Source organism: Staurois parvus, unplaced genomic scaffold (genome assembly GCF_062004578.1).
Source record: "Staurois parvus isolate SC_StPar_1 unplaced genomic scaffold, SC_StPar_1.0 ptg000379l, whole genome shotgun sequence".
Lineage (NCBI taxonomy): Eukaryota > Metazoa > Chordata > Amphibia > Anura > Ranidae > Staurois > Staurois parvus.
Window position 1 is genome coordinate 431,010 of NW_028318175.1, and position 273,991 is coordinate 705,000.

The window sequence follows — 273,991 nt, forward strand, 5'->3', positions numbered from 1 at the left end:
CTAAACCGTATTTCCTAATTCAGTGTGAGCTAAATAAGTAAAAGCCTTTTTTGTACTTCTTCTATACTTATACTCTTAGTGTCCATATATGTAAGCCTTCTAAACTTATAACTCTTAGTGTGACGTTATCTTCAAACCTCTTAGACGACAGAAATACATGATACTGTTACGTGATATACAATGGCTTCACATATCTTTAGAAAGGGACAATGATCACATAAATGCATATAACCAACAATAATTGATACTAAACTTATCACACACTATTCCTAACTAATAAATGAATTATATGAAATAATTATCCAACTAACTATATTATGGATTAGACATGATTTTCTTTATAACAGACATATCCTTTCTTTGCTCTACTGCATACCAATATCTTTTTACATTCCAATTTGCAATTACTAAAAGAAGCTTATGACCTGCTGACCTCTTAGACATGAATATACCATGGTTCATCTTTAACACCTGTTTTTCAAAGCCATCATACACACGCAAAGTTACTCAATGACTTTAGTTGTCATTTTAGAGGAGACACTGACGTGAAAAGATACAGACGTCTGTTTTATGGTGAATTAATTCTTACATATGTAGAAGGGTTTGTGCCGTGCACAGTGTGCCGCACGTATGTTGAAGGGTTTGTGCCGTGCGCAGTGTGCCACACGTACGTAGAAGGGTTTGTACTACTGGGAAGGGCTGGGCATGACCCAGCTGTCTTGGTTCATATTGGAACCAATGACAGAATACATGGAAGGTGGAGGCTCCTTAAGAATCAATTAAAAGAACTAGGCTGCAAGTTGAAGGGAAGGACCTCCAAGAAATGGGAGTTCTTCATAAAGACTGTATGTGACCACACTGCAAAATATATTCCCATGGGCAACAAGTATAAAAGACTAAAAATCAAACCTATGCGGCTTACAGCCAAAGTTAAAAAGGCTATAGATAATAAGAAAAGAGCTTTTATTAAATATGAAGGAACGCGATCATCGTTTACACATTACAAAAAAATTAACAGAATATGCAAAAAGGAAATAAAGGCGCAAAAATTGAAAACGAACGACAGATTGCAAAAGATAGCAGAACCAACCCCAAAAATTCTTCAAATATATTAATAGTAAAAAGGTTCGGTCCGAGCATGTAGGCCCTTTACAGAATCATCTAGAGGGGGTGACTGGGGACAAAGGGAAGGCAAATTTATTTAATCTCTTCTTCAGCTCTGTGTATAGAAAGGAGCATGGGGGGGCTCTTGTCCATAATGGGGGGGTGGTACTGACACAGCTCCAGATGATCCACATTGGTTCACAATTGATATGATCCAGAAAAACTTAGACAGAATAAAGGTGAATAAAGCACCTTGACCACATGGCATACACCCACGGGGCCTTAAAGAATTGAGCTCTGTCATCTCACAGCCATTGTTTCTCATTTTTAGGGACTCTTTAATGACTGGCATAGTACCACTGGACTGGAGTAAGGCCAATGTGGTGCCAATATTTAAAAATGGGTCAAAATCTTTCCCAAGTAATTATAGAGCTGTTAGTGTAACTTCTATAGTTGGGAAGATACTGGAGAGTTTAATAACAGACCACATAGAGGAGTTCTTGCTGGAAACAAATATTTTAAGCAACAGACAGCATGGAGTCATGAAAGACAGAAGTTGTCAAACAAATCTGATTACTTTTTATGAGGGGGTGAGCAGGACCTTGGACAGAGGGGTGGCGGTGGATGTGGTATACTTGGACAGAGGGGTGGCGGTGGCCGTGGTATACTTGGACAGAGGGGTGGCTGTGGACGTGGTATACTTGGACAGAGGGGCGGCGGAGGACATGGTATACTTGGACAGAGGGGTGGCAAAGGATGTGGTATACTTAGACAGAGGGGTGGCGGAGGACGTGGTATACTTGGACAGAGGGGTGGCGGAGGACATGGTATACTTGGACAGAGGGGTGGCGGAGGACGTGGTATACTTGGACAGAGGGGTGGCGGTGGACATAGTATACTTGGACAGAGGGGTGGCTGTGGACGTGGTATACTTGGACAGAGGGGTGGCTGTGGACATGGTATACTTGGACAGAGGGGTGGCTGTGGACGTGGTGTACTTGGACAGAGGGGGGGCTTTGGATGTGGTATACTTGGACAGAGGGGTGGCGGTGGACGTGGTATAGTTGGATTTTGCAAAAGCATTTGACACAGTGCCCCACACATGGCTAATGTGTAAGGTAAAGTCTATGAGCTTGGAAAAATCTGTATGTAAATGGATAGAAAACTGGCTAAAAGATCGTATTCAGAGAGTAGTGGTTAATGATTCATACTCTAAATAGTCTGGGGTCATCAGTGGGGTACCCCAAGGTTAAGTGTTATTAGTGGGGTACCCCAAGGTTTAGTGTGATTAGTGGGGTACCCCAGGGTTCAGTGTTATTAGTGGGGTACCCCAGGGTTCAGTGTTGGGGCCCTTACTTTTTAACATATTTATAAACAATATGGGGTCTGAGATTACAAATCCCATTTCAGTCTTTGCAGATGACACCAAGCTGTGCCGGGAATAACGTCCTTACAGGACGTCTCCAACCTACAAGCCGCCCTCAATGCGCTGTGTATTTGGGGGACTATGGGGCCAATGAGGTTCAATGTTGATAAATGTAACGTTCTGCACTTGGGGGGCTAAGAATATGAATCATACATACTAGGGGGGTACAACTGGGAGAATCAATGGTGGAGAAGAATCTGGGGGGGATCAATGGTGGAGAAGGATCTGGGGGGGTCAATGGTGGAGAAGGATCTGGGGGTTCTGGTAGATCACAAGCTTAATAATGGCAGCAATGCCAAGCTGCGGGTTCTAAAGCGAGCAAAATCCTCTCTTGTATTAAAAGGTATAGACTCCAGAGAGAGAGATATCATTCCCCCCCCCCAGTACAAATCATTCGTAAAACCTCATCTGGACTATGCAGTTCAGTTTTGGGCACCAATTCACAAAAAGAACATTGGGGAACTGGAGAAAGTACAGAGAAGGGCAACTAAACTGATACGAGGCATGGAGGAGCTCAGCTATGAGGAAAGATTAGAGGAACTGAATGTATTCTCTGCTGAGAAGAGGAGATTAAGGGGGGGATATGATCTCCATATATAATACATAACGGGGGGGGGATATGATCTCCATGTATAATACATAAGGGGGGGATATGATCTCCATGTATAATACATAGGGGGGGGATATGATCTCCATGTATAATACATAAGGGGGATATGATCTCCATGTATAATACATAAGGGGGGATATGATCTCCATGTATAATACATAAGGGGGGGATATGATCGCCATGTATAATACATAAGGGGGATATGATCTCCATGTATAATACATAAGGGGGATATGATCTCCATGTATAATACGTAAGGGGGGATATGATCTCCATGTATAATACGTAAGGGGGATATGATCTCCATGTATAATACGTAAGGGGGGATATGATCTCCATGTATAATACGTAAGGGGGGATATGATCTCCATGTATAATACGTAAGGGGGGATATGATCTCCATGTATAATACGTAAGGGGGGATATGATCTCCATGTATAATACGTAAGGGGGGATATGATCTCCATGTATAATACGTAAGGGGGGATATGATCTCCATGAATAATACATAAGGGGGGGATATGATCTCCATGTATAATACATAAGAGGGGATATGATCTCCATGTGTAATACATAAGGGGGGGATATGATCTCCATGTATAATACATAAGGGGGGATATGATCTCCATGTATAATACATAAGGGGGGATATGATCTCCATGTATAATACATAAGGGGGGATATGATCTCCATGTATAATACATAAGGGGGGATATGATCTCCATGTATAATACATAAGGGGGATATGATCTCCATGTATAATACATAAGGGGGGGATATGATCTCCATGTATAATACATAAAGGGGGGATATGATCTCCATATATAATACATAAGGGGGGATATGATCTCCATGTATAATACATAAGGGGGGGATATGATCTCCATGTATAATACATAAGGGGGGATATGATCTCCATGTATAATACATAAGGGGGGATATGATCACCATGTATAATACATAAGGGGGGATATGATCTCCATGTATAATACATAAGGGGGATATGATCTCCATGTATAATACTGTGGTGTTTTATGTAAGGATTTATTCTACTTATAAAGGGCGGTGTCCCTTTCCCTTAAATAAAATATTACAGTGCCTCCAGCCGTTAGAATACGGCAAATATTTAATGAACCAATAATTTGGACACCTTGATAAATTGATCACCACTTATTATTATACCTTGAATCCTTTTAGCCAATATGATTTCGTACCATACACACAAAATTTGCCTTATAATATATAAATATATAAATTTATTTCTGTACAAAAATTACATATATATTAACACAAAACGCAAAAGACTGGTGATGAATGGATACTGGTACACACGGTCAAAGATACACTATACCAATATTATACACAATACAATATTTCTAGATAATGGTAATACAGATTACAATATTTCTAGATAATGATGATTAAAAATTAAATTTAGTAATAAATGATAATTTAGAGTATCTCAGAGGTCATTTTCTTCCAAAACGTGGCCATAGGAATGGAAGAAAATATTCCCTGATAAATTATACTCTAACCAATCAAAATTAATGATTTATGAAATATGTAAATTTAAAATTACACCAACAATTTTAGCAGTAATACATGGATCTCTCTCTATATATATAAACACCCAATGCAGTTATTATCACTCTAATGTAATTCTTATCACTCTAAGCAACTGAGGAAATATGCAATACAATATTAGATCTAAACAGTCTCACCACACCCAGAACCTGGATGATGCCTTCCCAGTGGATTCAGCTGGCAATGGAAATGCCTTCAGAATAATGGCCGCAGGGCAAGTGATAGATAGTGCAATAGGTAGTGAGGTTGGAAAATGTAGGAAGTTAGAGGTACAGAGATTTAGAAGTTTAGTAGAAAGTTTTAAAAGTTTGAAAGAATGAAGTAGTGGTTCTTCAGCAGGGATGGATTTCAGCCTCGTCAGATTTCTTCAGCTTCTTTTTCTTTGGCTCTCTCTTTTTTCCAGTGTGTGTTTTTTCAGTCAGTTTTTTCTTTCTAAATGAGGTGCATGGCATTTTATACCATCTAAACTATTGTTCTAAAAGACCCTCCCAACAGGCTTTTTGATTGGCTGGTTGAGGAGTGTATGTACCTAAGCTATCTCTCACCTGTCCACCAGGGGGCAGTTAGGGATCACAAAACGATTTGAGTATTCATGATGACTCACACCTGGGGTAGAATCCAAGGTGATTTCAGGTATTAAAATATACGTCTCATCCAGATATATATATATTTGATTATACCTATAATGTCCTGGATAGGAACCAGAGAAGATATATGTGTATTCAGTTATTCCTTTCCCTAAGATACAAACTTGTGTGAAAACATTTGCTTTCTGATAGAAATCTATTAACTGATACCAATTCACAAAATATCTTACTTTTCATCATTTCATACTCAATTTAGTGGTATACAATCCCCAACTCTGCTGAATGTATTTTTGTTTGAGAAAGAGTGTGAATAATGTATCTTTCTTTTAATGTCTTTGTGGGTAACAAAAATATAAGTTCGGAGTTTCAACTCTTGTTCTTAAGAATGACACAGGAAACTGCTGTTTACGTCCATTGTAAAGACCAGAGGATAAACAACCAGTTGTCCTTGTAGTTTGAAAAGACTGTTGGCTCATCACTCTCCCCAAGGTTTGTTTACTCTTCTCAGACTTGCAAGTATGGTCTTATGTATTGTTAACTTGGTCGGTGTGGTGACTCACTGTTTGGAAGTCCAACGTTGTATTTGACTGTCTAATTAACTTTTGTAGGTGCAATCTCCTCAGCCCCAATATACAAATAGTACTGGTTAAGAATATACACTTCAGCTAGTCTTATAGTCGCCAATCGAAGTCCTCAGAATTGTCGGTCTTAGACACCTGTAGATATTCAAACAGTCTATTGTCTCTGGAAAGAGCCCCTTCCACCCATTGTTTGCGCGTAACTTCACTAGAAGGCCTTCTGAATTTCAACCAAGAAACAGTTAACCCTTAACAGACGGCTGGGCTGGTTTGTTGTTGGAATGAAATTATGGTTATTTTTATAAATGGTCCCCAAAAGGCACTACAATACATAAGGGGGGATATGATCTCCATGTACAATACATAAGGGGGATATGATCTCCATGTATAATACATAAGGGGGATATGATCTCCATGTATAATACATAAGGAGGGATATGATCTCCATGTATAATACATAAGGGGGGATATGATCTCCATGTACAATACATAAGGGGGGATATGATCTCCATGTATAATACATAAGGGGGGGGATATGATCACCATGTATAATACATAAGGAGGGATATGATCTCCATGTACAATACATAAGGGGGATATGATCTCCATGTATAATACATAAGGGGGATATGATCTCCATGTATAATACATAAGGGGGATATGATCTCCATGTATAATACATAAGGGGGGATATGATCTCCATGTATAATACATAAGGGGGGGATATGATCTCCATGTTAATACATAAGGGGGGGATATGATCACCATGTATAATACATAAGGGGGGATATGATCTCCATGTATAATACATAAGGGGGATATGATCACCATGTATAATATATAAGGGGGATATGATCTCCATGTATAATACATAAGGGGGGGATATGATCACCATGTATAATACATAAGGGGGATATGATCACCATGTATAATACATAAGGGGGGATATGATCTCCATGTATAATACATAAGGGGGATATGATCTCCATGTATAATACATAAGGGGGATATGATCTCCATGTATAATACATAAGGGGGGATATGATCTCCATGTATAATACATAAGGGGGATATGATCTCCATGTATAATACATAAGGGGGGGATATGATCAGCATGTATAATACATAAGGGGGATATGATCACCATGTATAATACATAAGGGGGGGGGATATGATCTCCATGTATAATACATAAGCGGGGATATGATCTCCATGTATAATACATAAGGGGGGATATGATCTCCATGTATAATACATAAGGGGGGGATATGATCTCCATGTATAATACATAAGGGGGGGATATGATCTCCATGTATAATACATAAGGGGGGATATGATCTCCATGTATAATACATAAGGGGGGGGATATGATTTCCATGTATAATACATAAGGGGGGATATGATCACCATGTATAATACATAAGGGGGGGATATGATCTCCATGTATAATACATAAGGGGGATATGATCTCCATGTATAATACATAAGGGGGGATATGATCTCCATGTATAATACATAAGGGGGGGATATGATCTCCATGTATAATACATAAGGGGGATATGATCTCCATGTATAATACATAAGGGGGGATATGATCTCCATGTATAATACATAAGGGGGGATATGATCTCCATGTATAATACATAAGGGGGATATGATCACCATGTATAATACATAAGGGGGGATGTGATCTCCATGTATAATACATAAGGGGGGATGTGATCACCATGTATAATACATAAGGGGGGGATGTGATCTCCATGTATAATACATAAGGGGGGATATGATCACCATGTATAATACATAAGGGGGGGATATGATCACCATGTATAATACATAAGGGGGGATGTGATCTCCATGTATAATACATAAGGGGGGATGTGATCACCATGTATAATACATAAGGGGGGATATGATCTCCATGTATAATACATAAGGGGGATATGATCTCCATGTATAATACATAAGGGGGGATATGATCTCCATGTATAATACATAAGGGGGGATATGATCTCCATGTATAATACATAAGGGGGATATGATCTCCATGTATAATACATAAGGGGGGATATGATCTCCATGTATAATACATAAGGGGGATATGATCTCCATGTATAATACATAAGGGGGGATATGATCTCCATGTATAATACATAAGGGGGGATATGATCTCCATGCATAATACATAAGGGGGGATATGATCTCCATGTATAATACATAAGGGGGATATGATCTCCATGTATAATACATCAGTGGTTCATATAGTGAACTCGGTGTAGTTATTCCCCCTGAGGTCATCACAGAGGACAAGGGGGCGCTCTTTACGTCTGGAGGAAAAGAAATTTAATCTCCAAACACGGAAAGGTTTCTTCACAGTAAGAGCTGTGAGAATGTGGAATAGACCCCCCTCCAGAGTTGGTTGTGGCCAGCTCAGTGGATTGCTGTAGGAAAGTCCTGGATTCTTTCTTGGATACGCAGAATATAACTGGATATAACATTTATAGGGAACGTTGATCCAGGGAATATCCGATTGCCTCTCGGGGGATCAGGAAGGAATTTTTTCCCAGCAGGAGCAAATTGGATTCTGCTTTGCTGTTTTTTTGCCTTCCTCTGGATCATCTGTGGGTGTAGGATTATAACTTCTTTTTTTTTTTATGGTTAATCTGGATTGACTTTTGTCTTTTTTCAGCCAGACTAACTATGTAACTATGTTTACAATGTATTATATAATATATCCTGTATGTGTACAATGGATTATGTAATGTATCTTGTACGTATACAATGTATCCTTTTCTCCCTTCAAGAGGAGAAAACACTGGAATGGGCTGTACAGTGAAAGCCAATCAGAGGCTATCACAATGATCAGGTGGTCAGAAACCAGGCCTCCCGGTTCCCGATTGTTAGTACAAGACCTGGAGCTGTCACTAACAGCTTGGTCTCTACCCTAGAAGCTCACTGTGCAGTGCTCTCTCAGCAGTACATATATACAGCCCCACAGATAAAGACCCCCCTCCATGAGGATGTATAAATGTGTAAGATCATCACAAAGTGGATAACAAAGCTTCCCACAATATTGTAATAGCACAAGAAACTGTGAAGGGATGGACGCTGCTCAATGACCCCAGGAGTCCAATGTGAAGGAATGGCCTCAGCTGCCTTTCTGGCCACGACCTCTGATGCATTTTGCCCCACCCACTGGGGTCTTGGTCACAGCCTCCGTGACCAAGCCCCAGGTGGGTGGGGCGAAACACATCAGAGGGCGTGGCCAAAATGGAAGCTGAGGCCATTCCCTAACATTGGACTCCTGGGGTCATTGAGCGGCATCCATCCCCTCACTTGTATTGGCTGACACTGGAATCGCTCGGACTCATGCTCCCCTCTTCTCACTTCCCGGTGGGGTGACCATTTTCCTTCCATCCACAGCTTGGAGCCGCGCCATAAGGTATACTTTTCACCAAGTACAGGAAACTGACAGAAGTGGCATGAAACACATTAATAAAGTAGATGGACTTGTTTCAGGTCAGCGGTGATCACAGCAAGAAGCAGGATCTGCTCAATCATTTTGGTTTAGATCAGGGGTCTAAATCAGGGACTGTTTCCACTGGGAGTAGAAAAGGTCCTGATGTCAGTGGGAGGAATAGTGCCCCATCATTGGTATCAGTGGGAGGAATAGTGCCCCATCATTGGTGTCAGTGGGAGGAATAGTGCCCCATCATTGGTGTCAGTGGGAGGAATAGTGCCCCATCATTGGTGTCAGTGGGAGGAATAGTGCCCCATCATTGGTATCAGTGGGAGGAATAGTGCCCCATCATTGGTATCAGTGGGAGGAATAGTGCCCCATCATTGGTGTCAGTGGGAGGAATAGTGCCCCATCATTGGTGTCAGTGGGAGGAATAGTGCCCCATCATTGGTGTCAGTGGGAGGAATAGTGCCCCATCATTGGTATCAGTGGGAGGAATAGTGCCCCATCATTGGTGTCAGTGGGAGGAATAGTGCCCCATCATTGGTGTCAGTGGGAGGAATAGTGCCCCATCATTGGTGTCAGTGGGAGGAATAGTGCCCCATCATTGGTGTCAGTGGGAGGAATAGTGCCCCATCATTGGTGTCAGTGGGAGGAATAGTGCCCCATCATTGGTGTCAGTGGGAGGAATAGTGCCCCATCATTGGTGTCAGTGGGAGGAATAGTGCCCCATCATTGGTATCAGTGGGAGGAATAGTGCCCCATCATTGGTGTCAGTGGGAGGAATAGTGCCCCATCATTGGTGTCAGTGCGAGGAATAGTGCCCCATCATTGGTGTCAGTGGGAGGAATAGTGCCCCATCATTGGTATCAGTGGGAGGAATAGTGCCCCATCATTGGTGTCAGTGGGAGGAATAGTGCCCCATCATTGGTGTCAGTGGGAGGAATAGTGCCCCATCATTGGTGTCAGTGGGAGGAATAGTGCCCCATCATTGGTATCAGGGGGAGGAATAGTGCCCCATCATTGGTATCAGTGGGAGGAATAGTGCCCCATCATTGGTATCAGGGGGAGGAATAGTGCCCCATCATTGGTGTCAGTGGGAGGAATAGTGCCCCATCCTTGGTGTCAGTGGGAGGAATAGTGCCCCATCATTGGTATCAGTGGGAGGAATAGTGCCCCATCATTGGTGTCAGTGGGAGGAATAGTGCCCCATCTTTGGTGTCAGTGGGAGGAATAGTGCCCCATCTTTGGTGTCAGTGAGAGGAATACTTCCCTATCTTTGGGGTCAGTGGGAGGAATAGTGCCCCATCATTGGTATCAGTGGGAGGAATACTTCCCTATCTTTGGTGTCAGTGGGAGGAATAGTGTCCCATCTTTGGTGTCAGTGAGAGGAATACTTCCCTATCTTTGGGGTCAGTGGGAGGAATACTTCCCTATCTTTGGGGTCAGTGGGAGGAATAGTGCTCCATCTTTAGTGTCAGTGGGAGGAATACTTCCCTATCTTTGGTGTCAGTTGGAGGAATAGTGTCCCATCTTTGGTGTCAGTGGGAGGAATAGTGTCCCATCATTGGTGTCAGTGGGAGGAATAGTGTCCCATCTTTGGTGTCAGTGGGAGGAATAGTGTCCCATCATTGGTGTCAGTGGGAGGAATAGTGTCCCATCTTTGGTGTCAGTGGGAGGAATAGTGCCCCATCATTGGTGTCAGTGGGAGGAATAGTGCCCCATCTTTAGTGTCAGTGGGAGGAATACTTCCCTATCTTTTGGGTCAGTGGGAGGAATAGTGCCCCATCTTTGGTGTCAGTGGGAGGAATAGTGCCCCATCATTGGTGTCAGTGGGAGGAATAGTGCCCCATCATTGGTGTCAGTGGGAGGAATAGTGCCCCATCATTGGTATCAGGGGGAGGAATAGTGCCCCATCATTGGTATCAGTGGGAGGAATAGTGCCCCATCATTGGTGTCAGGGGGAGGAATAGTGCCCCATCATTGGTGTCAGTGGGAGGAATAGTGCCCCATCCTTGGTGTCAGTGGGAGGAATAGTGCCCCATCATTGGTATCAGTGGGAGGAATAGTGCCCCATCATTGGTGTCAGTGGGAGGAATAGTGCCCCATCTTTGGTGTCAGTGGGAGGAATAGTGCCCCATCTTTGGTGTCAGTGAGAGGAATACTTCCCTATCTTTGGGGTCAGTGAGAGGAATAGTGCCCCATCATTGGTATCAGTGGGAGGAATACTTCCCTATCTTTGGTGTCAGTGGTAGGAATAGTGTCCCATCTTTGGTGTCAGTGAGAGGAATACTTCCCTATCTTTGGGGTCAGTGGGAGGAATACTTCCCTATCTTTGGGGTCAGTGGGAGGAATACTTCCCTATCTTTGGTGTCAGTTGGAGGAATAGTGTCCCATCTTTGGTGTCAGTGGGAGGAATAGTGTCCCATCATTGGTGTCAGTGGGAGGAATAGTGTCCCATCATTGGTGTCAGTGGGAGGAATAGTGTCCCATCTTTGGTGTCAGTGGGAGGAATAGTGTCCCATCTTTGGTGTCAGTGGGAGGAATAGTGCCCCATCATTGGTGTCAGTGGGAGGAATAGTGCCCCATCTTTAGTGTCAGTGGGAGGAATACTTCCCTATCTTTGGGGTCAGTGGGAGGAATAGTGCCCCATCTTTGGTGTCAGTGGGAGGAATAGTGCCCCATCATTGGTGTCAGTGGGAATAGTGCCCCATCATTGGTGTCAGTGGGAGGAATAGTGCTCTATCATTGGTATCAGTGGGAGGAATACTTCCCTATCTTTGGTGTCAGTGGGAGGAATAGTGTCTCATCTTTGGTGTCAGTGAGAGGAATACTTCCCTATCTTTGGTGTCAGTTGGAGGAATAGTGCCCCATCTTTGGTGTCAGTGGGAGGAATAGTGCCCCATCATTGGTGTCAGTGGGAGGAATAGTGTCCCATCTTTGGTGTCAGTGGGAGGAATAGTGTCCCATCTTTGGTGTCAGTGGGAGGAATAGTGTCCCATCTTTGGTGTCAGTGGGAGGAATAGTGTCCCATCATTGGTGTCAGTGGGAGGAATAGTGTCCCATCTTTGGTGTCAGTGGGAGGAATAGTGCCCCATCTTTAGTGTCAGTGGGAGGAATACTTCCCTATCTTTGGGGTCAGTGGGAGGAATAGTGCCCCATCTTTGGTGTCAGTGGGAGGAATAGTGCCCCATCATTGGTGTCAGTGGGAGGAATAGTGCCCCATCTTTGGTGTCAGTGGGAGGAATAGTGCCCCATCATTGGTATCAGTGGGAGGAATAGTGCCCCATCATTGGTGTCAGTGGGAGGAATAGTGCCCCATCATTGGTGTCAGTGGGATGAATAGTGCCCCATCTTTAGTGTCAGTGGGAGGAATAGTGCCCGATTGATGGTGTCAGTGGGAGGAATTGTAAATCATCATTGGTGTAATTGGGAGATATTGTGCCCCATCGTTCGTGTCATTGGAATAAATTGTGCCCCTTCATTGGTGTCTATGGGGAGAACTCTTCCCCAATTGGTATCACTGGGTGAAATAGTGCCTCAAGGGTCAGATAAAAGCAATCAAAGGTCCACATCTGGCCCCGGAGCCGCAGTTTGGAGACCACTGGTTTAGATGAGTACCACAGACTCTATGCCTGCACCACTCTTTGTTAAAACCCCCCCCCCCCCACTGTGTCAGACAGATTATTTTTGTTTTTTTTTACAGCAGCAGCTATTATAGCTACAAATGCCAGCGAGTTATAATGAGGACCAACAATGGGGCAGAAGGACAGAGCGCACTACACAGGCCCGGTGTTCTTAAATGAAGTGTTTTGGCCGTGTGTAGCAATCCGAGTGTCAGCTAATGGGTAGTAACGCCAAACCACAAAATAACAAAATGTTTTCACAGCCCAACTTCAGAGTCTATGATGTGTCCAGGACTCCAGCACGGGATTTGTTGTACATCGAAGATCCCGATCAGGTTTGTTCCATAAATATTACAGATTCAGTTAATAACACTCTTGTTCCATCTTCTCCATAAACTGGGTTTCTCTCCTGAAAATGAACACACGTGTTATTTGTTAAAGTCTCTTGTAACAGAACAGGGTACAAATAGATCTGGTAATCTGGATGGAGGCGTTTGTGTTTTTAATACTGCGCCATTTCTTGTCTGTATTGGGCTAAAGGTGCCTGCTATCCTCTGCTTGTCTATAGTACAATAGTGTTCACCTAACGAGGGGCGTTCAAGTCAAACCGCGACTTTTGAGTTTATATAATAAAAGAACAAATTTCATGGAGCGGAAACTGCATTTATTTTTTTAAATACTCCCCTGCTACATTTATCCCAGCATGTAACTAATGCCTTGACAGCTTCGGCATAGAAAGATTTGTCAGCCTGACCCATCCTAGGACAGCCGGCTTCACTTCCTCATCATTACGTTCATCGTTCACACAGAAAGATTCATCTTGTGCAATTTCAAGATCGATGATCCAGGACCAGGCGTTCCATGTGCTGAATGTACACGGGAATGACTGCTGTGGGCTGGGAACCACCAAGACCGGGATCGCCACTGATGGACGGATGGCCAACTTTGAAACATTTACACCATTCAAATGTCTTACTACAGCTGAGGGTCTCATCATTGTACTGAGCTTGATGTCTCTGCGGGTTTTACGCCTTCGTTCACAAGAATCACCACACGCTGTTCCATGCACGCACTGACACTGTTGTCCGCCATCTTGATTAACGCTCTCTGGACTGGCCCACAACATGTTACGCCACCTATCAGTAACAGGACACACTTGCCACTTACTACTACATGTAGTACCTCCACACTAGCATACCTGTTTATACCTGGAAAATGAAAAGTCCTGGTTTGACTTGAATGCCCCTCGTAATAAGTGAGCAATTTTTTTTTGTTAACCACTTTAATACCGGGCACTTTTACCCCCTTCCTGCCCCCAGGACAATTTTCAGCTATCAGCACTCTCACGCTTTGAATGACAATTGTGCGGTCATGCAACATTGTACCCATAAGAAATGGATTTGTTTAAAGCGGTTTTCTTCATTTCTATTAAACATTTTGCAAATAAATAAGCTTTATGTATTTAGGCAGAAATATATTCTGCTACATTTTTTAGTGAACATAACCCAAGTCAGTGTTTATTTTTTAGTCTGCAGGAAAGTTATAGAATCTGCAAACTATGGGATATGTATCTGAAAATCGATCAATCCTGATGTCCTGACAGCCGATCTCATTTCTTGAGGCCAAAAAATGTCAGGACAGTACAAATCCCCCCCAAATGTCAGGACAGTACAAATCCCCCCTAAATATCAGGGCAGTACAAATCCCCCCCAAATATCAGGAGAGTACAAATCCCCCCCAAATGTCAGGACAGTACAAATCCCCCCCCAAATATCAGGAGAGTACAAATCCCCCCCAAATGTCAGGACAGTACAAATCTCCCCCCCAAATGTCAGGACAGTACAAATACCCCCCAAATGTCAGGACAGTACAAATCCCCCCCCCCCAAATGTCAGGGCAGTACAAATACCACCCTCCAAATGTCAGGACAGTATGAATACCCCCACATGGAAGACAAATATATTTGAAATATATTTTAAAACTATTCTTCCCAAATATATTGACATATAGTTGAAATGCTACAATTTCAGCCATATTCAAAATATATATATATACACATACATATACATACTGTATGTTGAAATGCATTTTTATTACAAAATATATGAAAAATATTTTTAAAAATACATTTCAAATATACTGTATGTCTTTAAAAATACAAATCTACATTTTTGGAATACATTTACAAATATATGCAAAAATATATGTTATAATTACTTTTTTATATGTTAAAAAAACTGAAAAGTATATTTAAAAAAAAAAAAATGAGATATATATATATATTGTGGGAACTCGCTTCAAAGTGGTAGAGCTTTTCATTTAACGCACACAGCGACTCGCTTCTTTAACCATTAGCCGCCCGGCCAATGGCCGTTTGGCGGCTTCAATTGTGTCCCTGCATTCCGGGGTATACGCCATTTGGCGTGCTCCCACACCTGAGCCGTTTGCGCTAATGCAGAGCGGCGCAGCAGTGCGATCTGTCACTGGCCGTGCACCTCGGACACGGCCGATGACAGATCTGAGTACCGTCTCCCGTTGCTGGTACCATGTGACCTGCTGTGACCAATCACAGCAGGTCACATGACAGTTGTATACAATGGATGGCTTCATTCATGATGCCATCCATTGTATACTAGTGCCTAGCTGTGAATGGTCACAGCTAATCACATGCACATGTCATGTGATTAGCTGTGACCAAATCACAGCTAAGCACAAAAAAAAAAAAAAAAAAAAAAAGCTGAATGAATCGATTTCATTCAGCTAAATGCTTGCTTATAGCAAAGTAATTCTTTGCTATAAGCAAATTGTGTAAAAAAAAAAAAAAAAATACTGATCACTTCCCCAAAGTAGTACAATGTTACTATGGTAACATTGTACTACTTTGGTCATAGTAAAATATGAAAAAAATCTTTAAAAAAATTAAAAAAATGTAATAAAAAATTAAATATAATAAAAAAAAAATATATATATATATATTTTTTTCATACTGTCACCAGTCAGTGTCCCTGTTCACCGCCATGCCAGTTATATGATGACGCTGTACTGCACTGGTGACAGTATGTAAAAACAAAAATAGTGAAAATAATTTTTTTAATTTTTTCATTTTCCGAAAAATTATGACAAAAAAATACAACTTCAAAAAACTCGCCATTCCTCTTATGAAGTACGTCGGACTGTCTACTCTGCAAAAAGGGGTCATTTGGGGATATCTGTACTGTCCTGACATTCTTGGACCTCAAGAAATTAGATTGGTCGTCAGTACTTCAGGATTGATCAATATTCAGATCTATACCATAGTTTGTGAACTCTATGACTTTCCTACAAACTAAAAAATACATCCTAATTTGGGTTATTTTCACCAAAGACATGGAGCAGAATACATCTCGGCCTAAATTTATGAAGAACAATTATTTATATGTAAACTTTTATAACAGAAACAAAGAAAAATGTGTGGATTTTTCAAAATTTTTGGTCTTTTTTTGTTAATTTAGCAAAAAATAAAAACCCCAGCGGTGATTAAATACCACCAAAAGAAAGCTCTAGTTGTGTGAAGAAAATGATAAAATTTTAGTTTGGGTACAATGTTGTATGACCGCGCAATTGTCATTGAAATTGTGAGAGCGCTGAAACGTGAAAAATGGCCTGGGCAGGAAGGGGGAAAATTGCCCGGTATTGAAACAGTTAAGGGCCTTTTTGCCCAATTTTATTTAAACAAATGTCTCATAACATAAAGCTTCCCACACAGGGGTATCCACCATCAAACAAAACAACGATTCAGCCTCCTGGCTTATACTCAGCTTGATGTCTGTCTCCTGCAGACTTCTTCAAGAATTATGGCTCTTGCACACCGCTGGCCACTAGCACACAGCAAATATCTAGCAGCCCCTTGCTGCTTTTGGCTTCCACCTCTCCTAGGTGGAGCCCACCTGACTTCCAGTCTTCCAGATGGAGCCCTCCTGACTCCTATCTGCCGAGGTGGAGCCCAGAACCCTGATCCTGATCCTATCTAAAGGCCTGCATACACCTGTGCAATCAGTCTCCTGGCCTATTCCAACACCTGGCCCCAGGATTGGAGATTTCATCCCTCCCAGATCTCTTTGAAATCTCCAGGCTCCAGATCCCAAAACAGACCTTACAAACAAAGGAGGAAAGTGAAAAGCCACTTTCCTCCATATCAAACCTTTACCCTGGAGCCCCTCAACCTGCCTTGTTGAGAGTCCAGGGTGACAGATTGCCACACTGTCACATATCCCCCCCCTTTGTTTTGATCCTGTAGGGGCAGAACACACAACTTATACCTTCTGGCACCTCTGTGCCAGCTCTCACTTACAGGGGTCCAATCTGGTCTAACCATACCTTTCCTAAAGGGAAACTGTCACAACTGTCACAATATATATATATATATATATATATATATATATATATATATATATATATCTCCTAACCCTCTCCCCTCCCTCCATAACTTTTCTCTCCCACCTCCTTTTTTACCTTCCCAAACTTTTTCTTTACTCCCTATTACAGCAACCCTGAGATTTACAAAGAAAACCAAACGCCTTTTGACCCATTAATGCCACCTCCTGGCAGCCCTCTAAGTGGGCTTTATTTCCTGGGAGGCGGCGCGGCTTCTGAATCAAGACTCTAAAACTTCAGTATATTTCATAACTCATGAAATAATACCAGCACAGCCAGGACAAGGACATATTTACCCCCCTTAGTTCATTTGTAGCGTTTTAAGCCCAAACATTCATATATTAGAGGTTATCAGAAAGCACTAGAACAGTGGTTCTCAATCTTTCTAATGCCGCGACCCCTTAATACAGTTCCTCATGTTGTGGTGACCCCCAACTAGAGATGAGCGAATTATTCAAAAATTTGATTCGGCTGATTCGCCGAATTTCAGGAAGAAATTCGATTCGATGCAAATTTATTCGCTACGAAGTTAACTTATAAAAAGGGTTTCTAGGCTTCAGAGAGCCTTTAAATTAGTGCAGAACACTGTACCTTTAATTTAAATGCCCTTGGAGATGAGGAAGGAGAAGGAGAAGGAGAAGGAGAAGGAGAAGGATGAGAAGAAGGAGAAGGAGAAGGATGAGAAGAAGGAGAAGGATGAGAAGAAGGAGAAGGAGAAGGAGGAGAAGGAGAAGGATGAGAAGAAGGAGAAGGAGAAGGATGAGAAGAAGGAGAAGGAGAAGGATGAGAAGAAGGAGAAGGATGAGAAGAAGGAGAAGGATGAGAAGAAGGAGAAGGAGAAGGATGAGAAGAAGGAGAAGGAGAAGGATGAGAAGATGGAGAAGGAGAAGGATGAGAAGAAGGAGAAGGAGAAGGATGAGAAGAAGGAGAAGGAGAAGGATGAGAAGAAGGAGAAGGAGAAGAATGAGAAGAAGGAGAAGGAGAAGGATGAGAAGAAGGAGAAGGAGAAGGATGAGAAGAAGGAGAAGGAGAAGGATGAGAAGAAGGAGAAGGATGAGAAGAAGGAGAAGGATGAGAAGAAGGAGAAGGAGAAGGATGAGAAGAAGGAGAAGGAGAAGGATGAGAAGAAGGAGAAGGATGAGAAGAAGGAGAAGGATGAGAAGAAGGATGAGAAGAAGGATGAGAAGAAGGAGAAGGATGAGAAGAAGGATGAGAAGAAGGAGAAGGATGAGAAGAAGGATGAGAAGAAGGAGAAGGATGAGAAGAAGGAGAAGGATGAGAAGAAGGATGAGAAGAAGGAGAAGGATGAGAAGAAGGATGAGAAGAAGGAGAAGGATGAGAAGAAGGATGAGAAGAAGGAGAAGGATGAGAAGAAGGAGAAGGATGAGAAGAAGGATGAGAAGAAGGAGAAGGATGAGAAGAAGGAGAAGGAGAAGGATGAGAAGAAGGAGAAGGAGAAGGATGAGAAGATGGAGAAGGAGAAGGATGAGAAGAAGGAGAAGAATGAGAAGAAGGAGAAGGAGAAGGATGAGAAGAAGGAGAAGGATGAGAAGAAGGAGAAGAAGGAGAAGGAGAAGGATGAGAAGAAGGAGAAGGATGAGAAGAAGGAGAAGGATGAGAAGAAGAAGGAGAAGGAGAAGGATGAGAAGAAGGAGAAGGAGGAGGATGAGAATATGGAGAAGGAGAAGGATGAGAAGAAGGAGAAGGATGAGAAGAAGGAGAAGGATGAGAAGAAGGAGAAGGAGAAGGATGAGAAGAAGGAGAAGGATGAGAAGAAGGAGAAGGAGAAGGATGAGAAGAAGGAGAAGGATGAGAAGAAGGAGAAGGAGAAGGATGAGAAGAAGGAGAAGGATGAGAAGAAGGAGAAGGATGAGAAGAAGGAGAAGGATGAGAAGAAGGATGAGAAGAAGGATGAGAAGAAGGAGAAGGATGAGAAGAAGGATGAGAAGAAGGAGAAGGATGAGAAGAAGGATGAGAAGAAGGAGAAGGATGAGAAGAAGGATGAGAAGAAGGAGAAGGATGAGAAGAAGGAGAAGGATGAGAAGAAGGAGAAGGATGAGAAGAAGGAGAAGGAGAAGGATGAGAAGAAGGAGAAGGAGAAGGATGAGAAGGAGAAGGAGAAGGATGAGAAGAAGGAGAAGGATGAGAAGAAGGAGAAGGAGAAGGATGAGAAGAAGGAGAAGGAGAAGGATGAGAAGATGGAGAAGGAGAAGGATAAGGAGAAGGAGAAGGATGAGAAGAAGGAGAAGGAGAAGGATGAGAAGAAGGAGAAGGATGAGAAGAAGGAGAAGGAGAAGGATGAGAAGAAGGAGAAGGAGAAGGATGAGAAGAAGGAGAAGAAGTAGGATGAAAATAAGAAGAATTCCAAGCCGGCAAAAAGTGTATCTGCAGAGCTCCGCTAAGTGTATCTGCAGAGCTCCGCTATTCCTGACAGTTCTGTGACATTCACTCCATACAGCGGTTGAAACATTGTATCTATTTGTTTCCATAAATCCATTTATGGAAACAAATAGATACAATGTTTCAACCGCTGTATGGAGGGAATGCCACAGAACTGTCAGAAATAGGCTATTTCTGACAGTTCTGTGACATTCACTCCATACAGCGGTTGAAACATTGTATCTATTTGTTTCCATAAATGGAAACAAATAGATACAATGTTTCAACCGCTGTATGGAGGGAATGTCAGAGAAGTGTCAGAAATAGCGGAGCTCTGCAGATACACTTAGCGGAGCTCTGCAGATACACTTTTTGCCGGCTTGGAATTCTTCTTATTTTCATCCTACTTCTTCTTCTTCTTCTTCATCCTCATCCTCAGAAGAAGAAGAAGAAGTAGGATGAAAATAAGAAGAATTCCAAGTCGGCAAAAAGTGTATCTGCAGAGCTCCTCTATTCTGCAGATACACTTAGAGGAGCTCTGCAGATACACTTTTTGCCGGCTTGGAATTCTTCTTATTTTCATCCTACTTCTTCTTCTTCTTCTTCTTCATCCTCATCCTCAGAAGAAGAAGAGGATGAGGATGAAGAGGAAGAAGAAGAAGAAGTAGGATGAAAATAAGAAGAATTCCAAGCCGGCAAAAAGTGTATCTGCAGAGCTCCTCTATTCTGCAGATACACTTAGAGGAGCTCTGCAGATACACTTTTTGCCGGCTTGGAATTCTTCTTATTTTCATCCTACTTCTTCTTCTTCTTCTTCATCCTCATCCTCTTCTTCTTCTTCTGAGGATGAGGATGAAGAAGAAGAAGAAGAAGAAGTAGGATGAAAATAAGAAGAATTCCAAACCGGCAAGAAGTGTATCTGCAGAGCTCCTCTATTTCTGACAGTTCTCTGACTTTCACATTTACAGCGGTTGAAACATCTGTATCCTAAATGGAAACAAATAGATACAATGTTTCAACCGCTGTACATGTGAAGGAACTGTCAGAGAACTGTCAGAAATAGCGGAGCTCTCTGCAGGGACACTTTTGCCGGCTGATCGGGAAAAATCCGATTCGCGCACCCGAAGTAGGCTAATATTCGGATTTGACGCAAATCGAATTTTTCCTGAAATTCGTATCGAATTCCGGTTCGCCTGGTTTGATTCGCTCATCTCTACCCCCAACCATAAAATTATTTTCGTTGCTACTTCATAACTGTAATTTTGCAGTGGGAGGAATAGTGCCCCATCATTGGTATCAGTGGGAGGAATAGTGCCCCGTCATTGGTGTCAATGGTAGGAATAGTGCCCCGTCATTGGTGTCAGTGGGAGGAATAGTGCCCCATCATTGGTGTCAGTGGGGGGAATAGTGCCCCATCACTGGTGTCAGTGGGGGGAATAGTGCCCCATCACTGGTGTCAGTGGGAGGAATAGTGCCCCAACACTGGTGTCAGTGGGAGGAATAGTGCCACATCATTGGTGTCAGTGGGAGGAATAGTGTCCCATCACTGATGTCAGTGGGAGGAATAGTGCCCCATCATTGGTGTCAGTGGGAGGAATAGTGCCCCATCATTGGTGTCAATGGTAGGAATAGTGCCCCATCATTGGTGTCAGTGGGGGGAATAGTGCCCCATCATTGGTGTCAGTGGGAGGAATAGTGCCCCATCATTGGTGTCAGTGGGAGGAATAGTGCCCCATCATTGGTTTCAGTGGGAGGAATAGTGCCCCATCATTGGTGTCAGTGGGAGGAATAGTGCCCCATCATAGGTGTCAGTGGGAGGAATAGTGCCCCATCATTGGTGTCAGTGGGAGGAATAGTGCCCCATCATAGGTGTCAGTGGGGGGAATAGTGCCCCATCATTGGTGTCAGTGGGGGGAATAGTGCCCCATCACTGGTGTCAGTGAGGGGAATAGTGCCCCATCACTGGTGTCAGTGGGAGGAATAGTGCCCCAACACTGGTGTCAGTGGGAGGAATAGTGCCCCATCATTGGTGTCAGTGGGAGGAATAGTGCCCCATCATAGGTGTCAGTGGGGGGAATAGTGCCCCATCATTGGTGTCAGTGGGGGGAATAGTGCCCCATCACTGGTGTCAGTGGGGGGAATAGTGCCCCATCACTGGTGTCAGTGGGAGGAATAGTGCCCCAACACTGGTGTCAGTGGGAGGAATAGTGCCCCAACACTGGTGTCAGTGGGAGGAATAGTGCCCCAACACTGGTGTCAGTGGGAGGAATAGTGCCCCATCACTGGTATCAGTGGGAGGTATAGTGCCCCATCATTGGTGTCAGTGGGAGGAATAGTGCCCCATCATTGGTATCAGTGGGAGGAATAGTGCCCCCATCATTGGTGTCAGTGGGAGCAATAGTGCCCCAACATTGGTGTCAGTGGGAGGAATAGTGCCCCATCGTTGGTGTCAGTGGGAAGTATAGTGCCCCATCGTTGGTGTCAGTGGGAGGAATAGTGCCCCATCGTTGGTGTCAGTGGGAGGAATAGTGTCCCATCATTGGTATCAGTGGGAGGAATAGTGCCCCATCATTGGTATCAGTGGGAGGAATAGTGCCCCATCATTGGTGTCAGTGGGAGGAATAGTGCCCCATCGTTGGTGTCAGTGGGAGGAATAGTGCCCCATCGTTGGTATCAGGGGGAGCAATAGTGCCCCAACATTGGTGTCAGTGGGAGGAATAGTGCCCCATCGTTGGTGTCAGTGGGAGGAATAGTGCCCCATCGTTGGTGTCAGTGGGAGGAATAGTGCCCCATCGTTGGTGTCAGTGGGAGGAATAGTGCCCCATCGTTGGTGTCAGTGCGGGGAGGAATAGTGCCCCATCATTGGTATTAGTGACACCAATGATTGGGCACTATTCCTCCCACTGACACCAATGATACTTACCTTGCTGACCCCTGCTCCAGCCTGGGCTCGCTCGCTCCCTCCCTCTCCCATGGTACAGACACTTACCGGTCAGATGTCTTCCTTCTCCGGCCGCTCTCCTCCTCTTCACTCGCACGATCTTCGCGGTGCCGCTCGGCTCCTCCTTTCCAAGCTCCACCTCCTCGCCGGTGATTGGCCGCCTGTGTGCCTCTCCTGAGCTACAGTTCCGGCGGCCAATCACTGACGAGGATTGATCCCAGGGGTGTGTCCAGATGACAGGGACGGCATGTCATCCCGCCCACACCTGGAGACGGATAGAGGAGCGGTGTCTCGGTTCCTAAGGCCATCGGAAATATGTGTTTTCCGATGGTCTTAGGTGACCCCTGGGAAAGTGTCGTTCGACCCCCAGGTTGAGAACCGCTGCACTAGAACATCTTATCCCTCCTGGGTAAAGCAGACATTCGAAGCATGCCATATTTATATCCATGTCAAAGCTAATTTCATGCGGGACAATAATATGCAGGAAAACAGACTGTAACCTGTAGGTATTCAGAGATATTGATACTTATAGAAAGCTATACCTGGGATACAGTCAGATCCAGAGACCACTCCTCAGCAGGCCCAAACTGGCCATAGGGCACACCAGGTTCTGTACCCATGAGGTACCCCTTTGTGCTGTTGGTTTGATGGTATGCCTTTGGACTACAGCATAATGGTGGATTGTATTACCAATTATTTTATTGGGTTAAGGTTTGTGGTCCCTTTAAGAGTACCTAATCATTTGTCACCATTCCATATAATTCTTTTTATATGTATTTATTTATTTTTCATAATTTGATTATTTTAGGTTAATGCAGGGGCGCTGTGGTTGCTATGGTGACTGGGCTTCCTTTTCTATTTGCCTCCCTGTTTGTTTCTGCCCGCCCACCGGTGGGGGGGATTTGTTATTGTAATTCTCGTCACTATGAGTGACGTTCGCGCATGCGCCTACGCATGCGCAGTGTGGTCTTCCTCTCCTAGCTTCGTCCATCTATTGGTGGGCGGGTGTGTATGTATTGGAGATTCGGGACGTGTCCGCGCATGCGCCTACGCATGCGCGTTGTGGTCCGGCGATGTTTGACGGGCGACGTCACCCGCACATGCGCTATTGATTTGAAGCGGCTCACTGCGCATGTGCGACCGCGGTACTTTTAAATACTGGCGTCCTTGGATAGGATTCACCCCTTTGACAACGAGCGTGGCTCGAAACATGTTAGGGGATCCACCCTACAGACGCCATTAGATCACCAGGGAGCCACTAATTACCAAGGAACCTCTTCGGTTGACCTGGGCATTGACTTCCATTTTTGTGAGTTCCTTTACATGTTATTGTGCTTTTATACCCAATAAAGACATACTTCACTATTATTGCCGTTTTGCTCTGGTTCGTTATTTACGAGCCCCATCAAGGTGGAGCGATCCAGAGAAGTACTATTGGGAGAGGACTTCGTTGGACCTGCCGGCGAAACCAGAGATGACCTTGGAGAGGCTTTCCACGATTTCTGGGAGTCTTACATGGTGACCGGATGCTGTCCTATTTGCGGACCAGGCCCTGATGTCCATCATTGTACATACAACGTTCTGTTTGTATGTCTTTGTGGTAAGCGCAATTATTTACCGGATCCGTCCACAAGCCTGATTGGATTTTAATATATCCGTTTCCACTGTGACATTTGTTTATTTCTCATCTTTATTTATATGGAACAATTTAAAGTTTGATTGATGGTTTATCGTCTCATCCATTTATTGTTGCTATAGTTACATTGATGTTTGTTATATCATTTAGCGCTGCATACCATTTGTTATATTTTATTTTTTGGTGTTGAGGATTGCCTTGTGTGCTAGCTGCTATTTTGGGATTTGCGCTCACTTACCCTTTTTGAGTTTGATATATATTTTTTGCCTCTGTATTGAGTTGAGCAGCAATTATCATGGATATTTTCGAGATTAGATCCAAGAGATCAGTCATTACTGATGATGTGTTTATTCAGGATACTCCTGATGATGACCTTCATGGCATTTTTCTCCATTTGGCTAATCATGCCACAGCAGAGATTAGAACTATATGGGATATCACCCTTCTTAAAAAGTATATTAAAGAAGGAATGGTGGAGAGTGCGCTTGCGCGGCCGCCGGGATCGGATGTCCCGGCATTAGCTCCGCACATCTCCGGCACTGACAGCAGCCCATAAAAGGGCATAGTGCCGCTTCACCCCCGGGGCCCCCCCCCCCTGCCTCTCTCCGGATCTCGGGCACCTGCACATATGCCCGGAAAGTTGGCGATTAAGAGCCGTGGAGGCTCCCAGCTGCGGCTCCCTGCGGGGACTGGGAGGACCAAGATGGCGGCCGGATCGGCGCCCGCGGCTCCTGGGGTCTCCTCTGCCTCTCCTACAGCAGCACCTCTCCCTCGGAGAGAGAAGATGGGCTCCTTGCCCCACGCTGGGCCAGGGAGGACTGCAGCAGCATCGTTAGGTGGGGTGAGTGACTTCCTGCAGCCCCCCCAGTCATCCTCCAGCCCTGTGCCACTAGAGTCCCAGGCTTCGGCCTGTCCATTGAGCCATGACTCCCCTGCATCCTCGCCCTTGAGCAGCGACATAGCTGCCATTTTTTCAAGCCAGCATAGCGGTCCAGATCCCGCTGATGATAGCCCGGCTTCCTCGCCAACGATTCCTCCTGACCCGCCTCTATACTCTTGTGATGCAACTTTGATAGCTCGGTTCGCAGATTTGCTGCAACGCGAATTAGACAGAGCTACCTCAAAACTGGCGGCTGATTTAAAGCAGGATTTTCAGGCCTTGGGCCACCGTTTAGACTGTATTGAGGCTAAAGTTGATGCGACAGTCCAAAGTATCTCCCAAAATTCTAATATGATCACCGACTTGCAAGATCGCCTGGAGGAGGCGTATTCTAAAATTGATGACCTGGAGAATCGGGCCAGGCGATACAATTTTCGCATTCGAGGTCTTCCTGAGTCGGTTAAGGAGCTTACTAGCTGCGCACATACCCTCATGCGGTCCGCTATGCCTGAAATTGATGATCTTCACCTTGAGATTGATAGATTCACCGGGCATTGATCCCCCCCCGGCAAGGGGGGCCTCCTAGAGATATCATCGTCAAGCCTCATTTTTTTCAGGTTAAGGAAGCGGTTATGCGGTTTGGCAGGGAGAATCCGGATATAGAGCTTGCAGGGCACAAGGTACAAATCTTTGCTGATGTCTCGTCGGCCACTATCCAGAGGCGGCGCTCCCTCAAGCCACTTCTTTCTCACTTGGTTCAAAAGGGCATTAAATATCGTTGGGCCTACCCTTTTCGTCTGCAGTTCACTCTTAATGGAAAGTCCTATGGGTTTGCTACATTCCAGGATGGCGAGGAGTTGCTGCTTCAGCTGGGTATTATATCTCGCAGTCCGACGTCCCATTCTCCTACGGGATCGGCTTCTCGACCTCCGCTGCTTCAGCCATTGTGGACTACTCCATCCTCTAAGAAGAAGGGGTCCCGGAATCCGCCCGGGTGGACTTCTTGAACTTTTGTGTTCTTTTGGGGACTTTTCGCTGGCATATGTTCATTGATGGCGGCCTCTCTGTGGCTCTTAGGAGCATTGGCCGCTGTTGTTATATTGGTGTGGGGGGATGGGCCGGGGGTGGGACTTAGGATGTTAATTACATTTGTTTGCTGAATACCATTTTCAGTGGCTCTAATTGCTTTGTTTTTTTGTTCAATACGCTGTGCGTTTGATTTATTGTTGATGGGTTGTAACTGCTGTTAGTGCCGGAGAGTGTCTTTGCGCTCTCCCTGATTGGAAGACTCTTCCCCGGGAATGTTTCTCTGGGCAGACCTATTCCACCGCAGGGCTATTGCTCTGTATTTCCTGGTACATTGTTTCATTCATTTACTGATACTGTTTTGTGTACCGCGGTCACTTGGCATTTGGACTTTTGTGATCCGAATGTTCTCTTTTCTTTTTTCTTTTTTTTTCTGTCTTTTTTCTTTTTGTTGTTTTCTGATTTTTTGGGGGGTCAGCTGGCGACATTTAGGGACTTCTAGGGATCTTCATACTTTTAAGGAACGAGGGGTCTTTATTATGCTTAGTTCCATAATTATTTGTCATGTCTTCCATACGGTCCACTAGCGGAGAAATTCGCTTCCTTTCTCATAATGTTCAGGGGTTCAATTCCCCATCCAAACGTATACAGGCTTTCGGCTCATACTACTCCCTTGGGGCGGATATAGTTGCCTTACAGGAGACTCATTTTCCACCCTCCTTCTCTCCACGTTATATTCATAAAAATTACCCTCTCTGCTTTTTTGCTAATGCCACAGAGAAAAAGCGGGGGGTGGCCCTTTGCTTTTCTCGCCGAATGTCCTTTGTTGACTCTAAAATTATCCGGGACAAGGAGGGGCGATATCTTTTGGTGAAAGGCCACTTGGGAGGAAACCTTATCACTTTTTTAATTTATTATACCCCCAATACCAATCAGGTTGAATTTTTCCAATCTTTGCTAAGCACTCTGGTAGGAGAATTTGAGGGTGACGTTATTCTAGCTGGTGACTCTAATTTAGCATTGGATCAGACTCTGGATCGTTCCCAAACCGCCACGCTTCAGCCTCCTTCTAGACGGAGCCGTAAATTGGCTCAACTTTTATATCGCTATGATCTTATTGATGCATGGAGGGAGGCTAATCCTACTTCCCGAGACTACTCCCACTACTCCAGGGCTCATAATAGTTACTCTCGCATTGACCATATTTTTCTTCATACATATTCGCTCCCCAAACTTGTCACTGCTAAAATCTTTTCCACACCCTGGTCTGACCACGACCCAGTTTCTATCACCTTGACGTCCGAGACTCTTGGTAAGACAGCTTTTCATTGGCGTCTTAATGACTCTATTTTGGGTAATCCATCTCATTGTCGGGAAATTTCATCGCACCTACAAATGTTTTTTGATTTTAATAAAGCAGAGGACACGAACCCGGCGATTAATTGGGCTGCTCATAAGGCCTCAGTCAGGGGCTATATTATTCAACTCTCTTCTCGTTTAAAAAAAGCCCGAACTGACCTACTTGCTACTAAAACTCAGTTATATACTGACCTGGTTGCTCAACATAAGCAACATCCCAGTTCTGATTTGTTAGTTAAACTTGACCAGGCCCGACTGGAACTTAACTTATGTCTTACTACCACTGCGGATAAACAACTTCGTTGGTCTAATCATAAATTCTTTACTTGGAGGGACAGACCTGGCACCTTGTTGGCACGCAAGCTGACTCCTAGACACTCCCAGACGGCCCTCCCCAAGCTCAGACTGGACAATGGTTCGTTATCCCAGGACCCGGGTAAGATCCTCCACAAATTTCAGTCTTTTTACTCTCAGCTTTATAGTTCGCCCACGGGGGGCTGTTCTTCTTCCTCTCTGGAGGCTTTTTTGGAGTCTATCTCATTTCCCCCCCTCCAGGAGGCACATAGGGAGCTAATGGAACAACCTATCTCCTGTGAAGAAGTTGGGAATGCGGTGAAATCCCTGGCCTCTCACAAGGCCCCGGGACCGGATGGTCTTCCTAATACTTACTATAAAGCTTTCCCGGACATTCTGATACCCCATATGGCCCTGTACTTTAATTATTTGCGGGAGGGGGGAGTGGTTCTCCCAGAGGAAAATAAGGCATTCATTAGTGTCATTCCCAAGCCTTTCAAGGATGCCGCTATGGTCTCCAATTACCGGCCTATTTCTTTAATTAATTGTGATTTAAAGATTCTTACTAAAATCCTGGCCTTACGGCTCCATAACTTCTTGGCCTTATACATTCATGATGACCAATCAGGATTCATAAGTGGTCGACAAACATCGGACCAAATTAGGCGGACTATAGCTTTGCTGTCAGCTGTGCAGTCCAATTGGGATGGATCGTCGCAAAGGGAAATTTTTCTACTGTCATTGGACATTCAGAAGGCATTCGACAGTCTGTCCTGGGATTATTTGTTTAAAACGTTGGACAGGTTTGGGTTTGGCCCTTATTTTACGACGTTGTTGCGGGCCCTATATTCTACCCCGTCAGCTCAAGTATCCATTCGTGGACACAAATCAGTTCCTTTTTTGATAGAGCGAGGAACTAGACAGGGATGTCCTCTTTCTCCGTTGCTCTTTGCATTGGGGATGGAACCTCTTGCGATTGCTATTCGCGCTGATTCCTCTATATCGGGTGTTACCTGTGGTCAAAGGGTTCATAAATGTGCCCTATTTGCCGATGATGTTCTTCTGTACATATCTGATCCTCGAACGTCTCTACCTGGTTTCTTCCATCTGTTTCATCGTTTTTCTGAGGTCTCCGGTCTTACGCTCAACTCATCTAAAACTGTTGCTTTGAATATCTCTTTACCCGATTCAGAGGTTCGCTACTGCCGGGAAAACTTTGCTTTTCAGTGGGCCCCTGGTTCTCTCCCCTATTTGGGGATTCTTCTTACGAAATCTGTATCGACGCTATACCAGGCCAACTATCTCCCGCTTTTCAAACGACTTAAGAATGACTTATTAGCCTGGCAGGATCTTTCTCTTTCCTGGTTCGGTAGAATTAATTCTATTAAAATGACCTTCCTACCTAGATTATTATACTATTTTAGGACGTTACCAATTCTGATTCCCAAACGGGAACTAGTCTTCCTGCAGGCTGCAGTCTCCAGATTTGTTTGGAGGGGAAAGCGCCCTAGGCTGAACAAATCTACCTTGTTTTCTTTGAAGAGGCATGGTGGTTTGGGACTCCCTAATCTTTTTGCATATTTTCAGGCGGCCCAAATAGCACAACTATCTTGTACTACGGCCAGGGGAAATGTCCCCCAATGGGTTGGGATTGAGGCTCTTTCGTGCCGTCCATATGCTATTGGTACTCTCATGTGGCTTCCCAATAGATTGCGCCCTCCTATTTTGTGTCCTACTCTATCTTATTCATTGTCAGTGTGGGATAGATGGCGAGCTCGTAAACCTTTTTTCTCTCCGCATACTCCGTTGGCTCCGGTGTTTGGTAATCCTGAGTTTGTTCCGGGTTTATCTTTCGCGAGGTTCCAATGGTGGATTAATAAGGGGTTGCTACGTATTGGTGATTATTTAGATGGGGTTCGCCCTCGGTCTTGTCAGTATTTTGTGAATTTTTGTGGGATGCCTCGTGGAGAGATATTTCGTTACCATCAACTTCGCTCTTTTATTGATAGCAAACTTAGACTGCTCACAGAACCTTGTGCGCTTACTTCCCTCGAGGTCTCCTGTGGGGCGAGTGGGGTAATGCGAGGTCGCTTGTCCCTTGTTTATGCTCTGTTGGTTGATCCCCTAACTAAATTGTCTTACATGACTTTATGGGAACGGGATTTAAATAGTTCGTTGGATTTGGATACCTGGCGGACGGCGGCCCATGCCCTATCGAAGATTTCGATTAACACTGATCTTGTTGAATCTAATTACAAGACGCTACTTCGGTGGTATTTGGTCCCTGCTCGCCTAGCCATTATGTATCCTTCGGTTTCATCTGGCTGTTTCCGACGCTGTGGTCAAGAGGGTACTATGTTCCACGTCTGGTGGAAATGCCCAGTCGTGAGTAGGTTCTGGATCCGCATATTTAATTTTCTTTACTCAGTGACAGGAATTAATATCCGTAGATCGCCGGAGGTAGCCTTGTTTAATATACTACCCTCTGATGTTCCCAAAGGATCGATTAAATTAATTGTATATATCTTATTGGCGGCTCGCGTTACTATAGCTAGGAGTTGGAAGCAATCTTTGATCCCGCTGGATAGGGTGAAACAAAAACTCAACTGGATAATGGTTAATGACAAACTGACGAGTATCGTCTCTGATGATGTGTCCAGATTTGAGAGGACTTGGGATCCTTGGATTGCTTATATTACTGTATCGTGAGTGTCTGGCAGCTGGCCCCCCCCCCCTTTTTCTATTTTTCCCCTTTTTTTCTCTTTTCCTACTATTTGTTGAAACATTTTTATTTTTCTTTGTTATTTTTGGTCTATTTTGCTATAATTGTTGTTTATTGATCTTTGAAACTTATATATTTTGATGGCTGTGACTTTTTTTTATGTGCATTGTAATGCTATTATCTGCTAAATTTTTTTTGTTTTTTTTTTACCTACCAGTATTATGCTTATGATTCTGAATCTGGTTCCATTTTGTTGGTGGGCCTTTTCTCTTTTTTTTTTTTCTTTTATTGTTTGCCATCTTGTTTTAATATGTTTGTTTCTCAATAAAATTATTGAAATATAAAGAAGGAATGGTACCTAGATCCTTGAGGTGGGAGGTTCCCCCTGAAAATGGTGACATTAACTGTGAAACAGAATGGTTCACCTTTTTTAACAATATGGGTTTAGACTTATTAAAATTTCTAGTGATTCGGAAAAAGAAGAAACTAGCCTTTCTTGATAATGAGATTAATAAAACACGGGAGAAACTGTTACCCTATATGAGTAGAGAGGACTATAAAATAGAATCTGATAGAGTTAAAAACCTTTTGGATAAGACCGAAAGGGAACAAAAAAGTAAGAAGAAAAAGTACAATAGGGATGTAACAGATTTTAAGAATAATAAAGTATTTAAATGGCAGAGTTCTATCAGTAGTGATGAGGATAGTTCAACTGGCCCTAATCAGGGAAACACTAGAACTACTGAGTTGAGGCATTCTTCTTTACACAATAGGACCCCCAATGGTCCTAGACCCCCGCCTACTTTACCAAAGTCCTCCAAACAGGGACAATTTAGAGTTAAATATAATGTTCCGACTCATAATAGGTATGATGACCTTTATGATTATGAAGATAGGAATTTAGGAGATAGGGACATTAGATCACACCCTTTAGATCAATATCACAATGAAGGACCTCAATATTATCCCCATCCCAGAGGTTGGGTCCAATCACCAAGACAACGTAGAGTATCTTGGAGGGATCCACAAGAAGGTAATTACTATTGTTCTAATGGGGTTTACAATGGGGGTAATGATCAATTATATTGGAAACCTCCGAAGCATAAGGGTCATAACGGTCCATATAAACAAAATAATTTTTATCCTGATGACAGAAGGGAAAATTATTATGTGAATTATAACTCGCAGGGCTCTTCATATAACTCTAGGAATAATCAAAGGCCAAGAAATCCCAGCTTTCGGTCTAATAGGACATCAGGTCCTCAAAACCCCAAACCTAATCATTTTTTAGGGGGGGGCCAGACTCGCAAGAAAAGTGCCCGCACAGAGGAAAGCGAGGAGGAAAGAGAGTCAACAGACCACAAAAAGAGAAAAATGTAAAAGCTGAGGGTATTTTTAATCTGAGTAAAGTAGAACTTACAGATGATGAACTTAATTTATTGAATAAAGGGTTTAAAATATGCACCCAAGAAAAAACTGGATAAATTTGGCACATATGTGGACATTCATAGGTTCACACGTAGACTATCCCTAAAGAGGTATTTTTTAACTACGCAACCCCTGTCCAATCCTTCTATTAATGTTTTTAAACCGTCTAATTTAAGTAACGCCTCACTTTTTAACCCCCCGTCACAATCGCATATTAATACTTTTAAAAGCATGGTCTTAAAAGATCTAGATAAAATTAAAGTTAAAAACTTACGGAATCAACATAAGATTAATCATGGGATAAAGTCATTGTTGGCTAATAAAGATCTTGTTATCAGGCCCGCTAATAAGGGAGGGGGAGTTGTTATCATGGATAAGAAAGATTACATGACTCAAGTGTTTCTCTTACTTGATGATAGAGAAACATATCAACCACTCTCTAAAAACCCTCTGTTCCCTTATAAGAAGGAATTGAAGAATATCATTAATAAGGGCTTCGATCAAGGTATAATAACTAAAAAGGAGAAAGCATATTTATGCCCAGCTGCCCCCCGGCTGTCGGTTTTATATTGCCTCCCTAAGATCCACAAAAATCCGGTGTGCCCTCCCGGAAGACCGATTATTAGTGGCATAGGATCACTGAATTACCGTATAGGGGAATATGTGGATTGTTTTCTGCAGCCTTTGGTTAAGACAACACCTGCTTATTTAAGGGACATGAAGCAGATATTAGTTGATTTAACTGACTTCGGAGTTAATGAGAAAACCTATCTGGTTACGGCAGATGTATCTGCTCTTTATAGCAACATTAGGCATTGTGATGGTATGGAGGCAGCTCAGTTCTATCTTAATACTGTATCTGATATCCCTCAACAACAAAAGGAGTTCATTTTGGAACTTCTTGATTTCGCTATGCGTAGAAATTTCTTTTGGTTCGACCATGTCTTTAACTGCAAGTCACGGGTGTTGCTATGGGGGCTAAGTTTGCCCCCAGCCTGGCCAATCTGTTTATGGCCAGGTGGGAGGAGGACTTAATATATTCTCGAGACTGGCCGCCCCTGATTTTTTGTAGGCGCTACATAGATGACGTGTTCCTTTTATGGCAGGGGGATGAATCTTCACTTAAAAACTTTTTTATTACTCTTAATAATAATAGTTTGAATATTGAATTGTCCTACGTTTATGATTTTAAGGAAATCAACTTTTTAGATCTGGTTTTGATTAATGATGGCAGTAAGATTTTAACGAAAACTTATTTTAAAAATACAGATAAAAATGGGTATATACCCACAGATAGCTGCCATCATCCAACATGGTTAAGTAATATCCCGAAGGGGCAGTTCCTTAGGTTGAGGAGAAACTGTACTAATTTAGATGATTATCAATATCAATCATTGGTACTTAGAAAGAGATTTACAGAAAAAGGGTATGATCCTGCTAGTCTGGATCGAACTATTCAGGAAGTTGCCTCTTTTGATAGGACAGTATTACTTACTGGGGAAAGGAGAATTAGACCAAGTAAATTTTGCCCTTTTATTACAAACTTCTCCGTACAACATAGAGAGGTCACCAAGATAATTAAGAGAAATTGGGCTATTCTTAAAGGTGACCCTATTTTGGGTGAGGCATTACCAGAGTTTCCTGAAATTACCTTTAGAAGGGCACCCCCTCTTAGGCTGACAGTGGCCCCCAATGTGGTAGATCCACCAAAGAGGTTGTCATCCTCTTTCGGGCTCAAAGGGTTTTACCCATGTAATAGGTGCATTGCCTGTAGATACGATGGCAAGCATAAAACTAAGGTGGGGGTTTTTGCATCTAGTGTCACGGGTAAATGCTATGCTATTAATCCAGTGATTACTTGTAATACTACTCATGTAGTGTACCTTCTTCAGTGTTCATGTAATCTTCAGTATGTGGGTAGGACTACAAGATGCCTCAGAGATCGCTTGAGAGAGCATTTTAATAATATCAAAAAAGGTTTTAAATATCACTCACTTTCCAAGCATTTTAGGGACCATCATGCTAGGGACCCTTCTTCATTAAGATTCACTGCCATTGATGTGATTGCTCAGCAGTGGAGGGGGGGACACAAAAGGAGAGCGGTGTCCCAGCTCGAAACTAAGTGGATAGTGGAGCTCAAATCCTTACAACCTCAGGGTCTTAATGTAGACTTAGATATTAATTCCTTTATTGATAATAGTTGATTCCTTTTAGTCAATCATGCCCTTTGTTTTATCCATACGTTGAGTATTTATATAGTTTTTACGATTATTATGTTTTACCTATCTGATGCCAATTTATCCATTTTTATATATATTCATCTGTGCCCTGATAGTTTGAGCAAGGGGGATATTATGATTTTTATTCCATTTTTTATGGTATTTATTTTATCCATTTTCTATGTGGCCCATTTATGAATAGTATGGGGCTAATTTTTATATATATAATATTTATAAGAAGTTTCTTTATGTATATTGGTTTATACTAATATATATTTCCATTGATTTTTAATGTACTGGGTTGTATGTCATGTGACTGGCGGTTATGCCGGTTTATTTGTACATTTTTTTAATGGAATAGGAGTTATATGTCCATTAATTGTTTTATTTTTTCATTTATTTGAGATATATCTGTTGTTGTTTTGAGGTTATTTCATTTCAAGGTACCAATTGGACATTATCAGCTATTAATATTGTTCTATATGGACACGTTTTAATATTTCGTATTGTGGTTTTATTAACATCAATATATTATGATTTTATGTATATTTATGGTTATAGGCTCCTGTTGGGGGGTTCTGTACCCATGAGGTACCCCTTTGTGCTGTTGGTTTGATGGTATGCCTTTGGACTACAGCATAATGGTGGATTGTATTACCAATTATTTTATTGGGTTAAGGTTTGTGGTCCCTTTAAGAGTACCTAATCATTTGTCACCATTCCATATAATTCTTTTTATATGTATTTATTTATTTTTCATAATTTGATTATTTTAAGTTAATGCAGGGGCGCTGTGGTTGCTATGGTGACTGGGCTTCCTTTTCTATTTGCCTCCCTGTTTGTTTCTGCCCGCCCACCGGTGGGGGGGATTTGTTATTGTAATCCTCGTCACTATGAGTGACGTTCGCGCATGCGCCTACGCATGCGCAGTGTGGTCTTCCTCTCCTAGCTTCGTCCATCTATTGGTGGGCGGGTGTGTATGTATTGGAGATTCGGGACGTGTCCGCGCATGCGCCTACGCATGCGCGTTGTGGTCCGGCGATGTTTGACGGGTGACGTCACCCGCACATGCGCTATTGATTTGAAGCGGCGCGAGGTGCTCACTGCGCATGCGCGACCGCGGTACTTTTAAATACTGGCGTCCTTGGATAGGATTCACCCCTTTGACAACGAGCGTGGCTCGAAACATGTTAGGGGATCCACCCTACAGACGCCATTAGATCACCAGGGAGCCACTAATTACCAAGGAACCTCTTCGGTTGACCTGGGCATTGACTTCCATTTTTGTGAGTTCCTTTACATGTTATTGTGCTTTTATACCCAATAAAGACATACTTCACTATTATTGCCATTTTGCTCTGGTTCGTTATTTACGAGCCCCATCAAGGTGGAGCGATCCAGAGAAGTACTATTGGGAGAGGACTTCGTTGGACCTGCCGGCGAAACCAGAGATGACCTTGGAGAGGCTTTCCACGATTCCTGGGAGTCTTACATGGTGACCGGATGCTGTCCTATTTGCGGACCAGGCCCTGATGTCCATCATTGTACATACAACGTTCTGTTTGTATGTCTTTGTGGTAAGCGCAATTATTTACCGGATCCGTCCACAAGCCTGATTGGATTTTAATATATCCGTTTCCACTGTGACATTTGTTTATTTCTCATCTTTATTTATATGGAACAATTTAAAGTTTGATTGATGGTTTATCGTCTCATCCATTTATTGTTGCTATAGTTACATTGATGTTTGTTATATCATTTAGCGCTGCATACCATTTGTTATATTTGCCCCAGAAGGCTGGGGACGCCTGGACAGGAGAGGCAGCTGGGTGGCACATAGAGGACGGTGCATTTCTTTGTTCCTCTATGTTCCGCCCGGCCGCCTCTCCTATCCATCTCCTGCAGGCTGCATGCCCTGGGCTCCTATATGCTCCCCCCCCCCCTCCTTCTTTCCCTCTTTCCTTCCTTCCCTCCTTCATTCCTTCCTTCCCTCCTTCCTTTCTTTCTCTCTCTCTCTGTCTCTTGTTTCCCTCTTTTCCTCTTTCTTTCCTGCTCTCTCCTTCATTTTTGCCTACAAAAAAATTTAAAAAATTAATAAAATATAATATCGTAAAAAATTAAATAAAAATTAAAAAAAACCTACTGACACTAGTGGAACTACCAGGGTTGCAAAGGTCGCTCTTGCCACCAGGCTCTGGCGTTCCACCACCAAACTCTGAGGAAAGGGTCCCTGGGCTTTGTGCTGCTCAGTCCAAAATGCTCAGGCCTAATTTATGTCCCAGTCCGGGCCTGCTCCTCAGCCACCTACTGTAACTAGTCAGATGGTCTCTGTCAACACCCCCTTGATACCAAAGAAAATTGGACTGCGCACAGCGACTCTGAAGCAACTTTCAGGGAATGCTGGGTAATCTTCCTATAATGTCGGATCCAAATCACATCAATATAGATGAGGATCCGACTTGGAGGAGACTTCCATTAAAGTCTATGGGCACAAGTCAGATACAAGTCGCCATGAAGTAGAACAGGAACCTGGTCTAAAGTCGGAGCAACTTCAGTAGTGCTAATTAAGACGGCTCTCATTGACTAACATGGGATTTCACATGTCATGGGGGTCTCACAAGTCGGATCCCAAGTCGTGGCAGTGTGAACCCAGCCTAAAGGTTTTACATGAAGAAATAAAAGCTGATCAGTGTAAGCACCTCTATCAGTGGCAAATTGTTTGTCTTAACCTTTTAATCACTATATCTGCAGGACAGCTTGTTCTGTTGAAAAAAAGCAGACTTATTGGCTGGATCATCAGGTGAGAAATAGAAGAAAGAAAGCCTAAAAAAAAGAAAACAAATGCAGCCATGACATCTAAGAATTGGTAAGCTGCAATATAATAAATGTTTGCTTTTGAGTTTAATACTGCTTAAGGCGCGGTTCACACCTAGGGGAGTTGTGTTTGATCCGTTTCTGCAGTGCTTTTTGCGGTGCATTTTGCGGCTTTGCCATATTTTTGCGTTTTTTTTTATTTTTTCAACTTGTTGCTGGGCAAAATAAAATGCAAAACACATCAAAACGCACTACATGCTTTTCTGCAGCATCTCCATTCAAGTCTATAGAACCAAAAACGCAACGTTTTGCTTTTAAAAAAGTCCCTGAGCCTTTCCAAAAAATGAAACAGGTGAAAACGCGGAGATGAGAACCTGTCCCATAGGAAATCATGTTAAATGCACCGCTGTGCATTTCTGCAAAAATGCATAGCTGTGCACCTAGACTTATGCGGCTTGAACAAGCATTTCCTTTGTTGGTTTGATGGTCCTGACATGCTGTACAAAGCCCTCCCACCTAAACACTGCATTTGTTTGCTGTGTTGCTGAATAAAATCGCAGGACAAGCAAACTTGGACTATATCTGGGGGTTTCCTGTCTCATGCTGGATATACACAGTATAGATTTCACATTCATACAGTACATCTAGAAATGTCTCACATTTTATTCAGGTGCAGGTAATCAGATCTCACCTTTGATCACATTCAGAATGTGATATCTATAGAGGGGCCATCGCAGGGCAGCATGATCGACTTCCACAGACAGGACGGCTCCGTCATCTGTATCTGCGTCTGGAGTTAGAGAAATTCTGCAATCACATTTGTGGTTTCCATCTTCTGCTTCTGTCATCTCCACTTCCATTTCCACCGGTAACGTTGTATCATACGTTGTATTATTTCTCCCACCCGATGGACTGTCCACAGATACCCATGAGAGGATGAGATGTTTTATCATGTCATTTCGTCTTTTCAGGTATAAATTTATGTGAATTTTCTTTGGTCTGAATCCGGTTATCTGAAAGAATAGAGTTGTCCTCTTCATATGAGGAAGCCACGTCTCCCCGATGATGTCTGATATAATAGTCTTACCTGTAAAACAAGGAGAAGGAGTAACCATAACGTCACCAAAGGTCAGGATGACACTATGTACAGGTCATTGTACCAAAATAAAAACAGATGAAAGGAATGGAAAGTAGTCGGCCAGTCAGGTTTTAGTGCCGTCTGTGAACTAAAATGTTTAATGGCTAAATGGTTAGCAGTTTGCATGTTCTCCCTGTGCCTGGGTAGGTTACTCCAGTTTCCTCCCACACTCCAAAGACATGCTGGTAGGTTAATTGGATTCTGTCTAAATTGTCCCTAGTATGTGTATGTATGTAAGTTAGGGACCTTAGATTGTACGCCCCTTGAGGGTTAGGGACCGATGTGAATGTACTATATATATGTAAAAGCGCTGCATAAATGGATGGCGCTATATAAGTACCTGAAATAAATAAATAACCCCTCGCCCTCCAGAGGATTTACCCCCCTTCCTGACCGGGCCATTTTTTGCGATACGGTGCTGTGTTACTTTAACAGACAATTGCGCGGTCATGCAACACCGCACTCAAATGGAATTTGTGTCCTTTTTTTCCCCCACAAATGGAGCTTTCTTTCAGTGGTATTGGATCGCCTGTGCAGTTTTTTATTTTTTGCGCTATAAATAAGAAAAGGTCAACAATTTTGAAAACAAAAAAACAATATTTTTGACTTTTTGCTAACAAACATGTCCAGTAAAAAAATTTTAATATTCAAATTTCATCATAAATTTAGGCCAAAATGTATTCTTCTCCGTGTCTTTGCTACTAAAAATCCCAATGTATGTAAATTAATTGGTTTATGTGAAAGTTATAGTGTTTACAAATGGCGGTATATATACTGGGATATTTTTTTACTAGTATAGCAGGAGTGCAGGACGTCAGCGGGCATTATGACATTGGGGGGAACTGACTTGGTGTCACTGACATCCCCAGTGACACCAATACAGTGATCAGTGCTAATAAAAAGCACTGACAGGGTACTAATGGCACTGGGCATGAAGGGGTTAACATGAGGGGTGATCAAAGGGTTAACTGTGTGCTGTTTTACTACATGGGCTCTGTTTGTTTTTCACTGTAAGCATGCTGCTATGCAGAGCCATACAAAGCAGTGTGCAGGAGCTGACAGGGGAGAGATCTGTGTTGTTTACATACAGGTCTCTCCCCCATCGGAGATACTCGGCGATCACCGGGTGCCAGCAAGTAATCACCATCTGGGAGTCAGTGATTGACAGCCGAGGCCGAGAATGGCCACGCGCGCGCCCCCTGTAGCAGTATATATACATGATTTTTCACACCTGTGCCGCCCTGTAGCAATATTTCTGTTATAGGGTGGCGTGGAACTGGTTAACTACATATAAATACTCAGACAGGAAATGCTAAGATAAAGCGAGCGCTCATACAAACAGCAGCTAGGACACTAAAAGGAATCACATAATCCTCATATCATAATAAAAATAATATTGCAGAGCTAAAAAATATATAAATAATAATATAATAGTATGGTAATAAAATTAATTCATGGAAGTTCGTGTAGTAAATCTCAGAAGCAGCATCAATGGTAAATAAATAATAATAAATATAGAAATATAGAAGTTCATGTGATAAATCTAATATGCGGCACCAATAGAACTTCCCTCTAGGATATGAATCATCAAACTTGGGTGAAGTGATGTACAGCAGGGCTCAGAGGTCTCCTTAATACCGGATAAACAGCCTGGATAGATGGGCTTTCTCCTCTGGATATTGGTGTAGTAAAAAATGCTGCTGTGGATCTGAAACCCTCAATAGAGGGTCAAAAACTAAGAGGGAGTGCCCATAGTGTAGTAGGAAATGCTTTATTTCAGCGTATAAAAAGTGTGGGTACAAGTACAGGTATATGTCAAAATTGATAGACAAGGATAGTGTACTGACCCTAGAGTAAAATGGCCGCTGGACCTCTCGTGGTCACGGCGGTAAATGACATCACACGTGCTGTCGGCTTCTCCTGAGGCCTTTCGTGCTACGGCACTTCATCAGAGGGGAGGCCAACAGCTGCGTGACGGATGCCAGAGTTTAAATAGCCGCGTCCGCGCATGCGCGTCGGATCGCCACCATCTTCCCGAAGAACAGGGAAATGCGCATGTGCACCAATCGAGACGCCATTTTGCCGTGGGTATTTCTATTAGAACTAGATGCTCTGCAAACTGCTGTCAAAACGTTCAGGATGAGACGTCCATGCACACGAAGAGTGTGACAGAACCCAAGGGAGAAAAAGATGAACATAGATGACAGTGAGATTAATCACTATCATCAATTAAAGGAATGATAAAAATAACATAACCAAACCACCACTCAAGATAAGTGTATTAAACGTTTGTCATAATCGGACATGTTATCAGGTAACTGTATGAATTGTTCATCCACGGCATAAAAGGTGCTCAGTAGTACATAACAAAATCCAATTAAATACATGAATAAAATATAGATGCCATAAAGATGATGATATAAAAATAACAAATCATATATTGAATCAGAGAGAAAAAGTTATAAAAATAGGAGGTTAAAAAACAATAAGATGCACTATAATATATATTATAGTGCATCATATTGTTTTTTAACCTCCTATTTTTATCCAGGCTGTTCATCCGGTATTAAGGAGACTTCGGAGCCCTGCTGTACATCACTTCACCCAAGTTTGATGATTCATATCCTAGAGCGATGTCCTGTCATCTATCTGTTGTTATCCACCTCAGTTGATGGTTACTTACATGCGCATTCCTAATGCGCGGTTGGTGAGTGCGCATTTCTGCTATTTCTACCAGTCACAAGCGTATTACAGCAGAGGAAGTTCTATTGGTGTCGCATATTAGATTTCTCACATGAACTTCTATATATCTATATTTATTATTATTTATTTATCATTGATGCTGCTTCTGAGATTTACTACACGAACATCCATTAATTCATTAATTATTACCATACTATTTTATTATTATTTATATATTTTTTAGCGCTGCACTATTATTTTTATTAAATATAAATACTATATAAACCCACAAGCAGTTAAATAAAACTGGAATATCAATTCAATATAGAAAAAAAGGGGTAAAATAAAAAGCTGCCCACACCTACACATACTCATATACAGTTAGGTACATATATACTCTATTTGGACACAGGCACAATTTTCCTACTTTGGGCTCTGTATGCCACCAGAATCAAAACAAAACAATCCAAATGAATTTGAAGTGCAGACTTTCAGTTTTAATTCAAGGGGTTGAACATAAATACAAAGTAAAAATTTTAGAAACTGCAACCATTTTTATACACAGTCCCTCCATTTTCAGGGGCTCAAATGTAATTGGACAAATGAATATAATCATAAATAAAATGTTAATTTTTAATACTTTGTTGAGAATCCTTTACTGGCAATGATTGCCTGAAGTCTGGAACCCATGGACATGACCAAAGACTGGGTTTCTTCCTCTGATTCTTTGCCAGGCTCTAACTGCAGCTGTCTTCAGTTGTTCTTTGTGGCTCTTTCTGCCTTTAGTTTTTCCTTCAGCAAGTGAAATGCATGCTCAATTGCCATTGCAGAATATTTCACTTCTTTTCCTTCAGAAGCTCCTGGGTTGCTTTTGCAGTGTGTTTTGGATCATTGTCCATCTGTACTGTAAAGCGTCGTCCAATTAGCTTTGCTGCATTTGGCTGAATCTTGGCTGACAATATATCTGTAAACACTGCAGAGTTCATCCAGCTGCTTCTGTCACATCATCAATAAACACCAATGACCCAGTGCCACCGGAAGCCATGCATGCCCATGCCATCACACTGCCTCCACCATGTTTTACAGATGGCGTTGTGTGCTTTGGATCATGAGCTGTTCCAAGCCTTCTCCACACTTTTTTCTTCCCGTCATTCTGGTACAGATTCATCTTAGTTTCATCCATCTAAAGAATGCTTTTCCAGAACTGGTCTGGCTTTTTTAGATGTTTTTTGGCAAAGTCTAATCTGGCTTTTCTATTCTTCAGACACATGAATGCTTTGCACCTTGTGGTGAACCCTCTGTATTTGCTCTCATGAAGTCTTCTCGATTGTAGACTTTGAAAATGATACGCCCACCTCCTAGAGAGTGTCCTTCAGTTATCTGGGTCTTGTGAATGGGTTTTTCTGTACGATAGAGAGAGAGGATCCTGCGATCACCCACCACTGTTGTCTTCTGTGGACGTCCATGCCTTTTTATGTTGCTGAGCTCACCAGTGCGTTCTTCTTTCCTCAGAATGTACCAAACTGCTTATTTGGCCACTCCTAATGTTGCTGCGATCTCTCTGATGGATTTGTTTTGTTTTTGAAGCCTTACAATGGCCTGTTTCACTTTCATGGACAGCTTCTTTGAACGCATGATGTAGGTTCACAGCAATAGATTCCAAATGCAAACACCACACAGAGAATCAACTCCAGACCTTTTACCTGCTTAACTGATGAAGAAATAATGAAGGGAGTAGCCCACACCTGGCCATGAAACAGCTTTAGATTCAATTGTCAAATTACTTTTGGTCCGTTGAAAAAGGGGGATGGCTACTCTTAAGAGCTGTAATTCCTAAACCCTTCCTCCAATTTGGATGTACATACCCTCAAATTAAACCTGAGAGAGTGCACTTCCAGCCCATATTCATGATATAACTATAGCTTGAATATGTTTTGGTAAATACCTGAAAAAAATCTAAAATTGTGACTCTGACCAAATATATATGGAACTAACTGTAAATGTGCTACATAGGACAACCACCTAATAACAGTGTCGTGCTTTTCTCATACCACAATGAACTGTGACTTCAAATAATATTCCCAATATCACTGAACTGGTGAAAAATACTACAAATAACATGCCAAAATCTGGTGAAATAGTTCCGTCATTCCTTATTCATAATCCTTCCAAATAAAAATCTTTTCCATCAACATTCCTTATCTTCTTTCTTCATATACAGTGCACCTCCACCATCAGTGACACCAGCTGTGCCCTCACCTGAAATTTTTGACCTCACAACTAAGTTTGGTCAAAAATAACTTGTGTCCTCTAGGTGGACATATAGTGATGGTGTAACATCTACCGAAATCCTCCTTCCGTTTTGGTTCAGCTCCTTCTCCACTCAGCATACATGATCCAGGTGCTCCATTCTACCTAATGATATTCGCATATATTGTATACAGCTGCTATTAGACACCATCTAATAATGGGAAGCTCTCTTTGTATTCCCCTTCGTGATCTCTCTCTGGAGTGGGTCAGCTGACCATAAGCGCCATGACGTCACCAAGCCCCTCCCCCCAGGAATATTATTTGAAGTCACATTTTATTGTGGTATGCGAAAAGTGCGATACTGTTATGTGGTTGTTAAAATGTTTAACTAGTTGCAGACTTTGGGCATGCTACACATTCACAAAAAAAGGTCATACTTGTACACAGGGCATGTGTAGCATGTCCAGTCCTCCCTGTCCCAGTACACGGCAAGTCAGCTCTGATTAATCACAGCTGCATTGCTGTAACATAGAAAAGGTCCTGGAAGCTAGAACTGTCAAAAAAAAAAAGCAGCCTAACAATACTTATTAACAACATTTAAGAATTGTCAGACGGTGGGAGCCTTCTTCCGATGCAGAGCTTGACGTTTTACTAAAGAACTTGTCAAACTCTGTTGTGTTTTTACTCACTTTTTACACTTTTTGGTGAATGAGTAGGGGTACTATGTAACCATACTCTTTCACATGGGGGGGATCTGGGGCCCCCTTGTTAATTAAAAACTATTTTAAAAAATGAACAGGGGTACATTTTTCTTTTTCTACCTGAATGCCTGGTTGGGAGGATGATAGACACTGCTGAAGTAGGGGGCAGTCTCTGGGACACTAGCATGGGCCCTAATTTTTGTGGCTGATTTTATAACACTCCACTACATGCTGGAGAAGTGTTTGGTACATCAGTATGTACTTCTCTACTGGTGCTGGTCTGTTGCAGTTCTGTAGGATGTTCAGTATGCCTGACTCCTAGTAGGGAATCATAGGTGGCCATCGCTGAACTGCTGATTTTGACAGGTTCATATTCTTAATCAGAATTTGAGAGTTCCTTCATGCTACCCCCATCTGTCATGCTCAGAATTTGAAAGACATCCGCACTTGTGTACTTTTTATGGGACATGTTTGGCAGTGGTTGGCACTGAGGACACTGGTTCTGGCTAGCACTCAGGTTACTGACACAGTCAGGCTCTGGTGACATTGTACTGGTGTGACAATGATCTTGTTTCATGTACAGGAATGCAGACAACACAAGCTGCTGGTGTGAGGAATCACGTTGTACAACAGAACTGCATAGAACAGGAAGCAGGAAGTATAAGGCGATGCAATATTACCGGATACAAGTCGGGTCACAGTATTTGTAGAATGACTCTATAACATCTCCCTTTTTTACATTCAATTCAAACCTTGTAAACAATGAAACTAAAACACATCCTGAACAGTCTTGAACATGGCATGCTGTGTTACTGGTAGATACACTACAGATTGAGTCTATCTGGTGGTCTGGAAACTCGACCACTACGCAAGGCCACAGGGATTTTCCTGGGGAAATCCGTTCAGCTCCAGGTGTTGATAAGGAGCTACCCTCTTTCCTGGCTGGTGTGTTTGGCAGAGGAGAACTTGATGGGATATGTGGCTGCATTATGTCATCCTCATTGTATCCCGATATGACAGCGGAGTTCTCTCTGCTTTGAGTATATGGTCCAGTAGGACTTGGGGCATTGAGCACCTCAGGAGGATCATGTGCAGGATGCTCATAGGCTTGTGCAGTGAATCGTTCTGCCCTTCGCATGTCCACTCGATTGCGGTGGTAAAGACTGCCTTCTACATCCACAAGATATGATCGAGGAGCAACCCTCTGAACACAGGAACCCAGTCTCCAGCGACCGGTCCTGTCACCTGGAAGCGGCTTCATACGGATTGGCTCTCCAATGCTTAGTTCAGGTAAGTCTTTAGCAGACACATCGTATGACAGTTTGGCAATCTGTTTCCTCCACTGCAGTTTTGCTGGGACACCTGTAACCACACAAGGATCAAGTAATTTGTTGGCCACAGGCAATGAAGTCTTCAGTCTCCTAGACATTAAGCGCTGTGCAGGACTACTGTCCATGCCTTCAGATGGGGTGTTCCTCCAATGTAGAATGGCCTTCCACGGATCAGTACCATCAAACTTGGCCTTCTTACAAAGATACTTCACTATCTTGACAGCCGATTCCACTTTGCCATTGGCTTGCGGGTGCCTCGGGGACGAGGTAACATACTCAGATCCCCAATCTGTAGAGAACCGTCTGAATTGCTTACATGCAAATTGAGGTCCATTATCCGAGATGAGTCTATCTAGCTGGCCATAATGTGCAAACTGTGCTTTACAACACTTGATGGTAGTATCAGCAGACAGGTCAGGAAGTAGCTCAATCTCCCAAAAGTAAGAATAGTGATCAACAATTAGTAGAAAATCCTGGAATGCAAAATTCAGCAAGTCCATGCTTACAATTTGCCAAGGCCGGGTGGGCAGCACATGCGACATCATAGGTTCTTTCTGTTGTGCCTGCGCATATTCATTGCATGCCGATTGCCGAGCAACAGCTAACAAAGTCTCTAATCTCGTTCTGCATGTTGGGCCAGTATAGGGTATCATGTGCTTGCCTATTGCATGCTTCTCCGCCAATGTGACTGGCATGAATACGGGTCAGCATCTCCCATCTTAAAGATTTAGGAATGATGACCCTTGGCCCCTTGTATAATATACCATCTTGAATGGCGATTTCATCTCTGAAAGTCCAATATTTTCTCACAAGTAATGGCACTTCCAACTTGGAATCAGGCCAACCATTCAGAACAACATATTTAAGAGCCTGCAAACTCTCATCAGTTTCAGTGTGCTGTTTTATCTGAAGCAATAATTGGTCCGTGACATTTAAATAGTCTGAATGATTAATCTGTGACAGGACCTCCAGGTCCCGTTGAGCATTGCAAACTGTGTGTTGTGCATATTCAGCTGTACCACCTGCTGCTGTAGCTCTGCTAAGAGTGTCACTAATGTACATTTCAGGACCAGGTTTATAGACATTTAGGCAATAGTTTAATATGAGCAACATGCTCTGTAGACGTTTGGTTGCACACAAAAGTGGTTTCTTGAAAACAGGAATCAGGGGTTTATGGTCAGTTTTTGCCGTGATCGCGTCACGCCCATAGAGGTAGTGGTGAAAGCGCTGGCAGGCAAACACTATACTCAGACATTCCTCTTCTATTTGTGTGTAGTTTTGTTCGGTAGAGTCAGTGCCCTTGAAACAAAAGCGATAGGCTGGCCAGCTTGCAATAGCCAACACCCAAGTCCAGTTTTGCTTGCATCACTTTGAATAGTTACATGTTTAGTAACGTCATAGTACTTCAGGATAGGTGTGTCCGTGACCAAGTGTTTGATGTCCTGCACTGCACTATCATGTTTAGGAAGCCATTGCCAAACAGCATCCTTGTCCAGAAGCCTTCTCAATGGCTCGCAGACCTCTGAGAGGTGTGGTAGGAATTTTGCTAGGTAGGTAACAAATCCAATAAAGCATTGCAGGGATTTCACATTTGCTGGCTGCGGCATCTCCAGTATGGCTCTGATTTTTTCTGGGTCAGCCTTCAAACCCTCCCAGGTTAGAATGTGTCCATGAAAGCGGACCTCTTTGACCTTGAATTGCAGTTTTTTCATGCCAAGTCTCAATTTTACCTGCCTACAATGATTCATCAGTTCCAGCAGTTTGCCATCATGATCTTGCTCTGCTTCCTCATCTGTGTCCCCACAGCCAACCACAAGGATGTCATCAGCTATTGGTTCAATACCACTGAGTCCAGCCAATAGTTCATGTTGTATACGTTGATACACCTCTGGTGCAACTGATACTCCAAAAGGCAGTTTGAGCCATCTTTTCCTGCCCCACGGAGTCCAGAAGGTTGTCATGTAACTACTTGCATTATCCAACTTACACTGTAAAAATGTATCCCGGGCATCGACAAGTGTGAACAGACGTGCCTTTGGCAGCTTGTACAAAACATCCTCGAGAGTTGGCATGATGTAGTGAGATCGTCTCAGTGCCATATTTAAGAATTTGGGATCTATGCATATTCGTAGCTTATTTGGCTTCCTTACAATCACCATGTTACTTATCCAGTCAGTTGGGTCAGTCACTGGTGCCAAGTGTCCATTGGCCTCATACTGGTCAAGCTGTGCCTTAACTGCCTGTTTTAATGCCACCGGCACATTGCGTGGTGCACATTGGACAGGAGGGACACTCACATCAAGGTCGAAATGAACTTCCCTTGGTACAGATTCTACTGGCCCAGTAAACACATCACTAAATTCCTTTAGCAGCAGTTGTTTTGTCAAGGGCCCCTTGGATAGATTGTCCATCACATTAAGCTCTGCAGGGATGGAGAAAAGTATCAGCCCTAGATGCTCACAGGTTGAGCCAGACAACAGTGGCTTTTGGCAGGCTTCCACAATTTCAAACTCCAGCTTGTGTGTTAGTCCACGTATGGCACATTCTGTCCTGAAGAGCCCTAGAGATTTCATCATCGCAGTGGAGTATAACTTTAACCTGGTGTCACTTGGCAGTAGACGTGCTTCTGGTGCTGACACCATTTTGTCTCTTAAGCACATTACATCCCACGTTGTTCCTGAATGGAGGTGACAGGATTGGGGCTTATTATTTACATGTAAAGTGACAAACCATTTCTTTCCTCTGGATTGCACAGCGCCGATCAATTCACTGCTGTCTATAACTTCAGTGGTGTGTGTCTCTTCCTCATATGTGGATGTGTTCTCCACGTTGTGTCATTTGCCTATTGATGGCTGTCGTTTATTTGACAAATAAACGTTAGCAAAATGCTTTGTTCTTGTCAGGGCAGGAGCTGAGGAACGGACAGGCAGGCCTAACAATGTAACGCACTGGCTGACGACAACCACCACCCACAGACCAAAGTCCCTCAGGGCGCGGAGTCTAAGTCCCAGGCTGCCCTTCACCAGGGCCCCTGATGGTGGGGATGGACTTGACGCAGCCAGGAACCAGGTCGCGGCCCCCGAGACACCTCACCTGCGGTAATGGCCGCCGCCAATGGCGTGTAGCTGGTGGAAGAGACAAAAGAGTAGTCAGACAAGCCGGGGTCAACAACAACAGGACAGAACAGTACAGGACAGCAGACGAGAATCACAGGTCACGAGCCGGGTTCAGCAACAGAGGGTCAGATCAAAGGAGAATACAAAGAATAGTCAAGACAAGCCGAATCAGATCAGAGAGTCACGAGAGTCAGAACAGAGTAACAGCAACACCAAGACACAAGTGCAAAGAGCATGTGCGGGCCACAGGCTTATATGTCATCAGCCACACCCCTCTGGAGGATGGACCACAGAAACCTGAGGGCATAAAAGGACTCCCATCATGCACAGCAGAATCCAAGATGGACACCAGCACATGAAGTAACATAACCTCAGGGAAAAGGTAGGACCTTGACAGTTCTTCCACAAGACTTCCAAGACTCCCCATAAGCTGGACACGGCTCTTTAATTCTTTCATGCACAGTCCCACAGTATTTGCAAGCTGTAGGGTTGGCAGCATTTGTGCTCATCAGGCAGGGTTGCTGCAGTTTGTTCCTGTTGCCATGCTGCATTGCAATGTTTATGCTGTTGGTCTGCTGTCTGTCCTGTTCCATAACTTTCAGACGTCTGTCAGTGAGCTCTGCTGTACGGCACGTCTCAATGGCTGTGTGTAGAGTGAACTCATGTTCTCTTAGGAGGCGCCTGCGTGTGCTCTCTCGCTAGCTATACCAACAACAATTGTGTCCCTTATCAATTCGTCTCTGAGTGCCATATTCAAAAGTTGCTGCCTTTTCTCTCAAGCGTGTAACAAAGTTATCAAAAGATTGTCCCTCTTCTTGTTTGCAGCATCCAAACACATCCCTTTCATAAATGACATTTGTAGCAGGTATGAGATCATCTTCCAGTACATTTACAATGGCTGTAACATTGTGTTGCTGATCTGCTGTGAGGGTCACATTGTGTTTATACACATGCCTGCATTCACTGCCCATGACTCTTCTCAGAGTTGCTGCCGGCACTCCTGCACATTTCTCATTCCAGCCTGTAGCCAGACAATAATCTTCACATTCAGCTCTGAAAGATTCCCAATTGCTGCTCCAATCCCCACTCATTGTCATCCCCTCTGGGGGAGGTATGCCATTCATGGCAGCCATATTGTCAGGAAGCCTCTGAGCTATCAAATCTCAGACAATCCTCAGTCTCAGGCTGTAGTTCACAAACCTGTGTTTCCCAAAGCTGCTGTGCTCCAAACAAGAGGCTCAGTCCTGATTCCAGTCACTTCTGACACCATGTTTCATGTACAGGAATGAAGACAACACAAGCTGCTGGTGTGAGGAATCATGTTGTACAACAGAACTGCATCCAGGTCAGCATAGAACAGGAAACAGGAAGTATAAGGCCATGCAATATTACCGGATACAAGTCGGGTCACAGGATTTGTACAATGACTCTATAACAGATATGTTGCTGCCTTGTGGCTCTGCTGACACTGGCACTGGTGTGGCTAGTGATCAGGACAATGCTGCTGGTTTAATTGGCTCTGCTGCTGGACTCTGATGCTGGTCTGGCAACACTGACTGGTGTGGTGGTGATAAGGAATACTCTTGCTGGCTGAGCTTGTCTGGTGACCCCTGAACTGGTGTGGTAGAGTTAAAAACACTGTTGGCTGGCTCATACTGGTCTGGTGACACTGTGGCTAGTTAGCAGTGCTGTTGCTGGCTGGGTTGGTGACACCTATACGGGTGTGGTGGGAATTAGAAACACTATCATTGTTTCTGGTGTACACTGGTCTGGCATCACTGACACTGGTCTGGCGATGATAGGAAACACTGTTACTGATGTGGCTAATGAGTCCGACTCGAACATCTAGCCCATCTCTAGCTGACTGCACTCATTTAGGGACACTGTGACTGGTGTGGGTAGTGATCAGGGACACTGTATGTGGCACTGCGTTACACTGTAATACACTGACAAACTCACTGACAGTAGAAACAGATCAGTCTCCTCTCCCAAGTGCTTGGTCCCTGCAAGGAAACAGAGCTGATGACTGCAACATGCAGCCTTTGTGATCGCTGTGATTGGTCAAAGTGATCACATGGTGCAGGGCCAATTTCACTTGTCAAATACCGTCTCCTGTCTTCTTTTCACACTACATTTTTTTTTGTGATGTACAGTATCTCCCAGAAGTGAGTCCACCCCTCACATTTGTGTCAATATTTGATATCTTTTTATGTGACAACACTGAAGAAATGAAACTTTGCTACAATGTGACGTAGTCAGTGTACAGCTTGTATAACATGTAAATTTGCTGTCCCCTCAAAATAAAGTAATCCACCACCCTCAGAGGCAGAGGGAGATGGGGTGATTGGCAATAATTCTAATGTTCATGAAAATAAAGTTCATATATTATAATGAATCCAGTTGAGGAAACACACTGTTACATTGTCAGCAGTCTCTCCTTCAAGCAAGTTCTGGAGTTTTCACCCCAATGGTCATGTAAACACAGAAAACGGGAGAGAGAGAGCGCCACTGTATGAGCGTGGTAGTGATAGGAAATTTAATAACATTCAATAAAAGGGGATTCTGCCCCAAAACATGTAGCTTCACCCATTCACGCCCATAGTGTGATGTCATCATGGCCGGCCCCTCTGGCCAGTGTTCTTGCTTCCTGCTATCCGCAGTAGCCTGCAATCATACACACCTTTGCACAGCACGCTCCCAGCAAAAGAGACTGGGCTGTCACTGGGATGCCCGGACCCCATGACTCTGTTTCGGGTCACCTGATTGCTGTGATAGCCTCTGATTGGTTATCAAAGTGGTCAGTCGCTGTGCAACCTAACCCTGTGGTTTTTTCTCTCTGAATAGGAAGAAAGAAAGAAGGAAAGAGAAAGAAATGCTTCCTGTAAGAGCTTCACTACTCCAGGAGACTATAACCAGATTCCCAAGGCCATCATGCACCTGACTTCAGCTCAGACATTCTGGACCCCTGTGGAACAGACCCGTGTATGCAGGGGAGGAGGAAATCCCGCGGTTGCTCATCACAGCACTCGCTCACAAGGTATCTTCTAAATGCCAACAGGCCAAAATGTCTCAAGATGGCACCTGGAAGCAGCACACTTCTCCTGCCACAGGTGGCTCAGCCCCATCTCCAAGTGGCGATGTTACTATACAACCTTTTCAAACAAATCTCATGGAATAGCCTTATTTATTCGCTCCTTTCTAACTTCGGATGTACAACGTTTATATGAGGACCCGGATAGTAGATTTATAATACTTCATGGGTTTCTGGGTGGCAAACCATTTACCATAGCCGCTGTATACGCCCCTAATGATTCTCAGGCCTCCTGTCAAGGTCCTACCTTTCCTCAGAGGTTATGCTGCTCCATGTGCTGGCATCCATCTTAGGTTTCTGCAAAGCATGGTGGGAGCCTTTTATGCTTTCAGGCCTCTGCGCTCCATCCCCCAGAGGGGTGTGGTTGATCACATTTAAGCTCGTTGTCTGCACGTGCTCTTTGCATTCGTGTCCTGTATGATTGTGTTGCAGCAAGCTCTTGTTCTACTCTCGTGGCTCTCCTGGAAACCGACTCAGCTTTGAATAAGACTATTCTCAGCCTTATCCCTTTATCTGACCTCCCGTTGCTGAACCCGGCTCGTGACCCGTGTATTCTTGCCTACCGTCTGGTACTGTCTGTCCCGCTGTTATCGACCTGGCCTGTCCGACTACGCTATCGTTTCCCATGTGGTTCCCACCAGCTATAGGCCATTGGCGGTGGCCATTACCGCAGCTGGGGTTACTTGGGGGCCGCGACCTGGTCCCTGGCTGCGTCAAGTCCATCCCCACCATCAGGGGCCCTGGTGAAAGGCAGCCTGGGGCTTAGACTCCGCGCCCTGAGGAATTCCGGTTTGTAGGTGGTAGTTGTCGTCAGTCGGTGCGTGACACTGCCATTAGGCCTGCCTGTCCATTCCACCGCTCCTGCCCTGACTCCTCCTTCTTTAAAAAGTTTTTTGATACCCTAGACCAGTGCCACTCACCTCATCTGATTGGTGGTGACTTTAACCTAGTTGCCCATCAGGCATCAGATAGAAGCTGAGTCATTGGGTCATCTAAGGCTTTTCCTAAGTCTTTATCGAGGTCCCGGCGTTCTTTGCAATTGATTTATACCTGGTGGGCTCATAATGTCAGAGCTCGAGGTTATATATTCTACTCGCCCCCTCGTGACAGTTTTGCCCAATTACACTACATATTGCACACCAAAACTCTTGGCCAATTCTCATCCTCCATTCCTGCTCTTGGTCCGACAATCATGTCTGTCAATTTTCTACTTTTCACATTGGTCTAGTCCCTACGTCATACAGCTGGAGAACTAATGACCCCAATATCACTCAACACATTTCTAAACAAATCAATGATTACTTTACCTTAAGCAATTTAGTTTCTCTTTCACCCGCCTCCCTTTGGACGGCCCATAAGGCTGTCATAAGTGGTCATTTTATTAGCCTAGCAGCAGCCTGGAATACAGCCAGACATCAATACCCTCACTAGGGATCTCGATCGACTCTATAATCACCATAGTCACCATCCTTCCTCAGATCTATTATCCCAAATTAACTGTAAACGGGGGGGGCCTTGAATTGTTTCTTTCAGAGGTTACAGAAAAGTCTCTTCGCTGGTCTAGGGCTGAATTCCTTCTCCATAGTAACACTGCTTCTGCTAGAAAGTTAAAACAATCAAAAAAGAAGTTCCAGACATTTTCACCAATTTTTCCCGTACTTTATTATCCATCCCTTGTGCCATCTCCTCTTCCTCCTCTCTTGATTGGCCCAACAAGCTGCTTGCTATGGGGCACTTGACAGGGAGGAGGAGCCAGGTGTGCCGGCGGGTGACCTGAGAAGAGGAGGATCCAGGCTGCTCTGTGCAAAACCACTACATAAAGCAGGTAAGTATAACATCTTTTATCACATAACACCATTAGTATCGCTTTATTGCTGTTACTAAACCCACAACAGTACAATCAGTCTGTAGATGCAGTAAGCATGCTTGTTATACTCACTGCGGAACCTAAGGGATTAATCCTCTGCAGTGTGTAAAAATGCTGTTTGATCCTGTCTTCTCTGATCCTTCCGTTCTTATCTCCTAATAAGACATATCATGTGGAATCACTCTGCACATGCTCAGTTTGGTGTGTATTGCTAGAGAGGCTTTTTTTTTCTTGGGAGGGTGTATGTGATTAACACAGGATCACTCAGCACTGTCCAGACAGAGGTCAGGGGTTCTGCATCCTCCTAGAATGAAATGAAAACTCCTCCTACAAGTTTTAACATGTTCTCTTCTGGATGCTGGTAGAAGTCACAAGACTGCTATATACTGCTCATGAGAAAAGGGATTTAGCAGTCTATATTTACTAAAATAATTGCATTTCCATGCTCTGTGTACTGTGGTAGAGCAGATATAGTGAATGCGGGGTCCGGGGAGAGCGGATACAGTGAATGCGGGGTCCGGGGAGAGCAGATATAGTGAATGCGGGGTCCGGGGAGAGCGGATATAGTGAATGCGGGGTCCGGGGAGAGCGGATATAGTGAATGCGGGGTCCGGGGAGAGCGGATATAGTGAATGCGGTGTCCGGGGAGAGCGGATATAGTGAATGCGGGGTCTGGGGAGAGCAGATATAGTGAATGCGGGGTCCAGGGAGAGCGGATACAGTGAATGCGGGGTCCGGGGAGAGCATATACAGTGAATGCGGGGTCCGGGGAGAGCGGATACAGTAAATGCGGGGTCCGGGGAGAGCGGATACAGTGAATGCGGGGTCCGGGGAGAGCATATACAGTGAATGCGGGGTCCGGGGAGAGCGGATACAGTAAATGCGGGGTCCGGGGAGAGCGGATACAGTGAATGCGGGGTCCGGGGAGAGCGGATACAGTGAATGCGGGGTCCGGGGAGAGCGGATATAGTGAATGAGGGGTCCGGGGAGAGCGGATACAGTGAATGCGGGGTCCGGGGAGAGCGGATATAGTGAATGAGGGGTCCGGGGAGAGCGGATACAGTGAATGCGGGGTCCGGGGAGAGCGGATATAGTGAATGAGGGGTCCGGGGAGAACGGATACAGTGAATGCGGGGTCCGGGGAGAGCGGATATAGTGAATGAGGGGTCTGGGGAGAGCGGATATAGTGAATGCGGGGTCCGGGGAGAGCGGATACAGTGAATGCGGGGTCCGGGGAGAGCGGATACAGTGAATGCGGGGTCCGGGGAGAGCGGATACAGTGAATGCGGGGTCCGGGGAGAGCGGATACAGTGAATGCGGGGTCCGGGGAGAGCGGATACAGTGAATGAGGGGTCCGGGGAGAGCGGATACAGTGAATGCGGGGTCCGGGGAGAGCGGATATAGTGAATGAGGGGTCCGGGGAGAGCGGATACAGTGAATGCGGGGTCCGGGGAGAGCGGATATAGTGAATGAGGGGTCCGGGGAGAACGGATACAGTGAATGCGGGGTCCGGGGAGAGCGGATATAGTGAATGAGGGGTCTGGGGAGAGCGGATATAGTGAATGCGGGGTCCGAGGAGAGCGGATACAGTGAATGCGGGGTCCGGGGAGAGCGGATATAGTGAATGCGGGGTCCGGGGAGAGCGGATACAGTGAATGCGGGGTCCGGGGAGAGCGGATACAGTGAATGCGGGGTCCGGGGAGAGCGGATACAGTGAATGCGGGGTCCGGGGAGAGCGGATATAGTGAATGCGGGGTCCGGGGAGAGCGGATATAGTGAATGCCGGGTCTGGGGAGAGCGAATATAGTGAATGCGGGGTCCGGGGAGAGCGGATATAGTGAATGCGGGGTCCGGGGAGAGCGGATATAGTGAATGCGGGGTCCTGGGAGAGAGGATATAGTGAATGCACGGTCCTGGGAGAGCGGATATACTGAATGCGGGGTCCGGGGAAAGTGGATATAGGGAATGCAGGGTCCGAGGAGAGCGGATATAGTGAATGCGGGGTCCGGGGAGAGCAGATATATTGAATGCAGGGTCCAGGGAGAGCGGATATAGTGAATGCGGGGTCCGGGGAGAGCGGATATAGTGAATGCGGGGTCCTGGGTTTAGTAACACTTTAAGTATAAAACCCTTTTTCAGTACCTACAACATACCCACTACTTACCTGCTACTGTATTGTACACATTCAGAGTCCTGCATGCAGAGATGGGCTGTTTTAGGGAAGCGTGTTCCACCTCTACACCAAGCACGGCACCGTCATCTATATCTGCACTCGGGGTGATAGTAATGAAGCAGAGATACTCGTACATTCCTATACAGGATTTTGTCATCTCAACAGGTAACAATGTATGATGATCAGCATCTCTTTCCAGAAGAGGCAGAACAACAGAATTATTGGATGGTGTCCGTTCTGTAGATTCCCAGGAGGCAATAAGCTGTTTTTTTATGGCATTACGTCTTTTCAGAAATACATTTATCTGGATTTCTTTTTGTCTGAAATGTGTTATCCGGCAAGTTAGAGTTGTTTCCTTCGTAGGAGTAATACGACGATCCCCTGAGATCTCAGATATAGTAAGAACAGCTATAAAACAATGAGAAGTAAAATACATTTCTAGTTAATTTTACTCTTATATGTCTTATGAATGTATTAACCCCTCGCCTGCCGGGCACTTCTACCCCCTTCCTGCCTACCGGGCACTTACCCCCCTTCCTGCCCAGGCCAGTTTTCAGCGCTGTCACATTTTGAATGACAATTGCGCGGTCATGCAACACTGTACCCATATGACATTTTTATCATATTTTTGAGACAGATAGAGCTTTCTTTTGGTGGTATTTAATCACCTCTGGGTTTTTTATTTTTTGCTAAACAAACCAAAAACAACTGAAAATTTTTGGAAAAAAAAAACAAGTTTTTTTTAGTTTTTGTTATAATATTTTGTAAACAAGAGATTTTTCTCCTTCACTGATGTGCGCTAATGAGGCTGCAGTGATGGACACTAACAGGCTGCACTGATGAGGAGGCACTAGTAGGTTGCACTGATGGGCATTGACAGGCATCATTGATGGGCACTGAAAGGCAGCATTCATATATGGCACTGATAGGTGGCACTGACTGGCACTGTTAGGTGGCACTGATGCACACTGATAGGTGGCACTGACTAGCACTGATTGGCATTGATAGGTGGCACTGAAAGGCAGCTCAGATGGTCACTGATATGTGGCATTGATGTGCACTGGTAGGCGCTGATATGTGGCATTGATGAGGCACTGATGGGCACTGGCAGGTGGCATTGATGAGCACTGACAGCTGGCACTTCTGGGGCCACACTTATCATCAGGGCACCATCAGTGCTCTGATGATGAGTGTCCATGTCCCGTCCGAGGAATGCCGATTACCGGCTCTCTCTCCTCTGTCAGCGTGACAGCTCGTGAGGAGAGAAATGCAGATAACCGACATTTCCCCATTTACATGCGATCAGCTGTGATTGGCCACAGCTGATCACATGACTGAGCCAACATCTTCGTCTCTTTCCATTGATCGGTAATCTGCTGTGTCTGAGGGACACAGCGCACCACCAATCGCCACACTGCGCACTCCCGGAGTCTCGCAAGCGTGATTAGAGTGGGAGGACATCATATAATGTCCTCCCAGAACGAGAGAACCACCTTGCACCCGTCATTACCTTATATGGCGGGCGGGAGGCGGCTAAAGGGCATCTTGATGGATAATTTGCTCATCATATCTCTTATAGTACAAATGTCAACCAAGAGATACAAAGATGTGTACAACACACATGAAAAACTTTGTACATTTCAGTGCTCAGAGGTCTACCAAAGATGACCACAAATGATGTATGATATACAATGGATCATGGACTTAGCCAGGAATGTGTAGCAGATGCTGCCCTCCTCAACCGGGGAAGACTTGTGAAAACTACAAAAAAGAAAAATCAGGAGGGCGCAAAATGCCTACTGCATTATGAACGATTTATTTTTCACAAAACATAGATGCCAAATAGATACTCACAGAAGTGGAAAGTAAAATCACCAAAAAAAATACAAGATGCCACAGCAAGGGGAATCACATTTGGCCATGCCCCCCAGCTAGGCTGGCAAGCTGAAGTGTTTCGGAGCATACTCCTCAGAGCTATGCTAGTCAACATCATGTTGGTGATGCTTCAGCTTGACAGTCCAGCTGGATTGCATGGATACATGTGATTCTCTTGCTGTGGTATCTTGTGGTTTTTATGCTATTTTACTTTCTACTTCTGTGAGTATCCATTTGGCATCTATGTTTTGTGAACAATAAATTATTGGTAATGGCATTGCACCCTCCTGATTGTTCTTTTTGTAGTTTTCACAAGAGAAAAAAAAAAAGAAGTGAGACTTTTTGAAGGTGCTCCCTTTCAAGGAGTAACAAAAGCACGCATATACAGTGGGGATCGAAAGTTTGGGCACTCCAGCTAAAAATTTGTATTAATGTGCATAAAGAAGCCAAGGAAAGATGGAAAAATCTCCAAAAGGCATCAAATTACAGATTAAACATTCTTATAATATGTCAACAAAAGTTAGATTTTATTTCCATCATTTACACTTTCAAAATAACAGAAAACAAAACAATAGCGTCTGCAAAAGTTTGGGCACCCTGCAGAATTTATAGCATGCACTGCCCCCTTTGCAAAGCTGAGACCTGCCAGTGTCATGGATTGTTCTCAATCCTCATCTGGGAAGACCAGGTGATGTCAATCTCAAAGGTTTTAAATGCCCAGACTCATCTGACCTTGCCCCAACAATCAGCACCATGGGTTCTTCTAAGCAGTTGTCTAGAAAACTGAAACTGAAAATAGTTGACGCTCACAAAGCTGGAGAAGGCTATAAGAAGATAGCAAAGCATTTTCAGATGTCAATATCCTCTGTTCGGAATGTAATGCCTTTTGAAGTTATTGATCAAAACATAACTTTATTTCAGCAGCAGACCAGCCTAGCCGCCTGTTAAGAGTTACATTTTCTTGGTTGAAATTCAAAGGACCCTCTAGTGAAGACATGCAAATAATGGGTGAAGGGAACTTTTCCCAGAGACAATAGACTGTTTGACTATCCACAGGTGGTCTAAGACCGACAATTCTGAGGTTTAAATTGGCGACTATGAGACTAACTAAAAGATACATATATCAACAAATACTGTTTGTATATTGAGGTTGGGGAAAATGCATATACAAAAGTTAATCAGACAGTCAAATAAGACGTTAGACCTCTAAACATTGAGTCATCACACCTAACCAAAAGACAATGATGAGACGGAAACCTAACTGGCTAAAGGTTCACCCGAAACCTTGGAAAGTGTGATGAACAAACAAACTTCTCGAACTGTCACAATATACTATTATCCACTAAGGTTACAAGTATAACTGGTTGTTTACTCTAACTCCTACACAATGGACAGGTAAACAGAGGGTCTTTCCTACTCATGGGAATTTTTTTTTCTAAACAAAAAGGTTAAACTTAGGACATATAAAGCTAAGAACTGGATATATCTACCCACAGAGACATTATCAAAAAGCATATTATCAATGGGATGTTATAAAGAGTATGTTTCACACACAAAAAAAATATTCAGCAGAGTTGAGGATGGTATACCACTAAATTGAGTATGAAATGATGAAAAGAAAGATATATTGTGAATTAGCATCAGTTGTATGTTGTATCAGAAAACAAATGCTTTCACACAAGTTTGTATCTCAGGGAAATGAATAACTGAATATACATATATCTTCTATAGTCCTATCCAGAACATTATAGGTATAATCAAATATATATCTGGATAAGACGTATATTTTAATACCTGAAATCACCTTGGGTTCTCCCGAGGTGTGAGTCATCATAAATACTCAAATTGTTCTATGAGCCCTGACCGCCACCTAGTGGACAGGTGAGAGATAGCTTAAGTACATACACTTCTCGACCAGCCAATCAAAAGCCTGTTGGGAGGGTCTCTTAGAACAATAGTTTAGATGGTATAAAAAGCCATGCACCTCATTTAAGAAAAAAAAGCTGGAAAAGAAAAACTCACTAAAAAAAAAAAAACCCCTCACTGAAAACTGACTGAGGAAGCTGAAAATATCTGAAGAGGCTGAAATCCATCTCTGCTGAATAACCACTCTTTCATCCTTTCAAACTTTTTAAACTTTCTACTAAACTTCTAAACCTCTGAATCTCTACTATACTACATATCCATCACTTGTCCCTGTGGCCATCATTCTGAAGGCGTGTCCATTGCCAGCTGAACCCACCGGAAGGTGTCATAGTCCAAGTTCTGGGTGTGGGGAGACTGTCTATATCTAATTTTGTATTGCATATTTCCTCTGTTATTTAGAGTGATCAGAATTACCTTAGAGTGATAACAACTGCATTGGGTGTTCATATATATATATATATAGGGAGATCCTGTATTACTGTTAGATATTGTTGGTGTCATATTGAAAATTTTTCATATTTCATAAATTATTAAATTTTAGTAGTTACAGTATAATTTATCAGGGAATATCTTCTCCCATTCCTATGGCCACGTTATGAGAGAAAATAACCTCTGAGATACTCTAAATTATTAGTTATTAATAATTTAATTTTTAATCATTATCATCTAGAAAAATTGTTATCTTGTTTTTCATTATTTAGAAATATTGTATCGTGTATGATATTGGTATAATATATCTTTGACCGTGTGTATCAATATCCATTCATCACCAGTCTTTTGCGTTTTGTGTTAATATATATATAATTTCTGTACATAAATACATTTTTATATTTATCTATTATAAGGCAAATTTTGTGTGTATGGTACGAAATCATACTGGCTAAAAGGATTCAAGGTATAATAATAAGTGGTGATCAAATTATCAAGGTGTCCAAATTATTGGTTCACTAAATATTTGCCGTATTTTAACGGCTGGAGGCACTGTAATATTTCATCTAAGGGAAAGGGACACGCCCTTTATAAGTAGAATAAATCCTTACATAAACCACCACAGGAACAGTGGAAGTTAAAGCAAGATCTGGAAGACCAAGAAAAATATCAGACAGAACAGCTCGCAGGATTGTGAGAAAAACAATTCAAAACCCACGTTTGACTGCACGATCCCTCCAGAAAAATCTGGCAGACACTGGAGGTGTGGTACACTATTCCACTATAAAGAGATACTTGTACAAATATGGTCTTCATGGAAGAGTCATCAGAAGAAAACCTCTTCTACGTCCTCACCACAAAAATCATCGTTTGAACTTTGCAAATGAACATATAGAGAAGCCTGATGCATTTTGGAAACAAGTTCTGTGGACCGATGAGGTTAAAATTGAACTTTTTGGCCGGAATGAGCAAAGGTACGTTTGGAGAAGAAGGGGCACAGAATTTAATGAAAAGAACCTCTGTCCAACTGTTAAGCATGGGGTTGGATCAATCATGCTTTGGGGTTGTGTTGCAGCCAGTGGCACAGGGAACATCTCACGAGTAGAAGGAAAAATGGATTCAATAAAATTTCAGCAAATTTTGGATGGTAACTTGATGCCATCTGTGAAAAAGCTGAAGTTAAAGAGAGGATGGCTTCTACAAATGGATAATGATCCTAAACACACCTCGAAATCCACGGGGGATTACATCAAGAGGCGTAAACTGAAGGTTTTGCCATGGCCTTCACAATCTCCTGACCTCAACATAATTGAAAATCTATGGATAGACCTTAAAAGAGCAGTGCATGACAGACAGCCCAGAAATCTCAAAGAACTGGAAGACGTTTGTAAGGAAGAATGGGCAAAGATACCTCAAACAAGAATTGAAAGACTCTTGGCTGGCTACAAAAAGCGTTTACAAGCTGTGATACTTGCCAAAGGTGGCAGTACAAGATATTAACTCTGCAGGGTGCCCAAACTTTTGCAGACGCCATTTTTTTGTTTTCTTTTATTTTGAAAGTGTAAATGATGGAAATAAAATCTAACTTTTGTTGACATATTATAAGAATGTCTAATCTGTAATTTATTGCCTTTTGGAGATTTTTCCATCTTTCCTTTGCTTCTTTATGCACATTAATACAAATTTTTAGCTGGGGTGCCCAAACTTTCCATCCCCACACACACTATATTGCCAAAAGTATTGGATTCAGGTGTTCCAATCCCCTCCATGGACACAGGTGTATAAAATCAAGCCCCCAGGCATGCAGACTGCTTCTACAAACATTGGTGAAAGAATAGGTCGCTCTCAGGAGCTCAGTGACTCCAAGCGTGGTCCCGTGATAGGTGGTCACCTGTGCAATAAGTCCATCCGTGACATTTCCTGGCTACTAAATTTTCCACGCTCAACTGTTAGTGGGATTTATAACAAAGTGGAAGCAACTGGGAACAACAGCAACTCAGCCACCAAGAGGTAGGCCACGTCACATGACAGAGCGGGGTCAGTGCATGCTGAAGCGCACAGTGCGCAGAAGTCGCCAACTGTCTGCAGAGTCAACAGCTTAAGACCTCCAAACTTGGTGTGGCCTTCAAATGAGCACAACAATGCGTAGAGAGCTTCATGGAATGGGTTTCCATGGCTGAGCAGCTACATCCAAGCCTTACTTCGCCAAGTGCAATGCAAACTGTCAGATGCCATGGTGTAAAGCACACCACCACTGGACTCTAGAGCAGTGGAGACATGTTCTCTGGAGCAACCAATCACTCTTCTCTGTCTGGCAATATGATGGACATGTCTGGGTTTGGTGGTTGCCAGGAGAACGGTACTTGCGTAACTGTATTGTGCCAAGTGTAACGATTGGTGAAAGGGGGGCTATGGGGTTGTTTTTCGGGGAGTTGGCTTGGCCCCCTAGTTCTAGTGAAGGGAACTCTTAAGGCGTCAGCATACCAAGACATTTTGGACAATTTCATGCTTCCAACTTTATGGAAAGAGTTTGGGGATGGCCCCTTCCTGTTCCAACATGACTGCGCACCAGTGCACAAAGCAAGGTCCATAAAGACATGGATGAGCAAGTTTGGGGTGGAGGAACTTGACTGGCCTGCAAAGAGTCCTGTCCTCAACCCCATAGAACACCTTTGGGATGAATTAGAGCGGAGACTGCGAGCCAGGCCTCCTCCCCTGACATCAGTGCCTGACCTGACAAATGTGCTTCTGGAAGAATGGTCCAACCTTCCCATAGACACCCTCCTAAACCTTGTGGACAGCCTTCCCAGAAGAGTTGAAGCTGTTATAGCTGCAAAGGGTGGGGCCAACTCAATATTGAACCCTACAGACTAAGAATGGGATGCCATTAAAGTTAATGTGCGTGGAAAGCCAGGCGTCCCAATACTTTTGACAATAACGTATACAGTATATAGTGTCACATAAACTTTTCTTTAGCACAATACATCATTTTAGCCCCCTTTCGCATGGGGCGGACTCCACCTGCTCAGTGGGTTATCTGTCATATGATCCCCGCTGAGCAGGCAGATAACAGGTCCATGTATGATCCACTTATGCAGAGCGCTTTCCTCTGTGGGCAGTCAGATATAAACAGGCTGCCTGTCCGTTTACACCTGACTGTCATCTAATCCAAGCTGCTCAGATGGACAAAAATGGATCCCCCATCCATTGTTATTAGTGGATCAGATGCAGGCTGGTATAAATGGACACACGTCTGTTTACATTCACTGCTCCATAAAGGGCCATGGATGTCCGATATGGTCCGTCTGAAAAATGGACAGGCAGACTTTATCGGTCTCGCCGTGTGAAAGGAGCCAAAAGCAAGGATAAAAGAATACATAATTACAGTCCAAGAGTTGTTAGAGTAGTGATATTTTTTAAACATCTCCCATGGCCAACCCATGTATAGTATAACTGCTTGCTGACTGCATCTCATGGATGTACGGCGGCAAAACGGTCTTCCTGGATCATGTACCTAGTATGTGATCTGTGCTTCCGAGTAGGGGGTGTACGCTTGCGCCCGCCACTGTGACTGTGCTGTGGCCATGGATGCCAGGAGATCCCCTTGTGTCAAAGAGGCAATTACTGACTTTCTGCATTCCGTGCAAAATTTTGGAATTTGAAGGAATTTGTTGAGGGATTTTAGGACCAGGATAGGGCGAATACCCCCCTTTGGGTTTGGGTACCATGAGCAGGTCAAAAACATCTTCAAAGACTCAGTAGCCAATATTTATTATACACAATAGGTCAGTGTATTAAATGCTCAAGCCAGTACATCATTCAAGTAATTTAGTTTATGTTGCCTGCACAAAACACACTAAAGAAAAGGGTGAGAGAGCACAGGGGATTCATTGAAGAGGGCTCCACCAAGCATAGTGTTCCTCAGCACTTAAACGTAATAAGAATTTTACTGAACTACAAGTTTTTGGTATAGAGGCCATGCCCAGCCACCTCACAGATAATGAAAAGTTTCTAAAGTTGTGTAAACAAGAAACGTATTGGATACACAATCTGAACACTTACACCCCGGATGGACTTAATGAGGACATTGACATATACACAGTAGATTAGGCAGAAAGGTCATTGTAGGTGTGGCCTTGTGGCTGTCCCTTGGCTTATGCATGTGTTTATATAATTTACATACATAATTCTATATTCATACACACATCTCTAGGTTGTTTCCCCATCTGCTTTTACTTTTAAGATCACTTTTTATTCAGTTCCTCAGAGGAATGATTACTGGGTGTTTACACCTCCCTAGTATGTGATCCAGGTCACCACATTGTTTTCATATTTATATGTATTTATGTGTTCATTTTCATTATTTAAATTTTTTGTACTTTTTTTTATATTTACATTTTTAATTGTGTTGTAATTGTCTCTCTTTATATATCAGATGTTTTTTCTCTTTTTTCAATATGTATTCTAATGGAGCTTATCTCATGTCCCCATCATATTTTCTTTTTAGCAGTCCATGTGCCATTTTATGATAACATTTATCCCAGGCTTAAAGCGGAGCTCCAACCAAAAAGGGAAGTTGCGCTTTAAAGACTGGTCCCCCGCTCCCCATTAAGGGTTTGTTCCTTTGGGGAGCGGGTACCTGAAATGAACAGATACCCTCTCCCAATTCTGCTGCAATCGCCTAGGTGATCAGAAGTGGAAGTTGTCCTCCCCCCCGTGTCTTCTAGGACACGTGATAGGTTCCAGAAGACTACAGGACCATTCAGAACGAACAGCATCACTCCTGCATGCACAGTAGTCACCTGGCTGTGAAGCTGCAAGGTGTCACAGACGGGTGCCCACACTGAAGATACTGGCGCTGGGAACACAGGACAGCTGGTGAGACGGGCTACAAGGAGGACACCACAGGATCGAGGGACAGGTGATCGGCTGTTTTTCTAAAAGTCAGCAGATACAGTTTTTGTAGCTGCTGACTTATTTTTTTACAGTTTGACTGGAGCTCTGCTTTAATGATCTCTGTTTTTAATAATCAATCACAATTTTATACAATGCATCTCACATGACTGACAGGCTACTCAGGGGTTAACTGAGTTAGGGGAGTGAAGCAAGGCTCCACCTGTGCCCCCCTTATATTTGCATGCACACCTTCAATGCTGGTTTTTTTGGTCTCCTGGCTTGACAAAGAGGCAGAGCCTCCAAACGTTGCTACAGAGACTGATATTGTTTGCCTCCTTCCAGCACGATGCCCAGCTTCCTGGATTCTGATGATTTGATGTTCCTTCCTGTGACAGTTTCCTGTAATGTAATTTCCAGTCTGGTTGACAACTCTTCCTGGTTTGGAATACACACTATTCACCATTGGCATTTTTTTCTCCCGGCTGCTCCATCCATCCTCTCATCCTTTATTTACTTGGGGGCAACAGGCAACAAAGATGGTACCTCACTTCTCAAACAGTGAGTCAGATGTGAGGTGTGGATTTGTTACACCTTCTGTTTCAATCATTTCATTTAGGTTGAAAATAAGAAACAAGCGATACAAAATAGAATGTAGATATGCATTACAGAACATTGAGCGTAAAGGTTGCAGATAGCAACACCAGTTGCTGGGATGTTGACAACAAGGCCTTAAACATGATCCACATAGGTGAAAGAGCGGGTAAGATAAAAAAAATTCTATTCTAATCTCCACTAAAGAGGGCGCTAAAATCCTGTAGTGACTTTTGGGGGACTATTTATTAAGAAATGATTTTATTATGATTTTATTCCAAAATTGGGAATCCCAGCTGACTGTCACGGGTTAACATTCTTGGTTGAAATTCAAATGACCTAGGAAGTTACAAAAACCAGTGAGTGGAAGAAACTTGTTTGAAAGACAAAGAGACACACACCACTATTGAAATTCCTACAGGTGATCAAACAAAGTCCCAGAAAAGATAATGGTGGGATCTGAGTTTGAAGTCTAAGACCTTACAGATATATGTTTGCTAAACAAATACCATTGTCTAGGGAAAGTTAGGAGATTCTGCAGGAAATTTAATTATAAAGTCAAACACCACTATTTGGACTTCCACAGGTGAGTCATCACACCTAACCAAAACAACAATGATGAGATGGAAACCTGACTGTCTGAAAGCTCACATAAAACCTTGGATGTGTGGATTCCCAGACAAGACTTCTTGAAATGTGACAATACACTACTATTCACTGAGGTCAAAATATAACCTCTGTTTACCCTAGCTCCCACACAATCAACAGATAAACAGAGGGTCTTTCCTATTCATGGGAACTTCATTCCTGAAACAAAAAGGTGAAGCTTAGGTCATCTAAGCTAAAAACTTGATATCTACCCACAGAGACATTATCAAAGGCATATTACTAACAATTTTTATCAAGGGAAAATATTTTTGAGAAGGTTAGGTATTGCATACCACTCAATTAAGTGTGAAATGATGAAGAATAAGATGATTCGTGAATTGGTGTCAATTATACATTTCCAAAAGAAATCAAATGTTTCAAAATAGTTTAAATACCAGGGAAATGAGGAACCAAATGTATGTACATCTTTCTATGGTTCTCATTCAAGAGTAATATCAACTATACTTGAATAGGATACATATATATTTGATACCTAAAGACACGTTTGTATTAATATATATATATACATTTTGTACATAAATAAATTTATTTATTTATTAAAAAGGCAATTTTTGTGTATATGGTAAAAAATCATACTGGCTAAAAGAACTCAAGGTATATTATTAAGTGGTGATCAAATTATTAAGGTGTCCAAATTATTGGTTCATTAAATATTTGCCGTATTTTAACGGCTGGAGGCACTGCGATGTTTTGTTTAAGGGAAAGGACGCCGCCTTACATATTTAGAATAAATTCTTGCATAAACCACCACAATCCTATGCATGAAGGGTATCCATCTTGGTCAGCAGTCCTGCAGGGTCATTAGACCACATCTCTCGCTATACAAAAAGGTATCACTTGTGGTGAGCAAGTGGATAAACATAAGTTGGGGTAGGTGTCCTGACAACAGTGACCAACTTGCATTACAAGGAGGAAAAAATGTGGAAAGTAGGAATGAAAAAAAGAAGAAGAGGAATGTGAAAAGAGGAAGGAAAATGCAAGAATGCGTCCATTCAGGAATCCATCACCTTCACAGTTGGGAGCCACCCCTAGGTGTCTGGTACCTGTAGATAAGATAGACAGGGGTTCCAGATCTTATGGAATAAGGCTTATTTATCCCAGAAGACACTCAATCTTTTCATTCAGCATGATCCAGGCTAGCTTACGCTTCATCAAGGCTAGGTCAATCACCAAACTTTTCCAGGCTGTCGCTATAGTGATTATGACTGCTAAGAACATGAAGTGAATCAAAGCTTGTGTGTATCTTGGGATATCATCCACTGGGAATTCAACAATGCTGGTAAAGCATCTTTGAGAATGTTGACCATGGTGACTGAATGTATGAGAGAGTGGACCCTTGTCCAAAAGCGAAAAACCTTGGAACAGGTCCACCACGTATGGAGGGCCGTTTGCACCTGGCCACAGCCTCGAACGCAGGAGGAAGAGGATACATTTTGGTGAGGCATTCCAGTACCAAGCACTATCTAGTGTACACTTTGTAGCCCTCCTCAAAACAATGCTACTTGTTACACCTTCTGGATGTGGCACACCATATGCACTATATTACCAAAAGTTTTGAGACACCTGTCCACACCCGCACATGAACTTTAATAGTATCAAAAACTTAGTCCAAAGGGTTCAATTTTGAGTTGGCCCGCCCTTTGTAGCTATAACAGCTTCAGCTTATCTGGGAAGGCCGTTCACAAGGTTTAGGAGGGTGTCTATGGGAAGGTTTGATCATTCTTCCGGAAGCACATTTGTGAGGTCAGGCACTGATGTCAGATAAGAAGGCCTGGCTCGCAGTATCCACTCTAATTCATCCCAAAGGTGTTCTGTTGGGTTGAGGCCAGGACTCTGTTCAGGCCAGTAAAGTTTTTCCACCCCAAACTTGCTCATCCATGTCTTTATGGACCTTGCTTTGTGCACTGGTGTGCAGTCATGTTGGAACAGGAAGGGGCCATCCCCAAACTCTTCCCACAAAGTTGGGAGCATGAAATTGTCCAAAATGTCTTGGTATGCTGATGCCTGAAGAGTTCCCTTCATTGGAACTAGGGGGACAAGCCCAACCCCTGAAAAACACCCCCACCATAACCCCCTCCAAACTTTACACTTGGCTTGCAGTAAGGCAAGTATCGTACTGTGCACTTCAGTATGCACTGACCCCACTCTATCATTTTATGTGGCCTACCACTTGGTGGCTGAGTTGCTGTTGTTCCCAGTTGCTTCCTCATGGCTCAGTATCTAGCCTAGTCAGTGCTTCCACGTAAGAGCTAACAAACTCATTCACTATTTATACACTGACTCTAATTGCAATTTAACTAGATAGCCGAATGACGGCTGCACTGCAGCATTTCTGTTCTGGGAGGCATTCATATGATGTCCACCCAGAATGTGCTCTCTTGCGCGGTCCCGGGAGCGTGCACCCGGCGATCTCCATGGTTGCTGTGTCCTATGGACTCAGCTGATCATGTGATGTGCTAAAAGGCCAATCACAGCGGCCTTTTACCACGTGATCAGCCGTGTCCAATGACACGCTGATCACAGGGAAATGCCGGTTATCGGCTGCATTTTCCTCACGCTGTCAGAGCGTGAGGAAAGTACTGCCGAGAACCGGCAGTTGTCAGAGCAGGGATCGGCACTGATCATCAGTGCCCTGATGATTGGTGCCCAGCAGCGCCACCCACCAGTTCCGCCCATCTGTGCCCAGCAGTGCTGCCTACCTGTGCCCAGCAGTGCCACCCACCAGTGCCCAGCAGTGCCACCCACCTGTGCCCAGCAGTGCCGCCAGTCAGTGCCACCAGTCAGGGCCCAGCAGTTGTGCCAGTCAGTGCCGCCTATCAGTGCCGCTTCATTAGTGCTGCCTATCAGTGCCCATCAGTGCTGCCTCATCAACGCACATCAGTGAAGGAGAAAAATTACCTGTTTGCACTTTTTTTGTTTATAGCGCAAAAAGTAAACACTCAACGGCGATTAAATACCACCAAAAGAAAGCTCTATTTATGAGAAAAAAAATTATAAAAATGTCATATGGGTAGAATCTTGCATGACCACGCAATTGTTATTCAAAGTGCGACAGTGTGTGTCACCTTGTGTGTCTGTACCAAGGCTGAACATTCCAGGGGAGGAAAACTTCTGATCCAGGACATTTGGGTGATTTCTGTTATTATGATTTAAAAAGGAGTATTTGATAATAAATGGCTTCATATGATCATCATCCTTCAATAAAAGAGCATTTTTTGGCATGATCAGTCATATTTTCAATATCAATGCCAAAATTTCACAATTTCTGCCGGGGTATGCAAACTTTTGAGCACAACTGTAATGTTCATAGTGTAAATATTCAATCACAAACTCCCCCTATATAAGTATGGGATGGTTTAGGCAAATGTAAAGAACATTAAAATTGTAAGTAGACTTTATTATATAATATCTATATAAATAATATCTATATAAAACATGATATGTTCCATCTTCCATACAGTATTGTTACAGAAAAAGTATACAACAATGTGTCATGTAAGCAGAGACCCTATACTGGGTACCCAGAAACGTTTCAGAGACACAGCTCCTTCTTCAGGGAAGACTCTGCATTCAATACAATCAGATCTGTAGCAAGATTGAAAGTGTAGTTTTTTATATAAAAATATGCTGCTACAGGGAGGCAGGGCTGTAATTTGGGTGCAGCATTGAATGACTGCGCAATTGTCAGTTAAAGCAACACAGCGCCGTATCACAAAAAATGGCCTGTTCAGGAAGGGGGGCACACCTCTGGAGGGCGAGGGATTAATAGTACTCACAGCTCAATCAAGATAAGGAATTGCTGAGAGCAGTATGACCAAATAACACCACATTAGAATTCCCCCCAAAAAATAAAGGAGTAGGAAGGGGTCTCCAATCTCCCCCCCCCCCCCCAGGAATCACCGCAGGTAAGCACTGGCACTGCCTAGAAACCAGCAAAGGGGAGAGACACAAAAGGTGTGGCATGTCTAGGTCTATTATATATATATATATATATATATATATATATACATACATACATATAATATATATACATATATACATACACACACACACGTGAAACTCAAAAAATTAGAATATTGTGCGAAAGTTCATTTAATTTAGTAATGCAACTTAAAAGGTGAAACTAATATATGAGATAGACTCATTACATGCAAAGCAAGATAGTTCAAGCCGTGATTTGTCATCATTGTGATGATTATGGTTTACAGCTCATGAAAACCCCAAATCCACAATCTCAGAAAATGAGAATATTGTGAAAAGGTGGAATATTCTCGGCTCAAAGTGTCCCACTCTAATCAGATAATTCAGCCATAACACCTGCAAAGGGTTCCTGAGCCTTTAAATGGTCTCTCAGTCTGGTTCAGTAGGAATCACAATCATGGGAAAGACTGCTGACCTGACACAATCACTGACACCCTGTCAAGGTCCTACCTTTTCCCTTTTTCTCCTTTGATCTGACCCTCTGTTGCTGAACCCGGCTCGTGACCTGTGATTCTCGTCTGCTGTCCTGTACTGTTTTGTCCTGTTGTTGTTGACCCGGCCTGTCTGACTACTCTTTTGTCTCTTCCACCAGCTACACGCCATTGGCGGCGGCCATTACCGCAGCTGAGGTGTCTCGGGGGCCGCGACCTGGTTCCTGGCTGCGTCAAGTCCATCCCCACCATCAGGGGCCCTGGTGAAGGGCAGCCTGGGACTTAGACTCCGCGCCCTGAGGGACTTCGGTCTGTGGGTGGTGGTTGTCATCAGCCAGTGCGTTACATTGTTAGGCCTGCCTGTCCGTTCCTCGGCCCCTGCCCTGACATTACACAAGTGCCATGAACCCTGACGGTGCAGGCACGCCTTCGCTCCCAACGCTAGTCGCCAGACTCGATCAACAGGATCACCTGTTGGATCAGTTCGCTCAGGCATTGCAAACTCTGCTTGCACGCACTGCACACCTTGCTCCTGGTGCTATTAGGCCGGTAGTCACTCCGGTGGTATCTCCCGCTGCTTCTCCGCCTATTGCGTCCACCACCTCGGTGGCTGCATCAGCGGCGCCCAGAGGTATGACTGGCTCTGCCCCTCTTCCACAGCGCTTTGGGGGTGAGCCGAGTCAGTGTCGTGGGTTCCTCAACCAGGTGGGTATTTATTTTGAACTAATACCCCACGCCTTTCCGTCTGAGAGGTCAAAGGTGGGGTTCCTAATTTCACTACTCTCAGACAAAGCCTTGGCCTGGGCAAATCCCTTATGGGAGAGGAACAACCCGGTGATTCAAGATTTTTCCGGTTTTGTCGATGCCTTCCGTAGGGTATTCAACGTACCGGTTCGTTCCGCCTCGGCGGCCAAGCTGCTCATGACCATGCATCAGGGTTCACGGACCGTGGCCGAGTACGCCATAGAGTTTCGTACCCTGGCGGCAGAAGTCGGTTGGAACAATGAGGCTCTGGTGGCTGCGTTTTCCCATGGTCTTTCTGACACATTGAAGGATGAGATTGCAGCTAAGGAACTGCCTGTGGTGTTGGAGGAGCTCATCTCTTTCCTAATCCTGATTGACACCAGGCTCAGGGAGAGGCCTTCACTCAAGGAACGCCTGCGGAGGCCTTCCAATCGACTGGCACCTGCGTTTTCTGTCCCACCCATTCCTCCCTCTCCTCCCACGCCTCCTGGGGATAGCTTGTCTGGTGGGGAACCCATGCAGCTTGGGTTTTCTTGCCTTTCCGAGGGAGAGCGGGCTGCTCGGCGTCATGAGAGTCGCTGCCTGTACTGTGGCCTCGGTGGGCACTTTCGGCAGTCTTGTCCGGTCCATCCGGGAAACGCTCACACCTGAGATCATGTCGGGGACAGATCTTGGGTGGAGTTTCCTCGTCCCCGGCGTTCCGCAAGGATAAGCCACTGATCACCGTGGTCCTTTCTTGGACGGAGGGCTCGGTGACGGCCCAGGCGTTGGTAGACTCTGGGGCCGGTGGGTTGCTCTTGGACAGCTCGTTTGCTGCACAGCACTCCATTCCCCTGCAGGCTCGTGCTACCCCATTGGTTCTCGAAGCAATAGATGGCAGGCCCCTGCAACCGCCGCAGGTTACCCACGAGTCTCTGCCGATAGAGGTAGCCATTGGGGCTGTTCACAGGGAGTTGGCCTGTTTTCAGGTGATTTCTTCCCCACACTATTCGGTGGTTTTGGGGTATCCCTGGCTCCAGAGGCACAATCCAACCTTCAATTGGCAAACAGCCGAGATTCTCTCATGGTCTCCACAGTGTGGGGCCGGGTGCATCCGGGGGCCGGTTAAGGTATTGTGTGCCTCCTCGGACTCTGCGTTGCCCACCGACTATGGGGAGTACCGGGACGTGTTTGATAAGGTAGGCGCTGGTACCTTACCGCCGCATCGTCCTTACGACTGCGCCATATCCTTGCAACCCAGGGCCACTCCTCCGCGTGGCAGGGTGTACCCTCTCTTGGTTGTGGAGAATAAGGCCATGGAGGAGTACGTTGTGGATGCGCTTTCCCGGGGGCACATTCGTAAGTCTACTTCTCCAGCAGGAGCAGGTATTTTTTTCGTAGAGAAGAAAGGTGGGGAATTGAGGCCTTGCATCGATTATAGGGGTCTCAATCGGATTATCATTAAAAATGCATACCCAATTCCATTGATTTCTGAGTTGTTCGACCGCCTTAAGGGAGCAACAGTCTTTACCAAACTCGACCTTAGGGCGGCGTACAACCTCGTACGGATCAGACAGGGGGATGAGTGGAAGACCGCGTTTAACACCAGAACCGGGCACTACGAATACCTGGTGATGCCCTTCGGATTGTGTAACGCGCCCGCGGTTTTTCAGGAATTCATAAACTATGTCCTTCGCGATTTGTTGCAGCAGTGCGTAGTGGTTTACCTGGATGACATCTTGGTTTACTCTACCTCCATGGAGTCCCATATCCAGGATGTCAAGCAGGTGCTGCAACGATTGCGTCAGAACGAACTCTTTTGTAAACTCGAGAAGTGCGAGTTCCATCGATCCCAAGTTGCCTTTTTGGGCTACATAATTTCCGCGGAGGGATTTTCCATGGACCCTCAGAAGGTTCTGCAGTGGCCTTGTCCCAATGGTCTTCGGCCCATTCAGCGCTTTCTGGGTTTTGCCAACTACTATCGGAAGTTCATCAGGAACTTCTCCACATTGGCAAAGCCTCTCTCTGACCTAACCAAGAAGGGGAGTAACCCTCATGAGTGGCCACCCGAGGCCATCATAGCTTTCGAGGCTCTGAAAGCCGCCTTTGCTTCGGCTCCGATTCTTTCGCATCCCAATCCTGGGTTGCCCTTCGTCCTCGAGGTTGATGCTTCCGAGACGGGAGTAGGGGCTCTCCTGTCTCAGCGTCGGTCACCCGATGGACCCCTACTTCCCTGCGGGTTCTACTTCAGGAAGCTTTCCTCTGCAGAGTGCAACTACCAGATTGGAGATCGGGAGTTGTTGGTCATCATTCTGGCTCTCAAGGAATGGAGGCACCTGCTCGAGGGTTCAGCGGTTCCGGTCCTCATTCTTACCGATCACAAGAACCTGACTTATCTTTCGGAGGCCAAGAGATTGACACCCCGCCAGGCCAGATGGGCCCTGTTCTTCTCACGCTTCAACTATGTGGTTTCATATTTGCCTGGTTCCAAGAATGTCAGGGCTGATGCGTTATCACGGCAATACTCTGACTTGTCCAGGGAAGACTCTGACCCAATCTCAGTTATACCTCCAGATCAGATCCTGGCTGCCATTCGCACCAGTCTGACCTCTCCTCTTGGGGAGCAGATTTTGGCGGCTCAAACTGATGCTCCTTCCGGGAAGCCGAAGGGTAGATGTTTTGTACCCGAGGGATTGCGCACCCACCTGCTGCATACCTACCATAACGCCAAAACTGCCGGGCATCCGGGGAAGAACCAGCTGTGTTGGGTAGTCTCTCGCTTATTTTGGTGGCCAACCCTCCGTGCCGACATTGCCTCTTATGTAGCGGCATGTTCGATCTGTGCCCAGAATAAGTCTCCACGACATCTCCCTTTGGGTCTTCTGCAACCCATTCCCAATGGGGAGCGTCCCTGGTCACACCTAGGTATGGACTTTATTGTAGACCTCATGGTGTCTCGGGGTCATACGGTCATCCTCATGATCGTCGATCGGTTTTCCAAGATGTGCCATTGCATTCCACTCAGGAAATTACCAACAGCGCAAGAACTGGCCACGGTCTTTTCCAGGGAGATTTTTCGCCTGCATGGGTTGCCTAAGATGATTGTCTTGGACCGCGGGAGTCAGTTTGTGTCCAGATTCTGGCGCGCCTTCTGCTCCCAGTTGGGTATTAGTCTCTCCTTTTCCTCAGCCTACCACCTGCAGTCCAATGGGGCTGCGGATCGTTCCAATCAGGCCTTAGAACAATTCCTTCGGTGTTATATTTCAGACCATCAGGACGATTGGCTTGGGCAGAGTTTGCCAGGAACTCGGCGGTCAACTCCTCCTCCGGGATGTCTCCCTTCATGGCCAACTATGGGTTCCAACCCGCGGTATTACCTGAGAGGTTCTCACCACAGGACATTCCGGCTGTGGAGAACCATCTTGCTGCCCTGCGTTCTTCATGGGGGCAGATCCAGAGGGCCTTGAAGTTCCAGGCTGATCGCAGACGGTTGCCCGCTCCTTCATACCAGGTCGGCGATCGGGTGTGGTTGTCTACTCGCAACCTCAATCTTCGGGTACCCACATCCAAACTAGCTCCCCGTTTTGTCGGTCCTTTCCGCATTCTCCGCAAAGTGAATCTGGTGGCCTATGCCCTTGCCCTTCCGTCTGGGATGCGGATCTCCAATATCTTTCATGTTTCCCTGTTGAAACCTCTGATCTGCAATCGCTTCACTACCTCTCTGCCTCGGCCCCGTCCGGGTTGACGGTCATGAGGAGTATGAGGTGAGCCGGATCCTGGACTCTCGATTGGTGCGCGGTTGATTACAGTTCCTGGTTCATTGGCGCGGTTATGGTCCCGAGGAGCGTTCCTGGGTTCCTTCCGTGGATGTCCATGCTCCTGCCCTCCTCCGCGCTTTTCATACCCGCTTTCCTCAGAAACCTTTTGTTGAGCCGCGGAGGGGGAGGGGCCCTTGAGGAGGAGGTACTGTCAAGGTCCTACCTTTTCCCTGAGGTTATGTTACTCCATGTGCTGCCGTCCATCTTGGACTTCTGCTGTGCATGGTGGGAATCCTTTTATGCCTTCAGGTCTCTGAGGTCCATCCCCCAGAGGGGTGTGGCTGATGACATATAAGCCTGTGGCCCGCACATGCTCTTTGCACTTGTGTCTTGTGTCTTTGTGTTGCTATTACTCTGTTCTGACTCTCGTGACTCTCCTGGTATCTGATTCGGCTTGTGACTCGACTATTCTTTGTATTCTCCTTTGATCTGACCCTCTGTTGCTGAACCTGGCTTGTGACCTGTGATTCTCGTCTGCTGTCCTGTACTGTTTTGTCCTGTTGTTGTTGACCCGGCCTGTCTGACTACTCTTTTGTCTCTTCCACCAGCTACACGCCATTGGCGGTGGCCATTACCGCAGCTGAGGTGTCTCGGGGGCCGCGACCTGGTTCCTGGCTGCGTCAAGTCCATCCCCACCATCAGAGGCCCTGGTGAAGGGCAGCCTGGGACTTAGACTCCACGCCCTGAGGGACTTCGGTCTGTGGGTGGTGGTTGTCATCAGCCAGTGCGTTATATTGTTAGGCCTGCTTGTCCGTTCCTCGGCCCCTGCCCTGACACACCCTCCATAAGGAGGGAAAGCCTCAAAAGGTCATTGCAAAAGAAGTTGGATGTTCCCAAAGTGCTGTATCAAAGCACATTAATAGAAAGTTATGTGGAAGGGAAAAGTGTGGAAGAAAAAGGTGCACAAGCAGCAGGGATGACCGCAGCCTGGAGAGGATTGTCAGGAAAAGGCCATTCAAAAGTGTTAATGTCAGCGCTCCGGGTATGACCAGAGGTGTGTGGACTGACACAGGGAAACGCAGGCTTCAGGTATAGTGTAAATAAGACAATTTATTAAGACTAAACAATACAAACGCAGTGCAAGGTAAACATAACACAGTGCAAACAACCCAAACTCCAACAGATAACCATATATACAAATCAAACGTAGTCGGGCAGGCCGGGTCGGTAGCAAACGGGCAAACAGGGTACCAGGAGCGAGCGGAAGAGTGGTCAGGAATAGCCGAGGTCAGGGTAGGCGGAGTTCGTTCAGAGTCAGGATCAAAGCAGAGTCAGGATCAGGCAGGAAGCAGACAGGATGCAGGTACAGGGGCTCATGGGAAACATACACCAAGGCCCTGACTGCAGGTCTGGCCATTCCTTAAATACACCTCCTGCAATCAGCCTCAGGTGATGGCTGATTGCAGGAGTGAGCTTCTGGTTGCTGAGAGCACCCGCTGGCCAGCCCTGGTACTGCAGCCCACACGGCAGATGAGTCCCACCACTAATGGTGAGTCCATTCCTGACAGTTGGGGACTTTCACAAGGAATGGACTGAGGCTGGAGTCAGTGCATCAAGAGCCACCACACACAGACGGATCCTGGACATGGGCTTCAAATGTCGTATTCCTCCTGTCAAGCTGCTCCTGAACAACAAACAACGTCAGAAGCATCTTACCTGGGCTAAAGAAAAACAGACCTGGTCTGTTGCTCAGTGGTCCAAAGTCCTCTTTTCTGATGAGAGCAACTTTTGTATCTCATTTGGAAACCAAGGACCCCGAGTATGGAGGAAGAATGGAGAGGCACAAGGACCCAGAGTATGGAGGAAGAATGGAGAGGACCAAGGACCCAGAGTATGGAGGGAGAATGGAGAGGCCCAAGGACCCCGAGTATGGAGGAAGAATGGAGAGGCCCAAGGACCCCGAGTATGGAGGAAGAATGGAGAGGCACACACTGCAAGATGCTTGAAGTCCAGTGTGAAGTTTCCACAGTCTGTGGTGATTTGGGGAGCCATGTCATCTGCTGGTGTTGGTCCACTGTGCTTCATTAAGTCCAGGGTCAACGCAGCCATCTACCAGGAGATTTTGGGGCACTTCATGCTTCCTTCCGCAGACGAGCTTTATGGGGATGCTGACTTCATTTTCCAGCAGGACTTCGCACCGCCCACACTGCCAAAAGCACCAAAACCTGGTTCAATGACCGTGGGATTACTGTGCTTGATTGACCAGCAAACTCGCCTGACCTGAACCCCATAGAGAATCTATGGGGCATTGCCAAGAGAAAGATGAGAGACATGAGACTGAACAATGCAGAAGAGCTGAAGGCCGCTATTGAAGCATCCTGGTCTTCCATAACACCTCAGCAGTGCCACAGGCTGATAGCTTCCATGCCACGCCGCATTGAGGCAGTAATTGCTGCAAAAGAGGCCCAAACTAAGTACTGAGTACATATGCAGCTTCTACTTTTCAGAGGTGCGATATTGTTCTATGTACAATCCGTGTTTTATTGATTGCATGGAATATTCTCATTTTCTGAGATTGTGGATTTGGGGTTTTCATGAGCTGTAAGCCATAATCATCACAATGATGACAAATCACAATTGAACTATCTTGCTTTGCATGTAATGAGTCTCATATATTAGTGTCACCTTTTAAGTTGCTGCACTGAAATAAATGAAGTTTTGCACCATATTCTCATTTTTAGAGTTTCACCTGCAATAGTTTATATATGATATATACAGAAGATGGTAAATGTTTTGTTTCCTTAGGATGGCTGGATCCCCATTAATCTAATAAATCTCTCCCTATTGATACCCTTACACTCCATATTGATTGTATAAACTGTCAGACACTTACCTGTTCTGAAATCTCTCCAGAAACGTATCCAATATATAAACAACATTGATAAAACTAAAATGAATAGAAGAGAAAATATCATCGTTGACGCGCCTACAAAAGAAAAGCAGAAGAGATGTAATATTAGTCACTCCCCAACATACTGACTATAATAAACCTATTGCTGCAATCACACAGCATTTATTTTACTCTAAGGCAACTTTCACACTGAGGAGTTTTTGAAGCACTTTTGTGTTAAAAAAATTGCCAGAAAAAGCTCAAGAAAAATGCGTGTCTGTGTGTGTGTATATCTGTGTGTGTGTGTGTGTCTGTGTGTATCTGTGTATGTCAGTGTATCTGTGTATGTTTTCATGCTGGGCGTTGTGCTTCCGCTGCGGTGTAAATACTCCTGCTTGCAGCATCTTTGGGGCATGTTTGTTCAGTTAATAAAAAAGCCCCAAAAACTCCTCTTCGTATTGAAATCAATGGAAAACACCTCAGAAGTATTTGTGGTGCAGTTTTTAACCAGTTCCGCTCCACCCTATAAGAGAAATACAGTTACAGGGCAGCACGGGTGCACAAAATCACACATACATATATATACATATACACATACACACATACACACACACATATATATACACACACATATACATATATACATATATATACATATATACATATATATATGATTTTGCAGTTCCGAGTTGCGGTCTCGGCTGTCAATCGGGGCCCAGTCAGTGATTTCTCGCCAGCACCTGATGATCGCCAAGGGAGAGAGAAACCTGTGTATAAACAACACAGATCTCTCCCGTCAGCTCCTGCACACTGCTTTATATGGCTCTGCATAGCAGTGTGCTTACAGTGAAAAACAGCACACAGTAAAACACACACAGCACACAGTTAACCCTTTGATCGCCCCGGAGGTTAACCCCTTCCTGCCCAATGTCATTAGTACACTGTCAGTGCTTTTTATTCGCACTGATCACTGTATTGGTGTCATTGGGATGTCAGTGACACCAAGTCAGTTCCCCCCAGTGTCAGAATGACCACAGCAGTCCCGCTATAAGTTGTTGATTGCCGCCATTACTAGTAAAATAAATAAATAATCCCAGTATATACTGTATACCGCCATTTGTAGACGCTATAACTTTCACGTAAACCAATTAATTTACACGTGTTGGGATTTTGTTTTTAGCAAAGACACGGAGCAGAATACATTTTGTCCTAAATTTATGATAAAATTTGATTTTTAAATTTTTTTTTTGCTGTATCTATGTTTAGTAGCAAAAAGTACAAAACATTGCTTTTTTCTCAAAATGGTCGGTCTTCTTTTGTTTATGGCGCAAACATAAAAAAACACACAGGCGATCAAATACCATCGAAAGAAAGCTCTATTTGTGGGAACAAAAGGACATAAATTTCATTTGAGTTGCAGCGTTGCATGATTGCACAATTGTCAGTTAATGTAACGCAGCGCCGTATCGCAAAAATGGCCTGGTCAGGAAGGGGGGGGGGGAGAATCCTCAGGAGGGCAAGTGGTTAAGTCACGTGTGTCGCAAAAAACTGCGCAAAACACAGTGAAGTACGCAGTTCAACCATTTTGTAGGCACCTCCATCTTGGTACGGAGTATATATTGTGTCTCTCATTTCTCTATCCCCCCCCCCTTCCTGAGAGGCACAGTGACAGATGTGTGTGTGTTAAAAGTGTCTGGCAGGCTAGAGCAGCAGGGGGGTCCAGAGCTACAAAGCTCCCCCAGAGAGACAGAGCCTGGCTGCCCAAGAACATGTGTAATCTCCCACCTCGTAACAGAGATAAGGCAGCTTTTCCCAGGAATTGAAAGAGATTTTAACCTCATAAAACCTAACAGCATAGGTGACAGAATTAAATGAACATTCCTCAAGTCAGTTTCCCCCTATGTTTCATGTCATGGATTATGAAAGATGCTGGTTCTAATTCAGAGTCCGCCCGACGATCCCTCCCTAAACAGAGTATTGGTCAGTTACTCAGAGCCACCCCCCTGCTGGGGGACTTTAAAACACAGACTAGCAGGCCTAAAAAGTTAAGTTGAACACTTCTCCCATTTTTTCCATCGTAACAGCGAGAGATCAAAGCACCATTCTGCTCTGCAACTTGGATCTGCTTACATCAAAGGCTTAAATGCCAAGTAACTTAACCCTTTAACTTCCTTCCTATTATCTCTTTGCTGTGCTATGGTTCTTTGTGTGTGTGTGTATATATATATATATATATATATATATCTTAGTTACATCTTTTTCTGTAAATATTTTATTGCACCTGTTTGACTCTTTTAGTAATAAATCTTTCTTTCTGAAAGTGTTAAACTGTTTCTAAAGGGCTTAATTGCAATTTACTAATTACTGCCTCTAAAGAGACGCTACTGTGTTTGTTCAATCCTCTGCCCAATCGGCCTGCGGTGACCGTATTGGACAGACGACTTTTCAACCATTACAGTGTATATTTGATAAAGAGAGTTTCCCCTTTCTCTGTACAAAAAGGGGTGGTGGCAGTGAAGGGTTAGGTGCGTAATTAACCCGACCCAGTAACAATCGCTCAGACTGACAGCACATCGAATGGTTGACCATTAGCTGGAAAATCGCTGTGTAGGGTGCAGCTGGGTGTGGTATTGTTACGCACGTCAGGCGGTTTAGATTGGCCAGTCCTTCGGTCACGAGTTTGGTGAGAAGGTCTGGGGTCTGACGCCGCGATCGTGACATATTGGTGGTCGCGGTAGTGAGATTGTCGCATAATGGTGGTGGCGATTTTGCGATCCGTGACAACGTGTCCTTTAAAAAATGATCAGAAAGCGCAGCAAAAACACATATATGCTTTTGCCGTGTTTTTGTGGAGGATCAGTGTGAAAGAAGCCTAACAGCCACACATTTTAAACCAGTCACAGTTTATGATCCAATTGAAAAATGCATCAAAAATGCAACACACCTGTGGGAGGTTCGCAAGCCTCCATTTACATAATCGCATGACAAGGGAAATCACATTATATTCAATGGTGCCCTTCTAATCAACTTGGCGCAGTGCGATTTTGGAAAAGGTTCCTGGTGAGAATTCAGTCCCATAGACTTTCATGGTATCTCACAGAAGTCGCATCAGCATAGATAAGAAGCATTCCTATACACTTCCTTTGACTGATCAGCTCTTTCTATGGTTGATCTCTCCTTTGTTCCCTGAACCTGGTACACACTTGTTAGCATTTGGTAGACATGCTATGCTCTTTGCTCCGAATCAAAACTGGGACTACATTTTCATAATTCAGAGAATTGGATATTTCCGAATTACAATAGAAACAAATTTCAATTAATCCAAAATGACGAAACAAAATTTAGTCCAAAATAATTTGAAGCGAATTCGAACTGTAAACATATTGCTGATTTCCTTCAAAGACTGTGTATTAGTGTTTTTGAAAAGAATAGAATAGAGTAAAACAGAATACATAACATAATAGAATAGAATAGCATAGGAAAGGATAGAAAATAAATTACAAGATAAAAAATAGAATAGAAAGAATATAACTGCCTTCCAAAATTCGCATTTCAAATAGAATAGAACCAGCTATTCTTCACAATGAATTTGGATCAATTCATTATTTTATATTCAAATTCGGTTCAAATCCATTGCAAAAAGTTAGAATTTGGTTGAAAACAAATAAACTAAACAAATTTCGTTACAAATGCAACAAAACAAAAATGATTAACTTTCCCAATCACTCCAAAATTAAACACATTTTTTTCATTTGCACGTCTAGCATTTTGTAATTTTTACTTTTATATCTTTGATTTTGTTTGTTTATATGTTTGTATATTTGTATTTTTCTTACCCACTTTCTGACCGCCAATCATTGCTGTCCGTATCCAGTTTTAAGGCGCTAACTCTCGCTGTGATTGTATAAGGTGGAGGTTTGTCAGCAAGTCCCGGCCAATGATTCTTTATTATTTGCATATTTGTCTCACTTAAATTATTCAGAAAAAAAGCGGCACATACCTGCCTGGCCTTATGTGAAAAGTAATTGCCCCTCCCCTCCCTTGCTAAATCATGAATGAACTGTGATTAACCGCATTTATTGGAAAGCTGAGTTGCATTTCACTTGCCACGCCCAGGCCTGATTACTGCCAGACCCGTTGAATCAAGAAATCAATGAAAAAGAAAAATTTAAAGGGACCCAGGATGCTCTAGGCTTACTTGATGAGCTACTGCTGAGCATGGAGTTTACCAACTCAAAAATGTTTTTCTTTTGGTTTGAGATCATCATAAGCATGCATGTTATCATTTCTATGATCGTTGGTGAAGTAACTGATATTTCTTTGTAAAAAATCAATCAGTCTCAAAAGAAATGAACAAAATACCAATCTCATGTGACATCACTAAACACCCGCCCCCTACATGACTTTAGGACTTCCTGCAGAAGGCTTCTCTGGTCCACCAACATTCTGGTGTTACACCCAATTCTACTACCTGGGGCTGTACAAGAGGCCTGTTGGCTGATGCATGGCTTACATTGTACACCAGATTGTGGACATATCTGGACTTTCACAAACTTACCATCAAAATTCCCCAGGAAGTGTAATAATAAACCAGACAAGACCAATGCTGCGATGGATGATATCATAAAGATTACCCCCAAAACAACTTTCATCCTTGGACCCGATCCTGTAAAAGAAAAGCACAATAAGTGTAATTGTATTTCTGAATGTCTGGAAAACAATCCCAACAACATTTCTGCTTTTCCCGACTATAAACCGATGTCTACGATATTTCCTTCACTTTAACAGCTCCGCATCCTAACCTCCCCAAATGTGAGGATTGGATAGCTCTCTATATTCTCCTCAACCAAGGGGTTGTTTGTTTGTTTTTTTAATTTTCTGCCCCAGGATGCTTCCTGACTGGTGATGAATGAACTGGTCTGGGTTCAGATTAGACGTCTGCAGAATGAAAACATTTGTTGTGTGGATTTGTTAAGTTACTAATCTTGTTTTGTTGCATTTGTAACAAATTTTGTTTCAATTGTTTTTGACCGAATTCAAATCAATCAAAATTCATTGTGAATAGAAGCTGGTCCTATTCAAAATCAAATTTCAGAGGATCCTTTCCCTTTCCTTTCCTCTGAAACATGATGGATCTACAGCTACATCCTATTCTTTTATATTGGGGTGTGCAGAACCACCTGGCCACCTCTGATTGGTTGCTGCTATGAGCCAAGTGGGAATGGAAAACTTTTCTTTATTTCTCCTTCCAGTGCAACAAACTGCTCTTCTGACCATCTTGGTTTGTGAAAATCATTTTGTTCATCACATTTAGGTACTGAAAATGTGATCGCTTTAACTTTGTGACTATAATAAACATTCATTATTCCTCATGATAATTTGTGATGTCATCAATGTCTCTTATATTTGTTTGTTGAAAGCAATCCGTCTGATACCAGGAGGCTGATGTGTGTCAGTATTAAAAGGAACAGACAAATGTGAACAGATGATTATCACTTTTTTGAATATCAATCTGTTGTGTATGTCCGGCATCACAGAACATTCTCAGCACTTTCTGGAGCCCCGGGGTTGGTGGTCAGGAGGATCTTCTGGTCCTCAAACAATCTGATATCACATGTTCTAGTATGTGAGGTAGAAATGTGCAATTCATTTTGTTCCAAAACAAACTTTGGATGACATTTTTGTTATTCAGAGGTTCAGATGTATCCGAATTTCCGAATTACAATAGTAATGAAATTGAACGAACCTAAAATAATGAAATAAAATTTTGTCTGAAATAATTCTAAAGAAATTTGAAAATAAACTGTGATGATATTGCTGAATTCCTTTACAAACTGTGTGCATTGGTGTTAGAAAATAGCCATCTCCTGAAATTCGAATTTTGAAAAGAATAGAATAGAAATATGAAAAGAATAGAACAGTATAGAATAGAAAGAATATAGCCATCTTTTGAAATTTGAATTTTGAATAGAATATAGCTGTCTTCCAAAATTCACATTTTAAAAAAGAATAGAAAAAAATAATAAATCAGAATAAAATAGAGACAAATAGAATAGAAAATAGAAAATAAGACTAGAATAGAAAATAAAAGAAAATGATAGAAAAGAATAGAATAGTTTAGAAAAGAGAGAATATAGCCATCTTTTTAAATCTGAATTTCGAATAGAATAGATTAAAATAAAAAACAGAATATAACGGTCTTCTGAAATTCACATTTAAAAAATAATAGAATAGAATAAAGCAGACTAAAATAGAAACAAATAGAATAAAAAATAAAAGAATAATAATAAAGGAAATGATAGAAAAGAATAGAATAGTACAGAAAAGAGAATATTGCCATCTTTTGAAATTTGAATTTCGAATAGAATAGAATATAATAGAATATACCGTATTTTTCGCTCCATAAGACGCGCTTTTTTCCCCCCAAAAAAGGGGGGAAAATGTCAGTGCGTCTTATTGAGCGAATATAAAGCGGCCGGTCCGGTATTTCTGCCGCCACCATGTCAGAATACCGAGCCGGCCGCTCAGCTGTTCTCTCCTGCAGGGCCTTACCTGTTCCTCGCTCCAGCGCTGCACAGTCTTCCCGCGCTGGCTTCTGTGACAGCCGGGTGCCCACTGCGCATGTGCTGCGCTTTGTGAATGATCCGGTGTCTTCTGGGACACATGACTGGTCCCAGAAAGCACCGGGCCATTCACAAAGCGCAGCGCTTCTCGCGCATGCGCAGTGGGCACCCGGCTGTCACAGAAGCCGGCGCGGGAAGAAGAGGGAAGGACAACTCCGCGGAAGTGGGAGCGGGTACCTGTCAAATTCAGGTACCCACTCCCCCTCCCTCCCCAAAGGTCAGCAGTCTCTGGTCATTCCCTGCACTGTCTGCAGTCTCTGGTCATTCCCTGCACTGTCTAAAGTCTCTGGTCATCCCCTGCACTGTCTACAGTCTCTGGTCATCCCCTGCACTGTCTTCAGTCTCTGGTCATCCCCTGCACTGTCTTCAGTCTCTGGTCATCCCCTGCACTGTCTGCAGTCTCTGGTCATTCCCTGCACTGTCTACAGTCTCTGGTCATTCCCTGCACTGTCTAAAGTCTCTGGTCATCCCCTGCACTGTCTACAGTCTCTGGTCATCCCCTGCACTGTCTTCAGTCTCTGGTCATCCCCTGCACTGTCTTCAGTCTCTGGTCATCCCCTGCACTGTCTACAGTCTCTGGTCATCCCCTGCACTGTCTAAAGTCTCTGGTCATCCCCTGCACTGTCTACAGTCTCTGGTCATCCCCTGCACTGTCTTCAGTCTCTGGTCATTCCCTGCACTGTCCGCAGTCTCTGGTCATCCCCTGCACTGTCCGCAGTCTCTGGTCATCTCCTGCACTGTCCGCAGTCTCTGGTCATCTCCCGCACTGTGTCCGCAGTCTCTGGTCATCTCCCGCACTGTGTCCGCAGTCTCTGGTCATCTCCTGCACTGTGTCCGCAGTCTCTGGTCATCTCCTGCACTGTGTCCGCAGTCTCTGGTCATCTCCTGTACTGTGTCCGCAGTCTCTGGTCATCTCCTGTACTGTGTCCGCAGTCTCTGGTCATCTCCTGTACTGTGTCCGCAGTCTCTGGTCATTCCCTGTACTATGTCCGCAGTCTCTGGTCATCTCCTGTACTGTGTCTGCAGTCTCTGGTCATCTCCTGTACTATGTCTGCAGTCCCTGGTCATCTCCTGTACTATGTCTGCAGTCTCTGGTCATCTCCTGTACTATGTCCGCAGTCTCTGGTCATCTCCTGTACTATGTCCGCAGTCTCTGGTCATCTCCTGTACTATGTCCGCAGTCTCTGGTCATCTCCTGTACTGTGTCCGCAGTCTCTGGTCATCCCCTGTACTGTGTCCGCAGTCTCTGGTCATCTCCTGCACTGTGTCCGCAGTCTCTGGTCATCTCCTGCACTGTGTCCGCAGTCTCTGGCCATCTCCTGCACTGTGTCCGCAGTCTCTGGTCATCTCCTGCACTGTGTCCGCAGTCTCTGGTCATCTCCTGTACTGTGTCCGCAGTCTCTGGTCATCTCCTGTACTGTGTCTGCAGTCTCTGGTCATCTCCTGTACTGTGTCCGCAGTCTCTGGTCATTCCCTGTACTATGTCCGCAGTCTCTGGTCATCTCCTGTACTGTGTCTGCAGTCTCTGGTCATCTCCTGTACTGTGTCTGCAGTCTCTGGTCATCTCCTGTACTATGTCTGCAGTCTCTGGTCATCTCCTGTACTATGTCTGCAGTCTCTGGTCATCTCCTGTACTATGTCCGCAGTCTCTGGTCATCTCCTGTACTGTGTCCGCAGTCTCTGGTCATCTCCTGTACTGTGTCCGCAGTCTCTGGTCATCTCCTGTACTGTGTCTGCAGTCTCTGACCAGCTCCTGTACTGTGTCTGCAGTCTCTGACCATCTCCTGTACTATGTCCGCAGTCTCTGGTCATCCCCTGTACTGTGTCTGCAGTCCATTGGTTCAGAATATTTTTTTTTCTTGTTTTTCGCCTCTAAAACCTAGGTGCGTCTTATGGAGCGAAAAATACGGTAGCTGTCTTCCAAAACAAAATTTCAAAAAGAATAGAATAAAACAATAAAACAGAAACAAATGGAATAGAATGAATATAGCCATCTTCCAAAATTAAAATTTTTGTTTTTAATTCAAATTCATTTCCAATTCATTTCACATTTGACTCAATTCGAATCCATTGTAAAAAAAAAAAAATGTAATCTGGTCAAAAACAAACAAAACTAAATGAAATGAATTTCGTTACAAATGCAACAAAACAAATTTAGTGACCTAAAATAGAATTTGAAACTAAATGAATGTTTTTGTTCTGCACGTCTAATCTGAGGTTATATAACAGTTCTAATGACATAAACACACCTTGCGGCATTTATTTACTTCCAGATAAAAATAGCAAAAACTTACTGTGATTATACCAGAACCTCAAACAGTATGTTACACATGAGATTGTGAATGCAACAACTGAAGGAAGAAAATTACTGATCGCTGGATTCCGTCCTATAAAAGAAAAACACAACAGATATTATCTCAGTCCTGCATGTCTGGAGAACCCAACACTTCTATATATACTGACTGTACATTTATCATTGCAGGTGAAGCATTTATATTACTGGATTAGAATAGGTAGAATAGGAGGCTACTAGTGTTCAGGGTATCCGCTCACTAAACATACACTATACTGCCTGAAGTACAGGGCCCGCCCTCCAAATCATGTGATTCAGGTGTTCCAATCCCCTCCATATCATGGGATTCAGGTGCTCCAATCCCCCCCATGGACACAGGTGTATACAATCAAGCCCCTAGGCATGCAGACTGCTTCTACAAACATTGGTGAAAGAATGGGTCACCCTCAGGAGCTCAGTGACTCCAAGCGTGGTCCCGTGATAGGTGGCCACCTGTGCAATAAGTCCATCCGTGACATTTCCTGGCTACTAAATATTCCACGCTCAACTGTGAGCCCCGGTTCACATATATGCGGCCATACGGGCCATATTTGCGGGGGCACGAGAGCCCATTTGTTTGAATGGACTCTCGTGCCCTGTAACATGCAGGGAAGAAGTCCCTGCACTTCTTCCGAAAACGCAGCCCGCACAGGACCCTCGGTTACCAGTAGGGTTGCGTTTTCCAGTGTGGGTGGCGTGCCATTAACACTAATGGCACCCGCCCGCGGGTCCGCATTTCTGTGCGGGTGGTGCGGCTGCACGTATTTTCGTGCCGATCCGCAGCGGCACCACCCGCACAGATGTGAACCTAGCCTTAGTGAGATTATAACAAAGTGGAAGCAACTGGGAAAAACAGCAACTCAGCCACCAAGTGGTAGGCCACGTCGCATGACAGGGCGGGGTCAGCGCATGCTGAAGCGCAAAGTGCGCAGAAGTCTCCAACTATCTGCAGAGTCAATAGCTAAAGACCTCCAAACTTGGTGTGGCCTTCAGATGAGCCCAACAACAGTGCGTAGAGAGCTTCACGGAATGGGTTTCCATGGCTGAGCAGCTGCATCCAAGCCTTCCATCACCAAGTGCAATGCAAACTGTCGGATTCCGTGGTGTAAAACCCGACAGAACACCTTTGGGATGAATTAGAGCGGAGATTGCGAGCCAGGCCTCCTCCCCCAACATCAGTGCCTGACCTCACAAATGAGATTCTGGAAGAATGGTCAAACCTTCCCATAGACACCCTCCTAAACCTTGTGAACGGCTTTCCCAGATGAGCTGAAGCTGTTATAGCTACAAAGGGCGGGGCCAACTCAATATTGAACCTATGGACTACGTTTTTGATGCCATTAAAGTTCATATGTGGGTGTGGGCAGGCGTCCCAAAACCTTTGGCATTATAGTGCATATGGTGTGCCACATCCAGAAGGTGTAACAAGTAGCATTGTTTTGAGGAGGGCTACAAAGTGTACACTAGATAGTGCTTGGTACTTGAATGCCTAACCAAAATGTATCCTTATCCTCCTGCTTTCGAGGCTGTGGCCAGGTGGAAACGGCCCTCCATACATGGTGGACCTGTTCCAAGGTTCTCCGCTTTTGGACAAGGGTCCACTCTCTCATACATTCAGTCACCATGGTCAACATTCCCAAAGATGCTTTACCAGCATTGTTGAATGCCCAGTGGACGATATCTCCAGATACACGCAAGCTTTGATTCACTTCATGTTCTTTGTGGGAAGAGTTTGGGGATGGCCCCTTCCTGTTCCAACATGACTGCGCACCAGTGCACAAAGCAAGGTCCATAAAGACATGGAGGAGCAAGTTTGGGGTGGAGGAACTTGACTGGCCTGCACAGAGTCCTGACCTCAACCCCACAGAACACCTTTGGAATGAATTAGAGCGGAGACTGCGAGCCAGGCCTCCTCCCCCGACATCAGTGCCTGACCTGACAAATGTGCTTCTGGAAGAATGGTCCAACCTTCCCATAGATGTTGGTTATGTGTTAGAGAAGACACTGGTAGTGATGAGGCAGAATTCAGACTTTACTTGTGTGGCTTAAGTTGCAAACATACAAAGCACATTTCAGCAGATTGTAATAGCAGACATATTACTTCCTGAAGATAGAGAGAAGAGAGGAAGAGGGAGAACCAACAAGTCTTACACATATGCACAACTAGTGACCTTAGTGTACAGTGCCATCTACTGGTCAAGTGCTATTAACACACAAATACTATATACAGTACATTATGGTACATGCTGTTGCATTCCCAACACCCCTTCTCAACGGCATGTGCATAATTAAATGACATTTAGTCTCTTTTGTAGAAAACAATGACGTTCTCTTGGCAAAGGTTTGGTGAGTGTGTCTGCAGTCATCTCCTCTGATGGGCAGTACTGGATGTCGATAACCCCTTGTTCTTGCATGTCTCTGAGCAGATGATATCTTATATCAATGTGCTTGGTTCTTGGGTTAATCTTCTCAGAGTGTGCAAGCTTTATGCATCCCTGATTGTCTTCAAAGATGGGTGTGGGTTGTGACATATTCAGTCCCATGTCTAGTAGAAGTTGATGAATCCAAATGGCTTCTTGGCATGCATGTGCTGCTGCTATGTATTCCACTTCAGTTGAAGAGAGCGCAACAGTCACTTGTTTCAGATGGTTTTGCGACCAGGAGGGAGTTCTGTTAGTGACCAAGTTTTATTTTCTTGAAGTGATTTATTTCTTCTTCAGCTGCTTTTCTCCACCGATCGGCTTCCCTTCTCGGCAAAGTTTCTATGTCTTCCCAGGATGTTGGCTCCTGTGTTTGATGTGTTTTAGCAGCGTATGATAACCTGCGGGGTGGTATCCCTTTTGTCATTCGAAAGGATCTTCTGATTTCTTGTTGTTCAGTGGGTTCTATTGGCTCGTTGATTGTAAGTTCCACTTTTTGTTCTGGCTCTTGTCCTGCTTCGCATGGGTCAGTGTCTCTTGCTGATTCAGCATGTAAATCCTCTCCACATTTTTCAAGAATTGTATTATCTGGTGCTTCACTTTCATCAAAATAAACACTGCGGCTTACTGTGACCTTGTTGGTCTTTGGGCAAAGGATTCTATATCCCTTACTCTGCTCACTGTAGCCCACCAGAATGCCTTCTATGGCTTTGTTCTCCAACTTGGAGCGTTTCTGACTTGGAATGTGGGCATATGCTTTACAGCCAAACACTCTGATGTGTCCTACGTTAGGTTTTGATCCATTCCACATTTCATATGGTGTACTCTCAATAGCTTTTGATGGGAGCCTGTTTTGTAGGTATGTTGCAGTCATTATTGCTTCTCCCCAGTATTTGTTAGGTAAGGCAGCGTCTGTAATCATACATCTGGTCATTTCTACAAGAGTGCGATTCTTTCTTTGCGCTACGCTGTTTTGCTCAGGAGTGTATAGTACGGTTGTTTGGTGTATAATACCTTGTTTCTTTAGGTATGATTCCATCTCTTTATTCATATATTCCCCTCCATTGTCAGTGCGTATTATTCCAGGTTTCCTTTGAGACATTAGAAAAACTTCAAGAGTTTGTAGCTATGACAAGCAACAAGTTTCACTTTTGTGCTTTATTAGATACGTTATTGTGTACCTAGAATAATCGTCGATGAAAGTCAGTAAATATCTGTTCCCGCCAGGTGTGATGGTTTTCATTGGTCCGCACACATCACTGTGTATCAGTTCCATGGGTTTGATGGTTTTACTCTGACTGGTCTGTGGAAGAGAGGTTCGGGTGGCCTTTGCTTTGATGCAACACGTGCACTTGCTGAGTGTGTGGCAAGGCAATATTTTCATGTCTTCTGATAGACCTCTCTTTGCAAAGTGCTTCTGGGTTTCGATGCCCCAATCTTCTATGCCACAGGTGGATGCACTTGTCATGTGGGTTATGAGTTTCCGCATTAGCCTTCTCACTTTCAGTGACGAGTTTGTACAGATGTTCATTTAATCTTCCTCTTGTTAGAATTTGCTTTCCATTTTGAATTGTGCATTCATCACCTCTGAACTGGACAGTGAGTCCATTGCTTGCAAGGGTTTTAACTGATAGAAGGCTTCCTTCTAGGCTTGGAACATATAGAACGTTCTTTACAAGGATGCTCTGCTTGCCCCCTGATGGCGTTTTGCAGTTCAGAAATCCCTGACCATTACCTTCCGCTGTAATACTTTTCCCATTTGCTAGGGAGACTTTTATCTTTTACACTAAAATCAATTTCTGTGAAGAATGTCTCGTCGCTTGTCATGTGACTTGTTGCCCCTGAATCAATGTACCATCCATGTGAGGTACTATTCTGAGTCACTTTAAAAGTACCACTCCATGATGCACTTTCATTTTCTTTCATGACCGCTTTAGCTCTTTTTCTTGTGGGTAGCTCCCGCTTTTGCTGTTCAGCTTTCCAGATTGAACAGTTCTTTTTCAGGTGACCGGCCTTTTTGCAGCGAAAACATACTCTGGTTTCTTTGCTTTGTCTTATGCCTTCATGCACCTTCAGAGCTGCCTCTGGTCTCTCGTTCTCTTCACTATGCAAATTTTCCTTTCTTCTGCTGTATTCATCAATTAATTTTCCCTTAACATATTCTAGCGTCAGTTCAGTTCCCGGTCTAGTTTCTAGAGCATTTGTAAGGGCACTGTATGATTCTGGAAGGCTGCACAGAAGTAGTGCCACAACATGGTTTCCTTTTATTTCTTCACCTATTGCACCCAGCTGGTACACAATTTCTAGCATAGCATTTACATGTTTACCCATTTCCTGCCATTTTTCCAGCCTCATCTTATACAGTTTGCGCAGCAGATATAGTTTACTGTTTAGGTTTGCACGTTCATGCAGTTTTTGTAATGCAGTCCACATACCTTTAGCTGTGTTTTCTTTCCTTATATGAATGAGTTGATCGTCCTCCACTAACAGGCTTATGACTGCTTTTGCTTGCCTGTTTCTCCTGTCCCATTCTTCCGGGTTGTCATTGGGTCTGTGTGTATCTAGTACCGGCCACAAGTCATCTTTGGATAACAGCATTTCAAGCTTAAACTTCCATAGCTGGTAGTTGGTATTGTTGAGCTTTGCTATTGTAAACTTCATATCTGAAGCACTTGCCATCTTTCAGTGAATTGGATACAGCTCTTGTCTCCTCACACAGGATTTGGTAGGATTGTAAATGCAGCACTTACTTGCTTGTAGTTCTCCTTTTTCCAGTGTCTGGAGCTGGGCCCATAACCTGTTGGTTATGTGTTAGAGAAGACACTGGTAGTGATGAGGCAGAATTCTGACTTTACTTGTGTGGCTTAAGTTGCAAACATACAAAGCACATTTCAGCAGATTGTGATAGCAGACATATTACTTCCCGAAGATAGAGAGAAGAGAGGAAGAGAGAGAACCAACAAGTCTTACACATATGCACAACTAGTGACCTTAGTGTACAGTGTCATCTACTGGTCAAGTGCTATTATGGTACATGCTGTTGCATTCCCAACAATAGACACCCTCCTAAACCTTGTGGACATCCTTTCTAGAAGAGTTGAAGCTGTTATAGCTGCAAAGGGCGGGGCCAACTCAATATTAGACCCTACGGACTAAGATTGGGGGGCCGTTGAAGTTCATGTGTGTGGAAAACCAGGCAGCCCAACACTTTTTGCAATATACTGAAGGTGTGGTCCCAGTAATCAAGCACTACTTATCAACAAAGAGAGGTTTTTGTGAACTAGATGTCCACCAGAAAGCGGTTACATTAGGGGACCAATGCGGTAAACCATATGTGAGTATTTTACAAAGCTGCATTTATTGATTAAAATATTAAATATATGTGCATATAGAGTTCAAAAAATGGATATTGGCTTGGGTTTATTGTTTTTAGATTCATCACCTCACCCCAGACAATGTTGTCTATCTCCCTTAAAATTAAATGAAACATGACATCACGGTATGGCCATATAGTTACGAGTATAGGAAACCAGACAGTGACTTACATCGGTCGTCTACTCAGAGTATTATAGGCTAGCCCCCCTATTTTGGATAGTCAGAGATGAGAGTGATGCAAAGTATTTGGGGAATGGTAGACCATTGTGTGAAGAGCCCTCAACTGTAATGAATTTGTTCTCCAGAAAGATCATTTGTTGTTACAAGTCCCATGACTTCTATCGCTGGATTCATTGTCTTATGGTGGGAGACTGAAGAGACATCTAGTGGTAGGCAGTTCAGAACAGGTGAAGTTCTCAGCGAGGCAGTAACGGCAGTAGTTCAAAAGCAGAGAAGATGGTAGTCGGTACACATAGTTCAGCACAGGCTTCTAGCTTCATAAAGCAGTAAGGTCAAGGTGAGAAGCTGCATATATATGAATAGGTGTGATTACTCACCGCCAGGGCGTGCGGCGTCTACTATGATTTGGCTCGCCCTCTCTACATCAGGTATGTCATCCTCCGTGATCATTGCTGTTCTGTGTTCATTGCCGTCCCAACTCGTTTGTCTCCTTTTCCTCCACCTGGCATTTCACATATTGTTCACATCTGAGCTGCTATTCATGTCTCCATTCAGTACTTAGCTCTTCCATGTCTGTATTTCTCCCATCATGGTTTCCAGCTACCTCTATGGAATCATGGCCATCCGCGACGTCACAGACGTGACATCAACACGTTTCACTGATAGATGTATCTCAATCAGCTTCATCGGGACCAGCATTTTTTTTACCTTTACAAGCTGAACTCACAACATCCTACAATTCTTCAATTCTTCATAACCCCAAAATATTGCACATTTATTTTAGCAGCTAGGGATGAGCTTCTGGTAGGGATGAGTTCAACCCAAAACCAGCCTGTGTGCAGTTTTGGTAATGGGCGAACAAAACAGCCAGACATGACACAATGAAGACATTCATTTAGCTGTGGTATCACTACCACCACTGAATGACCGCTTCCTGATGGGTTGTGTCAGGGAATGCGCATATCTATGCACAGGCGCAGAACCCGTTAGCCCTACTCATTGCTGATTAGCGAATGCACGTAAGTGCACATGCGTGACGGCGCATTGGCACAAGGCGGGCTATTTAAGTTAGGCTAGTACCTTGCATTGGTGCCGTTTGGTATATTACTTTTGAGCACCCGTGCATCCTGTGACCTGTGATTCTGTTGCTGATCTGACCTGTTATTGACCCTACTTGAACTCTGCCTGCACTGACCCCTGGCCAGCCCTTTGTCTATTCTTCTGCCTGCCGTTTCTGCTTACTCTGCCTGTTAGTTGCCGACCCGGACCGCCTGACCTTGCCTTACTCTGCTCCTGCACCTGAACCGGCTTCTCCTTGCCAGTATCCTGCTCCTGCACTTCTGCCAGTGTGCCATCCACCAGCTGCTCCTGCATTCCTGATGCTCGTTAACATCCATCCACAGAAGTCCTACCAGTCACTCGTGCACCTCTGTGCCCCTGCGCTCCCTGTTACTCTGCCAGGGCCCCTGATCCAGAGCTGCAAGGGAAGCCTTCCTCTGCACTTCAGGTTCTACCACCAGGGACCTTACAGGTTGTTTCACATTGTAAACACGATGGCAGGGATCCTGCATGATGTCATTGATCAAAAGTGGCCATGATCATACAGTATTTGGTGAGTGACATCACCCAGCATCCAGGTTGGTTTGTTGACATTTAGCAGGCTGCCATTGTGGTGGGGCAGCATTGTCATTGTGGTGGGTTGTCACTCAATTATTGTGATTGATGCTGAATCTACATCGCGAGATGGCAGGACTGTTGTTGGATTTACATCAGGAGACATCCAGTACATACTTTTTTTTTAACCGCCTCCCGCCCACCATATAGTCCAATGCTGAGCGCAAGGCGGCTCTCTCGTTCTGCGAGGACGTCATATGACATCCTCCCATTCTCACCACGCATGCGTGGCTCTGGGAGCGCAGAACGCAGCGATCGGCGGTGCGCTGTGTCCCTTGGACACAGCGGATCACCGATCCATGGAAAGAGCCAAAGCTGTCGGCTCGGTCATGTGATCAGCTGTGTCCAATCACAGCTGATCACATGTAACCCGGGAAATGCCGGTTATCTGCATTTCTCTCCTCACGAGCTGTCACACTGACAGCTCATGAGGAGAGGAGAGCCGGTAATCGGCATTCCTCGTAGGGGACAACTACACTGATCATCAGAGCACTGATGATCAGTGTGCGCTGATGATCAGTGTAGCCCCAGCAGTGCCACCTGTCAGTGTCCATCAATGCCATGTGTCAGTTCCTCATCCATGCCACCTGCCAGTGCCCATCAGTGCCACATCAGTGCCACATTTCACTGCCTACCAGTGCAAATCAATGCCACATATCAGTGCCCATCTGAGCAGCCTTTCAGTGCCACCTATCAATGCCAGTCAGTGCCGCCTATCAGTGTGCATCAGTGCCCATCAGTGCTGCCTATCAGTGCTGCCTAACAGTGCCAGTCAGTGCTGCATATCAGTGCAAGTCAGTGCCGCCTATCAGTGCTGCCAGTCAGTGCCATAAATGAGTGCTGCCTTTCAGTGCCCATCAGTGATGCCTGTCATTGCCCATCAGTGCCCATCAGTGCCACCTACCAGTGCCACCTATCAGTGTCCATCAGTGCAGCCTATCAGTGCCCATCACTACAGCCTCATTAGTGCACATCAGTGAAGAAGAAAAATCACTAATTTACAAAATTTTATAACAAAAACTAAGAAAAAACTTTTTTTTTCAAAATTTTCTGTGGTTTTTGGTCTGTTTAAGAAAAAATAAAAAATCCCAAGGTGATTAAATACCACCAAAATAAAGCTTTATTTGTCACAAAAAAATAATTAAAATTTCATACGGGTACAGTGTTGCATGACCGCGCAATTGTCATTCAAAGTGTGATAGCGCTGAAAGCTGAAAATTGGCCTGGACAGGAAGGGGGTAGAAGTGTCCGGTAAGCGAGGGGTTAAAGGACCTTTCTACTGAGCATGTTGTATTTTATCTGCAATGAAATTTTTATTTTGAATGAGTAACAAGGTACTCTGTACCCCTTACTCATTCATGTAGAGGGTAGGGTCAGATATCTGTGGGCCCCCCATTTTCTTTTTTTTTTTTTAAGTGCCTCCCAACAGACTCCCACATCCACTGGGCCAAGGATGTGAGGATGAGTCACTTTTCCCAGGGTAGTGGTAGGCTAATTTGTGCCCTAGGCAAGACCAGCTACTTGCACCCTCATCCCAACAAAAAAAAATAAAAAACTTCACCTGTAGTTCTGCTTCACCCCTCCTAGCACGCATCCTCTTTCCCCTCAAATTTTCCACCCTAGCACAAATCCTCTCCCCCCAAATCCCTCCTCCTAGCCTAAATATCACCTCCTTCTTCACAAATCCCCCTCAATCCCTCCTAGCACAATTCCCTCCAAATTACCCTTACCAGCACAAATTCCACCTCCCCACCTAGCACAATCCCCCTTTTAGCACAAATTTCCCCCCCTTTCACAAATCCCCCCTCTTAACACAATACCCCCCAAACCCCCCTCCTAGTACAAATCCCCCCCTCCAATCCCACCTCCTAACACAATCCCCTCTAAACCTCCCTCCTAGCACAATCCCTGCTTTTAGCACAAATTTCCCCCATTTCACAAATTGCCCCCTCTTAACACAATCCCCCCCAAACCCCCCTCTTAATACAATCCCCCCCAGTAACCCCTCCTATCACAAATCCCCCCTCCTAACACAATCCGCCCTGAATCTCCCTCCTAGCACAATTTTCCCCAATCCCCCCTTTAGCACAAATCCCCCAAAACACCCCTCCTAGTACAAATTCCCCCCATCCCCCCTCCTATCACAAATCCCCCCTCCTAGCACAAATTCCCCTCCCCCAATCTCCCTTCCTATCACAAATCCCCCAACCCCCCCCCCTCCCAGCACCAATCCTCTTCCTTGAATCCCCCCACCTAGGGCAAATTCCCCCATATCCCTGCTCTAGAGAAGCCCCCTCCAAATTACCCTTCCCAGCATTAAATCCTCCCACCTTAACCAACCCCCCTTCTCCTTTTAACACTCAGCAGCCAGGCACAGTGCCCATTGAAAGACCGGTCTGGGGGGACCACAACTGAAATCTGGGGGGGGGGGTAGCCTGCCCCAGAACCCACCTAGATCCAGCCATGTTGGAGAGTACATAAACTAACAGCCTTGGCTGCGCCCCTAGGAGGTTGTGTGCCCTAGGTGACTGCCTAGATCGCTTAGTGGTAGCACCGGCTCTGCTTGTTGTCTCCATCAACCTAGAGGCAATCTGTCTTGTGGGGGAGGGGGCAACGTTGCCAGATATGGTTCAGGAGGAGGGAGGGGACATATGCACACTGCCAGTCCCTTCCATTGCTGGCCAGCCTGGATAAGGGTCTGATATAAGGTCAGTGTGGGGTACTCCTCAAAATTCATGCCAGATACTTAAACAGGGGACAAAGGTTTTAACCTCCCTAGCGATCTGATTATGTCAGTATTTCTGTGCTCAAAGCGGTACATTTTTTTTGCATGGAAATATGGATTTTTTTTGTAGGCCTGTAATTCTTAGGAATAACTCACTGAAATCTTTCCTAACAAGAGTCTAGTAAACATCCCGGGGAGGATAAAATTTGAAACACGAAATCATAAATTATAATTTAATAAATCATAAAAAATAATATAATAATAAATTTAATTCAATAATATAATCAAACCAAAAACACTGAAATGGGAAATAGAGCGCCAAGTTCGCACATCGCTGAGCTCAGTCGCAGAATCGTTTTCAGTGTCTGATGAGGAATTTCCCCCACGAATCATTATCACTCAATTCTGCAAGTGGTTCTGATTTACTATCGCTGTTCTCTAGCCGGTCTAAAACCGCATCTGACCTAAAGGGACGCTTTTTGGACGCCATGGACGTTTCTCAGTTTCCAGGCAGAAAGGGCGGTAAAAATGCAGGCAGGGCGCTGGACAAAGCACTCGGGACAAAATGTATGTGAAATGGTTTGATACAGGAATGTTATACGATGTGATTTTAGTGTATTTAGTGAATGTCACTTTTTCACATTTCTAAATTTCCTGCCAGTTCCGTCCCCCGTACGTCCCGACGTCGCAGGGAACGGAACCCGGAAGGCGGATGCTGGCATCAGCCGGGGACGCTGCAGGGGGGACATCGCAAGAGTGAAGGACAAGGTAAGTGAAGAAGAGATCCCGGAGCAACGCTGCAGTGTATTCCCGAGTGTAGCTCGGGGGGGTTACCACTTTTGGTACTGAAAACTTTACCCCAAGCTACACTCGGGAATACGGCCAGGGGGGGTTAAACATGAAGTGCCACGCTTCACCGATGATCTAAACCAAATCAAATATAAACGTCTGTTAATAAGTGTCCATGTGCTGATAGTCCTATATAGTTGTATATCTTCTCAGATGCTTAAATTCCACGTTACTTCTTGGAACACCTCGTGCTTCTATACACTGCTAACCAATAGGCGTGTCTGTACACCTTCACCGGATTTGCTCTCACCTGATGTATATGACCAAACCACTAGGTAAGGTCATCAATGGCCCATGTCCCTTCTATGGACTGATGTCTTGTGTCCAATGGGCATGAATCTCCTCCTCTCTCTTAGCTCTCCTCCTCCATCAAATATGCACCGAAAAGACATGACCAAAACATAGAGCTTTATCCTTACACAACATTTATTGATAAACAATATCCAGTATTCCCATCACATGTGTGTTGTATTAAAGCACGTCTTGTAAAGTAACTCCAATATGATACTCCGAATGGTACGAATCCTCCAACCACTACTGTGCAGCCAGCTGTATCACACTCTCCTGTCCTACAAGGGAAGTGGAAGAGAAAGGAGGGTTCTGCTCGGGGAAGAATCCCTAAGTACAGCTGTATTGAGAGGCCCATGGACAACAGAGAAAGTTAGCGTAGGAGAGGGGCTTTGATGTCACAACATTCGTAAGACAGCTGGCTACACACAAGCGGTTGGAGGATCCGTGTTAGAAGTATCATATTGGAGTTACTTTACAAGACGCGCTTTAATACAACACACATGTGATGGGAATACTGGATATTGTTTTATCAATAAATGTCTTGTAAGGATAAAGCTCTATGTTTTGGTCATGTCTTTTCGGTGCATATTTGATGGAGGAGGAGAGCTAAGAGTGGAGGAGATTCATGCCCATTGGACACAAGACATCAGTCCATAGAAGGGACACGTGCCATTGATGACCTCACTTAGCGGTTTGGTCATATATATCAGGTGAGAGCGCATCCGGTGAAGGTGTACAGACACGCTTATGGTTTGCAGTGTATAGAAGCACGAGGTGTATCAAGAAGTCTTTTGGAATTTAAGCATCTGAGAAGATATACTTGTCACGGAGTGCCCATGCCTCCCCCACCCCCCCGTGCCTGCTGTCCCCTGGCCTGTTGTCACCTCACCCCTCTGTTGTCACCTCACCCCTCCCTCTCCCCTAGCCGAGTCCTCTCATCCTGCCGCAGCCTTTGAAGAAAGGCTGTGCAGGATGAGAGGAAGTGGCCCCTGTGGTGAGGATCACCCCTCTCCCAGTAATATCACTGGAAGAGTTGCGACCCCCCACCAGGAGACCCCGACACAGTGCAGCCAACCTATCTCCGTGCGCCCCCCCCCCCAGCGGGCGCAGCATGAGCACGAGGCTTCCTGCGCTCTGCGCCTGCAGGAGACAAAGGCTGTGCTCGAGCCCAAGTGCAGGGGGCGTGCTTCGTTGCCCCGTCGCTGGGTCGGCCGTTGCCAAGCCTGCGGTTCGTCCACCGCTAGGGACAGGATGCTATGCGGGGTCTGAGCTGAGGCCAGACCCCACAGCCAAGACCCTACCGAGCCCTTGCAAGCCTGCTGTGTCCCTGACAAGCTGACCGCTGTGTTGGTCCCCTGCACGAGAGAGAACAACTGTTGGGAGGTCTGAGCTGAGGTCAGACCCCACAGCCAAGACCCCGCTGAGTCCCCGTGAGCCTGCTGTTGTCCCTGGAAAGCTGAGCCCCGTGAGGATCCCTGTCTGCTGACCACTTTGTCCCTGGAAAGCGGTGTGAGGTCTGAGCTGAGGTCAGACCCCACAGCCAAGACCCCGCTGAGTCCCTGTGAGCCTGCTGTTGTCCTTGGAAAGCTGTGTGAGGTCTGAGCTGAGGTCAGACCCCACAGCCAAGACCCCGCTGAGTCCCTGTGAGCCTGCTGTTGTCCCTGGAAAGCTGAGCCCTGTGAGGATCCCTGTCTGCTGACCGCTTTGTCCCTGGAAAGCGGTGTGAGGTCTGAGCTGAGGTCAGACCCCGCAGCCAAGACCCCGCTGAGTCCCTGTGAGCCTGCTGTTGTCCTCGGAAAGCTGTGTGAGGTCTGAGCTGAGGTCAGACCCCACAGCCAAGACCCCGCTGAGTCCCCGTGAGCCTGCTGTTGTCCCTGGAAAGCTGAGCCCCGTGAGGATCCCTGTCTGCTGACCGCTTTGTCCCTGGAAAGCGGTGTGAGGTCTGAGCTGAGGTCAGACCCCACAGCCAAGACCCCGCTGAGTCCCTGTGAGCCTGCTGTTGTCCTTGGAAAGCTGTGTGAGGTCTGAGCTGAGGTCAGACCCCACAGCCAAGACCCCGTTGAGTCCCAAGAGCCTGCTGTTGTCCCTGGAAAGCTGAGCCCCGGGAGGATCCCTGTCTGCTGACCCCTTTGTCCCTGGAAAGCTGTCCCCTGTCTGCTGATCGAGTGTCCCTGGAAGCCACCGGCTGCTGAGTGTCTGCAAGCTGCCTACAGTGAGTGTCCCTACAAGCTGCATGTTGCGGAGTGCCCTGAACTGCCCCTAATGTGTGCCCAGATTACCCTTGCCTGAACTGCCCCTATAGTGCCTGCTGCTGAGTGCATGCAAGCCGCCTACCGTGAATGTCCCTACAAGCCACATGTTGCAGAATGCCCTGAACTGCCCCTAATGTGTTCCCAGATTACCCCTACCTGAACTTCCCCATTGAGTGCCGGGGTTAATACTTGCTCGGACTGTCTATTGAGTGTCTGGAGTATAGTAGCTACCTGGACTGCCCCCCTGAGTGCTCGGGCCATCGCTACCTAGATTGCCCTATTGTGGGCCAGATTACAATTATTTTGGGCTCCGCCCCTCTCTTCCCCTTTTTGGGTACCTGGACGGCACCTTCTTACCCTGACTGAGTGCCTTCCATAGTTCAATAAAGCTTTGTATATTTACCATCTTCTTTGTGTGTTCTGCCCCGCCTACGCTTCCGTCACAATACTATATTGCCCAAAGGTATTGGGCCGCTGGACTTTCCACGCACATGAACTTTAGTGGCCCAACAGTCTTAGTCCGTAGGATTCAATATTGAGTTGGCCACGCCCTTTCCACGCACATGACCTTTAATGACCCCTCCCAGTCTTAGTCCGTAGGGTTCAATATTGAGCTGGTCCCGCTCTTTGCAGCTATAACAGCTTCACCGTCCACAAGGTTTAGGAGGGTGTCTATGGGAAGGTTGGACCATTCTTCCAGAAGCACATTTGTCAGGTCAGGCACTGATGTCGGGGGAGGAGGCCTGGCTCGCAGTCTCCGCTCTAATTCATCCCAAAGGTGTTCTATGGGGTTGAGGTCAGGACTCTGTGCAGGCCAGTCAAGTTCCTCCACCCCAAACTTGCTCATCTGTGTCTTTATGGATCAGTAGTGGCATGCTTTATACCACTGCATCCGATGAAAAGAATAGGCTAAAACAGAATAGAAAATAAAGCAAGAGTATAGACTAGAATAGAGAATAAAATAAAAAAAGAATAGAATGGAAAAAAATAGAATAGAAAAGAATAGAATATAGCCATCGTCTGAAATTCAAATTTGAAAAAGAATAGAATAAAATAGAAAGAATATACTGTAGCTGTCTTCCAAAATTCTAACTTAAAAAAGAATAGAAAAGATAATAACAAAACTAGAATAGACTATAGCTTTCTTCCAAATTTCATAAAGAATAGAATAGTATAAAATAGAAAATAAAACAATACAATAGAAAAATAAAATACAATAGAATAGAAAAAATATAGCAATCTTCTGAAATCTGAATTTTGAATAGAATAGAACCAGCTATTTTTCACAATGAATTTGGATCGATTAAATATCATTGATTATGAATTTGATTCCAATTTGAATTCAATTCGAATCCATTGGAAAAATTTTAATCTGGTCGAAAGCAAATAAACTAAATAAATTTCATTATGTTAGCGCTATAAAAATCTTGTATAATAATAATAATTATTATGAATGCAACAAAATTAAAATTAGCAACATAATGAACTGATCCAAAACTAAACAAAACTATTGATTTTGTTCTGCACATGTCTAGACTTCAATGTAAGTGTCTGAAAAAGATTTTTTTAAAAACATAAATAACCTTCTCCTCCTCCTAGTAACTAGCTTTGCATTGGCTGAAAAAAAATTGCCCAAGCCTGAATACATCTGAACAAAAAAAATGCATAAAAAAAAAAAAACACACCAAAATTGCCTGTAAGTGCTTTTGCTGGGGGGTGAATGCAGCCCAAGTATTTGGTATTTTGGAAACCTCACGCTGAGAAATCTCTGGATCTAATCTGAAAGATCTGGGATTTGTGGAAGGCAGTTGGAGCCGAATTCTGCTGATATCCTATTCTAAGGCTACTTACTTGGCATGTTAAAGCTGAGAGTTATTTCCTCCTTCAGGGATCTGTGGCTGACAATACAGAAGAATACATCTCCGGGTTCAACGTCTGTAGTCGGCTCCACAGTCAGCACACTGGTCACACTAAATGTCCCATCACTGTTCCCCAATAGAGTTGTGAAATAAACATTCTTGTCCCAAGGTGAGTTCCTTCTGTTACTTTTACTGGATTTAACCCATCGGATCTTCACAGCTTCTGGGTAAAAATTGTTGACTTCACAACGGACAGATCCCGTGATTCCATCTTCAATCTGTTGATCATGGCTCAGCGCCGTCTGCGGCTTAACTGTACAAGGAAAGACACAATTATTCATTATTTCCATATTAAAGGTTAAACCCCCAACAGTACAATCAGTCTGTAGATGCAGTAAAGCATGCTTGTTATACTCACTGTGGAACCTACGGGGTTAAATCTCTGCATTGTGTAAAAATGCTGTTAGATCCTGACTTCTCTGATCCTCCCCTTATTCCAGTGTCCCTCTCTTATCTCCTGATAAGAAAAATCATGTGGAGATGATCTGTACATGCTCAGTTTGGTGTGTATTGCTAGAGAGGTGTTTTTTTTTCTTGGGAGAGTGCATGTGATCAGCAAAGGGCCAATCAGCACTATCCAGACAGAGGGTCAGGGGTTCTGCATCCTCCTAGAACAGAAAGAAAACTCCTCCTACAAGGTTTAACCAGTGCTCAGCTAATGTGTTTAAGCTATAAGTCAGGTTAATATAACCCCGGCTGTTTTGTCACCTGCGTCCAGCTGGAGGGATTTCCCTTCAATTTCAGTCCCATAGACAATTAACCACCAACTCAGAAATTAAGGGGAAATCCCAGGTAGCCACCAGGATCAATAGAATAAAGGTCCCTCGATTTCTGTTCTGGATTTGGTGGAATGGTAAACAGGGCAAGTGGAGGGTGAATCCCTGATGAAGGAGGTGGTCAGGGATGTCTATACCCCTGATGACGGAGGTGGTCAGGGATGTCTATACCCCTGATGAAAGAGGTGGTCGGGGATGTCTATACCCCTGATGAAGAAGGTGGTCGGGGATGTGTATGTCCCTGATGAAGGAGGTGGTCGAGAATGTCTGTATCAGTGGTGGTTGGGGATGTCTATACCCCTTATCAAAGGATCAAGCATCTCAGGAAGAACTGATGACAGTGTTGTCTTCCACATCAGACCTTCAAGGTGAGTTCAGCATGGCACCCTGACATCAAACAATACACAATGTGTACACATATGTAATTAAATAATGTAAATAAAGTAAATAAAAAACACATGTGCAGACAAATGCTGAGCTGTGCACACCTTTATCCCCAGGAAGATCAGCCCAGATCATACACACACACACTGCTGTGCTCACACCTGGAGGAGAAGATCCATCTCCATCATACAGCCGATTGCTCATTGACTGACAATGACAGATGCCCGCCTGGGCCACCATCCCACCACTATCAGCTGTGCACAATGCATGAGATAGCCATCGGATTCCTCTTTTTTATCCACCACACAGACAGCCTATCATCAATCAGCTCTTGCTGATTATACAGAGGTGTTAATAACCATTGGAGGGGAGGGATGTCAATCTGGAGCTTCAGGTAGCAGGTCTAAATCCCCCCCACCTGCTGGTCCCAAATGACATCTTGGTGGGGCGGGAGAGCCATCACAGGCACAGCTGCATAGCAGAAGGTGAGTGGTGACCTTCTGCTTTACAGCCCGATCATCGACAGGCAATGGACCGGGCAGCCCCGGGCCATCAGACAAATGCCCGGTATGCCCTATGGCCACTCCAGGCTTGGATGTTCCCATGTGAAGGTTTCCCCTCACCACCTGTTTCAGTGAAAACTGTTGCAACAGACCACCTTCCATAAAGTGAATACAAAAAAGTAAGGGGGTTTACTGATATAGAGGGGAAACTTCACATCAGTTACCCCCCCCCCCCCCCAAACTGGTCTGGTGGGGCACTGTCAGACATCCTCTCAGGTGCACTTTTCAGGAATCAGCCAGATGGTCCTCTCCAGGCTCCAGCTTGGCAGCTCTGGTTTTATCCAATATTTTCTGACTGACTCCTGTGAGGCCTGCTCTTGATTCCTTTGCAGACTGCAGTCATTATTCAAGAGATGGTCAGAGACTGCAGACATGAGACAAGAGATGGTTGGAGATTGTGGACAAGGTACAGCAGATGGTTAGAGGCTTCAGACAGGATACAGGAGATGATTTGAGATTGTGGACATGATACAAGAGATGGTTAGAGACTGTGGACAGGGTACAGGAGATGGTTAGAGGTTGCAGACAGGATACAGGAGATAGTTAGAGGCTGCGGACAGGATATAGAAGGTTAGAGGCTGTGGATAGGATACAAGAGATAGTTAGGGGCTGTGGACATAGTGCAGTTAATATCTCACCACTGCTTGTGCCTGGCTGCCATGTCCATGCCTCCTCTCTTCTGCAGCAACATGCAATTCCTGGGCAAGCTGGAATTGTCTCATGTTTGCAAAGTCTAACAACTTAACCAGTTTTGTGATCAACGACAACATGCTCGTTATTCAAGTTACTTTATATTAGGGATAGGTTGTATGTTCATGTGTTCACCGAACACATGAACATATGGTACGTTCGGCAGGATGTTCACGCCCCACAATGCAATGCGCTCTGGTGGCACATTGTGACTGGCCAAAGCATGCAATGGCCAATCATGGCTCAGTGGCTAAGTCAACTCCCCCACTATATAAGGCTGCTTATACAGCAGCCTTGTGTAGTGTGTTATAGGAGCCGCCTTGGGCCCTGTTAGAGGAGGAAGGGGATGTTGAGTTCACTGACTATACTTGGGTGCCTTAGAGAACAGAGAAGGATAGTGAGGAGGAGGCAGAATTCCAATGAGGCAGGATGTCCTCCAGGGGCAGGCGTAAGGGCAGCCAACCGATGACATCATACAACAGCGCTCCACAGGTGCAGGGTGCTGCTGACTCCCGGCAGACTCCCAAAAGTTCTCTGGTGTGGGCTTCCTTCAACACATGTGCAGCATTGCTTTTTGCAGCCTGTCTGAAGCAGATCAATCATGGCCAAAACACCAGGCACTTGGGCACCACATGCTTGACAAGACATATGATGAGCTGCCATGCAGCCCCTTGGCAACAGCACCTGAATGACCCAAATCCGAAAAAAGTGCAGACTTCTTCTTGCTCCTCATCTGGGATCTCTACCTCTACTGTATAATGTCAGGTCTTCTCAACAGCCTCCACTGAGAGGAGTGATGGTACAGCAGTGAGTGCCACAGGTCCTGGCACCCCATCTGATTGCAGTACACCACCTATTGATTTCAGCAGGCAACTTTCGCCACCCCAGTTGCTGAACCGTAAAAAAAAAAACCTGTCCCACCCATCCACATGCTCAGTGTCTAAATGCTAGCCTGGCCAAATAGCTAGCGTTACAACTGCTGCCTTTCCATCTGGTGGACTCTGCCCCCTTCCATGAATTTGCAGAATGTGCTGTACCACAGTTGCAGGTTTGGAAAAGACAATTCTTTTCATGTAAGTCCATTCCAGCTCTGTACCATCATGTGGAAAGCAATCTTTTGGCCTTATATATATCAACATAGATTCTTCTATGAGCCTACCTCTTAAAAGGAGACCACTGGATGACATCTTTATTGCCGGCTCCCTCTGGTGGATTTTGTGTAGACTACATACTCCTTGATGCTGGGTTAAAGATCTGTGATGACATTCTGATCTCTGGCTCCCTCTGGTGGATCCTGATCGCTTTGCTATTATCTGGAAGAGTGGCTGATAGGCCGGAATTCCTGTGGCTGTCCATCAGACGATCCGTACCCTAGATGTCCAACTGCAGCTGACCCATGTATCATAATTCATATGCGCAATAATTAGCGCTATCTGGTGAGTATAATCTACACCTATACGTACCACCAATGTCACCATTGCTATTCTGACCTGTGAAAGACTCATGAGTTCACCACACATTCAGAGTGTTGTATAAAATAATTTCTTTAAATATCAAGAGACGTTATATATATCCGGATGCCATACGGGTTTATGTTATTGGTAATGATTTAGGATTAGACTTCATTTTAGCACTGCATGTTGATATATATATTGCATAAAGAAGGTTCTGAGGTCATTGCCTTTCATGCTAGCTGCTCCACCCACATAGATCTACTGCTCATTTTGTACATATATTCAATCTTTTGGCCTCGTTGGACAGAGATGTCAGCAGCAAGGTCCATATTACTGGTCCAGCAGGCATGGGCAGGGACATTACATATCCTCTACGACGCACTGGGTAACTCTGCTTGTAGCTGGGAAGGATGTAGGACAGGGTCCAGTCCTGGAGCTTGTTCTGCCACCACGCCTCCAAAAAGCTAGTGGTGATTCTTCCACATCTGTTTGCTCCACCCCCTCCTCTTCCTCTGCCTCTATGGCCTCTTCTGCTGAATTGTTGTCTGAACCAGCGGTGCCCTGTAAGTGTTCAAGGGGCTACGCAAGTAGTCAGGCTAAAAGATGCTTCAGCTTGTCTGTCTAGGGAACAGGAGCCACAGATTTTGTCAGCTCTGCAGGGGCAAGCTCAGAGGTGGTTGACGCCATGGCAGCTTGAGTCAGGAATGGTTGTATGCAACAATGGCACCAACCTGCTCTCCGCCCTCCAACAGGGACACTTGACACATGTTCCATGCTTGACACATGTCCTGAATTTGGTGGTGCAGCGTTTCTTGAACAGGTACCCAGACTGTCAAGATCTTCTAAGGCAGGTCAGAAAAGTTTGTGGCCATATCCAGTGGTCATACACGGCCAGTGTTTGGCTGGCCGAAATTCAACGGGAATTCATCCTGCCCACCAACCAACTCATCTGTAACATGCCCACTCGATGGAACTATACTTTGGCAATGTTGTAGCGGCTGCACATGCAGCAGAGGGCCATCAATGAGCACCTGTGTGAATATGGCACAAGGACAGGCTCAGGGGAGCTTGGCTTCTTTTTGCCATGCCAATAGTTGCTGATAAAGGATGCATGCACTGTCCTGTCACCATTTAAGGGGGTCACAAGGATGGTGAGCCACGACACTGTATCCCTCTAGTCTTCCTGCTGGAGAATCATGGATAGGGCACTTGAGGCAGAACAGATGGGGGAAGAGGAGGCTTTCCTATCCTCTCAAGGCCCCTTTTATGCACAAACCATTCCTGCAGGGTCACAGAACACACAGCAGGAGGTGGAGGAAGATGAGAAGGAGGATTGCAGCATCATGATAGTAGAAGATCACATACAGCAATCTTCAAGGGGCGGTTTTCAGTCTCCAGAAACTCAGACAGGAGTAATACATGGCTGAGAGGAGGTAGTTCTTGACAATGTCATCCTCAGTGACCCGGAGGACTCAGAGTTTCCTGCCTCCTCAAACATACTCTGCATGGGCTCCCTGATCTGCAAAGCCTGCATAAGGACAGGATAGGCTTCCCTGAAGAGAGAGGTTTTCAGAGATCGCCTAAAAGTGAGCAGAGTAGACGATAGTCTGATAAACTGGGGTAGAGAGTTCCAGAGGATTGGGGAAGCTCTGGAGAAGTCCTGGAGACAAGCATGCTTGAAGCCAGGCTTCTGTAATTGCTAGTAGGTTAAGGGAGCGGGAGACAAAGGTCATGGACAGAGGTGAGCTTATTACAGACAGAGCGGGCATTCCAGAGCGCACATGAAAAAGGGAGGGTGGTTTTTGGGAGCACGGGGACTGATAATAAATTGAGGGGATTGCAGCTATTCCTGGAAGAAAGGGGATGTCTGGTGTGGGGGTGAGATACTGGAGGACCAGGGTTTGCGGAGATATTCCCAGAGGTTAGGAGAAGAAGAAGGGTGAGTAAAGTAACATGGGAGCGGGATGTACACGAGCGCACATGCCTTCCAGTCCTGGTGTTTGGGTCAGCAGGAGAGTGAAGTATCAGCAGGAGGTGATGAGAGCAGTAGTAGGGAGATGGTAGCAGTGAGGGTGAGATGTATTCAATACTGTTTGGCAACCCTTTTTGATCCATATTACAAGAGCTCATCGAGTCTTCGCAGAGGGATCAGAGGATGAAAAAGCTTGAGGACCCCTTAAAAAAAATTGTGTAATACCTTTTCAGACAATGGGAGGTTACCATTTCCTGGAAAACGTGTTTCTGGGGCTTTGTTCTGTCAAAGGAAGAGCGGTGGAGAAGGCGCCCGGCTGACCGATGCCTTTAAACAGTTCTTTAGTCCTCAGCGCCCAGGGCTGTTAGGTTTAAGCACCCATCAGCAGCATCTGCATCATATGGTGGAGGATTATCTAGGGGCAAGAGCAGACTTGGAGACCTTTCCAACTGAGCATCCACTGGGTTACTGGGTCTTGAGGATGGATCACTGGCCAGAGCTTGCTCAATACGCCATCGAGCTACTGAATCCAGCATTCTTTCGGAATGGACATTCAGTGCTGCTGGAGATTTTGTGACATATAAGAGTGCATCTGTCCACAGACTCTGTTGAACAGCTAACATTTATCAAAATGAATCAATCCTGGATCAACAGCAACCATCTTGCCCCTGATGCTGATGTAACTGATTACATTTCTTAGGGATCCCTTGAAGACTGCTTATCCTATTTCTGAATCCTGATTTCTCCAGCCTTCCTCTGGATTAACTGTGGGTGTAGGATTATAACTTTTTTTTTTCTATGGTTGAACTGGATGGACTTTTGTCTTTTTTCAGCCAGACTAACTATGATTTTGCTAGCTTCCAACAATTGTTTTGGTTTAGAAAACCACCAACACCCAAAGCCCAATTTTTCGGCACCTGTTTCAAAGTGCATGTCATTTTATTTTACAATTTTTCTGGAATAGTTAACAATTTTTAACTGCAGGACCCATGCCTGTGCCCATCAAGAGTACCTGTGAGGAGTTACAGTGTTCAGGCACCACCAACACCCAAGGCCCAGTTTTTCTGCACCTGTATGACAAGTGCATATAATTAGAATTTTTACAGCAGGATCCAATCCTGCACTCGTCAAGAATAGAGGGGTTACGGTGTGAGTCCTGCTGCAGCAGGTTCTATACATTGTACGGATGTGCAACTTCTCAGGTAGTTTAAGGGGACCCCCAGGCATGATATTTAAAGGAACTTTCGTAATTATTTTTTTTACTTTACCCACTTGCCTACCAGGCACTTTCACCCCCTTCCTGCCTAGGCCAATTTTCAGCTTTCAGTGCAGTTGCACTTTAAATGACAATTGTGCAGTCATGCGACACTGTACACATGATATTTTTATAATTTTTTTCACACAAATAGAGCTTTCTTTTGGTGGTATTTAATCGCCACTGGGGTTTTTATTTGTTGCTCTATAAACAAAAAAAGAGCATAAAAAAAGCACAGGGGGTCCGTTCTGGGAGGATGTCCATGGACGCCCTCCTAGAACTGGACAACCGCGCTGTAGCCTGTAGCAATTGTACGTACAGAGATGGACGCGGTCATCCATCTTGCTACAGATCCCCCATCTTGTATCATTCTCTCTCCCTCCAATCCCCCCCCTCAGGAATGTGATCTGTATGTATGCTGAGTTCACAAGCCATCAGGCACAGCAGGATAGCTTCATGGTTATAAACCCCAATTAGCCTGGGCGCAGTATGTCTGTGAGACTCTTGCTTAGAGCAGATCGAAAAACTATAAACCAGTCCTTCTGTGTTGCCTTCACAGGCTAATTGAATTGAAGTTACTTATATGGGACATGTAGTGTACCACTGCCATCTAGTGGCAGACATGTATGGCAGGTCTCCTCTGCATATGTAAGCTCTCAGACAGGAAATGACTCTTGGTTTAGGAAGCTCGTCAGCCATTTTAGACTTCTATTCACTGGGGATGCAGTGTGCTTGCTTCTCTCCCAAGGGGCTTGAGACATCATCACCTGTAAGTGCCTTTCTTCTGTGTCATCTGTCATTTATGTTACACTAGTTATTCTATGTATACTGATATGCTGTTATTGTATTGTGTTTCAGTTTCACCTATAAAATAAAGTTGGATTCTTTGGTAGACAACACAAGCAGTGGGCTTCTGTTTGCTGGAGATTCTGATAAGGGTTTAGCTGTCCGTTTAGAGCCACACATAGTCAGTGTTTTGAGAACGAGACAGTGAAAAGGTGAAGCGCAACAAGCCTGGGGATAGGAGTCACTGCACAGACAGTGAAAAGGTGCAGCGCAACAAGCCTGGAGATAGGAGTCACTGCACAGACAGAATGAGTCTAAGATCAGGAAGACAGTATAAGGCTGAAGATCAGCCACCCGGGACACATCAAGGCAGGGAGAGCATGTCAAGTGTCCAGCAAGATGATGCACGCTCACACTCGTCTAGATCAGCAAGGTCCAGTCAGATTTCATCAGCAAGTGCCCTTTTAGCCAGAGCTCGCGCCAAAGCAGAGGCAGCTCGTGTTCAGCTAGAATTCGCTGAGAAAGAGGCCACCGTTATGAAGGAAATCGCTGAGAAAGAGGCCACCGTTATGAAGGAAATCGCTGAGAAAGAGGCTGCCATTATGAAGGAAAGAGCAGAGAAAGAAAAAGAAAAATCAGAACAAGAAGCAAAGTTGCATATTCTTCAGCGTCAGTGTGCAGCCGCCACCGCCGCAGCAGAGGCCGCAGCTTATGCCGAAATGGAACGGTATGGAAGTGGATCTATCCACGAAGGCCCATATGTGCCTGAGAAACCCCTCTCCTCAGTAGAACGCACAAGGGAGTATGTCCAAGAACATTCAAGCAGCAATGCAACAAAACAGTTCCCTAATCCAGAGTCAGCTGAATCTAAACCAAGACCAGCAGAATCCCTGAGTGTACAAAAACAAACCAATACAGAATCAGCTGAATCTAAACCAAGACCAGCAGAACCCCTGAGCGTACGAAAACAAACCGATGAGGCCAGCAGTACCAGAGCGATTAAAAATGAATCCTTAGTACAGCAATCCAAACACCAGAGTACACAAGATGTCACTAAATATCTTATCCGTAAAGAAATGGTTAATTCGGGCTTTCTCAAGTTTGATGACTGCCCTGAGAATTACTGGGCATGGAAGTCTTCTTTTCTGTATGCAGTCAAAGACTTAGGCTTATCAGCAGCCGAGATGCTGGACCTGATGATAAAATGGCTTGGGACGGAGTCAGCAGAACATGCAAGAAGGATGCGCAGGGTACATATATTTAACCCTCCAGCAGGACTTGATATGGCCTGGCAAAGGCTAGAGGAAAGATATGGATCACCAGAGGCAATTGAAGGTGCTCTAATGAAAAGACTTGAGTCTTTTCCCAAGCTAAACAGCAAAGACAACTTGAAACTGCAAGAGCTGGGTGATATTCTTTGGGAAGTCCAGTGTGCCAAAGAAGAAGGCTATTTAAGAGGACTTGCACATTTAGATACCGCCAGCGGTACTAAGCCAATGGTGGAGAAACTACCTCACAACCTGCAAGAAAAATGGGTGAGTGTTGGAGCCAAATACAAAGAAGAATATGATGTCCCCTTCCCCCCTTTCTTTGTGTTTTCTAGATTTGTACAGCAGCAAGCAAGGATCCGGTGTGATCCCAGCTTTTCCTTCATCACCAGCAGTCAACTGCCAAAGGCAGAAAAGCCACTTAGATCCTACAATAGGACTTCAGTGATCGCCCACAAGACAACGGTTCCCTCTGAGGACCCAGGCTGTCCAAGCAGCTACAAGGTAAACACCTTTGAAGGTCCTGACAGACTTTGCCCACTTCATAAAAAGCCCCATCCTCTAAACAAGTGCAAAGGGTTCAAAAGTAAACCCATCAAGGAAAGGATAGCCTTTCTTAGACAAAACGGCATCTGCTTCAAGTGTTGTGGATCCACTAAGCATCTAGCAAAAGACTGCAAAATACAAGCGGATTGCTCAGAATGTGGCAGTAACAGACACATCACAGCTTTACACCCTGATACATTGCATCAACCACTAGAGGTCGCTGAAGAGCAGAAAGATGAGGGCAGGGAGCAAAAGGATAATTCAGCTACCCCAGTAATGTCCAAATGCACTGAAATCTGTGGCGACAGTACAAGTCCACGCTCATGTGCCAAGATCTGCCTAGCAACAGTGTACCCCACAGGGAAAAAGGAGAAGGCAGTTAAGATGTATGTAGTTCTGGATGAACAGAGTAACAGGTCACTGGCAAGGTCAGACTTTTTCGATGCCTTCAATATTACATCAAGTGCTATCCCATACACCCTAAAGACATGTGCAGGAATGATAGAAACTTCAGGAAGAAGAGCTACTGACTTTACTATTGAGTCTCTTGACAAGAGAGTCCATCTCTCACTTCCCATTTTGATAGAGTGTGATATGATACCGGATGATAAAACAGAGATCCCTTCACCAGAAGTAGCCCGTCATCATCCTCATCTCAATTCAATATCTCACCTTATTCCAGCTATCCAGACAGATGCCTCTATTCTTCTACTTCTTGGGAGAGACATTCTACAAGTACATAAGGTACGCCAACAAATTAATGGGCCCTTTAATGCCCCCTATGCCCAAAGACTTGACCTAGGGTGGGTCATAGTAGGAGAAGTTTGTCTAGGAGCAGTACATCGGCCTGACAGTGTCAATACGTCAAAGACATCTGTGCTACTGAATGGACGCACATCCCTTCTAAGTCCATGCCAAAACAGCTTTGTTGTGAAAGAAACCCTTAACATCCCAAAACCATACTGTGACTTTCCTTCTAGTTACAATAGAGACATTAGTAGTGGCATGGAGTCTGACACTTTAGGGAACTCAGTATTCCAGAGAACAAAAGATGACAACAAACAAGCAATGTCTATAGATGATCGAGCTTTTCTCCATATCATGGATAAAGAGACTTTCCAAGATGAAAACAACAATTGGGTAGCTCCCTTACCCTTTCGCACACCAAGGTGTTACTTACCCAGTAACAGAGAGCAGGCCTTGAAGCGCCTGAACACACTATGTAAAACCTTGCAAAGAAAGCCTGAAGTGAAAAAAGACTTTACAGAATTCATCAAAAGGATGCTTGATAATAATCATGCCGAAGTAGCACCGTCACTGGATGAAGGTAAAGAACACTGGTATCTGCCAATGTTTGGCGTTTACCATCCACACAAGCCAGACCAAATAAGAGTTGTGTTCGATTCCAGTGCTCAACATGGAGGTGTTTCATTGAATGATGTACTACTGAGTGGCCCAGATCTAAATAACACACTTCTGGGTGTCCTCTTACGCTTCAGGAAAGAGCCTATTGCTTTCACAGGTGATGTGCAACAGATGTTTTATTGTTTCCTAGTGAGAGAGGACCATCGTGACTACCTGCGTTTCCTGTGGTACAAGGATAATGACATAGCTAAAGAGGTGACAGAGTACAGAATGAGAGTACATGTTTTTGGTAACAGCCCGTCTCCTGCTGTTGCCATATACTGCATGCGCAAAGCTGCCCAGAAAGGTGCAGAATGTTATGGTCAAGTTGCCAAACACTTTGTGATGAGACATTTCTATGTAGACGATGGACTTGCTTCAGCTAACACACCTGAAGGAGCAGTCGACATTCTCAACAAAGCAAAACAGATGCTGGCGGAGTCTAATCTGCGGCTACATAAGATTGCCTCTAACAGCAAACAAGTCATGGAAGCTTTCACCACAGAAGATAGAGCTAAAGATCTCAAAGACCTGTGCCTGGGAACAGACACCCTTCCTTTACAGAAGAGTTTAGGCCTAAGCTGGGATCTAGATAAAGACTGCTTTGTGTTTCAGGTTTCTTTAGCAGAAAAGCCATTCACAAGAAGAGGCATCCTATCCACTGTGAACAGTCTTTATGATCCTCTCGGGTTTGTAGCACCAGTCACCATAAAAGGTAAGGCCTTAGTTCGTGAACTGTCAAGTGGAGAAAGTGAGTGGGATGCCTTACTTCCACAAGAGAGACTCCATGAGTGGGTCCAATGGACAGAGTCTTTACAAGCTTTACAATGTCTTCAAATTTCCAGATGTTATGTTCCTGTGTCATTGTCACAGGCCTGCAAGAGAGAACTGTACATCTTTTCAGATGCCTCTGTTATAGCAATAGGTGCAGTCGCTTACTTGAAGGTAAGTGATGTAGGAAATGTCTGTCATGTTGGATTCGTAATGGGAAAATCCAAACTGAGCCCTAGGCCGGCACATACAATTCCACGCCTAGAGTTATGTGCAGCTGTACTAGCGGTTGAACTGTATGAGCTAGTGAGAGACGAGATAGACCTGAGCCTAGATGCCGTGAAATTCTTTACAGACAGTAAAACAGTTTTAGGCTATATCTGCAACACTTCAAAGAGATTCTTCTTGTATGTCTCCAATCGGGTGAATAGGATCAGACAAACAACCTGTCCAGAGCAGTGGTTCTACGTACCCTCAGGACAAAATCCTGCAGATTATGCTACCAGGCCTACACAGATAGCTTGCCTTCAGAACTCTATATGGTTCTCAGGTCCACCTTTTCTGTATCAGACAGCTGTAGATACTCCTGATAATCCTACAGTTCTTACACCTGCCATGCTCTTGACCCAAAAGGTAGACTCTTTATCGGCCCCTTATGGGGACTTTAGTACAACAGAACTTCATGTAAAGCAATGGAAACAAGTCCAATGCCTGGCTGATACGTTTTGGAAGAGATGGAGGAGAGAATACCTGTGTACCTTACAAAGTCGCAAGAAATGGACTGAGACCAGTCCCAACGTCAAAGATGGAAATGTTGTTTTATTGAAAGATTGTCAAGAAAGCAGAAACAACTGGCCTGTGGGAATTGTCACAAATACATTGCCAAGTAAAGATGGTAATGTCAGAAAGGTTGAAGTCAAAGTGACAAAACAAGGGACTGCTAAAGTGTATACTAGACCAGTTTCAGATGTCATTGTTCTCCTTTGAATAGCATTTCTGTTGTGTAGCTGGCACAATACATAGCAGAGAGCTCCTCACTGATAGCGTTCAGGCGAGACATTCGCCATTGAGTTAAATTCCATCCTGTGGATTACAATTGGGGTTGGAGATAGTTTGGCCTTGGGCGGCTACTCCAATCCGAAGATGGGTTTATGGACTAAACTATTTCTTCATGTGGGCCATAAGCTTGAAGTACCATAGCCAAAAGACCCTGATATGTTGTGGACTCATGTTTTAGTTTATGTTACCAATCTAGGCCAGAATGTATTTTCTTATGTGTTTTCCCTGTACAGTAGATATGCATGGGCAGTGATATAATATATTATATCAGGCAGGGAGTGTGTTACCTTCACAGGCTAATTGAATTGAAGTTACTTATATGGGACATGTAGTGAACCACTGCCATCTAGTGGCAGACATGTATGGCAGTTCTCCTCTGGATATGTAAGCTCTCAGACAGGAAGTGACTCTTGGTTTAGGAAGCTCGTCAGCCATTTTAGACTTCTATTCACTGGGGATGCAGTGTGCTTGCTTCTCTCCCAAGGGGCTTGAGACATCATCACCTGTAAGTGCCTTTCTTCTGTGTCATCTGTCATTTATGTTACACTAGTTATTCTATGTATACTGATATGCTGTCATTGTATTGTGTTTCAGTTTCACCTATAAAATAAAGTTGGATTCTTTGGTAGACAACACAAGCAGTGGGCTTCTGTTTGCTGGAGATTCTGATAAGGGTTTAGCTGTCCGTTTAGAGCCACACATAGTCAGTGTTTTGAGAACGGAACACCTTCACTGAACACAAGACATTCCGAGATAGCCGTAAAACAGACATCACATTTAAAATCCACTTTTCCATATAATTTTATATCTTAAGATAAGAAATAATTACAATGAAACAAAGCATGTATTCGGATAGCTCAGTTTAATGCGAGTCGCCTGATATCTTACACCCCTAGTTAAAGTCTACAGGAGAGCAGAAAGCATATAATTCTAGCTGAAATTGTAAGATATGGCATATTTGATGTCTGGACATTCAGGATATAATTCTGCATATTAATCTACTAATGGCTAGGCTGCTACATGTACCTAGGGAAGGTTATTGACCATGGTATAACTTGGGAGGGATTTGGTCACAGCCTGAGTTCCCCGCCTAAAACATCCCTCCCCAAATGAGGTGATTGGTTCTCTGCTTTAAGGAGACATCCTGCTGAGTTCCTAAAAAAGAGGTTGTCAGGCTTGGAGCAGTAAGATGAAGAGATCTCCCTTTTAACATCAGGAACCAACTTTGGGAGAAAAGGCACCCTTTTGTTCAGGACCCTTGAATCTGCTTAAACCAAGGCTGACGGCAAGTATTCTACCTCTCTAAACATCTGTTATCTCCCTGCTGTGTTATTGCTCTCTGTACTAATATTATATATATATATATATATATATATATATATATATATATATATATATGCTACATCTTTTTCTGTAAATACTTTTATTGCACCATTTTGACCTTTTTAGTAATAAATCTTATTTTCTGAAAAGTGTTGAACTGTTTCTAAAGCTATTTAATGCAAACTAAGAATCCCTGTCTCTGAAGAGCGCTACTGTGTGCTTTTTAAACTTCTGCATACATCTGCCTGCGGTGACAGTGTGCATACAGACGCTTATGTGACGGTCGCGGCGTCAGACCCCAGCCCTTCTCACCAACTGCACCCTGCACAAAGATTTTCCAGCTAATGGACCAAAATCTGTGTACTTGCATCCTGGGAGCGATTGTTACTGGGTCAGGTTAATTACACAATTAACCCTTCACACTGCCACCACCTCCTTTTTGTAAAGAGAAAGAGGAAACTCAGCAATATCAGCAATAACACTATGATGTTGAATAATCGTCTGTAAACCACTGTCACAGCAGGCAGGATATACAGAGGTTTAAACACACACAGTAGCACTCTTCAGAGACAGGGGTTCTTAGTTTGCATTAAAGAGCTTTAGAAACAGTTAAAAATTTTCAGAAAGTAAGATTACTAAAAGGTCAAAAGGGTGCAATAAAAATATTTACAGAAAAAAGATGTAACATATATATATATATATACACACACACACAGAGAGCTTCAGACTCCATACTATTGGGACCAAAAGTGCAGATAGACCAAACTTTTTTCACATTTTAATTCTTATTTTTTATATTTTATTTCTTGTGTTAAGGGATATATATATATATATATATATATATATATATATATATATATATATATATATATGTGTGTGTGTGTGTATATGTTTTATTTTCATTCCAATTAATTTGTATTCATATTTTGGTGTATTCATTTATTTTTTTTTCACATGTGATTATGAAGCGCAGCACTAATTATCAAATACACTATTTCACTATTTTCCCTACTGAGACACAGGCTGTGTGCACTAGCGGCTACCGTACTAATATAATAATTTTTTGACCATAGTAAGCGCTTAAGGTATATTTTTATATTTTCATCATTATTGGATTATATGGCTGCTCGGGTTGCAGTCTGGACTCTTCATCCCCACATACTACATAGTAGCGAGGGAGTCCAGATTTTTTTACAATTTTACACCTGGTGAAGACAGCTCTTTGTGAATGACCCATGCACTATTGGTTGATTTACTAAAGGCAAATAGACTGTGCACTTTGCAAGAACAGTTGCTCCAGAGCTTAATAAATGAGCAAAAGCTCTGCTGACTTCCATTGTCCAATCATGCGATTTTTTAAAATTTTCCTTGCACATGATTGAGTATTCCTTGCAAAGTCAATCTTTATCTCATTTACAAAGCTCTGGAGTAATTGCACTTGTAGTGTGCAACTGCACCTTGTATGGTGCACAGCCTATTTGCCTTTAGTAAGTCAACCCCCATGTGTGAGTATAATTATTTTTATTCCTTTCATTATCAATAAATGCATTATCGGCACTGTCTAGTGTAGCTAATTTTTCTCTTTCCTTGCGGATCTCACAGTGTACCTGATACTTGCAGAGTAGATGTAGCGAAGTCAGAATCTGGAGTGAAGATAACAAAGCAGCGATAGTTCCCTTCATCTGTGATCTGAATGTTGGATATGGAAAGACGGGCATTGCCTTGTTGGAGGTCTTTGTCATGCATGTGAGATCTGGGCCTCGACGACTTATGGCGGGAACTACGAAAACCATAAACCTCACGTTCAGTTCCATTTTGTAATCTGAGAGTCCAGATAACTGATAGTTTCTCTAGATTCAGTGGTATTGGGACACCAGACAGCAGACAAGGGATGGTGACATGTTCTCCTCTAAGGGCTTCAGTAGGAACATCTTTTCTAGAAACGGTCAACCTTCGAACCTGAAAATCACCTAAAAATTAGAACAAAAAAGAGTGATGACAATTGTACAGGATCTCTTGTGACGGAGGAAACTAAACTGCTAACGTAATCCAGAATAACACTGCAACGGCACCAAAACCAGTTATGGACCACCCGCCTGCAATGTACTGTGGAGAGGCGGGCCGTGCAGGCAAAGCGACATACTGGTCTGTCACTGCCTGCTTTTGGGTTTATGGCGCACACATGCGAGACCCCACCACCGACACCTGCTGTGATTGTACATAACAAGAGTCTGTTAATATGTCCGACTGGTTCCACGACACAATTCAGGACTGAGACTTGCTGATCAGCTGTGTCCAATCACAGCCTAGAGTTCTGTCTTGATGGACAATCTGTACACAGAGAACGATCTGTGGTTCTTACTCCTGTAAAGCAGGGATGAGAAACAAAGATCTGTTAGTAAAAGCAGCACATAATACACACATTTACAATAGGGACCTCCTGCGCTACTATTTAAGCAATAAATTCTAATAAGGGGGAGCTGCTAACACCTAACCATACAACAAGTGGAAACAAATAAATAAACTGGTGCAGCGCTACCCTGGAAATAATCATATAAATATATAATAAGAAAAATCTAAAAATAGCAAAGAAATGTATACAGTGAATAAATAACACAATACCTTATCAGTGAATTGATCTTCTCAGGGATTACAGTGAGTAGGTAAACGTGTAATATAATAATAATAAAGTGAATCCCTAAATGGGATCAATATACTCATGAGTAGTGACCACAATGGCTAAATTAAGCCATATACATACAGACAAGTGACACTGAGTGGATCCCTAAATGTCACAATGGTGACAGGTGCCGTGATAACACTCCAAGAAATTACATCAATAAAGAATTATGAAAGAGTGTGATAAAATACAATCGCATCAACAACCCTTAGACATAAATAATTACATAAAACAGTCCAAAAAAAGGAAGGAAAAGTTCAAAGGTGCGTGAACACCTAAAGTATTCCAAGAGCTTTAGGTGCAAGTGATACTGTGGATGCATAACCACCGATTGGAAATTATCCATGTGTGGCTAAATTGCCCCCTCACCTCCTTGAAGTGACCTTATAAGGGCCAAATTGCTTATTGGAACTCAGATCGGGGATCTTCCATGATTAGGTTCCCCCTGCGCAGTTGATACCAGTCCAGACTGGCGATATCCCCCTTCAGTAATAAAGAGAAGCAGCCCGGTCCACTCCAATATTGATATGGATAATGCAGCCAGCTCACATCACAAATAGGGCAAAGATAGAAAAAAGACCTCCCATAGTGTAAATCAGTTTTAATATCTCTTAAAAATAAATAGCAGCCAAATGCCCACTCACTTTACATCAGATAAAACAAGCAGTAAACCTCATGCTATGGGTGTACTTGCATGGGTTAGTTGGGTGCAGCAAGATGGCGTCCGTGCCGGAAATACGTCACCACGCTCACGTCCTACGCGTTACGTCACATTGTCACGTGACATCATCAGGGCCCTGTACACCCAAAGCATGAGGTTTACTGATATTTGTGATGTGAGCTGGCTGCATTATCCATATCAATATTGGAGTGGAACGGGCTGCTTCTCTTTATTACTGAAGGGGATATCACCAGTCTGGGCGGGTATCAACTGCGCAGGGGGAACCTAATCATGGAAGATCCCCGGTCTGAGTTCCAATACACACATTACACATTGTTGGGTACATATTTATTCCCTTCATCACCCCTAGATGTTAACCCCTTCCCAATTTTGGTCTTTTTTGTATCGCAAAAAATAAAAAACCCAGTGGTGATCAAATACCACCAAAAGAAAGCGCTATATGTGTGAAAAAAATGATATAAATTTCATTTGGGTATAGCATTGCATGACCGTTCACTTACCAGTTAAAATAGTGCAGTGGCGAATAGCAAGAAATGCCCTGGACATGAAGGAGGTAAAACCTTCCAGAGGTCAAGTGCTTAAACCGGGATCCAGCAAGGTGCTTTGACAATGGAATCAGTAATAATAACCCTCCAGTATGCTTCAACCTGAGGTTCTACACTCCTATAAACCCTCTGAATCCAAGATGTGCTGCAGATGCAGACAATCAGTTGGCGTTTTCTTTCATATATTCTGGCTATGCCCTCTGATTCGGCCTTTCTGGTAAAAGGTAAAAGATGTACTGTGTCAAGTCTAGGGAGGGTGTCAGGGCAGGAACGCTGGAATGGGCAGGCAGGCCTATGGTACGGTCACGCTGCGACTGACGACAGCCACTACCCACAGACCAGAGTCCCTCAGGGCGCGGAGTCTAAGCCCCAGGCTACCCTTCACCAGGGCCCCTGATGGTGGGGATGGACTTGACGCAGCCCGAGACCAGGTCGCGGCCCCCGAGTGACCCCAGCTGCGATAACGACTGCCACCAATGGCGTACAGCTGGTGGGAGCTAGATGGGAACACGAGTAGAGTAGTCAGACAAGCCGGGTCAATAACAACGGAGCAGACAGTACTAGACGGTAGGCAAAGAATACTCAGGTCACGGGCCGGGTTCAGCAACGGGAGGTCAGATAAAGGGTTAACGCAGAGAGTAGTCTTGTCCAAGCCGAGTCGGTTACCAGGAGAGCAATGGGAACAACACAAGAGCTTGCAACAGGGCAACATACAGGACACAAGTGCAGAGCACACTTGCAGACAGCAGGTTTAAATGTGCTCAACCACACCCTTCTGAGGAGGAGCCGCAGAAGCCTGAAGGCATAAAGGTTCCCACCATGCTTTGCAGAAAACCAAGATGGATGCCAGCTCATGGAGATGCACAAGCTCTGAAGAAAGGTAGGACCTTGACAGAGGGTTACTCCATTTGGACCGTGTCTTCAATTTTCTTGGCCTCCCTTTCACAGATATACCCAAAACCTCAAAAAAAATGACCGCCCATATTCTAACAGAAGGTATGAGACCTATCCCTCTCCACTGGAGGAAACTGTTGTCCTGTCTCAGACAGACCTACTGGATGTGATTATGGAAAATAGGAAGATAGAACATCTGATGGCTAACATTTGGGATAGACTGGAGACATCCTCTCAGATATGGGCACCATGGGATCAGCCATCTTTTAGAGCTTTCTTTTGGTGGTATTTAATCACCACTGGGTTTTTTTTTATGTAATGCTATATAAAATAAAATACTCAAAATTTTGAAAACAAAAATCAATTTTTCTTAAATTCTGTAATAAAATTTTGCAAGCAAAACATCTTTCATCATACATTTAGACCAAAATGTACTCTGTTACAGCTCTTTAGTAAAGATACCCCAAATCAGTGTTTATTATTTAGTCTGTACCAAAACTATAGAATCTACAAACTATGGGATATACAGTATATTTGAAACTTGATCCATCCTGCTGTTCTGACGTTCGGTTTCAAATTTTGAGGCCCTAAAATGTCAGGACAGTACAAATACCCCCCAAACGTCAGGATAGTACAAATACCCCCCAAATGCCAGGACAGTACAATACCCCCAAATGCCAGGATGGTACAAATACCCCCCAAATGTCAGGATAGTACAATAACCCCCAAATGCCAGGACAGTACAATAACCCCCCAAATGTCAGGATAGTACAAAAAAAACCCAAACGCCAGGACAGTACAAATACCCCCCAAACGTCAGGACAGTACAAATACCCCCCAAATGCCAGGACAGTACAAATACCCCCCAAATGCCAGGACAGTACAAATCCCCCCAAATATCAGGAAGGTACAAATCCCCCCCAAATGTCAGAACAGCACAATACCCCCCAAATGTCAGGACAGCACAATACCCCCCAAATGTCAGGACAGTACAAATCCCCCCAAAATGTTAGGACAGCACAATACCCCCCAAATGTCAGGACAGCACAATACCCCCCCAAATGTCAAGACAGTACAAGTACCCCCAAATGTTAGGACAGTACAATTCCCCCAAATGTCAGGACAGGACATATACCCCTCAATTGACCCCTTTTTTGGAAACTAGACAGTCTTAGGTTGCTATGATTGGCCATAACACTCACATGATACCCCGGCTCACAGCAGCTGGGTATTGAGCTCAGTGATCCACTGCGTCCATCAGATGGCGGATGAGTTCCTACTTACCATTCAAAGGGAAAATCCTGACATCCTGGGTCACATTGCGTGGAATTACAAGTGTTTCTTTGACCTTTCTAGATGTAGGGTTCATATCATACACATAATCTGCTTTCCATCGGTGGTGGGTTGGAATGCACAGATGTATTTTTGAACATGAGTGGTGGTGACGCAAGATTAAAATGACTTCCATTATGACTGACACTAATTATACATTTTACTTGTTATTAAAAAAATAACAGGCTTTATGTATGGTTGATATGAGGTATAATCACTTGGGAGCACTTCCTATTTTTGGGGGAGGTGTCCATGCTGTACGTAAGAAACATCTTATTAAAAAAGACAACTTCGAAGTAGGTAGTTTTTGCAAAAAAAAAAAAAAAACATTGATTGTTTTGTGTAGCAGCAATAATTGATGTGTTGGAAGCAGTAGAGGCAATACAGCCAAAAACTAACATAAAGTATACACTTTAAAACAAGAAAGCTAAAGCTATTAACATCATTTAAATTGCCAAACCGGGACAAAGAAAGTCACAGCACATAGCTTGTTGGGATCTTCTATTCAGTACCACAATGTATTATGTACAAACCACAAACCATAATCCTCAAACCCACATTGCAGAGATGATGCAGTTAAAAAAAAAGAGGCGTAAAATATTAGAAATATCTTGCGAGCCAGAAAGTGAACAAAAACTCCTTATTAATACACTCTAATGCTGGATCGCAAACCTCTAGCACATAACTACCAATGTGATAAACCGCAAAAAATAAATATATAGTGTTGCGCTCCCAAACCTTAAATCAATATATTGTTATTTAAATATGATCTCTATACTAAAGATCACAATAATTAAGAATGATGTGTGTGAATAAACATAAATACTAATGTTCTTATACTTTGAATTGATACAAATAAATAATGTGCATGAAAAATAAACAATAACAATAAATCACTAAAAAATATATAAATAAATATAAAAAAATAAAATATAAAAATAAAAATAAAGATAATGTCCCAAAAAGTGACTTTGTGCTGAAAAATCTTCAATCTAAAATAATTGTAAATAGGTGACTGCTTGTGAATCCTCCCTCCAGTGAAGATGTGCGCTCACCTCATAAGAAGCCTGCAATTAGGCTATATAAGCTTGCGGTTCACCTCCTTTGGAACCTACTTGTTTAGAACTCCTGCTTTAAGATATCCATGGTATGCGACATATGCTATAGGATGAATCTCCTCTCCAGAGGGTGCAACTCCTCTTATACTTTCATCTCCATGCGATTCTCCACATATAAAAAAGATCTCGACATGGTGCTTTATCTTTTATATAAGTATGCCTTTTATTTGCTTATGATATGGCACTCACATATAAAGTGTGCGGATAGTGGTAGCACAAATGCAATCCCAAACCGCCGCTGATTGTCGGAGCTGTGTACTCGTGGTCCGGCAAACAAACTGACTCCCTCCGAGTGACGTTGCAGTCCCACCCCTACGCGTTACGCCACTGGTCACGTGGCTTCATCAGGGGGATTTGATTCAAATCAGGGGGATTTGATTTTTCAGCACAAAGTCACTTTTTGGGACATTATCTTTATTTTTATTTTTATATTTTATTTTTTTATATTTATTTATATATTTTTTAGTGATTTATTGTTATTGTTTATTTTTCATGCACATTATTTATTTGTATCAATTCAAAGTATAAGAACATTAGTATTTATGTTTATTCACACACATCATTCTTAATTATTGTGATCTTTAGTATAGAGATCATATTTAAATAACAATATATTGATTTAAGGTTTGGGAGCGCAACACTATATATTTATTTTTAAAAAAAAAAGAGGCAAGAACAAAAAAAAAAAAAAACGATGCCATGTTCAAGAGGCAAAAGCAAAAGTTCTAAAACACAGCTGGAGAGCATGCAAACAATTGGAATGGGGCCCAAGGCAGCAATGTAAGAGAAATATTTTTTTTTCTCTCTAGAAAAAAAACGATTAACTATTGGCCATTAAGCAAGCATCTCTACTTGGACATTACGTCAAAAGAATAGATGAGGCATATTTGATTTAGATAAAACAAATTTCATCTTATTATGTCACATTGAAGAGCCAGAAATACTGTACAGACACGCAGCACACCATATAAGCGTTCTTACTAGGCTGCAATGCAAGACAAAGAGATTAGGTACAGTTGTGCTCAAAAGTTTGCATACCCTGGCAGAAACTGTGAAATTTTGGCATTGATATTGAAAATATGACTGATCATGCCAAAAAATGCTCTTTAATTGAAGAATAATGATCGTATGAAGCCATTCATTATCATATAGTTGTTTGGCTCCTTTTTAAATCCTAATGATAATAGTCAGAAGGGTCAAATTTAGGATAACAGAAATCACCCAAATGGCCCGGATCAAAAGTTTCTCTCCCCTGGAATGTTTGGCCTTGGTACAGACACACAAGGTGACACACACAGGTTAAAATGTCAATTAGAGGTTAATGTCCCACATCTGTGGCTTTTTAAATTGCAATTAGTGTCAGTGTATAAATAGTCAATGACTTTGTTAGCTCTTATATGGAAGCACTAACTAGGTTAGATACTGAGCCATGGGGATCATAAAGGAACTGTCAAAAGTCCTGCGTAACAAATTAATGGAACTTTATAAAGATGGAAAAGGACATAAAACGATGTCCAAAGCCTTGAATATGTCAATCAGTACTGTTAAATCACCTTTTAAGAAGTGGAAAGTTTGGGGATCTCTTGATACCAAGCCAAGGTTAGGTAAACCAAGAGAGATTGCAGCCAAAACTGACAGAAGAATTGTCCGGGATTTTACCTCCAATGTGAAAGAGACTTTTGCTCAAGCCCCTGCCCATCAGACATGCAACTGGGTGCACAGCACAGCATTGAAGAAATCTAAGACCCTCAAGAAGGCACAAAGTGATTGCCTCCCCTGGGCCCAAAGAGTCCAGGTGGGAAGATTTTGGACAAAACTCATCCAGAGTCAGGCCTGGGTACAGCAGACTGTGATCCAACCGAAGCCCTGCAGAGTCTTTTTATAGTCGATCATTCAATTAAACAACACTGCTCAAAAAAAGTGAAAGGAAGACTTTGAAAACCCATCAGATCTCAATGGAGAAAAAATCTCCTGCTGGATATCTATACTGACATGGAGGGGTAATGTGTTAGGAATGTAAGGATTCCCCATCATTTGATGGAAATTAAAATTATCCACCTACAGAGGACTGGATTCAAAGACACCCCGAAAATCAAAGTGAAAAAATGATGGAGCAGGCAAGTCCATTTCATTGAAGCAACTCAGAATGGTCCTCAGTAGTTTGTATGGCCCCCATGTGCTTGTATGCTTGCCTGGCAATGTCAGGGGAGGCTCCTAATGAGATGATGGATGATGTCCTGGGGGATTTCCTCCCAGATCTGGACCAGGGCATCACTGAGCTCCTGGACAGTCTGAGGTGCAACCTGGCAGCATCGGATGGACTGAAACATGACATCCCAGAGGGGTTCTGTTGGATTTAGGTCAGGTGATCATGGGGGCCATTCAATGGTATTAATTCCTTCATCCTCCAGGAACTGCCTGCATACTCTTGCCACATGAGTCCACCAGTCCTTCTGTAAGGGGCTCTCAGGACATCAGGGGGGCCCGAGCAGTTGGGTGAATCGAATGTTGACAGGGAGGGTGATCGGCGCTGCAGGGGGACAATGACTGGAACTGATCCCCTATATGGCTCTCTCTGCAGCAACTGAAAGCCAGCTTCTTCTCTTCTTCCTGTTGGCTTTCAGCTGCTGCAGAGAGAGCTGTACAGGGGATCGGTTCCAGTAATTTTCCCCCCATCGCAACCATCACCCTCCCTGTGCACCATATGTTTCCCCCCTGCTGCCCAGGCCCCCTGTGTGCTCCCACCCCTGCAGTGCTGCCCTCTTCCCTCATCTCCTTCCATCCAGCAGCTGCAAGCACACAATATGATCCTTCAGGATAGAGGAAAGGATCCAGTGAATATGTTACATTTACTAGCTTCTTCCTTTCCTGAATGAACACAAGTGATTGGTACCAATCACTTAATGTGTTCAATCATAACTGAAGCATAGTAAACTGTGTTTTTTTGGAGGGTGGGGGTCCTGTCAGGTTGGCTGTATGGGGCCCCTTGGTTTCTCTGCTACTTTTATTCCTTCTGTTTGTGTAGGCACCCGGAGCATCTATCATATTTTCCAGCTCCTCAAACCTGGATCAAAATGGTCAATAATATCCTGACAAGAGAAAAACTGATGTACAGTATACCAGCTACATAAAGTAAATTATGGAGTAATTGGATTAAAATGATACTAAAGTCTCTTATGTTTGTTATTTTAAAACAACAAAACAATATCTATACCTACCTGCTCTGTAATGGTTTACACAGAGCAGCCCCGATTCTCCTCTTCTCATGTCCCCCACCAGCGCTCCTGGCCCCTCTCTCCTGTCGGGTGCCCCCAGAGCAAACAGCTTGCTATGGGGGCACCCGAACAGGTCGAACTAAGCCGCTGCACCGTGTGTCCATTCACTCGCAAAAACCACAACTTGGCCCCAGCCCCTCCTGATTGACTCGCTGGCTGTGATTGACAGCAGAGGGAGCCAATGGCTTCCGCTGCTGTCTCAGCCAATGAGGAGGGAAAGTCCCTGGAGAACTGAGGCTCTTGTGGACATCGGTGGATCGAGAGGGGGGCTCAGGTAAATATTAGGGGGGCTTGGGGGGCTGCTGCACACAGAAGGTTTTTTACCTTCATACATAAAATGCCTTTAGAACCACTTTAACACCCTTCCAGTCATAGCCCCAATAGCTTTGAAATGGATAGATTGCTCTCTTAATACTAAAAATCCATACTGAATATACAACAGAGCTGATCCTCCTACACATAAGGATGAGATTGAAAAATCAGAGAATCCTCTGCGCTCAAGAGTGGTGTGCTGATGATGGATAAATGTCAGGTCTTTGGCACTTCCAATGGCGACACAGACTTTGCTGCCCTCTAAGGGTCGGGGAAACCCAGAAGAATCGCTGTAAAATAAGGGAAGAAGGGCGCACCAGCCTAGTGCATTACCTGACACAAAAACTTTAATAGTACAAGAATAAGTACATACTCACAAGCAACTGTGATAACAATAGTCCAAATCGACCTGGTCACCAAGTCAACTCCCAAACCGCGAGAGGACCCTCCAGGTCCTCCAGCCCTGGCTCTAAGGAAGAGAGGAGCACCCCTTCGAAATGCGTCAGCCATCTGGGTCCTTGTACTATTAAAGTTTTTGTCTCAGATAACGCACTAGGCTGGTGCGCCCTTCTTCCCCTATTTTACATGAGGATGAGACCCATATTTTAGGATATTTATCACTTTCCCTATTTCTAACTCTGTACTGAGACATTTTGACATTAGACCATGGGAACAGCTTCTTGATCCATCTCCTTATTTGTACATAAATTTCATTTTATCAATAACTGATGTCTATTGGGTGTTGCATTTCTCTGTCATGTGTATCTTCTTGGTTTCTGAATGGTATGTAAAAGACACATATTGTATTGCACATTGCTCCAATTGGTTATGATAAGCCCTACCAGCAAATGTTTCTTTTGTGTACGCCCGATGTTGGAGCTATTGTTGGATTGGAAGGTGGGGGCTTCATTCTTTTGGGGGAAAAAAATTATGGTTCTTTACCTGTAAACATGTTAAACTTTAAAAAAAAAATCTTGTCCAGTTAGCATTAATTACATTTTGATCTTTTTATTGTAAGTATCGGTGCTTTTCTATAAATGCAGTTTGACTTACTGGAAAGCAAGGGGCCTAAAATGTCATCTCCCAATAAAATCAGCCAATATTACATTATTGCACCTTTCTATCTGTCTGTGTTAACATTAAAGTCACAAATAAAACTAAAACCTTTTTGTTTCGCTAAAAGTCCATTTCTAGTTTGATGTTTTATTAATTCCATTCTTTCTATAAGTTCTACTTTGTAAATCTTCTTTTTTTAATACCCTTTCTGCCTAAACACATGTTTCCCATAAATAATTTTCTTGTTTTTCTTGCTTTGACCTTTACAAATCTTGTAGAACTTCATGAGTTTTTGGCAGATAGAGAAGAATGTAACCATTCCTGTTTGTTTCTTTAAAATGAGTATTTGCATAAATTTTATCTTCCTGTACACATATATTATCTTTAGGTATCTCTCATTTTTGATCATGTAAAGCAAAAGCTAAAAAAAAAAATTAATTCTTATTCACTTCTTCTAAAGATAGTAAAAGGAATCTCTAATCTCTTCACTAAATTATAAACATGTCATCTATGAAACGTTTGGCTTGTAACGTATACTTGTGCCAATTCTTTTGGTAGATTTCTCTCTCCCATTTATCCATATAAAAATTTGGAAGACTTGGTGAAAATGTGGCTCCCATTGCTGCTCCGACATTTTGTGAATTATACTGTCCACCAAAGATGATGTTCTGAACAAAAACACAAGCATTCAATAACATATTCTTTCAGTGCTGGGGGTATCACTCTCTCACACACTTCTAGCCGCTTCAATGGCTTCCTTATGTTGGATAAACGAAAACAAGGGGGAAACATCTGCTGTAGAAAGTATACAGCGAATCCCTTCTCATAATTAACTTCCTGTAAATATTTAATGTTTTGTATGCCTGAGATATTTATATAAAAATATAAATAACTGTGCGCTGTCACAAATAAAATGTGCCAAATGTGATATCACGCTGCTGCAAACAGCAAATGTGTGTTCCTCACCTAAACAGAAACCAAAAAATAAAATACAAGTGTTGTGCTGCCATAATAATATCATATACCCAATGATGAATAAATATTCTTGTGCAAATTGTAAACAACTTCACTTTCAATCATATAAGCCGGGGGTGTCAAACCCAATTTCTTTGAGGGTTGCATCAGCCTTATAGTTGCCCTCAAAGGGCCGGTTGAATCTGTAAGACCATATAAATGTATCTACCATATAAATGTATCTACCATATAAATGCTCCTTCAGTGTTACCTATAAGGCTAGGCTATAAGAAGGTGATGCTCCTCAAACACCTGGCAGGCATTGGTGGAGCGTTAACACCAGTAAACTTTATTATAGGTGGTTGTGGTGCGGTTTTAACGCTTTGAAAAGGCCTATCAACCACCCCACAAATGCACATAAGGAATTTGGGGAGCGTTAAAAATGCTTCCCAAATGCCTGTCAAAAGCTATAGGGGCATTTGGCAGGAGTTAGAAATAAAGTCAAGTGTGAACATAGCCTAACTCTGTCTCCTCCTCTCCACTTCCTCCTTCTAAAGGGGTCCCTCAAGATTCTGTCCTTGGACCCCTTCTCTTCTCCCATGGCTTGAAGTACCATCTCTATGCTGATGACACACAAATCTATCTTTCTACTCCTTACCTCACCCCTTCAGTCGCATTACTAACCTACTAAGTGACATATCGGCATGGATGTCACTCCGCTTCTTCAAACTAAATATTTCCAAAATGGTGCTCATACTATTCCCTCCAGCCCCTGCCCCCTTCCTTGACTTATCCATCAAGATCAATAATACAACCATCAGTCCCTCGCTCATGCCAGGGTACTAGGTGTAATCCTAGACTCCCATCTGTCCTTTCAGCCCCAAATCCGATCACTGTCCAAATCATGTAGACTTCACCTCTACAACATCTCCAAGATACATCCCTTCTTAACTTCTGAAACTACTAAGCAACTTATTCCCTCCTTTGCTATCTCTCGCCTTGACTATTGTAACTCCCTCCTCATTGGCCAACCTCATCGCAGGCTATCCCCTCTTCAGTCTATCATGAATGCTGCTGCCAGACTCCTCCACCTTACTAACCGTTCTGTATCTGCCACTCCTCTCTGCCAATCCCTCCACTGGCCTTCATTCAGTGTCCTCCATCCCTCTCTGCCAATCCCTCCACTGGCCTCCGCTCAGAGTCCTCCACCCCTCTCTGCCAATCCCTCCACTGGCCTTCATTCAGTGTCCTCTTCCCCTCTCTGCCAATCCCTCCACAGACTTCCCATTGCCCAACTAATAAAATTCGAAACATTAACAACAACATATAAAGCCATTTATAACTCTGCCCCAAATTACATCACCGATTGTAAGGGATCGCCTGGCGGTACCACTAGCTCTCCACTGAATAGGCGTCCCCAGCACACGGAGTCTAAGTCCCGGGGTGCTTGTTCACCAGGGCCCCTGATGGTGGGGATGGACTTGGAGCCCCCTGAGACCAGGTCGTGGCTACTGGGTGCGTCCGTCAGTGGTAGTGGTATGCGCCAAGGGCTCCCACGGGGAAGAGTCTGATATGAGGAGGTCAGCAGACCCCACTGCACGGGATGGATGGATGAGCAAGGTCAGACGGGCCGGGTCGGTAACAGAGGGGACGGCAAGGTACAAGGCAGCGGGCATAGAATGGTCGGGTCACACGCCAGGTCAGCAACAGCAGGTCAAATCCAATAGGGGGCATCCAGGAGAGAGGTCAGGCAAAGCAAGGGTCAGGGCAGGAGAAATACAGCAAGGTCAAAGCACAATCCGGGTCAGCAACTTACAATTCACAGGTTCGCAGATACAGGATACAGGTAAGACCAGAAGGCACTGAATGACAGCTCTGGGTCGTTTAAATATCCCTCCCTGCGCTGCCATTGGTGCCCAGCGGGCGGCCGCAGCTTCTACTGCGCATGCGCGAACTCGAACGCCGCGGCCGGCCCGGACCTAATGCTCGAGTCCCTGCACAGGGCGGCACACTGCACCTGCGCCGGGACCATCGCGGCGGGGATCGAGGGGATCCCTGACATTGCCCCCCCCCCCTACGGGCAACCTCCGGATGCCCACCCGATCTCTCCACCACCGGGTGATCGCGAAAGAACCTCCGGACAAGTCTAGGTGCATGGACATTCTGGGCTGGTTCCCAAGAATTGTCCTCAGGGCGTAGCCCTTCCATTTGATTAGGAATTGGGTCTGGCCCCCCCTCCTTCGGCACTTCAGGATTGATTCCACCTCAAATTCTTCTTCTCCCTCGACCGTTATGGCTTCCGGGGGTCTAGATTCTCGGTCAGGGAAGGCATCTGGGACCACTGGCTTCAGCAGGGACACATGGAAGACTGGGTGGATTTTGAGTGTGTCAGGAAGGACGAGTTCGTAGGCCACTTCGTTGACCATCCGTTTAATGCAGAAGGGGCCTATAAATTTGGGTCCCAATTTCTTCGACGGGCAAAGCATCTTTAAATTGGACGTCGCTAGCCAAACCTTCTCCCCAGGCCGCAACACCAGATCTCCCCTCCGTTTCCTGTTGAATGCCTTCCTGTAGTCTTCCTGGGCCCGACTGATGGCTTCTTGAAGCTTCTTATTGTTCGCGGAGAAAAACATTACTACATCTTGCGTTGCTGGTACTGGGCATTCCGAGACCAAATCCGGGAGGAAGACGGGGTGAAAACCATAGTTGGCAAAGAACGGGGACTGTCCCGTCGCTGAGTGGCGGGCGTTGTTGTACGCGAATTCCGCTAGGGGGAGAAGTGGCATCCAGTCATCTTGAGTAAACGAAGTGTAGCATCTCAAGTATTGCTCCAGGGTCTGATTGGTCCTTTCGGTTTGACCATTAGTTTGAGGGTGGAATGCAGAGGAGAGGGACAATTTGATGTCCAGGGCTTTGCACAGTGCTCTCCAAAATCTTGACGTGAACTGGACCCCCCGGTCCGAGACAATGTCTTCAGGGACCCCATACAGCCTTACTACCTCACGAATGAAGACTCGCGCAGTCTCGGCTGCCGAGGGGGTTTTCTTCAACGGGATGAAGTGGGCCATCTTGGACAAGCAGTCCATGATGACCACCAGGATTGCCGTGTGGTCTAGTGATGGCGGAAGCTCGACTATAAAGTCTAACGAGATCTTTTGCCAAGGCCGTTCAGGAATCGGTAAGGGTCGCAGCAGACCCCAAACTTTGTTTCTTGATGGCTTGTTCTTTTGGCAGGTGATACAGGACCTTACATAGCCCTTACAATCTTTAGCCATGTCCGGCCACCAGAAGGAGCGTCGGAGAAGTTCCAGGGTCTTTTCTGGGCCAAAGTGCCCCGCCATCGGGTGGTCATGGCAATGCCCCAAGACCAGGGTTCGGGCTTCCTCCGGCACCACAATCCGATCTTCCCTCCATAGGAGTCCCCCCTTGTTCTGGAGGAGCCCTCCGGCTGGGGTAGAGACGGTTGTGGATGCCTCCATTATCTTGGAACGAAGGTCCGACTGCAGGGCCAAGAAGTTACCCGAGGACAGGATGGTGTCGGGTACTGGGATCTCCTTGGCGTCCTCGTACATACGTGATAACGCATCTGGCTTAGTGTTCTTTGATCCAGGCCGGTACGTAATGTGAAAGTTGAATCTTGAAAAGAATAGTGCCCATCTTGCCTGTCGCGGGCGTAGACGCTTGGCGGTTCTCAGATATTCCAGGTTTTTGTGGTCAGTAAATATTAAGATGGGGTGCACAGCACCTTCCAGCAGGTACCTCCATTCCTCTAACGCCGTTTTGATCGCCAGTAGCTCTCGATCACCGATATCATAATTCCTCTCCGCTGGGGTAAGCTTCCGTGAGAAGAATGCTACAGGATGGAGCAATTCCTTGGTGCCTTTCCGCTGGGAGAGGATGGAACCTACCGCATTCTCCGATGCATCCACCTCCAGGATGTAGGGCAGGGCGGCGTCTGGGTGACCCAAAATGGGTGCCGAGGTGAACAGCTTTTTCAAGGCTTCAAAAGCTTCCTGAGCCTCTGGTGTCCATCTGAACCGGGTTCCCAGCTTGGTTAGCTGAGTAATGGAGGAGACCAGACCCGAGAAGTTCTTGATGAACTTCCGGTAAAAATTTGCAAAACCAATAAATCGTTGGACGCCTTTCCTGTCCGTGGGTTCAGGCCAATCCAGTATTGCAGCGACTTTCTGAGGATCCATCGCGACCCCCGCGGTGGAGATAATCAGGCCCAAGAAAGTAATGCTGGATTGTTCGAAACAACATTTCTCTGTCTTGGCGTACAACCCATGCTGCCGCAATCGCCCCAATACCCTCGCTACATGTATTCTGTGTTCCCCCAAAGAAGGGGAGAAAATCAAATTGTCATCTAAATAGACGATAAAAAAGACATCCAGGAAGTCCCTAAAAATATCATTCACAAAGTGTTGAAAAGTGGCCGGAGCATTGCACAACCCGAACGGCATGACCAAATATTCAAAGTGGCCGAAGCGGGTGCGGAAGGCCGTCTTCCACTCGTCCCCCTCCCTTATGCGAACCAAGTTGTACGCTCCCCTCAAATCCAGCTTTGTAAAAACCACTGCTGTTTTCAAACTTTGGAATAACTCTGGTACTAACGGCAGTGGGTAACGGTTCTTTATCGTGACCCTGTTCAACTCCCTGTAATCGATACACGGCCTTAAGGTTTTGTCCTTCTTTTCAACAAAGAAAATTCCCGCCCCCGCCGGTGAAGTGGAGGGGCGGATGAACCCCTTCTGGAGGCTGTCCTCGATATATTCCTTCAGGGCCCCCAATTCGAGCTCTGAAAGGGGGAAGATTCGCCCAAAAGGAATTTCTGAACCGGGTAACAGGTCAACGGGACAGTCATAAGGGCGGTGGGGGGGTAGAGTATCGGCTCCCCGTTTGCTGAACACATCTAGAAACTCATGGTAGGCTGCAGGGATTACTTGTTTTAATTCGGCTTCCCCCTCAGAGCACAGGAGGATTTGGGGGACCCCCGGGCCCGAAGTGCGGCAGTATACCCGACAGTATGGGGAAGGGAACGAGATTACTCCGGTCTCCCAGTCAATTTGGGGGTTATGGGCCCGTAACCATGGGAGCCCCAAAATGACTGGGAAGAGGGGTGAAGCTATAGCATCCAGGCGGAGCAGTTCCTGGTGCTGGCCGGCAATGACAGTGGCGATGGAGGGGGTTTCCTGGTTCACTACCCCTGATTTTATCCGGGAACCGTCGGCCAAATAAATATTGAACCCCTTCTGTTTCAATTGGAGAGGAATACCCTGCTGGTGAGCAAAATTAATGTCCAAGAAGCAGCTGCATGCCCCCGAATCAACTATGGCCGATACTTCCACGGTCCTTTCCGGAAGCTGAAAGGAAAGGGGCACCACTAAGTATTGGGATGGGCTAACATTGCCAATGGACTAGGAAGAAGAGGTGCACTTACTCAGTTTCTGCGGGCAGGATCGTACCATATGACCAGCATCACCACAGTAGAGGCACAGGTTCTGGGATCGTCTGCGCTGGTGTTCCTCTGGAGATAGTTTAGGCCGTGCCAGGCCGAGTTGCATGGGTTCAGGGATATCTCCAGGTGGCCGGTTCTGGATGTTTGGCCTAGGTGCTTGACTGGGACCCCGAAATGACCCCCAGGGATTTCCATGACCCTGGCCGGACCTCTCAAACCTGCGTTCTCGCAGTCTACGGTCAATCTTAATAGTCAGCGCAATTAAGTCCTCTAAAGTCTCAGGCACCTCCACCCGGGCGAGCTCATCTTTCAGGCCTTCTGATAGGCCTATACGGAACTGATGCAGGAGTGCAAACTCGTTCCAGCGTGTGTCCCCCATCCAGCGCCTAAATTCAGACGCGTACTCCTCAGCCGCTCGGCGGCCTTGCCGGAGCGTGTACAAAGTAGCTTCAGCAGAAGCTGCCCGCTGTGGGTCATCGTATAGGATGGCCATTGTGTCGAAAAAATTGTCAACCGAACTAAGGTAAGGGTCATTTTTTCCCCGCAGTCGGTGGGCCCAGTCTTGGGGTTCACCCTGCAGGAGGGAGATGACGAACCCCACCTTCACGGATTCAGTCACAAAGGTTCGTGGTTGCAACTCAAAATAGAGAAGACAGGACTCACGGAACGACCTGAAGCGTGTGCGGTCCCCGTGGAAACGTTCCGGTAAGGGTACTCGGGGTTTGACCGCCGGGAGTGGTGCGGATGCCCCAGAAACCGGCACAGGGGCTGCTACGGCCGGGGGTGCGGGGACCGCGGCCTGTGGGGCAGGAACGGATATAGTGCAGGTCTGGAATTGATTCTCAATCTGCTGACATCTGTCCTGCAGGGCCGATACGGCCTGTGTCAAGTTAGACAGGTGCCTGCAGATCTCCTCAAGCGGCGAGGGCCCTCCTCTAGACTCAGTCATGGCCTTCTGGTACTGTAAGGGACCGCCTGGCGGTACCACTAGCTCTCCACTGAATAGGCGTCCCCAGTGCACGGAGTCTAAGTCCCAGGGTGCTTGTTCACCAGGGCCCCTGATGGTGGGGATGGACTTGGAGCCCCCTGAGACCAGGTCGTGGCTACTGGGTGCGTCCGTCAGTGGTAGTGGTATGCGCCAAGGGCTCCCACGGGGAAGAGTCTGATATGAGGAGGTCAGCAGACCCCACTGCACGGGATGGATGGATGGATGAGCAAGGTCAGACGGGCCGGGTCGGTAACAGAGAGGACGGCAAGGTACAAGGCAGCGGGCATAGAATGGTCGGGTCACACGCCAGGTCAGCAACAGCAGGTCAAATCCAATAGGGGGCATCCAGGAGAGAGGTCAGGCAAAGCAAGGGTCAGGGAAGGAGAATACAGCAAGGTCAAAGCACAATCCGGGTCAGCAACTTACAATTCACAGGTTCGCAGATACAGGATACAGGTAAGACCAGAAGGCACTGAATGACAGCTCAGGGTCGTTTAAATATCCCGCCCTGCGCTGCCATTGGTGCCCAGCGGGCGGCCGCGGCTTCTACTGTGCATGCGCGAACTCGAACGCCGCGGCCGGCCCGGACCTAATGCTCGAGTCCCTGCACAGGGCGGCACACTGTGCCTGCGCCGGGACCATCACGGCGGGGATCGAGGGGATCCCTGACACCGATCTTGTCTCCAAATATCACCCAAACCATCCTCTCCGCTCCTTCCATGAACTCCTGCTCTCTAGCACCCTTGTCTCCTCCTCCCATGATCATCTCAAAGACTTCTCCAGAGCCTCCCCCATCCTCTGGAACTCTCTACGCCAATCTATCCGACTATCACCTACTCTGCCCATTTTTAGGCGATCTCTGAAAACCTCTCTCTTCAGAGAAGCCTATCTGCCTTCAGCTAATAACCAAATCTTCTATTTCTCCTATCTGTTCATCCCCCACAGTTATTACCTTTTGTACCACCAGCCCCTCCCTCTTAGATTGTAAGCTCCAAGGAGCAGGGCCCCCCTAACCCTTTTGTATTGGACTGTATCATTGCAGTATTGTCTCCCTTTATATTGTAAAGCGCTGAGCAAACTGTTGCCGCTATATATATCCTGTATAATAATAATAATATCTACTCTTTATCATATTAAATTGCCTCTGCAATTAATAAATTACTCATTATAATCATAACTTAAAAGAGAAGTGCAAGCTTTAAAAAAAAAAACAAACTCACCTAGGTGGATGCAGCATCAGTCCGAGGCTGGGCCAGCTGCGGGTCAGGCATCTGGGTAAGTCCTACACAACAAACACTTTTACTCCTGTGCTAGGAAAGGACTCAGTAGACTCAATTGAAATGTTCTGGAATTTTCTGGAATATGCACTGCTTGCTGCCCTCAACAGACCAGGGTGGTCCAAATACACTGGATGCAAATGGAGAAACAGAAAAAGGGCGCACCGACCTAGTGCATTATCGTTTAGAATAATTTATTGAAGAAACAAAGTAAATATCAAACTCACAATGGACATAATAACACAGGCATGTCAAACTGAACAAGATGTATGATCCAAACAACATCTGAGTCCATACGATGGAACCCTGGATGACCAACTGGCTAACGCGTTTCGAGAACACAACCTCTTCCTCAGAGCCAACACTACAGGAGTCTTCACTTCTCTTTATATAAGTTACTAAATGATAACAAAAGGGCTGTATCAGAACCACCCAAAGGCGGAGCCTGAAATCACATGACCTGTTAGCATCAAAATTGAAAAAAAAAAAAATGTTAATAATAATAATAATATATATATACAGTAATAATTAAATGATGATTGAGAATTGTATTATAAAGACATAATGAATATAATAAATGTGTAAATACTTACACTTATAGGAAGGTCATAGGTGGTATATGATGAGGACAAAAAAATGTTTATATATATATATATAAAATAAAATGAAAAAGATATAATATAAGGGAAGGTGAATTGTAAATAGGGTTTGCCAACATGTGTGAACCACTGCCATGTAGCTGAATGATGATGATAGACTGTAGGATGAGATGATGGTGGAATGAGATGTTCATAGTGGTATATAACATGTGGGGCTGGAGCGCACGCCAGCATGTGCGACTCACTACCACGGTGCAGGACTCTGACAAACAAACCAAGGTCAGCTGAACGTGGAGAAGCTCTCATGTGTCCTGGCTGTCAGATTCAGTAAGGGCAGCCAATAGGCTGCTGGCCCGAGATCACATGGGCTGAATATCGAGGGAGGTGGGCGGATCCATATGCGGTCCATTTGCGCTCCATCCAGGGCCAATTGGAGCCAGTCGTGAGGGCATTGGTTCTCACAGGGAGGCTTGGCTGTAAACTCCTCCCGAGGGAGGCAGGAACAACCTCACTGCATATGCATTCCACCGCGAGCCAGCGCGAATGCAGTGAGCAGCTGTCATAATAGTGTCGGCAGCATTGACGCTGCTGCTGTGAGGACATGTGGGTGGAAAGGCTGATCTAAGTGCAGACCATTATATTATAGCAAACCCCTCTCAGAGGAGGCGGGAGTCAACGGGGGTCACATAGACACCCAGCACGGACTCAGTAAAATCATAACCTTCCAAAAATTATAAATATATATATATATAGAGCAACAGCAGTATGAGGGAAGAGGAAACCACAGGCACATCAGAAATGACATATGCTGCAGTGCTCATGTCCCATGTAAAATTAGGTACAGCTAGGTACCTTAGCATGTAATAATATGGATAAAATGGTGTAGATAAAAAAATATATATATACCGTATTTTTCGCTCCATAAGACGCACCTAGGTTTTAGAGGGGAAAAACAAGAAAAAAAAAAATTCTGAACCAATGGACTGCAGACACAATACAGGGGATGACCAGAGACTGCGGACACAGTACAGGGGATGACCAGAGACTGCGGACAGAGTACAGGGGATGACCAGAGACTGCGGACACAGTGCAGGAGATGACCAGAGACTGCGGACATAGTACAGGAGATGACCAGAGACTGCGGACACAGTACAGGGGATGACCAGAGACTGCAGACACAGTACAGGGGATGACCAGAGACTGCGGACACAGTACAGGAGATAACCAGAGACTGCGGACACAGTACAGGGGATGACCAGAGACTGCAGACACAGTACAGGGGATGACCAGAGACTGCGGACACAGTACAGGGGATGACCAGAGACTGCAGACACAGTACAGGGGATGACCAGAGACTGCAGACATAGTACAGGATATGACCAGAGACTGCGGACACAGTACAGGAGATGACCAGAGACTGCGGACATAGTACAGGAGATGACCAGAGACTGCAGACACAGTGCAGGGGATGACCAGAGACTGCGGACACAGTGCAGGAGATGACCAGAGACTGCGGACACAGTGCAGGGGATGACCAGAGACTGCGGACACAGTACAGGGGATGACCAGAGACTGCGGACACAGTGCAGGGGATGACCAGAGACTGCGGACACAGTACAGGGGATGACCAGAGACTGCGGACACAGTGCAGGGGATGACCAGAGACTGCGGACACAGTGCAGGGGATGACCAGAGACTGCGGACACAGTGCAGGAGATGACCAGAGACTGCGGACACAGTACAGATGGCCAGAGACTGCAGACATAGTACAGGAGATGACCAGAGACTGCGGACATAGTACAGGAGATGACCAGAGACTGCAGACACAGTACAGGAGATGACCAGAGACTGCGGACATAGTACGGGAGATGACCAGAGACTGCGGACACAGTACAGGAGATGACCAGAGACTGCGGACAGTACAGGAGATGACCAGAGACTGCGGACACAGTGCAGGGGATGACCAGAGACTGCGGACACAGTGCAGGGGATGACCAGAGACTGCGGATACAGTACAGGGGATGACCAGAGACTGCGGACACAGTGCAGGGGATGACCAGAGACTGCGGATACAGTACAGGGGATGACCAGAGACTGCAGACAGTGCAGGGAATGACCAGAGACTGCTGACCTTTGGGGAGGGAGGGGGAGCGGGTACCTAAATTTGACAGGTACCCGCTCCCACTTCTGCGGAGTTGTCCTTCCTTCTTCCCGGGCCGGCTTCTGTGACAGCCGGGTGCCCACTGCACATGCGTGAGAAGCGCTGCGCTTTGTGAATGGCCCGGCGCCTTCTGGGACCTGTCATGTGTCCCAGAAGACACCGGATCATTCACAAAGCGCAGCACATGCGCAGTGGGCACCCGGCTGTCACAGAAGCCAGCGCGGGAAGAAGGAAGGACAACTCCGCAGAAGTGGGAGCGGGTACCTGTCAAATTTAGGTACCCGCTCCCCCTCCCTGGAGCGAGGAACAGGTAAGGTCCTGCAGGAGAGAACAGCTGAGCGTCCGGCCCGGTATTCTGACATGGTGGCGGCAGAAATACCGGACCAGCCGCTTTATATTCGCTCCATAAGACGCACTGACATTTCCCCCCTTTTTTTGGGGGGGAAAAAAGTGCGTCTTATGGAGCGAAAAATACGGTATATATATATATAAAAAATAATACCAAATAAGAATAATATTATAAAAAATGAGATTAATGAAATAATGAGAGGTCCAAAATGCACCTGCATGACCTCCTCTCTGGGAACACATGCAGAGACAGGAGGAAGAAAAAAAAATGATAATAATAGTAAATATAAATATATAGCTATACAAAAAATGAAATAAAATACAAATACACACAAACATATATATGCGTGCGTGTAATTGTACCTCAAAAAGAGAAGTGCAATCAAACTCCAAATGGTATAAGTAATAAAAACAATTATAACACAATAGTTCATATAAAAAAAAAAACACACCGTGCACATAAGTGCATATTCACAAGTACATGCACAGATAAATATATAATAACGTACACTCAAGAAAGAACGATTGTATAGAAAATGTTGACTGGAAAATATTAGAATTGATGTATATAAAATGATTTCATAAATTCACTTGAATAAGAGAATAAATAGTAATAACAACATAAAACCAACATATAGGATAGTGGACTATCAAATGCTTTGTAAAAAACAACGTTGAGAAGGATAGCCAATAAAACAACATCACACGATTGTTACTATATAAAAAATGAGTGTATATAAAAAATTAATATATATAAAAATATGCTTCAAATTATATATAATGATAAATAAATAGATGTAACAACAAAAACTTAAAACCACTAAAATTACTAAGAATGGATGTAAAAAGGGAACAGAAAAATGAAGAGACAAAAAATGATCTGGCCATGGGAAGATGAAGCATCTGAAAGGGATTAGCTAACAGCTCCATAAATCTCTAGATCCTCATTCAGTCCTCCGGGAACCAGTGAGCCCAAAGTGAAAATCCAGTAAGTTTCTGTCTTGCAGAACTTCTGGAATTTTCTACCACCATCAGATTGGCTTAAAATGGATTCAATCCCAAACAATCTTAGTCCCGAGGGATCATTATTATGGGCTTTTTGGAAATGTCGGGGGACTGAGTAATTACTTCTGTTGTTCTTCTGTTTACAATTTTCTTTGACATTAATGATATTGCATTTGTGCTCACTGAATCTCACTCTTAGAGGTCTAGTTGTCCGACCAATATACAAAAGGCCACATGGACAGATCAAACCATAAATGACAAAAGATTTACTGCAGTTGATGAATTGTCTAATTTTATGTGTACGGCCATTTGTGCCTACCACGACTTTTTTCCTATGCCACATAAATTTGCAAGCTTCACATTTACTCACCCCACATTTATAACAGCCTACCTGGTCAAAGATGGCTGTCCATGGGCTGGCATTAATAGTAGTTTTAGTGTTGATTTTTGGTACCCTACTAGGTGCAATGTAGCTCCTAAGATCTCTAGGTTTCCTGAAAGAGATCTCAGGTTTGGGTGCAAGACAGTTTTTCAAAATCAGATCTTGTCTTAAAATACCCCAATTTATGTGTAGGGTTCTTTGTATGTCAAAAGCCTTGGTATTATATCTGGTGCAAAATCTCACATGGTTACTGTATCTATTGTTTTCTGCAGCCCCTTTGATGCGCCTACTGGGTGTGAAGGAGGATGATGATATGTGGAGAGTTTTCTAACTCATACTGAGCTCTATATTTCAAATAAGCTTCATCAATGTTTGCCTCACTATAACCTTTTTCTAGGAATTTTGTTCTTAAAATGGAACTTTGTTCATCATAATTCATCCTTGTGGTACATGTTCTCCGCAGTCTGCAGTACTGGCCAAAAGGAACATTTTTAATCCACCTTGGGTGGTGATGGCTGGTAGCATGAAGATAGGAATTCCCTGCACTAGGCTTAAAGTGGGTTTTGGAGAGAATATTCCCATCTTTATCCACTCGAAGTTCTAGGTCTAAAAAGATCAAAATGTTGTAAAAAAACCTTCTAGCTGGTCATCAGATCCATGCCAAATGATAAGGATGTCATTGATGTACCTAGCATATTTCACCAGGTTATTACGAAAGGGGTTGTTATTCCAAATCGCTTCCTCCTCCCAATATCCCATAAATAGGTTGGCATAACTAGAAGCATATCTGTCTCCCATAGCAGTACCTCTGATTTGTCTATAAAAAGTATCCATAAAAGAAAAATAATTATGAGTCAAAGTATACTGGATAGCTTTTAGTAAGAAAGCGGCTTGTATTGAAGAGATATGGCTTTTTCCAAGGAACTTTTGGATGGCTAAAATTCCATATTGGTGTTCGATGGACGTATAGAGAGATATTACATCCAAAGACAACCATTTATATTCGGTGGACCACGTACAAGAGGATAAAATATCCAACATATGCCAAGAGTCTTTCACATGAGGGTAAACTGGTAACTAAATCTTGGAGAAAGTAGTCAATATAGCTGCCTAAATTGCTGGAGATACTGTCAATTCCAGCTATAATGGATCTACCGGGTGGATTTTCTATATCTTTATGGATTTTTGGTATATGGTAGAAATATGGGGTCAGAGGGTGTTGTTTGAGCAGGAACAAGTATTCATTTTTGCATAGAACCCTGTTCTTGTAAGCTTCGTCTAGCATCTCTCTTAATGACTCCCTATATTCAGGCAGGGGATCTCTCGGGAGTTTTTCATATGTGTTAGAATCTCCCAGAAGCCTGTGGGCCTCAGCAAGGTAAACTTCTCTATCTTGAATTACCAGTCCACCCCCTTTATCAGCTTGTCTTATGATGATATTATCCTTATTCTTAATAAGTGACATGGTGATACCAAAATTCTCTCCTCCAACTGTGTAAGAACTTGACCTGGAATGGGCATAATTGATGGATGGACCATTGTGATGTCCACAGGTCTTTTTGAAATCTTCTAACACCACTTCATAAAATGTAGGGATGAAGTTACCTTTAGCCCAATAGGGAAAGAAAGTGGACCTGGGTTTGAAATCCGTGTGTAGGATATCATGCTTCTCTAGACCGTTATTATCTGGTCTATTGTCATGTTCAAATTCAAAGCCATCACAAGCCCCTTCCTGAAATAGATGTTCCAGTATAGAAAGTGCAGGATCATATACAGTACAGCTGTTATCTTCTATTCGTTCAAAATGTGAACAATTTCTGACCGATAATGCTAAGGGTACACCATCACCAAAAGAAGATTCATTTTTGAGGGCAAAAAATCTTTTAACAGTGAGATTTCTGATGAATTTATTTAAATCATTAAAGAGTTCAAATAAGTTAGGCAGGTTTTTTGGAGCAAAGTTCAAACCTTTCCATAATAGATTGAGTTCAGTCTCTAAAAACACTGAACTAGATAAATTAAATATTTTGATGGTGGAATGTGTAGTGTTTATCTCCTTCCTCTTTTTGGTGTGCTTTCCTCCTCTTTTTCCTCACTTTTTCCTTCTCTTTTTCTGCTCAGGCTCCTGATATGAGCCGGGCTTGTTATGTGGACTTCTGCGGGTAGGCTCATCCCTGCAGCACTTTGTTCTAAAAAAGAGGAGGGAGGAAGGGAGGGAGGACCTGAATGTTGGTCCTTGGGGGCTATATCAGAGTGGGAAACACCAATATTGTTAGTCGTGTCAATGTCTTGATTGTGGACATGGTAATGGTAGGGTTTGCTGATGCTAGGAGCTTCACTCCGTGTATTCTCTTTGTCGTTATCTTTGTGATGATGATCTTCATATGATCTAGGAAGAGTATTGCGTGTAGGATGGGGTGGACCTTTGTGAAAGTTCCTGTGAGGCTGGTTAGGGGGATTCCTATGGCTCAAATGAGAAAATGTAGATAGTGATTGGGTGTGAGGGTGATTATTGTTGTATGTCTGATGATATTTAAAAGCATTTTTGGTATTAGAATTCTTCCATGTTTGCTGACCAGTGTGGTTAGCCCTATGGTGGGTATTACGATTTCCCTGTGGCATCCTCTGAGGGAACCTCTGAGGTTCTCTACTAGTCTTTATCAATGTCAACATGAGGTGTGTTTGATTTTTTCCACACTAGCTCACGCCCTTGTAGATAATCCAGTCTCTTTCAAACTTCCCTGATTTCTTACTAATCAGGTTAGTTTCAAAATTTACCATGTTGTCATTAACTGTATTATCCCAGCTGTTAAAAGAGTCTAAATCAGAATAATTGGCTAAATCATCTTGTAGGCTTTTGAGTTCAGTTCTAATATTGCATAGATTCCTTTCTCTTTGTGTGACAATAAATCTAAGGAGAATTTTGTTACATTCTCTGAGTTTACTCAGCCACTCAGATTTAAGGTCCTCCTCCAACCATGTACATATTTTGGTAAGTCTGAGTCCTCTAGGGACTCTGTTGACTTCTAAATATTTTTCTAACAGTAGTATATCCCACCATTGGGTCATCTCTTTTTCTAGAGTGTGTTTTATTTGTAAAATAAGGATATCATCTTGTCTTCCCTTGAAGGGAAATCACGACTTTTCCAAGAAGCCCATAATAATGATCCCTCGGGACTAAGATTGTTTGGGATTGAATCCATTTTAAGCCAATCTGATGGTGGTAGAAAATTCCAGAAGCTCTGCAAGAGAGAAACTTACTGGATTTTCACTTTGGGCTCACTGGTTCCCGGAGGACTGAATGAGGATCTAGAGATTTATGGAGCTGTTAGCTAATCCCTTTCAGATGCTTCATCTTCCCATGGCCAGATCATTTTTTGTCTCTTCGTTTTTCTGTTCCCTTTTTACATCCATTCTTAGTAATTTTAGTGGTTAAAGTTTTTGTTGTTACATCTATTTATTTATCATTATATATAATTTGAAGCATATTTTTATATACATTAATTTTTTATATACACTCATTTTTTATATAGTAACAATCGTGTGATGTTGTTTTATTGGCTATCCTTCTCAACGTTGTTTTTTTACAAAGCATTTGATAGTCCACTATCCTATATGTTGGTTTTATGTTGTTATTACTATTTATTCTCTTATTCAAGTGAATTTATGAAATCATTTTATATACATCAATTCTAATATTTTCTAGTCAATATTTTCTATACAATCGTTCTTTCTTGAGTGTACGTTATTATACATTTATCTGTGTATGTACTTATGAATATGCACTTATGTGCACGGTGTTTTTTTTTTTATATGAACTATTGTGTTATAATTGTTTTTATTACTGATACCATTTGGAGTTTGATTGCACTTCTCTTTTTGAGGTACAATTACACGCACGCATATATATGTTTGTGTGTATTTGTATTTTATTTCATTTTTTGTATAGCTTTATATTTATATTTACTATTATTATCTTTTTTTTTTCTTCCTCCTGTCTCTGCATGTGTTCCCAGAGAGGAGGTCATGGAGGTGCATTTTGGACCTCTCATTATTTCATTAATCTCGTTTTTTATCATATTATTCTCCTTATTTGGTATTATTTTATATATATTTATTTATTTTTTTATCTACACCATTTTATCCATATTATTACATGCTGAGGTGCCTAGCTCTACCTAATTTTACATGGGACATGAGCACTGCAGCATTTCTGATGTGCCTGTGGTTTCCTCTTCCCTCATACTGCTGTTGCTCTATATATATATATATATTTATAATTTTTGGAAGGTTATCATGATTTTACTGAGTCCGTGCTGGGTGTCTATGTGACCCCCGTTGACTCCCGCCTCCTCTGAGAGGGGTTTACTATAATATAATGGTCTGCACTTAGATCAGCCTTTCCACCCACATGTCCTCACAGCAGCAGCGTCAATGCTGCCGACACTATTATGACAGCTGCTCACTGCATTCGCGCTGGCTCGCGGTGGAATGCATATGCAGTGAGGTTGTTCCTGCCTCCCTCGGGAGGAGTTTACAGCCAAGCCTCCCTGTGAGAACCAATGCCCTCACGACTGGCTCCAATTGGCCCTGGATGGAGCGCAAATGGACCGCATATGGATCCGCCCACCTCCCTCGATATTCAGCCCATGTGAACTCGGGCCAGCAGCCCATTGGCTGCCCTTACTGAATCTGACAGCCAGGACACATGAGAGCTTCTCCACGTTCAGCTGACCTTGGTTTGTTTGTCAGAGTCCTGCACCGTGGTAGTGAGTCGCACATGCTGGCGTGCGCTCCAGCCCCACATGTTATATACCACTATGAACATCTCATTCCACCATCATCTCATCCTACAGTCTATCATCATCATTCAGCTGCATGGCAGTGGTTCACACATGTTGGCAAACCCTATTTACAATTCACCTTCCCTTATATTATATCTTTTTCATTTTATTTTATATATATATAAAAACATTTTTTTTTGTCATCATCATATACCACCTATGACCTTCCTCTAAGTGTAAGTATTTACACATTTATTATATTCATTATGTCTTTATAATACAGTTCTCAATCATCATTTAATTATTATATATATATTATTATTAAAAAAAAAATTTTTTTGTTCAATTTTGATGCTAACAGGTCATGTGATTTCAGGCTCCGCCTTTGGGTGGTTCTGATACAGCCCTTTTGTTATCATTTAGTAACTTATATAAAGAGAAGTGAAGACTCCTGTAGTGTTGGCTCTGAGGAAGAGGTAGTGTCCTCGAAACACGTTAGCCAGTTGGTCATCCAGGGTTCCATCGTATGGACTCAGATGTTGTTTGGATCATACATCTTGTTCAGTTTGACATGCCTGTGTTATTATGTCCATTGTGAGTTTGATACTTACTTTGCTTCTTCAATAAATTATTCTAAACGATAATGCACTAGGTCGGTGAGCCCTTTTTCTGTTTCTCCATTTGCATCTGGGTAAGTCCTGACAATAAATGCGGGATCCCTCCAGAGTCTGGACCGGCTGAGTGATGTTAGCTGATAGAAGACTTTAGCCTGCTGTCGGCTTAATATTAGTCGCAGGAGTGCAGAATAAAGTGCAAGTGGTTAATCATCAGACAAATATTACAAGCCCTGCTTATTACATTAACTAGGGGAGGCGGAGACGTGGGGGTGCTGTGGTGGCACAAAAAAACCCAGAATCTGTAGGAAGAGTTCTGTCCTCACTGCTGCCAATTGTTTAGACAAGGTGGAGACGAGTGGGGTGCAGCAGCAGTAAAAGAGTTGCGGGGAACACATGAAATGGCCACATTTGGCCTGGGGGCCTTGTGTTTGACACCTGTGATATAAGCAATAAAGTCTTTCAAAACATATATACAGCATGAAGAGTTCCAAGAATCAAAGTTTTTTAAAAAATGTTTTCTTGTTAATGGGGATCTACAGTATGTGCACTGTTAGTGAAGTACTCCCACAATCCCAGTGCTGTCACAAATGCAGTGTGCACCACCACATGTGCTGAATAGGTGGACTCTCACCTTATGACATTACCCTACAAATTATAATAAGTCAATGTACACGTTTGTGAGCCTTTCCTCTCTGGGCAGCTCTCGCACCAACCTCAGGTTCCCTCCTTCTCTATCATCCTGGGCTCTCAATATCCTGTACCGCTGTAGCACCGCAGTCACTCTAAATGTAGACTCAGAACCACAGAAAGGCAACCATATTGTAGTACATTAAAATCTTCACATTTATTAAAAATTACACTGAGATGAGTACACTGACGATACACGTGGGGAGGAGCCGGATGAGAGAGGACGCTGATTACAATCTGTGAGCCTTGATTTGCCATTTTGCGACTGACTAATTTTATGAGACTTTATTGCTTATTTGATTGAAAGAGAACGGGTCACAATTTGCACAATATTTCTCCATCATTGGGTATATGATATCATTATAGCAGCACAACACTTGTATTTTATTTCATGTTTGGGTAGATGCCAACAATGGCTGGAGATTGAGGTCCACATACTCCACCAACCTCTCCATTATGGAGTTTTTGGTGTTTAATATCAGCCTCCTTGGTGGATGTTCAGTTTTAATGTATTTTTCATGAGTAATAAATCACCACTGGGGATAGCAGTAGCCTGTGCCTGTGGGGCTGGGCCACTAGCTGGATGAGGACAGCTGCTTGCTCCAGTCTTCTCCAACCTGCCCCTTCCCCTACACAAAATATTCTCATGTTGTTCTACCTCTCCATCCATGGTCTATCTTTGTGCTATCTTCTCAATATCTGAAACAAGGAACAGTTGCACATGACCAAGATCATCCCTCCTGAAGCAAGTTAGTGATCATGTTATGAAATAATTCTGCTGACCTCTCATTGCCAGTTTGGAGAAGAAGAAGAAGAGGGCACAGTAACAGCAGTTGTTTTGTGCCTTGGAAGAGAATAAAGAGGAAGGCTTTATCAGCCACCAAGGCTTGCCACACTGAGATAATAGAGGCAGACCCACCCTGCCTGTAGATGGTCCTCCTCAACCACCGTTTTGTCCTGCAGAACCTCGCTCCCCCCTACTCTCCCTGTGTGCAGAACCTCTTCTTTTTTTTTTTTACTTTTTCTTTGGCAGATGGAATAGGATGGGGGAAAATGAAAGGAAGAAATGAAACACAACAATATATAACACCACGTTGTGTCTGTGAATGAATATGTCAAGGTGAGACTTAGAAAAAGTTAGATAAAGTTAGATAAGAAAGTTAGATAAGAAAGATAAGTACTGTGCCCCCCCCCCCCCCCCCCGGCTAAGCAACTGGTCCACAGCAGCAAGGGTTTCTTCCCCACAACCCTAACCAGGTGTCTGTGGGCTTCTTCTGGGGGGGGGGGGGGTTATTGTGTTTGTGGGTGAATTTCCCCTTTTAAAATTCATAATAGATCTGTTCAGGTGATGTCATTAACTGCCAATTAAAACATCAATTCTTTTTGTAAATGTCAGTTGCGTTCATGGTATTGAGGTGCCCCTTTACAGGCATGTTAAATGCATCCCCCAGGCATGTTATTTCAAGGAATTTTGCAATTTTAATGTTTTGCTTGAAGCATTATTAAAATCTCTGCATCCCCCCCCCCCATAGGGTATTTAGAACTTTTTTTTCCTGCTTTGGTAAATGTTCTCCAGGGCAATGCCATCCCTCCTCATGCTATTTGTTTGACAATCTCTCGTCTACTTACCTAGAAAATGGCCATTTGCTGATTTCTACAATTTGCACCCAGAATGGAACCCGGGTGTGTTGTGTTCATCAATAATAGCAGCATTGCATTGCCAGAGAACCTCCATTATCCGGCTCTGTAATGTATCCTCAGGTACAATGACATTATACACAGAAGAGTGACACTGACCTGATCCCAGGAGGAGAAGAAAGGAGATCACATGCAGAATTTTCAGCCCGCTCCTCATTGTTCCATCCGTGCTGGATCCAGTCCAAGAGAACTGTGACATCTGAGCTGTACAGAGTAACGAGTCTTGTCTGAACCTTGTTTCACTTTCACATTTTTTACCTTTTAGACAAATTAGACTCTGATCACATGATGCTCGCATAACTTCTTACACTGTAAATGTACCAAAAGGAAGAGCACAGAGACAAAGGTATAGAAGAGAACATACCAATTGTACAAAAAAGAACAAAAAAACTATAACAATTTGCCACATACTTGTTGTAACAGGGTCATTATTTTACTGCTTGGTGCAGCTTTAAGATGTTGCCTCTCCTTCTGTTTCTCAGTGAAAGCTCTTTAAAGTGATAATAAACCAAAAATCAAACATGTATTACGTTGTAGCTTACCAGCGCATTAGTTTTCTTCTTTAGGCTTTCTTTCTTCTATTTTCATCTGGTAAACCAGTCTGTTGTTTTTGAAAGCACGAGCCCTCCAGCAGAATGGATCAGTTTACAGGAATTAGGCAAACCATTTACCACTGGCAGGGGCTATTAAAGTGATTATCAAGGCTTACATTTATTCTTTTTTTAAATAACAACCATGTCTACACTTACCTGCTCTGTGTAGTGGTTTTACACAGAGCAGCCCGGATCCTCCTCTGCTTGGGTGCCCTGCCGAAACTCCTGGCCCCTCCCTCCTGTTGGGTGCCCCCACAGCAAACAACTTGCTATGGGGGGGCACCCAAGCATGCTCACTCCTCAGCAGCTGCTCCGTGTGCTCAGCCCCCCCCCCTTTATCATTGGCTCACTGGCTGCGATTTATAGCAGCAGGAACCAATGGCTCCCACTGCTGTCTTAGCCAATGAGGAGCGGGAGTCTCAGGATAGCCAAGACTTCAGTGCACATCGCTGGACCAAGAAGGGGTTAGGGGAGTATTGGGGGGGCTGGGGAGAATACTGCACACAGGTTTTTGTTACCATCATGCATAGAACTCATGAAGGTAAAGAACCTCCAGCTTTTACAACCAGTTTACAATCAGCTTTTAATTATTTATATAAAACCTTTATCTTAAAAGGAAAAAAATAATTGTTTGCTGTAACTGATTACAAAGTGTGAGCTGAAGTTTGGCTTCTATCTGTTACTGTATCTAATTTTGCTAGTACATTGAACACTATCCCCCCCCCAGACTGACAATGCCACTGCGTGCTGTGCCTCCTGTGCTCCTTCATCCAGAGTTGTGTCTCATGAACACCGCAGGTGTGTTACTGGTGATCAGGAGAAAACAGAAGGGGAAAAGCCAAGGAAAAGAAAATGAATGCAGCCATCACATCTAATGAGTGATACACTGCAATATATGACATTTTTGGTCTGGGGTTTAATATCGCTTCAAGGCCGAACTCCAAACCGTGCTGCCCTTCCCCCCTCTTAAATGTGGGGCCCTTCCTTTGCACTGCAATTTTTAAATGTTCGCTAACTCTAGATAGTGATGGAGAGGCTGTTACTCCTTTAGACAGGCGTTTGGGAAGAGGTTTTAAAGCTACTCAAACGCTCCCCAAACGTCCTATGTAGAGATGAGCGAATCGAACTAGGCGAACCGGAATTCGAGTCGAATTTCAGGAAATATTCGATTCGTGTCGAAACCGAAATTTTGCCTACTTCGGGTGCGCGAATCGAACATTTCCCGATCAGCCGGCAAAAGTGTCCCTGCAGTGAGCTCCGCTATTTCTGACAGTTCTCTGACAGAAGGAACACATGTTTAGCGGTTGAAACATTGTATCTATTAGTTTCCATTTAGGATACAGATGTTTCAACCGCTGTACATGTGAAGAAGCTGTGAGAGAACTGTCAGAAATAGAGGAACTCTGCACATACACTTTTTTCCGGCATGGAATTATTCTTCTTTTCATTATACTTCTTCTTCTTCTTCTTCTTCTTCTTCTTCTTCTTCTTCATCCTCATCCTCATCCTCTTCTTCTGAGGATGAGGATGAAGAAGAAGAAGAAGAAGTAGGATGAAAAGAAGAATAATTCCAAGCCGGCAAAAAGTGTATGTGCAGAGTTCCTCTATTCTGCAGATACACTTAGAGGAGCTCTGCAGATACACTTAGAGGAGCTCTGCACATACACTTTTTGCCGGAAACCGCTGTATGGAGTGAATGTCCCAGATCTGTCAGAAATAGACTATTTATGACAGTTCTGGGACATTCACTCCATACAGCTGTTTTAACCGCTGTATGGAGGGAATGTCATGGAACTGTCAGAAATAGACTATTAATGACAGTTGTGGGACTGTCCTTCCATACAGTTCCATGACATTCCCTCCATACAGCGGTTAAAACAGCTGTATCCATTTATGGAAACAAATACATACAATGTTTCAACCGCTGCATTGAAGGACAGTCCCAGAACTGTCATTAATAGTCTATTTCTGACAGTTCCATGACATTCCCTCCATACAGCGGTTAAAACAGCTGTATGGAGTGAATGTCCCAGATCTGTCAGAAATAGACTATTTATGACAGTTCTGGGACATTCACTGCATACAGCTGTTTTAACCGCTGTATGGAGGGAATGTCATGGAACTGTCAGAAATAGACTATTAATGACAGTTCTGGGACTGTCCTTCCATGCAGCGGTTGAAACATTGTATGTATTTGTTTCCATAAATGGATCCATTTATGGAAACAAATACATACAATGTTTCAACCGCTGCATGGAAGGACAGTCCCAGAACTGTCATTAATAGTCTATTTCTGACAGTTCTATGACATTCCCTCCATACAGCGGTTGAAACCGCTGTATGGAGTGAATGTCCCAGAACTGTCAGAAATAGACAGAAACTGTCACAGAACTGTCCTTCTTCTCATCCTTCTCCTTCTTCTCATCCTTCTTCTTCTCATCCTTCTCCTTCTTCTCATCCTTCTCCTTCTGCTCATCCTTCTTCTCATCCTTCTCCTTCTTCTCATCCTTCTCCTTCTCCTTCTTCTCATCCTTCTCCTTCTCCTTCTTCTCATCCTTCTTCTTCTGCTTCTCCTTCTCCTTCTTCTCATCCTTCTCCTTCTTCTCATCCTTCTCCTTCTTCTCATCCTTCTCCTTCTCCTTCTTCTCATCCTTCTCCTTCTCCTTCTCATCCTTCTCCTTCTTCTCATCCTTCTCCTTCTCCTTCTTCTCATCCTTTTTCTTCTCATCCTTCTCCTTCTCCTTCTTCTCATCCTTCTCCTTCTTCTCATCCTTCTCCTTCTTCTCATCCTTCTCCTTCTCCTTCTCCTTCTTCTCATCCTTCTTCTTCTCATCCTTCTCCTTCTTCTCATCCTTCTTCTTCTCATCCTTCTCCTTCTCCTTCTTCTCATCCTTCTTCTTCTCATCCTTCTTCTTCTCATCCTTCTCCTTCTTCTCATCCTTCTCCTTCTCCTTCTTCTCATCCTTCTCCTTCTTCTCATCCTTCTCCTTCTTCTCATCCTTCTCCTTCTTCTCATCCTTCTCCTTCTTCTCTTCCTTCTCCTTCTTATCATCCTTCTCCTTCTTCTCATCATTCTCCTTCTTCTCATCCTTCTCCTTCTTCTCCTCATCCTTCTTCTTCTCATCCTTCTCCTTCTTCTCATCCTTCTTCTTCTCATCCTTCTCCTTCTCATCCTTCTCCTTCTTCTCATCCTTCTCCTTCTCCTTCTTCTCATCCTTCTCCTTCTCCTTCTTCTCATCCTTCTCCTTCTTCTCATCCTTCTCCTTCTTCTCATCCTTCTCCTTCTTCTCATCCTTCTCCTTCTTCTCATCCTTCTTCTTCTCATCCTTCTCCTTCTCCTTCTTCTCATCCTTCTTCTTCTCATCCTTCTCCTTCTTCTCATCCTTCTCCTTCTTCTCATCCTTCTCCTTCTTCTCATCCTTCTCCTTCTCCTTCTTCTCATCCTTCTCCTTCTCCTTCTTCTCATCCTTCTCCTTCTTCTCATCCTTCTCCTTCTTCTCATTCTTCTTCTTCTCATCCTTCTCCTTCTCCTTCTTCTCATCCTTCTTCTTCTCATCCTTCTCCTTCTTCTCATCCTTCTCCTTCTTCTCATCCTTCTCCTTCTTCTCATCATTCTCCTTCTTCTCATCATTCTCCTTCTTCTCATCCTTCTCCTTCTTCTCATCCTTCTTCTTCTCATCCTTCTCCTTCTCCTTCTTCTCATCCTACTTCTCATCCTTCTTCTTCTCATCCTTCTCCTTCTTCTCATCCTTCTCCTTCTCCTTCTTCTCCTTCTTCTCATCCTTCTCCTTCTTCTCATCCTTCTCCTTCTTCTCATCCTTCTCCTTCTCCTTCTTCTCTTCCTTCTCCTTCTTATCATCCTTCTCCTTCTTCTCATCATTCTCCTTCTTCTCATCCTTCTCCTTCTTCTCATCCTTCTTCTTCTCATCCTTTTCCTTCTTCTCATCCTTCTTCTTCTCATCCTTCTCCTTCTTCTCATCCTTCTTCTCATCCTTCTCCTTCTCATCCTTCTCTTTCTTCTCATCCTTCTCCTTCTCCTTCTTCTCATCCTTCTCCTTCTCCTTCTTCTCATCCTTCTCCTTCTTCTCATCCTTCTTCTTCTCATCCTTCTCCTTCTCATCCTTCTCCTTCTTCTCATCCTTCTCCTTCTCCTTCTTCTCATCCTTCTCCTTCTTCTCATCCTTCTCCTTCTCCTTCTCCTTCTCCTTCTTCTCATCCTTCTCCTTCTTCTCATCCTTCTCCTTCTTCTCATCCTTCTCCTTCTTCTCCTTCTCCTTCTTCTCATCCTTCTCCTTCTCCTTCTCCTTCCTCATCTCCAAGGGCATTTAAATTAAAGGTACAGTGTTCTGCACTAATTTAAAGGCTCTCTGAAGCCTAGAAACCCTTTAAATAAGTCATCTTCGTAGCGGAGAAATTCGCATCGAATCGAATTTCACACTGGAATTCGCCGAATCAGCCAAATCGAATTTTTCATTTCTTCGCTCATCTCTAGTCCTATGCGTGTTTTTGAGGCGTTTGCCAAGCGCATCACAAATGCCTATAATGCAGTTTAATGGTATTAACGCTCCGCAACCGCCCTGCAAACACCCCGCGAATGCCTGCCAGGCGTTTCAGGATCATCACCATAGACTTAAATGGGAGGCTTCACCTCCTCCTGACTCGACACGAGGTGTCAGTTTTGCCGTAACGCGATGCTAACGCTTCAGTGTGAACAGCATTGTGTACTGCCATGTGCAGAATTTTCATAGGCGTTTGAGAAGTGTTAAAAATGCTTCCCAAACACCTGTCTCATGCCTGCTGACAAAGCCAGTGTGAACGTAGCCTCACTCCTCCAGGCTGCGGACAGTCCCTGGGCATTCTCTCATACAAAAGAAGGGCAATTTGTCCTGGATTGTGTGTAAAGGGGGGGGGCCTTAGAGGGGAAGCTTCACAGGACTAGTTACAAAGATGCCTGCAGGAGTGAAGACTAACGTGATCAGTTCCGCCCTGCAAGGGTCATTTTTGTATTGTGCCCAGAGTTGGGCTTTAAAACCGCAATTCACAACAGCACATCGTCAGCGCTGACTTACTTATAATATCTAAAAAATGAGTGCGCTGTACACTAAATAATCATAAACAATAATCAAATAAATGCTGCTACATAAAAAAGCACATAAATTAATTAAAGTGATATAAGTCCACATTCATATATTATTATTATTATACAGTATTTATATAGCGCCAAAGGGTATGCTCAGCGCTGTACAGTAGCAAGGGGGACATAACATGAGATAAGACAGTAACAATACAATACACGAGGGGTTCGGGGGTCCTGCTCTTTCGAGCTTACAATCTAGGAGGGAGGGGAGGGTGGTACAGGAGGAAGTGGCTGTGGGGGATGGAGTGGTGGGTGGAGTGGAGGAGGTTAGTTGTTAGGTGAGGTCGGGTGTTAGGTGAGGTTGGGGTAGGCTTCCCTGAAGAGATGGGTTTTCAGGGTATGCCTGAAGGTGAGGAGGGTAGGTGACATTCTGATGGATTGGGGTAGGGAGTTCCAGAGGATGGGGGAGGTCCTAGAGAAGTCCTGCAATCGGGCGTGGGAGGAGGAGACCAGGGAGCTAGAGAGCCGGAGGTCCTGTGAGGAGCGGAGGGCACGGGTAGGGTAGTATCTGGGTATCAGGTCAGTTATGTAGTTCGGGGCGGCATTGTGAGTGGCCTTGTAGGTCAGGGTTAGCAACTTGAACTTGATGCGTTGGGCAATCGGGAGCAATTGAAGGGATTGGCAGAGGGGGGAGGCAGATGTGGAGCGCTTAGTGAGGTGGATGAGTCTGGCCGCTGAGTTTAGGATAGACTGGAGTGGGGATAGCGTTCGTTTGGGTAGGCCGGTGAGAAAGGAGTTGCAATAGTCCAGGCGTGAGATGATGAGGGAATGTACGAGTTGTTTGGTGGTGTCTGGGGTGAGGAATGTGCGTATCTTGGAGATGTTGCGGAGGTGGAGCCTGCAAGATCTAGATAGCAGTTGGATGTGGGGTAGGAAGGAGAGGTGGGAGTCCAGGGTGACGCCCAGGACTTTGGCGTGTGGGGTGGGAGAGATGGTGGCGTGAGGATGGGGGGGGGGGCATGGGGGGGTGAGACCAGGAGCTCGGTTTTGGATAGGTTAAGTTTGAGGAAATGGAGCGACATCCAGTCTGATATGTCGTTTAGGAGGTGGGGCGATGCGGGCAGAGAGTGAGGGGGTGAGGTGGGGGGTGGAGAGGTAAATTTGGGTGTCGTCGGCATAGAGGTGGTAATTGAAGCCATGGGAGTGAATAAGTTTGCCAAGGGAGGAGGTATAGATGGAGAAGAGGAGGGGCCCGAGGACAGAGCCTTGGGGGACCCCGACAGAGAGCGGGAGGGAGAGGGAGGTGGCAGTGTTGTAGGTGACGCTGAAGGAGCGTTGGGAAAGGTAGGAGGAGAACCAGGAGAGAGCAACGTCCCTGATGCCAAGGGAGTGCAGTTTGGCAAGGAGGAGAGGGTGGTCAACAGTGTCGAAGGCCGCGGAGAGGCTGAGGAGCAGGAGGATAGAATATTGGCCATTGGCTTTGGCAGTTAGCAGGTCATTGGTGATTTTAAGTAGGGCGGTTTTGGTGGAGTGTAGGGGACGGAAGCCGGACTGTAGGGGGTCAAGGAGGTTGTTATCAGTGAGGTGGGTGCTTAGGCGATTGTAGACCAGGCGCTCAAGGAGCTTGGAAGTGAAGGGCAACAAGGAGATGGGTCTAAGGTTGTTAAGGTTATTGGGGTCAAGGGAGGGTTTTTTGAGTATGGGGGTGATGTGTGCGTGCTTTAGAGGGGAGGGGAAGGTGCCTGTGGAGAGGGAGAGATTGAAGATGTGGGTGAGGGAGCGGATGATGGAGGGGGTGGGGTGACTGGAGGAGCTGTGAGGGGATAGGGTCCAGGGGGCAGGTGGTGAGGCGGGCTTCAGTGAAGACCTTAGAGACCTTATATATAATTACAAATCCCAAAATCCAATAACACAGTGCTGTGTGCTAAAGAAATCCTCCAACGGAAAGTGCATAGGTGTCCACAAATGTTTGACACAAAAGAAAGAAATCAGCCTCTTACTAGACAATATGATCTCCAATCAAGAGATCAAACAAGCAGATGGTGTTCAGATCCCACACTGACACCCTAGTTAGCCGTATCAAGGAGATGAATAGGAGATGAATGGACAACTGCAAGTTAACTTCAACGAATCCGTCACATCAGACAGCTCTCCACATCATGCAAGGAAAGGTTTAAAACAGAAGAAAACTTCATAGTGCAACCCGATAAACCAGCAAGGAATTTATTAAAGTATTGCACTTACATAGATAAGGTGCATAAAGGCCGTGTAAAAATTTAAAGTTCCCGCAGTGTCAGACCACCGGCTGGAACGTGGTGACGTCACAGAAAGCTCCGCCCAATGTGCGTTTCTCCAAAAATGATATTATGATCAGTGGGGTGTTTTTGCTTCTAAATGGATGAGACTGAAGGTAGCAGAAAAGACATCAACACTGGATAGGATATGCATTGTGAAAAGTATACCTTATGGCGCGGCTCCAAGCTGTGGATGGAAGGGAAAAGATCACCCCACCGGGAAGTGAGAAGAGGGGAGCATGAGTCCGAGTGATTCCAGTTTCAGACAATATAAGTGAAGGGATGGACGCTGCTCAGTTGTCCCCAGGAATCCAATGTTGAGGACTGGACTCAGCTGGCATTCTTGCCACGTCCTCTGACACGTTTCACCTAGCCCACTGGGGCTTGGACACCTCTGTGACCAAGCCCTGGTGGGCAGAGTGAAACGCGTCAGTAGACGTGACCAGGCCATTCCTCAACATTAGACTCCTGGGGCCGGTTGAGCAGCGTCCAGGGGCGAACTGACCATTGGGGAACTCGGGCACTGCCCGAGGGCCTAGGGTCAGTAGGGGGCCCCATGAGATGTCCCTGGCACCTTTCATAGGCTTTTTTGGGTGTAGTTTGAGTGTGGGCAAGGACACGGGCCCCATGAGTTGTCAGTCCGCCCCTGGCAGTGTCCCTTCACTTGGATAGGGTATACAGTTACAGTGGGTGATATCATGAAAACCTGCTTCCTGCAGAGTGTGGCACCTTTTCCTATAACAGTGCTGCATATGGCCTTTATGTATTGGAGACTGAAAATAGCCAAGTTGCCTTGGAGTTCTTTTTCAAAATTACAGGAGTTCCTCTCGGTACTTTACATTATTATCACCAATCAGCCTCTAAAACACAGTTTATGATTTCATACAGAGGCTGCTCCATACAAAAGTTTTACACGTGCTGCAGAATTATTTTGAGTAAACTGGACCAGTTATGGAGTATATATTTGAAGGTGATGGATTTCCTTTTGCTAATTGGATCTGTTTTGAAACACCTTTGGGCGTTTGGTGGTGCACTGCAGGTGCCAGCTGCAGCAGGCTGAATCACCATCAATGGCTGAACTGCCTACGCTTTCTGATTACCAACCAGCCTCTGTTGATGGGCTCCAAAGAATTCACATTAGGATTTATGAAAAATGACTAAAGCTTCCAGTCAGTGGTGATATGTAGCAGTGGGCTGTGTTTGCTGAATGATACATATTGCGGTTGCTCTTGTGATCCTGGAAGTGTTTTTGGGATTAACTCCCAATCCATGGCCATGTGGTGAAGATGGTTTTGGAGAACCTGATGTACCTCCTCCATAGACTCACTACTGACCCATTAATGTACAGGGTAGCTTCACTTGTGAATATTTAGGTAAAGGAGGCGGTCCAGGCAGTCAGTCATAGGAGATGGTTAACATTTGGACTTCAGGTTTGGGGGCTTCTGGTGCACTCAGTATAACAGCTGGAGTTGTCATCTTTGGCATAGCATTGGAGTTCATGCAACATTTAGGTGACTAGAAGAATGCTTTAAATTTCATCAGTGCTTTTTGAGTAACTCCAACAGTTTGTGAAGACACGTTTAATAAATGAGGTCCCAACTTTTCTTGTTGTGACACAATTAGTTGCAGCTCATCCTTTCAGTTGACCTAAAGGCTCAGTAAACCTTGCTGAGGTTGTTCCAGTCAGGAGAATCCCATGCCACCTCCCTCCCTCAAAATGCATACCAGACCTTTGGGTCGGGTATGTATTTTAAGGGGAACCCCACACTAACATTTTTTTACAAAATGGCATGGGGTCCCCCCCAAATCCATACCCTTATTCAAGCATACAGCCCAGCAAGCCAGGAAAGAGGGGGATCAGGCTCCCTCCCTCCTGAACCATATCAGGCCATATGCTCTGAACATGGTTGGGGGTTTCCCCCTAAGCACCTTGTCCCCCTAAGCACCTTGTCCCCATGTGGATTAGGACAGGGGCCTCTTCCCCACAACCCAGGATGGTGATTGTGGGGGTCTGAGGCTTATCAGAATCTGGAATCCCCCTATGTGAATGAGTATTGGGTATACAGTACCCCTGCTCATTCAGCAACAAAATGTGCAATGTAAGGAAAAACACAGACAATCCCTAATTCAACCCGCCACCCACCCAGGCTGCCAGAAGAAGTTAATGAAACATGTTAATGGAATATGAAAGGAAAGAAACCACACGGGGAAACAATTTTCATGGGCTTGATTGACTCCACACCCCTTAAGGAGTCCAGCTACTAAACAAAGATACGCAAATCAGAGAGTGACCATGATCCCTTGTGTGACTCCACACCCACACGACTTGGGAAATTATGATCATTTGGGAAACCACACACCCAACATTAACCACACACACCTTAAGGAGACTCCACACCCTCACAAATCACACACTTTACGGAAAACAACAACCCTTTGTTGGGACTCCAAACCCACATGAATAACATACATAAGGGTCTGGTATGGATTAGGGTCTGGTATGGATTAGGTTCTGGTATGGATTTTTATGGATAGGGGTCTGGTATGGATTTTGGGGGAGACCCCACGCTATTTTTTTTAAACATTTTGTGGTTTCTGTTAAAATCCATACCAGACCTACAGGTCCAACTTTTTCATTTCTGTTAAACAACATTTTATACAATGCATACCAATGATTTTGCTGTTCAAATAACTGTCCATAACCTGAAAAAAGGAAACAGATGGAAATATCAGGAATGTGAATGGCAGGACCTGCAAACATAGACTTTGTTCACATGGGCATATGCCTGCGCAAGGATCATGTTTGCCCACACAGGATGCACAGGCTGCCAGGACCTGGCTCTGAGAACCGGTGACCTCTGTGGTGTCTGTCTTTGGCTCTTCTCGCTGTGCCACCAGGGATGCTGCTCCCTGCCTTGTCTCTTGTTTCTCTTGAACCTTGAATCCTTTGCTCCTCCCATGAACGTCCTATTGAAGCCATGCCTTTGCACATCTTGTTTGCCAGATTATTGTGCTCTCTCCAGCCAATATCGTGCTCCTTGTGTACCTGTTGCTGTCCTTATCTTCCCTACCACTTGTTATTGACCCTTGGTTTGTTCATTGGCTTCATTTTCATCTGATCCCATCCAGCTACTAATTGTTGGCTTGTATACTGACAACGCTGCTGCTTGATCCCTACCTGCTATATCTGCTGCTGGACCCCCATGCTGGAAAGGCCCCAGGAGAAGTGCAGTTGGTATCAGTCCACCGGGGACAGGAGCCAGCTCTACAGAGGAAGCATCAGCTTCTGTGGCTCCTTTTGTGGCTGCCTGCTTCCTCTGCTGTCGGCGCGATGCACTCTGATGCTCTAGGATGGTGGGTCAGCAAGTCCAGATCGTGGTCAACGGGTTGCCAACCCCCCAGCGTGCACTTCCCTGGTTGGATCTCAAGGACCATGAGCCACAGGTTGAGCACCCTAGGGGGATCTGCTTGTGCATTTCCATCTGACTACATGTGAACCTCTCTACTGCTACAGCCACTGATCTCTGAGTCTGACCCCAGACCGTGGCACAGTTGGTCCATGCATCCAGTCTCCTTCATGACTATTTGGATGCAGCGGCTGCATAGACACAGCAGCTGTTCCCAATTTGACATCCATGTGGGTGCTGGTGCGTGTCCCCAAACTCACACCATCTGCATTTGGGGACACTCATCCGCAGTCGCTCGGATGTTAACCGCTTCACATCTAAGGGTAAAACAGACCTTAATGCCTAAGCACAATTTTGCAAAGTTGACGTGTTAGTAAAACCGTCCATATCATCACAACTACTTCGTACATCCGGGTGGATTATACCGCGTTTGTTTCAGGACAAATTGGGCTTTCATTTGGTGGTAAATGGTAATGGATATCTCCTGATTATTTTTATTATCAAAGGAAAACTGGTGCCCAAAAATAGTAAAAAAAAAATCATTTTTTTAAATTTAGCTGTGTGTTTCTTGTTACTACCATCACCTACCACCAAAGAACAGCCCAGAATAAATTTTCCAGCTCTTGACGATCATATACCATATATGTGGATGTTATTTGTTGTTTTTACCCATAGTATAGCTCAGAAAAAATAGTGCGCATTTTGTTTTCGGTTTTTTTTTTTTTTACCTAAAACACACTGACACTGATACAATTTAAAAAAAAACAAATCCTGACCTTTTGACCCTGACCTTGACCCAAACAGTTATCCTGGCACTGAGCTAGATCCAACTTTTGATCTAGGTATTTTTTTTTTTTTAATATTTGTCTTTTTTTTGCCCAGATTATGGACATTCAGATATTCACATATTCTTAACCAACACTAAACTAACTTTAAAATGAGTACAAAGAAGAAATCTATAACCCCCAACCTGAGAGCATTCCTGCACTTGTTCTGCCAGAGAAGATTGTTCACATTTTTATGCTAAGTTGCCCAAAGCTTGTAAAAGTACAAGAAGTTTTTGGTCCCGCAGCCAAACACTAACCCTGTCACTGAACTTGGTCAAACCTTGATCTAGGTATTTCTTCTTTTGTTTTTTAATATTTATCTTTTTTTTTTTTTAACAAGCATTTTTTTCCTCTATGCCAGGAGTTAGAGAGATACAATGCATCTCTCTCCTCCATTCACAGAGAGAGGGAAACAAACAAGGGGGCCGTTCTGTACAGTGACTGATCATTGTGCTAGCCAATCAGAGGCTATCACAGCGATCATGTGACCCGAAAAAGGGGGGCTCTCAGTGACACCCTGGTCTTTGTGCTGGGGGCGCGCTGTGCGGCACACTCCCAGCACAATGACAGGTACGCAAATATGCGGCCCCACGGTAAAAAAAGCCCCGTTCTGTGAGGTCGCATATTTGCGTGAAGGGGACACATTAGAAGATCGCATTGCATCCCAATAAACATGAATGGGACTGCTTGCCCATGGGATGCACAGAACACCCATTCATCCTGTGCAGCCAAAACGGCCCGTGCATGGGTGTACGCTTGAAGGTGTAAAGGCTGAAGGTTTTTTTACCTTCTTGTAATTTTTGCATGAAGGTAAAACACCTTATGTGTGCAGCATCCCCCCCACCCCAGCCCCCCAATACTCACCTAAGACCTGTCTCAATCCAGCGATGTGCACTGGAGTCTCGGTCGGCTATCCTGAGACTCCCTCTCCCCATTGGCTGAGACAGCAGTGGGACAATTGGCTCCTGTCACTGTTAATCACAGCTAGTGAGCAAACGAGGAGAGAGAGCGGGTGAGGCCAATCCGTGGCTCTGTGTGTGAATGGACAAATGGAGCAGCGGGTGCCCCCATAGCAAGCTACTAGCTATGGGGCACCCGACAGAAAGGTGGAGCCAGGAGAGCCTGTGGGGGACCCGAAAAGAGGAGGATCCGGGCTGCTCCGTGCAAAACCACTCCACACACAGCAGGTAAGTATAGACATGTTTGTTATTTTACAAAAAAAAAAGAACTTTTAGTATTGCTTTGTGTGTGAATGAGACCTCCAAGCGCACCCATTCCTAGACTATGGACATTCAAATCTTTACATATTCTGAGACAACACTAAACTAACGTTAAAATGTGTACAAAGAAATCTATAACCCCCAACCTGAGAACATTCCTGCACTTGGTCTGGCAGAGCAGATTGTTCACATTTTTATGTTCAGTTGCCCGAAGCTTGGACAAGAAGTGTTTTTTTGTGGAGCTGCGTCATGCATTTCTATGGGGAGAGGCAAACTTCCGAGCCACACCACACTGCCTAGGGCTCATCTAATCATGTCAACAACACCCCCAAATTCTTTCTCACATAGCGGTGCTTGGGCCACTCAGACATTGCTGAGTTGTAGGGAGTGTAACGTGTTCCCCTATAGCCAGCAGTACTGGCTAATGCTCAGATCTGTGGCATTTGGGGACTGCAGAGAAATTAAGTACAGGCACCTTAAGGTGGGCCTTGTACAGAGAAGCCTTTCCTTGTCTGGTGTATAGGCCCTTTTCAACCTGTTTTTGTCCTAACAAGCCCATGTGTGGATTGCACTAGACCAGTGGTGGGCAACCTTTTTTTTCAACTGAGCCAAATCTCGCCAAAACCACGATTGAAATTTATTTTGAGAGCCACATTTTTAAAACTGAAAATACATCCCCCATATAGTAATTCATCCCCCATAGTAATTCATCCCCCATATAGTAATTCATCCCCCATATAGTAATTCATCCCCCATATAGTAATTCATCCCCCATAGTAATTCATCCCCCATAGTAATTCATCCCCCATATAGTAATTCATCCCCCATAGTAATTCATCCCCCATATAGTAATTCATCCCCCATATAGTAATTCATCCCCCATATAGTAATTCATCCCCCATATAGTAATTCATCCCCCCTATAGTAATTCATCCCCCCTATAGTAATTCATCCCCCCTATAGTAATTCATTCCCCATATTGTGTCAATTCACTTACCTCAGCGCATTCCTCTCGCCGTGTTCCCGCGCCGTTCCAGTCTTCAGGGCGGACTGTGAGAGGAGAGGAGTTCGTCACGCTGCCCCGCCTACATCCTGACAGCCAATGTTTGCCACGCTCCGCGGGCCGGATTAAAAGGTCCGCCGGGCCGTAGTTTGCCCATTGCTGGGCTAGCTGCAGAGTCCTGACTTTTGGGGCGGCCGCCCGAGAGGAGGGAGGGGAGCGGGTGCCCGGCACACAGAAGAGCCGCATTAGAGTGTGTAAAGAGCCGCATGTGGCTCGCGAGCCACGGCTTGCCGACCACTGGCCTAGACAAGAGGTGGACACCAAATGAGTCCACACTCAACTTCTGACATCACATTAACTCAAGTTGTGAGTTTTATCAGAAACAATGTGTTTAATGTCCAAAATCTAGGACCCAGAAAAAGGACACATGGGGTAGATTTACTAAAACTGGAGCACTTAGAATCTGCTGTGCAACTGTGCATGACAGCCAATCAGCTTCTAACTTCAGCTTCTTCAATTAAGCTTTAGAACAGGGGCGGACTAACCATTTGGAAACTTGGGCACTGCACAAGGGCCCAGGGTCATTAGGGGGCCCCATGAGATGCCCCTGGTACCTTTCATAGGCTTTTTTGGGTGTGGTGTGAGTTTGGACAAGGACACAGGGGCCCCATGATCCCCTATTGCCCAGGGGCCCCATGAGTTGTCAGTCTGCTTTAGAAATAAAACCTGGAAGCTGATTGGTTTCTATGCAGAGTTGCACCAGATTTTGCAATCTCCAGTTTTAGTAAATCAACCCCGTGGGGTCCTGATAAGCAAAAATTGAGTGCATCCCTTTTAACCCACATAAGGCAAAAGCAGCCTGTGAGCATGTTATGTAATTATCCACTGAAGAACGCTCCACCAACCTGTAACAAGAACTTTCTTTTCTTTTCTGTTCCCAGTGGAGACAGCCAGTGCAAAGCTGCTTGTGACAATGTTCATAAGTGCTGGAGTGAACTTTGCTTGAGCCCACAAAATGACTACCAGAATTATACACTGCTAGATGAAAATCCTGAGACGGCTAATTACTAGAACATAGCACATTCGTAAAAAAAAAAAGGAAAAAAAAGAAATAAAAAGCACAGTTTGAAAACAAACTCAAAACATTTATTGCAGATTTTTTGTAAAAACAATCTATACTGCAAGTTTACAATTTCTAGTAAAAATATTATACAATAAAATGTCTCTATTATAATGTTTTTTTAAAATTTTGTACTACTATTTTCTTTTTTACAAGATCTTCCCCCCAAAATAACACCTTTGTTTTGGCTGAAGGGCAATTAGAAAGACCTGTCACCACGGTAAATATTGTAGCCTGAACCAGGGGCGGAATGACCATTTGGAAACTCAGGTACTGCCCGAGGGCCTGGGGTCAGTAGGGGGCCCCATGAGATGCCCCTGGTACCTTTTTCATAGGATTTTTTGAGCTTGGGCAAGGACACAGGGGCCTCAAGATCCCCTATTGAGGGCCCGGGGTCAGTAGGGTGCCCCATGAGATGCCCCTGGTACCTTTTTCATAGGCTTTTTTGAGTTTGGGCACGGACACAGGGGCCCCATGATCCTCTATTGCCCGGGGGCCCCATGAGTTGTCAGTCCGCCCCTGGCTTGAACATAAGCAGTAAATGAGGTATCATTGTTTGGTATCATGCTTTAATTTCTGAGCAATCCAGCATTTAGTTTGGAGACAACTCCTCCTTCACACGGTTGCCCCCCACCCCACCCGCCAGAACCAGAGCTCCAGAAACTGGTTAGGAAGCCATGCACCAGACTTTGCTCAGAAACATGCCAAGGCATTCCTCTAACTCGCTCAGTGTTGGCTTTGGATGCTAAGATTGTAAACAATCCAGTCATGTAAACATCTAAGAATGTAAACAATCCAGTCATGTAAACATCTAAGATTGTAAACAATCCAGTCATGTAAACATCTAAGATTGTAAACAATCCAGTCATGTAAACAATCCAGTCATGTAAACATCTAAGAATGTAAACAATCCAGTCATGTAAACATCTAAGATTGTAAACAATCCAGTCATGTAAACATCTAAGAATGTAAACAATCCAGTCATGTAAACATCTAAGATTGTAAACAATCCAGTCATGTAAACATCTAAGAATGTAAACAATCCAGTCATGTAAACATCTAAGAATGTAAACAATCCAGTCATGTAAACATCTAAGAATGTAAACAATCCAGTCATGTAAACATCTAAGATTGTAAACAATCCAGTCATGTAAACATCGTCTTGACTGTATTGTTTACAATCCCATCATCCAGAACAGTACTTTGCTGACCAACATACATAAAAATCCTCAGCCTGAGTGCAGTCATGTGTGAGGTTTCCCATTCAGCTACTGGAGTCCTGGTGACATCAGGATGGTGATGGTGGGGGGATCAAGCAACAGGCTATGAAGGGACAAAGCCCCAAATCTCAAAAGTAGATTACTTGAAAAGCAAAGAACGTATTGATACCAAAGTGCTGCATTAGGTGCTAAATGCTTACTTTTACTGCACATGTTCAGGCTATAATATTTCCTGTGGTGACAGGGTCCTTTTAACCCCTCACGCCGGTGCCTCCCGGCCCTTTAAGGGTTTCAGAAGCCAGGCGGCTGGGCGGGGTTTAGGGTCATGTGACCGCCATGACATGCTGTCATGGCGGTCACATGATCGGGAAAGGACCCGATCGAAAGAGGAGATCGGGACCTTTCTGTGAGTACTAGACATGTGTGATGGGAGCACACAGGGCGCGCGCTCTCAGCCTTTTTTAATAGAACGTAAATGTGCGGCCATTCGGCGTCTAGGCCCAGACGCCGGGCGGCCTCACATTTGCAATTGGCCGGTGTGAAGAGGTTAACCCCCCTAGCGGTCTGATTATGCCCATATTTCTGTGCTCAAAGCGGTACATTTTTTTTGCATGGAAATATGTCGTTTTTTTATTGTAGGCCTGTAATTCTTAGGAATAACTCACTGAAATCTGTCCAAACAAGAGTCTAGTAAACATCCCGGGGATGATAAAATTTGAAAAACTAAATCATAAATTTATAATTTAATAATCATAAAAAATAATAATATAATAATAAGAAATGTAATTCAATAATATAATCAAACCAAAAACACTGAAATGTGAAATAGAGCGCCAAGTTCGCACATCGCTGAGCTCAGTCGCAGAATCGTTTTCAGTGTCTGATGAGGAATTTCCCCCACCAATCATTATCACTCAATTCTGCAAGTGGTTCTGATTTACTATCGCTGTTCTCTAGCCGCTCTAAAACTGCGTCTGACCTAAAGGGACGCTTTTTGGACGCCATGGACGTTTCTCAGTTTCCAGGCAGAAAGAACAGTAAAAATGCAGGCAGGGCGCCGGACAAAGCACTCGGGACAAAACGTATGTGAAATGGTTTGATACAGGAATGGTATACTATGTGATTTTAGTGTATTTAGTGGCACTTTTTCACATTTTTAAATTTCCCGCCAGTTCTGGCCCCCGTATGTCCCGACGTCACAGGGAATGGAACCCGAAAGACAGATGCCGGCATCGGACGGAGGACATTGCCGGGGACACTGCAGGGGGGAGCGAAGGACAAGGTAGGTGAAGAAGAGATCCTGGATCAGCGCTGCAGTGTATTCCTGAGTGTAGCTCGGGGGGGTTACCGCTTGTGGTGCTGAAACTTTACCCCGAGCTACACTTGGGAATACCCTGCAGCGTTGAAGACCCAATCACGAGCAAGGAACACAAAAAAACAGCATTTTTGCTTGCACATGATTGGATGATGGAAGTCCGCAGAGCTTCTGCTCCCTAGATTGTAAGCTCTGATGAGCCGGGTCCTCTGTGTCCTCCTGTACCAAATTGTATTGTAACTGTCATGTCTGCCTTCATTTTGTACAGCGCTGCGCACACTGTTAGCGCCATATAAATCCTGTATAATAATAATAATGCATTTATCATCCCGTGGCCTTCAGTGGAAGCCCCTGTACACGTGTGTACAAAGTACAAAAACACAGTACAATGCCCTTCAAAACACATAAAACCGCAGGCACAAAAATACCTGTATATCTGCTTCTATCAGTAGAATGGAGGCTCATCGCTCAGCCTCACAAGATGGCCACATTCTTCTCCTCTTTAGATAGCAAAGTGACAAAAATGACAAAAATGAAAAACAACTCACACAAAGGAATTTCCCGTCTTTTGTTACAGTTCACTCACCTGTGGCATGTCTGTCAACGTTTAGCACACACCCTCCTACTGCAGACACAGGCGGACGGGCAGACACAGGCGGACGGGCAGACACAGGCGGACGGGCAGACACAGGCGGACACGCAGACACAGGCGGACACGCAGACACAGGCGGACGGGCAGACACAGGCGGACGGGCAGACACAGGCGGACACGCAGACACAGGCGGACGCACAGTGACATGACGCAGTACGCACCAATTAGAACTCTTTATAGAAAACACGCTCTGTGCTCACAGTGTTCAGGTAACAAATCAGTGCGGATCCAAGTCAGACATGAGTTCAGGAAGGCCATAGCTGGTGTATATCTGACCGCCTCCCACCCACCATATAAGGCAATGACGGGCGCAAGGCGGTTCTCTCGTTATGGGAGGATGTCACATGACGTCCTCCCGCTCTAACAGTGCGCAGTGCGCCGATCAGCGGTGCGCTCCCTGGGACACGGGATCACCGATTAGCAGAAAGAATGAATGACTTCAGCTCGGTCATGTGATCAGCTGTGTCCAATCACAGCCAATTGTATGTAAATAAGGAAATGTCAATTATCGGCATTTCTCTCCTCCGGAGCCGTCACACTGACAGAGGGGAGGAGAGGAGAGCCGGTAATCGGCATTCCTTGGGGGGGACATGTACACTGATCATCAGTGTGGCCCCATCAGTGCATATCAACGCCACATATCAGTGCCTACCAGTGCATATCAGTGCCACATATCAGTGCCTACCAGTGCATATCAATGCCACATATCAGTGCCTACCAGTGCATATCAATGCCACATATCAGTGCATATCAGTGCCTACCAGTGCATATCACTGCCACATATCAGTGCCACATATCAGTGCATATCAGTGCCACATATCAGTGCATATCAGTGCCACATATCAGTGCCTACCAGTGCATATCACTGCCACATATCAGTGCCTATCAGTGCATATCACTGCCACATATCAGTGCCACATATCAGTGCATATCGATGCCACATATCAGTGCATATCAATGCCACATCAGTGACTACCAGTGCATATCAATGCCACATATCAGTGCATATCAATGCCACATATCAGTGCTGATCTGTGCTGCCTTTCAGTGCCACCTATCAGTGCCAGCCAGTGCCATCTATGAGTGCTGCCCATCAGTGCCACATAACAGTTCCAGTCAGTGCCAGTCAGTGTCACTTATCAATGTGCATCAGTGCTGCCTATCAGTACCAGTCAGTGCTGCCTATCAGTGCCATATATGAGTACCGCCTATCAGTGCCCATCGGTGATGTATGTGAATGCCCATCAGTGCCACTTACCAGTGCCTCCTCATCAGTGCCCATCACTGCAGCCTCATTAGTGCACATCAGTGAAGGAGAAGAATCACTTGTTTACAAAATTTTATAACAGAAACTAAGAAAAAACTTTTTTCAAAATTTTCAGCTGTTTTCAGTTTGTTTATCACCCCCCCCCCCCCCAGAGGTGATTAAATACCACCAAAGAAAGCTCTCTGTGTCCCATACAAAGTGGGTGAAAGTTCCCAGAAGGCACGGGGTTAACCCTTTCAATCCGGCGCCTCCCTGCCCTTTAAGAGTTTCAGAAGCGGGAGGCGGGACAGGCGGGGTTTTAGGGTCATGTGACCGCCGTGACGCGTTCTATTAAGAAAAAATGTATGTACCGAGACCGCGCGCCCTGCCCGCTCCCAGCACACATGTCCGGTACTCACGGAAAGGTCCAGATCTCCCAGCTTCTGAAACCCTTAAAGGGCCGGGAGGTGCCAAGGGGTTAAACTTTGAACTAGCGGGCCACAATCACTCTTGTAGGGGCCCCTATTCAGCTGAATGGATTGCGCTCAGCAGGTGGTACGGCCCGCTGAGCTCTACAGGGGGATCATTTGTGCCGTGCTGCAGTGCAAAGCTGAATGGTGCCACTTTGTTGCCACATGTTTTTACCCCCCCCCCCCAACACAAGTGTAAACAATGCCTTAGAGTTTGAGAGAGCTGAACCCCCCCAGGAAACAAAAATGTCATGAAAGGTTTCCTCTATGGATTAGAGCATTGTCAGCCCCACACATTGAGATGGATGGAACAGGCAGACATGTTCAGGAAGACACACGCACACGTATGTAGAGCTGTATCAGAGAAGACTTTACCTCACATTTTCAGGACTGAGGAAGGTGCTGAGCCGGTATTATTACTGCACCACAGGCTGACACTACAATGGAAGGAAGGGGGAGGCTGTTTTCAGGCCCCCCGCACTCATGGGTTGTGACATCTGAGGTAGGGGCAGTTTCAAGGCCCCCCTTCCCCTGCTTTCTCCTCAGGAGGTCAGATCACACCTGGTCCAGCTGTGGAAAATCTGCCCGGCAACATCCCCTGTCAGGTGACACAGGTGTGATCCACCCAGAGACAAGAGAAGTCAGCTGACCCCTGGGAACATTCTGGAAGGTCACATGACCTTTATCCTGGGGTCAGCTGACCTTTTGGAACCTTCCAGAAGGGCATTGACCCAAGAGGGGCTCTGTGATTGGCTCTGAGCCGGTCTGCAGACCCCTGGCTATAATAGAGGAGCTGTCAGCAGGGATCGGGGACATGAGGAGCCGGATGTGCCGCCTGACAGAGAGAGCCGGGGATGAAGATGACGAAGAATGGATGCAGAGGTGCCGCTCCTCTCTCCACTCCCTCCACACAAGGATGGTGAGTCTACTCCAATACAATTGCTGCTGTGATTGGTCACATGACACTGGCAGCGGGTCGGTTTAGTGATCTGTCCCCTGGAAACAGCCGGTGACAAATCGCGGCACTTTCCTGCCCCCCGCGACCGTGTGAGTGGCACCTTCTAACAGGACACCATATGACGCCCACTCAGAAGGAGGAGCTTCCCGCCCATCAATCTGCTCTAGACCGGGCCGGAAGGTGTTCAGTAATGAAGTAATAAGGAATATCTTTGTGTGTGGACTGATTGCTGATTCTCGTCTCACGGGATCTTCTCATGAAGCAGTTGTATTGGGGTGACAACAGGATCTGTTGCCAGTGAGGCCGTAGTGAGTTGGATGGAGCACGGGGTTCAGGTCAGGTACGGCTGGATTACTCTGAGGGTATCTCAAGGGGGTGAAATCTGAACAAAGCTTTAACTGGGATCCCTGGGGGCCCCATGCAATAGAGGCTTTGTGGTTGGCTGCTCCAGCCCTGCAAGAACACTGTCCCCCCAGCTGAGGCCAAACCCTCCGCCATGTTGTGCCCTGCCATAGGCCTCCACACGACATTCCAGGCCATAGACCTTTATATCCAAAGGAAGGAATGTCCACACAAGAAATAGGTTTGCTGCACTTTATTAATGGCATTCAGGAAGCGGCATTACAGTCACATTACAGGACATACATTCCGGAGTCACTTGACATTACACAGTCGGTCACATTTAGCGGAAGGTCTGCAGCAGTCACAAATGAAAGCATGTGCAGCACTTCAGCAGTTATCTACCTACAGTCTCTCCTCTGCCCAGGGTCATAGTACTCATAGTCAGGGCCGTGGATAAGTGGGTACCACCAGTCCTTCTGTACGGGGCTCAGGCCAGCAGGGGGGCCCAGGCAGCTGGGTGAATCAGTTGTGGGTAGGAAGGGTGATCTGCACGGGGGGGGGCAACAATTACTGGAACTGATCCCCTGTATGGCTCTCTCTGCAGCAGCTGAAAGACAGCTCTTCTCTCCCTCCTGCTGGCCCCATCTCCTCTGATTGGCTCCCTCATGAACCAGAGAACTTTGATTAATGGATATTTGGCCCCCGGGTGACATTTCCATATATGAGTGATGATTGCCCCATTTTATCCGCTCTCCCCGGACCCCGCATTCACTATATCTGTTCTCCCCGGACCCCGCATTCACTATATCTGCTCTCCCCCCAGGACCCCGCATTCACTATATCTGTTCTCCCCGGACCCCGCATTCACTATATCTGCTCTCCCCCCAGGACCCCGCATTCACTATCCGCTCTCCCCCCAGGACCCCGCATTCACTATCCGCTCTCCCCCCAGGACCCCGCATTCACTATCCGCTCTCCCCCCAGGACCCCGCATTCACTATCCGCTCTCCCCCCAGGACCCCGCATTCACTATCCGCTCTCCCCCCAGGACCCCGCATTCACTATCCGCTCTCCCCCCAGGACCCCGCATTCACTATCCGCTCTCCCCCCAGGACCCTGCATTCACTATCCGCTCTTCCAGGACCCCGCATTCACTATATCCGCTCTCCCCCCAGGACCCGGCGGTCACTATATCCGCTCTCCCCCCAGGACCCGGCGGTCACTATATCCGCTCTCCCCCCAGGACCCCGCGGTCACTATATCCGCTCTCCCCGGACCGAGCCACCGAGCCGTGTCTTATGTCTGTAGGGAGCAGCACCGATCTGCAGATTTGTTTAATTATGATTGCTAAAAATAGCATCTCAAGTTACAAAATAAAGTTTTATATTGTGTTGTCCTGGAAAACGATCGATGAAAGGCCGTTCTGTATTGTGACTCTACAATGAGCTATTGTCTTTTATTTCTGTATTCTTCTCCCTCATTCCCTTTCCTGGACTTCCCATCAATCTGCCGGAGGAGACATTCCATGACATGGACACCTTCTCCACTGGATGTACTAATGTATTCAGAGAGAAATTTAAAAATATTCAACGACCTCCCACTGAGGGAAAGCTGAACTTTTCACGTGTATGGATGTAGCTGCTGCAGAGAGAGCTATAAAGGGGATAGGTTCCAGTCATTGGCCCCCACCATGCTGACTGAACCCAAGAGCACTGTGGGGGGGCGGCATTGAGGCACACAGAGGGCCCTGGGCAACATAGGGAATCGTATGGGGCACAGGGAGGATGATGGGTGCAATGGAGGAGTAAATTCTGGAATCGGTCCCCTGTATGGTTCTTTTTGCAGCAGCTCAACACCAGCGGGAGGGAGAGGAGGAGAAGAAACCAGTCTTCAACTGCTGAAGAGACAGCCATACAGGGGATCGGTTCCAGTAATTGCACTCCCACCGCGCCGATCACCCTCCCAACGCACATACAATTTACCCAGCTGCCTGGGCCCCGTACAGGAGGACTGGTGGTACCCCCTTATCCATGGCCCTGATTACAGGTACTTGTATAGCGCCGTCGATTTATGCAGCACTTTACATACATATTGTACATTCACATCAGTCCCCGCCCCCGAGGAGCGTACAATCTAAGGTCCCTAACTCACATTCTAGGGCCAATTTAGACAGGAACCAATTAACTTAACAGCATGTCTTTGGAGTGTGGGAGGAAACCCACACAGGCACAGGGAGAACATGCAAACTCCAGGCAGTTGGTTGGGATTTGACCCAACGAACCGTTTATTCGAATAGACCAACCTGTTATATAGAGAACCCAACATTAGCATATAAGCATTTAATATTGCCATTCAATCATTAGTAAAGGATATTATTACACAGTATTTATAAAGCGCCAACAGTTTGCTCAGCGCTGTACATTACAAAGGGGGACAGAACATGTGAGAGTACAATACCAATACAATGCAAAACATGAGGGGATTGAGGGCCCTGCTCCTTGGAGCTTACAATCTAGGAGGGGGGGATGGTGGCACAGGAGGAGATAGCTGTGGGGAATGGAGTGGTAGGAAGAGTGGAGGAGATCGGCAATTAGCAGGGGGTGGGGTAGGCTTCCCTGAAGAGGTGGGCCTGTAGGTGATAGTCTGATGGGTTGGGGCAGGGAGTTCCAGAGGATGTGTGACACCCTGGAGAAGTCCTGGAGGCGGGCATGGGAGGAGGAGACCAAGGAACTAGAGAGAAGGAGGTCTTGTGAGGAGCGGAGTGTGCGTGTTGGGCGGTACTTGGATATTAGGTCGTGATGTAGTTCGGGGCAGTATGGTGGACGGCTTTGTACGTCAGTGTTAGGATTTTGAATTTGATCTGTTGGGCAATCGGAAGCCAGTGGAGGGATTGGCAGAGAGGGGTGGAGGACACTGAGTGGAGGCCAGTGGAGGGATTGGCAGAGGGGGGTGGAGGACACTGAGTGGAGGTCAGTGGAGGGATTGGCAGAGGGGGGTGGAGGACACTGAGTGGAGGTCAGTGGAGGGATTGGCAGAGAGGGGTGGAGGACACTGAGTGGAGGTCAGTGGAAGGATTGACAGAGGGGGGTGGCGGAAACGGAGCGGTTGGAAAGGTGAATGAGTCTGGCTGCCGTATTCAGCATAGACTGAAGCGGGGATAGCCTGTGGTGAGGCAGGCCAGTGAGGAGGGAGTTGCAGTAGTCCAGTTGTGATATGATGAGGGAGTGGATGAGCTGCTTAGTAGTTTCTGGGGTTAGGAACATTAGGAAGGATATAGTAAATTTTATCTTTCCCAGTGGAAAATGTGGATAGTACAGGAACAAAAATGACTTAAAGCTGAAGTCCAGGTATATACAGTTGTGTTCAAAATACTAGCAGTCAGACATCACTAACCGGATCATTCACTGTTTTTGGTAGAAATGATATTTCTACATGGCAGATAATTTCCTAGCAGGTGTAGTAGAGTAATAGAAATCCAACAGTCATGACATGCATGCTGCTGATTCTGTGTCATTGAATCACTCATTGAGGGGCGTGTTCAAAATAATAGCAGTGTGGAGTTCTATTAGTGAGGTCATTCATTCTTTGACAAACAGGTGGCAATTATTGCCCTTATTTAAGGAAGGAAGGCAGCAAATGTTGTACATGCTGGTTACAGTGCATTTCTCTCTGAAATTCTGAGGAAAATGGGTCGTTCCAGACATTGTTCAGAAGAACTGCGTACCTTGATTAAAAAGTTGATTGGAGAGGGGAAAACATATAAAGAAGTGCAGAAAATGATCGGCTGCTCAGCTAAAATGATGGCAAATGCTTTAAAATGGCAACCAAAACCTGAAAGACCAGAAGAAAGCGAAAAACTGCCATTGGAATGGATAGAAGAATAGCCAAAATGGCGCGGACTCAGCCAACAATCAGCTCCAGGAAGATGAAAGAAGGTGTGGCGTTCCCTGTGAGGACTATTACAATTAGAAGACGCCGATGTGAAGCCAAGCTATCTGCAAGAAGTCCCCGCAAAGTCCCACTGTTGGAGAAAAGACGTGCTGAAGAGGTTACAATCTGCCAAAGAGCACATTGACCGGCCTAAAGAGAAATGGCGCAACATTTTGTGGACTGATGAAAGTAAGATTGTTCTTTTTGGGTCTAGTGGGCGGAGACAGTTTGTCAGACAACCCCCAAACACTGAATTCAAGCCACAGTACACTGTGAAGACAGTGAAGCATGGCGGTGCAAGCATCATGATATGGGGAGGTTTCTCATACTACGGTGTTGGGCCTATTTATCGCATACCAGGGATCATGGATCAGATTGAATCCATCAGAATACTTGAAGAGGTCATGCTGCCTTATGCTGAAGAGGAAATGCCCTTGAAATGGGTGTTCCAACAAGACAACGACCCCAAACACACCAGTAAACGTGCAACATCTTGGTTCCAGACCAACAAGATTGACGTTATGGAGTGGCCAGCCCAATCCCCGGATCTTAATCCAATAGAAAACTTGTGGGGTGACATCAAAAATGCCGTTTCTGAGGCCTAACCAAGAAATAGAGAAGAACTGTGGAATGTGGTCCAATCATCCTGGGCTGGAATACCTGATCACAGGGGCCAGAAGTTGGGGGACTCCATGCAACACAGATGTACAGCAGTTCTCAGAAACAGTGCGACTACAACCAAATATTCATGAAGTCATTCAAAGGAAAGCAAAATCTTCAAACATTTCTCAGTTTATATAGTGAATGTTTGAGTTTGTAAAGAAAAATACAAACACTGCGATTTTTTTGAACCGTCTAATATTCACTTTTCTTCCATTTTTTTAGAGGAACAACACAAATTTGATGTATTTTTCTTCATGTTGTGATTTGGAATAGAATGTGTCGTGTTCCCAATGCATTTGTGTGGATGGAAATAAAAGCTATTAGAAGGATTTTCAGCTTTATTCACTTTTTTTCAACACACTGCTATTATTTTGAACATAACTGTACATAGTTACATAGTTACTCTGGCTGAAAAAAGACAAAGTCCATCCAGGAGCGGACTGACAACTCATGGGGCCCCCAGGCAATAGGGGATCATGGGGCCCCTGTGTCCTCACCCACACTCAAACCACACCCAAAAAAGCCTATGAAAGGTACCAGGGACATCTCATGGGGCCCCCTTCTGACCCCGGGCCCTCAGGTGGTGCCCGAGTTCCCAAATGGTAAGTTCGCCCCAGATCAAGTTCAACCATGTAACATGTTCCCAAAGGTGAACTTGTCCTTTTATGCTCTCAGCTGGTTGGCCTCTAGTGGCTTTGATTTTAGGCACAGTGCCGAGAATAGAGAGCAACTGAGCATGTGCAGAGCAGGATGAGGCAGTGTATTACTGGATTTTAAACCGTATAGGCACTTGTTTGTAATGTTTTATACCTGCATAAGGGGCCAGCCTGAAGTGATCTAGAAGCACCTAAGTTCCTGACTAAAGTTCCACTTTAAGTGAGACTCCCAGAATCTTTTACTATAGGAAACAATAATGGTGGAATAATAATGGTGGTGCAATAATGGAACAAGGGTCTTTTTTTCTTTTTAGAATGTTTGTATGTATATCTTTGTATCTTTGGTAGTATATATATCAATAGCTGTTGATGGTGGGGTCCTTTAATGTGTGTACCAGGTATCATACCTGACCACAGGTAAAGGAACTTGTTACATTGTCTGCAGGTTGACTCTAGTGCTTTCACTCCTCAGACACAATCTGAGCCGTTCTCCGGCCTCGGACGATACTTTTGCTCTATTCTGTAAATTACGGAAGGGGAGGAGAGGAAGGTCCCGTGTGGTCTTCATCATGAGATCTGTCTGCTGAAGAATCCACAACATCTGAGGAAATGGCCTTCATTGACAAAGATGCTGAAGCAGCGCTTTCCCCTCTCGCCGTCTTTCATCATCTCTCGTGTTTACAATTTGTGGTCATGTCTCTGGCCGTATCCTCTGTTGCACAATTATGAGGAATTTCCCACTGGTTTTTGGTCTGGTTAATTTAAAATGGTTGCAAAGGCTGAAGGTTTTTTTACCTTCATGCTTTCTATGCCCCCAACCTGAGCCTGATCTCGATCCAGCAATGTGCACTAGAGCAGTGGCTCCCTCGGTTCTCTCCTCGGCCATTGGCTCCCATAACTGTCAATCACAGCCAGTGAGGGGGGCTGAGCAGCGCTCTGTGTGTGTATGGACACATCGAGCCAGATCAGGAGTGAACATGCACAAGTAGTCCTATAGCAAGCAGCTTGCTATGGGGGCAATCAGCAGTGGGGAGGAGCCAGGAGAGTCAGCGGGGGGACCCGAGAAGAGGAGGATCAGGGCTGCTCTATGCAAAACCATTACAAATATTGTTACGCACGGCGCACCTACATCCCAAAAAGTTGTAGAGAAAAAAGAAAAAAAACATAAGGACTTCCCCATATCAATCCAATATAAATAGTAGAAGAAAGTGGAAAAGTAGTGCTGGACCCGTAGGATAATCTCACTGGTATTGGTATTATAAAGTATTGATGTGAATGTAATCAGGGCCGGGACAAGGGGTGGGCGGGAGGGGAGACCCTCTAGTGTATTTCACTTGGTCAAGGACTCATAGAGTAGTGACTTCCATCATGGGTAAGCTCCTGACCAAGTGAAATGCGTTAGAGGGGTCTGTACCTTAGAGGGGTCTGTACCTTAGACGGGTCTGTACCTTAGACGGGTCTGTACCTTAGATGGATCTGTACCTTAGAGGGGTCTGTACCTTAGACGGGTCTGTACCTTAGATGGATCTGTACCTTAGAGGGGTCTGTACCTTAGAGGGGTCTGTACCTTAGACGGGTCTGTACCTTAGAGGGGTCTGTACCTTAGATGGAGTGGTCAGTTTGGATGACACAGTGAATTGTTACGAGGCTTTTAATATGGTGAATGGTTCTTCTTCCTTCTTTGGAGGCTTTCCAGAGCTAACAGCCAATGGCTACAAGAATCGGTGGCAGACTTGCCAGCTGACTCATTTAAAGGATAGGCCCTCTTTCTCAGAGCACTGAAGAAGAGGGTTTGTCCCTTGAAACTTGTCATCTGCTCTGAAAAAGAGGGCTTTTCCCTTGAAATGTGTCAGATGGTCTGAAGAAGAGGACTTGTCCCTTGAAACCTGTCATCTGCTCTGAAGAAGAGAAGCTTGTCCCTTGAAACGTGTCAGTTGTTCTGAAGAAAAGGGATTGACATAGCTTGGCTTGAACTTCAGAAAGTCGATGAAGTCGTTGTCACGGGGAGAGTGTTGATCTTAGGGCGAGGAAATAACGGACACATCACGCAGCATTTTACATTTATCACAAACACATAAATCTGACGCCCAATATAGAGACTCTAAAGAAATAAAAAAGGAACAATACTTACCTAGTCTGTGAGGTCCCTTACCTCCTCCTCTGTAAGTCCCCCGCCGCCGCTGTATGCTCCTCCTTCTTATCAAGTCCCGTGCTAAGGACCTCATGAGCCGGGCTGTGTGCATCTATATAGACACACAGCCCAGCTTGACCACGCCCCCACTCCCTCCTCGCAGGATTTGACTGACATTAGCGGGAACCTATGGTCCCTGCTGCCCTCGGTGCCTCCTGTAAAAGCAGGAAGTGAGGGGAGCTGCGATGGAGGCAGGATGGCGCCGGAGCCAGGTAAGTGTTCAGGGATGGTGGTGGGCAGATGCCGGTAGTGAGGCATTTGAAAACCCTTTTAGAACTGCTTTCAATATTCGATGTTTCTTTTCAGATGGAGTATTTTCTGAAGAAACTGGCGGAGGCAATGGGCAGCGGCTGGCAGCAGGCTCTTTTTGAAGACTATAAAATCGGCCTCCACAATAAGCTGAGTGGTCTGTCCATCTGGGAGCTCATCGATCTGATTGGAAGCGGGCAGTTCAGTAAAGGCACCGACTTCACCACCGTGTCCATGGCCATCAAAGAAGTCTTCAGTGAGCTCGTGCTGGATGTTCTCAAACAGGTAAGGAAACTCAACTTATATTAGACCCGGTGATGTCATCACTGTGTCTCTGTGCTTCTCTATGCAATGTGGCCAGATCATGGCTGGTGGGAGGGGCCGGCAGGGGTGCTGTACATAGCTTTCTGAACACATCGCAGCAGCCTGCCGCAGCACTCCTCTCAAGAGCCCTCAGTCCTGATGCAAGCAGTAGACGGGTGCAAAACGAAAACTTTTGTTTAGTTTAATTGTGGATCAATTTGTTAAGTTGCTAATTTCGAATTATTTATTCATTTTCGACCAAATTCAAATTTTTTCAATGATTTCAAATTATTTGAATCGAGCTTGAATTGAAAATTTCGAATCAATCCAGATTCATTCAGCTGGTTCTATTCCATTTGAAATTCGAAGTTTGGAAGACAGTTATATTTTTTCTATTTTATTCTTTTCTATTCTTTTATTTTCTAATTTATTATATTCTATATTTTTTATTCTCTTCTTTTCTAGATTGTTCCTTTCTGTTCTATTCTTTTATTTTCTATTCTATTTTATTCTGTTCAAATCTATTCTATTGTTTTCTTTTCTATTCTAGTCCTCTCTTTTTTTTCTATTTTATTCTATTCTACTCAAATCTATTATATTCTCTTCTATTCTGTTCCTTTATTCTCTATTCTTTTATAATCTATTTTCGAATTTCTGAAGACAGCTATATTCTTTCTATTTTATTCTATTCTGTTTTTTTATTTTCTATTATTTTCTTATTGATGTTTATAAACAATGTTACTTTGTATCTCTCTATCTCCCGTCTGATCAATGTTTATAAACAATGTTACTTTGTATCTCTCTCTCCCATCTGATCGATGTTTATAAACAATGTTACTTTGTATCTCTCTATCTCCCGTTTGATCGATGTTTATAAACAATGTTACTTTGTATCTCTCATTCAGGCAGATGAACAATGTTTACAAACACTGTGTCACATGGTCTGTGCTTTGAGAGCAGCAGCTATTACAACTTCTGTATTTACAGAGCGACTCCTGGCTGTCATTTTGACAGCCAGGACTTGCCTGTGACTGAACAGTGGGGTGAGAAGGACAGGATGTGCCACTCAGGCTCTGTGTACTTGGAGTAAGTTCTTCGAGTGTCCACAGGTAGTTTGTTCATATTCGTCCTGTCAGTGTACTCAAGACTGAGGACATTACTGAGGCGCAGGGGTGGACTGATCAATTGGGTACTTGGGCACTGCCCGAGGGCCTGGGATCAGTAGAGGGCCCCATGAGATGCCTCTGGTACCTTTCATAGACTTTTTTGGGTGTGGTTTGAGTGTAGGCGAGGCCACAGGGGCCCCATGATCCCCTATCGCCCAGGGGCCCCAAGAGTTGTCAGTCCGCCCCTGCTGAGGCGACAATCACAGAGCCGTCCTTGTATATTTGCTCGAATTTCTCGTTTTCTTTGCTCTGAATCTCCTGCCCGGCATGGTGGGTGCTAAAGCCATGTTGGTTGTCTCTGCAGGGCTATCTGTGGAAGAAAGGCCACAAGAGGAAAAACTGGACGGAGCGCTGGTTCGTCCTAAAACCGAACGTCCTGACCTATTATGTCAGCGAGGATCTAAAGGACAAAAAGGGAGACGTCATCCTGGATTCAAACTGCTGCGTGGAGGTAATACGTCCGTCACCTTTCCCTTCAAACAGCACTGCAGAGAATAATAAGGAAGGCATGGACAGAGATAAGAAACATAAACACTCTCCTACCTCCCCTACACTACTAGACATACGTGTTTATTTGTGTGTCCCTGTTAGTAAATACAGGTAAATCTCCTCTGTAGGGACACAGACAGAAAAAAAACCTCAAAAAACAACAACAACAAACACCGCCCTGCTGTTTCCCTTGCCAAAAAACACCTTTTGCCTTTTTGTTATATACTTATGCAGGCCACAGACGGGTCGAGGCTGAAAAACAAAAAATCGGCCGATTTTCGCACCGTTAGTGTGTTAATTGGTCGGCCGCTTTTCGGGATTTTGGCACTTTTTTTATTGGTAAAGTTGGAAAAAAATCAGCCGATTTTGGCAATTGGCCGATTTTCCAGGCAATGATGGGCAAATTGGCCAATCGTTTTACCGATATAAAATCTGCGCATGAGCCGTGACCTGGAAGAAGAAGGAGAAGGAGGAGAAGGAGAAGAAGGAGAAGGGGAAGGAGAAGGAGAAGAAGAAGGAGGAGAAGGAGGAGAAGGAGGAGAAGGAGGAGAAGAAGGAGGAGAAGGAGGAGAAGGAGGAGAAGAAGGAGAAGGAGGAGAAGAAGGAGAAGGAGGAGAAGGAGGAGAAGAAAAAGAAGAAGAAGAATTCCAGTCCGCTATTATATTTGACATGAAAGTCTTGCAGTTGCAACAATGTATCTATTTGTATCCGAATAAAAACATCTGTATCCGAAATGGATACAAATGGATACATTGTTGCAACCACAAGACTTTCATGTCAGGGGGGTGGGGCTTACTTTGTTGTGGGGTCAATTGTTTCTGGAAGGAATCTACCATTGAGGGAAGGGTCTATTGCTGCTGGATGGGGGGGGGTCTATTGTTGCTGGAGGGGATCTCTTTTTACGTGGCAGTCTATTGCTGCTGGGGAGGTCTGTTGTTGCTGATGGGGATCAGTTGTTGCTGGAGGGGGGCTTCTTTTGCTGGGGGGAGGTAAATTGTTGCTGTAAGAGATCTACTATTGAGGGAAGGGTCTATTGATGCTTGCTGCTGGGGGATCTATTGTTGCTGTAGGGGATCTAATTCTACATGGCAGTCTATTGCTGCTGGGGGTGTCTATTGCTGCTGATGGGGATCTGTTGTTGCTGGAGGGGTGCTTACTTTGCTGGGGGGAGGTCAATTGTTACTGGAAGGGATCTACTATTGAGGGAAGAGTCTGTTGATGCTGGCTGCTGGGGGATCTATTGTTGCTGGAGGGGATATATTTTTCCGTAGCAGTCTATTGCTGCTGGGGAGGCCTAGTATTGCAGATGGGGATCTATTGTTGCTGGAGGGGGGCTTACTTTGCTGTGGGGGGGGGTCATTTGTTGCTGGAAGGGATCTACTATTGAGGGAAGGGTCTATTGATGCTGGCTGCTAGGAGATCAATTTTTTCTGGGGTGTTTTTTTTGTTGCAGGAGTTTATTGTTGCTGGGGGGGGGGTTTATTGCGGCTGGCTGGAAGCTGGGTAGGGGGTGGAACCAAGGGTCGGCACTCGGAGATGGGTAGGGGGTGGAACCAAGGGTCAGCGTTTGGAGATGGGTAGGGGGCGGAGCCATAAAGTGACTGAGGAAGTGTTTACTTGTAGCTGACTCTGTATTCTTTTGTTTTCAGTCTCTAGCGGACAGAGACGGGAAGAAGTGCCTTTTCCTTGTGAAATGCGTAGAGAAGAGTTATGAAATCAGCGCCTCTGATAAAAAGAAGAAACAGGAGTGGATTTAGGGTGAGTTACAAATCATTTTATTCCTGATGGGGAACCCATTTATAAAGGTGCGGGTGTGCAGTTCCCGGGGTGCCCATGAGTACCTACGTGCCGGCACTGACAAACACTGCGGCATCTTACAAAGGTTGTGCACAAGACAACCCCCATCCATTTATAAATAATCTCCATCCGCCCAAGATTTAAGTATTTGTTGTCTTATAAAAGTGGAAGACATCTTCAAAATTATTTATTTCCCCGGGGCCTGTTATCAGGCCCAGACGGGCATTTTAGACTGAGCCCGGCAGCCCTTCCCTTGGAGTCTGGTGGCTCGGTTGTAAGTGCGACCTTTGAGACCCCTGAGGTTCCCCTACTGGTGTCAGTAGTTTTTTTTCTTATACCATTTATTTTATTTTAATTTTTTTTTACAATTATATATTTATTTTTAATGATTTTAGTTTTTATTATTTTTTTTACAATTTTTTTTTTAGGAGCCCCAATGGGGGGCTTTGGTAGGATATCAGAAGTCTAAACAGATCCCTGACATCTCTCCTTTGAGACAGAGAAAGGAGATTGAGGACACAGCCCATCCATCTCTGCAGCCTCAGCAGCACAGAATGAATGGACAGAATTAGCTCTGTATACAGCTTCCCATTCATTCATAAAATGAAGCATAGAAAACACAGTTTACTACACTTCAGTTATGAATGAACAGAGTCAGTGATTGGTTCCGATCACTGACTGTCCATTCAGACAAGGAGGAGGCCGGTAAATGACGTATTTATTGGTCCTTTCCCCATGCTACATCTTCACAGATCCCCTGCAGCAGCCGGCGGGAGAGCTCCGGGGGGAAGAAGGAAGCCAGGAGAGAGCAGAGGGATCAGGAGAGAGCACAGGGGATCAGGAGAGAGCACAGAGGGATCAGGAGAGAGCACAGAGGGGCCAGGAGAGAGCACAGAGGGACCAGGAGAGAGGACAGGGGGGCAGGAGAGAGCACAGGGGGGCCAGGAGAGAGCACGGGGGGACCAGGAGAGAGCACAGGGGGACCAGGAGAGAGCACGGGGGGACCAGGAGAGAGCACGGGGGACCAGGAGAGAGCACGGGGGGCCAGGAGAGAGCACAGAGGGATCAGGAGAGAGGACAGGGGGGCCAGGAGAGAGGACAGGGGGGCCAGGAGAGAGCACAGGGGGGCCAGGAGAGAGCACAGGGGGACCAGGAGAGAGCACAGGGGGCCAGGAGAGAGCACAGGGGGGCCAGGAGAGAGCACAGGGGGACCAGGAGAGAGCACAGGGGGGCCAGGAGAGAGCACGGGGGGGCCAGGAGAGAGCACGGGGGGCCAGGAGAGAGCACGGGGGAATCACAGTAGTACTAGACAGCAAAAAGGCAATATCATATTTAAAGTGGAACTCCGTGATTTTCACACCTTCCTTTCCTGTGTACAAAGCCATCTCAGTAAAGATTTGGTCTGTTCAGGTTGGGGGAGGAACTTGAGTGTCATAAACAGATCCCTGACCTCAACCTACTGAACACCTAAAGGATGAACTACAACGCTGACTGTAAGCCAAGTCTTTCCCATCTTGGCACCCAACATTGCGCCCAAGGTGTGAGCCGGCTCTTCTCATCCAGTGTCAGCCCCTGACCTCACAAATGGACACAAATTCCCACAGACACCCTCCAAAATCTTGTAGAAGGCCCTCCAGGAAGAGTGGAGGATGTTATAACCTCAACAGGGGGGAGGCAACTCCATATTATTGGTCATGGAGGGAGTGGGGCAACTTCACATTAAAGACCATGCAGGTAGAGGGGAACTCCATGTTAATGGCCATAGAGGGAGGAGAGCAACTCCATATTAATGACCATGCAGGAAGTGGGGCAACTCCATATTAATGGCCATGCAGGGAGTGGGGCAACTCCATATTAATGGCCATGCAGGGAGTGGGGTAACTCCATATTAATGGCCGTGCAGGAAGTGGGGCAACTCCATATTAATGGCCATGCAGGGAGTGGGGCAACTCCATATTAATGGCCATGAAGGGAGTGGGCTAACCTCACATTAATGGCCATGCAGGGAGTGGGGCAACTCCATATTAATGGCCATGCAGGAAGTGGGGCAACTCCATATTAATGGCCATGCAGGGAGAGGGGCAACTCCATATTAATGGCCATGCAGGGAGTGGGGCAACTCCATATTAATGGCCATGCAGGGAGTGGGGCAACTCCATTTTAATGGCCATGAAGGGAGTGGGGCAACCTCACATTAATGGCCATGCAGGGAGTGGGGTAACTCCATATTAATGGCCATGCAGGGAGGGGGGCAACTCCATATTAATAGCCATGGACGGAGTGGGGCAACTCCATATTATTGGCCATGAAGAGAGAAGGGCAACTCCATATTATTGGCCATAGAGGGAGAAGGACAACCCCATATTAATGACCATGGAGGGAGTGGGGCAACTCCACATTAATGACCGTGGAGGAAGGGGGGGCAACCCGAAAATAATGGCCCTGAAATAGGATGTCCAACAAACTCATATAACTGTGACAGTCAGGGGCCCACACAGACACCCTCCAAAATCTTGTGTAAAACCTTCCAAGAAACATGGAGGCCATTAAAGCCACAAGGACGAGGGGCCATGGGTTTGACTCAGGATGGTCAAGCTCATATTGTTGTAGTGGTCAGGCAGGACCTTGGGTCACACAATGTATTTCAGGGCCTTTTTGAAGCCTGGGGGGGCTGTTATCACAGGAACAAGCATGTGCCAAGGAGGAGTTGGAGGTCACAAAATGCACTGCTTGCTCCAGGTCCTGTAATTTGCAGGTGACATCCCCAGAGCATGAGCCTTCAAAAAGAAGCGTGCAGTAGAAGCTACCATCTTTCTGTCTTCTCTGCCTACCTGTAAGATCTGCGTTGTGTTCCTCTACAGCCATCCAGACGGTGGTGAATCTCCGAAAGATGGGGATCCCCTCCCCACACAAGGACGCACGCCAGAAACGAAAGGCGATTCGGCAAAAGCTACAGGCAGAGCAGGAAGAGCTACAGCAGAAGATGAAAGACCTCCAGATGTCCAACGAGACAAAGCACCAGGAGCTGGAGATGATGAGGATGGTGAGGGTGGGGCAGAGATAACTGGTTACCTATACCAGGTGGGGGGATCGGGAGAAGTCATTATTGGAAAGTTGACCATCACACTGGTCCAGAACTCGCCCCACGTTTGCTGATGCAAAAAAAAAATATTTTTCCCCTCAATGGTATCTTATTATTTTACAGCAGATAGAAGAACCCGACCTCTAAAATAACATTAACATGTCAGCGTCCTTTTAAAGGATTTTCAGGTTTTTTGAAATCTGCAGCTTTCATTGGCATCTCCGGGCCAATATAAAAATCAACTTGATATGAGGACCAAACAATGCATGCTCAGAGACTGCAGACATGGTACATGGGATGGTCAGAGACTGCAGACACAGTACATGGGATGGTCAGAGACTGCAGACACAGTGCAAGAGATGGTCAGAGACTGCAGACACAGTGCAAGAGATGGTCAGAGACTGCGGACACAGTACATGGGATGGTCAGAGACTGCAGACCTAGTACAGGAGATGACCAGAGACTGCAGACCTAGTACAGGACAGGGTCAGAGACTGCGGACATAGTACAGGAGATGACCAGAGACTGCAGACACAGTACAGGAGATGGTCAGAGACTGCGGACATAGTACATGGGATGGTCAGAGACTGGAGACCTAGTACAGGAGAGGGTCAGAGACTGCGGACATAGTACAGGGGATGACCAGAGACTGCAGACCTAGTACAGGAGAGGGTCAGAGACTGCGGACATAGTACAGGAGATGACCAGAGACTGCAGACATAGTACAGGAGATGACCAGAGACTGCGGACACAGTACAGGAGATGACCAGAGACTGCGGACATAGTACAGGAGATGATCAGAGACTGCAGACATAGTACGGGAGATGACCAGAGACTGCGTACATAGTACAGGAGATGACCAGAGACTGCAGACATAGTACAGGAGATGACCAGAGACTGCAGACATACTACAGGAGATGACCAGAGACTGCGGACATAGTACAGGAGATGGCCAGAGACTGCAGACATAGTACAGGAGACGGTTAGAGACTGCAGACGTAGTACAAGAGATGGTCAGAGACTGCAGACATAGTACAGGAGATGGTCAGAGACTGCAGACATAGTACAGGAGATGGTCAGAGACTGCAGACATAGTACAGGAGATGGTCAGAGACTGCGGACATAGTACAGGAGATGACCAGAGACTGCGGACACAGTACAGGAGATGGTCAGAGACAGCGGACATAGTACAGGAGATGGTCAGAGACTGCAGACATAGTACAGGAGACGGTCAGATACTGCAGACATAGTACAGGAGATGGTCAGAGACTGCAGACATGGTACAGGAGATTATCAGTGACTATGAACATGCTGTAGGTGACTTTCAGAGACTGAGCATGTTCTAGGAGTTGTTGAAGACTGGGGACATGCTTCAGGAAACAGTCATAGACTGGAAACCTATTACAAGAGACTGCTAGAGATCACTGCTATAAAGGTACAAAACAGGAATCACAAATTAGTGTCTGCAGGGACCCCAGGGGTGGTGATGTCCGTGCATGCGTGGTGACGTCTGCACATGCGTGGTGAGGTCCACCCTTTCTCGACCCAGCTAGGCCGGACGTCACCACGCATGCGCGGATGCTCGCGGCCATCTTGGAAGTGGGCACACGTTTATGATTGCACCCAAGGACATTTCACATCTCGTGGGGTGGAAAAGGCTGCACTGGGATGTACAAGAACATTTCCTGTGATTGACGATTGTTATCACATTCCATGACTTTTGCACCCCGTTTTTCTGCACCTGAATTCGATTATTTGTATCATAGAGGTTTTTTTTTTGTTGATTTAGATAATTGTAGTTTTTATTCCCGTTGTAAGCGATGCACTTTTTTTAAACTAACATAAATACGGTATAAACTGCTTTCTTTCTAGAATACAATATTGTTTCTTTAGAATGTATATACGTTCTAGATCTGTGTTTTTTTGTTTTTTTTGGGCAGCAACTAAGGGAAGCCGCTGCCCGGGCCACCCAAGAGGAGAAAAAACGCCACGAGACGCACATGGAGTTACAGGATCGCTTCAGAGAGGAGCTGGAACGGGAGCAAATGGTAATTACCGGAAGGTGAACATTCTATAATATACGTTCCCGCCCGGCAGAACTGAAGCAGTTCACATGGGACCGCACCTTGAATTTACTCGATAATAAATGCAGGCTACCTTGTGCAAAAAAAAAAAAAGATACAAAATAAATAAATATAATAACAAAAATAAAAAAAGCATAAATAAATAATACCTCCATACACCCCAATAAAGTACAGTGTACAGAAACATGTATGTAAGCATCAATTATGGGCAGCACAGGGGCTAAGTGGTTAGCACTTCTGCCTGGCAGTACTCGGGTTGTTGGTTGGAATCCCAACCACGGCACCACCTGACTGGAGTTTGCATGTTCTCCCTGTGCCTGCGTGGGTTTCCTCCTGGTACTCTGGTTTCCTCCCACACTACAAAGACATGCTGGTAGGTTAATTGGCTCCTGTCTACATTGTCCCTAGTTTGTGTATGTATGAATGTGAGTTAGGGACCTTAGATTGTACACCCCTTGAGGGTTAGGGACCGATGGGAATACAAAATACAGTATATACCCACATGGAAGAAAAATATATTTTAAATATATTTTTAAAATATTCTACCCAAATATGTGGACATATATATTTGAAATACTACAATTTTGGCCGTATTCAATATATTAAAAAAAAAAAAAAAAATATATATATATATATATATATATATATATATATATATATATTGTATGTTGAAATGCGTTTTTTATATATTACAAAATATATGAAAAATATTTGTAAAAATAAATTTTCAGATATACGGTATGTCTTTAAAAATACATTTATTGGAATGCATTTACAAATATGTATGTTAAAATTACTTTTTTATATGTTAAAAAAAATCTGAAGAGTATATTTTTAAAAATATTTTTTATATAGTGTGTAATATATAAAAAGCGCATTTCAACATACAGTATATATATATATATATATATATATATATATATTGAATACGGCCAAAATTGTAGTATTTCAAATATATGCCAATATATTTGGGAAGAATATTTTTAAAATATATTTTTCTTCCATGCGGGTATCTAAAAGTGCTGTGTAAATTGATGGCGCTATATAAGTACCTGTAATAAATAAATAAAATCAATCAATTGCACCACACATGAGGTATCGTCACAAATGTTAGAGTGAGAGCAATAATTCCAGGGCCATAAATCACGGGTAATTCTAAAATGATAACCTGTCAAGGATTTAAAGCATCGCCTATGGAAAATTTTGGGTACCATAGTTTTTTTTTTTTGTGATTTCACAGGCGTGCACTTGGCATGTTCGATGTGGATTTGCTCAACACAAACCAAATGTTTATAAACAATGTTACTTTGTATCTCTATCTCTCATCTGATCGATGTTTATAAACAATGTTACTTTGTATCTCTCTATCTCCCGTCTGATCGATGTTTATAAACAATGTTACTTTGTATCTCTCTATCTCCCGTCTGATTGATGTTTATAAACAATGTTACTTTGTATCTCTCCATCTCCCGTCTGATCGATGTTTATAAACAATGTTACTTTGTATCTCTCTATCTCCCGTCTGATCGATGTTTATAAACAATGTTACTTTGTATCTCTCTATCTCCCGTCTGATCGATGTTTATAAACAATGTTACTTTGTATCTCTCTATCTCCCGTCTGATCGATGTTTATAAACAATGTTACTTTGTATCTCTCTATCTCCCGTCTGATCGATGTTTATAAACAATGTTACTTTGTATCTCTCTATCTCCCGTCTGATCGATGTTTATAAACAATGTTACTTTGTATCTCTCTATCCCTCGTCCGATCATGTTTACAAACAACGTTACTTTGTATCTCTTTATCCCCCATCTGATCAATATTTATAAACAATGTTACTTTGTATCTATCTTCTCATCAATGTTTATAACTACTTTGTGTCTTTCTATCTCACGCCTAAACAATACATTGTCAGGTGGCTGTTTTTTGGCAGCAGCAGCTATTACAGCAGAAGCACTTAGAACACAACTAATGACATTCATTTTGAAAGGTGTGAATTGCTGGCAGGCAAGTGCAAGGGGGGGGGGGACAGTGGGGCAGGAGCACAGGGTGTGCTACATATACCTTGTGTACTTTTGGGCGTGTGTAGCATACCCAGTGTCCACCACAGGTTACAATACTTATTGAATACATTGCAGGTAGTCTTCTTTTTAGCCTTTCTCTATCCTGAAATGGCTCAGAACCCGGATCAGCAGGTTGCAAAGAATGAACCTCTATCTATTATTCGTCTATCCGTAGATTCGGCAACAAATGGAAGAACAGGTAGCACAGAAGTCCTCAGAATTAGAGCAGTATTTGAAGAGGGTGCGAGAGCTGGAACAAATGTATCATCGACTGCAGGAGGCGCTAGATGATGAGAAACAAGCGCGACTTGAAGAGGAGAGTGCGCGGCTCTTACAGGCCAGGTGAGGGCGCCGAATAAAACCAAAAAAGGACTGAAGTGTGTAAACCCTAAAGAGGAGCGTCTCTCTCCTTTCCTTCTTTCTCCTGTGTTCCGCTTTATGTATTATTTAAAGCATTTTGTTATATTTCAATAACTGCAAAAAAAATACCCGCTGACCGTGCCATGCCAGAAATTCCCCAAATACCCCAAATACTTGTCCTGAAAATCTGACTGTTAGTGCAAGTCGTTGTGTTGGAAGTGCACTAAGATGGCCACAGTCACCTCAAGCATGATGGAAGGTGGTACAGTTACAAGACAAGAAGGTTAGAAGAGTTTTCAGGGAGTGGGAGATAGTTGGACTGATTGGGGTAGAGGGTTCCATAGGTTGGAAAGGGCTCGAGACGTCCTAGAAGTGAGTATGGAGGAGGAGGTGACAAGGGAGCTAGAGAACAGGAGGTCAGTTTGGGTGTTATTCTGAGACAGGGTTGGTGATATATTTCAGAACATTGGACAGCAGTGGACAGCCTTGTATGTTTTTGTTAGGATTTTGAATTGTATGTGTTGGGTGCAGTGCCCGGGGTCAGTAGGGGGCCCCATGAGATGCCCCTGGTACCTTTCATTGGCTTTTTCATAGGCTTTTTTGGGTGTGGGCAAGGACACAGGGTCCCCATGATCCCCTATTGCCCGGGGGCCCCATGAGTTGTCAGTCCGCCCCTGGTTGGGTGAGCAAGTTTGTGGAGGAATTAGCAGAGAGGGGTTAAGGACACTGAAGGGGTAATGTGAGGAGTAGAGAGATCAGAGATCATAGAGAAGGTATTGGAAGCAATTGGAGGTTACCAACTGACCATAGGAGGAGGTGTAGATCGAGAACAGAAGTGGTCTGAGGACAGAGCCTGGGGCACCCCTATGGGAAAAGGAGGAGAGGATGAGGAGGTAGAGATGTAGGTTGTGAGTTGAGGAGTAGAGAGGTTTGGGTGTCGTCAGCCTAGAGATGTTATTGGAAGCTATGAAAAGTTATCAACTGACTAAGGGAGGAAATGCAGCTAGAGAAAAGAAGGTGGCCGAGGACAGAACCTTGGGGACCCCTATGGGAAATGGAAGAGGGAAGGAGGAGGTAGAGTTGTAGGTTGTGAGCCAAGGAGTAGAGAGATAGGTTTGAGTGCTGTCAGCATAGAGATGGTATTAGAAACTATGAACGGTTATCAACTGACCAAGGGAGGAAGTGTAGATAAAGAATAGAAGTAGTTTGAGGACAGAACCTGGGGGACCCCCTACAGAAAAAGGAAGAAGAGAGAAGGAGGTTGAATTGTAGGTTGTGAGCTAAGAAGTAGAGAGATAGGTTTGGGTGTCATCAGCATAGAGATGTTATTGGAAGCTATGAAGGTTATAAAACTGACCAAGGGAGGAGATGTAGATAGAGAAAAGAATGTGTCCAAGGACAGAGCCTTGGGGACACCTATGGGAAGAGGAGAGGAGGGGGTAGAGTTGTAGGTTGTGAGCTGAGGAGTAAAGAGATATGTTTGGGTATCTTCAGCATAGAGATGGTATTGGAAGCTATGAAAGGCTATCAACTGACCGAGGGAGGAGGTGTAGATAGAGAATAGAAGGTGTCCTAGGACAAAGCCCTAGAGGGCCCCCACAGAAAGAGGATCAGGACAAGAGAGAAGGGGATAAAGTAGTCGACATTGTAGGAGCACCTAGATAGGCAAGAGGAGAACCAGGAAAGGGCAGGGTTTCTAAGGTCAAAGTAGTGGAGCTTTTCGAGGAGAAGCAGGTGGCCAAATGCATCAAAGCTAGTAGAAAGGTCTTATAGCATGAGTAGGGCCTTTGGTTTACTTTAAAAATCTAAGCCTTGCAAGTGCACTAATATGGCTACAATCCCCTAAAACATAGTAGAAGGTAGTACTACAAAGAGTAAAGAGATAGTTTTGTTGTCTTCAGCATAAAGATGGTATTGGAAGCTATGAAAGGCTCTCTACTGACCAAAAGAAGAGGTGTACTCAGCTGAGCAAGGGAGGAGGATAGAAGGTGTCCGAGTACAAAGCCTTTGGGGACCTCCACAGAAGGAGAATGAGGAGAGGATAAAGTTGTAGGTGACACCGAAGGAGAACTTAAATAGGCAGGATTAGAACCAGGAAAATCTGAGATTTTGAGGTCAAAGAAGCAGAATTTTTGAGGAGAAGCAGGTGGCCAACTGTATCAAAGCTTGCAGAAAGGTCAAATTATATGTATAGCCTTTGGTTTACTTTATGAATTTAGGCCTTCCAAGTACACGAGTACACGAGTAGTAAGTGGCTACAATCACCTCAGGCATGATGGAAGGTATCACAAGACAGGAAGTTTAGATGGATTTTCAGTGATCGCCTAAAAGTGTGGATAGGGAGTAGAAGCGGTTCAAGGACAAAACCTGAGGAACCCCTTTGGGAAGAGGAGAGGAGGAGGTAGAGTAGTAGGTTGCGAGCTGAGAAGTATTGAGATCGGATCGGGTGTCATCTGCATAGAGATTGCATTGGAAGCTATGGAAGGTTATCAACTGACCAAGGGAGGTGTAGTCAACTGACCAAGGGAGAAGGATAGAAGGTATCTGAGTACAGAGCCTTGGGGGACCTCCACAGAAAGAGGAGGAGGAGAGGAGGAAATAGTGTTGTAGGTTGTGAGCTGAGAAGTAAAGAAATAGGTTTGGGTGTCTTCAGCATAAAGATGGTATTGGAAGCTATGAAAGGCTATCTTCTGACCAAAAGAGGTGTAGTCAACTGACCAAGGGAGGAGGATAGAAGGTGTCCGAGTACAGAGCCTTTGGGGACCTCTACAGAAGGAGGATGAGGAGAGGATAAAGTTGTAGGTGACACTGAAGGAGCACCTAAATAGGCAGGAGGAGAACTGGGAAAGAGCAGAGATTTTGAGGTTTAAAGAAGTGGATTTTTCGAGGAGGAGCAGGTGGCCAACTGTATCAAAGCTTGCAGAAAGATCTAATAGTATGAGTATGGCCTTTGGTTTACTTTATAATTTAGGCCTGCTTTAATCTGAAATTGTAATGAATTCTGGCAACTTGGTATAAGAAAACATCTGTAAATGTTTGGCCTGAATGCTTGTTATTCTTGAGTTCAAGAAAGAAGAGTTTTTTCGAGACAGTAGTTAGTATTGGAGGGCATGTGCATGTATGGGGTGAGAGACAAAGTTTGTATGGGGGGGCATGTGTATGTAGGGGGCTGGGGTTAGGCCTACCTCTGGATGACAACCTGCAATTTGTGAACAGTTGGGCTAAACAGACCTGAGTATTTTCATGTCTTCGTTGACTATATACCTGTGTAATTTCCAGACTCCTGGAAGAGGAAGCCGCTAAGCGAGCCATGCTGGAGAAACTCCACCAGGAGCAGGAGCTTGCTATCAAGATGACGGAAGCTGAGAAGAAGGAACTGGAGACTATCCGGGAGATGAAGGAGATAGCGCTAGAGGAGGCTATGCAGCAGCTGGAACAGCTGGAGAAGGAGCGGATGGCAGCCCTGGAGCAATACCAGGTGACTGGGAGCGATCCATTGTAGGCCTGTCAATCTGGGGTCAACCTAGATCCAGTCAAGATTCCATCCCTAAACTCTGATGAGGTTCAGGACCTGTATCTGTGTTTTCTGTTGACTCAAGTTTAAGGTTGCCCCCAGTTAAAGTTGGGGTTAAGCCAATTTTTGTTTTAGTTTCAGATTCAGTAGGAAAGGGTTAGAGCCTCTGCCAGGTTCTACTATTGTCTGTTACCTTTTGGGACATTTCCCTACACTTCCTGTCTCAGCAGCCACACGGGAAATGAGAGGAAATTGTCCCCCCGCAGCCATGTTCACCAATACAATCTGGCAGAGATTTAGTCCACTCTCTGTAATATCAAAAACTAAATAAAAGTGATTGCCAGGCTGATAGCATTCTGAAATGTCAGGAATCCATATCTATGAAATGTTTACTGACTTTAGTTCACCATCTTATACATTTATTATGTTTGGAATGTACAATGTCACTTCACAACTAAAATTCACATTTCTTTTATTCCATGACAGCAAATTAAAGATAATCTGGAAGTTGCGACGAGTAAGACAAGGAGCTGGAAGGACAAAGTGGCGCAACATGAAGGCCTAATCCGACTGATACAGCCAGGTATGGAATAACTGCTGTGCTACAATGTGGCCGGAAAAAGACATTCTCTTTTATTCAGTTATATAGAAAAATACGTCTCCATAGTATTTAGAGTCATGATAGTTTCTTACACTTTATTGTCCCCAGACCAATCACACGCTACTGTTATTATACATGTATATAGCTCTGACATATACCGCTGCGCTGTACAGAGATCACTGAGCCTGTTCCATCAGTCTCTGTACCAGAGGAGCTTACACTCTAATGTCCCCACCCCCCCAGTCACATCAGTCTCTGTACCAGAGGAGCTTACATTCTAATGTCCCCTCCCCCCACAGTCACATCAGTCTCTGTACCAGAGGAGCTTACGCTCTAATGTCCCCTCCCCCACAGTCATATCAGTCTCTGTACCAGAGGAGCTTACGCTCTAATGTCCCCTCCCCCACGGTCACATCAGTCTCTGTACCAGAAGAGCTTAATTCTAATGTCCCCTCCCCCCACAGTCACATCAGTCTCTGTACCAGAGGAGCTTACACTCTAATGTCCCCTCCCCCACAGTCACATCAGTCTCTGTACCAGAAGAGCTTACGCTCTAATGTCCCCTCCCCCACGGTCACATCAGTCTCTGTACCAGAAGAGCTTACATTCTAATGTCCCCTCCCCCCACAGTCACATCAGTCTCTGTACCAGAGGAGCTTACACTGTAATGTCCCCTCCCCCACAGTCACATCAGTCTCTGTACCAGAGGAGCTTACACTGTAATGTCCCCTCCCCCACAGTCACATCAGTCTCTGTACCAGAGGAGCTTACACTCTAATGTCCCCCCCCCAGTCACATCAGTCTCTGTACCAGAGGAGCTGACACTCTAATGTCCCCTCCCCCACGGTCCCATCAGTCTCTGTACCAGAGGAGCTTACGCTCTAATGTGCCCTCCCCCACAGTCACATCAGTCTCTGTAAAAGAGGGGCTTACACTCTAATGACCCCTCCCCCACAGTCACATCAGTCTCTGTACCAGAGGAGCTTACACTCTAATGTCCCCTCCCCCACAGTCACACACTATTATGATACATTTCTATAGCTCTGACATATACCGCAGCGCTATACAGAGATCACTGAGCCAGTCACATCAGTCTCTGTACTAGAAGAGCTTACACTCTAATGTCCCCTCCCCCACAGTCCCATCAGTCTCTGCACCAGAGGAGCTTACACTCTAATGTCCCCTCCCCCACAGTGTCATCAGTCTCTGTACCAGAGGAGCTTACACTCTAATGTCCCCTCCCCCCAGTCACATCAGTCTCTGTACCAGAGGAGCTTACACTCTAATATCCCCTCCCCCACAGTCACATACTATTATGATACATTTATATAGCTCTGACATATACCGCAGCGCTGTACAGAGATCACTGAGCCATTTAATTTTCAGGGGGTTATAATCTCTGATATCCACCAATCTCTGAAATTCCAGATTTGAGAGCCCTGACCCGTTCTCATTCCATCTGGGAATATCTGGATTGCTGTTCATCTAAATACATTGATGCATTCTTGAAATTCTGTCACCTTTTCAGGTTCTAAAAATCCCGTGTTCATCACAAACTGGGGACCGGCTTCTTTCACCCAAGGTGAACTTGAGGAGAGAGAGAAGAACTGGCAAGAAAAGAAGAACACCAGCGCGGACTAGAGCGTCCGTCCAAACGTGGACCACCAGATAGGACCGCGGCCCCAAAATCAGCTTGCAACAGCGGGAGAGTTTGTGCGTGCGTTATTTGAAATATTATTTTTTATTTTGTATTCCCAAGTTGTGTCTACTTCAAAAAGGGAGATAACAAAACACCGGTGAGCTACTGTAATCCGAAGAACTTCTAGACTTTTCAAAAACGAGAAAGAACTTCCAACAAAAACAAGAAGAACCTGCTGGATAAACATCTAACAACCCAAAAGGATGATCCTACGGATGGCGAGTCGTGTCCAGGACAGAACAGATGTCCATACTAAACCCTTTAACGATTATATGTCCTAGAATAGGCCGGGGAATCCATTTCATTTTTGGCGTTGCAATTTTGGGACATGTTCATACTTTCCTATGTTCATTTTTTTATTTGAAACTGGAACGTGAGATAGAAATATTTGTGAAATGAGTCTCATGTGACAATAGGAGTAGAGGTGTGTTGTTGGACCCATTCAGAGAGTTGGGTATGTCTCAACAACTGTTACATAAAAAGCCATTTGCAAAAATTAAACATTTGTAAAGTTTTTTGTTTCCTTTTTCTGTAAGTAGAGAGAATAAAACCCACCAATGGCTTGCGTGGTGTAGGCATCTCTGTCACATGAGCCATTGATGGGGTTTTTTCTCTCCTCTGACGAGTTCCATCCACCATCCTCTGCCATGCAAGCCATGGATGGGATTTTTCTTTCTACTTACGAGTTCCAGTCACCATCCTCTGCCATCTGAGCCATCAATGGGGTTTTTTTTCTACTTACAAGTTCCATTCACTATCCTCTGCCATGCGAGTCATCGATGGGTTTTTGTTTACACTTAGGAGCTCCTTTTAGTATCCTCTGCCATGCAAGCCATTGATAGATTTTTTTTCTCTCCACTTACGAGGCCTATTCACCATCCTGTGCCATGCAAGCCATGGATGGGTTTTTTCTTTCTACTTATGAGTTCCATTCAGAATCCTCTGCCATGAACGCCAATGATGTTTTTTTTCTTTGTATTTATGAGTTTCATTCACCATCCTCTGCCATGCAAGCCATTGATAGTTTTTTTTTTTTTTTCTCTCCACTTATGAGTTCCATCCACCATCCTCTGCCATGCAAGCCATGGATGGGATTTTTCTTTCTACTTACGAGTTCCATTCACCATCCTGTGCCATGCAAGCCACTGATGGTTTTTTATTTCTATTTACGAGTTCCATTCACCATCCTCTGCCATCTGAGCCATCAATGGGGGTTTTTTTTCTACTTACAAGTTCCATTCACCATCCACTGCCATGCGAGACATCGATGGGTTTTTCTTTACACTTATGAGTTCCTTTTAGTATCCTCTGCCATGCAGGCCATTGATAGATTTTTTTTTTCTCTCCACTTATGAGGCCTATTCACCATCCTCTGCCATGCAAGCCATGGATGGGTTTTTTCTTTCCACTTACGAGTTCCATTCACCATCCTCTGCCATCTGAGCCATCAATGGGGTTTTTTTTTCTACTTACGAGTTCCATTTACCAAATTCTGCCATGCAAGCCATTGATGTTTTTTTCTTTCCACTTATGAGTTCCATTCACCATCCTCTGCCATGCAAGCCATCCATGGGTTTTCTCTCCACTGACGAGTTCTATCCACCATCCTCTGCCATGTAAGCCATGGAGGGGTTTTTTCTTTCTACTTATGAGTTCCATTCAGAATCCTCTGCCATGAACGCCAATGATGTTTTTTTTCTTTGTATTTACGAGTTTCATTCACCATCCTCTGCCATGCGAGCCATTGATAGTTTTTTTTCTCTCCACTTACGAGTTCCATTCACCATCCCCTGCCATCCAAGCAATTAATGGGTTTTTCCTTTCCACTTATGAGTTCCATTTACAGTCTCCTGCCATGTAAACCATCGATGGTTTTTTCTTTCCACTTACAAGTTCCTTTTACTATCCTTTGCCATGCGAGCCATTGATAGTTTTTTTTTTTTTTTTCTCTCCATTTATGAGTTCCATTCACCATCCTCTGCCGTGCAAGCCATCCATGGGTTTTTTTCTTTCTACTTACAAGTTCCATCCACCATCCTCTCCCATGCAAGCCTTTGATGTTTTTTTTCTCTCCACTTATGAGTTCCATTTACCATCCTCTGCCTTTCAAGCCATCAATGGTTTTTTTTCTTTCCACTTTCGAGTTCCATTCACCATCCTCTGCAGTGCAATCAATGGGTTTTCCTTTTCTTTCCACTTACTATTTCCATTCAACATCCTCTGCCATGCAAGCCATTGACAGAGCGGGTCCTGCCGGGAACCAGCGTGCACCCCATGAGCACGCATAAATAACTCCATCATGCAGGTCCAGTCCTGGCTGCTGGGGCAACAACCGCTCAGGGGGTAGGTTCTGAATCATTCCCCTCACTACACATGAGACCCATCAACCCTGCCGGTACCTCTCTCCCACTGTCTGGCTGAAATGTCATATTACCATTTCACCCCTTGTGTGCATCAAAGCCGTGTTCTTCTGTATTCCATTACCACCATGCACCCCTTTAAGTAACTTCAGACCAGGCATGACAAAGCTTTAAACCTTTTACATGAGTAATGTAAGATAACTGTTCAGCATAAAGTGCAGTCTTTTCCTAACATTCCTAGTCCCTAACTACAGGGTTGTGGCTGCCCAACACACCTGAACAGGAAAGAGTCCATTCTTGGCCGAGTCCCTGGTTGGTATCTTCAGGGATAATTGAAAGCCCCAGCAATTTCCCCACATGAGGAAGGCTCCAGGACACAGGTTTGTAGCGTTTTTACTGGCATCAGGACAGAAGCACTCTCCCACACCTTGCTAGCTGTCTGTGTCGTTCCTAGCCATGCAGCAGGCTGTGTGTTGTGGGACCACAGGGCTCAGCAGCCCCAGACATATTGGCAGATCCCTCATGGCAGGCATCTGCAGTGATGGCAGATAACAGAGAAGGTAGCCTAAGCTGAGCAGAGCCCCTCCGGGCAGATAGTGGACTGGAGGATGCAGTTACATGGGTAGCTGTCAGCCAGTCTTCTCCCATATGGCTGGACTAGTCTGGGCACAACTTGTCCACATCTACACAAGGTTGTCCAGTGTTTTACACTGACAGATACAATATGTCCACATGTACACAAGGTTTTCCAGTCTTTTACATTGACAGATACAACGTGTCCACTTCTACACAAGGTTTTACATTCACAGATACAATGTGTCCACATCTTCAGAAGGTTCTCCAGTCTTTTACATTCACAGATATAACGTGTCCACATCTACACAAGGTGTCCAGTCTTTTACACTGACAGATATGATATGTCCACATGTACACAAGGTTCTCCAGTCTTTTACATTGACAGATACAATGTGTCCACATCTTCAGAAGGTTCTCCAGTCTTTTACATTGACAGATACAACGTGTCCACTTCTACACAATGTTCTCCAGTCTTTTACATTGAAAGACACAACGGGGTTTATTTACTAAAGCTGGAGAGTCCAAAATCAGACTCCCTTCTGCATAGAAACCAATCAGCTTCCAGGTTTCATTGCCAAAGCTTCATTGAACAAGCTGAGGTTAGAAGCTGATTGGTTTCTATGCAGAAGGGAGTCTGATTTTGGACTCTCCAGCTTTAGTAAAAAAACCCCAACGTGTCCACTTCTACACAAGGTTCTCCAGTCTTTTACATTGAAAGATACAACGTGTAAACATCTACACAAGGTTCTCCAGTCTTCTACATTCACAGATACAATGTGTCAACATCTACACAAGGTTCTCCAGTCTTCTACATTCACAGATACAACGTGTCAACTTCTACACAAGGTTCTCCAGTCTTTTACATTGACAGATACAACGTGTCCACTTCTACACAAGGTTTTACAGTCTTTTACATTCACAGATACAATGTGTCCACATCTACACAAGCTTCTCCAGTCTTTTACATAGACAGATACAACATGGTCACATTAACGTGAGGTTCTCCAGTCTTTTACATTCACAGATCCAACATGTCCACATCTTCAGAAGGTTCTCCAGTCTTTTACATTGATAGATAAAACGTTTCCACTTCTACACAATGTTCTCCAGTCTTTTACATTGACAGATACAACGTGTCAACATCTACACAAGGTTCTCCAGTCTTTTACATTCACAGATACAACGTTTCCACTTCTACACAAGGTTCTCCAGTCTTTTACATTCACAGATACAACGTGTCAACATCTACACAAGGTTCTCCAGTCTTTTACATTGACAGATAAACATGTCAACATCTACACAAGGTTCTCCAGTCTTCTACATTCACAGATACAACGTGTTTACTTCTACAGAAGGTTCTCCAGTCTTTAACATTGACAGATACAATATGTCCACATCTACACAAGCTTCTCCAGTCTTTTACATTGACAGATACAACATGATCACATCAACGTGAGGTTCTCCAGTCTTTTTCATTCACAGATACGTGTCCACATCTACACAAGGTTCTCCAGTCTTTTACATTGACAGATACAACGTGTTCACTTCTACACAAGGTTCTCCAGTCTTTTACATTGAAAGATACAACGTGTCCACTTCACAGAGTTTTCCAGTCTTCTATATTCACAGATACAACGTGTCCACATCTACACAAGGTTCTAAAGTCTTTTACATTGAAAGATACAACATGTCAACATCTACACAAGGTTCTCCAGTCTTCTACATTCACAGAAAGAACGTGTCCACATCTACACAAGGTTCTCCAGTCTTCTACATTCACAGATACAACGTGTCCACATCTACACAATGTTCTCCAGTCTTCTACATTCACAGATACAACGTGTCCACATCTACACAATGTTCTCCAGTCTTCTACATTCACAGATACAATGTGTTTACTTCTACACAAGCTTCTTCAGTCTTTTACATTCACAGATACAACGTGTCCACAGCTTCAGCAGGTTCTCCAGTCTTTTACATCCATAGATATGTGTCCACTTCTACACCAGGTTCTCCAGTGTTTTACATAGACAGATACAACGTGTCCACATCTACACAAGGTTCTCCAGTCTTCTACATTCACAGATACAACGTGTCCACATCTACACAAGGTTCTCCAGTCTTTTACATTCACAGATACAACGTGTCCACATCTTCAGAAGGTTCTTCAGTCTTTTACATTCACAGATACAACGTGTCCACATCTACACAAGGTTCTCCAGTCTTTTACATTCACAGATACAACGTGTCCACATCTTCAGCAGGTTCTCCAGTCTTTTACATTCACATATACAAAGTGTCCACATCTACACAAGGTCCTCCAGTCTTTGCATCTTTTGCAGATGTGGACACGTATCTGTCAATGGAAATCTGTGAAAGTCATGTTGTGCGCTCTTATGCCTTGTATAGCGTTTTACTCTTCTATTGTCTGTACTTTACCAAAATCTTGCGCCCTCCAGATTGTATCACCATGAATATGTTCTGGACGGAGACATCATCATTGGAGGAATTTCCGATGTCCATTGCCTTATGGCTAATTGGAAGATCCATGAGATCTCGATCACCACCAACATGTTCTGTTTGCAGTACGTACAATTCAGCAATGTCACATCTGACCAAAAGTTATAAAATATTATACGGGGCGATAATTGGATTGTATTGCCCCTTTACATCCAGAATATCAGATTACTGAAAAAAGATTTCTACCCGAACATTATCCGTGACCTCACTCTGCATATCACAATCACTCACTATACTGAATACATTCATAATTCATAGGAATGACTCCTGTGCTGTAAACCATACAAGTGTCGTCCCGGGGCGTTCCGCTGTGACACTTCCACACAACTACAGCTTGGGTGCAAACCTGCTGAACAAAGGAACAAATCCTGAAGGCTGCACTCCAAATAAAGTCACTCTCATGTAAAAGGCAACAAAATACAACAACCAAACGCCGTGATGAGGAAAGTCAAAGCGCTTTGTGCTGCTTTACCACCAACTAATGACATTGTTAAGGGCTAAAATGAGAAACTTCCTTCTCCTTGTGAGATTCTCAAGGCAGATATAACCATTGTGCCAGTACCAGAGAGGCCACCTAGAGCCTGTAATGTACACTGCCGTATATACTGGACTATAGGAGCACTCCCACCACTGTCCTGTACACTGCCGTATATACTGGACTATAGGAGCACTCCCACCACTGTCCTGTACACTGCCGTATATACTGGACTATAGGAGCACTCCCACCACTGTCCTGTACACTGCCGTATATACTGGACTATAGGAGCTATCCCACCACTGTCTTGTACACTGCCGTATATACTGGACTATAGGAGCACTCCCACCACTGTCCTGTACACTGCCGTATATACTGGACTATAGGAGCACTCCCACCACTGTCCTGTACACTGCCGTATATACTGGACTATAGGAGCACTCCCACCACTGTCCTGTACACTGCCGTATAAACTAAGGTATAGGAGCACTCCCACTACTGTATTGTACACTGCCGTATATACTGGAGTATAGGAGCATTCCCACCACTGTCCTGGACACTGACGTATATACTGGAATATAGGAGCACTCCCACCACTGTCCTGTAAAATGCTGTATATACTGGAGTATAGGAGCACTCCCTCCACTGTTCTGTGCACTGCCATATATACTGGAATATAGGAGCACTCCCTCCACTGTTCTGTGCACTACCCATATATATTGGACTATAGGAGCACTCCCACCACTGTCCTGTAATGCTGTATATACTGGAGTATAGGAGCACTCCCACCACTGTATTGTACACTGCCGTATATGCTGGAGTATAGGAGCACTTCCACCACTGTCTTGTATATACTGGAGTATAGGAGCACTCCCACCACTGTCTTGTACACTGCCATATATATTGGAGAATAGGAGCACTTCCACCATTGTCTTGTACACTACCATATTGTCATGGACTGCCAGTGCCTCTCCCATCCCTCGCCATATCCCTCCACCCCTCCCTTCCCCCTTGCACATTCTGAGGTCTGTGGGGCTTCCATGGACAGGGCTGGGCCGGCTGTTGCCGAGGCAACCTAGCCGCGTCCCACATGGTCTTCAAAAGACCCGCACAGGAAGCAGCCCTCCTCTCTCTGTTCCTGTCCATGCTGCTGGAATCATCTTGCTCCCAGAAAGATGCTGGGAGGCTCGGGTGAGGGGGACCGAGCCTCCCCAGCCATCCCCCCTGCGCACTCTGCAGACCCCCAAAAGGTCAGGACTGTAGCCCTCTGCAATACCCCAGGGTTGGGAGTCTCCACAGCTCTGCATGAGCCTTCTCTGCTGAGTGCCCTGGGAGCTGCTGCTGAGGGACCCTGCACACTGTCCGTGGCTGTGTGTCCCTGGAGGCTGTCTGCTGCTGAGTGCCCTGGGAGCTGCTGCTGAGGGACCCTGCACACTGTCCGTGGCTGCGTGTCCCTGGAAGCCGTCCGCTGTTGAGTGCCCTGGGAGCTGGTGCTGTCTGCTGATCGCTGGTTGTCCCTGGAACGCTGACCGCTGGTCGTTCCTGTCTGGAGCCACCTGCCGCTGAGGGTCTGCAAGCTGCTTACCGTGAGTGTCCTGAACTGTTCCTGTTGTGCGCACTGACCACCCGTGTCCTGAACTGTCCCTGTTGTGTGCACTGACCACCTGTGTCCTGAACTGTCCCCGCTGTGTGCACCGACCACCCGTGTTCTGAACTGTCCCCGCTGTCTGCACCAACCACCCGTGTCCTGAACTGTCCCTGTTGTGCGCACTGACCACCTGTGTCCTGAACTGTGCCCGCTGTGTGCACCGACCTCCCGTGTTCTGAACTCTCCCACTGTGTACACCGACCACCCGTGTCCTGAACTGTCCCTGTTGTGCGCACTGACCACCTGTGTCCTGAACTGTGCCTGCTGTGTGCACCGACCACTCGTGTTCTGAACTGTCCCCGCTATGTGCACCGACCACCCGTGTTCCGAACTGCCCCGCTGTGTGTGCACTGACCACCCGTGTCCTGATGGCATGCCCGGAGTATAGCTACCTGTGGTGCCCCTGAGTGCTTGAGCCATCGCTACCGGTTGAGTCCCCGAGGCCCCTGCCCAGTGGTAGGTTGCCACCTGTTGCCCGAGCCCCTGCCCAGGGGTAGATTGCCGTCTGTTGCCCGAGGCCCCTGCCCAGTGGTAGGTTGCTGCCTGTTGCCCGAGGCCCCTGCCCAGTGGTAGGTGGCCGCCTGTTGCCCGAGACCCCTGCCCAGGGGTAGATTGCCGCCTGTTGCCCGAGACCCCTGCCCAGGGGTAGATTGCCACCTATTGCCCAAGTCTCCAATCCGCTGTCCAGCTCAGCTGAGGCCCCAAGCCTAGGGGGTAGATTGCCTGCCTGTCGCTGAAGACCCCCCATGCCTGGAATCGTCCCTGGTTTGCGCACACATCACCCTCCCTGCCATTTCCCCATTGAGTGTCTGTCCTTTTGTTGCTTCAATAAAGCTTTGTGTGTTCCCCATCTTCTCCATGTGCTCTGTCCAGCCTACGATTCCGTTACTCATATATTTTGGAGTATAGGAGCACTCCCACCTCTGTCTTGTACATTACCATATATATTGGAGTATAGGAGCACTCTCCACTCTTACACTGCCGTATATACTGAAGTATAAGAGCACTCCCACCACTGTCCTGCACACTGCCGTATATACTGGAGTAGAGGTGCATTCCCACCACTGTCCTGCACACTGCCGTATATACTGGAGTATAGGAGCACTCCCACCACTGTCTTGTACATTACCATATATATTGGAGTATAGGAGCACTCCCACCACTGTCTTGTACACTACCATATATACTGGACTATACGAGCACTCCCACCATTGTCCTGTACACTGCCATATATACTGGACTATAGGAGCACTGCCACCACTGTACTTTACACTGCTGTATATACTGGAGTATAGGAGCACTCCCCCCACTGTCCTTTACACTGCCCTATTTACTGGACTATAGGAGCACTCTCACCACGGTACTCTATATGGCCGTATATTATTATTATACAGTATTTATATAGCGCTAAAAGGTTTGCTCAGCGCTGTACATTATAGTGGGGGACAGTACATGAGACAAGACAGTAACAAAACAAAACACGAGGGGTTCGAGGGCCCTGCTCTTTCAAGTTTACAATCTAGGAGGGAGGGGATAGTGGTACAGGAGGAAGTGGCTGTGGGGGATGGAGTGGTAGGAGGAGTGGAGGAGATCGGCTGTTAGGGGAGGGCGGGGTAGGCTTTCTTGAAGAGATGGGTTTTCAGGGTGCGCCTAAAGGTGAGGAGGGTAGGTGACAGTCTGATGGATTGGGGTAGTGAGTTCCAGAGGATAGGGGAAGTCATGGAGAAGTCCTGCAGTCAGGCGTGGGAGGTGGAGACCAGAAAGCTAGAAAGTAGGAGGTCTTGTGAGGAGCGAAGAGTACGGGTTGGGTGGTATTTGGGTATCAGGTCGGTGAGGTAGTTTGGGGCAGCGTTATGAATGGCTTTGTATGTCTGTGTTAGTAGTTTGAATTTAATGCGTTGGGCAATCGGGAGCCAGTGGAGGGAATGACAGAGGGGGGTGGAGGTCAGTGGAGGGAATTACAGAGGGGGGGTGGCAGAAGCGGAGCGGTTGGTAAGGTGGATGAGTCTGGCCGCTGAGTTCAGAATAGACTGAAGCGGGGATAGTCTGTGATGAGGGAGGCCAGTGAAGAGGAAGTTGCAGTAGTCCAGACGTGAGATAATAAGGGAGTGAACGAGTAGTTTAGTAGTTTCTGGGGTTAGGAACGAACGTATTTTGGAGATGTTGCGGAGGTGGAGCCTGCATGAGTTTGCCAACGACTGGACATGGGGTTGGAAGGACAGGTTTGAGTCTAGAGTGACACCTAGGACTTTGGCTTGCGAGGTGCGACTCAAGGGGTGAGGCGAGTGGTGGAGAGGTAAATTTGCGTGTCATCGGCGTAGAGGTGATAGTTGAAGCCGTGGGAGTGTATCAGTTTGCCGAGGGAGGAAGTGTAGATGGAGAAGAGAAGGGGCCCGAGGACAGAGCCTTGGGGGACCCCAACAGAGAGGGGGAGGTGGTAGCGTTATAGGTAATGCTGAAAGAGCGTTGGGATAGATAGGAGGAGAGCCAGGAGAGAGCGGAGTCTCTGATGCCAAGGGAGTGTAGTTTATTAAGGAGGAGGGGGTGGTGGACTGTGTCAAAGGCCACGGAGAGGTCGAGGAGTAAGAGGACTGAGTAGTGGCCATTAGCTTTGGCAGTTAGCAGGTCGTTAGTGATTTTAAGTAGGGCGGTTTCTGTGGAGTGTAGGGGACGGAAGCCAGACTGTAGTGGATCGAGGAGGTTGTTGTCAGTGAGGTGGACGCTTAGGCGATTGTAGACTAAGCGCTCAAGGAGCTTGGAAGTAAATGGCAGCAGGGAGATTGGTCTAAGGTTGTTCAGGTCGGTGGGTTCCAGGGAGGGTTTTTTGAGTATGGGGGTGATAGGCATGTGCTTTAGGGGAGAGGGGAATGCGCCAGTAGAGGGAGAGAGATTGAAGATGTGGGTGAGGGAGTGTAGGATGGAGGAGGAGGGTGACTGGAGGAGTTGTGTGGGGACAGGGTCAAGGGGGCAAGGGGTGAGTCGGGCTTCTGAGAAGACCTTAGTGACCTCCTCAGTGGTAGCAAGGATGAAGGAGCGGAGTGTTGGGGAGGTTATAGTGTGCGGGATGTTAGGTGTGGTGGGGGGTAGGGTGGTTGCGAGGTCAGAGGAGGGGAGAGTTGATGGGGTTATAGTGGGAGGGAGGCTAGGTGGGGAGGTAGGTTGAGCATTGGCGATGTCCTTACGAATTGTGTCAATGTTATTTTGGAAGTGATTGGCAATCTCGTGGGCGGTGAGTGAGGTACTGGGTGGAGGTGGGGGAGAGTAGGGAGTTGAAAGTGGAGAAGAGCCGGCGAGGACAGGTGGAGAGGGTGTTGATGAGGGTTACGTAGTAGGCTTGTTTGGCGGCGTGGAGGGAGGAGGAGTAGGTGAGGAAGGCGGATTTGTAGAGGGAGAACTCTCGAGGGGATTTGGTTTTGCGCCATAATCATTCCAGCACGCGACTGCGTCGTTTAAGATTTTTAGTGTGGTCGTTCTGCCAGGGTTGAAGCGGTCGGGGTCTAATACTACGTGTGGTTAGGGGTGCTAAGGAGTCTAAGGCAGCTGATAGCGTGTTGTTAGATGCAGTGGTGGCCACGTAAGGGCATGACAGTGGAAGGATACTGTCGCTGCAGAGTGGAGAGGGGCCGGGTTCAGGTTGCGAAGGTTACGGCTGGTGATGGTTTGACGTTTGGGGGGGAGGTGTTTGAGGACGGGGAGATGGAGAACGTAATGAGGTTGTGGTCAGAGAGAGGGAAAGGGGTGTTTGTGAGGTTGTGGAGGGTGCAGAGATGGGAGAAAACGAGGTCCAGGGTGTTCCCGTTGGTGTGGGTGGAGGACTGTGTGCACTGTGTGAGTGCAAAAGAAGAGGTTAAATGGAGGAGTTGGGAAGTAGCCGGGTTGTTGACATTGATAGGGATATTGAAGTCTCCAAGGATGATGGTGGGTAGCTCAGAGGAGAGGAAGAAGGGTAGCCAGGTGGAAAAGTCGTCAAGGAAGTGGGATACGGGTCCAGGAGGCCGATAGATTACTGCAATCCTCAGAGGGGTGAGGGAGAAGTGTCGGATGCAGTGGGCCTCAAAGGAGGAGAAGGATAGAGAGGGGGGGTTTGGGAGGACCTGGAAGGTGGTCAACGGTGACAGGAGCATGCCGACCCCACCACCTGTACGACCACTCGGTCTGGGTGAATGGGACCAGACGATACCTCCATAGGAGAGTGCCGCAGGGGAGGTGGAGTCAGTGGCTTGGATCCAGGTTTCGGTGACCGCTAGGAGGTTGAGGGAGTGGGAGATAAAGAGGTCATGGATGGCGGTGAGCTTGTTGCAAACCGATTGGGCGTTCAGGAGTGCAACCGAGAGTGGAGGGGTGGATGCGGGAGGAGGGGGACAGGTATAAGGTTGAGGGGGTTGCGGCAGTTCGTGGGAGTAGGAGGGTGCCTAGTGGGTGAGTGAGGTGGTGAGGGACCAGGGTTTGGGGAGATATCCCCAGAGGTTAGGAGAAGAAGAAGGGTGAGGAAAGTAAGATGGGAGCGGGATGTACACGAGCGCACATGCCTTCCAGTCCTGGTGTTTGGGTCAGCAGGAGAGTGAAGTATCAGCAGGAGGTGATGAGAGTAGTAGTAGGGAGATGGTAGCAGTGAGGGGAGATGTACAAGTTTTGGGGTGGAGCCGAGGGGTAAAGAAATGAGATTTTGGGAACGCAGGAAAGTAATATGAAAAGGAGGAGTAGAGGGGACATATCAAAAAGGTACTCGGAGTGGGACTCAGACTTGTAAGAGATGTTCCCGGGGTGTTTGCTTGCAGTCTGTCCAGCATGCAGTAGAGTTTCTTGTTGTTGTTGTGTCTTCCTGCTGCTTGAGTTCAACTGCTTCTTCTTAGCACTTCGTATAGACTGGAGTATAGGAGCACTCCCACCGCTGTCCTGTACACTGCCGTATATACTGGAGTATAGGAGCACTCCCACCACTGTCCTGTACACTGCCGTATATACTGGAGTATAGGAGCACTCCCACCACTGTCCTGTACACTGCCGTATATACTGGAGTATAGGAGCACTCCCACCACTGTCCTGTACACTGCCGTATATACTGGAGTATAGGAGCACTCCCACCGCTGTCCTTTACACTGCCTTATATACTGGAGTATAGGAGCACTCCCACCGCTGTCCTGTACACTGCCGTATATACTGGACTATAGGAGCATTCCCACCTCTGTCCTTTACACTGCCGTATATACTGGAGTATAGGAGCACTCTCACCGCTGTCCTGTACACTGCCGTATATACTGGAGTATAGGAGCACTCCCACCGCTGTCCTTTACACTGTCTTATATACTGGAGTATAGGAGCACTCCCACCGCTGTCCTGTACACTGCCGTATATACTGGGATATAGGAGCACTCCCACCGCTGTCCTTTACACTGCCTTATATACTGGAGTATAGGAGCACTCCCACCGCTGTCCTGTACACTGCCTTATATACTGGAGTATAGGAGCACTCCCACCTCTGTCCTTTACACTGCCTTATATACTGGAGTATAGGAGCACTCCCACCGCTGTCCTGTACACTGCCGTATATACTGGAGTATAGGAGCACTCCCACCGCTGTCCTGTACACTGCCGTATATACTGGAGTATAGGAGCACTCCCACCGCTGTCCTTTACACTGTCTTATATACTGGAGTATAGGAGCACTCCCACCGCTGTCCTGTACACTGCCGTATATACTGGGATATAGGAGCACTCCCACCGCTGTCCTTTACACTGCCTTATATACTGGAGTATAGGAGCACTCCCACCGCTGTCCTTTACACTGCCTTATATACTGGAGTATAGGAGCGCTCCCACCGCTGTCCTGTACACTGTCTTATATACTGGACTATAGGAGCGCTCCCACCGCTGTCCTGTACACTGTCTTATATACTGGACTATAGGAGCGCTCCCACCGCTGTCCTGTACACTGCCTTATATACTCGAGTATAGGAGCGCTCCCACCACTGTCCTGTACACTGCCGTATATACTGGAGTATAGGAGCACTCCCACCACTGTCCTTTACACTGCCTTATATACTGGACTATAGGAGCACTCCCACCACTGTCCTGTACACTGCCGTATATACTGGAGTATTGGAGCGCTCCCACCACTGTCCTTTACACTGCCTTATATACTGGAGTATAGGAGCGCTCCCACCACTGTCCTTTACACTGCCTTATATACTGGACTATAGGAGCACTCCCACCGCTGTCCTGTACACTGCCTTATATACTGGAGTATAGGAGCACTCCCACCACTGTCCTTTACACTGTCTTATATACTGGAGTATAGGAGCACTCCCACCACTGTCCTTTACACTGTCTTATATACTGGAGTATAGGAGCACTCCCACCACTGTCCTTTACACTGTCTTATATACTGGAGTATAGGAGCGCTCCCATCACTGTCCTGTACACTGCCTTATATACTGGAGTATAGGAGCACTCCCACCACTGTCCTGTACACTGCCTTATATACTGGAGTATAGGAGCACTCCCACCACTGTCCTTTACATTGCCTTATATACTGGAGTATAGGAGCACTTCCACCACTATCCTATACACTGCCGTATATACTGGACTATAAGAGCACTCCCCCCCCCCCACTGCACTTTACACTGCCGTATATACTGGACTATATCATTCGGTTTGTTTGCAGGCTGTTTGGCAAGTTGAGCTGGGAATTTTTCTCTTTTGTTGTTTGGCATGCATCGCCCTTCCATGTGCTCCTTGATTTTAAGGCCAGTTATAGCTAGGGGCAGTGGCCATTATTTGTACTGTTGAATTGTTGGTTAGGGGGTGCTCTGGACACCTTAGCTGCCATTGTGCTGCATGCTGGGTGTCCAGTGCACTCCTGTACCTGTACTTTGTAGGCTCTGAAAATGTGCAGAGTTAGGCTGGCCATACACTATACAATTTTCTGTCCAATTTCCTTTAGATTTACCTTCAACTATGTAGTGCAAGGGCCTGCCTAATTGGATACAATTGATAGTGTTTAGGTTTGACCTCATATTATATGGTTTTTGGTAAATCTAAAACAAAATTCTCAAAAAAATAGTATAATGCATGGCCAGTCTTAGGAACTACAGAATATCGGGTTGCCATGACGAGGCTCTGTAGCTTACACATGTATTTGCAAATCTGTGCTAACTAAACCCACGTTTTTAACTCATACTGTTAGACATGTTAAATTGGTTTGTTCGAAGGCTGTTTGGCAAGTTGAGCCGGGAATTTTTCTCTTCTGTTGCTTGACATGCATCGCATTTCCATGTGCTCCTTGCTGTGAAGGCCAGTTATAGACTGGGGCAGGGGCCATTTTTTGTAATCTCAAACCATGCAGAGCTTATTACGAATATCCATATAAAAGAACATCAGGGTAGCAGTGACCATAACAGGATTTCATTTATTGTTAGCTGTGCACATCAAGCACATATGGGAAAAATAAATACGCTCAATTTTAAGAGAGCTAATTTTCCAAGGCTGAGAGCTGCTCTCCAAGACTTACACGGGGAGGGAATATTGGCATCAATGAACACAACACAGAAATGGGAGTTCTTATATAAACCTGTATGTGAAGACTCTGCAAAGTATGTTCCTACGGGCAACACGTTTAAAAGGCTAAAAATCAAACCTATGTGGCTTACGGCCAAAGTTAAAAAAGCTATAAATAATAAGAAAAGAGCTTTTATTAAATATAAAAATGAAGGAACGCCATCATCGTTTACACATTACAAAGAATATAACAGAATATATAAAAAGGAAGTCAAGGCCCCAACAATTGAAAACGAACGACAGATTGCAAAGGATAGCAGAACCAACCCCAAAATAATCTAGAGGGGGTGACTGGGGCCAAAGAGAAGGCAAATTTATTAAATCCCTTCTTCAGCTCTGTGTATACAAAGGGTCATGGGGGGAGGGGGGGCTCTTGTCCATAATGGGCGTGGTACTGACACAGCTCCAGATGATCCACATTGGCTCACAACTGATATGATCCAAAAATACTTAGAATAAAGGTGAATAAAGCCCCTGGACCGGATGGCATACACCCCCTCTTTAATGACTGGCATAGTACCACTGGATTGGCGTAAGGCCAATGTGGTGCCTATATTTAAAAAATATTTTAAAAATATATAAATACATTTAAAAAAATGTATAGTTGGGAAGATACTGGAGAGTTTAATAACAGACCACATAGATGAGTTCTTGCTGGATAAAAATATTTTAAGCAACAGACAGCATGGAATCATGAAAGACAGAAGTTGTCTAACTAATCTGATTTCTTTTTATGAGGAGGTGAGCAATACCTTGGACAGAGGGGTGGCTGTGGACGTGGTATAAGTGACATCTTGTGGCTAAACTGCAGAATGTCAGTCAGAACATTTTTAATTTACTTCAATCAGTGTTCAAACAATAAAAGCTGTTTCCCCATCTCACAAATGCGGGGTCTGGGAAGAGTGGATATAGTGAATGCGGGGTCCGGGGAGAGCGGATATAGTGAATGCGGGGTCCGGGGAGAACGGATATAGTGAATGCGGGGTCCGGGGAGAGCGGATATAGTGAATGTGGGGTCCGAGGAGAGCGGATATAGTGAATGCGGGGCCCGGGGAGAGCGGATATAGTGAATGCGGGGCCCGGGGAGAGCGGATATAGTGAATGTGGGGTCCGGGGAGAGTGGATATAGTGAATGTGGGGTCCGGGGAGAGTGGATATAGTGAATGTGGGGTCCAGGGAGAGTGGATATAGTGAATGCGGGGTCCGGGGAGAGCGGATATAGTGAATGTGGGGTCCAGGGAGAGTGGATATAGTGAATGTGGGGTCCAGGGAGAGTGGATATAGTGAATGCGGGGTCCGGGGAGAGCGGATATAGTGAATGCGGGGTCCGGGGAGACCGGATATAGTGAATGCGGGGTCCGGGGAGAGCGGATATAGTGAATGTGGGGTCCGGGGAGAGCGGATATAGTGAATGCGGGGTCCGGGGAGAGCGGATATAGTGAATGTGGGGTCCGGGGAGAGCGGATATAGTGAATGCGGGGTCCAGGGAGAGTGGATATAGTGAATGCGGGGTCCAGGGAGAGTGGATATAGTCAATGCGGGGTCCGGGGAGAGCGGATATAGTGAATGCGGGGTCCGGGGAGAGCGGATATAGTGAATGCAGGGTCCGGGGAGAGCGGATATAGTGAATGCGGGGTCCGGGGAGAGCGGATATAGTGAATGCGGGGTCCGAGGAGAGCGGATATAGTGAATGCGGGGTCCGAGGAGAGCGGATATATGGATGTGTCACCCGGAGGCCAAATATACATTAATCAAAGTTCTCTGGTTCATGAGGGAGCCAATCAGAGGAGATGGGGCCAGCGGGAGGGAGAAGAGAAGAGCTGGCTTTAAGCTGCTGCAGAGAGAGGAGAGCATACAGGGGATCAGTTCCAGTAACTGCCGTCCCCCACAGATCACCCTCCCTACCCACAACTGATTCACCCAGCTGCCTGGGCCCCCCTGCTGGCCTGGGCCCGTACAGAAGGACTGGTGGTACCCACTTATCCACGGCCCTGACTATGAGTACTATGACCCTGGGCAGAGGAGAGACTGTAGGTAGATAACTGCTGAAGTGCTGCACGTGCTTTCCTTTGTGACTACTGCGGACCGTCCGCTAAATGTGACTGACTGTGTAATGTCAAGTGATTCCGGAATGTATGTCCTGTAATGTGACTGTAATGCCGCTTCCTGAATGCCATTAATAAAGTGCAGCAAACCTATTTCTTGTGTGGACATTCCTTCCTTTGGATATAAAGGTCTATGGCCTGGAATGTCGTGTGGAGGCCTATGGCAGGGCACAACATGGCGGAGGGTTCGGCCTCAGCTGGGGGGACAGTGTTCTTGCAGGGCTGGAGCAGCCAACCACAAAGCCTCTCTTGCATGGGGCCCCCAGGGATCCCAGTTAAAGCTTTGTTCAGATTTCACCCCCTTGGGATACCCTCAGAGTAACCCAGCCGTACCTGACCTGAACCCCGTGCTCCATCCAACCCACTACGGCCTCACTAGCAACAGATCCTATTGTCACCCCAATACAACTGCTTCAAGAGAAGGTCCCGTGAGACGAAAATCAGCAATCAGTCCACACACAAAGATATTCCTTATTACTTCATTACTGAACACCTTCAGGCCCAGTCTAGAGCAGATTGATGGGCGGGCGGGACGCTCCTCCTTCTGATTGGGTGTCATATGGCATCCTGTTAGAAGGTGCTACTCATACAGTTGCGGGGGCAGGAAAGTGGCGCGATTTGTCACCGGCTGTTTCCACGGGACACAGAGGATGACAGATCACTAAACCGACCCGCTGCCAGTGTCATGTGACCAATCACAACAGATCACATGATAATTGTATACAATGGATGGCTTCCTATCATGCCATCGTTGCATACAATTGTCTTGTTAGCTGTGATTGGTCACAGCGATCACATGGTACAGACAGGGCCAATCACAGCCCATCTGTACCATGTGATGAGCTTTGCCCAACCACAGCTAATCACAACAAAAGACTGAATGAATCCGTTTCATTCAGTAACAATGGTTGCAAATATCAATGAAATACATCGGTATCAGCAATCCTAATGTGTGGGAAAATATCCTGATCCCTCCCCCAGAGTAGTACAATGTGACTAGCAAATGTTTTCCTTAATTACTGACATGGAAACCCGATGATGACAGGACACAAGGCATTGCTTCTTTACCACTTCAGGTCCGGACACTTTCCCCCCCTTCCAGTCCGGACACTTTCCCCCCCTTCCAGTCCGGACACTTTCCCCCCCTTCCAGTCCGGACACTTTCCCCCCCTTCCAGTCCGGACACTTTCACCCCCTTCCAGTCCGGACACTTTCACCCCCTTCCAGTCCGGACACTTTCCCCCCCCTTCCAGTCCGGACACTTTCACCCCCCTTCCAGTCCGGACACTTTCCCCCCCTTCCAGTCCGGACACTTTCACCCCCTTCCAGTCCGGACACTTTCCCCCCCCTTCCAGTCCGGACACTTTCACCCCCCCTTCCAGTCCGGACACTTTCACCCCCTTCCAGTCCGGACACTTTCACCCCCCTTCCAGTCCGGACACTTTCCCCCCCCTTCCAGTCCGGACACTTTCACCCCTTCCAGTCCGGACACTTTCACTCCCTTCCAGTCCGGACACTTTCCCCCCTTCCAGTCCGGACACTTTCCCCCCTTCCAGTCCAGACACTTTCGCCCCCTTCCAGTCCGGACACTTTCACTCCCTTCCAGTCCGGACACTTTCCCCCCTTCCAGTCTGGACACTTTCACCCCACTTCCAGTCCGGACACTTTCCCCCCCTTCCAGTCCGGACACTTTCACCCCCCTTCCAGTCCGAACACTTTCACTCACTCCCAGTCCAGACACTTTCCCCCCTTCCAGTCCGGACACTTTCCCCCCCTTCCAGTCCGAACACTTTCCCTCCCTTCCAGTCCGGACACTTTCCCCCCTTTCAGTCCCGGACACTTTCCCCCCCTTCCAGTCCGGACACTTTCCCCCCCTTCCAGTCCGGACACTTTCCCCCCCTTCCAGTCCGGACACTTTCACCCCCTTCCAGTCCAGACACTTTCACCCCCTTCCAGTCCGGACACTTTCACCCCCTTCCAGTCCGGACACTTCCCCCCCCTTCCAGTCCGAACACTTTCACCCCCTTCCAGTCCGAACACTTTCACCCCCTTCCAGTCCGGACACTTTCCCCCCCTTCCAGTCCGAACACTTTCATCCCCTTCCAGTCCGGACACTTCCCCCCCTTCCAGTCCGGACACTTTCCCCCCCTTCCAGTCCGGACACTTTCACCCCCTTCCAGTCCGGACACTTTCCCCCCCTTCCAGTCCGAACACTTTCCCCCTTCCAGTCCGGACACTTTCACTCCCTTCCAGTCTGGACACTTTCCCCCCTTCCAGTCCGGACACTTTCACCCCCCTTCCAGTCCGGACACTTTCACCCACTCCCAGTCCGGACACTTTCCCCCCCTTCCAGTCCGGACACTTTCACCCCCTTCCAGTCCGGACACTTTCACCCCCTTCCAGTCCGGACACTTTCACCCCCCTTCCAGTCCGGACACTTTCCCTCCCTTCCAGTCCGGACACTTTCCCCCTTTCCTGTCCGGACACTTCCCCCCCCTTCCAGTCCGGACACTTTCCCCCCTTCCAGTCCGGACACTTCCCCCCCTTCCAGTCCGGACACTTTCACCCCTTCCAGTCCGGACACTTTCACTCCCTTCCAGTCCGGACACTTTCCCCCTTCCAGTCCGGACACTTTCCCCCCTTCCAGTCCGGACACTTCCCCCCCCTTCCAGTCCAGACACTTTCGCCCCCTTCCAGTCCGGACACTTTCACTCCCTTCCAGTCCGGACACTTTCACCCCCCCTTCCAGTCCAGACACTTTCGCCCCCTTCCAGTCCGGACACTTTCACTCCCTTCCAGTCCGGACACTTTCCCCCCTTCCAGTCTGGACACTTTCACCCCACTTCCAGTCCGGACACTTTCCCCCCTTCCAGTCCGGACACTTTCACCCCCCTTCCAGTCCGAACACTTTCACTCACTCCCAGTCCGGACACTTTCCCCCCCTTCCAGTCCGGACACTTTCCCCCCCTTCCAGTCCGAACACTTTCCCTCCCTTCCAGTCCGGACACTTTCCCCCCTTTCAGTCCGGACACTTTCCCCCCCTTCCAGTCCGGACACTTTCCCCCCCTTCCAGTCCGAACACTTTCCCTCCCTTCCAGTCCGGACACTTTCCCCCCTTCAGTCCGGACACTTTCCCCCCCCTTCCAGTCCGGACACTTTCCCCCCCTTCCAGTCCGGACACTTTCCCCCCCTTCCAGTCCGGACACTTTTACCCCCTTCCAGTCCGGACCACTTTCACCCCTTCCAGTCCGGACACTTTCCCCCCCTTCCAGTCCGGACACTTTCACCCCCTTCCAGTCCGGACACTTTCACCCCCTTCCAGTCCGGACACTTTCACTCCCTTCCAGTCCGGACACTTTCCCCCCTTCCAGTCCGGACACTTTCCCCCCTTCCAGTCCGGACACTTCCCCCCCCTTCCAGTCCAGACACTTTCGCCCCCTTCCAGTCCGGACACTTTTCACTCCCTTCCAGTCCGGACACTTTCACCCCCCCTTCCAGTCCAGACACTTTCGCCCCCTTCCAGTCCGGACACTTTCACTCCCTTCCAGTCCGGACACTTTCCCCCCTTCCAGTCTGGACACTTTCACCCCACTTCCAGTCCGGACACTTTCCCCCCCTTCCAGTCCGGACACTTTCACCCCCCTTCCAGTCCGAACACTTTCACTCACTCCCAGTCCGGACACTTTCCCCCCCTTCCAGTCCGGACACTTTCCCCCCCTTCCAGTCCGAACACTTTCCCTCCCTTCCAGTCCGGACACTTTCCCCCCTTTCAGTCCGGACACTTTCCCCCCCTTCCAGTCCGGACACTTTCCCCCCCTTCCAGTCCGAACACTTTCCCTCCCTTCCAGTCCGGACACTTTCCCCCCTTTCAGTCCGGACACTTTCCCCCCCTTCCAGTCCGGACACTTTCCCCCCCCTTCCAGTCCGGACACTTTCCCCCCCTTCCAGTCCGGACACTTTTACCCCTTCCAGTCCGGACACTTTCACCCCCTTCCAGTCCGGACACTTTCCCCCCCTTCCAGTCCGGACACTTTCACCCCCTTCCAGTCCGGACACTTTCACCCCCTTCCAGTCCGGACACTTTTACCCCCTTCCAGTCCGGACACTTTTACCCCCTTCCAGTCCGGACACTTTCCCCCCCTTCCTGTCCGGACACTTTCCCCCCCTTCTAGTCCGGACACTTTCCCCCCCTTCCAGTCCGGACACTTTCCCCCCTTCCAGTCCGGACACTTCCCCCTTTCCAGTCCGGACACTTTCCCCCCTTCCAGTCCGGACACTTTCCCCCCTTCCTGTCCGGACACTTCACCCCCTTCCAGTCCGGACACTTTCCCCCCTTCTAGTCCGGACACTTTCCCCCCCTTCCAGTCCGGACACTTTTACCCCCTTCCAATCCGGACACTTTCACCCCCTTCCTGTCCGGACACTTTCACCCCCCTTCCAGTCCGGACACTTTCCCCCCCTTCTAGTCCGGACACTTTCCCCCCCTTCTAGTCCGGACACTTTCCCCCCCTTCCAGTCCGGACACTTTCCCCCCTTCCAGTCCGGACACTTCCCCCTTTCCAGTCCGGGACACTTCCCCCCTTCCAGTCCGGACACTTTCACCCCCTTCCTGTCCGGACACTTTCACCCCCTTCCAGTCCGGACACTTTCTCCCCCTCCCCCCCCCAGGCCAAATTTCAGCTTTCAGCGCTGTCACACTTTGAATGACAATTGCGCGGTCATGCAACACTGTACACATATGAATTATTTAGCATTTTTTGAGACAGATAACTTTATTTTGGTGGTATTTATTCACTGCTGGATTTTTATTTTTTTTTGCTATATAAATGAAAGAAATGAAGTCCAAAAATTTGGAAAAAAGTGTTTTTCTTATACAATTTTGCAATAAATAATATTTCTTCATAAATCTTGGCCAAAATATATTCCGTTATCTTTTTAGTAAAAAAAAATAATCCAAATTAGTTTATAATCAAAAATTATAATTTAAAAAAAATAGTTTTGATATTTTTATTTAATTTTTTTAGTATTATTTTTACATACGGTCACCCTAGCAGTACAATGTTACCATGGTGACACTGTACTACTTGTGGGGGGTGATGAAGATTTTTTTTTTTTTTGTACACTGATTGCTTTTTACACCCATATAGATGTAAAAGCAATCATTTCTCCTTCTCTCTGGCTGCATTCTTGCAGCCATTGAGAAATACTGTGTGAGCTGTGATTGGTCACAGCTTGTCACATGATACAAGGCTGTTGTGAATGGCCCTGTACCATGTGACCTCGGTGATCATTCAGATTTCACACGTAGTAAGCAATGATGTCAGGAGTGACACCTTATTTACTACTGTTCATGTGATCACTGATTGGCCAATCAGTGATCACATGATCGGGACCTCGCACAGAGGTTGGTGTTCTGCTGTGTCCTCCTACCTAGGGTTCACACACAGGCAGAGAAGCGGGGAGGATGTTTATAAACGTCCCCCCCCCTCCCCTGCACCGCTCCCGTCATTGTATTGGAGTAGACTCACCATCCTTGTGTGGAGGGAGTGGAGAGAGGAGCGGCACCTCTGCATCCATTCTTCTCCATCTTCATCCCCGGCTCTCTCTGTCAGGCGGCACATCCGGCTCCTCATGTCCCCGATCCTGCTGACAGCTCCTCCATTATAGCCAGGGGTCTGCAGACCGGCTCAGAGCCAATCACGGAGGAGCCCCTCTTTATACAGGTTAACACCCTTCTGGAAGGTTCCAAAAGGTCAGCTGACCCCAGGATAAAGGTCATGTGACCTTCCAGAATGTTCCCAGGGGTTCAGCTGACTTCTCTTATCTCCGGGCATATCACACCTGTGTCACCTGACAGGGATTGTTGCCGGGCAGATTTTCCACAGCTGGACCAGGTGTGATCTGACCTCCTGAGGAGAAAGCAAGGGAGGGGGGCCTTGAAACTGCCCCTACCTCAGATGTCACAATCCATGAGTGTGGGGGGCCTGAAAACAGCCTCCCCCTTCCTTCCATTGAAGTGTCAGCCTGTGGTGCAGTAATAATACCGGCTCAGCACCTTCCTCAGTCCTTGTGATGAAAATGTGAGGTAAATTCTTCTCTGATACAGCTCTACATACGTGTGCGTGTGTCTTCCTGAACATGTCTACCTGTTCCATCCATCTCAATGTATTGGGGCTGACAATGCTCTAATCCAGGGGTGGGCAACTGCGGCCCTCCAGCTGTTGTAGAACTACAAGTCCCATGAGGCATTGCAAAACTGACAGTTACAAGCATGACTCCCAAAGGCAGAGGCATGATGGGACTTGTAGTTCACCAACAGCTGGAGGGCCACAGTTGCCCACCCCCGCTCTAATCCATAGAGGATTCCTTTCATGACATTCCAGAGCCACAGATCATTCCTCTTTCTTGGGGGGGTTCAGCTCTTCTCAAACTCTAAGGCATTGTTTACACTTGGGGGGGGGGGTAAAAACATGTGGCAGCAAAGTGGCGCCATTAAGCTTTGCACTGCAGCACGGCACAAATGATCCCCCTGAAGAGTTCAGCGGGCCGTACCACCTGCTGAGTGCAATCCATTCAGCTGAATAGGGGCCCCTACAAGAGTGATTGTGGCCCGCTAGTTCAGGGCAGGGGTGGACTGATCATTTGGAAACTTGGGCATTGCCCGAGGGCCCGGGGTCAGTAGGGGCCCCATAAGATGCTCCTGGTACCTTTTTCATTGGCTTTTTTGAGTTTGGGCAAGGACACAGGGGCCCCATGATCCCCTATTGCCCGGGGGGGGCCCCATGAGTTGTCAGTCCGCCCCTGGTTCAGGGTTTAACCCCTTGGAGCCTCCTGGCCCTTTAAGGGTTTCAGAAGCCGGGAGGCGGGGTTTAGGGTCATGTGACCGCCGTGACACGCCGTCAGGAAAGGTCCCAATCGAAAGAGGAGATCGGGCCCTTGCCGTGAGTCCCGGACACGTGTGTTGGGAGGGGGCAGGGTGCACGCTCTCAGCACGTATGTTTTTTTTATTAGAACGCAAATGTGCGGCCGCTCAGCGTCTCGGCCCAGACTCCACGAGGGGGGGGGGAGGTCGCACATTTGCGTTCGGCCGGCGTGAAGAGGTTAATGTGGTTGAAGCTGGTGATGAAGAAGCAACACATCCCCTCCTCGCTGCCTGCCAATTGCTCTCTGAACAGCAACCTGAATACAGATCCTCTTCAGAGGGCGACACGAGTGACAACCGGCCCTGACTGTTTATGTAGCTGAAATCCTGAGGTTTATAACCCCCTTGCCTTCCCGGAACTTTCACCCCCTTTGTGTGAGACACAGAGAGCTTTCTTTGGTGGTATTTAATCACCTCGGGGGGGGGGGGGGGGGGGTGATAAACAAACCAAAAACAGCTGAAAATTTTGAAAACAAAAAGTTTTTCACTTAGGCTGCAGTCATGGGCACTGATAGGTGGCACTGATGCGCATTGATAAGTGCACTGATAGGCAGCACTGACTGGAACTGTTAGGTGGCACTGATGGGCAATGATAGGTGGCATTGATATTCACTGGTAGGCACTGATATGCGGCAGTGGCATGACCCACCTGAAGTCATCAGCTCTTTCTGCTAATCAGTGATCCCGTGTCCCAGGGAGCGCACCGTTGATCGGCGCACTGCGCACTGTTAGAGCGGGGAGGACGTCATATGACATCATCCCAGAACGAGAGAACCGCCTTGCGCCCGTCATTTCCTTACATGGCGGGTGGAAGGCGGCCATATATACACCAGCTATGGCCTTCCTGAACTCATGTCTGACTTGGATCCGTTCTGCGTGTCCGTCTGTGTCTGCGCGTCTGCCTGTATCTGCGCATTCGCCTGTGTCTGTGCATCCGCCTGTATCTGCGCATCCGCCTGTATCTGCGCATCCGCCTGTATCTGCACATCCGCCTGTATCTGTGCATCCATTGGTTACCTGCTGTTAGGGACAAATGTCCGGCCCTGGATGCAGAGAGATTTTGTCCAATGGCAGACATGCATCCCTACCTGCGGGTAACCAATAGATGTGCAGATACAGGCGGATACGTGTTTACAGCAACACGCAGACTTGGCTCTGTTCAGCCCATCACCTAGGTGTACAGGCTGAGCAGCTGCCGATGAATGGAGCACCTGGGAACCCAGATGGAGGTATTTGCAGTGGTGTCCCAAGGAAGGTGCAGGGGGGTTCGTGCCGCATCGGGTGACACCGACCGCACAGGGTGACACCAGACCCGCTCCACGAAAATGTAAGTTGGAAAGAAAGCCGACGATCCCCGCAGGATGAATGGGATCTGCAGATTGAGCAGAATGGATCAGAGTCCGATCCATTATGCTCCCCAATCCGCAGATCCCATCCATCCTGCGGGGATCGTCGGCTTTCTTTCCAACTTACATTTTCGTGGAGCGGGTCCGGTGTCACCCCATATAGGTTGCATGCCGATGATCCCCGCAGGATGGATCGGATCTGTGGATTGGGGAGGATAATGGATCGGACTCCAATCCATTATGCTCAATCCGCAGATCCGATCCATTCTGCTCAATCCGCAGATCCGATCCATTCTGCGGGGATCGTCAGAGGGGGTGTCATCAAGTGTTATCGCACCGGGTGACACCAACCCTAGGGACGCCTCGGGGTATTTGCAGCACACTTGCAGCACCGGTGATTTAGGAGGTATGAATGAAATCCAAGACTGGATCTGAGCGCACCTTACTGTACATGGCTGTGTGTTGGTTGCAGCTGGTCAGCAAGGTCGGCTCTTATTCAGTGTAAATGTGCCAACTGAGCCGGCACAAATGGCATCATATTACGGCAGGCAGCGCTATCACTGATTTTATTTTACTTTTTTAAAAATTGTGTATCATAAGGAATTTTCTGAAGTGCATTGCTTACCACAATAATGTGCTCTGTGCACCGGCTAGGACTGCATCTCATCCCTTTACCACCGAACACATATGAGTGACACCGGCTCTGTGGATGGTAAACCACTTCCAGTCCGGACACTTTCACCCCCTTCCAGCCTGGACACTTTCCCCCCCTTCCAGTCCGGACACTTTCCCCCTTCCGGTCCGGACACTTTCCCCCCTTCCGGTCCGGACACTTCCCCCCTTCCGGTCCGGACACTTTCACCCCCTTCCGGTCCGGACACTTTCACCCCCTTCCAGTCCGGACACTTTCACCCCCTTCCTGTCCGGACACTTTCACCCCCCCTTCCAGTCCGGACACTTTCACCCCCCTTCCAGTCCGGACACTTTCACTCCCTTCCTGTCCGGACACTTTCACCCCCTTCCAGTCCGGACACTTTCACCCCCTTCCAGTCCAGGCCAATTTTCAGCTTTTAGCACAATCACACTTTGAATGACAATTTCGCGGTCATGCAACACTGTACGCATATGAAATTTTTAGCATTTTTATGAGACAGAGAAAGCTTTATTTTGGTGGTATTTATTCATCACTGGGATATTTTTTTTTTTTTTTGCTATATAAATGAAACAAAAATTTTGAAAAAAAGTGTTTTTCTTATAGAATTTTTCAAATAAATAATATTTCATTATAAAACTTGGATATGATCTCCATGTATAATACATAAGGGGGGATATGATCTCCATGTATAATACATAAGGGGGGATATGATCTCCATGTATAATACATAAGGGGGGGATATGATCTCCATGTATAATACATAAGGGGGGAAATGATCTCCATGTATAATACATAAGGGGGGATATGATCTCCATGTATAATACATAAGGGGGGGATATGATCTCCATGTATAATACATAAGGGGGGATATGATCTCCATGTATAATACATAAGGGGGGGATATGATCTCCATGTATAATACATAAGGGGGGATATGATCTCCATGTATAATACATAAGGGGGGATATGATCTCCATGTATAATACATAAGGGGGGATATGATCTCCATGTATAACACATAAGGGGGGATATGATCTCCATGTATAATACATAAGGGGGGATATGATCTCCATGTATAATACATAAGGGGGGATATGATCTCCATGTATAATACATAAGGGGGATATGATCTCCATGTATAATACATAAGGGGGGATATGATCACCATGTATAATACATAAGGAGGGGATATGATCTCCATGTATAATACATAAGAGGGGATATGATCTCCATGTATAATACATAAGGGGGGATATGATCTCCATGTATAATACATAAGGGGGATATGATCTCCATGTATAATACATAAGGGGGGATATGATCTCCATGTATAATACATAAGGGGGGATATGATCTACATGTATAATACATAAGGGGGGATATGATCTACATGTATAACACATAAGGGGGGATATGATCTCCATGTATAATACATAAGGGGGGATATGATCTCCATGTATAATACATAAGGGGGATATGATCTCCATGTATAATACATAAGGGGGGTATGATCTCCATGTATAATACATAAGGGGGGGATATGATCTCTATGTATAATACATAAGAGGGGATATGATCTCCATGTATAATACATAAGGGGGATATGATCTCCATGTATAATACATAAGAGGGGATATGATCTCCATGTATAATACATAAGGGGGGGGGATATGATCTCCATGTATAATACATAAGGGGGGATATGGTCTCCATGTATAATACATAAGGGGGGATATGATCTCCATGTATAATACATAAGAGGGGATATGATCTCCATGTATAATACATAAGGGGGGATATGATCTCCATGTATAATACATAAGGGGGATATGATCTCCATGTATAATACATAAGGGGGGTATGATCTCCATGTATAATACATAAGGGGGGGATATGATCTCCATGTATAATACATAAGAGGGGATATGATCTCCATGTATAATACATAAGGGGGATATGATCTCCATGTATAATACATAAGAGGGGATATGATCTCCATGTATAATACATAAGGGGGGGGGGATATGATCTCCATGTATAATACATAAGGGGGGATATGGTCTCCATGTATAATACATAAGGGGGATATGATCTCCATGTATAATACATAAGAGGGGATATGATCTCCATGTATAATACATAAGGGGGGGGGGGATATGATCTCCATGTATAATACATAAGGGGGGATATGATCTCCATGTATAATACATAAGGGGGGATATGATCTCCATGTATAATACATAAGAGGGGATATGATCTCCATGTATAATACATAAGAGGGGATATGATCTCCATGTATAATACATAAGGGGGGATATGATCTCCATGTATAATACATAAGGGGGGATATGATCTCCATGTATAATACATAAGGGGGATATGATCTCCATGTATAATACATAAGAGGGGATATGATCTCCATGTATAATACATAAGGGGGATATGATCTCCATGTATAATACATAAGAGGGGATATGATCTCCATGTATAATACATAAGAGGGGATATGATCTCCATGTATAATACATAAGGGGGGATATGATCTCCATGTATAATACATAAGGGGGATATGATCTCCATGTATAATACATAAGGGGGGTATGATCTCCATGTATAATACATAAGGGGGGGATATGATCTCCATGTATAATACATAAGAGGGGATATGATCTCCATGTATAATACATAAGGGGGATATGATCTCCATGTATAATACATAAGAGGGGATATGATCTCCATGTATAATACATAAGAGGGGATATGATCTCCATGTATAATACATAAGGGGGGATATGATCTCCATGTATAATACATAAGGGGGATATGATCTCCATGTATAATACATAAGGGGGGTATGATCTCCATGTATAATACATAAGGGGGGGATATGATCTCCATGTATAATACATAAGAGGGGATATGATCTCCATGTATAATACATAAGGGGGATATGATCTCCATGTATAATACATAAGAGGGGATATGATCTCCATGTATAATACATAAGGGGGGGGGGATATGATCTCCATGTATAATACATAAGGGGGGATATGGTCTCCATGTATAATACATAAGGGGGATATGATCTCCATGTATAATACATAAGAGGGGATATGATCTCCATGTATAATACATAAGGGGGGGGATATGATCTCCATGTATAATACATAAGGGGGGATATGATCTCCATGTATAATACATAAGGGGGGATATGATCTCCATGTATAATACATAAGGGGGGATATGATCTCCATGTACTGTATAATACATAAGGGGGGATATGATCTCCATGCATAATACATAAGGGGGAGATATGATCTCCATGCATAATACATAAGGGGGGGATATGATCTCCATGTATAATACATAAGGGGGGATATGATCTCCATGTATAATACATAAGGGGGGGGGGGGGATATGATCTCCAGGTATAATACATAAGGGGGGATATGGTCTCCATGTATAATACATAAGGGGGATATGATCTCCATGTATAATACATAAGAGGGGATATGATCTCCATGTATAATACATAAGGGGGGGGGATATGATCTCCATGTATAATACATAAGGGGGGATATGATCTCCATGTATAATACATAAGGGGGGATATGATCTCCATGTATAATACATAAGGGGGGATATGATCTCCATGTACTGTATAATACATAAGGGGGGATATGATCTCCATGCATAATACATAAGGGGGAGATATGATCTCCATGCATAATACATAAGGGGGGGATATGATCTCCATGTATAATACATAAGGGGGGATATGATCTCCATGTATAATACATAAGGGGGGTATGATCTCCATGTATAATACATAAGGGGGGGGATATGATCTCCATGTATAATACATAAGGGGGGATATGGTCTCCATGTATAATACATAAGGGGGATATGATCTCCATGTATAATACATAAGAGGGGATATGATCTCCATGTATAATACATAAGGGGGGGGGGGATATGATCTCCATGTATAATACATAAGGGGGGATATGATCTCCATGTATAATACATAAGGGGGGATATGATCTCCATGTATAATACATAAGGGGGGATATGATCTCCATGTACTGTATAATACATAAGGGGGGATATGATCTCCATGCATAATACATAAGGGGGAGATATGATCTCCATGCATAATACATAAGGGGGGGATATGATCTCCATGTATAATACATAAGGGGGGATATGATCTCCATGTATAATACATAAGGGGGGTATGATCTCCATGTATAATACATAAGGGGGGATATGATCTCCATGTATAATACATAAGGGGGGGATATGATCTCCATGTATAATACATAAGAGGGGATATGATCTCCATGTATAATACATAAGGGGGGGGATATGATCTCCATGTATAATATATAAGAGGGGATATGATCTCCATGTATAATACATAAGGGGGGATATGGTCTCCATGTATAATACATAAGGGGGATATGATCTCCATGTATAATACATAAGAGGGGATATGATCTCCATGTATAATACATAAGGGGGGGGGGATATGATCTCCATGTATAATACATAAGGGGGGATATGATCTCCATGTATAATACATAAGGGGGGATATGATCTCCATGTATAATACATAAGGGGGGATATGATCTCCATGTACTGTATAATACATAAGGGGGGATATGATCTCCATGCATAATACATAAGGGGGAGATATGATCTCCATGCATAATACATAAGGGGGGGATATGATCTCCATGTATAATACATAAGGGGGGATATGATCTCCATGTATAATACATAAGGGGGGTATGATCTCCATGTATAATACATAAGGGGGGATATGATCTCCATGTATAATACATAAGGGGGGGATATGATCTCCATGTATAATACATAAGAGGGGATATGATCTCCATGTATAATACATAAGGGGGGGGATATGATCTCCATGTATAATATATAAGAGGGGATATGATCTCCATGTATAATAAATAAGGGGGGATATGGTCTCCATGTATAATACATAAGGGGGATATGATCTCCATGTATAATACATAAGGGGGGGGGATATGATCTCCATGTATAATACATAAGGGGGGATATGGTCTCCATGTATAATACATAAGGGGGATATGATCTCCATGTATAATACATAAGAGGGGATATGATCTCCATGTATAATACATAAGGGGGGGGGGATATGATCTCCATGTATAATACATAAGGGGGGATATGATCTCCATGTATAATACATAAGGGGGGATATGATCTCCATGTATAATACATAAGGGGGGATATGATCTCCATGTACTGTATAATACATAAGGGGGGATATGATCTCCATGCATAATACATAAGGGGGAGATATGATCTCCATGCATAATACATAAGGGGGGGATATGATCTCCATGTATAATACATAAGGGGGGATATGATCTCCATGTATAATACATAAGGGGGGTATGATCTCCATGTATAATACATAAGGGGGGATATGATCTCCATGTATAATACATAAGGGGGGATATGATCTCCATGTATAATACATAAGAGAGGATATGATCTCCATGTATAATACATAAGGGGGGGGATATGATCTCCATGTATAATATATAAGAGGGGATATGATCTCCATGTATAATAAATAAGGGGGATATGATCTCCATGTATAATACATAAGGGGGGGATATGATCTCCATGTATAATACATAAGGGGGATATGATCTCCATGTATAATACATAAGGGGGGATATGATCTCCATGTATAATACATAAGGGGGATATGATCTCCATGTATAATTCATAAGGGGGATATGATCTCCATGTATAATACATAAGGGGGATATGATCTCCATGTATAATACATAAGGGGGGATATGATCTCCATGTATAATACATAAGGGGGATATGATCTCCATGTATAATACATAAGGGGGGGGGGGATATGATCTCCATGTATAATACATAAGGGGGGGGGATATGATCTCCATGTATAATACATAAGGGGGGATATGATCTCCATGTATAATACATAAGGGGGGGGATATGATCTCCATGTATAATACATAAGGGGGGATGTGATCTCCATGTATAATACATAAGGGGGGGGGATATGATCACCGTGTATAATACATAAGGGGGGATATGATCTCCGTGTATAATACATAAGGGGGGATATGATCTCCATGTATAATACTCAAGGGGGGAAATGATCTCCATGTATAATACATAAGGGGGGGATATGATCTCCATGTATAATACATAAGGGGGGGATATGATCTCCATGTATAATACATAAGGGGGGATATGATCTCCATGTATAATACATAAGGGGGGATATGATCTCCATGTATAATACATAAGGGGGGGGGGGATATGATCTCCATGTATATACATAAGAGAGGATATGATCTCCATGTATAATACATAAGGGGGGGGATATGATCTCCATGTATAATACATAAGGGGGGGATATGATCACCATGTATAAATACATAAGGGGGAATATGATCTCCATATATAATACATAAGGGGGGATACAATCTCCATATATAATACATAAGGGGGGATATGATCTCCATGTATAATACATAAGGGGGGGATATGATCTCCATGTATAATACATAAGGGGGGATATGATCTCCATGTATAATACATAAGGGGGAAAATGATCTCCATGTATAATACATAAGGGGGGATATGATCTCCATGTGTAATACATAAGGGGGGATATGATCTCCATGTATAATACATAAGGGGGGATATGATCTCCATGTATAATACATAAGGGGGGATATGATCACCATGTATAATACATAAGGGGGGATATGATCTCCATGTATAATACATAAGGGGGGATATGATCTCCATGTATAATACATAAGGGGGATATGATCTCCATGTATAATACATAAGGGGGGGGGGATATGATCTCCATGTATAATACATAAGGGGGATATGATCTCCATGTATAATACATAAGGGGTGGATATGATCTCCATGTATAATACATAAGGGGGGATACAATCTCCATATATAATACATAAGGGGGGATATGATCTCCATGTATAATACATAAGGGGGATATGATCTCCATGTATAATACATAAGGGGGATATGATCTCCATGTATAATACATAAGGGGGGTATGATCTCCATGTATAATACATAAGGGGGGGATATGATCTTCATGTATAATACATAAGGGGGGATATGATCTCCATGTATAATACATAAGGGGGGGATATGATCTTCATGTATAACACATAAGGGGGATATGATCTCCATGTATAATACATAAGGGGGTCATATAGTGAACTCTGTGTAGTTATTCCCCCTGAGGTCATCACAGAGGACAAGGGGGCGCTCTTTACGTCCGGAGGAAAAGAAATGTAATCTCCAAACACGGAAAGGTTTCTTCACAGTAAGAGCTGTGAGAATGTGGAATAGACTCCCTCCAGAGTTGGTTGTGGCCAGCTCAGTGGATTGCTGTAGGAAAGTCCTGGATCCTTTCTTGGATACACAGAATATAACTGGATATAACATTTATAGGGAAAGGTGATCCAGGGAATATCCGATTGCCTCTCGGGGGGTCAGGAAGGAATGTTTTCCCTGCAGGAGCAGATTGGATCATGCTTTGCTGGGTTTTTTGCCTTCCTCTGGATCAACTGTGGGTGTCGGATTATAACTTTTTTTTTTTTTTTTATGGTTGAACTGGATGGACTTTTGTCTTTTTTCAGCCAGACTAACTATGTAACTATATGTAACTATGTTTACAATGTATTATATAATATATATTGTACGTATACAATGTATCCTTTTCTCCCTTCAAGAGGAGAAAACACTGGAATGGGCTGTACAGTGAAAGCCAATCAGAAACTATCACAATGATCAGGTGATCAGAAACCAGGTCTCCTGGTTCCTGATTGTTAGTACAAGACCTGGAGCTGTCACTAACAGCTTGGTCTCTACCCCAGAAGCACACTGTGCAGTGCTCACTCAGCAGTACATATATACAGCCCCACAGATAAAGACCCCCCTCCATGAGGATGTATAAATGTGTAAGATCATCACAAAGTGGATAACAAAGCTTTCCCCAATATTGTAATAGCAGAAGAAACTGTGAAGGGATGGACGCTGCTCAATGACCCCAGGAGTCCAATGTTAAGGAATGGCCTTAGCTGCTGTTCTGGCCACACCCCCGATGCATTTTGCCCCACCCACTGGGGGTCTTGGTCACAGCCTCTGTGAACAAGCCCCAGGTGGGCAGGGCGAAACACATCAGAGGGCGTGGCCAAAATGGAAGCTGAGGCCATTCCCTAACAGTGGATTCCTGGGGACATTGAGTCGCGTCCATCCCTTCACTTGTATTGGCTGACACTGGAATCGCTTGGACTTATGCTCCCCTCTTCTCACTTCCCGGTGGGGTGACCTTTTCCCTTCCATCCACAGCTTGGAGCCGCGCCATAAGGTATACTTTTCACCAAGTACAGGAAACTGACAGAAGTGGCATGAAACACATTAATAAAGTAGATGGACTTGGTTCAGGTCAGCGAGGATCAGAGCAAGCAGCAGGATCTGCTCAATCTTTTTGGTTTAGATCAGGGATCTGCAAACTCTCTAAACAAGGGGCCAATTTACTGTCCTTCAGAGTTTAGGGGGGCCAGACTGTTTCCATTGGGAGTAGAAAAGGTCCTGATGTCAGTGGGAGGAATAGTGCCCCATCATTGGTATCAGTGGGAGGAATAGTGCCCCATCATTGGTGTCAGTGGGAGGAATAGTGCCCCATCATTGGTGTCAGTGGGAGGAATAGTGCCCCATCATTGGTGTCAGTGGGAGGAATAGTGCCCCATCATTGGTATCAGTGGGAGGAATAGTGCTCCATCTTTGGTGTCAGTGGGAGGAATAGTGCCCCATCATTGGTGTCAGTGGGAGGAATAGTGCCCCATCATTGGTGTCAGTGGGAGGAATAGTGCCCCATCATTGGTGTCAGTGGGAGGAATAGTGCCCCATCATTGGTGTCAGTGGGAGGAATAGTGCCCCATCTTTGGTGTCAGTGGGAGGAATAGTGCCACATCATTGGTATCAGTGGGAGGAATAGTGCCCCATCATTGGTATCAGTGGGAGGAATAGTGCCCCATCATTGGTGTCAGTGGGAGGAATAGTGCCCCATCATTGGTGTCAGTGGGAGGAATAGTGCCCCATCATTGGTGTCAGTGGGAGGAATAGTGCCACATCATTGGTGTCAGTGGGAGGAATAGTGCCCCATCATTGGTATCAGTGGGAGGAATAGTGCCCCATCTTTGGTGTCAGTGGGAGGAATAGTGCCCCATCATTGGTGTCAGTGGGAGGAATAGTGCCCCATCATTGGTGTCAGTGGGAGGAATAGTGCCCCATCTTTGGTGTCAGTGGGAGGAATAGTGCCCCATCATTGGTATCAGTGGGAGGAATAGTGCCCCATCATTGGTATCAGTGGGAGGAATAGTGCCCCATCATTGGTATCAGTGGGAGGAATAGCGCCCCATCATTGGTGTCAGTGGGAGGAATAGTGCCCCATCTTTGGTGTCAGTGGGAGGAATAGTGCCCCATCATTGGTGTCAGTGGGAGGAATAGTGCCACATCATTGGTGTCAGTGGGAGGAATAGTGCCCCATCATTGGTATCAGTGGGAGGAATAGTGCCCCATCTTTGGTGTCAGTGGGAGGAATAGTGCCCCATCATTGGTGTCAGTGGGAGGAATAGTGCCCCATCATTGGTGTCAGTGGGAGGAATAGTGCCCCATCTTTGGTGTCAGTGGGAGGAATAGTGCCCCATCATTGGTATCAGTGGGAGGAATAGTGCCCCATCATTGGTATCAGTGGGAGGAATAGTGCCCCATCATTGGTGTCAGTGGGAGGAATAGTGCCCCATCTTTGGTGTCAGTGGGAGGAATAGTGCCCCATCATTGGTGTCAGTGGGAGGAATAGTGCCACATCATTGGTGTCAGTGGGAGGAAGAGCTCCTGATTGATGGTGTCAGTGGGAGGAATTGTAACTCATCATTGGTGTAATTGGGAGATATTGTGCTTCATCGTTCGTATCATTGGAATAAATTGTGCCCCTTCATTGGTGTCTATGGGGAGAATTATGCTCCAATTATTGGTATCACTGGGTGAAATAGTGCCTCAAGGGTCAGATAAAGGCAATCAAAGGGCCACATCTGGCCCCGGGGCCGCAGTTTGGAGACCATTGGTTTAGATGAGTACCACAGACTCTATGCCCGCACCACTCTTTGTTAATACCCCCCCCCCCACTGTGTCGGACAGATTGTTATTTTTGGTCTTTTTACAGCAGCAGCTATTATAGCTACAAATACCAGCGAGTTATAATGAGGACCAACAATGGGGCAGAAGGACAGAGCGCACTACACAGGCCCGGGGTTCTTAAATGAAGTGTTTTTGGCCGTGTGTAGCAATCCGAGTGTCAGCTAATGGGTAGTAACGCCAAACCACAAAATAACAACAAAATGTTTTTCACAGTCCAACTTTATAGTCTATGATGTGTCCAGGACTCCAGCACGGGATTTGTTGTACATCGAAGATCCCGATCAGGTTTGTTCCATAAGTATTACAGATTCAGTTAATAAAAAGCTTGTCTCATCTTCTCCATATATTGGGTTTATCTCCTGAAAATGAACACACGTGTTATTTGTTAAAGTCTCTTGTAACAGAACAGGGTACAAATAGATCTGGTAATCTGGATGGAGGGGTTTGGTTTTTTAATACTGCGCCATTTCTTGTCTGTATTGGCCTAAAGGTGCCTGCCATCCTCTGCTTGTCAATAGTACAATATTGTTCACCTAACGAGGGGCGTTCAAGTCAAACCGGGACTTTTGAGTTTATATAATAAAAGAACAAATTTCATGGAGTGGAAACTGCATTTATTTTTTTAAAATACTCCCCTGCTACATTTATCCATTTATCCCAGCGTGTAACTAATGCCTTGACAGCTTCGACATAGAAAGATTTGTCAGCCTGACCCATCGTAGGACAGCCGGCTTCATTCCTCATCATTACGTTCATCATTCACACAGAAAGATTCGTCTTGTGCAATTTCAAGATTGATGATCCAGGACCAGGCGTCCCACGTGCTGAATGTACACAGGAATGACTGCTGTGGGCTGGGAACCACCAAGCCCGGGATCATCACTGATGGACGATACAAATCCCCCCAAAATATCAGGATGATACAAATACCCCCCAATGTCAGGACAGTACAAATCCCCCCCAAATGTCAGGACAGTACAAATCCCCCCCAAATGTCAGGACGGTACAAATCCCCCCCAAATGTCAGGACATGACTGGTGACAGTAGGTTAAAAAAAAATAATTTTATTAAATTTTTTTCTTTTTTTAGTAAATGTTTTTCTTTTTTTTTTACGATTATTTTTTAACACTCTGTTAGCAGAGCAATACAGTGTTACCATACCTCTTCCCAGAGGAGAAACACCACAAGGACAGTCTATAGGGTGAATATTCACTGTGATAGTTAATGTCAGGCTATCACAGTGATCATGTGATCAGGATCTGGTTCCCCCGGGTCCCCCGCGCCTTGTGACGCCATCATGCGCTGTGATTGACCAAAGCAATGTACAGCTATTCATTATATAAAAAAAAAAGTGTAGTGTAAAAAGTGACAGCAGACAGTCTTTGACAAGTCCTTTATTAAAAACAAAAATCAACAAAATGTCACCCAACGTTAAAACACGATGCCCGCCGCCACCGCCGTTCGCAAAAAAAAGGAAAAAAAATCTCGCTCCGCTCTGAACGCTGGCTACCGGATGACAGTTCCTAAATACTGTCATGATGTCACAAAGGGGCAGGTTCACACCTGCCCCCTTGTGACGTCATCATGCACGGTGATTGACCAAAGCATTGCAACTGACCTGTGGTCAGGTACATTGCTTTGGCCAATCACAATGCTTTGTCAGGGTGCAGTGCATTGTGGGGTGCGGCAGGCGAACACACGAATGTTCCACTTGGACACACAGCCTATCCCTACTTGTCACCATCAGAGCTTAATACCTTTCTGGTAGGAATGATGGCCAGGGGTTAGGAGGCACAAGGTTTTCTCGGTGATGTACCCCTTAGGAGTGGTGCCCCAGGGGTGCCAAGAAGACACTTTAGATATTTGCACACCATTGAGTTTTCACTGGCACTTGGTCACATGACTTTATGCTTTTCTTGCACATGTCTCTCTTGCATATGTCTGTGGCTGTCTGCCCCCTGTGCTCTTCGGCCCCCTGTGCTCTCCTTCCCAGTGCTCTGCAGCCCCTCGGTGCTCTTAGCCCCCCCCGTTCTCTCCACCCTTCATGCTCTACACTCCCCCCTCTGCTCCTGTAGCTGTGCCGGGTTCCCCCCCCTCCCTCTCCTACCTGCTGCTGTGGCGGGGAATCTGTCAGGTTGGAGAGCGGCGAAGAGGCCAGTAAATGTGTCATTTACCGGCCTCTTCCTTTTCCGAATGCAGTCAGTGATTGGTACCGATCTCTGACTCTGTACAGAGCTATTCCCGTTCATTCATTCTATGCAGCTGAGACTGCAGAGATAGAGATTGAGGACCATGTCCTCAATCTCCTTTCTCTGTCCCAAAGGTGGAACATCAGGGGTCCGTTTCACCAAAGCCCCCCAACGGGGCTCCTAAAAAAATTGTAATAAATAATTTTTTAAAAATGTAATAACAAAAATAAACAAATGTAAAAAATGGTAATAAATAAATAGACAAATAAATAAAATAACAAAAATTAAAAGAACTACTGACAGCAGTGGTGGAACTACCAGGGTCACAAAGGTCGCACTTGGAGGGAAGGGTCCCGACTGAGGGTCAGGGGGGCCCTTCAAGGTTGCTTGGGCCCTGAAGCTTCTAGTTACACCACTGAGATGACATGACTTTGGCAACATGACAGTCAAGCACAACTTCATTGAATATTGAGGGATTTCCTTTAGATATTTAGATATAATGTTCACAGTGTAAATATTCTTTCACAAACTCCCCCAATATAAGTATGTGATTGTTTAGGCAAATGTAAAAAACATTAAAAATGTAAGTAGTCTTTATTATATAATATCTAAAAAATATAGAGGTGATTGCACATTTCCGGATAGGGGGTGCGCACGCATGCACCACCTTACCCGTGCTGCCATTGGCGGTTACGGCTGTTGGTCCCAGCTGGAGATTCCCCGCCGACACACGGCGATCGCTGAATAACAGTGACAGGGAAGAGGTCTGCATGTAAACAACACAGGTCTCTCTCCTGTCAGCATGGACATGCTGCTTTGTATGATGTCTCCCTAGTAACACAGCACACAGTTATTCCTTTGATCGCCCCTCATGTTAACCCCTTCTTGCCCAGTGCCATTAGTACAGTGTCAGTGCTTTTTCTTAGCACTGATCACTGTATTAGTGTCACTGGGGATGTCAGTGGCAGGTAGTATGAGTTAGTGTCAGAATGACTGCCGCAGTCCCGCTATAAGTCACTGATCGCCGCCATTACTATTATAAAAAGAAATTCCAGTATCTACACTGCCATTTGTAAATGCTATAAATTTCATGTAAACCAATTAATTTACACGTATCGGGATTTTTTTAAGCAAAGACACGAAGCAGGAGACATTTTGGACTAAATTTATGATGAAATTTGATTTTAACATTTTTTTTTACTGGACACGTTTAATAGCAAAAAGTCAAAAATATTGTTTTTTTCTCAAAATTGTAGGTCTTCTTTTGTTTACAGCAAAAAATTAAAAACACAGAGATGATCAAATATCACCGAAAGTAAGCTCAATTTATAGGGAAAAAAAGTACATAAATTTCATTTGGGTGCTGCCAGGGGTGGACTGACAACTCATGGGGCCCCGGGCAATAGGGGATCATGGTGCCCCTGTGTCCATGCCCAAACCCAAAAAAAGCCTATGAAAAAGGTACCAAGGGCATCTCATGGGGCCCCCTACTGACCCCGGGCCCTCGGGCAGTGCCCGAGTTTCCAAATGGTCAGTCCGCCCCTGGGTGCTGCGTTGCATGACCGCGCAATTGTCAGTTAAAGTAATGGCAGCGCCGTATCACAAAAAATGGCCTGATCATAAAGGGGGGAAATCCTCTGGAGGGCGAGGGGTTAATAGAACTCACAGCTCAATCAATATAAGGAATTGCTGAGAGCAGTATGACCAAAGATACCTCATACCCTGAGGAAGTCACGAGGGCGTGACGCAACGCGTCAGTACGTCATTTCCGGTGACCCACTTCCGGTCGGACGCATGTCTTGGCTCCATTCTCTGATCCATGCAGTACACCCATACTAAGTGGTGGTAACGTGTTTTTATCATTTCTGACATGTGAGTGGGCATTTTTATTTGCTTATTGATGGTAATAAAAGGTTTTACACTATGAAGGATGTCCTGCTTTTATATCTTTGACGCTATGTGGGGAGTGTGACCTGAGATTGCTAGCAGCAGTGGATTCCATACTACCTTCTGGCCTGGACGTTGCCTTGGATTGGTATTCATAAGGCGAGTTGGCCCTTGTGGTCACCGCTTTGAGGTGAGGGGCCATTTCTGCCATTTAGGATTTATCTGCACCGTGTTTGAAGATCACCTATCACGAGCACACAGCTGTTGACCAGCAGTTACTTTGCATGTTGGATATCCATACTGTTTTCCAGCACTATTGTGGATTTTATACAGTTTATTTTGGACTTTCACTCATGATTTATTTATTTCTATAGGAGGGACCACTATTATTATATTTTTTTCATTTATTTATTGGTCACGGTTTGCCGTGTTTTCATCCCTATAGGGGTCACACGATTTATGTATCAGTCCCCTAGTGGACCAGGGGTGGCTGGTTTGAATTTTTCCTCTATTGGGAAAGGGTTCACTTGGTAGAGTACAGTTTGTACCTGTTCACCATCAGCAACACTTTATGCGATCCGTTTGGATCATCACTTTGGTTTGTCACTTTGTTTATGTCAATTTATTTGTCATGTGTATGCTTATTTTACATTTCTTGTGTTTTGTACTGTATTGTTAGCGCTTCACTATTTTTTTATAATTTATTGCACCTTTTGGAATCAGGTTAGGTGATAGCAGCTATTTGTTTGATCTAATTGTCCCTATTTAAGCGCAGGAGGGTATTTATATTTTTTTATGAGCAAATAACACCACATTATAAATCCCCGCCCCCCAAAAATAAAGGTGTAGGAAGGGGTATCCACCCTCCCCACCCCCCTGGGAATCACCACAGGTAAGCACTGGCACCACCTAGAAACCAGCAAAGTGGAGAGAGACAGAAGGTGTGGCTTATCTATGTCTATTATATATATATATATATATATATATATATATATATATATGAGAACCACAAACTGATGTATTAATCCCACCGGATTGAATGACAGAAAACGCAAAACACCCAAATAGAGGGGAAAGGATGAAATATTGTACAGTCCTCAGCTGGGTAAGTCTTCCTCACCATACGGCCCCCACAAAAATCTATAAAGAGGTGCAACTCAATAATATAATAAATAATCCCATTTCCTCACAAATCGCACACTTATATAGGGGGGTTTGTGGCTGAATTCTGTAATAAGGATGTCGGCAAACATCGGAAACCTCCCACAATTTCTGCAATAGTTTAACCACTTCCATATCGGGCACTTTTACCCCATTCCTGCCCAGGCCATTTTTCAGGTTTCAGCGCTCTCACACTTTGAATGACAATTGCGCGGTCATACAACATTGTATCCAAACAAAAATGTTATCATTTTCTTCACACAACTAGAGCTTTCTTTTGGTGGTATTTAATCACTGCTGGGGTTTTTATTTTTTGCTAAATTAACAAAAAAAAACCGAACATTTTGAAAAAAAAACACGTTTTTCTTTGTTTCTGTTATAAAAGTTTGCAAATAAATAATTGTTCTTCATAAATTTAGGCCGAGATGTATTCTGCTACATGTCTTTGGGGAAAATAACCCAAATTAGGATGTATTATTTAGTTTGTAGGAAAGTTATAGAGTTCACAAACTATGGTATAGATCTGAAAATTGATCAATCCTGAAGTACTGACAGCCAATCTAATTTCTTGAGGTCTAAGAATGTCAGGACAGTACAGATATCCCCCAAATGTCAGGACAGTACAGATATCCCCCAAATGTCAGGACAGTACAGATATCCCCCAAATGTCAGGACAGTACAGATATCCCCCCAAATGTCAGGACAGTACAGATATCCCCCCAAATGTCAGGACGGTACAGATATCCCTCAAATGTCAGAACAGGACAGATATCTCTCAAATGTCAGAACAGGACAGATATCCCCCAAATGTCAGGACGGTACAGATATCTCTCAAATGTCAGAACAGGACAGATATCCCCCAAATGTCAGGACAGTACAGATATCCCCCAAATGTCAGGACGGTACAGATATCTCTCAAATGTCAGAACAGGACTGATATCCCCCAAATGTCAGGACAGGACAGATATCCCCCAAATGTCAGGATGGTACAGATATCCCCCAAATGTCAGGACAGGACAGATATCCCCCAAATGTCAGGACAGTACAGATATCCCCCAAATGTCAGAACAGTACAGATATCCCTCAAATGTCAGGACAGTACAGATATCCCCCAAATGTCAGGACAGTACAGATCCCCCCCAAATGTCACGACAGGACAGATATCCCCCAAATGTCAGGACAGTACAGATATTCCCCAAATTACCCCTTTTTGCAGAGTAGACAGTCCGACGTACTTCATAAGAGGCATGGCGAGTTTTTCGAAGTTGTATTTTTTTGTCAGAATTTTTCGGAAAATGGAAAAATTAAAAAAATTATTTCCACTATTTTTTTTTTACATACTGTCACCAGTGCAGTACAGCGTCATCATATAACTGGCATGGCGGTGATCAGGGACACTGACTGGTGACAGTATAAAAAAGAAAAAAAAATATTTGAATTTTTAAAAAAATCATCAACTTGTCAAATCATAAACTTTCCGAACCAGAATTAACTATCCTCTCCAAAGGCCGTACATTCTGCCCAACCACCAAATTGGATCATTTACAAGTATTGTCAGATATGGAGGATTTCTTCAGGAGACTAAGGCTCAAAGAATATTTCCACAATAATGAAAGGAATCCTAGGACAATGGAGTGCTACACAAAGAAAAAGAACAGCTGCTTCACACCTCCACAAGGACACAACCCCAAACTGGACACCTATATTGATAGCTTCAGATTGCGAGCTACATCCCTGATATCCACCCAGCAAAAGAGAATTCTGTACAATCTTTCACCACTAGAGCGAAGGGCTATACACGATTTGCGCAACAATCAGACCATCACCATCAAACCAGCGGATAAAGGGGGAGCAGTTGTTGTGATGGATACAAACAAATACATACAAGAAGGCCAGAGGCAGCTGGAAAATGCCATCTACTATAAGAAACTGGATTATGATCCGACCCAGAACTTTACAAAGCAATTAAAAGGTCTCATTAAAACCCTTCCAGCCCACCTACATTCAGAACTTATAAATGTGCTTCTGGATTATCCAAAAATCGGGGACTTCTACATGCTACCCAAAGTCCACAAGCCAGGAAATCCAGGCAGACCCATCATAACAGGTATGAACACACCGAACAAATCTCAGGCTTTGTAGAAGAAATTTTAAAACCGTTAGTCATGAATACTGCTAGTTTCCTGCAAGACACAACTGAATTTCTGAACAATATCAACAACATCCAGCAATTACCATCTAATACACTTCTAGTGACTATGGATGTGGTACCCCTGTATAGTAATATCCCTCACAAGGATGGATTAGCTGCATGTCACAGATCCTTATCATCCTCACTAGAGATGAGCGAATCGAAGTAGGCGAAGTGGAATTCGTTTCGAATATTGGAAAATTTTCGATTCGCGCCGAATCCGAAAATTAGCATACTTCGGATGCGCGAATCAAAATTTTTCCTAAAATGGCGGCGACATGTGCGGCGACAGAGCGGGGATGTCTGGGAAGGCGCGCAGACAAGGCGCGCTGACCCATAATGCATTCATTAATGACATGTGATCGCATTAGCCAATCAGCAGCCAGCCAGCCAGCACTGTGTAATGGTCGAGCTATAAATGGCGGCCATTTTAGAATTCTCCATTTGCCTCCAGTCATTCAAGAGAGGCAGACCTGTCTGTATTAGGGAGAGAGTTAGGGACACAGAAACGTTACTTAGGGCCACAGAAACATTACTTAGGGCCACAGAAACGTTACTTAGGGCCACAGAACCGTTACTTAGGGCCACAGAATCGTTACTTAGGGCCACAGAAACGTTACTTAGGGACACAGAAACGTTACTTAGGGACACAGAATTGTTACTCAGGGACAGACACTGAATTGTTACTGAGGGACACAGAATTGTTACTGAGGGACACAGAATTGTTACTCAGGGACACAGAACTGTTACTCAGGGACACAGAATTGTTACTCAGGGACACAGAACTGTTACTCAGGGACACAGAATTGTTACTCAGGGACACAGAACTGTTACTCAGGGACACAGAATTGTTACTCAGGGACACAGAACTGTTACTCAGGGACACAGAATTGTTACTCAGGGACAGACACAGAATTGTTACTGAGGGACACAGAATTGTTACTGAGGGACACAGAATTGTTACTCAGGGACACAGAATTGTTACTGAGGGACACAGAATTGTTACTCAGGGACAGACACAGAATTGTTACTGAGGGACACAGAATTGTTACTGAGGGACACAGAATTGTTACTGAGGACACAGAATTGTTACTCGGACACAGAATTGTTACTGAGGGACACAGAATTGTTACTCAGGGACACAGAATTGTTACTCAGGGACACACACAGAATTGTTACTGAGGGACACAGAATTGTTACTCAGGGACAGACACAGAATTGTTACTGAGGGACACAGAATTGTTACTGAGGGACACAGAATTGTTACTGAGGGACACAGAATTGTTACTCAGGGACACAGAATTGTTACTCAGGGACACAGAATTGTTACTCAGGGACACAGAACTGTTACTCAGGGACACAGAATTGTTACTCAGGGACAGACACAGAATTGTTACTGAGGGACACAGAATTGTTACTCAGGGACAGACACAGAATTGTTACTGAGGGACACAGAATTGTTACTGAGGGACACAGAATTTTTACTCAGGGACACAGAATTGTTACTCAGGGACACACACAGAATTGTTACTGAGGGACACAGAATTGTTACTCAGGGACAGACACAGAATTGTTACTGAGGGACACAGAATTGTTACTGAGGGACACAGAATTGTTACTGAGGGACACAGAATTGTTACTCAGGGACACAGAATTGTTACTCAGGGACACACACAGAATTGTTACTGAGGGACACAGAATTGTTACTCAGGGACAGACACAGAATTGTTACTGAGGGACACAGAATTGTTACTGAGGGACACAGGATTGTTACTGAGGGACACAGAATTGTTACTGAGGGACACAGAATTGTTACTGAGGGACACAGAATTGTTACTCAGGGACAGACACAGAATTGTTACTGAGGGACAAAGAATTGTTACTGAGGGACACAGAATTGTTACTGAGGGACACAGAATTGTTACTGAGGGACACAGAATTGTTACTCAGGGACACAGAATTGTTACTCAGGGACAGACACAGAATTGTTACTGAGGGACACAGAATTGTTACTGAGGGACACAGAATTGTTACTCAGGGACAGACACGTAATTGTTACTGAGGGACACAGAATTGTTACTGAGGGACACAGAATTGTTACTCAGGGACAGACACATAATTGTTACTGAGGGACACAGAATTGTTACTGAGGGACACAGAATTGTTACTGAGGGACACATAATTGTTACTGAGGGACACATAATTGTTACTCAGGGACACAGAACTGTTACTCAGGGACACAGAACTGTTACTCAGGGACACAGAACTGTTACTCAGGGACACAGAATTGTTACTCAGGGACAGACACAGAATTGTTACTGAGGGACACAGAATTGTTACTGAGGGACACAGAATTGTTACTCAGGGACACAGAATTGTTACTCAGGGACACAGAACTGTTACTCAGGGACACAGAATTGTTATTCAGGGACACAGAACTGTTACTCAGGGACACAGAACTGTTACTCAGGGACACAGAATTGTTACTCAGGGACACAGAACTGTTACTCAGGAACACAGAATTGTTACTCAGGGACACACACAGAATTGTTACTCAGGGACACAGAATTGTTAATCAGGGACAGACACAGAATTGTTACTGAGGGACACAGAATTGTTACTGAGGGACACAGAATTGTTACTGAGGGACACAGAATTGTTACTCAGGGACACAGAATTGTTACTGAGGGACACAGAATTGTTACTCAGGGACAGACACAGAATTGTTACTGAGGGACACAGAATTGTTACTGAGGGACACAGAATTGTTACTCAGGGACAGACACGTAATTGTTACTGAGGGACACAGAATTGTTACTGAGGGACACAGAATTGTTACTGAGGGACACAGAATTGTTACTCAGGGACACAGAATTGTTACTCAGGGACACAGAAATGTTACTGAGGGACACAGAATTGTTACTGAGGGACACAGAATTGTTACTGAGGGACACAGAATTGTTACTGAGGGACACAGAATTGTTACTCAGGGACACAGAACTGTTACTCAGGGACACAGAATTGTTACTCAGGGACACAGAATTGTTACTCAGGGACACAGAACTGTTACTCAGGGACACAGAATTGTTACTCAGGGACAGACACAGAATTGTTACTGAGGGACACAGAATTGTTACTGAGGGACACAGAATTGTTTCTCAGGGACAGACACAGAATTGTTACTGAGGGACACAGAATTGTTACTGAGGGACACAGAACTGTTACTCAGGGACACAGAATTGTTACTCAGGGACACAGAACTGTTACTCAGGGACACAGAATTGTTACTCAGGGACAGACACAGAATTGTTACTGAGGGACACAGAATTGTTACTGAGGGACACAGAATTGTTTCTCAGGGACAGACACAGAATTGTTACTGAGGGACACAGAATTGTTACTGAGGGACACAGAATTGTTACTGAGGGACAGACACAGAATTGTTACTGAGGGACACAGAATTGTTACTGAGGGACACAGAATTGTTACTCAGGGACACAGAATCGTTGAATTAAAGAGTATGTCAGACAACATGCAGAGGAGTGGCAGAGGAGGCAATGTTTTAGGAGCGAGCAGACGTGGCAGCAGAGGAAGGGGTTGAGGCAGCACTAGTCGCAGCCAGAGGCCAGTGCTCCCAGTGTCATCCAGCGGTCGTGTCTCCACCGACAACCCTGCCGTCATCGATTGGTTGGCTCGGTCGTCTTCCTCTTCCCAGGTCACCTCTGACACCTACAGCCAATGGTCAGTGTGTACGTCAGACACAACCGTTAGTTGGCATGGCCCAGGAGCAAGCCCACTGAAATCACGTGTCCTCTACCTGCCCCTGTCCTTTGGTGTTCCCTCACCAAGCGAAGTATCGCATGCTGTGGGCTCAGCCCCACTGTACAGTGAGGACGAGCTAACAGAAGGCGGTCAGGAACGGGGGGAGACATCCGCCTCTTCAGCAGCCAGGCGAAGAAGTACTGGCGAGGAGAGTGGCTCGGTAGCCGGTCTAGAGACAGGTCTGTCTCCTGACCCACACGCAGCCGAGGGGGCTAGTAGTGAGGCGGAGACCCTAATTGATGATGATGAGGTTGATCGCACTTGGCAGCCTCGTCGTCATCAGGCTATTGCTTCCGCATCATCAGGAGAAGAGGGTGCCAGCTTGGCAGCGAGCAAAACAGTCGGTGGGTTGCCCAGGAGGCAGCAGGGTCGCAGCAGTGTCAGTGGAGGCAAACGGCCACGGAGTAGAGCACCAGCTCCACTGCAGCCTACCACCACGGCCAGTAGTGGTGCCGGTGTGCACGGAGGAAGTAGCAGTCAGCCAGTGAGGAGTAGCGGGGGCAAAGTTTCCTACTCGGTGGTGTGGCAATTTTTCGTCAAGCCGCCCGAGGAAGTAAACGTAGCCGTATGTCGACTATCTGCCCAGAAAGTCAAGCGTGGCCAGGGGGCCCATGTTAGGACTACAGCGTTGCGTCAGCATATGCAGCGTCGCCATTTGGTGGCCTGGGAGAACCGTGATAAAGATACGGCGGTTCTGCCTGCCCCAGCCCCCGCTCCATCACCCGCTCCGTTACTTGCTCCGTCACCCGACGTCAATCGCCCTCTATCAGCCAGTCAAGGCTCCAACACCTCTGCTGAGGGGAGTTGTCGCTCTTTGGCATCTTCTGCTCGTTCAGATGCTCCTTCTCCTGCTACTCCTCTTCACGCATTCCGTCAGCAGTCTTTCTTGGAATCCGTTTCCAAGAGACAACAGTTTGCGAGCACGCACCCGACGGTGCAGAAGCTGAACGTCCTCCTGTCCTAGTTGCTGGTGCTGCAGTCCCTCCCTTTCCAAGTGGTGGACTCAGCACCTTTCCGAGAAATGATGGCTTGTGCTGCGCCGCGGTGGAGAGTGCCAAGCCGTCATTTCTTCGCCAAAAAGGAAGTGCCAGCCCTGCATTCACATGTAGAAGAGATGGTGGGTGTCAGGGCTCCCAGGTGTGACCAGAGATGTGTGACTGACGCAGGGAAACGCAGACCTCAGATATGTTATAAACAATTTATTAACACTAACAATACAAACATAAACGCAGTGCAATACTAAAACATAATACAGTGCAAACAAACCAAACCACCCACAAATAACAGTACATACAAGCAAGCGTCGTCAGGCAGGCCGGGTCAATATCAATAGGGTTAGGTAGGTACAGGGGGAGCAAGCGGAGATTGGTCAGGGTCACAAGCCAGGGATCAGAACAGGTAGCAAGCAGCGTGGTACAGAGGGTCAGACAGAGGGATGGTCAGGAGCGAGCCGGGATCAGAGCAGGAGAAGTCAGCAGCGGTTCAGAAACAGGATGCAGGACAGAAACAGGATACAGGGCCCAGGACAAACACACACCAAGGCAGAGTCTGTGGGTCTGGCCATACCTTAAATACCCCAGCATAATCAGTTACAGGTGTTAGCTGGCTGCAAAGTTGAGTCTCTGATTGCTGGGAACACCCGCTGGCCAGCCCTGGTACTGCAGATCAAAAGGCAGGTGAGTCCCACCATAGCTGGCCAGTCCATTCCTGACAGTACCCCCCCCTCAAGGAGCGGCCTCAGGATGCTCCAAACAGTCCTAGCTGGGAAAAATGTTCCACCGCCCGGGTCTGGTAACTGGCGGGATATCAAAGACTGGCACACCGGGCAGGACTCCGGGCAGAGGCACATCGGGCTGGACTCCGGGCAGAGGCACATCCGGCTGGACTCCGGGCAGAGGCACATCCGGCTGGACTCCGGGCAGAGGCACATCCGGCTGGACTCCGGGCAGAGGCACATCCGGCTGGACTCCGGGCAGAGGCACATCCGGCTTGACTCCGGGCAGAGGCACATCCGGCTGGACTCCGGGCAGAGGCACATCCGGCTGGACTCCGGGCAGAGGCACATCCGGCTGGACTCCGGGCAGAGGCACATCGGGCAGGACTCCGGGCAGAGGCACATCGGGCTACCAGGTGAAGCAGCAGGCAGCGGGCCACCAGGCGGAGCGGCAGGCACCGGGCCCCCGGGCGGGGCGACAGGCACCGGACCCCCAGGCGGGGCGACAGGCCTCGGACCCCCAGGCGGGGCGACAGGCCTCGGACCCCCAGGCGGGGCGACAGGCCTCGGACCCCCAGGCGGAGCGGCGGGCGCCGGACCCCCAGGCGGAACTACAGGTCTCGGGCCCTCAGGCGGAGCGGCGGGCGCCGGACCCCCAGATGGAGCGACAGGTCTCGGGCCCTCAGGCGGAGCAGCGGGCGCCGGACCCCCAGATGGAGCGACAGGCCTCAGGCCCCCAGGCGGGGCGACAGGCATCGGACCCCCAGGCGGGGCGACAGGCATCGGACCCCCAGGCGGGGCGACAGGCATCGGACCCCCAGGCGGGGCAACAGGCATCGGACCCCCAGGCGGGGCGACAGGCATCGGGCCCCCAGGCGGGGCGACAGGCATCGGGCCCCCAGGCGGGGCAACAGGCGTCGGGCCCCCATGCGGAGCGGCGGGCGCCGGACCCCCAGGCGGAGCTACAGGTCTCGGGCCCTCAGGCGGAGCAACAGGTCTCGGGCCCCCAGACGAAGCGGCGGGCACCGAGTCACCAGGCACGACAGTGGGCACCGAGTCGTCTGGCAAGACTGCGGGCACCGAGTCAACTGGCGGAACAGCGGGCATCGAGTCAACTGGCGGAACAGCGGGCACCGAGTCGTCTGGCAAGACTGCGGGCACCGAGTCGTCTGGCAAGACTGCGGGCACCGAGTCGTCTGGCAAGACTGCGGGCACCGAGTCGTCTGGCAAGACTGCGGGCACCGAGTCGTCTGGCAAGACTGCGGGCACCGAGTCGTCTGGCAAGACTGCGGGCATCGAGTCGTCTGGCAAGACTGCGGGCATCGAGTCAACTGGCGGAACAGCGGGCACCGAGTCGTCTGGCAAGACTGCGGGCACCGAGTCGTCTGGCAAGACTGCGGGCACCGAGTCGTCTGGCAAGACTGCGGGCACCGAGTCGTCTGGCAAGACTGCGGGCACCGAGTCGACTGGCGGAACAGCGGGCACCGAGTCGTCTGGCAAGACTGCGGGCACCGAGCCAACTGGCGGAACAGCAGGCTTCGAGTCGTCTGGCAAGACTGCGGGCACCGAGTCAACTGGCGGAACAGCGGGCACTGAGTCGTCTGGCAAGACTGCGGGCACCGAGTCGTCTGGCAAGACTGCGGGCACCGAGTCGTCTGGCAAGACTGCGGGCACCGAGTCAACTGGCGGAACAGCGGGCACTGAGTCGTCTGGCAAGACTGCGGGCACCGAGTCGTCTGGCAAGACTGCGGGCACCGAGTCGTCTGGCAAGACTGCGGGCACCGAGTCAACTGGCGGAACAGCGGGCATCGAGTCGTCTGGCAAGGCTGCGGGCACCGAGTCGTCTGGCAAGACTGCGGGCACCGAGTCGTCTGGCAAGACTGCGGGCACCGAGTCGTCTGGCAAGACTGCGGGCACCGAGTCGTCTGGCAAGACTGCGGGCACCGAGTTGTCTGGCGGAACAGCGGGCACCGAGTCGACTGGCAGAACAGCGGGCACCGAGTCGTCTGGCAAGACTGCGGGCACCGAGCCAACTGGCGGAACAGCAGGCTTCGAGTTGTCTGGCAAGACTGCGGGCACCGAGTCAACTGGCGGAACAGCGGGCATCGAGTCAACTGGCGGAACAGCGGGCACCGAGTCGTCTGGCAAGACTGCGGGCACCGAGTCGTCTGGCAAGACTGCGGGCACCGAGTCGTCTGGCAAGACTGCGGGCACCGAGTCGTCTGGCAAGACTGCGGGCACCGAGTCGTCTGGCAAGACTGCGGGCACCGAGTCGTCTGGCGGAACAGCGGGCACCGAGTCGACTGGCGGAACAGCAGGCACCGAGTCGTCTGGCAAGACTGCGGGCACCGAGCCAACTGGCGGAACAGCAGGCTTCGAGTCGTCTGGCAAGACTGCGGGTACAGAGTCAACAGGCACGACAGCGGGCACTGGATCAGGTACCGGATCATCTGGATCAACAGCGGGCATCGAGTCAACTGGCCTAATAGGCTCGTCGGGCTGGATCAGTTCATCATGCTGAGTAGCGGCATCAGGCTGAATGCAGGCATCAGGCTGAGGAGAGGCTTCAGGCTGAGGAGAGGCATCAGGCTGAGGAGAGGCATCAGGCTGAGGAGAGGCATCAGGCTGAGGAGAGGCATCAGGCTGAGGAGAGGCATCAGGCTGAAGAGAGGCATCAGGCTGAAGAGAGGCATCAGGCTGAAGAGAGGCATCAGGCTGAAGAGAGGCATCAGGCTGAAGAGAGGCATCAGGCTGAAGAGAGGCATCAGGCTGAAGAGAGGTATCCGGCTGAGTAGAGGCTTCAGGCTGAGTAGAGGCTTCAGGCTGAGTAGAGGCTTCAGGCTGAGTAGAGGCTTCAGGCTGAGTAGAGGCTTCAGGCTGAGTCACGGAAGGCAGGTTCACCGGTTTGGATACTGGCAGGATGGTATTGGTTGGAAAGAATTTTCGCTTTTTTCTGGTTTTAACTACTGGAGCACTGCAAGTAAACGCAGGTCTGCAAACGAATGGAGCAGCTGGAGACAGAGAAAAACTGGAGGATGGAACAGGAGAGGGAGCAGTTGCTACAGAGGGCTTTTTTACAGGGTTAAAGGCAGGATAGGTGCAGCGAGTGGGAACAGGGTACTGACATGCGGTAGATAGCCAAGTATACTGGGCTGTAACTGGAGGAGCTGGTGGGAATACAGGAGTAGAGTTAGAAGCAGGACTGGGTTTTTGTAAGCTGACTGAGGCTGGGTGCAACAAGTCTGTCCATGTCTGCAGTATGGGTTGAACAAAGCTGAGCTTACACAAAGCCTGTCTGGTTAATGACTGCACTGCGTTTATACAATCTCTTAGTGTCTGTGGTGAACATGTGGAATAACGCTCCAGAAAGTAACCCACATCATCCTCTAATAACCATACCAGGGACTCAACCTGGTCTGCACTAAATGGTGGCAAAAATTCATCCCTGCATTCGGGGGAACCAGATGAAACCAACTCAACACAAACCTGAATCAATGGCTGCACCATAGAGAAATCTGTGCCCTGATCTACTAGAACATGAGCGAGCCGTATACATTCTAGCAGTTCATCCCGGGGATACTCCTTCAGAGTCTGATAAGCATACTCTCTGTCATCAAGCACTAACAGAGATAAATACTCAACCTCATCCAGATCCATCCTTCCCATCAACAAGCCAAGATGGCTTCCCTGTGCAGCCACTTCTGGTCAGGATTGGCCTTGGTGTAATGTCAGGGCTCCCAGGTGTGACCAGAGATGTGTGACTGACGCAGGGAAACGCAGACCTCAGATATGTTATAAACAATTTATTAACACTAACAATACAAACATAAACGCAGTGCAATACTAAAACATAATACAGTGCAAACAAACCAAACCACCCACAAATAACAGTACATACAAGCAAGCGTCGTCAGGCAGGCCGGGTCAATATCAATAGGGTTAGGTAGGTACAGGGGGAGCAAGCGGAGATTGGTCAGGGTCACAAGCCAGGGATCAGAACAGGTAGCAAGCAGCGTGGTACAGAGGGTCAGACAGAGGGATGGTCAGGAGCGAGCCGGGATCAGAGCAGGAGAAGTCAGCAGCGGTTCAGAAACAGGATGCAGGACAGAAACAGGATACAGGGCCCAGGACAAACACACACCAAGGCAGAGTCTGTGGGTCTGGCCATCCCTTAAATACCCCAGCATAATCAGTTACAGGTGTTAGCTGGCTGCAAAGTTGAGTCTCTGATTGCTGGGAACACCCGCTGGCCAGCCCTGGTACTGCAGATCAAAAGGCAGGTGAGTCCCACCATAGCTGGCCAGTCAATTCCTGACAGTGGGCCAGTCTTTGAGCATGTCGGTCTCTGCCAAAGTGCACGGCAGCGCCGACGTGTGGAGCTGTAACTACGGTCATGGACAGTACATGTCATTTATGGCCCACTGGGTGAACGTGGTGCCGGCACAGCCGCACCAGCAACTTGGACAGGTCACGCCGCTTTTGCCTCCACGTTTGCACGTCCTTGGTCCAGCAAATATGTCCGCCTCTACCACCTCTTCTTCCGCCGTGTCCTCAGCCGCCACCCCCGTGCCAAGTCCCATTACCCGACCGGCATATCACATGTGCAGGGCGCAACGGTGTCACGCTGTGCTGCACCTGGTATGCCTTGGCGAACGTAGTCACACAGGGGAGGAACTTCTGAGTGTAATGAACAGAGAAATCGACAGATGGCTGTCTCCGCGCAAACTGAAAATCGGAACCATGTTGACCGACAACGGAAAGAACATGGTGTCTGCTCTGCTTCAAGGAAGGTTGTGCCATGCGCCATGCATGGCTCACGTGTTCAATCTGGTTGTCAAGCGGTTCCTAAAATCCACCATCCCACTGCAAGACATCCTTAAAATGTCACGTAAACTTTGCATGCATTTCAGCCATTCCTACACCGCAAAGCACACCCTCCTTGAGCTGCAGCGGCAGAACGGAATTCCACTGCATCGCCTGATCTGCGACGTTGCAACAAGGTGGAATTCAACCCTACACATGTTAGACCGCCTTTACGAACAGCGAAAGGCCATCACCGATTTCCTGATGTTACAAGCGGATAAAGGTACTCCCCTGTGTAACTTTGATGTCAGCCATTGGCAGCTCATGCGTGACACCTGCGCTTGCTCAGGCCCTTTGAGGAGGCCACGCTATTCGTGAGTCGGCAGGACTATGGGATGAACGACGTCATTCCTCTGTTGCACGTCCTGGAACAAATGCTGTTAACAATGGCTGGTCAGGGTGCGGTAGACGTGGCGCACAGATCTCAACGCCACATGACCCCTGTGGGGGCAGGACAGGAAGAAGAGGAGGAGGTAGAGGAGGACATTGGTGCTCAGGAATTATTGAGTGAAATGGGTGGTTTTTCCACTCAGCGGACAGGAGTGGAGGAGCAGGAGCATCTGGTAGAGGAGGAGGAGGAGACAGAGGACCCAGACGCACCGTGGCAGTATGCTGTGGAGATGGAGGCAGGGAGTCCCTCGCATTCCTTGGCACAAATGGCCCATAGCATGCTCGGTTGCTTGCGTAGCGACAGCTGAATAATAACCATCAGACAGAGGGATGACTTTTGGCTGTCCACCTTGTTGGACCCTCACTACCGTTCAAAAATGGTGGCCTTTTTCACACCTGCTGAGAGGGAGGCCAAAATAACGTACTATAAAAACCACCTATGTAGTCAGTTGGTCTCTGCCTTTCTGCGCCAACGTCCATCCTCAGACACTGTGGGCCCTGTGCGCTCGCGTTCCGCTGCCATGGCAGCAGGGGAGGGGTGGGGTGGTAGGAGCAGTGGCAGCTCCACCAGCAGCGGCTGCCTCAGTCTGCAGTCGATGATGAGTAGCTTTCTTCACCAGCGCAGTGAGGAAACTACTAACCAGCCGCAGCAGCAGCAGCATCAGGTGGACCTGGAGCAGGAGCTCAAACAACAGGCTTGGGCCTACTTGGACAGCACCCTGCCAACCGAGGTAGACAATCCCCTTGACTACTGGGCAACGAAACTTGACCTTTGGCCCCAACTAGCTGAATTTGCCCTTGAAAGGCTGTCATGCCCGGCCAGTAGCGTGGCATCGGAGCGCGTGTTTAGTGCGGCAGGAGGTATTGTAACTCCGCGGAGGACACGACTGTCCACCCAAAGTGTGGAGAGACTGACGTTTGTGAAAATGAATCAGGCGTGGCTTAGTCTGGATTTCAAACCACCAGTTCCTGACACAACTGACTAAATCCGCCATGAATCATGCCCCAAACATGTTATTTTTTTTAACATAGGCCTCTGTATGGCCTTCAATTTAAGCTGCTTACACTTCGCCACTCTGCCATGGGCCCCTGTGCCGCCTCCTCTTGCTGCTGCCAGGTCCAGAGTGTGTCATGGGTCCCTGTACGGCCTCCCATTGCTGCTGACTTCATCGCCAGACTCTGCCATGTGCCACTTTCAGGTCTCCTTACACTGTTGGTGGGTTCCATTTTGTCATAGGGTGCTGTATGGCCTTCCATTGCTGCTGCCTCCACCGCCACCCTGTGCCATGTGCCTCTGTCGTCTGCTCACGCTGCTGACGGCTTACGCTTTTTAACCGAGGCCTGTGTTTGGCTTCCGAATACTGCTGCATCCACCGCCACCCTGCGCCATGTGCCTCTGTCGTCTGCTCACGCTGCTGATGGCTTCCGCTTTTTAACCTAGGCCTGCGTATGGCTTCCGAATACTGCTGCCTCCACCGCCACCCTGCGCCATGTGCCTCTGTCGTCTGCTCACGCTGCTGCCAGCTCCATACTGATTCATGGCCCCCTGTACCGGCTCCTCATGAACGTGGTTCAGCGGGTTTGCATCACTTAACGGCAAATCGTTGACAAACGCTGGGACGTTCAGTGTTGTGCGCATTAAGACAGACACCAAAGGGCAGCACAGACCTGTTATTACTCGCTCAAGCATGGCTGAACAAAACCAGTCTCTACCACAAATTGGACCCAGACCTGCCCAGGGTCTCGTAAGTAGATTGCACGGAGGAGTAGAGTTCGTTATTGGAATTAACTGTGAGGGACTTTTAAACCTAGGCCTGTGTATGGCCTTCAATTGAAGCTGCTTCTGCTCCGCCACTCTGCCATTGGACTCTTGATAGTCGTCTCCCCACGCTGCTGCTGGGGGGACTTTTAAACCTAGGCCTGTGTATGGCCTTCAATTGAAGCTGCTTCTGCTCCGCCACTCTGCCATTGGACTCTTGATAGTCGTCTCCCCACGCTGCTGCTGGGGGGACTTTTTAACATAGGCCTGTGTATGGCCTTCAATTGAAGCTGCTTCTGCTCCGCCAGGTCCACCGTGTGTCATGGGTCCCTGTACCGCCTCCCATTGCTGCTGTATCCATCTCCACACTCTGCCATGTGCCACTTTCAGGTTTCCTCACACTGCTGCTGTGTTCCATTTTGTCATAGGGTGCTGGCAGATTACGGGCCTCCCACTGCTGTGGCCAGGCCCCTGATCTGCCATGGGCCCCTGTACCGCCTCCTCACGCTGCTGCCAGGTCCACCGTGTGTCATGGGTCCCTGTACCGCCTCCCATTGCTGCTGTCTCCATCGCCACACTCTGCCATGTGCCACTTTCAGGTCTCCTCACACTGCTGCTGTGTTCCATTTTGTCATAGGGTGCTGGCAGATTACGGGCCTCCCACTGCTGTGGCCAGGCCCCTGATCTGCCATGGGCCCCTGTACCGCCTCCTCACGCTGCTGCCAGGTCCACCGTGTGTCATGGGTCCCTTTACCGCCTCCCATTGCTGCTGTATCCATCTCCACACTCTGCCATGTGCCACTTTCAGGTCTCCTCACACTGCTGCTGTGTTCCATTTTGTCATAGGGTGCTGGCAGATTACGGGCCTCCCACTGCTGTGGCCAGGCCCCTGATCTGCCATGGGCCCCTGTACCGCCTCCTCATGCTGCTGCCAGGTCCACCGTGTGTCATGGGTCCCTGTACCGCCTCCCATTGCTGCTGTATCCATCTCCACACTCTGCCATGTGCCACTTTCAGGTCTCCTCACACTGCTGCTGTGTTCCATTTTGTCATAGGGTGCTGGCAGATTACGGGCCTCCCACTGCTGTGGCCAGGCCCCTGATCTGCCATGGGCCCCTGTACCGCCTCCTCACGCTGCTGCCAGGTCCACCGTGTGTCATGGGTCCCTGTACCGCCTCCCATTGCTGCTGTATCCATCTCCACACTCTGCCATGTGCCACTTTCAGGTCTCCTCACACTGCTGCTGTGTTCCATTTTGTCATAGGGTGCTGGCAGATTACGGGCCTCCCACTGCTGTGGCCAGGCCCATGATCTGCCATGGGCCCCTGTACCGCCTCCTCACGCTGCTGCCAGGTCCACAGTGTCTCATGGGTCCCTGTACCGCCTCCCATTGGTGCTGTCTCCATCGCCACACTCTGCCATGTGCCACTTTCAGGTCTCCTCACACTGCTGCTGTGTTTCATTTTGTCATAGGGTGCTGGCAGATTACGGGCCTCCCACTGCTGTGGCCAGGCCCCTGATCTGCCATGGGCCCCTGTACCGCCTCCTCATGCTGCTGCCAGGTCCACCGTGTGTCATGGGTCCCTGTACCGCCTCCCATTGCTGCTGTATCCATCTCCACACTCTGCCATGTGCCACTTTCAGGTCTCCTCACACTGCTGCTGTGTTCCATTTTGTCATAGGGTGCTGGCAGATTACGGGCCTCCCACTGCTGTGGCCAGGCCCCTGATCTGCCATGGGCCCCTGTACCGCCTCCTCACGCTGCTGCCAGGTCCACCGTGTGTCATGGGTCCCTGTACCGCCTCCCATTGCTGCTGTATCCATCTCCACACTCTGCCATGTGCCACTTTCAGGTCTCCTCACACTGCTGCTGTGTTCCATTTTGTCATAGGGTGCTGGCAGATTACGGGCCTCCCACTGCTGTGGCCAGGCCCCTGATCTGCCATGGGCCCCTGTACCGCCTCCTCATGGTGCTGCCAGGTCCACCGTGTGTCATGGGTCCCTGTACCGCCTCCCATTGCTGCTGTATCCATCTCCACACTCTGCCATGTGCCACTTTCAGGTCTCATCACACTGCTGCTGTGTTCCATTTTGTCATAGGGTGCTGGCAGATTACGGGCCTCCCACTGCTGTGGCCAGGCCCCTGATCTGCCATGGGCCCCTGTACCGCCTCCTCATGCTGCTGCCAGGTCCACCGTGTGTCATGGGTCCCTGTACCGCCTCCCATTGCTGCTGTATCCATCTCCACACTCTGCCATGTGCCACTTTCAGGTCTCCTCACACTGCTGCTGTGTTCCATTTTGTCATAGGGTGCTGGCAGATTACGGGCCTCCCACTGCTGTGGCCAGGCCCATGATCTGCCATGGGCCCCTGTACCGCCTCCTCACGCTGCTGCCAGGTCCACAGTGTCTCATGGGTCCCTGTACCGCCTCCCATTGCTGCTGTCTCCATCGCCACACTCTGCCATGTGCCACTTTCAGGTCTCCTCACACTGCTGCTGTGTTCCATTTTGTCATAGGGTGCTGGCAGATTACGGGCCTCCCACTGCTGTGGCCAGGCCCCTGATCTGCCATGGGCCCCTGTACCGCCTCCTCACGCTGCTGCCAGGTCCACCGTGTGTCATGGGTTCCTGTACCGCCTCCCATTGCTGCTGTCTCCATCGCCACACTCTGCCATGTGCCACTTTCAGGTCTCCTCACACTGCTGCTGTGTTCCATTTTGTCATAGGGTGCTGGCAGATTACGGGCCTCCCACTGCTGTGGCCAGGCCCCTGATCTGCCATGGGCCCCCGTACCGACTCCTCATGCTGTGACGTTGTTACAAGGTGGAATTCAACCCTACATATGTTAGACCGCCTTTACGAACTGCGAAAGGCCATCACAGATTTCCTGATGTTACAAGCGGATAAAGGTACTCCCCTGTGTAACTTATATGTCAGCCATTGGCAGCTCATGCGTGACACCTGCCGCTTGCTCAGGCCCTTTGAGGAGGCCACGCTATTCGTGAGTCGGCAGGACTATTGGATGAACGACGTCATTCCTCTGTTGCACGTCCTGGAACAAATGCTGTTAACAATGGCTTGTCAGGGTGCGGTAGACGTGGCGCACAGATCTCAACGCCACATGACCCCTGTGGGGGCAGGACAGGAAGAAGAGGAGGAGGTAGAGGAGGACATTGGTGCTCAGAAATTATTGAGTGAAATGGGTGGTTTTTCCACTCAGCGGACAGGAGTGGAGGAGCAGGAGCATCTGGTAGAGGAGGAGGAGGAGGAGACAGAGGACCCGGACGCACCGTGGCAGTATGCTGTGGAGATGGAGGCAGGGAGTCCCTCGCATTCCTTGGCACAAATGGCCCATAGCATGCTCGGTTGCTTGCGTAGCGACAGCCGAATAATAACCATCAGACAGAGGGATGACTTTCGGCTGTCCACCTTGTTGGACCCTCGCTACCGTTCAAAAATGGTGGCCTTTTTCACACCTGCTGAGAGGGAGACCAAAATAACGTACTATAAAAACCACCTATGTAGTCAGTTGGTCTCTGCCTTTCTGCGCCAACGTCCATCCTCAGACACTGTGGGCCCTGTGCGCTCGCGTTCCGCTGCCATGGCAGCAGGGGAGGGGTGGGGTGGTAGGAGCAGTGGCAGCTCCACCAGCAGCGGCTGCCTCAGTCTGCAGTCGATGATGAGTAGCTTTCTTCACCAGTGCAGTGAGGAAACTACTAACCAGCAGCAGCAGCAGCATCAGGTGGACCTGGAGCAGGACCTCAAACAACAGGCTTGGGCCTACTTGGACAGCACCCTGCCAACCGAGGTAGACAATCCCCTTGACTACTGGGCAACGAAACTTGACCTTTGGCCCCAACTAGCTGAATTTGCTCTTGAAAGGCTGTCATGCCCGGCCAGTAGCGTGGCATCGGAGCGCGTGTTTAGTGCGGCAGGAGGTATTGTAACACAACTGTCCACCCAAAGTGTGGAGAGACTCACGTTTGTGAAAATGAATCAGGCGTGGATTAGTCTGGATTTCAAACCACCAGTTCCTGACACAACTGACTAAATCCGCCATGAATCATGCCCCAAACATGTGCCACTTTCAGGTCTCCTCACACTGCTGGTGGGTTCCATTTTGTCATAGGGTGCTGTATGGCCTCCCATTGCTGCTGCCTCCACCGCCACACTGTGGCTCCACACTCTGGTTTTGGCCCCGTGACTGCCCAAATGAGTGAAGTGTGCGGTGATTCTAAGATCGACGGCACTCATCTGCATGTCATACTGACTGACAGTATTATTTCTCTTCCCCAGCAGACTCCAAGGGCATTTAAATTAAAGGTACAGTGTTCTGCACTAATATAAAGGCTCTCTGAAGCCTAGAAACACCCTTTTATAAGTTAAATTCGCAGCGAATATTTTCGACTCGAATCAAATTTTTTCCACGAATTCGCCGAATCAGTCGAATCGAATTTTTCAATAATTCGCTCATCTCTAATCCTCACCAAACAACAAATACACGGCTAAGGATGTTACACGGCTCATTGAATTCATACTGACACACAACTACTTTACCTTCAATAAAGACATCTATCTTCAATGTATGGGTACTGCGATGGGAAGTAAAATGGCCCCCCAATATGCCAATTTATTTATGGCTGACCTGGAGGAAAAATTCCTGAACAGCATGGAACAAAAACCATACAGATACTATCGCTATATTGATGATATTTTCATCATACGGACAGAAGGTGAAGAAAATCTAAAACAATTTTACTCATTGATGAACACTTTTCATCCATCAATCAAACTAAAAATGGAATACTCAAACACACACGTCACCTTCCTAGACACCCCAGTATACATCAGGGATGATGCGCTTCACACCTCAATATACAGGAAACCCACCGACAGATGCAACTACCTCCACAGTTCCAGCTTCCACCCCCAACACACGAAACGTGCCGTCATACACAGTCAGGCCATTAGATACCACCGAATATGTTCTGACCCAAGAGACAGAGATAAACATCTCGGGACACTAGCAGACGCCTTCCATAAGAAAGGTTACAAGGACAAAGCTATCAACACCGACATAAACACAGCCCTGAGAACCCGAAGAGAAAATCTGCTTCAGTACAAAGAGGAAAAAAACGAACAACCGTGTACCTTTGGTAACCACATACAACCCGGCACTAGAAGGGATAAGAAAAATAATCAAAGATTTACAACCCATCATAACTAGAGATGAGCGAAGAAATGAAAAATTCGATTCGACTGATTCGGCGAATTCGTGGACAATATTCGATTCGAGTCGAATAAATTCGCTGTGAATTTAACTTAAAAAAGGGTGTTTCTAGGCTTCAGAGAGACTTAATATTAGTGCAGAACACTGTACCTTTAATTTAAATGCCCTTGGAGTCTGCTGGGGAAGAGAAATAATACTGTCAGTCAGTATGACATGCAGATGAGTGCCGTCGATCTTAGAATCACCGCACACTTCACTCATTTGGGCAGTCACGGGGCCAAAACCAGAGTGTGGAGCCACAGTGTGGCGGTGGAGGCAGCAGCAATGGGAGGCCATACAGCACCCTATGACAAAAATGGAAACCACCAGCAGTGTGAGGAGACCTGAAAGTGGCACATGGCAGAGTGTGGCGATAGAGACAGCAGCAATGGGAGGCCGTACAGGGACCCATGACACACTCTGGACCTGGCAGCAGCATGAGGAGGCGGTACAGGGGCCCATGACAGATTACGGGCCTGGCAGCAGCATGAGGAGTCGGTACAGGGGCCCATGGCAGATTACGGGCCTGGCAGCAGCAATGGGAGGCCGTACAGGGACCCATGACACACTCTGGACCTGGCAGCAGCATGGGGAGGCGGTACAGGGGCCCATGACAGATTACGGGCCTGGCAGCAGCATGAGGAGTCGGTACGGGGGCCCATGACACACTCTGGACCTGGCAGCAGCATGAGGAGGCGGTACAGGGGCGCATGACAGATTACGAGCCTGGCAGCAGCAACTTGGACAGGAGGACGTTCAGCTTCTGCACCGTCGGGTGCGTGCTCGCAAACTGTTGTCTCTTGGAAACGGATTCCAAGAAAGACTGCTGACGGAATCCGTGAAGAGGAGTAGCAGGAGAAGGAGCATCTGAACGAGCGGAATATGCCAACAAGCGACAACAGTGGCCCATGACAGATTACGGGCCTGGCAGCAGCATGAGGAGTCGGTACGGGGGCCCATGGCAGATTACGGGCCTGGCAGCAGCTATGGGAGGCCCGTAATCTGCCAGCACCCTATGACAAAAAATGGAACCCACCAGCAGTGTGAGGAGACCTGAAAGTGGCACATGGCAGAGTGTGGCGATGGAGACAGCAGCAATGGGAGGCCGTACAGGGACCCATGAGAGACTCTGGACCTGGCAGCAGCATGAGGAGGCGGTATAGGGGCCCATGGCAGATTAGGGGCCTGGCAGCAGCTATGGGAGGCCCGTAATCTGCCAGCACCCTATGACAAAAAATGGAACACACCAGCAGTGTGAGGAGACCTGAAAGTGGCACATGGCAGAGTGTGGCGATGGAGGCAGCAGCAATGGGAGGCCGTACAGGGACCCATGAGAGACTCTGGACTTGGCAGCAGCATGAGGAGGCGGTATAGGGGCCCATGGCAGATTAGGGGCCTGGCAGCAGCTATGGGAGGCCCGTAATCTGCCAGCACCCTATGACAAAAAATGGAACACACCAGCAGTGTGAGGAGACCTGAAAGTGGCACATGTTTGGGGCATGATTCATGGCGGATTTAGTCAGTTGTGTCAGGAACTGGTGGTTTGAAATCCAGACTAATCCACGCCTGATTCATTTTCACAAACGTGAGTCTCTCCACACTTTGGGTGGACAGTCGTGTCCTCCGCGGAGTTGCAATACCTCCTGCCGCACTAAACACGCGCTCCGATGCCACGCTACTGGCCGGGCATGACAGCCTTTCAAGGGCAAATTCAGCTAGTTGGGGCCAAAGGTCAAGTTTCGTTGCCCAGTAGTCAAGGGGATTGTCTACCTCGGTTGGCAGGGTGCTGTCCAAGTAGGCCTAAGCCTGTTGTTTGAGGTCCTGCTCCAGGTCCACCTGATGCTGCTGCTGCTGCTGCGGCTGGTTAGTAGTTTCCTCACTGCGCTGGTGAAGAAAGCTACTCATCATCGACTGCAGACTGAGGCAGCCGCTGCTGGTGGAGCTGCCACTGCTCCTACCACCCCACCCCTCCCCTGCTGCCATGGCAGCGGAACACGAGCGCACAGGGCCCACAGTGTCTGAGGATGGACGTTGGCGCAGACAGGCAGAGACCAGCTGACTACATAGGTGTTTTTTATAGTACGTTATTTTGGCCTCCCTCTCAGCAGGTGTGAAAAAGGCCACCATTTTTGAACGGTAGCGAGGGTCCAACAAGGTGGACAGCCAAAAGTCATCCCTCTGTCTGATGGTTATTATTCGGCTGTCGCTACGCAAGCAACCGAGCATGCTATGGGCCATTTGTGCCAAGGAATGCGAGGGACTCCCTGCCTCCATCTCCACAGCATACTGCCACGGTGCGTCTAGGTCCTCTGTCTCCTCTTCCTCCTCCTCTACCAGATGCTCCTGCTCCTCCACTCCTGTCCCCTGAGTGGAAAAACCACCCATTTCACTCAATAATTCCTGAGCACCAATGTCCTCCTCTACCTCCTCCTCTTCTTCCAGTCCTGCCCCCACAGGGGCCATGTGGCGTTGAGATCTGTGCGCCACGTCTACCGCACCCTGACCAGCCATTGTTAACAGCATTTGTTCCAGGACGTGCAACAGAGGAATGACGTCGTTCATCCCATAGTCCTGCCGACTCACGAATAGCGTGGCCTCCTCAAAGGGCCTGAGCAAGCGCAGGTGTCACGCATGAGCTGCCAATGGCTGACATCTAAGTTACACAGGGAGTACCTTTATCTGCTTTTAACATCAGGAAATCTGTGATGGCCTTTTGCTGTTCGTAAAGGCGGTCTAACATATGTAGGGTTGAATTCCACCTTGTTGCAACGTCACAGCATGAGGAGTCGGTATAGGGGCCCATGGCAGATTAGGGGCCTGGCAGCAGTTATGGGAGGCCCATAATCTGCCAGCACCCTATGACAAAAAATGGAACACACCAGCAGTGTGAGGAGACCTGAAAGTGGCACATGGCAGAGTGTGGCGATGGAGACAGCAGCAATGGGAGGCCGTACAGGGACCCATGAGAGACTCTGGACCTGGCAGCAGCATGAGGAGGCGGTATATAGGGGCCTACGGCAGATTAGGGGCCTGGCAGCAGCTATAGGAGGCCCGTAATCTGCCAGCACCCTATGTCAAAAAATTCAACACACCAGCAGTGTGTGAGGAGACCTGAAAGTGGCACATGGCAGAGTGTGGCGATGGAGACAGCAGCAATGGGAGGCCGTACAGGGACCCATGACAGACTCTGGACTTGGCAGCAGCATGAGGAGGCGGTATATAGGGGCTTATGGCAGATTAGGGGCCTGGCAGCAGCTATAGGAGGCCCGTAATCTGCCAGCACCCTATGTCAAAAAATTCAACACACCAGCAGTGTGAGGAGACCTGAAAGTGGCACATGGCAGAGTGTGGCGATGGAGACAGCAGCAATGGGAGGCCGTACAGGGACCCATGACAGACTCTGAACTTGGCAGCAGCATGAGGAGGCGGTATATAGGGGCCCATGGCAGATTAGGGGCCTGGCAGCAGCTATAGGAGGCCCGTAATCTGCCAGCACCCTATGTCAAAAAATTCAACACACCAGCAGTGTGAGGAGACCTGAAAGTGGCACATGGCAGAGTGTGGCGATGGAGACAGCAGCAATGGGAGGCCGTACAGGGACCCATGACAGACTCTGGACTTGGCAGCAGCATGAGGAGGCGGTATATAGGGGCCCATGGCAGATTAGGGGCCTGGCAGCAGCTATGGGAGGCCCGTAATCTGCCAGCACCCTATGTCAAAAAATTCTACACACCAGCAGTGTGTGAGGAGACCTGAAAGTGGCACATGGCAGAGTGTGGCGATGGAGACAGCAGCAATGGGAGGCCGTACAGGGACCCATGACAGACTCTGGACTTGGCAGCAGCATGAGGAGGCGGTATATAGGGGCCCATGGCAGATTAGGGGCCTGGCAGCAGCTATGGGAGGCCCGTAATCTGCCAGCACCCTATGTCAAAAAATTCAACACACCAGCAGTGTGTGAGGAGACCTGAAAGTGGCACATGGCAGAGTGTGGCGATGGAGAAAGCAGCAATGGGAGGCCGTACAGGGACCCATGAGAGACTCTGGACCTGGCAGCAGCATGAGGAGGCGGTATATAGGGGCCTATGGCAGATTAGGGGCCTGGCAGCAGCTATGTGAGGCCCGTAATCTGCCTGCACCCTATGTCAAAAAATTAAACACACCAGCAGTGTGAAGAGACCTGAAAGTGGCACATGGCAGAGTGTGGCGATGGAGACAGCAGCAATGGGAGGCCGTACAGGGACCATGACAGACTCTGGACTTGGCAGCAGCATGAGGAGGCGGTATATAGGGGCCCATGGCAGATTAGGGGCCTGGCAGCAGCTATGTGAGGCCCGTAATCTGCCTGCACCCTATGTCAAAAAATTTAACACACCAGCAGTGTGAAGAGACCTGAAAGTGGCACATGGCAGCAGAGTGTGGCGATGGAGACAGCAGCAATGGGAGGCCGTACAGGGACCATGACAGACTCTGGACTTGGCAGCAGCATGAGGAGGCGGTATATAGGGGCCCATGGCAGATTAGGGGCCTGGCAGCAGCTATGTGAGGCCCGTAATCTGCCTGCACCCTATGTCAAAAAATTAAACACACCAGCAGTGTGAAGAGACCTGAAAGTGGCACATGGCATGAGAGACTCTGGACCTGGCAGCAGCAGGAGGAGGCGGTATAGGGGCCCATGGCTGATTAGGGGCCTGGCAGCAGCTATGTGAGGCCCGTTATCTTGCAGCACCCTATGTCAAAAAATTTAACACACCAGCAGTGTGAAGAGACCTGAAAGTGGCACATGGCAGCAGAGTGTGGCGATGGAGACAGCAGCAATGGGAGGCCGTACAGGGACCCATGAGAGACTCTGGACCTGGCAGCAGCAGGAGGAGGTGGTATATAGGGGCCCATGGCAGATTAGGGGCCTGGCAGCAGCTATGTGAGGCCCGTAATCTGCCTGCACCCTATGTCAAAAAATTTAACACACCAGCAGTGTGAAGAGACCTGAAAGTGGCACATGGCAGCAGAGTGTGGCGATGGAGACAGCAGCAATGGGAGGCCGTACAGGGACCATGACAGACTCTGGACTTGGCAGCAGCATGAGGAGGCGGTATATAGGGGCCTATGGCAGATTAGGGGCCTGGCAGCAGCTATGTGAGGCCCGTAATCTGCCTGCACCCTATGTCAAAAAATTTAACACACCAGCAGTGTGAAGAGACCTGAAAGTGGCACATGGCAGCAGAGTGTGGCGATGGAGACAGCAGCAATGGGAGGCCGTACAGGGACCATGACAGACTCTGGACTTGGCAGCAGCATGAGGAGGCGGTATATAGGGGCCCATGGCAGATTAGGGGCCTGGCAGCAGCTATGTGAGGCCCGTAATCTGCCTGCACCCTATGTCAAAAAATTTAACACACCAGCAGTGTGAAGAGACCTGAAAGTGGCACATGGCAGCAGAGTGTGGCGATGGAGACAGCAGCAATGGGAGGCCGTACAGGGACCATGACAGACTCTGGACTTGGCAGCAGCATGAGGAGGCGGTATATAGGGGCCCATGGCAGATTAGGGGCCTGGCAGCAGCTATGTGAGGCCCGTAATCTGCCTGCACCCTATGTCAAAAAATTAAACACACCAGCAGTGTGAAGAGACCTGAAAGTGGCACATGGCATGAGAGACTCTGGACCTGGCAGCAGCAGGAGGAGGCGGTATAGGGGCCCATGGCTGATTAGGGGCCTGGCAGCAGCTATGTGAGGCCCGTTATCTTGCAGCACCCTATGTCAAAAAATTTAACACACCAGCAGTGTGAAGAGACCTGAAAGTGGCACATGGCAGCAGAGTGTGGCGATGGAGACAGCAGCAATGGGAGGCCGTACAGGGACCCATGAGAGACTCTGGACCTGGCAGCAGCAGGAGGAGGTGGTATATAGGGGCCCATGGCAGATTAGGGGCCTGGCAGCAGCTATGTGAGGCCCGTAATCTGCCTGCACCCTATGTCAAAAAATTTAACACACCAGCAGTGTGAAGAGACCTGAAAGTGGCACATGGCAGCAGAGTGTGGCGATGGAGACAGCAGCAATGGGAGGCCGTACAGGGACCATGACAGACTCTGGACTTGGCAGCAGCATGAGGAGGCGGTATATAGGGGCCTATGGCAGATTAGGGGCCTGGCAGCAGCTATGTGAGGCCCGTAATCTGCCTGCACCCTATGTCAAAAAATTTAACACACCAGCAGTGTGAAGAGACCTGAAAGTGGCACATGGCAGCAGAGTGTGGCGATGGAGACAGCAGCAATGGGAGGCCGTACAGGGACCATGACAGACTCTGGACTTGGCAGCAGCATGAGGAGGCGGTATATAGGGGCCCATGGCAGATTAGGGGCCTGGCAGCAGCTATGTGAGGCCCGTAATCTGCCTGCACCCTATGTCAAAAAATTTAACACACCAGCAGTGTGAAGAGACCTGAAAGTGGCACATGGCAGCAGAGTGTGGCGATGGAGACAGCAGCAATGGGAGGCCGTACAGGGACCATGACAGACTCTGGACTTGGCAGCAGCATGAGGAGGCGGTATATAGGGGCCCATGGCAGATTAGGGGCCTGGCAGCAGCTATGTGAGGCCCGTAATCTGCCTGCACCCTATGTCAAAAAATTAAACACACCAGCAGTGTGAAGAGACCTGAAAGTGGCACATGGCAGAGTGTGGCGATGGAGACAGCAGCAATGGGAGGCCGTACAGGGACCATGACAGACTCTGGACTTGGCAGCAGCATGAGGAGGCGGTATATAGGGGCCCATGGCAGATTAGGGGCCTGGCAGCAGCTATGTGAGGCCCGTAATCTGCCTGCACCCTATGTCAAAAAATTTAACACACCAGCAGTGTGAAGAGACCTGAAAGTGGCACATGGCAGCAGAGTGTGGCGATGGAGACAGCAGCAATGGGAGGCCGTACAGGGACCATGACAGACTCTGGACTTGGCAGCAGCATGAGGAGGCGGTATATAGGGGCCCATGGCAGATTAGGGGCCTGGCAGCAGCTATGTGAGGCCCGTAATCTGCCTGCACCCTATGTCAAAAAATTAAACACACCAGCAGTGTGAAGAGACCTGAAAGTGGCACATGGCAGCAGAGTGTGGCGATGGAGACAGCAGCAATGGGAGGCCGTACAGGGACCATGACAGACTCTGGACTTGGCAGCAGCATGAGGAGGCGGTATATAGGGGCCCATGGCAGATTAGGGGCCTGGCAGCAGCTATGTGAGGCCCGTAATCTGCCTGCACCCTATGTCAAAAAATTTAACACACCAGCAGTGTGAAGAGACCTGAAAGTGGCACATGGCAGCAGAGTGTGGCGATGGAGACAGCAGCAATGGGAGGCCGTACAGGGACCATGACAGACTCTGGACTTGGCAGCAGCATGAGGAGGCGGTATATAGGGGCCCATGGCAGATTAGGGGCCTGGCAGCAGCTATGTGAGGCCCGTAATCTGCCTGCACCCTATGTCAAAAAATTTAACACACCAGCAGTGTGAAGAGACCTGAAAGTGGCACATGGCAGCAGAGTGTGGCGATGGAGAAAGCAGCAATGGGAGGCCGTACAGGGACCCATGAGAGACTCTGGACCTGGCAGCAGCATGAGGAGGCGGTATATAGGGGCCTATGGCAGATTAGGGGCCTGGCAGCAGCTATGTGAGGCCCGTAATCTGCCTGCACCCTATGTCAAAAAATTTAACACACCAGCAGTGTGAAGAGACCTGAAAGTGGCACATGGCATGAGAGACTCTGGACCTGGCAGCAGCAGGAGGAGGCGGTATAGGGGCCCATGGCTGATTAGGGGCCTGGCAGCAGCTATGTGAGGCCCGTTATCTTGCAGCACCCTATGTCAAAAAATTTAACACACCAGCAGTGTGAAGAGACCTGAAAGTGGCACATGGCAGCAGAGTGTGGCGATGGAGACAGCAGCAATGGGAGGCCGTACAGGGACCCATGAGAGACTCTGGACCTGGCAGCAGCAGGAGGAGGTGGTATATAGGGGCCCATGGCAGATTAGGGGCCTGGCAGCAGCTATGTGAGGCCCGTAATCTGCCTGCACCCTATGTCAAAAAATTTAACACACCAGCAGTGTGAAGAGACCTGAAAGTGGCACATGGCAGCAGAGTGTGGCGATGGAGACAGCAGCAATGGGAGGCCGTACAGGGACCCATGAGAGACTCTGGACCTGGCAGCAGCAGGAGGTGGTATATAGGGGCCTATGGCAGATTAGGGGCCTGGCAGCAGCTATAGGAGGCCCGTAATCTGCCAGCACCCTATGTCAAAAAATTCAACACACCAGCAGTGTGAGGAGACCTGAAAGTGGCACATGTTTGAGGCATGATTCATGGCGGATTTAGTCAGTTGTGTCAGGAACTGGTGGTTTGAAATCCAGACTAATCCACGCCTGATTCATTTTCACAAACGTGAGTCTCTCCACACTTTGGGTGGACAGTCGTGTCCTCCGCGGAGTTACAATACCTCCTGCCGCACTAAACACGCGCTCCGATGCCACGCTACTGGCCGGGCATGACAGCCTTTCAAGGGCAAATTCAGCTAGTTGGGGCCAAAGGTCAAGTTTCGTTGCCCAGTAGTCAAGGGGATTGTCTACCTCGGTTGGCAGGGTGCTGTCCAAGTAGGCCCAAGCCTGTTGTTTGAGCTCCTGCTCCAGGTCCACCTGATGCTGCTGCTGCTGCTGCGGCTGGTTAGTAGTTTCCTCACTGCGCTGGTGAAGAAAGCTACTCATCATCGACTGCAGACTGAGGCAGCCGCTGCTGGTGGAGCTGCCACTGCTCCTACCACCCCACCCCTCCCCTGCTGCCATGCCAGCGGAACGCGAGCGCACAGGGCCCACAGTGTCTGAGGATGGACGATGGCGCACAAAGGCAGAGACCAACTGACTACATAGGTGGTTTTTATAGTACGTAATTTTGGCCTCCCTCTCAGCAGGTGTGAAAAAGGCCACCATTTTGGACCGGTAGCGAGGGTCCAACAAGGTGGACAGCCAAAAGTCATCCCTCTGTCTGATGGTTATTATTCGGCTGTCGCTACGCAAGCAACCGAGCATGCTATGGGCCATTTGTGCCAAGGAATGCGAGGGACTCCCTGCCTCCATCTCCACAGCATACTGCCACGGTGCGTCTGGGTCCTCTGTCTCCTCCTCCTCCTCCTCTACCAGATGCTCCTGCTCCTCCACTCCTGTCCGCTGAGTGGAAAAACCACCCATTTCACTCAATAATTCCTGAGCACAAATGTCCTCCTCTACCTCCTCCTCTTCTTCCTGTCCTGCCCCCACAGGGGTCATGTGGCGTTGAGATCTGTGCGCCACGTCTACCGCACCCTGACCAGCCATTGTTAACAGCATTTGTTCCAGGACGTGCAACAGAGGAATGACGTCGTTCATCCCATAGTCCTGCCGACTCACGAATAGCGTGGCCTCCTCAAAGGGCCTGAGCAAGCGGCAGGTGTCACGCATGAGCTGCCAATGGCTGACATCTAAGTTACACAGGGGAGTACCTTTATCCGCTTGTAACATCAGGAAATCGGTGATGGCCTTTCGCTGCTCGTAAAGGCGGTCTAACATGTGTAGGGTTGAATTCCACCTTGTTGCAACGTCGCAGATCAGGCGATGCTGTGGAATTCCGTTCTGCCGCTGCAGCTCAATGAGGGTGTTCTTTGCGGTGTAGGAATGGCTGAAATGCATGCACAGTTTACGTGACATTTTAAGGATGTCTTGCAGTGGGATGGTGGATTTTAGGAACCGCTTGACAACCAGATTGAACACGTGAGCCATGCATGGCGCATGGCACAACCTTCCTTGACGCAGAGCAGACACCATGTTCTTTCCGTTGTCAGTCAACATGGTTCCGATTTTTAGTTTGCGCGGAGACAGCCATCTGTCGATTTCTCTGTTCATTACACTCAGCAGTTCCTCCCCTGTGTGACTACGTTCGCCAAGGCATACCAGGTGCAGCACAGCGTGACACCGTTGCGCCCTGCACATGTGATATGCCGGTCGGGTAATGGGACTTGGCACGGGGGTGGCGGCTGAGGACACGGCGGAAAAAGAGGTGGTAGAGGCGGACATGCTTGCTGGACCAAGGACGTGCAAACGTGGAGGCAAAAGCGTCGTGACCTGTCCAAGTTGCTGGTGCGGCTGTGCCGGCACCACGTTCACCCAGTGGGCCGTAAATGACATGTACTGTCCCTGACCGTAGTTACAGCTCCACACGTCGGCGCTGCCGTGCACTTTGGCAGAGACCGACATGCTCAAAGACTGGCCCACCATCTCTTCTACATGTGAATGCAGGGCTGGCACTGCCTTTTGGGCAAAGAAATGACGGCTTGGCACTCTCCACCGCGGCGCGGCACAAGCCATCATTTCTCGGAAAGGTGCTGAGTCCACCAGTTGGAAAGGGAGGGACTGCAGCACCAGCAACTTGGACAGGAGGACGTTCAGCTTTTGCACCGTCGGGTGCGTGCTCGCAAACTGTTGTCTCTTGGATACGGATTCCAAGAAAGACTGTTGACGGAATCCGAGAAGAGGAGTAGCAGGAGAAGGAGCATCTGAACGAGCGGAAGATGCCAATGAGCGACAACTCCCCTCAGCAGAGGTGTTGGAGCCTTGACTGGCTGATAGAGGGCGATTGACGACGTCGGGTGACGGAGCAAGTAACGGAGCGGGTGATGGAGCGGGGGCTGGGGCAGGCAGAACCGCCGTATGTTTATCACGGTTTTCCCAGGCCACCGAATGGTGACGCTGCATATGCTGACGCAACGCTGTAGTCCCAACATGGGCCCCCTGGCCACGCTTGCATTTCTGGCCACATAGTCGACATACGGCTACATTTACTTCCTCGGGCGGCTTGAGGAAAAATTGCCACACCACCGAGTAGGAAACTTTGCCCCCGCTACTCTTCACTGGCTGACTGCTACTTCCTCCGTGCGCACCGGCACCACTACTGGCCGTGGTGGTAGGCTGCAGTGGAGCTGGTGCTCTACTCCGTGGACGTTTGGCTCCACTGACACTGATGCGACCCTGCTGCTGTCTCCTGGGCAACCCACCGACTGTTTTGCTCGCTGCCAAGCTGCCACCCTCTTCTCCTGATGATGCGGAAGAAATTGCCTGATGACGACGAGGCTGCCAAGTGCGATCAACCTCCTCATCATCAAGTAGGGTCTCCGCCTCACTACTAGCCCCCTCGGCTGCGTCTGGGTCAGGAGACAGACCTGTCTCTAGACCGGCTACCGAGCCACTCTCCTCGCCAGTACTTGTTCGCTTGGCTGCTGAAAAGGCCGATGTCTCCCCCCGTTCCTGACCGCCCTCTGTTAGCTCTTCCTCACTGTACAGTGGGGCTGAGCCCACAGCATGCGATACTTCGCTTGGTGAGGGAACAGCAAAGGACAGGGGCAGGTAGAGGACACGTGATTTCAGTGGGCTTGGTCCCGGGCCATGCCAACTAACGGTTGTGTCTGACGTACCCACCGACCGTTGGCTGTAGGTGTCAGAGGTGACCTGGGAAGAGGAAGACGACCGAGCCAACCAATCAATGACGGCAGGGTTGTCGGTGGAGACACGACCGCTGGATGACACCGGGAGCACTGGCCTCTGGCTGCGAATACTGCTGCCTCGACCCCTTCCTCTGCTGCCACGTCTGCTCGCTCCTAAAACATTGCCTCCTCTGCCACTCCTCTGCATGTTGTCTGACATACTATTTAATTCAACGATTAGGTGTCCCTGAGTAACAATTCTCTGGCACTCAGTAACAATTCTGTCTGTCCCTGAGTATGAATTCTGTGGCCCTGAGTAACAATTCTGTGTCTGTGCGAGTAACAATTCTGTGTCTGTGCGAGTAACAATTCTGTGTCTGTGCAAGTAACAATTTTGTGTCTGTGCGAGTAACAATTCTCTGGCACTCAGTAACAATTCTGTCTGTCCCTGAGTAACAATTCTCTGGCACTCAGTAACAATTCTGTCTGTCCCTGAGTAACAATTCTCTGGCACTCAGTAACAATTCTGTCTGTCCCTGAGTAACAATTCTCTGGCACTCAGTAACAATTCTGTCTGTCCCTGAGTATGAATTCTGTGGCCCTGAGTAACAATTCTGTGTCTGCGCGAGTAACAATTCTGTGTCTGTGCAAGTAACAATTTTGTGTCTGTGCAAGTAACAATTTTGTGTCTGTGCGAGTAACAATTCTCTGGCACTCAGTAACAATTCTGTCTGTCCCTGAGTAACAATTCTCTGGCACTCAGTAACAATTCTGTCTGTCCCTGAGTAACAATTCTCTGGCACTCAGTAACAATTCTGTCTGTCCCTGAGTAACAATTCTCTGGCACTCAGTAACAATTGTGTGTCTGTGCAAGTAACAATTCTGTGTCTGTGCAAGTAACAATTTTGTGTCTGTGAGAGTAACAATTCTCTGGCACTCAGTAACAATTCTGTCTGTCCCTGAGTAACAATTCTCTGGCACTCAGTAACAATTCTGTCTGTCCCTGAGTATGAATTCTGTGGCCCTGAGTAACAATTCTGTCTCTGTGCGAGTAACAATTCTGTGTCTGTGCAAGTAACAATTTTGTGTCTGTGAGAGTAACAATTCTCTGGCACTCAGTAACAATTCTGTCTGTCCCTGAGTAACAATTCTCTGGCACTCAGTAACAATTCTGTCTTCCCTGAGTAACAATTCTCTGGCACTCAGTAACAATTCTGTCTGTCCCTGAGTATGAATTCTGTGGCCCTGAGTAACAATTCTGTCTCTGTGCGAGTAACAATTCTGTGTCTGTGCAAGTAACAATTTTGTGTCTGTGAGAGTAACAATTCTCTGGCACTCAGTAACAATTCTGTCTGTCCCTGAGTAACAATTCTCTGGCACTCAGTAACAATTCTGTCTTCCCTGAGTAACAATTCTCTGGCACTCAGTAACAATTCTGTCTGTCCCTGAGTATGAATTCTGTGGCCCTGAGTAACAATTCTGTCTCTGTGCGAGTAACAATTCTGTGTCTGTGCAAGTAACAATTTTGTGTCTGTGAGAGTAACAATTCTCTGGCACTCAGTAACAATTCTGTCTGTCCCTGAGTAACAATTCTCTGGCACTCAGTAACAATTCTGTCTGTCCCTGAGTATGAATTCTGTGGCCCTGAGTAACAATTGTGTGTCTGTGCAAGTAACAATTCTGTGTCTGTGCAAGTAACAATTTTGTGTCTGTGAGAGTAACAATTCTCTGGCACTCAGTAACAATTCTGTCTGTCCCTGAGTAACAATTCTCTGGCACTCAGTAACAATTCTGTCTGTCCCTGAGTAACAATTCTGTCTGTCCCTGAGTATGAATTCTGTGGCCCTGAGTAAGAATTCTCTGGCACTCAGTAACAATTCTGTCTGTCCCTGAGTATGAATTCTGTGGCCCTGAGTAACAATTGTGTGTCTGTGCAAGTAACAATTCTGTGTCTGTGCAAGTAACAATTTTGTGTCTGTGAGAGTAACAATTCTCTGGCACTCAGTAACAATTCTGTCTGTCCCTGAGTAACAATTCTCTGGCACTCAGTAACAATTCTGTCTGTCCCTGAGTATGAATTCTGTGGCCCTGAGTAACAATTCTGTCTCTGTGCGAGTAACAATTCTGTGTCTGTGCAAGTAACAATTTTGTGTCTGTGAGAGTAACAATTCTCTGGCACTCAGTAACAATTCTGTCTGTCCCTGAGTAAGAATTCTCTGGCACTCAGTAACAATTCTGTCTGTCCCTGAGTAACAATTCTCTGGCACTCAGTAACAATTCTGTCTGTCCCTGAGTAACAATTCTGTCTGTCCCTGAGTATGAATTCTGTGGCCCTGAGTAAGAATTCTCTGGCACTCAGTAACAATTCTGTCTGTCCCTGAGTATGAATTCTGTGGCCCTGAGTAACAATTGTGTGTCTGTGCAAGTAACAATTCTGTGTCTGTGCAAGTAACAATTTTGTGTCTGTGAGAGTAACAATTCTCTGGCACTCAGTAACAATTCTGTCTGTCCCTGAGTAACAATTCTCTGGCACTCAGTAACAATTCTGTCTGTCCCTGAGTAACAATTCTCTGGCACTCAGTAACAATTCTGTCTGTCCCTGAGTAACAATTCTCTGGCACTCAGTAACAATTCTGTCTGTCCCTGAGTAACAATTCTGTCTGTCCCTGAGAATGAATTCTGTGGCCCTGAGTAAGAATTCTCTGGCACTCAGTAACAATTCTGTCTGTCCCTGAGTAACAATTCTCTGGCACTCAGTAACAATTCTGTCTGTCCCTGAGTATGAATTCTGTGGCCCTGAGTAACAATTGTGTGTCTGTGCAAGTAACAATTCTGTGTCTGTGCAAGTAACAATTTTGTGTCTGTGAGAGTAACAATTCTCTGGCACTCAGTAACAATTCTGTCTGTCCCTGAGTAACAATTCTCTGGCACTCAGTAACAATTCTGTCTGTCCCTGAGTAACAATTCTGTCTGTCCCTGAGTATGAATTCTGTGGCCCTGAGTAAGAATTCTCTGGCACTCAGTAACAATTCTGTCTGTCCCTGAGTATGAATTCTGTGGCCCTGAGTAACAATTGTGTGTCTGTGCAAGTAACAATTCTGTGTCTGTGCAAGTAACAATTTTGTGTCTGTGAGAGTAACAATTCTCTGGCACTCAGTAACAATTCTGTCTGTCCCTGAGTAACAATTCTCTGGCACTCAGTAACAATTCTGTCTGTCCCTGAGTATGAATTCTGTGGCCCTGAGTAACAATTCTGTCTCTGTGCGAGTAACAATTCTGTGTCTGTGCAAGTAACAATTTTGTGTCTGTGAGAGTAACAATTCTCTGGCACTCAGTAACAATTCTGTCTGTCCCTGAGTAAGAATTCTCTGGCACTCAGTAACAATTCTGTCTGTCCCTGAGTAACAATTCTCTGGCACTCAGTAACAATTCTGTCTGTCCCTGAGTAACAATTCTGTCTGTCCCTGAGTATGAATTCTGTGGCCCTGAGTAAGAATTCTCTGGCACTCAGTAACAATTCTGTCTGTCCCTGAGTATGAATTCAGTGGCCCTGAGTAACAATTGTGTGTCTGTGCAAGTAACAATTCTGTGTCTGTGCAAGTAACAATTTTGTGTCTGTGAGAGTAACAATTCTCTGGCACTCAGTAACAATTCTGTCTGTCCCTGAGTAACAATTCTCTGGCACTCAGTAACAATTCTGTCTGTCCCTGAGTAACAATTCTCTGGCACTCAGTAACAATTCTGTCTGTCCCTGAGTAACAATTCTCTGGCACTCAGTAACAATTCTGTCTGTCCCTGAGTAACAATTCTGTCTGTCCCTGAGAATGAATTCTGTGGCCCTGAGTAAGAATTCTCTGGCACTCAGTAACAATTCTGTCTGTCCCTGAGTAACAATTCTCTGGCACTCAGTAACAATTCTGTCTGTCCCTGAGTAAAAATTCTGTGGCCCTAATAACGTTTCTGTGGCCCTAAGTAACAATTCTCTGGCACTGAGTAACAATTCTGTCTGTCCCTGAGTATGAATTCTGTGGCCCTAACTAGCGTTTCTTTGTCCCTAAATAACGATTCTGTGGCCCTCATTAACAAGTCTGTGTCCCTGAGTAATGGTTCTCTGTCCCTAAGTAACTTCTCTCTGTCCCCAATTCTCGTTTCTGTGGCCCTAACTCTGTCCCTGTCCCTAGTACAGAGCGGTCTGCCTCTGTTCAATGACTGCAGGCAAATGAAGATTTCCAAAATGGCCGCTATATATACCTCGACCATTACACAGTGCTGGCTGGCTGGCTGCTGATTGGCTGATGCGATCACATGTCGTTGAGGAATGCATTATGGGGCAGCGCGCCTTGTCTGCGCGCCTTCCCCGACATCCCCGCTCCGTCGCCGCACATGTCAGCCGCCATTTTCGGAAAAATTTCGATTCGCGCGTCCGAATTAGGCTGTTTTTCGGATTCGGCACGAATCGAAATTTTTCCGATATTCGACTCGAATTCCACTTCGGATACTTCGATTCGCTCATCTCTAATCATAACAGAGGATGGAACTCTGAAAGAAATATTCCAGCAACTTCCAATGCTGGCCTTCAGACAACCCCCAATACTGGCCTCCAGACAACCCCCAATACTGGCCTCCAGACAACCCCCCCCAATACTGGCCTTCAGACAACCCCCCAATACTGGCCTTCAGACAACCCCCCCCAATACTGGCCTTCAGACAACCCCCCAACCTCAGAAATAAACTAATCAGTAGGAAACTTCCTTCTGATGATGATGTCACAAATAATGGAAGCAAACCCTGCAATAAGAAACGCTGCAAACTGTGCAACCAAATCATCCATCAACAAGTGTCAGACACTCAAAAGGAAT

General features: G+C 46.2%; 1 protein-coding gene, 1 long non-coding RNA gene and 1 pseudogene across 3 annotated transcripts in view; 1 reads left to right on the plus strand and 2 right to left on the minus strand.

Annotated features, from left to right (window-relative positions):
* Nucleotides 1-9,193: 9,193 nt before the first annotated feature.
* Nucleotides 9,194-149,560, minus strand: LOC149456053 (uncharacterized). Its single transcript, XM_089685530.1, has 8 exons — nt 149,447-149,560; nt 118,103-118,465; nt 102,177-102,497; nt 86,522-86,614; nt 82,163-82,270; nt 55,427-55,843; nt 37,778-38,173; nt 9,194-13,384 (listed from the first exon to the last, which is right to left on the minus strand). The coding sequence occupies exons 1-8, from the start codon at nt 149,544-149,546 to the stop codon at nt 13,335-13,337; spliced, it is 1,848 nt and encodes a 615-aa protein (XP_089541656.1). The 5' UTR covers nt 149,547-149,560; the 3' UTR covers nt 9,194-13,334.
* A 29,156-nt stretch (nt 149,561-178,716) lies between these two features.
* Nucleotides 178,717-196,442, plus strand: LOC149456054 (switch-associated protein 70-like; annotated as a pseudogene). Its single transcript, XR_016313969.1, has 10 exons — nt 178,717-178,743; nt 178,838-179,065; nt 180,554-180,700; nt 182,388-182,496; nt 185,397-185,578; nt 187,558-187,665; nt 189,943-190,109; nt 193,407-193,605; nt 194,128-194,224; nt 195,771-196,442. The product of XR_016313969.1 is annotated as a switch-associated protein 70-like (transcript).
* A 34,087-nt stretch (nt 196,443-230,529) lies between these two features.
* The window catches only part of LOC149456055 (uncharacterized), a 44,983-nt gene continuing 1,521 nt past the window's right edge, over nt 230,530-273,991 (minus strand). The window contains exon 2 of the long non-coding RNA XR_016313968.1: nt 230,530-232,751. This is a non-coding gene — a long non-coding RNA (uncharacterized LOC149456055). The remainder of the gene's footprint in view (nt 232,752-273,991) is intronic.

Excerpts from the sequence above, each read along its gene's own strand:
- LOC149456053 (XM_089685530.1), bottom strand. The coding sequence starts at position 149,546 with ATGTCACAGTTCTCTTGGACTGGATCCAGCACGGATGGAACAATGAGG. Across the intron at positions 86,615-102,176 it reads TCTCAGCTTTAACATGCCAA|GACGGAATCCAGCGATCAGT; the intron begins GTAAGTAGCCTT and ends TTTCTTTTATAG. Across the intron at positions 13,385-37,777 it reads CATTCTGAATGTGATCAAAG|GAGAGAAACCCAGTTTATGG; the intron begins GTGAGATCTGAT and ends GTTCATTTTCAG.